Source organism: Ciconia boyciana, chromosome 16 (assembly GCF_034638445.1).
Source record: "Ciconia boyciana chromosome 16, ASM3463844v1, whole genome shotgun sequence".
Lineage (NCBI taxonomy): Eukaryota > Metazoa > Chordata > Aves > Ciconiiformes > Ciconiidae > Ciconia > Ciconia boyciana.
The window spans coordinates 6,560,759-6,849,116 of NC_132949.1; the positions used below are offsets into that span (position 1 = coordinate 6,560,759).

The 288,358-nt window shown below is 38.2% G+C and overlaps 1 protein-coding gene across 1 annotated transcript; it reads left to right on the top strand.

Moving 5' to 3' along the window:
- Nucleotides 1-29,852: 29,852 nt before the first annotated feature.
- On the top strand, nucleotides 29,853-239,654 carry CA10 (carbonic anhydrase 10). Its single transcript, XM_072881275.1, has 10 exons — nucleotides 29,853-29,988; nucleotides 30,247-30,334; nucleotides 69,078-69,152; nucleotides 113,961-114,103; nucleotides 193,432-193,617; nucleotides 226,074-226,169; nucleotides 228,490-228,562; nucleotides 235,916-236,070; nucleotides 238,418-238,592; nucleotides 239,460-239,654. The coding sequence occupies exons 2-10, from the start codon at nucleotides 30,274-30,276 to the stop codon at nucleotides 239,480-239,482; spliced, it is 987 nt and encodes a 328-aa protein (XP_072737376.1). The 5' UTR covers nucleotides 29,853-29,988; nucleotides 30,247-30,273; the 3' UTR covers nucleotides 239,483-239,654.
- The last annotated feature ends 48,704 nt before the right edge of the window (nucleotides 239,655-288,358 follow it).

A 288,358-nucleotide genomic window follows, 5' to 3' on the forward strand; every position in this document is an offset into this window, starting at 1 on the left:
TTAGCCTATCAAAAAAGTCTGCATGTAACTATAGTCTAACAAACTACAGCTAAGATATTAAACCCCTAAATGCACATTTGGATAATTTAAGTAATCCAGACCTTCATGTTAATTTACTTCCATATAAATTTAAATTAGTAAGATTGACTGGTAGATTTTTATCATCATCTGATGAGTTTTAAAGAAACATAAAGTTTTGCAGTTTTATTTTCTTTACTAAATCAGTTATTTAGTCTATTTTTCAATAGATAATAGTGAAATATGTAGAATTATAACCTTTCCGTACTAGGCAATTAACAGTTTTACAGATTAGCCTTCTTTGTACTAGAAGCATACAGGCATAGCCCAGTGTCTTTAGTGTAACACACACTTATCCAAACAAAAAACCCCCAAACACGTACACATTTCCAAATTAGTAGGTGCCAAGAAGTAGTGCTTATCAAAGCTCAGTTAGAAAACCAAGCTTTGCATCCAGCCTTAATAGAAATTGTTTATATCCTGTTCAAGCTTTTTACTTGCTCTCAGGACTCCAGTTGTTGCATAACATTTATATACCTGTTACCTTTAGTAAGTAACCAGGTAAGTCCTCAGAGACCTAAGCAGCAATGTTCAAACATGTGCCGCATCCATGCCCTCATAACTGGGAAGGAAATCCAAAAGTGACCAAAGTCAGGTAACTCCTACCACTTCTACTGTGGCTTATCATATGGTAATGAAATGTTCCCAAAACTTCACAGGAACTGTTCTTATTTAATCAAAATGCATTACAGTTCCCAAGACTTAAGTATTCAGCATACGTTTTCAAGAAATCTTTCTCATTTAAGGCAGATGTTTGTAAGAAGGTTTTTCATTTGGATAAAGGTCACTAGCTACAGTTGGACAGGTCATTCTGTGCCACACAGCAAATTGTTTCTTTGACTCCACACAAGATTTAATATCCTGTGAATCAAAGCGTAACATGCTTTTTGTTTGCTTACAAAGAACTTTATCACAAGCACACGCCAGCGATTACTAGTAGAACAGACCGTAACTACAGCGAGACAGACAAAGCTCTTAGGACAAAGAGCTCCAAGCAGTTGGCAGCATCTACTAAGTAGTCATGGCATATGAAAGAAAAGGGATGACTTTGACCATAACAGTAGGATGTCCTCTCTCTGTTGCTCATAACATCACTTCTGCTTTTGGCCCTCTAGGTCTTTTCCCACCTCCCTGTCTCAGTAGCCAGAGACCAAACCAGAAGTACCCAACTGCCAGGGTACATGTTTTAACCAACATTTCCCCTTCCTTCACCATTCAATGGCTCTAACCAAAGAGCACCACTCACAATTTCAGTGGGATTGGGATAGCTGGGTCTGTACATGGCACAGGTGAGATAACCACCCATGAGATTCTCCTTGTTTGCTTCATGACCTTCATGTATGAGTTTAGTTAGCCCTGTGAACCACAGAAACATAGTACATTAGGTCCATAAAACGTACACAGATTTCATGTCTGCCTAGATATTTTCCAGTCTGAACTGAGGGTAAAAGATGTATTTAATACTCCGCAAGAAACTCTCTACTCTGACTTTTACTGTTGGGATCGTGCTGGAAGAGTGGCTGTGAACAAAGGAGAGTTTGTGCTGCTCTTCTACAGTATCTCAATACTATAATCTGTTTCCATAAATCTCTCCATTTTTTTATCTTTATTGGATGGTTACATGGAGGGTAAGACATTTCTCTCCCATGTCCTCTATCTCACCGGTTTGAAATGTATTAATCTGAACAGCTTCAAACGAATGAGTAAAACCCATGCCAGTGACATTTGTGGAGTCAGAGGAAGCACACAGGACATCAGAACTTGATCTAACATCTCCTGACAGTTGTGGCTGATTAAATACTTAACCTCTCAATTTTTTTTTGCAGTTAATTCAAAATGAACATGAGAACCTTGCTAACAAAGGCAAAAGACAGAACTCATCCCCAGGTATTGCAGCTCACATGAAAATATTTAAGCTTCCATGATCACCATTTTTATCCTGCCTCAGTCTTCTACACCCACCAAGAACCCCTGTGCTGTTAGCACACCTTGGGTAAATTCCAGGGAAAACACACCAGGAGAGGAGCCTGAGTCTGTCCATACAGAAAAGCTACAACCTTAGATATAGTCTTTGAGGTATTATCAAGCCCTTTATCGAAATGCATTAACATTTGGGTTACATATTAGAAAGAACTGAAATATAACTGCAAGAGAAGGCTTTCTAAAAATTGCCTGATAAATGCAGCAGGACCTGTTTGTCAGCAGCTGCAAGTCCCACACACGTAGCTGCATCTCCCACTACACTTCATTTTAGAGCCCATAACTGTGAACAGCAAGTGCCTGCAGAGGTCTTCATGAGCAGAAAGCTGAAAGACACCTCTTTTGACTACTGCTAAGTGCAACAGAGCTGAAAACCATGGCAGTGCACAAACAAGGAAATGGTTTATAGCAGGATGGTACACAGAGTCTTAGGAGCTAATTGGCCATAAATCATTTCATCACAGAAAACACCAGGACAGCAGAATAGAGTCATAGTTTGGAACAATTTTGTAAAACAGAATAATAATCCTATTATTTAATTAGCAGAGTTCTTTAATGAACTTGTATTCAATTTCAAGGTCTTACATTCACAAAGTATTCTAGAAGCCTCAGCAACACTCAATCTTCAGACATTTTACAAGCAATCACTGATCTAAATTCCACTTGAGTTATTTGCAGCGTAACGTACTTAAAAGGTATCAAAGTATTAAATATAGTACAACAAACACTGGTATGTAATTCTGTTATATAAAATATTTTAATCTCCATTCAAAAGATAATGCAGATAGCAATTATGATAATAGTGCAGATTATACACTACAGCACCCATAATTTACCTGCTACAATTTCACCAAGGCAAGCATTCCATAAGTCTCCATACTACATGTCTATTTGCAAATTCACTGTTCGACCTGCTCTGTCTGATGTTAAATGTATTCATACATATTCAAATGAAAACTGAGAAAAGTAAGTATATGACCATGACTGCCTATTAGAATGCATGTCTCACAGCAAATATATTAACAGTGAGCTTTTGGTTATTAGTATTACCAGGGCACTATTGAAAAGAACGCTGTTAGCCTCACTGTTCTGGACAGGCTCCAAGGCTGGTAATTGCTTTCTGCATACTAGAATCATTGCTGCATTTAGAGTCAAGACCTCAAGTTCCCAAACACTGTAAGCTAAAGAAGACTTTCCACCAGCTTGCTGGAGGGACTACTGTGTGTTAAATGACTTACTATATTACAATAGAAAGCAGTGTCACAAGCCACTGTAGTGTATATTGCAGAGATCAGAAGCCTCTAAGCATGATTTAGAGGTGGCGGTCTGCAACAGATTTCTAAAAGAAAAAACTGAAAAAAAAGAAAAAAAAGAAAAAAGGCACCTTCGGTTCTTACAAACAGCCGTCCTTAAAATTTGTACTATTAAAACAGAAGTATATCCACAGAGAAAAGGACTTGGAAAAAACCATACTATCCTTAATGACTTGCTGGACACTCATCATACTGGTCTTGTTGATTCATGCTCTTGATTAGTTTAGCCTCAGCATGGAGGAGGAAAACTAAAGGACAAGAGCAAGAGAAAGATTTCATGCTTCTCTTTCAAGATCTCTTGTTAATCTCAGGGCTTCTTTTTTTTTTTGCCTCAGTTTAAAAAAAACCTAAGAACAAAGAAAACGTCCTTACTCCACATCATTGTGTGGGCACCAGATTCTGTCAAAGTTATGTGCCTCCAGGATTTGTTACAGAAGTTGACACTTCAACAGGTTTTAAAATAAATTTTAAATAAAATAAGCTGGAAAAGGAAGAAAGAGATTGCAGGGAATGGTCCTCAGATAGATGAATCAGGGCAGTAACACTGAAGATTCCAGAAAAACTAAGTTTTGCTTGAGCTAAAGATCCTACATATTATTTCTTTAAGGCAAGAAAAATTCACTACTCAAAGGAAAAACTTCATAAGACTATTTACAGCAGCCCATCTGAGCCGTCTACTTGTCAATGCAGGATGGTTCAATGCAGTGCATCTTGTCCAGGCTAATTCTAGAAGTCAGGACACCTCTTCTGGAGAGGAAAAGCAACACCACATCCTAATATACCTAATGCAATTATTAAGCCTCTCTTGGATTCCTGTGTATTTTTAAATAACCTTTTTCCTCCCTGGTATTTGCCAAGATACTTCTATTATTTTTACTGACTCTTTTTAAAGGTTTTAGAAAGCATAAGTTCACTCGCGTTGATGCACTGGGTTCACACATCAGCCATCTCCTGTAGGTACACAGCGTTAGTTCAGCAGAAAACCATGCTGACCTCTCTGTTTATCTTACTTAGTCAGCCTCAGAAGAAGAAAATCAAAATACTAAGGGAACTCAGTTCCCTTGTCTGTGGAAGGAAGGGAACGACAGAGAAGGTTAACATTTTCTGTCAATTTTTTCTTTCAGAAAGATCCTCTCCCACTCCTTCCCAAAGGATCTTGACTATATCCCAGACAAGGAAAGAACTGCAGATATAAAACCATGAATTTAAAAAAAAAAAAAAGGTACCAATGAATTTCTTTGGGAATCAGTGTAAGACATGACCCTCATCTTTTAATGCCTAACATTTCCAGAATAAATTTAGAGTTGTGCAGACCATGCCATTTTGAGTAGTACTACCTTCAGAAAAAATAAAGCCTCTTCTAGACCAAGTATCCAAACACCTGCAGCCAGTTAAAAAATTTAGTAGTACCTGTTTTGGGGAGCTCTAACATAATAAGGAAAATTAAACTCTGTTTTCTAGGTACACTTCATGGCTACCTGGAACTACACCTCTGAATAAGAATAGAAAGGATTTACCAAATATTTGGTTGTATATAAGATGATTCAGTATGCGTATCAACAAAAATTATGCTAGATACACATCCCTTCCATTACAGGGAGAATTATTAATTTTTCCTTGCTTTGTTTAATTTTTTTCCAACTGTATCAAAGTAAGCTATTATCCAACCAAGACAGCTGCTGCTCAGAGCAGGGACTGAAAAGAAAGCATCTAATTTGGTACTAAGTATTCAGCATGATAACAATCACTGTACTCCCAGCACATCTCACAAAGGAAAAAAAAAAGTGTGCATGTTGTGGGAGGGGAGAAAATGCACATACTCACTGACTGCCAAAACGTAACATCAGAGCAGGAACCCATAATCTTCAAAGCAAAACGAGATGTAAAGTAGCGGTGCAACTATTGTTAAGCTCTTCTTACCTTCATGAGATTGGAAGACATAACAGCCTTTTTATGTATGTGCATGTATATACGCACACAAATATTAAAGCTCGCTTACTCTTCTACACAAGTCTTTGCAGCCCTCATAATCTAACCTCTCCCTCCCTGTCCCCTCCCCAAGATTTTCTTCATTTTCCTATTTCAAGTAGGAAAAGCTCTGTGTAGAACAAGCAGAGAGCATCACAGTGAATTGCGCACTTAGCAAAGCCTCCATGAGAACCAGCAAGGACTTTCTCACAGGATCAACCATATGGCAGTATGCAGCTGTATGCAAAGAAAATACTCAGTTCTGTGACATGCTACACCAGAATTCAGAGTTCTCCATTTGAATCATGCACTCTCAGATTTTGCTTACCATTTTTAAAATGTAGAAATACACATTTACAGAGGAAACCACATTTAATGGAACACCGCAACCAGGAAGACCGATTTCTTGTTAAATAACATTGTCTCCTGAATAGGAGTTTTTGAAATATCTATAACAATGAAGCGTTAAGAAGACTGTGCATTAGATAGCACTGCTCCCCCCTCCCCCCTGGTGAAAACATCCTGCTTAACAGCTTGCATTCTTCAACCACTAATTCACTTATTATTTCTGGTTACCCATTGAGCAATTCAAAAGCAGACCAGTAGAAATCCATGCCAGTACACCAAGAGACAGAAACTTAAAAAGAAATATCATATATACAGTACAGAAAGTTTTCAATAGAGTTTAAAAAAAAATACAGACCCAAACATCTCTTGGTTTCCACTTTCTGCTTTACCCACTGATGTGGTGTAGCACTCAGGACCCACCTGAATCCAATCAAAGCTCTTAGGCAGCTACCCAATGTCTTTTCTCTGAGTACTCTCCAATGGGTTTGCAACTGGGGAAATACTAGCCCAGAAAATTAACTCTATACCTGCCACACTACTTAGAAATGACTGTGGCACCAGCTTTTGTCAAAACCTTCTGTTCTATGAAAAAGTGCCCCATTTCCCATGCAGGCCTGACGGTTCCACTCTCCTTGGTTTGTACTGGAAGGAGAGTTTTACATTTCACAGCTGTGACATTAGCCTGTATGTTTTCCTTGTGATGTTGCTGAGCAGAAGAAAATAGAACTCAGTGCAATTGATACACTCCCTTTTCCAAATACAAAAGTACTTGTCAAACTATTGCCTTAAAGTTTAAAATATCCGAAGAATCTAAATTTCCTTCCAGCACATCCAAAGGAGGCACCTACCTATTTCACGAAGAATAAATCAAAGATTTATATTTTCTTCTGAAATACAGAGATTGGGCTATTCTGATTCATTCTTGGAGTGGTTTTCACACTAGTGATGAGACAATGACAAGTTGAATGGCCATTATCTCTGCCATTATGCCTCATAAGATAGCAAAAAATTCCATTTTCCAAGAGAAAACATCAGCTGAGGGATGCGTAGTGAGAAGAATGGTTACAGAGCTTACAATAGGTCCACAACGTACACAGAAAACCAAATCTGAATTTATAGCTATTGATTTGGGCCTCTTCTGTAGGACTTGTATATGCACCGGTAAACAGTTGAGTAGGCACGAGTTCTTTTAAATACACATCTAAACTGAAAACTTCTAACAACGGCATATGCTAAGTCCCAGTGTAGCATCACCCAACTACTCCCTCTGCCATGCCAGGGCTTCCAGAGTTGTTACAGTCATACTCAGACAAGCTGCAATCGGGCAAATCCCCTCCACTAGGAATAACCATTTCTGTATCTTCCATGGAACCCGGGAGCTCTCCAACCTGCTCAGCATTCATAGCACTGAAAGGATCTACATCTGAGGAGCCAGTTAAGGTGTTCTCCTTTAATAGTAACTTAATTCAGAAATGAAATGGGACTAATATGCAGAAAGAAATAAGGGCAATATTTTAATATTGACTCACCCCAAAACTTCATATTGCAAAATATTTCAAAAATCTTACATGACAGGGAGAGCTGTATTATAAAATGGCTTCACAATATTTTTTGAAAGTTTGCTCTGTATCATTAAGCATTGCAAATAGTGAACTTGCAGCTTAGACTGCCAGAGAAAATTAGCCTCCTAAGGAGGTAGGTGGGCATTCCCTTGGGACTGATGAAGCCACCCAAGCATGTTAGGTGCCTGACTCCACTGGGAGCAGATTCCCAGACTATTTATGCAAATTGCATAAGATGTCTGTCTGCATCTTTTCATGTTTTATAAATGCCTCTGTGAATTTAGCCTTGGCTACAGTACAGAAAAAAAAACACAAAGCCAATTAAAATGAGGCTTCTAAGTGGTGTTTTAGGTTTCTTGCTTTTCACATAAAAGTGGAAGATATAAGGCTTTACCTTCCTCAAATGAATGTATTCTAGAAGGGCAAAGCATTGTATCCTACACTTTTATTGGATTTGATCTCAGAACACTCTCCAACAATAATTAATGAACATCGCCTCACTGCTCTTCTTTAATCTAGATAAGCATCAGCAGTATTTTACACAGCAGGGAATAGGGGAACGCAGGTGTTAAGTGGCTTGCCCAAGGTCACACTGCAAGGCTGTACCAGAGTTAGGAATGAAATCAGTTCTCCGCAAGACACCCATCCACAAACTTTTAAAAATACTAATGAAGTAATGCTGCTCCTCTTAAATGACAAAGTCCTGTAAGTGCTTATGTGCAGCCTGTGAACATCTTTAAAGTCATTGTGAAGAGAAGACCCTCCATTTTCCCTGAAGGAACATTTGTCATGTTCCTCTGAAGTGGGATGCAGAACTAAGGAGAAGGGGGAGGGCTCAATAGTTGTCCAACAGTGCTGTACCATCCCGTTCATGCACCTAACTGAGCATTTGCCCTGGCCCAGAAGCTATGCATGGAAAGAAGGGTAGGCCAGAGGAAAATGAGTGTGCTAAAATACGATATATCACACCACCCAGTAATCCTTCAAAAAATAAGAATTCTGGACTGTATTAATTTTCTATCACACCATCCTGCTAGTGAGACTCCTTTCTTAAATGTGATATTAATGGCCAAAGAGCAGTGAAGGGTCACTGGAAGTTAGGAGGAAATGGCCGATTTGGGGGCTTCATGTTTGTGTCTATTTCTTGGAAATGGGAGAACAATCTACACCAAAAGAAAAAAAAAAAAACAACACCCAAACCTGTCTGTTATATTTCCTCTCTCCTAGACAGTTTCACGATCTATATTGTTAATATAATGACATAGCTTGTTCCATTCTTCAGTTGCTTGTCACCTGTACTTGGCAGACTTCAAAAGGCCAAAAATGGAGAGAAGGCAGCCAGTAATTACCAGAACCAAACCCACTATCTTACTAGTAGGAGAGGTAGAAAACACAAATTATCAAATACCTATCTACCTATCTATCTATCTATCTCTATATATTTAGTTAAAGAAAAGGGCTACAGACTAATGACAATGTGCTTCAGTTATTATGTCACATCAAAAGTTACTGTAACCACCAGTTTTAATCAATATTTTTCAAACAACAATAAGGAATATGTGTACTCCTTATGATCTTCCAGTCACATTCTTTGTTAGCTGCACTGTCTCCTGTTACTTGAATAGTGCTACATTGATGTTGGCTGTGCAGTGCAAATGGGATGAAAGCATTTTGTCATACAAAGATAAAGCAGGGAAGTTTTGTTTTATCTGCTTCCCAGCTACCAGGTAGTTTCTGATATCCAGGTTTATCCTTCTTTAGCAGTTCCATGATATCTTTCCACAGTTCCTTAACAAATAATAAGACTAATTAAGCATCACTTTGAAAATTCATAATCTGCTGCGGAAAAATGTTTCCAAATATCATGGAATTATTTAGTTTTCCACATTAGAAAGTCTCTGACAGAGGGCTGAGTTTTCAGCTCATTTGAGCTGGTATAGCTGGAACCAGACTGTACTGTTGGCATTATTTACCATTGTTTACCACAAGCTAAAACTTTATTCACAAGAATAGTTCTTCATAAATACAAGTATAGATGCCAAAAAATTAGATTTAAGGCCCTATTGCCTGTAACTGAGGTCTTTATTGAATAAGGATTACTCACAAGAGCAGAAGGTGCCCAAGGAGACCACTAAATCAAAACATAGACTCAAAACCAAAAAGGAATATATTATAATGAGAAGAACAGGAGAAAAGTAAACAGCGCAGTCATTTGGAGCTGGAGAAGAGTGGTAACAGAGAGTAAAATGCACCTCTCACATTCTCAGCGATCTGCAAGGAATCAGCTTTACCTGTTGCCAGTAAGAAAGTCAAATTATTGCTCTATTAGGACTATCCCATGCTCTCATGCCTTGTCCCCTGCAGAAGTCCTCCAGACTAAGCTATCTCCTTACATGCATATTAGAAGTAGGTGAAAGGGCGGGTGCAAACAGCTACTTTCAGCAGCTTTCTGATGGCAGAGATTTTCTCTTAATCAGGAAAATTCCCCCCTACACTTCTTAGATCACTTTAAACGGACTTTGCACTGAGTGATTGCCGCTTGCATGACATAAATGTACCTAGTAAGTTTAAGAATTTGGTGTTGTATTATGAAAAGATGTGAATCATCAAAATGGAATGCTAAAAAGCCTTATAGGTATAGAAGACAATAAAAATTAAATTTTTCAAATCAAACAGGTCCACAGATGTTACATTAGTCTATGTGACATGGCAAAATTCACAGAAAATAAGTCCTGCAGATGTTGGAAATGTGATCTGTAAGAGAATATTCTTTGACAAATGGTAAGGGGATTAGAATAAGAAAAATGAGGTTAGGGTAGTGGCATTTCAATCCTTCATAGCTTTGTTGAAAGTACACATCTACAAACTGACCTTGTAGTTGGATTACTGGGACAGGTACTGAATCCGAGATATAATGATCACAAATTTTTTTTCACATATTTTTACTCATTACCAAGTTCCCTTGAATCTGAGCATCCACTAGTTAAGAAACTACAGGAAAGTGAAGTGTGAGAGACGACTATGTAGAGAAAGTGGCATGCTGCTGGTCTGTCATCCTGGCTGATAATATGTCATAGCCATTCTCTAGGCACCACATCTTAATGACAAAAGAGGCACACTTCACAATGACATGAATACTCTTCCCATAGCCAAACTGGAAAACTTCTGAAATAAGTCATGGCTCTTGCTCTATTTGTGTGTCTGGGTTTTCCCCTGATGAAAACAAGGTCATGGAGTGGAAAGCAAGTAAGAGAGTTTGGAAGCATACCTGGACCTTCAAGTTAGGAGACACTCCCAGGTCCTTCAGTTTAGTTGCAGCTAATGATAATGCATCGTAGGTCACAAGCATTAAAAGAATGCATGTATAACTTATATCTGATAAAATATTTAATATGACTGCACTGGAAACCCTAATTACATGTGGAGAGTTTAAAGTGAACCATCCAGATTGTATAGTGACAATTAACCAGCTGTGACTAGGAACAAAGGGAAAATAGCCTGTGCTAAGGAAGAAACAGCAATGGCATTTGCATAGTTTACATACATTCTGATTATTTGTAAATCAGGATTGGGAAATAGCAAAGCTATTAGCTCCAGATAGGATCACTGGGCATTTGTGTTTATATCCAACACTTAATTCTGAAGCAATATACATAGGCGTAGGTGGGAATGAAAGTCATCCAGAAATTAAGGAACTAGATAAATGTCATAAAAATAAAAGAAAGCAACATTACATTTACAAGATTAAAAGTTCCCCTTCAAATTGTAACCACACAGATACAATTATTTGTTTTGGTTATATCTGAAAGGATTGTATATTGATACTGAGCATTTCCTAAGAATATTTTTAAATTAATGGTGTCTCAGCCTCTTGATTACTTCTCATTGGAATAATTCAAAGAATCATGGTTAGTAAGGACATACCAAACTTTGTCTGAAAGGGTAATCAGAGTGGAACCATTTCCACATTCTGTATAAAGAATGTTTCTTACCTCTTATCGACTGTCCAGTGTCTGATTTAAAGCAGGAATTTTTCCTCACTTTGATTTGCAAAATACAATTGGCAAGATCAAAAAAGACATTTTATTCTTTCTTATTCCTATGGAAAATTTCAGCCTTTGTACCACCTTCAAATACAGTATCATATTCCTTTTATCAATTCATAATTCAAATAAGGCACCCTTTCTTCTCTATAGGCTTACACTGCAACAATACACATTAGTTAGAGATGTCAATGTACGTTTTATTACAAAAGTCAAACTAGGCTTTATCCATAATTTTATAAATCTCATTAAAGGTTCTTTCATATTGCAGATAGGATAAAGTAGCACTTTAAACTTTATAAATCTATTTCCGCTGGTACAGGGAATCTATTGCCATCTGTAGTTACAGTATATGACAAAGGAATGCCTTGGGGGTGAGTCTGTTCAAATGCAGATAAGGTGGCCTGCAATGAATCACTGTCCTCTGGAAGTGACTAGCTTGTTAATAAAAGGTCAGAGATCATAGCATCACTATTTCTCCTATTTCTCCAGCAGAAACAGAAGCAGTGACTGGATTTTCTTTATCACTTCCGTTTTTTTCTTTCTTCCTCACTGAAGTACTCTCAAGTATCTGTTCTTGTTCATACTGTCTCTGTTTTGCAGATGAGCACTGCCTTTTGAGACAGCACAATTGCATAATATATTTCTAACTAGGTAGGACTACTATAGAATTGGACTGTACATATTTCAGACTTCTTTGCAGGATGTGGTTTAATTTCACTTTTGTTGTTAGGAACATACATTTCTCAGTAGCACAAAACCTCCTTTTTAAAAATTAGGTTAATATCAAAATATGTGCCTTGGAGGACATTTCTAATCAGGGATTATCCTCCAGGCCTGTCAATGATGGAGGTTTATTTCTCTTGACCAATTCCACTGAATTTTCTGAATGAAAATATAATAATGAAAGTTTCTCTATATAACTTACCAATTTATATGTGGCAGTCAAGGTTATGTTTCCATTTAAAACTTGTTTAGCCTCAGGCTCCAATTCAGTAAGGAACTTAAGATCATGTCTAAGTGCTTTGCAGAACCAGCATTTTGGTGGGTGCATCTTGGCTCAGCAGTCATTTCACAAGCTAAAATTCCATAAACACTAATTGGAGCTAGTTAACTCTTCTCATATAAGTTTGTATTTGGCCAGAAGTCTGGGGATAGCCTAAATCCCCAGATATATTTTTATCATGATGATTTACCTAGTGAAGTTTGCAGTTAAAGACTCTAGGGCAGCCATTCATGTACTTAGACTGAGAAGACAGTAAGGCTGTAAGAGCTCTAGCTAGCCAGGAAATATTTCCCAACAACATAGTATATAATTGGTATAACCCTGCTTAAATTTATCAAATATACTCTAGGGAGCCTGCTCCCAGAATAAAACAATCCAAAACAAATAGACAATTGGGTCCCAGATATATTCCTTATTATTGCATTTTACAGCAATTCTTTTTCAAAGTGATCCAAAAGCAGCAGGGCTGAAGAAGTCAAACTGATAAATGGAAAACATTCCCTGAGAAACCTTGTTGACTGACAGATGGGAGAGAAGGAGAGATACAGCAGAGCTGGGATTCCAAATGAAGCAGCTGGTCACTGCTTAATGGATTTTATCAAGAGTGGAGGATTAGATTTCATTAACCTACACAGACACAGTAGGTACAATTCACCTAAGCAGAGGAGTACATTTTATACTGCAGCAGACTTATGAGATTGTCGAAGTGTTGTGGGGGTCTTGTCCTGATATGAATTTCAGTGAAGAAAGGGAAATAATAAAGGTGAATCTTGAAAGGCAGTTTCTCTCACCTGCTTTTCAATTTCCTTGTTAGAAACTTATATTACATCCCCAGCTCCTCTGACCTCATCCTACTCCTGGAGAAATCTTATGATTTTAAAAGCATCTTTCTAGGCTGGCCATCTATTTATTATGTAAGTAGAGAACACACTCCACACAGTATTTGATGCTTCTGATACCTAAGAATTGCTGCCACAGAAGGCCAGCCTTTCAGTCTAGAAAAGAACTGTAGAGAGAATCTCTCATTAAACCATCCTTTGGTCTCAGTACAACTGTTGGAGGAATCATTTGGAATGGTAGCCATAGACCCTTTGCAAGACAAAAAGGGTTAACATGATTTTTGGACTGTGTTTCTCCTTTCTTTGCTCAGTTTCCTCTAGCATCTTGGGACATTCCTCTGAATTGATCTATATCAGAAAAGATATCACAGTCTGAGTCTCTTTTGCAGTCATAGCTGAACAAAGTTGGTGCAAAATTTTAACAGTATGATTTTGCAGCATTTTCACCACCTTTGCATAGATGACCATACCTGTATGAGGGATAAAGATGTCCAGTGAAGCCCAATGAAATTTTCCTACACACAAAATGTTGACTGTGAAATACGCATATTTTCCACAGAGGGAGATATCCCTGCCACTTTTCTTACTTAAAATTTTAGAATGCATTTGGAATTCAGAGGAACATGCAATCTCCTCCACACTGAACTCAATTCTCATTTATACAATGCTCCATTTATACCAGTCTGTCAGATTAAAGGACCTTTGGAGCAGGAGTAATTACAGTTATGCACACTTCATGGCCCCATTATTCTGACAAAGTGGCGTAAGGAAGCTCCGATGCAGAAGAAAATCAGGTCTACTTATTTTTTTAATACAGTGACTTTAATATGGTTGGGTTTTATCTTCAATTCTGTCTATATATCTCAGTTCTCTCCTGTGCTTTTGTGTGTTATTTCTATTGCTTGATACTATACTCAGTCTTCTTGGAGTATTGCATCTTCAATAAAATATGAGAACGTTAGGGTTGAAGAGTAAGCTCTTAATTCAAGTCACATACTGAGTGACAGGGGAATGAAAGCCTATGTGTTTTGAACTTATGCCATTTTCACCCTTTCAGATGTGCTTGTGGTTCTGCTCTGACTGTAGGTCTGTTCTCAGTACTTTATTTATCAACAGCAACTCCATACCCACTGCATGGTGGAGATGTTCTTAACTCAGCTCCTGTGACATCTCATAGTTTTGAACTGATTTGATTCTTCTTTCTGGCAATATTCCTTGCTTTTGCCCTCCCCAATTTTAGTAACTAGCAAACTAAAGAAAAAGTTAATTTCTCCCTTTTAACAATCTTTCTCCCATAAACCAGTTACAGGGATCATCTTTGTACTTGATGGGAAATCTTTTGGACTTTTTTTAGCATTCATTCCACCATATTGCATTTTGGAAAGTTCCCTAAAACTGTAAGGCAAAATGTAGGTGTGTTGGGACAGGCTGTAGGTAAACATACCAAGGGATCTAAATATCAAGGGACAGGTTCTAGGTTGCCATCTCAGTAGAGGTCTATGTCTCCTTGGGGTTTTAGTAACATAGCAGGGGTTCTAGGTAAACATGACAGGGGTGCCAGATCCATGAGTTCTTGGAAAGCCATTGGAAAATATCTGAAAAGCTCTTCAAAAATTCCTAGAAAGATTCTAGATCAGTGAAATCCTAGAAAAGTTCTACAGCTAGGAATTATTAGAAAGCTCTGGAGAAATTCTAGAAAGGTTTTGGACTGGGAAAATCCTAGAAAACATGGGGGATTCCCAGAAAGGTTCTACATTAAGGAATTCCTGAAAAAACAGTGGGAAATTCAAAGAAAGCAGCAGGGAATTAATCTCTTTTGTATCTTCTGGAGCACCATACAAAGCTGTGTCTGGGTTACGCGTCTTTAAGGAAAAGGGAAAAGTCATGCAGCAATGAGACACAAAGGATAAAAGGGGACAGAAGGGTAAATGAAGACATGAGAATAGTCGCCTAATTAGCCTTCTTCACCGTCATAAGAGAAACCCATTAGTTGCAATCATTTTCACGGTGCCTTTCTAGGATCCTTATCTTTCCTCACCACAGAATCCCATTTTCTATGTTGCTGTGTCTAATATTGCTTTCTAGTCTCTGTGGTGGAAGCCCACTGTGATGAGATGCATTCCTAAATCTGACAAAAGTGTAGAGGGGGCTTGGAAGTGCTCTAACCGCCAAGTCTTTCATTTGCATCATCACTATGTCATGTCTAGTTCTTGATGAATATCAGTGTAAGTGCTGGGTAACTACTATACGTCATGATTTATAAAATATTGTAACACTCTTGGTAATGCTGTGGCCAGAAAGAGACCTTTTTTTCAAGAAGAGCTGTGCTGATGAAAGAAATCTGCCTATTGTGAATTCAAAGGTGAGGAAGTGTCCTACTTGACGAATCTAAGTTGGCAGCATAAACTATTTTAAAAATAAAAACATGTGAGAGAAAAGCATCTTGGAGAAAGGATCAAGACGGAGCCAAGTGAAACAGGTGTTTTGACTAGCCTTCAGTTGTGGAAGTCTGTGTCTCCATGCAGACTTTAAAGTGCCAGGAGGCTGACTGCTACTGAGTCAGCACCTCTGCATGACATGCCCCAAACATTTATGTAATGACAAGGAGTATAACTCCTGACACATGACAGAGGTCAGTTTGAGGGTAAGCATCTCCAGGAGGGAATAAATTTCCCCTAATTAGGGGCCAGCACATCTCCACCAGGTGGTAGACAGATTATTCATAAATTGGAGTGTGCCCTATTATCACCCCCCTGATTGGTGTACACCAGTCTACATCACACCCCCTCCTGGAGGTTCATACAAAGAAGCCCGTATGAACACAGCTTATCTCTATTTTCACAGGAAAAGTCCATGAGTAAGAGCTAATGCTGCCAGAAGACACAACACACACCAAGCATTTGCCAGGGAAATACAGGTCAAAGCAATGGAATTTCCAATTTCAGCAGTGGAAGCCATACTTCTTAAAGTAGTGCCAAATGATAGTGGGGCTCAACTGTGCTAGACTTTGTACGTCAGAGCCTATCACCCAGAGAGACTTCGATGCAGGCAGAAGAAATAAAGCATAGGTGAAAGGACTGCCTCAAACAAGCAAAGCAAAAATGTCATGCTAGCAAAAGTCAGGTTGGTTCTGCAAAGCTGGGTTAATGGATGAAAAAAAATCAGAGTTCTTTTCCTTCCTATTTGCCATTGCTTTCTAAAGAAGAAGAAGACCCTGTGCTAGAAGCCTATTAGTAGCAACTGTGATTTAAATATCTGTAGGAAGCAGGATTCAGATTCAAGAATGAAGGGCATGAATTCTACAAAGCATATTCATAGAAACATATTTTTGTGATGCAAATATAATGCATGTGAAAGCTTTGCTCCCTGCAGCATCTAAGGGCTCATATCTGACAATTCTGCTAAAGAACAAGGTAATTAATTATCATGCCAGAAAATATTGTAGTGGCGCTCCCCTTCTGCAGCTTCCGTATGCGGGCAGTTCCACACCAGTTGTTCCATTTGTCCCTATTTGACTTTTTGAAAGTGGTCCCCCAAATACAAATGGATATTTCAGATTAAAATTAAAACCTGAATGGAAATGTATTGTTGAAAGGCCACTGTTTAGAAGAGATTTCAAGGTAACATGGAGTATTAAGGTTAACCTCATACTGTATGAAGAGATAAAAATCTTTTTCCTTTGTCCCAGTTCACTATGGATTCCCTTTTCCAAAGCTTCCTAGCTGCATTCCAGGAACGAATTTCCTCCACACATGATAGTTGTTTTCTTGGATGCAGCTGTCCATGTAGCTAGAGTTAAGAGGGCACAATACTTCTGGAGGGAGATTTCTGATAACATATGTATATATATTTTTTTTTTTTTTCCGTCTTATGAGTAAACAGTCAGATCTGGGCTCATGGAATGTCACAGAAATCTCTGGTTTTCACATGTAAGTAGTTTCTTATTCTGATTGGCCTTAGGTCTCACAGTACATTAAAGTATGCAAATGATATATGACCTTATAGGTACATCTTTTAATACTACACCATCCATGAAAGCATGTCTACAAAGTAATCTGGTGAGGAACTGGCAATAAATAAATAAAAAAAATTTAAAAAATCTATTCATATTTATCTCTGTTAAAGTAAATATAGCTTGTGCACATAGTATATATATATTTTTACAACTATATCTTAGATAGGTAGTAAAAAATGCCCTCTTTTCCATGCCCATTTTGTGTGCACAAGGCTGCATTTGTATAGGCAAAAAAATAAAGGACCCATCTATGTATTTGTGCTGTAACATTATTAGACCATCTAGTATAAGGCAGGAAGATGGTACAATTGATTCAGATTTGTATTTCTGGAAATCTGGGTTTTGATGCTAAATGAAAAATGGGTGTGATCTTTAGTAGTCACAGCAAGCCAGCTCCATTACCCGGTAAGATTTAAGTGCCTAAATGTCTGTATGGATCTGGTTTGCGGTGTGTCATGAACATTGTTCTCACAACTAAACTGTTTCTCAGTGCAGAAAAATCAATAACAATGGCCTTGATTGTAGACATTTCAACAGGAGTTTGAACTCCTGGTCGTTCCTTCTTAGGCTAATAGGAATTTGTAAGGAATTAGCATGTTAATTCTAGAATTTCCTATTCCACTTTGGAGATCTGTCATCTTGAACGACTTTTGAGCGTCAAGGCTCTCGTGCTCTACTATGCTATACTATCATTGACATTTACCAGCTAGCAGAAGAGAGGACTTAGTTAAAAAGATTTGCTACATGTTTTAACTCTTTAAAACAAATTTAGTAATAAAAATGTTACCAATTCTCTTTCAGAAGGCCATCTCCAAGGATGACTTTGCAGTTTGTTGAACCATGCCATGCATGAAACATTTAATATGTGGAACAAAAGAAAGACAGGAGTGCTGAAGAGGAACGAAAGGATTTGGATGCATGAATCATACTGAAAAATGTTTCTATTATGGTTACTAAATCCTCTATTGCCTTTTTTTTTTCCAAACAGACTAAATATAGATATGTTTCACTTACTGTAGCACTATTAATACGCATGGCTAGAATAGCAACAAGTTACCTCCTTGCCTTGGTCTTCCAGTTGTCCCCTTCTTTACCAATTCTTGTCACTACAGCTCACTTCAATTGTTACAGAGCTTTCCCCATAATACTGTGATTTTAAAGTAATTCCTGACTACATCCATAAATTACCAACCGCTACACATGCTCCTGGATCTCTGGGGGAAACTAACCAGTGAGTTTACATAACAATGCTTTGCACATGGGAAAATGACTGAAACAAATAGATGCAACTTAAACTTGCTGGTCAATTCCTTTTTGTTTTATGTGTCTGAACTGTTCAGCTCAGACAGGGCAGCAGTTGCAGGCAGAATTTTCAAGGAGAACTCTCTGCTTGACATCTTAAAGTTATCCCTCCTAACCTCGACATTTACTTTTGCATTGACATTTATATTGATAAAGGGACTTGCCTAGTGATCAAGGTTCTAAAATGGATGATATGCAAGTAATACAGAATATGTTCTATATGGTATTTCATATAGCAATACTGCCATATAAATATGGCATATGAAGCCACCTTCTTCATGGTGGCAAGTGGTGTTTCAGGAAGACAGAAAGAAATACACACAATGGCGAGATCGTAATACCAAGGAATTCCTAATGAGCGTACAGTAAACAGAAGAAACAGATGAGAAAACCTGGGAAATAAATGCAAAGATAGATTTATTGCAGTGCTAACAGACTGAATGAAATGTGGTGGAAAGTGCAACAAATTGGGAAATAAATATTGAACTTCTCAGCTGCTCAGATAGATATGACTAATATTGACAAATTGGGAATGTATGTAATTCAAGTTAGCTAGCAGAACATAAAATCCTAGAAAAGACAAGGCTTTTAGTAACCTCTTTACCAGTCAGCAGGCCACTCTGATCCCTGAGGTCTTTTGACTTCATCTGCTAACTCATAGACTGTTTTGACTTAGGATTTTACTTCATTTTACATTTTCCTAGTGACATTTTACATTTTCGTAGTGAAGAGGCAAAGTATGCAAAGGTGATATCATAAGCATTCAAGAAACAGAGTTTAATGTGCTTTCACTACATGAATATAGAATTTTTAATAAACTCTTTTATAAATTATTGTCTGTAATGCTACTGTACAATGCATAAAGAAATCTAATTAACCATAGAGAGTCTAACAGCACTTCCACTGTCAGTCAACAGAGCTGCACTATATGATGAAATTATTATGTGTGCTATTTGCTCTATACACAAATTAATTGACATTTTGGATGGTTGCTACCATGATCCTTTTATAGACTGCACTTGAAATAAAGTAAAACACATAGCAAATGGAATTAAATCTAATTGAATAATGTAATACTAGCCTCAGTCCATTTCTCCCCAATCAAAGATGTAATAGGTTTTGTAATACTAATTATTAATGACTTGCAATTTGTAGAACAGATTTTTAACAGTTGAGTTAGGCTATCCACCAGCCTGTAATTTTCAAATTATCTTTTAATTTACTGGGATTACAGATTTTAATATGTGATGAAGTTTCTTTCCAAACATCTAATGCACTTAATAAATTTTGGCAATACATGGTTCCTGTATTCTGCACCTGCAGCTCTACTGAGAAATGATTATTTTGATTCTATTCAGTAGCAGGCCACTTAAATAGCATAAACATCTGTAAACCCAAATAAAAGGCCAATGGTTCTGCCAAAAATATGCAAATTTATCTGAGCAAACTATACAAGAAGAGCGGATTGGTGGCTCTTGGTTTTGGTTAAGATAAGTGTAGAAGAGATGACTGAGATGATGAAGTAATAGCAAAGTCCAGAAATAGTGTGGATAGATAACTTTTAAAAAGTTACTTCCTCTCCCCTCCCTAGCCCATGGGACTTACCTAATCATAGAGAAAAACAAGCAGCACGTTCTCCATGTCACACAGTGAGAGAGTGCATGTAGCAGGGATTGGTTGTACCAGAAAATGGCAATCCTCAAGCATTTAACCCTCTGAGACTTCCAGCTCCCCAAAAGGGCCTGACTGCAATCATGAATGCCACTGTTAGAAGCAGTTTCCCCTGGTGGCAGACACGAGCAAATATGAGTGATCACAAGGTCAGGGCCTAAGAGGTCAAAATCTATCCTGACATACCTGATGTTCTTAATAGTCATATGCTTTTTTTTTTCAGCAAAGTGCTCTATTGCACGCTGAGCTGAACCAAGATGCTTACAATCAAATGCTTAATTTTAATCGTATGCTTAAATACTTTGCTGAATGAAGACTTCTACTGGGGCACAAGTTTGTCCTTACATCTCCAACACTTAGTTTAGCTTACCACTTGTTACCACTTTTATTATTTTAATAAGGAGGAAAAATTTCATACTATTAGGAATAGAGTGGTTTGCAATATTATGCATGTTTTTTCCAATCACTTTCCAAGAATTTTTTTTCTCTCTATGCAGAGTAGAACTGAAATTTTCATATTGAATGAGGTTTTTTGTTTTAGTGATATCAAGCACAAGGACAGAAAGCAAATTGTGGGACACAGAATAACTTGTTCATGAAAGAGTTAAAGTATTCATCAACAGAAGCACTGAAGACACAGGAAATTCTGATCCATCACTTAGCTGTAGGCTTATGTGACATTTACAACAAGCATGTATATTTTGAGATAGTTGACAATGACATCTTTATGTTTTTGTTATCAAAGCTTCCATCTTACAATCCCCTTTGGTCCTGAGTATTGTTAAAAATGTGCCAGGGTTATGGCTGTTCATACCTTTCCTCTTCTAAGTGGTACAATGATCAGAGACGAGCAAAGTTTTATGATCCCTTCAAGGTATTTGAAAATGACACTAAATGACGTTTATAAAGATTTCTAAAAGTCAGAAGAGCCTTATTTTCTTTTTGAGGGCTTGTTCTCATCCTTTTGAATTGTGTTAGATGCCAATTCCTCCACTCTCTTTCTAGAAAAATACAAAGCATAAGTTTCACAGGTCCCATAAAGCTGCTGATGGCCCTTGCAGATGAGCCATCGTAGACTTTGAGTAACAGCTTTTCTTAGAACTTACGTGGTACTTATCTTCAGAGCTTACTGCAAGCATTAACTGTTATATTTTTGCATCCTCATGAGGAGTATCCCCATTTTACAGAGGAAAACTGAGGGAGATGAAACCAATTGAGAACCAGGCATCAGTACAAGTAATTCTTCCTGGAACTTGGAAGATTTAGAGGAAGGAGTTAGGAGAGGGTTATTTTCTTCTGAACTGTTGCAAATTAACACAAAAGTTCAGTTCACACCATAGCTGAGGAAGTGCCATTCAGACTGCGGCTATTGCAGGCTGTTGACTATAAACTGTAGTTGTGCTGTATGAGACATTGTGCCTCTGGAAGCCTCCTACAAAAAAACCCCAAGTGCATGGTCTGTTTTAAGCACATGAGTGATTCCATTTGCTGAATTACTTTTGTGATGAAAGTTATCCAGCTGGTGAAAGGCTGAAATGAGGCTTAATTCCAAAGGAAATGTGTTAAAAATCAAAGGGTGAAACTCCCATTTACTTTAATGGGAACAAGTTCAGGCTCATAATTGATGCTTTATGGACATTTGCAACATGTGAAAAGTTGCAAGGAACAACATCTAATGCTAAGATAAGCATATTAATCTCTGGTTTGAGAAATCTCATATTCACTGATTTTGCCTAAAAAAATACTGGAGAATTGAGGTATTTTCTTGCAGAATAAAGATCTGTTTAAAGAAAACCTTGATTACAAAATGTAGAAAAATCTAGAGAGAGGCAAGAACGATACTACTTACTAAGTGTGCTTCCTCTTCCTTCTTAATTGCTATTCATAATTGCAGAAAAATACAGCAATGTATTTCCCAGAAAAAGCAAAATGGTTCATGCATTGATACAGAAAAATAGTGAATAGAAACAGGAAACAATTTTAACAAGATTGTGTCTCATTGTCCACATGTGCACAAACCTAAACAATATCCACACACAAAGAAGCCAAGGAATATCACTTTTTTCCTAGACATACATCCTTTAGGTTCAAGCACAAAGCTCAGGAGAGAACAACTTCTGATGAGTTCCTGCACTTCTCACTGGGCAGTCACACAGGAAATGACGTATGCTCAGTTTACCTCTTTCCCACCAAACATCCTGGTGGCAAATCTTAGCACAATAGGAAAAGTGCTCTGCAAGCAGATACCTATTACATCCTAGAGGGAACATGAGTTCCCAACCCAATCCACTCTGAGAGCAGCATAGCCTGAAAATTTACAGCACAGCTGCCTTGACTCACACATACATAATATTAATCTGATATTGCAATCGCCATTACTCTATGTGGTATAAGAAATTATATTAAACAGGCACTAGGTGACAACTAGCTGTCAAAATCTGTAATGAGGAACCAGTAAGATCCATATCAGAGTAACTTTCAAGATGTGTGTTCTTTTCTTTTAGATTGAGATGACAAAGAATCCTCAATATCAAAAAATATATATTGCTTTTGATCTTTTAATTAATTCAAACTTGCAAGAGAGAAGGATGGAGGCAAAAAACCAGAAAGCAGAAAGTTCTCTTTCCTGCTTTGTAGCTACTGCAGGTGGCTTTAGAAATAGTCAGAAACATAGGGTGACATGCTGAGGTACATGACAGCAACTTTGTCTCCCTTTTACCAAGCAAAGTTGCCTTGAATGTGGCAGAAATGGTCTTGCATGGATTCTGGGGCAAGGTCTAATTGCAAGCAGTGTGCTAAACCAGCTCATCTGTGGTTGTTAGGCCAAGTGTGTAGAAAAACAAAAGGGGACACAGAAGAGGCATCAGTACAGACCAAATACCCCAGAATGACCCTGCTGGAACACTAGGAGTTTGGCACAACTTACATCAGTCTATAGAGTGTCTGAATTGAGCCAAAGCCGAAACCTAGATTAAAAGAATGTCCCTTCTCATCATTCACCATTCTTGGACTATACTGCATTCAGTTATTACAAAAACAAACCCCCCTCCAAATCCTGTTCTTTTATCTTTTTAATTATTTTTAACAGGCAAGTTCACTAATATACTCCTGGCTGTGGGAAATAAGAATATTACAAGGACTGTAATCACTGCACCACCTGAAGTCAATTTTATCTGGTGACTTTGATACTAGCAAAAAAATCAGTTTTCCCACTCTACATGCCTACTCAGAAAAAAGTAATTCTGTGGGCGCAAAGCTGCCAAGACTCTCAAAGACCCTAATGAGGTTTATTGAGGAACTGCAAGATAGCATGACGTTTTAAACACTTTTGTGACTAATTTCTCACTTCCAGAAAAGCTAAATCACTGCAGTTTACATATGTCTTTTCGAATTAGAAGAATGTTATTTCACAAATACTTGATGTCTTAACACTGTTTGCTGGAGCTCAGACATGAAAAAGGGATTTGGACTGAAAATAAGTCTTTATGATAATGAATAGACTGACTCACAGGAAAAACACATTGATTGACTTAATATTTAACTGCCAGTCATTTTTCTTGTTCCTTTGTTTTTAACTTCAAATAAATTGCATCATTATCTCTACCAGTAAAATGTAAATTCCATCTCAGTTTTGATAAAGACCATCAATACAAGAAAAGAATTACCTTAATGTCCATTGCACTGATGGATTCTTAGAGGCTGTATTTTTACAACGATACGTTAAATTTTTTATCAGTTTCCTTAGTGAGGTCAGCACTATTTATAAGCACTGAAGATATTCTCAGAAAATACAAGAAAGCATGGCAGTAACAATATATGGAACAGGAGTACTAGAAATTAAATGGCAACATTATCGCTCAGTATTTATAGCTATATTCTCAGGAACTCACCTGTTGCTAGTGGCTTTCTAATATTAACTTGCCTAACCTCTGAACCAAGAAGGTACTTAAGCATCTTTGTAATTTGAGTGGGGCTACCTAAAAGCTTAAAATGAGATACATGACCATGAGGACTGAGTTCAGGCATAGACAAATAGGAAACTGTTATGGGCAGCAGACTGCTGACAATGATGAAATCCCAACAACGCTAAAGCGGAGCCTTTGAGCCCCATGCTCCTTGGTCGACTTGGACCACCAATGGAGCATGCCCCACACATCGACAGAGCTGAGCAAGGGAGGACTGGAAGCTGGCTGAGTCCTGCATTGCCTCACCACTTGCTGGCCAGTGGTGTTATATAGCCCCAAAGAGGCTGGGCACTTGTGAGCCATTCTTACTCTTGAAGTGGCAAAAGTCAATACTGCCTTTCTTACTGCAAATTATTAACCTGGTCTTACTGAATTCCCTGCTGAATTGTAGCCCGTGTTATAAATGCAAGATAATGAGATACAGACAGCTTGTCAGAAGCCACATAGTCAGTGTTGGCACAATCAGGACTATAAATTCTTTCCTAATCCCATACTTATTCCCTGAGATTAGAGTTCCTTATACAGGAAATAAATAAGTACCAAAGGTTTGACCAGACAAATTTTTTTTCTTATTATTTTAAAAGAAGTATGTATCTAATTCTTTATCATAGCTTCAAATGTTTGCATGGAATGCACAGAATTTTTCTGGTATTTTTCTTTTGCAATCTATTATGATATTTTACTGCCTCATCTGAAGTTACTTGGAACTTGCATGGAAAGACATTCAAATGTACAGTCTAAACACAAAAGTCCTTTTTGTCTTCTACAAACAGTTCAGTTAACTGCAATAAAAAATGACTAGTGCAAATTCTACTTGGAATATAAGTGTAAATACAGAATAAACTTGAGACAAAGAGGAACAGTGTCATATTTATGTGATTTATGACAGCAAGGTTCAATGCTATCACTATGATAATTTATTCCAAGCAATCACTTCCATTTCAATAGTGGTTAGGGTCCAGTTCTAGTAAAAAGATTGGTAAAACTCCCTAATAGACTCTTGGTTTTGGATGATCTTCAAATCCCCATTCGGATTTGGAGACCCTTGAGCTTTCTTCCACCTGAGTGAACTGCAGCATTGGCCCTTTCTTTGATTTTGATTTAACATTGATTTTGGTTCATGCTTACATCCTAGGCTGTTCCCAGTGGCAATTCGGAAGCTGACTCACAAGTTCTTCCATCATCCCTACCATGGGGCCAGCAGCCCCTGGGACAGGGGAAAACAAGTAAGAGCAGGAACTGTTCCAGCTCTGCCAGCTTAATTGCTGGAAACATGCCAGAAGCTTCAGACAACTTCAGTAGCAAGCCTTTGCTGATCTGACTTATTTTGACAGAAATGAGCTAGGGAGCGCACAGGCAAGCTGCTGTACCAGATCAGTGGGAACCTTTAGCAGCGCAGAGTGATGAATGACAGCAACCTCTTCCATCGACACAGGGTAAGCCACAGTTCAACTCATTTTGCTCAGAAGTTGCCCAGTTCAGAACAATTTCTACAATTGATCTTTTGCAATCCATGCTAATTTTGAGTCAAATGAGTCAAAATGCTGGCTCCTTTGAGAAGATATGAACCTGAATTCTGCTTTACTGAATTGGAATGTTGGTATAAAAACTTTAAGCATGTGGATTTTGTAAGTACTTTTTGAACGCTGTTCGCATAGCTAAACCAAAGAGTCTTTCGCTCTAAATCTGGCCTGCAGAAACTAGGTGTCCAGCTTGTAATTAATACAGTAGGTACTCTTAAACTCTGACAGAAATCCCAGCTGCAGCTTCGAGAGAGTAAAATCCTCACAATTACAATATACAAACATGCTTCAGAGAGCTCTCTAAAACCACTTTGCAGTCATTTTTACCTCTAGGCACATGAGTAGTCCAATGACTTCAGTACAGCTTAAAGGTTGGCAAGATTAAGTTTAAGAAGTTTAGCCAACTGTACAAATATGAATGGAACTCAAATAAATGCAGCAAATACCAAACCCCTTCATTTTAGTGAGTTACAGAAGGAGTTTTGAATGGAAACTCATACAATAAAAAATTGATGCTGCAGCCAATTTTGTCTGTTTTGAACTTAAAACTATACCAATGTACACAGGAGAGTTATTTTCTGCTTCTACCCCAAATACACCCTACTATATTAAACCATTTCCCTTGGGATCAAATATACTGTGCCAAATTCTACAGTGAAAGCCTGATCCAAAACCCATCGAAGTCTGCAGAAATAGTCCAATTGATTTCAGTGGGCTTTGGAATAGGCCCATATTGACATCCATTCAACTTTATTGAACTAAGCTTTCCTGGGGAGCTGCAGCAGCCAATATGGCCATAATGACTTCAAAACCAAGCTTTAAGGCCACTGCCAGTCAAATAACATCACAGCAAGTAAATGACAGCAGAATGAACTCAGTACTATTTATCTAGATTTAAAAAAATGTATGTTTTCTGAGCTCACTACTGTATTTTCCAGGTGAAGAAAACTTTCATCTTGCCTTTGATCCCTCATAGATTTTTCAGTCTGAGTCACAAACTACTTATTTATCACAGGCCACTGAAATAAGTATAAGGCTTGCATGAGGATGATAAACATACCACACTAAAAAGATGCACAAAATTTAATACATTGGGGAGTTTTGGCTATCTGCTAGCAGCCAACATCAACTACCTAATTTTTTCCTGCCATTAAACTCATACTAATTCCTGTTGATGTCTGTCGAACTTTAAACATGAGCTTGCCGCTTAGGATTTGGCATTCTCTCTTGTCACTAAATCAATTCTTTGCTGGCTTAATGGACAACATACCTTTTTATGACAGGTCATCTCACTTGCTTGAGACATTCATTTTCCACACGTAATGCCATAATTTCAAGGAACTAGTTTAGGAACAAGGATGTCTCTGTAAATATGCGCATAAAAGGTAAGGGTCTCTGCAGGTTTATTATGTTCTGGATCGGGATGTTATTGTAAGAAATTCATTGGGAAAGCCCAAAAGAGAAATTACAGTCAAATCCATGGAAAACGTTCATCTATTTGAGTAAAGGAGTTTAGTAAACAACGATGGAAATGTTTACTGAGCATTTCCTAAAGTGTGCTTAAATACATCTGGACTACAGATAGAGAAAGCCACTCATGCCTTTTATAATACCAGAGTAGGAGATATTAACCTGGATTTTAAAAAGGAATAAAGAAAGCAATTGCATATGCTATTTTGCTTGACTCTGAAAACACAGAACACTCAACAAACAAGGTCTTGGGTTTAATAATAATTGTTTCTTCTGCTAATTTGAGCCTTCATTTGATAACATAATCTTAAAGGAATGATTTAGAAGGACTCCTTGCAGTCCTTATTTCTTTAACTTTTCAAGAACCAGATGCAAATCATTTCAACCTCTTTAAAAATCTATACTAGTTTGGCACTTCTGGACAACTCAGTCAGTGCCCAAAGGCTTATCTATATAATGGCATACCTGATAAATGCCTGCTCACCCACAGGCTGCCTTAGTTCCCTAAATCCTATGCATTTCATTTTGCCCAAGAGGGATAATTCTCAATTGCTTAAACTTCAGGATTCAAATGACACTCAGCATTCTGCAGTCCTGTCAAGGAAAGAAATCCCTCTTGCTGCACAGTCCCACTGTTTAATGAAAATCCATCAAAAAATATGGGAATTATTTAAGTTAAGTAATTTGTTCCTAAAGCCCTGAATAACTGTGCCTTGTGTCCAGCCTCGCTGTTCTCGCTGGGCAGATGATGGCAATTAGTTTGTTAAAATCCTGAGTCTCTTTATAACCCATGAGGAGAGATGGAGTAAACATCAGCAGAGACTGCTGCAGTGCAAAGAGCACTTATACTACCCTGAGAACTAGCAAAATGAATACAAGAATCACATTGGCTACTAAGTGCCTGCAGTCCAATTCTTCCTTTCAGGTAGTGATGATTTTGTCCCATCCAGTTGCTTTGAAGCACTCAAGAAATCTGATCTACCGCAATTAAATACCGTCAGGATGACTTGAAACCTATGACTCCTACACATTTCTCAGAGCCGATGAAAATAACAACCTAGCCTGTGGTTTCTTCTCTTAAAGATCCTCTCCTTCCCCATTCAGAGATCCAGGCGTCCTCATTTTGCTAGAATCCACACAAAGGTGCATTTTACAAGTATGCCCTAGGCTGGAGAACTGTTTATAAACCAACCTATGTTCAATCTATTATGCATGCACCCCCCGCTGGAGTATTTGTAATATGACCTCTGCATACCTGCCAAGAGCTGGGCTATCAGTTTGAAACCCAAAGCATCTCTCTCTCCCTCCCCCTTCCCTCTGCCTTACAGTGATCAATGAAGGCATCCGCAGTCGAAGCAGTTGCAGGATCACCTTTTCACACCTGCCCTGAGCCGGGATTTTCGTTTGCAGCTCAAAGCCCCTGCCCCCTCCCTTCTTTCATGACAGACCGAGCCACCCCCCAGGGCGCTACAGCCCGGGGCACCCCCTGCCCACCTCCCCGCGCCGCGCAGCTCCCCAGCCCGCAGCCCCTTGGCTCTGCCAGCACTGCCTTTCTGCGCCAACCCAACCTCTCCCCGCGCCAGGTGTACCTCTTTTTTGGGGGGGAAAAAAAAATAAAATTGGACCCACATTTTAAACAAAGTGAGCAGCAGCTTCTGGAATGTGCCTGAGAAGACAGACAGCCGCGGCCGCACGGGAGGAAGGTTTTTTCTTCTGCCCCCCCACCCCCCCGCCCCATGCCGGCCCGGTCCCAGCCGCAGACCCCCCTGCCGCGGTGCGGCCCCGCCGCCGCCCGCCCAGGCACCGCCTCCGCGGCGGAGCGCTCGCCCGCCGGCCCGCGCCCGTGCGCGCCGCCGCGCCGAGCCCCCGCCGTGCCCGGCGCTGCCGCCCGCCGGCCCGCGGCACCCCGCAGCACAGTCTCCTACTCGGGGAAATGGCGAAATAGTCGGAATTAGGGGAGGAGGGGGGGAATCCAACGAGCTATGGTACCTCCTTGCAGCTAAGGTGGTGGTAGGTGGCTGCAGCAAGCGGCTCGGAGCTTGACCTCGATTTGTTTTTGGGACTGCAGGCAGGAGTGGCAAATCCGATGAGCTGAAAAAAATAAAAAGCAGGAGGATTTGGGGGTAAGTAAGGGATTGCCCCAAAACTGACACTGCTTTTTTTTTTTGGGGGGGGGGGAATCTATGCAGAAGTATTGTGGTTTGGGGAACGCAATTAGAGAGGCATTGCAGCGCAAGTACTTCGCTAACTCTTGCCTGTATCCTCCTTCCTACCACCAAAACCGCGAGAAGTTTGGGTTTGTTTTTTTTTCCCTTCTTGTCTAAATAAGTTTGAAAATATTGGCATTCTCAGCGAAGCCGGCCGGCGATGCAGGCAAGCCCCCGCTGCTTGCAGACTCTGGACTTCTGCAATTCAGATTTGGGGGGGACGAGCGCCAATGCAACACAGCCCCCAGCCCCCCCCTCCCGGGGCGTCTTCGCGCTGCTGTGCCGCCGAGCTGCGGGCCCGGAGCGGCGCGGGTGTGGGCCGGCGGCCGGGGGTGGTCGCGGGGGACGCGGCCGGGGAGGGCAGCTCCGTGCGCGGGGCAAGAACGACCCCTGCAGTCGCCTGGCGGAAAGCCGCCTCGGCTCGCCGGGGATTGCGGGAACCCCGGCAGGGCTGGAGAGAGCTGGCTGCTACGTGCTCCGCGCCGTGGAGGTGCGGTAGCATGCGGGGGGGCGAATGCGTTGCAGCGGGTGTTAATCTCTTTCCGCTCATTTTGTAGCAGCAGGAGAGGAAACCCCCTCCCTCCGCCACCTCCCTCTCCCCGGCATGCCGGCACTGCCCCGCTGAGACGTGCAGAGTTTGGGGTTAACTCGCACCTGGCCGCCCTGGAATAGAGACTCTCCGGACCGGATCAGTTGGGGTTTGTTGTCTATGTCTTGTTGGGAAATCTGGTGGATTTTTTTCTCACTCGTGGAGGAAGAGCCTGGTGCTGGCAGTTGGCTTCCTGGTCTTTTTTGGAGGGCGAAGGAAGGGAAGGGATCTCGCTTGAGCCGCGCAGAGAGAGAGCTCGGACATGTGTTGTCAGCACATCTGGGGAATACAGTCTGCAAGTCCGAAAGGAAATTTGCTGGGATCGTTCAAACTGCGATATTGATCTTTGTTATTTTTTTTCGCCGAGGGATGCACTTGGCATGAGAATCGGAGGATGGAAATTGTTTGGGAGGTGCTTTTTCTTCTGCAAGCGAATTTCATCGTCTGCATTTCAGGTACGCAGCAAGCACAGAAAGGGCGGGGAGGGCAGGAGAAATACCATACAGGGTTCCCAGGCTTCCCCATAGCAAGGGGCAAGAGGTACAGTTAAACCCAAATCAAAATAGTAGTTGAAAAAGAAATGAACGATGTGTTGTGAGTGGATCGTGACAAAAATCAACAAACATTAATCCCCCTCCCCTTAATTCCAATACCTGTGTAGTAATTATGATACATTGGTCGCAATATATAACCACAGTGTACTGATTAAGTAGATGCTTATAATTCCTAATGTACCTGATTGTGATAATTAATCGCAACATTGCAGTAATCCCAGAATTTCCTAGCTCCTGAAGTTCTTAAACTCAGCTGATCTGTGGACCTTAAAAGGTTTGCGGTTCATTGGCGGAGTTGTCATATTCTGGTGCCACAGTTCAGCGTCTGCAAAGGAAGGAATGACACCGAAGAACGTGCCTCTGCTTTTAAAAGGAGCTTTACTGTGACCGTGCTCTGAAAATTAATTTTTTAAAAAAAAAAGCCCCATTCAAAGAACTCCTTGGTGGCTGGGATTCCAGCTTTAGGCTTCTTATTTTAAGCTTGCAAAGATCTCTCTCCCTTCCAGTATGTAGAAGTCGGGTAATTTCAGTTGTCACCAGAGCTTGTCCAATTAATGAATAGGCACGGCCGGGTGTCTAGCGTAAAGGATTGGAACAATTTATTCTTGGGGAAAACACTCCCTTCTACTGCAAAAGCCCTGGCTGCCTTGTTAATTTGTCATGTCAGTCATGCTGGAATAATTATGTTGCAGGAGGCAGGAGTGGGGAGGTGGCCAGTTTTCTAGTTTGGGACACTTCAGGGAGCCCCATGGGGATCCAGGCTGCCTGCGTCTCCTGCTGTTCCACTTCTCTGCAGGCTGCTTCTGCCCCCAAGTCATTGCATAAGTCCGGAAATGGGAATGCCAGCAACACAGGCAAGGCACTGCAGGGGGGAGGTAGGGGGTTCTGGTGGACATCTCAGTGTCCAGCCTGGAGGTGCTTAGAGAGAGGGAGCTCCACAGCTCCCTTGGGACCACGCAGAGGTTGGCCTGGGCCGGCTCCCAGCCAGCCAGCAGCCCCTGCAGCATCTCACCCTGGCAGTGCCTGCCCCCACTGCGCTTTCTGCAGCACTTCCTGACTGATCACCCTTACAGCCCTTAGGCTGGGGAGACTTACACGGACCTTTGGGGTGGCAGCATCTATGTTAATTTGTATTGCCTGCACCTGCCCCAAAACTTTTCTGTTCCTGAGCAAATAGTGTTGCTATCGGCCTGCGGGGTACGTCAGCCCTTCTTTTATCCCTACAGACTGGCACCATCTGCTACCAGGCACCCGGGTGACACTGGCAGCAACCCCAGGCTGACCTTCTACTTGTGCCCGTTGGTACCATCAGAATAATTCACCCTCTCACTCTTTAGAATAGCAAACCTGCTGCCTCTTGTCATTTAAATCTCACACTTATCTATTTAGCTCAGCGTGATATGCCACCTGTCCAGTTCTCTTCAAATTAGGCACTTTTTAAAGTACCACAGTGAGAATGGAAAAATGAAGCTCATCGCTTTCTTGGCCATTCTGACAGTAATATCCTGAGACAGACAGAAGCTGTCCCATTCTGTGCAGGTCCTTATGCCACACATTTAGCTGCCAGTGTTTCCTAATCTCCCCCCCTGCTTTCCTCATCTTCAGACATGGGAACCCAGGCTTCTGAAACTGAGAGTGCGATGAGTCCTGCAGGGGCTCTCATCGCTCTCCATCTCCCTCTAGCACTAAGAACATATCCATTTGATATCCATCTCTGTTTTCTTTTTCTCCTTTTTTGTTCTTTTTGGGGGAATAAAGTGAATAAATGAATGGTGGGATGCTTTTGCTGCATGGTTAAAGCTGTGGTTTCAAATAATTAATTTTAACCACACAGAGGATGCGTGCATGCATTTAGGCTTTCTTTTTTTTTTTCCTTCTTCCTAGGGATTTTTTTTTTTTTTCCAGGAATCCGTAGGATTTGTCATCTTGGTAAAAGGGATTAAGATCTGTAGATACCTGACTGGCACTAATGCTTTGTATCTTTCCTCTGTCATCCTTTTTACACTATGTTTTGTTGCATATTATCTAGCTGGGATGTCTGGATAACAGTGTAAGTAAAAGAAGGCGTAATGAAGCCTGTTAAGGTTTGCCTCAACACTGGATTCCAGAAACTGTGTATTTTTAGCACTTCAGCACTGGTCATTCATTCAACGTGTTACTTAAAAAAACCACTAGTTGAGCACACTGCTGCAAATTATAGGGATGTGAATTAAGGAATGTGGTAGTATTATTTTTTCTTCTTTTTTTTCTTTCTTATTAAGTCAGTTGTTTCAGCAATGAAGATACAAGACTGGTCTTCTGTTCAGGATCTTTCCTGAACATCAGCAAATGCTTGATTCAGTGTCTATTTAAACCTGTGATGGCCCTCCTACTAATTCCAGTGGTTATTTGGATTAGGGCCTATTAAGGGCTGCTGTTCAAAGGGATGATGTCAGTCACTGAATTGAACAGACTATTAAGTTAGTTTATCATTATTAGTAAACTTTTTTTTTTACTTATTATTAGTAAACTTATTACTTGAAACAGGTTCAATGTTATGTCACATTGTCTTTTGCTATGTATTTACATGACATTTAAATATAAATTATGCTGAATGTAGCACTTATGCTGTATTTCTTAATTAAAATAAATAATGAAGTTATACAATTGGCTTTTTGATGTCTCACATGCATGAATTTTTGTGAGACTTAGTATATGGACAGTAATTTCATCTATTAAAAAGAGGCATATATATTTCAAAATCTTTTATACCTAACATTTTTTATCAGTCAGTTACCTCTGTGTATGATAGATTCCTTGGTTTGGAAGAAATGCTACTGAGATTTAGGAATTTTTTTTTTTTTTTAAATTACTGGCCCTTGTGTTTGGGAGATAATTTATCTGTGAACTTCACAAACGGAATATTTTTGTTTTCTTGGCATACCGAATTAAGGCTTTTGGTACTTGAAATTGCTTGTTTGAAAGGAGAATCTAGTTTCTTTGTGCAGATGCAAATGAGAAATAAGAACAGATTGAAGGACCAAGAAAACAATTTCCATCCTTTAGAAAGAAATGAAAGCCCTCTTTTCTTCTAAGGCATGATGCATATATATTCCTTTGAGTTCTAGTCTCTGAGGAAAAATAGTTATGATTTGTATTATGATTTTTGAGGTTTTGTTCCTTTTAATGATACTACAGCATAGAAAGAACACAGGGTAGTAGAAGTGAAGATGTCCTGTAGATAGAATGCTGAAATAAGACCTCTCTGGTTGTCGTTCCTTTGAAGACGCAGATAATCATGGCGCGGGGATTATACTGTTTATATAGAAAGAGGATAATAGTTGTTGGTATGATGTCCAAAATTTCTTTCCTGAGTAATAATACCACCAAAGATCAATTAGCATCATTGTTCTCAGGTGGGATGTTGTTGATCCCGTAATGGCTGCCACCTTTGCTTGCAGAGTCATTTGTATAAACCATGAGCAATTTTTTTATGATTCTAGATATTAACAATCAATTTCAAGAAAAAAACCAGGACGCTGTTTTCAACCCTTTGCAGCATACTTCATTTAAATAAGAAAACGCTACTGTCATGGGCATTGATTAAGAAGGTTTCTATGTACATTTTCTATTAATCCATCAACAAAATCATTTATAAAACCTGCATGTTCGACATCTTTGTGGCTTCCTATGAATTGATATATTACCTCTTATTGTTTTGGCTTGCAGGAACTAATATGGATTAAATTCATGCAATCCCTACAGCTCTCTTATTATTTGGAAGTATTTTCATCCTTTGCCATTGTCCTCAAGTCACACAGGGGCAGATCCCTTCTATAATGTAACTTCTTTGGTCTGTTTGGCAGCACACAGGCATCATAAATCATGTATCATGAACAACTAAGATGGTATTAAAAAAAATCCTGTCTATCAAGGAATTCCACTGTGTATTGAGCATCTGATGTAGCATCTCCTGGCATTGAGGGCTAGGGGTGTATTTGGAGCACAGTTGCACTTCATTTTCTGTCTTGCTGCTTCTGCAGTCTCTGAGCTCTTATTACCTAGCATAACACAGAGTTGTCCTGTAGGAACTCTAAATTATGCCAGGGCTTGAATTATCTGCTGAATGGTGGTCTGTAAGGTCTGATAACTCTTCTTCTCTTAGCATTGTACAACCTGAGATAATTCAAGCTAAAGTAGTCTTGTAGAAGAGAAGAACATCAAGGCTTTAATGTCCATTAGTAACTAACAGTGAATGGTTCATTGTTATGTTTGGATGAAAATGTTGAAACCAAGTTAATTATTCTCAAATAGTGTCACAGAAAGAGCTTTTTCTGGCACTTCTAAGTAAGAAATGTAATATCCATGGGGAAGGAATTATTCATAGCACACACATATATATATATATATATGTATGAGAGAAAGTAATCACTAGGCATATAGAAAGGTATAACGTGCAGCCTGGTGCATCTGGTAACTAAGAGCTTTTGGCATTCAATCCATTACAGCATTCCTTCCTGCTTTGTCCCATCTCCACAGCTTCATGTGTGTGGGCAAACCTTCATGCCTGCACGGAGTTTGTTGATGTTACTGAAAATCCACGTGGATTCAATCCTCCTGCTCACATTCAAACACAGGATGGAGGCCATATGTTGGATCCAAAGACTCTCAGTTCCTTAGCACTTGAATGCTTTCTCACTTCAGAGATGTTGCCGCCTTTTCAAAAGGTGTGAAGATGTTTCTGCTTTAAAATTCTGTGGAAATAGCCTTGTAGTCTCCTATAAATGTCTGCTTTACTTTTTTTTTGTGTGTACTGTATTTTTCATAATTCTATTTTTATTGTTAGTTTTACAGCTAGAGCGTGACCAGATAGGCGCTGAAGTGCCAAAACAACACACATATTTTTAGCTTATGTAAAGGTAGTAGAAGGGAACGTTTATGAATAGTTTTGCACGTATTATGCTGAGCTATTTTCCATCCAATAAACTGATGGAAAGAAACTGGTAATCGCTGCTATTCTTTTCCAGATCTCAGTGATGAAGAGACCCAGTTTTCAAAGGGACCTCTTCGCCTTGTTGTGTTGCCTCATTGTTAATGCAACTGAACTAGATACCAAGCCTCCAAGACAGAATTATTATAAACAGGAATAAAACCCCAACTCAAATAAGCATTCTCAATTTCAGGGTATTCTTTAAGTCTTTAAGATGCAACTGATGTTGTAGAGAAGTTTTGCCCTTGATATTCTTGGAAAGGTTTCAGTTTTTAAATCTACAACAGCTAGATTTTAAATTCAGCAAGGGTTGAAATGGCTTTGCATTTGCATTATGAATACTCCTCGTATATCAATGAACAAGAAATTCCTGCTTACCCTAAAAGGTTGTTTTGTTTATTTGTTGCTATTGGTCAAAGTAGTGCTTGCTTTCTTGGTTGAAAGGTTGTAATTTAGCTGAGGAGGGAGCTGCTGTTTTCATCGTTACTGATTGTTTATGGCTAAACTTAACATGGCAAAGACTGAAGTGGATGATTGGCCCATCTGGGCTGTTAATAGAAGACTATATAAAACTGTTTTATGATTATCTCATTACCAGCTCAAGCAGCAGACAAAACTAGATGACAGTTATGGACAACACTGACATACTGTGATAAGTGTTATTTTGCTCCTGTCTTGTTTTTATCTTAACTATACATCATATTGGAAGGAATAGAAAATAGGAATTAAATTTTAAATGACTTGTTTAGAGGCAACACTGTATAGTGTGACTGCACTTCCATTGTAATGCCATCAGAAAGTGCAAAAGTGCCTGTCCATACAGCGGAGAATATTAGTTGGCAAAAAAAAAATCCACTGTGATAGATAAATTGAAACATTAATGGTAAATAAATAGGAAATAACTTTTTAAAAAGGATAATAATCTGGTATTTAGGAGAATTTGCAGCCCAACCTGTTTACAGTTGAATTCAAAGTAGTAGAATATTTTATTGCTGGTTTAACCATTGATGGATAAAAAAAAAAGGGTCTTTTAATGGAATTGCTGGAATATAAAATAGCAAGTTATTATTGTCATAAAAATAGAGGATGGAAACATTTTAGACCTATATTCTGTGTAGTATAATAGCCTTTCTGGTGGTGTAGACAAGTACTGGGTGCCTCATAGGCACATGGGTGCCCATAAATGTAAACTTCTTATTTGTCAATATGGGAAACATTTTCATGCAGTACTTAGCAGTTGACAGCTGAGGTAAGAAGGCACAAGGAAACCTATATTTACACCCACTTTAAAGGACCTTGGAACTCCGAGAATGTTATAAATGGCTGTAGTGTTAATGAGATTTGGGCCTTACAAATTGCAAAAACTTAAAGCTTGACAATGTGAAAAGCTTTAGATGGCAGGTCTCTGTGATCCTGTGGAGTGCCAGGTACAGCCTATCCAGGATTACAGCCCTAAAATATTTAATTTTCTTTGATTCACCTTGAAAAATTGAAGGTGATCAGTTCCCACATACATAGCATACTGAAAGCAATGGTCAAAACTAAAGAAAATAAATGCTTTCATTGTTTGATATATTTTTCCATATGAAAACATTTCTGGTTTAAATTAATGGATCTGTAACCTTTGTATTTCTGTAGCAAAATTGGTATCAAACTTAAATACTCCACAGTTTTATCTTTTGTAATATTATTCCCAGGAAAATATCACAGCAGCTGTAATTCACAAATAACTAATTAGAATGTACTTTTTAACAATATACTAAAATAAGTATAGAGATAAGATACTACCCATAGTGTTATCTGTTCATTTTGACATTCTTTCTTCCTCCCTTTATCATTGGTGCTTAACTTTATTAAGCTCAGAATACTGTATGTTTGTCATCTGGCTTTTAAGTATGGAACAGATAAGCTGTGCACTGACTGGTCCAAAGTGGCTTCTAAGCACATGCATGGAGGAGGAAGCTAAGCAACGTTATCCTTTTTTTCCCCTCTAAATGTGTTGACATCTCTAGCTTTTGGAAGTAGCGTTTGAGTAGATGGATTTAGAGGGAAACATGTTTTTGAAAAATCATCTTCTTGTCAGTTTTGTGGATTGTTTCCAATTTCTTTCCTACTATTAACTACTATAGTGCCCTGTTCTGCTTCAAGAATAGTCATCAGAATGGAGTTTTTCTCTTCTGCCATGGGTAGAAAGACTAGCACAGCAGGACTCCTACAGAATTTGCCTTATTAATGCTAAAAGGAAAAGATAATGAGTGATAGAGAAAGGTCTTTTGGTATGTGTGACTATACAAAACTGCACCATTTGAAGTGATTTTGGAATGACCATGTCCTCCAGCAAACCCTGCCTGATAGCTGTATTCCCAGTAGGATGGTGGTTGGGTAACTGAAGGAGCAAGTCAGGAAAGCTTGCTACTGCCATAGCTAAATTTTGTTTGGCAAGGTGACATACTTGGGCAGCTAGAAAGAGCCTTAATTTGTGTTTGCCATCATGGCAGAGAAAATAAACTTTCTCTCTTTAGGAAGAAGGTAGTGCTGAAGATTTGTGCTTGCTGGCAGAAAAGGATAACAATACTTTAGTAGTGCCCCTGAAAGTGAAATTTTATGGAGAATGAGCTATTTGTTCATACATAGGTGGAACGCCATACCATTTGCAGGTAAGGTGTGTTATTTCCCATGTGGGAAGCTGCAGTTACGGAAGAGAAGGGCTGCTGCTGCTGGAAAGAAAAGGTGTTTGATTGACCCTATGCTGGTCCTAATGCTGCTGCTTGGGAGTGTGTGAACAGCTACTGGCAGGAGATTTCTGTGAATGGGATTGTATGGTCTGGATTTTTCTAAGAATGAAAGGTGTGAATGAGAAGAGCTTTGCATTATATTTCAGTCAAAAAGAAAAAAAAAAGATGAATTTCAGTAGCAGACCTTGGAACAGTTTGCAGGGAGCATGTAGTATCGGCCATACTTTCACAGATGGAGAAACTGAGGTAAAACGTCATGTGAAAGGTCACCCAGCAGCAATTTAAGTAATTACAGTCCATTTTCACTCTCATTTTTGCCTTGCAGCACTAGGATTACTCTTACACCTTGTTTGTGGTCAGGGCATGACATTGAATCACCTCACTGAAATGAGGGAGCACGAGGCCTCCATGGCACAAGGCTGGTGCCAGGGTCAGGAGGGAAGGCAGTGACAGGCCCGGGGATGAGCCCACAGGCTCTGCAGCCTCATCCCCCACCCCTGGGGTCCAGCTGCTTCATCTGTGTCAGCTCTGATCCTGCACAGCTGAGTAGCCTTGGGTCAGGCTGTGGAGAGAACCGTGAGAAGCCATGTCTGGTGCCTCAGCGGCTCTGAGCTGCGTTTAACCTCAGTCCCCCACCTGCCCTCAGCCTTGTGCCCTGCTGCTCCTCACCTCGTCTCGCCTTGCTGACTGGACTAACCAGCTTGACCACGGACCTGCCTCCTCGCTGGGGATGTGTTTCCTCACTACAGACATGCCTGGTGATGGCAGGAGGGTGGCTGACCTGCACGGCTCTCCTGCACCTGCTCCTCATGTCAGGGGACTGAGAGGCTGTGCCCCACAGGAAGGTGACTGCCCGTGTGGCACTGCCTGCCCTTGCAAACTCCTAGAAACATCTTCCTGAAAACGGGTTTTATAAGCTACATGCTAACGCTGCCTTTCGATTTCTGATGGGAGGGGGGACAGCTGCAGCTGGGCACACTCGATGAGTTCAGTGGACGATGAAACCTGTCAGTCTGGCCCCAAGAAACATAAAACAACCATTTTGAAACCTCTAGAACTTGAAGCCCAGCTGAGCAGTGAGTTCATGGTCATTTCTGCTCCCTTGCCTCTTGACTTCGTGCAGTTTGCTTCAGCTAGATTTATCCTCAGTGTTTAAACTTGTGTGGCTTCCCCGGGAGTGAAGGGTCACAGAATGGGGCCTGGTGTGTCCTCTCAGAGGCTGGATCCCTCCTTTTCTCTCTGCCTGTGTATTACGAGGTATTTTTTCTCTTCATAGTAATAGCAGTTAAGTTACCGTGAGGTGTAATTATGGTATTGTCCTGGTTTCAGCTGGGATAGAGTTAATTTTCTTCCTAGTAGCTGGTATAGTGCTGTGTTTTGGATTTAGTATGAGAATAATGTTGATAACACACTGATGCTTTAGCTGTTGCTAAGTAGTGCTTACACTGGTCAAGGACTTTTCAGCTTCCCATGCTCTGCCAAGTCAGGACAGCTGACCCAAACTGGCCCAAGGGCTATTCCATACCATATGGTGTCATGCTCAGTATAGAAACTGGGGGGAGCTGGCTGGGGGGCAGCGATCGCTGCTTGGGGACTGGCTGGGCATCAGTCAGCAGGTGGTGAGCAATTGCATTGTGCATCACTTGTTTTGTATATTCTTTTATCATCATTATTATTATTTTCTCTTCCTCTGCTGCCCTATTAAACTGTCTATCTCAACCCACGGGTTTTACTTTTTTTTCCGATTCTCTCCCCCATCCCATGGGGGAGAGGGTGAGCGAGCAGCTTAGTTGCTGGCTGGGACTAAACCACGGCAGGTATACTTAGGAATTACATCAATTAGAGTTTAACTTAAATTGGTTTCCAGGAGTTAGTGTGATATTAAGGTAAAATTCAGATCCACACAAGGTTCCTCCATAAAGCTGTGTTATTTAAATTCTGCTTAAATTATTAACATTCATTCAGTTGGCCTCTTTACGTTTTTATTGTGACTATGAGTAACAAATAGGTTCCTCAAAGTGCAGCGCTTTGCCTGCCTCATATTTCACATCCACTTGGCGCAGATGTAGGTGACAACAGAAAGTTAAGGGCACCAGAGGTTTTGGCCCTAAATTTTCTCTTTGAAATTTGCTCTCTCAGCAGACCAACAGGTTCCTTTACATACTGATGCAGTTGTTGGATATGCTGTGTACACATATGTGAATTTATTTTGGGGGGTGAAATCCTCACCCCAAGGCATTTCACCCATGATGTCTGTAACTCCCACTTTTTATTTTCCAGTATATTCACCTGGTTTCACCGTTTGCCGTTTTTTTGTTCACATTCGTATTTATAAGTGGTATCTTATTGTTATAGTATGTTTTTGTGCCTGCTGGAAAACAAAGTAATCTACAAGGACTCCACAGTCTTCTCTCATTTGCCCAGATGATCCTGAGGGTGCTATGTGGCAGTTAGTAATTGCAAGTGGGATTTAAAGTTATCTGCAGATGCATAATTTTTATCTTCAGTAGCCCCCCTGGCACTCTCTCCAAGTTGTTAACAATTCATCTTTGCCAGTCTGTAATTGTGCGTTTGCTCTAGAGTCACAGGTATTTAGCTCACTGTGGAACAGGATGCAAAATAGTGTAATAAATAATATGATTTATTTTTATTAGGTAGCATAAGTATGTTTTCATACTTGCGAGCTAAAAACTTAGTCATCCTCTTTAAATTTTATTGTGATACGTTAATACACAGATTCAGCAAAATGCAAAACTTAAAAGACATGCTTAAGTGTTTTGCTGTGTCTTAAGTCTTAATATGTAATTGTATAAAACAACTTAGATTAAGGATGCGCTGAAGTGCTTTGCTGAAGCAAGGAGTAGCAGTGGTATAATACACAAGTAGTACAAAGCCTTTGGAAAAGCCCAGCTAAGATGAGCAGAAATTTTCATAATCTGTGATTAAATTATACAGTTGTGTAGAAAATAGTTGTTTATCCAGGTAAAATCATATCAGTTCTTTGTGTGGTAAAGTGAAGATACGGACTTTTCTAGTATGGCTAACATAGCAAGAGAAAAATGTACAATTAGAATTAAAATAATCTGGATAGTACTTTGTTAATTCTCACTTTATGGGTGCCCTGAACAGACACAATTTTTCACAATAGTAAAGAGATTTCCCCTGGACTATGGTAAACAAAACCAAAAAACTAAAAAGTGAAATAACAAGAGATGAGTGGTAATACACAATGCTTTTCATATGTGAATTTCTGTTCCACTTTTTTTGCAGCACAAATTTTAATTTTATTTTGATCAGACCTCAAGTCCTGATATAAAGAGGACATCCTGTGTACAGACTTGGGCTGTGGGGCTGTGTGGCATGACTGGTGGAAGGACAGTGGCACAGCCATGTTGTGCTATGAGGCACCCACTCTACCAGTGATGGCACCACTCTACCAGGTGGTGCCAACAGTGGTGCTTGGGAAACCTCATGCCAGTTTCGTGCAGGCAGCTGGCATAGCCTAGATTGCATAAGCAGAGTTTAGTCAGACCAATATAGGAAACTTCTTGTGGGGGATATATAAAAATACCTGAGGTTCTGTATATCCCTCTGTCTGGGACCAAAACAAGCCAAACATGTCCTCTCTACTGCTGAGAGCAGGTGGTAGCATATTCAGTATGTATCAGTAGAAAAATTCCTCACGTTTTAAATGAAGTAAGGCTTCATATATGGTATTATGAATAAATTTCTACCATGGGCAAGAAAGTTTACGTAAGTATTGCACTATTTATAAAAATGGCTGGACAAAGCTCTACAGTACATTGACATCATATTTATGTATTTGGGCTATATCTACTAAAGGGCACAGAGCCTGCAAACTTTCTCCTTTCTGTCCTCCAGCCATTGTCCTGCTTCCGCTCTACTTGATGCTTCACAAACAGCAGCAAGTAACTCTCATAACTCATGCTTGTAACTCTCCCATTTTCAGTTCCTTACTTTTTGTAACCGGGACCTTCTGTGTCTACTATTTTTATGTTTTTAAATACTTACTTACTTTGCAGTAATAAAAGAGCATATCTGACAGGGTAGTCAGCATCTTCCTTTTAATGCTCCTGAAAAAGAACCTATGACTCAGATTTCAGACCACAGCAAATAACAGTTGAATTTAAATCCTTTTTGAAAGGTCTCCCTTTCAATGGCTTCTTTACTGATAATCCTAATAACTGTTGTGGAGGACCAAATGAGGAAATGTGTCTTGATCACATAACATTACTGGACACCTAAGAATTGATTTTAGTCATTGAATACTCCAAAACTTAAAATCTTTGAAATAGAGCATTCTTCTGTATAAAAACAGAGTATATGACATAATACTATTGCATTATTTTTAAAACTCTTAAGTGTTTTGGATATAACTTTCACTGATATTATATAAACTGTACAGAAATAATCTGGCATTTGCTTGGAATGACAGTCAGCAATTCCTACACGTTTATTTAAAATCTTATGTAGAAACAAAAAAGTATTTGTTTTACAAAAGTTTGGTTTGGATATTTTGCCAGGGAAAAAAGCAAGCTTTGCTAATATAGGCTGAAATAAAGTGTAAAATAAAATCTTCAAATCAGCTCTTAGTTCACAGAGGTAGTGTGCAGTGGAATTACTCTGCCAAAAATGTTGGCATTGAGTTTAGTTAAGTATTAAGCAGAGGTCTCTTGGTAAATAGTCCCATTAGAAACATACTGTGACCTCTGCTGCTGGGATTCAGGTATGTGAGAGAACTGTACTTAAGAGCTTTACTAGTCATGTCGTCAGAATGATTTTCAATCACTTTGGTCATTGCTGGATTAAAATTGAGGCTGCAGAGATTAATGGTCTGTTGTTACTAATCCACTAAACCCCTGTTCCTAGATCTTTTAAATTGACCAAACCTATAGATTGTTAAGTTACTGAGAGATATGGATTTGTAATGGTTTTAACTATCTTTCTTGATGTTTGGTGTTAGCAGTATCCTATTATGTATTGCTCTTTGAGACAGTAATCTTGGCTGTTCTTGAATGGAAGTGAAATTTATAGTTTTTTATTTATCCTATTCTATAGCACAGTAAAAGTGTGTAGCATTTTAAATGAGTGTGGGTGAAGAAAGCTTTACTATGTTTAGATACGAGCTGGCATTAGTAGAAGCTCAAATAAGAACAATAGAAATTAAATCTTGTCTTTACTTCATTGTTACAAATGGTGGCCACTGTCCCTAACTGTCAAAATAGCCACTATCTCCCTTTAGTTTCTCTGCCATTAACAGTGGTGGTTGTCCCCTCAAGTGGGTTTTACTGACATTTGAAGATGTGGCCAAAAGCGAAATGGCTGTTCAAGATTTTGGAAAATTATGTTTTCTAAACTAGCACAGTATTTGGAGTATCAGGGCTCAGGGCTATTCCCATAGATCTAGCACAGTTAGATATAATTTCTGTACTTAATTTCAGTACTTAATTTCTGTGCAGGCATAAGAAGTTTTCCCCAGGTGAAAAACAATGTACCAAAAAAAAAAGAGGAAGGAAATGAGGAAACAGTTCATCCATCTACTGAGACACGAGGAAATTTTGGGCACAACAGTGTAGTGGTTTGGGTTTCAGCAGGGATCTGTAAACAAGGCGCACGAAGAGAGTTTTAACAGGTCTCCATCAGTACAGTATGGGAGAGACAGGAGTTAGGGGAGAGGGAATGGCACGTGGAAGAAATCAGACTGTGATTGTGGCTGGGAGAGTTCTGGGGGCATTTAATCTGAGTGGATAGCTTTACATTAGGCAAGGAGAGGGATGGAGCCCCTCACGTATGTGTTTTGGGCCCTATTTATCACATCTGTGCTTAGGGTTGCAAATTGGAATTGTTTTGGCTTTCAAGTGTTTCTGATTTTGTGACATACTCCATTCTAAAAATGTAATTAAAAAAAGAAGAGTTTGATTTTGAGTTCTAGAAGAATGTAAAACATATTCTTTTAAAAATTATTTCCTTTGATGAAAGGAGTTGAGTACCTGGTGCCTGCCAGATTGGTGTGGACATATGCAATGTCTACATGAAATACAGAAGAAGAAACTGATTTTGATTGAATAAATAATGGCAACAGTCTAGCTCTAAACAACTAGGTTTTGGTGCTTGTTTAAACTACAGTGTAACTACCTCTTTCATAGGAAGCATACTTAGGTTATAATCTAATTATATTTTGCTCTGAACGTGTTTTCGATTCCTATCATTATATGCTGAAAACAAGCAGAAATTTTTTGCTTTTGCGTTCACCGCAGAAGATGTGGAAAAGTCATAGGAAAGTATACTTCTGCATTTTAACTGCACTTGCATTAATCTGCTTGGGAGAGGGGAGTAAGCTGTATTTTTAATTTGTATAAATTAATAACCCTTTAAAATAACTGAAAAATAATGTATTTCTGATTTAAAGGGTCAGATTTAAATGTCATAGAGGGTCATTAAAATGTCATAAAGGGTCATTTAAATGTCATAAAATTTTATGATTATTAAATTACTACAAATGTATTCTACATGTTTATACTAACATACAGCAAGGTAACATGGCTTTAACTTTATAATTGACTTACAACTCTGTCAGAGAATTCTAGTGATTAAAATAAACCCTTTATTTCATGCAACCATCTCTGCTTCTGAACCCTGGTGATTTGGCTTATTCTTTTGCCTTCTGGTTATCTCAGTAATAGTATGTCTTGATTAAGGACTGCAAAGAGCTTTTACATCTGTTCTTGTCACAAAGCTATGGAGGATAAAGTAGGCCAAAGCTAACTCATCATGCAAACTATGGACCTCCAGTTATTTCTTTCCCTCCAGATTTAATGTCGTGTTCAAATAAAACTGGGACTGTGGAAGTAAACCCAAAGCATTTAAATGGATTTTTGGCAGTTTCTCAAAGCGCTGTTGAGGAAGAAGAAAATACTAATGTAAGACTGAAATGTATATGACTGGATGAAAAAGATGAAGTTACTGTCTTGCCAGCTATTAGGAAATACAGTCCTTATCCTATAGGAAATCAGAGTTTGCCATCTAAGTGAAAACAAGTCACACTTACTGAGGTGAATAGATCAATAAGAATAGTTATTGTGAAACTGAAAGGAAAAAGTTACTTCTTTCTTATTTACGATATAAATACTTGATACCAGCTAAACACGAGGCTTGTCCTCAAGTCATGTTCTATAGAAGACTAATTTGTGAGAACTAGACACCGATTAAACTCACAACATAAGGGAGTTAATGTTTGCAGCCTCATAGACAGGCTTTGAAGCTTCAACTGGATGTTGCAAGTGATTTAGAGCTGGATCTAAATTATAGGCCCACAGTAGGGTGGAAAACAGTACCCTGACCTTTAGCTAGCACTTAGGCCAGCCACTGAGCAGTTTTTCCTACCTAGTCAGGTTCACATTGCAAACAAATGAAGCATTTGTTGAGTGGAGAGACACCAGGTAGTTTCTCTGTATCCCTGTAATGCATTTGTGACTGGCTACTGAATGGCTTCACAGGGTTAAGTTGAATTGCCCTAACTAGTAGCTGAAAATGTATTGTGCTGTCAGACTTAGCTTTCTCTGTTTAGACACTTTAGGGACCAAGGGCTTGACTGTCCACTGTCTAGCATCCAAAGTAGTTATTTATAACCCCACTGAGTAAGTGAGAAATACTACTCTATTAGAATGATAGCAGTTTTTACCCGCTTGGCTTTAGTGTAAACTAACAAGCAGCCAGATGCTGTATTTACGTAAATCAACGTAACTCAAAAGATCTGTTCTAGTTAGAGAAAGGAGCTAGCTCAGAGCATGGGTGCTGCAGGATCAGGTCTTGGGATGCATCATTTTGGTGACTTTGGCTTTTGATCAGAAGTAAGATGCCCACTAGCTCTGTTAACCTGAATGTTTATTGCATGGTTCTAATCCAGGTTTAAGATTGACTTAAATATTTTAACAGTTGCAAAATAAACACGTAGTCCACTAATTTTTGGGGATTTGTTTTTACAGCAATCATACACAGAGAACCCTGTTACTGGTGGTCCATTTTTTTAAAGCTCCTGCCATCTCTTGCACTCTTGGTATTGCTGTTTTTTTCTCAGTTGCTCTTAAAGGCAATATTAACAGATGGTATGCATTGCTCATTAAATTTCCATCTACACCTCTCCAAGGACTGCAAAGATGTTGGGAAACAGACCATGTTACTGCAGTAAGCGCTTAGAAGCTTGGAACTTACTGTGCTATTCATGAGCAGTTTTCACTATCAGTGTGTTTTGAGTGCTACAGCAGTAGAGTTACAAATACATTGGTGAAATATTTCTAATTTAGCCAAGTCCAGGTATGTGCTACTTTCTCACATATTGAGTAAAATGTATGTGTTTCTTTCATACTTGCTGTATTTGCGCTTTGGTAGTGTCATAGTCAACAGCTCTTCCCTCTTATAGAAATGTCTTAACACTGGACATTAAACCTATATATCTGTAACATTAAACCTATATATCTGTAACAATTTACCACCGCCATTTACATGTGTCACCTGAGGTACCTTTACTTTTCCTTGAGATCACTTTCTCTATAATGCTTAGCTCTTCTTCTTGTCCTGTTTGCAGTGATGACACTCTTTAAATAGATTAGGTATATAGATGTTACTTTTAGGCTTTCTCAACTTGAATGTATCTTTGTCTGAAGAGGCAGCGCTTTGATGTGCGAGTTGGAAGGACACTGTGCCAGTGTGGAATTCACTTTCCTTATGTTTCAAATTGGTGGCAAGAGATGCAGAAATCCAACTAGCAGATAAGAATTCTCATTTCAGCTTCTTTATAACTCTGATTTTGGAACTGATAGGATCTGACTAGCAGTCCCAAACATATCAATATAGCCAGAAATAGGGTGCTCCCATCTTGTTTCTCTTAAGCTTTTCTTTTCTTTAGTGAAGTGTTGGATCAGAAAGGTTAAGTTGTTGTTGATTCCATGGTTCATGGAAGGTTAGGATTTAGTTCACATTTCTTTCATAATCGACCTGTGTTAGGGATAAGGAAGCTAAAAAGTGGATAGTACATTAAGTGGCAATGAGATCTACCCCTACTATTTTTACAGAAAGAAACACTTCAACCCTTCCATGTTTGAGGTGGTCTGAATGGGCACAGGGACGAGTGGAAATTCAGTAATCTCTTGTAGTATTTTGTATTTCTGTTTATGATTTTCTGTTGGCTAGGGATATTTCATGTTCTAAAAGCAAACTCTAAATAAAAAGTGATGTTAAATAAATCCATTTCAATAAAGGGCTACAAAAAGCTGTATAGGCACTCGTAAGACAAAACTAACCTGGTTTGTATTAATTTAGATTGTTTATTTGGAAGAGGCTAAAGTGAACCTAGTAAACCCAGTTTAAATTTATCCAATACAATTTCTGAGCATAGGCAAGAAGATTGCCTACCTTACATGCATATTTTTTCCTTGTGATTTACAAGAGGCAAATGTTATACTCTTGGAGACTTGCAAAATGAAGGAGCCATCTAAAGTAGCATCAAGAAAGTAGGAGATTTTTTTTAAGTTCCCAACTTAAGAAAATGAAAAGTAATACAATCAAGAGTGGGACAAAATGCTCTTTCATGTACAATTAATAGAAGTGGTGTCCTTAAGCATGAAAATATGTCATTGTGCTAATTATCAACATGCCAGTGATACTATATTTGTCAGTAGCACAGTAGGACTGATCCTGATCCATAAAGGTGCAAAACAGTAAATTTATCAGCGCTCCATAATTTAAAGTGGTACAAACAAGAACTGAAGTTGCTTCACTGAGTAACTGGAAGACCTAAGCTGTACTTAATTCTGCTTGGAGTCTTGCTTCTAATCCCATTAAAACTGCTGAAGGTTTTACCACTAACTTTCAGTCTACCAAAATTGGACTGCAGGGACAGCAAGTGACTTTCACCTAAGATATTTCGAAGCTTAGGCAGTTTGAGGGCATCCACTTTCTTTCCTGAGGATAATGTTCTTCTCCTCTTCAGCCTCTGTCATTGCTTGCACCCGTTCCTTAGTTCTGAGTTAGGAGAGGAAAAGGACAGGAGTACACCAGTATGGGGAATAAAGAGTGCATGGATCTGAGGGGTGGAATAAAAGAAGAGTGGAGGAAAAGATAAAAGAATGAGGATATAGACTAACACGGAGGATGCTGGCAATGGCAGATAGCACTGAGATTGGGTGTTTCATAGTGCACTTTGCCAGAACCAAATGAGAAAGAGTGACAGTCTGATGACAGTCCACTTTCCTACTTGCTTTTGGTTCTGGTCCTAAATAGATAGGAATCAGGTTTGTAGCTTCCATAGGAAAAAGACAATCTTTTTGTCTGAACAATCACAGAGGTAGAGATACAGAGAGCTTGACTGTTCAGTCATCAAATCTTGATTTTTTTGTTTTAAACCCTTAACTTAGAGCACTGAAACCATCAGAATCCTTGAAGACAAAATTGTTAATAACTTAAATGCTGAAGTTCTTCACTATGTAGCTGTTGACCTTTGAGGAGTCTGACTGCTTACTGAGATTATTTCATTAGTATTTGCACATTGACTTCCTGCCAAGAAGTCAATCTGCTTTTCCTTTGCATGGTTTTGTTATTTTGAAGGTCTTCAGCTGTGGAATAAAATCCACTATGTAACAAAGAGCTGGCAGAGTTGGAAGCTTTCCAGTAAAAGCCTTCCCAGGTTAAACTCTGGTGATGCTGAAATACTACAAGTGTTTTATGTGGCCTCCTTTCCCTTGTGCTTCACCTAACATAGCTGTTCCTAAGAAGGGCAACAGTTAGTTTTAGTTCCCACTGCCCCCAAGAGAATGTTCTACTTGTTATTTACAGGATGGAATTTATACATCATTTGAACCTGGGACTTGGACTGTATTTGTGTTCTTTTATCAGCCTCAAAACAGTTTTTTTAAAGATGTTTATGATGAGCTTAATGATCCCTCTCACAGAGTTGATTAGTTGTGATGTAAATGACAGTATGGATCTCGTATTGTATTTAGGTGCTCAGTATTTCTGCATTGTTGAAGACACTTATACAAGCTGTCTAAAATAACATGTAAATATCACAATGAAAAAAGCACAAGGAAAGGCTGTATCAGAAAGGGCTGACTCAAGAGCAGATTAACTACCAGTGGCCACCAGGAAAATGTCAGTTTCTTTCTGATGCAGGATAAAAAAGGAGGAAGGTGGATGTACACTATCTCTTCTTTTTTCTCTTCTTCCCCTAGTTTCTTCCCCAAAAGGAGAGGAAGGTCAAAGTGTCACCTGAAAAAGCTGGATGGAGCTAGCAACTTTCTATAGGCAGTTAAAGATGTCTGAACTATGAATGTCCTATTTATTGAGCCTACAGGGCTGAGATCAAATTTTTTATGATAGACAGAAATTGATGAGCCTGTCAAATACTTAGAGCCTGGAGGATGAAGGTATGTTTTACACTTTATCATTAGACTTTGAGTTCTATCCTTTGGTATATTGGCAAGGCCTGTGTTTCGCAAGGGTAGACTGAAGTAACTCTCATGTTCCAGTCCAGTGGAGTAAATAAACAGCTACATTCTGCAAATGTTGCAGATTGAGGATCAGTTTCAAGGAGAGCCCAATTAGAAGCATATGAAGGCAGCCTGGCCTGTCTCCCTGGGATAGGGCATGCATGACTGTAAGTATTCATCTAGTGCCTGACAGGATGGAGCTCTCTCCCTAATTGGAGCTTTTGGATGCTACTCCAACCTAAATGATATTGTAAGTCAGCACAGCTTCACTGATCTTGCTAAATATACATCTGACTTGCACTAGCTGTAGGCTGTCTCTTCCCAGAGATGAGAGCTGTGGGCCTTATTTTGCTCTGCAGGTACTAAGGGAGCTTGAAGCAAGTGTGAGAAGGCATTATTATTATTCTCAGTTATTCCCAGGTTAATACAGTGGAACCTCTGGCTCAGGAGATTCCTAAACCTCTAGCTGTAATGGCTGGAAGGTATTAGATGAAGGATCTCTCTTTGCTGCCTATTTTTGTTGCTGCCCTTTTGCTGCTGACTATTGCTGCAGATCAACAGTTCCCAAACTTGTTTGCCCCTGCATCCAGAGTATGGGATAACGAGGGATGGAGCAGCTCTGAGAATCCTTTGCCAGAGAAGGGAGGAGAGAGTGAAAGATCTGGAACAAGAAGCGTCCATGGGTGCTAGGAGCTTAGAGCTTAACCGCTGCTTCACATTCTTCCCTCATTGGGATTACTTTCTTTCAGGACCTTTGCCAAAAAGCAGGGGCTCAGCTCAATACCTGCGGCCTTGGTTCTGTGCTTGCTGAGTGCAGTGCCCCTTTCCTCAAGTTTCTTTTTACTGCTGCATCTGCTGGTCCAGGTACTCGCTTCCCCAGGCATATCCCCTCTCCTAATCCCAGAAACTCTTCAGTAACCCACTCTTAAAGGAAGCGCTCGTATCTCATCTGCTGGGTTCTGTTTGATCTGCTGTTGTTCTTTCATATGAATTACATTCACATTTGTTATGGTTGCAAATATTATGCACATTTGTACACAGATGTATACCACATCACACACATGCATATATTTGCATATATGTGTGATAAAAATGGAGTCAGCATCTGAGAGAAACAGATTTCCTTGATAAGCTTGAAATAAGTTACAAAGCCTACATCTTTATCAAATGAAGTGCTTTGGGCTGGATTTTGGTATCTGCTATAACTGGGACTGGCTGGCTGAGTGAAGACAGCTGTGCTTGATGCTGGGGTGGGAAGATGAGCAGACAGTTGGTGTGGAGGAGATTGCACCCGATGAGGTGCTGTGGAATGGTGGAGGCAGAGAGAGAAAGAGAGGAGATAATTAGGTCTGAGAGCCAGTTAGGTATGGGAAAAAGAGAGGAGAGACCTAACCTTGTAATCACTTCGGTAGGTACAAGAATTATGCCATTTGGTAGAATTTTAGTTTCATTAAAAAATAAGAGTGGGGGAGAGGCAAGTGAGGAATTCATACACACAATCTAAAGTTATCTTAACACTTTAGAAATACCAGAAGTATGATTGCTTGTGCAAGGGTTGTGTGGGAAAAGACACTAATTTAGCACATTCTCATTTTATTGCAGAGGTTGTGGGACACAGTGAATAAATGAGGGGATTGCAGGAAGAGGAAAAGATAGTCACAAAGGAATTTAAGGCTTCTCTAGAGAATAGAATTTTATCACTGTCTCTTCCAGAATTTGTGTTGCTTGGCAACACACTTTAATCAAGCTTTTCAGGGGTGGTCACTAATTGTATGTTTCTTGTTTCCCCTGAGGCCTGATTTGCAGAAGTGCTGAGCAGTTACAGCTAAAACAGGTCAATGGGAGAAATATTTTGTATATATCAAATGCTCTGCAAGTCTAAGGCTGTAAAACTTGTACACTGGGGCTACAAATTGGCTAATAAAAGGTAGAGAATATCTTTCTCTGACTCTGGCATTCATTTGCACATTTGTAGAAAAGGGACACCACCTGTTCAGGAACGCTCAGGAATCAAACATTTTGGGAGTTTGAATCATGTGCTAAAAATCTGTGATACTTTTACCTTGAAGTGCTAGGAAGACTGGCTGAAGTGGCCTTTCACGGCACTGCCCGGTTGGCTTCAATTAATGAGCCTTTGAGGGTTTTCTTCTGCACTGGGGGTCTAAGCAGCAGCCCTTTCTCTCTATCTCGGTCCCAAGTGTTAGGCTGAGGAAAAAAAATGCTCAAATACTCAAATACTAGTCATCTTAAGGAACGCATAAAGTAAAACCAGTCCCCTCCGTTTACTCAGCTTTCTACTTCCAAGTGTTGGCCCCACCTGAATTTCTACTAACTTACTTAACCTAAGAACCATTAGGTGCTTACATAATTGTTAGCTGCAGGTCTGGGTTCAGATCATGTTCTGTTGAAATCATTGTGCAATTTGACCAGACTGCAGTAGAGGAGAAAGAAGATCAGACCCTTAAAAAGACAGCTTTTGCTATCAGCACATAAGGAAGCAATGCCCAGAGATATCATAGCTTTGTAATGACAGCAGTCCTTTTGTCTACTGTGTCTTGGGCTGAAGTTTGGAAGCCTTTTCCTTCCTAAAGTCCAGACAGGTCTTTTTGATATCTTTTTGAGGGGAAAGAGCAAAAATTAAAATTAATCTTATTTTTGTCATGTTACTATAGGATAACACTAATGTGACTGTGGGCCATATGTAATGAGATGGCTGGCTTCATCCAGCCCCTAAAGTGCTTCTTAATCTGTGTATTGATGATCGTAGACCATCTAGCTCTTTTATGCATGGAAGACTATTAAAGAATTTCTATATTAGCCTTTTATAAAAGGATGTAAGCATGTGTAGGAGTTAAGTAAAACATGTCATGTTTTAATCCATTAGGAGTGACTGTGGTTCTTAATTCAAAGCCTAGAGAAATGTAATTTATTTAAACAGTACTTTCTATTTCTATAGTACCTTCTACTCAAATATCTCAAAATGTTTTCCACTAATTGTTATACAGAAATAAAGAGATGCTGCCGCTCAGTGTGTACAACCCTCTTTGGATAGGTCAAAGACGGTTGACTCATAGCTCACTGCCAAATCAGAATAGTAGGGCTTTGCACTGCATTTCACAGAGATAATTGTCCAGACAAACTATAAAGCAATGAAAAAGTTGCCTTGAGGGTATTGAGGCTTCCAGGTCCAAATCTTGTATCGTTCTTAATGCAGATTTATGTGAGGCAGGGCGGCTTACAGCTAGTTGATACTCCAAATTGAAATAGTGTAAATGATGCCAGTTTTTTATTGCTTTAGTTAAACCCAGTGCAAATGTCTGTGTTAGCATTTTAAATGGATTCTGACCTAATTTATGTTGATTTATGGTTGAAATTGTGTTTACAGTTGTGACGCTAACCTGACTAGTACTGTACTAGTTTCTGTTGACTGACTTCACATGAACTGGTGGAGCCTCTGGGTTTGCAGACAAGACTTTGACTTCTTTGGGAAACAGTGCCAGGGAGAAGGGTAGGGGGTGTTAGATGATGAAGCAGCAGCTTTAATACAAAATGCCTGTTCAGGGTGATAATCGTCCTAAGGAAACAGGCCAGTGTATGTCCCTCATGTCACTTAGTACTGTCAGCCCCATTCCACCACAGCACTTGTGCACATGATGCCACACTAAATTCAAGAACATGGGTGAATGCAGATGGAAGGAAAGTGGTGCTATTGTTTAAGCAGGCATTTGGAGCTTAGGGTTTAATATTTTCCTTAGTTAGTCTGTCTTTAGCATTTCTTTGTCATTTTTTTTTAAACCTGGGATGAATGAAAAGTTGTTCAGGGAAGAAGAGAAAGATTGGCACTTGAGATCAGAGGTGACAAGATTTCAGAACTGTTGTGCTTTCTGAGACAGTTAAAATTTGCTAAGCTTCTGGATCACCTTGACACTTACTCAAATTACAGCAGTGTTATCTGTGGATTACCACTGTGTTTAATAGCAAGAGAATCATTAATGCCTAACATTTTAATGTATACTTAGCCTCTGATCTGTGACAAGTCTATAATTGTGTATTGAAAATTCTTTAAAGATGTATGATGAAAAGTGATTAGTGATCACTTTTAGATTATTGACTTAATTTCCAAAATGGAATGCCTAGTCTTTTGGGGTTTTGTTTGTTTTAATACTCAGTAATGTAGCTTGATGGTCCACAAAACCTTATGTGGTTTTTTTTACTCTTTGATGTAGAATAGCTACCAAAAGAATTAAAGGAAAGAAAATGTTGATGTCCTTATGTGGTAAAGATATAGTTTGCTAAATGCCAGTCGTGCCAAAGTGTCATTTTACTCATGCTAATTTCACCAAAGTTTTGCAATTGAATTAATTACATACCACTCAAAGGAGAAAATTTGCTCTTTTACTATGAGCTGGTTTTGGGGTAGGGGAAAGGGAAGGGTGTAGATCTCCTTTCAACTCAAATCCAATCCACTGTTATCCCTACAAAGATTGTTAGAATAAATATTGTCCTATGACTGCTAGGATAAATATTGAGAATTATTGGATTGCCTTTGAAGAAAAGCATATTTTAAGAAAGCATGAACCCAAAACTGATTATTTTTGTTTGAGTAGTCTTCTGTTTTTTGGAAGTAAACAGACCTTACTTACTTCCTTAATATCAGAGGTTGTTGTTTTGTTTACTTTCAAAAAGAAAGACTGTGATACAGATGGGTCACAAAAAACTTGTGTTTGTTCTGGAACCATATTCAGTGTGTATTTGAAGTCATCAGAATAATTCCTATCAGTTTAAATGTTTTAGAATGCGCCTAGCATAAGCTGCTATGAGAGCACCTTTTAGAAAAATGTGTTCTGCAGAGCGCTGTGTCAGTCTTGTTAAATCTTACTAATCTTCACTCGTACAAAAACTCTTTGAGTTACATGGACTGCTTGCATTACTAAGAGTTACAGGCTCAAGCTCCTTATGTATGATGATGTACCAATAAGAAGATCATAAACATGCATGAATTTGGGAACCAGGAGGTGAAGGCAGGACACGGTCAAACATTGCAAAATGGAGACCCATACAGAAAGGATTTGGCCTAAAGGCTGAAGGTCAGTAGAATAGTTTGAAGCAGGTGCAGCCATGGCTAAACTGTTTGTTCCCCAGCTAAATAATGGGGTCTCTCAAGTTCTTGAATAGAGATGATCTTCTGTATTTTGTACTGTTTCTAGCATATGACCTCTACAACTTTTTGGTGCTGCAAAAAGTACAAAAAAAAAAAAAAAAAGACCAGTCTTATCAACATATTGCTGCACAAAGTTGTGTTGGGGAAAAAACAAACAGATGCCACATACACAGTACCATAAGGATTTAAGAAAACACATGATTCCTTTTAGGTATATGGCTGGATCAACTCCAAGCATGTGTGGAAGGGTGGGGATCAGTCTGACTAATGTAAGTTGACATCTTCTGGTACTGAGCTCATTTTCCTCTGTAGTTGAATGAAAACCTGGCATTGTAGCATGCCAGTTGCAGTGAACCTGGCCTGGTATGAAGTTGAAAGCTGGATAAAGGACCTTGGTGTAAGATCCTTTCCATGCATCCAGTTTCATCATCCAGTTTTGACCCTAAGCATCTGTCTAACAGGGCTCAAAATCAAGTTTACAGAGTCAGTAATATTGTTCATTGCATAATTGTATGGTCACCCAGCCAGATATAGTGGACTTTGATTTGCGTGCATTACTCATCAGCCCTCACTGGGTTTCCCTGGTGGTTAGCGTAGAGTTTCATGAACAGCTAGGAAGGCATTTATGTGAAGGGGAGAACTAAAATGTGCAGAATTCAGTCAGTTTCTCCTGGCTACTACTGTGACAATTTAAATGTCTATGAGACTAATGTCAAACTTTCTTAATTTTTTTTGGACACAAACAGAAGTTTGTTTGCTTTAGTTTAATTTCACTATTCCAAATATTTTTTAAAAAACGGCTAATCTCCTGACTAGTTTGCCTAGCATTCGGGAGGTTATTTAAAGTAGACTTAGAGTTTATAGAATAGCTGAGATGCTATGCATAAAATTCAGTGTGTTCCAGTGGGAAGATCAAAGGACTGGAAGTAATTTACTTCCTACAGAGTCTGACTTCTCCCATCAGTGTCATCACTGACTTCTGCATACCTTTCCACCCATTCCTTATCTACTTGTGCTCCTCACCATCCAGACACAAACCAGATCTGAACCTGCAGCCATAGAGTTAGCCTGGTACTGCGTACTGTAGCTAGTATGACCTGCTGAGAGACGGAGCAGTCTATATCTGCTTGGATATATATGCTATGTGTGACTTCAGGCAAATCATAGTAAAGGAAATGACAAGTCAGTTGTCACCAGAATGTGGTTGATACTTTTCTTTCAGGACTGCAGATGCTTTGAAGTGGGCAGTCTGGTTGGCCATGCCTTTTTCCTCTGTACCTGCAACCCTTTCTGCATAGATAAATCAAAGGCTTAAGTGGCAAAGGCTGAAATACAGGGAAGGAGGCAGGTACAGGACACAAGGACATGATTTTTGTTAGATGCTGTGTTTATGGAATAGATCTATAGGTCTGCATAGCCCACTGTTCTCTGTTCCCATCTACAGTGCTCAGCATGTGCAGAAGATTCAGCAGGCATTTATTTGTGGATAATCAAGTATGGGATGACTGTGTCCCCAGGCTATGTAGTGTGTTCTTCAGGCAGCTGCACAGCAATGAATTTGCCAGAGTTATCCTGAATCGTTCTTTGAAGCATTCACTGATCAAAATTGAATACAATAAGAATCTTAACTGAAAGAAACAAAGCTTCTCTGAATTGACCTGATTTCAAGGGCGTTTCCCCCTATTTCCGATATTTTGAAAGCTGGTGCACTGGGGCTCTTGGACTTACTGCTGTTGGAGTATATTACTTTGTACTATTGCATTGTGGTTGTGTTTTTAAAGTTTAATATCCATACATATCAATAGATGGACAACTGTTTAGCATTTTTATAAATTAAATTAGGTAAGGAATGAGTATTATTGATGGACAGGTTTTTCTGTACTGCTGTCACATTCAGTAGTTCACATGATAGTTGGTAGGCAGCTAGTCTTTATGGCTAAGCTACTGGAATGAGCCTATCCGCAGCTTGTCTCCAGAAGTTCTGCCCCTTGGAGTGTGCAGGAGGCAGGGCTGTCACAGTTCCTAGGATTTCTTTTATTTTTCTCAGTCAATGTCTTGGCCAAAGGTGGAACATTGAACAATAAAAAGGGTTAGAAGAGAAGCAGACCTTTAGAAGTCTTTATAATAGAGCTAAATATAAATAAAATACAGAAGAAACCTGGGTAGCAGGTGCAATGCTGTCTGGTTTTCAAAGGACACTGGAAGCTACCAGGCATCTCTGCTTTAGATATGCCAGGCTGATAACGAGGGAAACAGATACATTTAAAATCCCCAACTTCCATTTCCAGTCCTGAGTTGGTTTTGCCCTCACAAAAAAAAAAAGATTATTTCCTCTTGCTACAGGCAAGAATAAGACTGTCTGAGACTTCTGTGGATTTTGACTTGGAAGAAACAGGACCACACAGATGAAAAGAAGGAAAGCTAGGCAATCTCTGATGAAATCTTTGCAGTGGCATATTTCTCCATATAGTTGCCTTGAACTAAATACATTTTTAAAATTCTTACCTTTGGTGGTTTTTTTATTTTTCTTTTATCTGTGTCCAAAGTCTCATCTCTTGAAGACAGGCAGAGCAAGCTATGAACAACAGATACCAAAATTAAGGTGTTTTTTTTTTTAACCTGGGATTTCTGCATCAATAATTTAGAATGTGATTAAAATTCTAGATCAGCAAAATGAAGCAGGTACAGGCATCACAGCCAGTGTGACATATCTTCCATCTTAACTTCAAAACTAAACGAGAGAGAGGAAAGAAGCATATCCCTGCTTTTGACTAATAGCTAAAGAAGTGGCTGAGAGGGATGAACAGGGGACACCTTTGCAAGGACCAAAAAGCCAAGAAATTTAGTAGGGTTCAGAAGGATAAGCTGCTCTCTACAGTCACCCAAGGTAGACAGAGCTGCATCATTTCTAGCCAAGAATATTGTTAGTTGGGATAGGAATAACAGAATAGCAGCAGAGTGCCAGAATAACACTGCTGTCTCAGGAATCAGTCCAGAGAGGGGGAAGGGTATGACTTCTTCCAGGATCAGTGGATAAACACAACTACGGACAGATGGATGATAGGAGTAATCTCTGAGGGATATTCCACAGAACTGCAGGGAAGCAAAAATGGTGAGGGGAGGTATGGAGTGATTTGTCTCTTGTCAAGATGGGGAGCATGACAAAGTGAAAAAAAAAGGGGGGGCGGGGGGGGGGGGGGAGGCAAAAGGTCTTCCCCATCTTCACCTGACAAGTGGGATAAACAAACAATGCTTCCAAACTAGTAAAATTTTTAGGGATGTCTTTTGAAAATAGTCCAAAATAAACCAGTAAAACTCTATGTTCAGGTATTTATATGGCTGTGATCACTGTAGTATCTAAGCAGTAATTAATGAATTGGAATGTCGATATAATACAACATGGCTAACAACTGAGATGAGTAAGACATGTTCTTTTCTTATCTGCCTTGTCTTATCCTGGCAGCTGATCTGACTAGAATGATTTTTCCCTCTTGCTGCTCCTCAGTTCCTCCACTGCAGTGCAACTTTTCCACAATCATTTCCCATCTCTGATTTTAGAAGTCTGAAAAATAAGCTGCTTTTCTTTACTTTTTCCAGGTTTGGATAACCTTTCACCTTAACATTGATGCTTACTTAGGGTAAACAGGTAGTAGTGAAATATATGTACTCCATTTTATTCATAGGGGTTGACTCTTCATCATTTGGGTTACAGCGACTTAAGTGGATTGAGGTGTCGATAAGACTACTTTATTTTCTTCTCTACTTTCTAAGCTGCCTCTTGTGTTGTAAATTAAATTTATGCAAAGTAAGTTAATGCTGGTGATACACAATGTTAATATTTGTCTTGCAGCCAGTTTAATACTAATAGGATTCTGAGCTGTGCACTTTGTTTTATTAAATGATTTGGGGTTCATTAATGACGTAGTGGGTAAGTATAATGGCACTTTGCAAGCTTGGATAGCTTTTTATGGTGCAGGGCCAGAGTCTCTGCTTGCTTTTTGGGGACTCTAAGGCTAATTTCTTGTTGGGAGTTGCTCTAACTTGCCCCAGCTATCTCAGAAGCAAATATCCTTCTTTAGTCCTTTTTCTTGCCTCCAGTAATATACACTTATTTTCCACAGTTTTTTCAGGAATGTGAGTGAAGGAAACGTATATAAAACCCCTGTATTGTTAAAATGGACCTTGGAATTTTTGATAGCCCATGGCATCTCATTGTTTGGTAGCACACAGAAATAAACCCAATGACCCTAACCCTTTTTGGCAGTTTAAAGGGAATTTAATGAGTTCATTGCTATTTAAGATTCTTCTATACCTGCTGTGTATAGTAATGGGAATATGCATAAACTGGGCTCTTTTGAAAATCTGCATGATGTAGAAACATTATTTTGAGAAAGTCAAGACTTGCTTTAGTCTGAAATGATATGTTGAAAAATACATCACAATCTTCTTAACATTACTGAAAGTACTGCTACTTACTGGAAGAAAGGCTGTGCCTTATCAGTTCAGAAAAATTAGCTAGGAAGTTGGGGTTTTTTTCCCATTCTGTCTAGTAATGTCTAAGAAATGTCTAGTAACCAAGAACCAACTATTGCTAAGAAACTGATAAACTGCAGTGGTGATGGTGAAGAGCAATTGCAATAAAGCCACATTATGATGGGTTCAATTTTCTCTCATGATGCCACTGCCTGAAATGGATCCATATCTTGGCTTATCCTCTGACATTAGATTTCTTCTTGATGCTAGCAAAGCTGTTATTATATGGCCAGAAAAACATTTTTTGACTTTGTGATCTCAGAAAGCACCAGGATATAAGGTTTAAGAGCTGAGGATTTAGGTAGTCCAGTGAGCTGTGAGATGATCTGGATTAGTGCCTGACTGTCAACCCCAGGATGACTAGAAATTTAGGTCTCTGAATCCAATTCAGAATAATCAAAATAATTTTGCCTCCCCTTTGCCATTAGCTTTTGAATGACTTGGTGTTGTTTGTTGCAATTGTTTATAGGTAGCTGTGTTAGCCAGGAGAAAATTACTCTTCCTGTCTCAGGAAAGTGCATCATTTTGTGTTGACTGGAGTTAGAGTAATGTATGTACAAGACCTACAGATTGCCATTCATAGTTCTGCTAAGTTTTCAAGGGAGATTGAAGGCAGCCTTCTTCCCTCTTTTTCAGGTATGTCCCTTTGTTAAGACTGTGGAAAATGCTCATAATAGTATTGCTTAAGCATTATGAATTCTCTGCATACAATGTAGCTCTTTAGAATGTTTCCATATCACGTTCTGTACCGCAAGTTTTTGTATGCTGTAGAATTCAGTGGGATTTGAGGCTGCTGTGTATTTTGTAGGATCAAGCACCTAATATTGATGCCGTGCCATTAGTCTTGAGGTTAATTGCAAGACCTTTATTTTTTCCCCTTGAGTTTGCCTAAGCAGTGATGAATACTTAAATTCTAGGCACAGCTCCCTCATGGAAGACTGCTGAAGAAATAATTTCTTTTTCCTGGTGCCAAAGATTTGGGAAAAGAAAAAAAAAAGAGCTGCCTGTGGCAGCTAACAGGACAGTTTCTGGGTGTTTGTATTATTACTGATCGGTAAGTTTCTGTTTAGAGAATACAGAGAGCAACTAGGGTCAGAAACCCGATGAGATGTCAGTATCGTGTGTGCTTCTGAGGAAGGAACTTAGTGGTTTCCTTTTAAAGGAAGCCCTATTAATTTAGCATTAATAATGTATTGAACTTTAAAGGCTCAAGGATATTGAGGCCATTTCTTTGAAGTTGCTGAGTGTCCCCAAACCGCATTGAAATTAATGGGAGTGGAGGGCATGCAGTGCGATGTAAAGAGCTATTCTGAAGTTAGTATCACGAGATACCTTGCTGCTTCTAACTGCATTATTTTACAGAGCTCTTCAGACTTTATATCTATACATGATTAAACAACTCATTGGAGAGGAACTACCCCATCTAACACAACACAGAGTAGGGTACTGTGTATGCTGACACTCCTATCAGAGACTCTGGAAAACATTGAGACAGCCCAATTGTATTAATGTGGTTTAGGACTCATGAAACCCTAAGCGTGCCATCAGTAACTGAGATGAAAGGTGCCGAGTCTCTGGCGTTACCCTTTGAATTTCCCACACTGCTTGCAATCAGTATTATGTTCTAATTGCTGCAATACAGCTATGTGTTTTTCTCTTGCATTAATTTAATTGCTTTGATTTCTTGTAGTAGTTCAGCTTTCATGCAATTTTGACTCTTGTGCCAGAGAAGAAAAAGAACTGTACCTCATTCAAAAGTAATGTGAATCCCGTAGATATGTATGGGGTCTGAGGAAGCAGAGGCTCGCATCTCTAGTTGGTAGTAATTTGTAGATAGAACCTTCAGCATTCTTTCATATCAAACAAAGCTGCTCAGCTTTCCCAGACAGCATAGAGAGCTATATAGAAGTCCTCTGTCTCTCAGTCGCTTTGGAAATGAAATTTTGCTGAACAAGAAATTATGAAAAAAGTATTATTTTAAAAATTGAAGCAAATAACATGAAGTGTAACACTGCCTTAGTATTCCAGCCATGTTGGCCAAAAAATACTTGGAGAGGGTGAACATACTATCTTTTACATTATGTGATCTAACTCTTGTACATGTGCGTTAGTCACATTAAAAGGACAGCAGCTTTATAGGGACATTTGATGTTCTACAAATTGAGTTAGGAGCAGTATGCAGAGTTTCATGTTAAATTGGGTGCAGTGACATAAAGTAATTCACCCTGCAGTACAATCCATCATTTACCTTGGTGTACTTAGGTGCTCAGGGAAGAGTGAGTCAGAATGGTTTTAACTTTCTCTGACTAAAAGCTTTAGATACAGCCCGTACTTTTGTTCATTTATATTAGAACTTAAATAGCAGTTGCATGATTGGGCATATATGCTTTATGGAAAAGTACTTACTACAAGTTAGGACCCGCCACCCACAAACATCTGTTTATACAGCTTCCTTTAACAGCATGATATAGCATGCAGTTACCTAGCATGTTCATCTCATGTTCTTCATAAACATTATTAGGAATGATTCCTGCTTACACATAAGCTCACTTAAACTGTTTTGATAGTATTCAGAGGTCAGAAAGCAAGGAAGTTGTTAACTAATTGTATTTCTACAGCTGAGTGAAGCACAACTTATAAGTGTCTAATGAGCACAGTTTCATGGGATCCCTTCTATTAAATCTTGCTATTTGCTTTCTTAAACAATGGGATGATAACTGGTATTACAGGCCAGTTACAGGTAGATAAATGAAAGTGCACAGTCACCTGCAAGATTAATAGCAGAGGAAGTCCAGGATGTTCTGGAGTCCTGCGTGCCAGTTCTGTGCAGTGGCCTTTAGATTGGCTATCCCTTACCTTTGCCCCTTTCCTCGCCTTTTAAGATTTGAAATTCTTTAGTGAAGACATTCACAAATACATTTGACTGGAGGGGATGAGAATAATATCTGCACAAGATCCTTCTCTCTGCTGAACAGAGCTGAGCCTTATACACACTTCTTACTTCGTGCAAACTGAGTTATTGCTAGATACTACCAAAGTCTTGCAGCGTTCTGGCGAGAGAGTGCTGTAATCAGAATGTGCATTCTAATATGGGTTTAAGTACTTGTAAACATCTTAGTTTATGGATCTTCATTTAGTGACTCTGGACACGCGGTGGCTCTCATCAAAAGCCAACTACATAGGGACAGTAGATGCAGCTGTTAGCTATGTTGTAATGTTATGCCACATTGTTTGTCACTACTACCAGCATACATATGAGCCTGCTTGTATGAAATCTCACCCTTTGGCCCAGGTTTTTAATTGGAATCTTATCAGGAAACAAAATTACAATAAATAGAAAATACACAGAATAGTGAAGTCTCTGTGCCATAGCAGAGTTCCCATGATAGTGCCTTACTTTTGCCCTCTGACGTGATAAAAACAGGTCACGTCCATTTTGCTTGTGTTGAATACTGTTTGGAATTCACAGCAGCAGTGAGAGCTTTTACACATGGGGATGGTGGAAGAAGGATTTATGGAATTGGAAAGTATTAACTTAATGAAAGAGCATTTCCATGTTTTCTAAGCAAAACATTATCCAAAAAAAAAAAAAGAAAAAGAAATCTGGCATAGCTGATGAAAGCATTTTATTTATTGATCCCTTTATAATCCTTTGTTTTCTTTTTCCTCCCTCATCATATGGTGATGCATACAATGCAGGTTGTAATATTCATAAGTAGGCTAACCTTTCTTGTCCTGTAACTATTCACTTATAAATGATGCTTTATATAGTGCCTGAAGTGTGTGTTGTTAGGTTCTTTTAATATAAAAAGGCTGCATAAAAACATCTTAAATAATAGCTGCAATTATGTACAGACTTGTTTTAAACAAACTGAACATTAATTATAGAGGGCTGAATCGTCAGCTAATTGCATCTGCTTAGTTCCCCTGCTGTCAGGTCCACTTTATACATGTCTGTTCCATTTGCTTTAAGAGGCATTTGTTGGTGTGAGCCAAACGCTGGTACTTGTATGACTGAAGACGTTGCAACTGATTTTTTAGATTGAGTAAGTCTGTGTTCCCTCCAAAGTTTAGGCAAGCCATCCTTGGGTTTAACAGTATGCAACATATCCATATAAAATGTAGTAATTAAAACTATTTAAATTAATTACAAACTATGTACATTACCTAAGATTCTGGAAAGGGAGTTTAGCAAAAAAGATTAAACTTTTTCTTATAGCTTTTTTTTTTTTTAAACCATCCTGCACTGTTCTCTGTAGGGCTAATTTTCTGTTAGAACACATGATCTTCTGAAACACTACAGGAAAATTCCTCTAATTTTACTTTCTGCCATAAGGCACAGCCATCTTGGATTACTTGTCAATGACTGAAGAAGATACCTTGAGAGTGATGAAGCTACTCAGAGTGAACTATGGAACTCTGAATGGAAAGTCAAATAGTATTACATAGCTAAGCAATAGCTTCTGCTAGCTGGGAAAGAAACAGGATAAGGCCTATAAAGCCAATAGTCTGCGGGACACAAAGGGTGGTTATAAGTGAAGATCACACCAGCATCCAATACCTTATAAATATATCTTTCATTTTCAGTGTTCACTATTGTAATAGCAGATTTGAGGATTTATTTTTCTTGTAGTAAGCACTACGCCATTTTTCTATGAGTTTCATATCAAAGTATTAGCAATGAATTAATGCTTTGCACTAAGTTTACTATGAAACTATATGGCTCATAGTTGCAGCTGGTTTTCTTTTTAATCTCATAACTATGCAGAAGAGGTAACAGTGATAAAAACGTTATCATGTATTTAATGCCAGGGCAGTACTAGCCAGGTTATCACAAGCAAGACTCTTAGGATATAAGTTGAGTAGGGATAAGCATGCAGAGTGATTAATATAGCAATCAGAAGAGCTCAGATCAATAAAATTCCGATGAAAAAGGATTTTTTTTTCCTAACTGCTGTGAGCCTGATTCTCCACAGTCTAGCATTTTTCATCTGTGTGAAATGGCAGTAAAGTGAATGGAGAATTCTTATCTGGCAGGATTCTACTCTTGGCTTATGCTCAGATGTGAATGACTTAAATGATGGCATCAGATACAAGCCTTTGTATCTTTTATTTAAGTACAGAAAGTAAATAAGTAATTGTAGAATGACATGTTTATATCTTGCAAATAAGCATATTTACTGAGGGGTATTAATTTTGTATTAATTACAGCATTTTATATTACATCAGCATTAGCATTCCAACAAGATGAAGACCTCTTTGCGCTGCAAATTATATGCAGATATTTGAGTATCTGCATCATGGTACCTGGTATCTGATACAATGTTATCTGATGATTTTAAAATAGTTTTACTGACAGCAACAGCTTCTCTTTGAAACATAGGCCTACTCATTTTAACCTCTAAGCTAGATATAGTTCACTGATTACTTTATGGGGCATTGGTATCTTTTGCTGTTTGCATTCACTGTACATTTTTATGATCCTGTACAATGCTGTTTCCCTATACATGGAAGTCACTAGGAAACAAAAATGCATGACATCTTTCAGAATTTAGGCTGTAATTTTATGCTCCACAATGAGACATACCTACAATAATCTGACAAAATGAAAGCAACACATGTCATATCAGCTCCAAATAAATATCCTGTCTCCTCTGCAGCAGCTGCATTGAAAGAGATCTGACATAATGGTGTTATATCAGCAGAGCTACTAATCTCAGATACTAGTGATTTCAGTACCAAGGGAGAGAACACTGTAGCAAATGGAGGTCATTCAGTATCCTCTAGCACTTTGGACAAACGTGTCATTTTGGACTGTCCCTACTAATGGCAGAATACAGTGCTGATGCTAACACTGCTGTTGCAGAGCTACTTGTGCAGGTAATCTGCTCCTAACAGCAAAGTGTCTGTTCAGATGGGCCTGTTTATTTTGGTGCCTTGCAGAAGCAACAGTATTTCTTGGAAGCAAAAGGCATACTCCAGGTTTTAGTGGTAAAAGCAGAAGTCTCTTCATCAGAAATGAAATTTTTTTTTTTAGATATTTAACCCTTTTTAGGAATACGGAATTGCTTTCTAGACCTTTTGCCTCCTCAGTATCTTATGTGACAGGTCGTGCCAAAAAAAGGAGCTGCCATGGCAGAGCTGCAGTGTTCTGGTAGGAATACAGGAGTATCAGAATCCACAAAGCAAGCACACGTGTCTCTCTTTATGGCCCTCAAGTGGGAGAATTGCATTGAGAGGTACAATAGTTCTACTTTAACTAAAATAAGAAGGATGCTGAGAGAATTTTGCTATTTTCAGTGTCATGAGGTGGCACATACGAAGAATCCTCTTCCTTGGCAACAATTCCTGAGCCATAAGGTTCAATTTCTGAGCCTGTTTACCCAGGCACAGTGCCATTCTGTCAGATGGGCACTGATACACCAATTGTAGAGACCCTGTGTTGTATGTGCATCAGGTGTAAGTGTCCCAGATAGGATTCCCAGCAAGGACTGTCCATATGTCTGTTCATTCTAATTTTATATTCCCTTGTTCCATTACTAATCCAGGTATGGGTCTGATTATGTTTCAAAAATAGAGAACAGCTTTTTTCTCTCCTTTAGTAAGACCTCTTGTCCACCTGCGTAACATAGATTGGAGTAATGGTTTAGGATAAGTTTTTGGAAGACAAACTTTCCTCCCTGGCCTTACCAGACCCCCTCCTTCTGCATTCAGAGAAATGAGAGCTTTATAAATCTTTTTCTTTTCTAAGCAAAGTCCCTGTAGGATCCATCAAAGCAAATCTTTGGCACCAAGCTAGATTTCATATAGCAGAGTGGAAATCTGTGTTCAGTCACTCTCTGAACTATTTTGCAGGATGTTTTGCCTGAACTGGTATAAAACATTGAGGTTTCAGGGTTCAAGAAAGAGCATGGCACTGGGGATTGTCTCCCTAGCTGCTCTCTCACAACAACCACCTGCCTTTCCTCTTGATTTCCTCAGTGGCCTCAGTTTTCTGTAAATCAGCAGGACTCCCAGCATTGCCCTTGTCCTATCTTAGATATTTTACATGGCTATGGTACAACATCTTATTTTGCTTATTGTACTCCTTTTTATGTGTTTCATTTTCATGTGTATTGGAGAGATAAGGATCTGATATCTCTGGAATGTGCAGAGTGATGCCAGGTCATGTTGTTCTCTGATAGCTGAAGCAATTGCACAGGCATCCAATTATTTAGTACAAAGCTTTGATAATCTAATTTTCTTGCTCGTCTTGTGCAGTCTGTTTCATACTAATGCAGGAGATTTGAAAAAATATGATAAAAATCTTAGTTTTCCTGATATTCCTTTTGGAATTAGCTTTACTAAGTGTTGGGGCAACACACTGGAGCAGAGCTGCAGAGCCGGCCTCTTTTCATTTTAGTTTAATTTAAACTCTGAAAAATGGATTATATTTTTCTTCTGGACCTGGCATGTATCATTTAGATTGGCCACAGAGTGGGCAAAAGCAATACATTTTTGGATTGTATATGTTTCTATGAATGCTGAGAGTAAGCAGTTGCATTTGAAAATACCCATCCTCCCTGAAGTCTTCTTAACTTGCCACTATCTACATGCATACTTTTTCACCCACTTTTAAAATGCAGCTGCCTCTGGTTGGCTGAACCAGCTTTAGCTGTGTATATTACTACAAGATGCACTTTAATGCAATGTAATTTTCTGGGAAATTTTAAGTAGAAGAATGATTGCTGTGCTTTGTCAGGACTCGCTTATTAGTATCCTCTACTATTGCTGAAGCATCCTGAAATCTTTAAGGACTTCAGTTGCAGAGCGTAGAGGCATAAAAACAACTTGCATAAACCAGTGCTGAGATCCAAAAAACTGCAGTTCAAGACTGGATATGAATATTTTGCTGCTTAGATATTTTGATTTTAGGTTGGGATTTGCCATTTTCCAAATGTTTGTATATTGCGGTCCAGCACAACAAAGCCATACACGGTTTGAGTTCTCTAGGCAATGATATAAAAGCTAAAATAATGAAGATAATGTCATGTGCAAACTGTAAAGGGTGCACAGTGGAATAGTCCTTTCAGTTTAACATGTCACCATTCAGTTAATGGAATGAGCATCAGTACTGCAAGGAGAAATCGGCATCCACACATACCCCATTCCACTAGTGTGTCTGGATTTCTGGTAAAGCAGAGTGTTGGTCCTTCTGTCAGTATGTTTAATTAACTTCAGATTTACTTTTGTTTCTGCAATTTACAGTCAGTTAAATCATAAATATTGTTTTGTAACTGATAGAACAGTATGTAATGGTCCTCATCTTGTATCCTTTTTAGACTGAATGCCACATCCTCTTTGTAATTTTTAATGACAACAACAATTTTTATTATATTGCTGGAACTTTTCCCGGGATAATTGTGTCTTTTGTATATAATATGTGATCTAGAAATGAAACTGCAGCAGAAAGCTGCTAAATCCAGCATCTTCTGTAGCTGTGTATTTATGTTAAAAAATCCTTGGACCTAGTGCAAGAGATTGAAAGTATCTTATAAAACAAAACCAACCCAAAATTTAAGTTAATGATTTACAAGGTAGCTGAACTTTCTGTAGCTCAGTGAAAGAGAGTTGCTCTAAATATGCAAATATCGAGCAAAATACAAGTGAAGGCAGAACATATTTGCATATCAGCTCTGATGTGCTATCTTATGGAAATCAACTGCATGTTTGTCTTGCTGTGTGTCTGTATGCCCTTTGAAAGTATTTCCAATTAACAGAGATTTTACATTTTGACCACAAAACTTGCTCAGTTCTGATTTCCTTCAAGACAAAGAGAAGTAATGACCTTACGAGTAGCAAACTGACTGATCAAGACCTTTCTGCTCTTGGCTTTTCAGGAATTTAGAGACGTCATTGAAGCAACAGTCTCATCAGGGGCAAAGCTTATCCAAAGCTTAGACTTTTATTGTTACAGCCTTCAGAATATTGGTCAAAGAAACCTTTCATTGAGTAACTGCACTGTGCTATCAAATGCAACTGTAATAGAGTTGCATGTCACATACTTGTAACAGAAGCAAGTATTTTGCCTAGCTACCAGGATGACTGTGGTGGGAGATAAGTAGTGGGTGCTACATTGCAGACAGAGAAGATAGCTGAAAAAACTTTTATTCCTGCCTCAGCATTATAGCATAAGCCAATATTTGTGAAGCTATGGGCTATGCATTTCTGTTCCAGTTTTGGAACTCAGAGCACATGGGATGAGAGGAGAAGCAGTTATAGACACACCTGTTACCTGTGGTTCACTCTGTCACTTCTTCCCATTCAAAGTGAGAGATTATTGGAGAACTTGGGAAAGGAAGGGGGGAAACTGCTTTTCAGTCCCCCAACTTGGACTCAGATATTGAGTACTGTATATGAGTGCACTCTTTTTCTCTGCATTTTTATCCCATGCTGAATTTATGGGTGACACAGAAACCATCAATAGTGCTATTCATCCTCATTTTCTACCTGAATTTTTAAGTTTAGTGATCAGTTCTTCAGAAGCTGAGTATGTTTTACTGTATGAGAAACAGGAACAAGGTCCTCTAAAATACAGATGCTTAGCATAATTTAATAAATTGAATAAACATCACTTCGGGAACTTGAGGAATGGCTCTTCTGTAGAAGATGATACCCTGTCTAGAGTTTCCAAAGTTTATGTAAGTAAATATTTGCTATGTCTTGCCTTAATTTTATGGTTTCTTTGATTATTTCTTTCTAGCTCAACAAAATTCACCAAAAATCCATGAAGGCTGGTGGGCTTATAAGGAGGTGGTCCAGGGAAGCTTTGTTCCAGGTAAGTGTAATTTAAAAATCTTAGTTTTGATTAAATATTTTTTCACTGGAATTAATATAGTTGGGTTTGGGGGAGATTTTTTGGTTTTGTGTTGTTTTGGGGTTTTTTTGTCCATTGCAAAGATTTGAAGTACTCAACATCACATTATAGTGAAGCGTTAGAAAGGTTTTTGTCAATACATTGTCCAAAGACCATGGCTGTTTTCCGGGAAAGAAATCGCTTTGATGACATTCCTGGTTTCTCTCAGTAAAACTAACATGATACTACTTTGTGAATGTGTGTGTTCTGTGTATAGAAAAGAGAAAGGGAGGACTGAAAAGCAGTATTGTTACCTGGATGAATTTACTTATTTGATGCAGAACTTCTAGATAATCCCATTTCTACAAATTTAAGAGTATATTAGGAAAGGAACCTAACTAAAACATGAACCTGACATGCAAGTTTCACTGATTTTTGTCTTCGAAACAAGAAACAATGAGTGCAAAAAGATGAAATCCTAACTTGGCCTCAGTAAAATTTAGTAAATGGTAAATAATCAGTAGGCAGCTAAAAGGATCTAAATAAGCAACACCAGCTGAATTTGATAGGCAAAAGTGAAATTCAGGCTAGCAGTAGCCTGGCATTGGTCAGTATTAGTAGAACTCCTCCAAATATGTATTGGTTGTCCTAATGCTACATGCTCCTTAAGTATCACGTGGTCTGAGTAGGCCTTAGCTTGTTCTTTTTAGCTCTGGATCTCTCTAACACATTGCAGGATTCAAGCTGCCTGAGACATTGCCTTAGACTGATAACTTTTAATTTTGTTTTTTACCTATATTTGACACCTGATCTTTTTGTGCTCCCTTTCTGTAAATTATTTTATTCTTTCTTTCAAACAGAATTGCTTTGTTGGGTCTTCACTGTTCCATTTGACTAGATGTTTCCACTTAGAAGAGAAGTCAAGAAACTTTAGCAACCTCCATTTTCTGTTCAGTTATGGAGCTGATTTGACAGCTCCATTCCTCATTCAGTATACACAGAAACTTTCCGTGATTATTTTGTTGAGTATGTTTTCAGTGCAATTGAGATGAAGATGCATTAATTTATGTATATTAGCTATATATTATAAGCTAAAATAGTTCTTCAAGTTCTATCATGAATGCACCATGAAAATTGCTACATGATCTTTATTTCCTCAAAGTACTAGAAAATATTATTTGGCCATTGTGTGATCTATTCCTAAGAATCTGTAGATTTGATGTATCATCAGATATATTCACTGTTGTGACAACAGTTACAATCTGACAGTCATTTGAAATATCCAAAATGCTGATTATCTTGATGGGAATACTAGTCCAAACAAGAAGAAATATTTCAACCCACAAGTTTCTGGCACTGAAATTCTTGCGAAAAGCACATATGAAGACCAACATCTACAAGCCTGGAGCTTAATTACATATTGATGTAGCATAAAGTAGCTTTTCAGATTTACTTGAGATTGGTTTGGGGTGTCAAAGACACTGTAGTGTATTGTTATGCATGTTTACTTCCTAATGTTGATAGCAGGGGAAGAAACCTGGAGAACATAATCACTTGCTTTCAAGAAATTTCAGCCTTCCTGATTTGCACGACCCAGGTAGATGCCCAGGAGAAGGTGAATGAAAAAAATATTTGCTTAACATACCTTCTAATTATTTCAGCTTAAAGTTATTGGGAAAAATAATTTAATTGTCAGCATGTAAAGAAACGTATGTGATCAGGTAATGCTTGTGGTATTTGTGAGAAATATGGGCTTGGGAACATCCTTAGAAGGTTAATGAGGAAACAGTCATGACTCAAACTTTCAAGAAGGAAGACCTTTTAGATGAGTGTGGAGAGACACCTCCTTTCTGAGAGAACCCTGAATTACCCACACATGTGGAATATTGGACTAACCTAGCACACATCCTCAAGAATTGGTGCAGAAGGACAATTATGAACATCTCACTGAAGCAGCCATGCAGAAAGCAAGGGTAATTTGGGGGCACCTTTCTTGCAGACTGTCGTGTTTCTTTCAGATTCAACTCTGCAACCTGTAAGCCTCAGCAGAAAAGAGAAATCCCATGAATTTTTACAGAACAAACAACTAATTTTTTTCAGCAGCACCTAGATTTTGAAGTCTTTGAAAACCATATTTAAAGCATTTCAAGGATGCATTTAATGGTTATGATCTCGGACTAACACATCACAAAGGATATGTTACTGCATATTAAGTTTATCCATAACCATAGCAGTCACATATCAGATCACGCGTGAGATGCTAATTAGCACCTGAGAGGTGATAGCTGCGAGGCAGTCTGAGGAGCTATAGCTGAAGTTGCTGACTGATGTGCACCAAAGCAAACAGCTATAGCCATCTGCTAAGATGTTTCCTTTCCACAGCTGTTTGTCCTATCCCAGGACTGGAAGTTACCACCCCCAAAGATATTAGAAAGGAATATTTGTGCAAGACTCTGTCACTGCAGTTCAAAACTGGCATCTCAGCTAATATGATTGACATGAATACAGCTCTTTAGTTGCTTGGGGGAGCAATCACAGGCATACAGATGACTAATTGGGGGTAACAGCATTGTAAAACACTCCAGGATGAGTTGCTAGAGTTTGTCTGTCACAGCTTTGGCTGTGTGAATACTTTTTGCCTACTTCAAAGCAAAGTCACTGTCTTTCTTTGAACTATCACTTCTTCTTTCATGTATAGTTGTGTAAGAATGTATTTAGGAGTGTATCACAACATCCCTAGGTTAGACTATGCCATTCGTAAGTTTTTGCGCTTAATACCCTGGTTTGGACGCATTTAAGTCAAGTCCTAACAAATGCTCTGGATCCTGCGCAAATCTGACTTTGAGCAGTTCATAAAATCAAACCATACTTCACTACATTCCCCAAATCCCAGACTCCCTATACTCTGGGATAGATTTTAGAAAAACTATTTTAAATCTCTTTCTAATGTAGTATGTTCATCTGGACACAGTTTTTTTCCCAGATTCTGGGATTCACAACTTCCATGTTGTGAACCAGTGGCTTACAATCACTCATGTGTATCTCACAGGTAGGAGAGGATATAGGCAGAGATGAGGTGCAAGACCCATCACACTGTCTTTCCCAACTTCCCTTCTTGCACTGCTCAACAGAGAAGAGAGCAATGGCGTCTGACAGGTTCTCTCACTACAGTAACTGTGGCTCAGGTCTTTCTTAGTGTCAAGCCTTGCAAGTGAGGGTGCGGAGTTGTCAAGTGCAGGAAGAAACATGCATCAGTGGCTGGATCTGTGTATATACTAGTGATGCATGAAACACTCTCCCATCTCCCACCTTTTCTAAAAGCAAAGAATTGCTCTTATGATTTAAATCATGTAGGCAAACAAAACAGAAAGTAAGTAGTGCTTTAAAATGTTAATTGAATGCAAATTAGGTTCCAAATTAAACTTCAGGGAATGTTTAAGGATGAAGAATGAATGCTTTTCTTTATGCATGGTGGTTTGCATAATAATCAAATAATCTATATTATTACATACTTTCACTACATAGACTTTTTCTGGTATGGAATATCAAAGTGGTTCATGATGGGTTAAAATACATATAAATAACCTTTTTTAATGTCTTTTGTTTGGCTGAGTTTTGCTGTGACTATGAATATGTTGTGTCACTGAAGTAGCGCAGGCATTTTCAGGGTGGCAAAGGCAATAATATTTCAAACTATTCTGTACCATTTCTTTTACTTCAAATAGATGCGCATAACCTTTGATACTCTTGTGTGTCTGATAGTACTGATTCTCTTCCTAATGCTCCTGATTTTTTCATAGCATCATACAAGTGGGCTTTGGTAAGCATAAAATATAAAGGAGGTTAAATCTAATTTGTGATCACTGAATTCACTTGCCAAAACTCCATCCTGTTACTGAAACTTTGGACTACATGTCAATACGAGGGCATAAGTGTTTCTTGCCCTGGGAAGACACTGTCTTCATTACCCTTACTGAACTATACCATGTCTAAAGTTACTTTACAAGGTGATAGTGCTACTCTTAGCTAAGAGGAGGAAGTCCATCTCTACCAAATAATGAGTGAACTTTGCTGAAGGAGCAGATAATGTTCTTCTCCTTCCTTATAATAAAGGTTGTAAAACAACTTTAATTCCAGATAAAGATCTATATCCACTATGATTCATTATTGACTACAAACCACCAAATCAAAGGCTACATGTTTCCCTGAGATTCTGAGATGAGAAATCCCCTGTTCACAGTTCCTTTCACAACTCATTTTACTATAACAGGGGAGAGAGTGATAGAGATTCATAATACTGCTCCTGCCTTTTGCAAGGATCATGTCGATGGGATTATGCACTAACATAGACCAGCTGGCAAAGCTACACTGACTCAAAAGGAACACAGGGGCAGTGTTTGTGAAGCACTGAGAAGCTCCCTCCAAGGAGGAAATGCATGAATTTGGTGATGATTTACAAGGAAAAACAAGCCTGAAACAATTGACGGTCTTGGTCATGAGTGCCAAAACGTGATTTTAAACTTCCTGCTATCACCACGTGCTTTTATTACGGTCCACACAGGCAGTTCAAGTGTCCCTAGTTTCTCCTGTGTGGGCCTTAAGATTTCTCTTTATTACAGCTTTAAGATTTCTTTTAAACTACAAACTTCTTTATGTACATGTCCAAAAATAACCTTTGACGGGCAGGTCACTGTAAGAACCATGAACTGTTTGTCCATGGCCTGAAACTGAGAGAGATGAAACTTCAAACCCAAACACATCTTAAACTTTCTGAAAAGCTCATGTATTATGCCATCCTCCAATCACATAGGGGTCTATTTCATACACTGAGACTGGTGATCACCTAGTTTGGTTGCCTAACTAATACAAAACATAAACCTGCTGATTGCTACTCCTGCATTGCTCCCTTTTGTACTAACTACAAAATTTCTTCTAGTCTTATTTTGGGACTTCAGGAGGCTGCAGCATCACTCACTGTCTGGTGCGTTTTGCTTGTCAGTGAAAACAGTGGTGCTGTCTGAGCTACAGTAGTGTTTTAAACAGTCTGCACACACTCTTCAAAATCATTCAGTCTGGTGCCGACTCTGAAAAATTAACCAGCCATATATAATTATTTATTGGAACAATAAGCAGTTTTTCTTTTAGAAAGCAATAGAGTGGAACACTTCATTTCTTCAGGGTGACAGAGCATAGATTCTGGTAATCATTCACTTATTGCTTGGAACTTAGGTTAGTATGTATAATATTTCAGCTTTGGTTGTCAGTTAAAGATAGCTTGAAGGAAATATACTTTGTACCAAATATTTTCTTGATTTCTTCCTTCCTTCGGTTATTCTGCAAAAACTGACTGTTTACAAATCATGTAACTAGAAAGGAAACTAGATTTTTTTGTATTTTTGCGTGGTAGTTAAATATAACTAAAATGTAAAACTATTGTCTCACTTTTCAATGAATTGTTGATACAATTTATTATTTTAAAATAGGAAGGAACAGATGAATTGACTGTTTTAAGTTGGAAGAAGAGGGGAACACTGTTGAGGGGAGACATTTGATGGCCTCAGTTCTAATACAAATATGGCAACATTTGCTCATCTTCATATGAACTGTAACCAAATTATAACATTGAGTTTGAGACACTCTCATATTAGTAGTAGTGCTGTACTTAATGAGACTATCGGAATGAGTCTGTAATTCTGAATCTTCCTTAAAAATGTAAAGAGGCTAGTTAGAGAGTGACTCACACCTCAAAGGTTTGATTTATCCCTGAACTTCAATATGAAAAAAGTGGAATTTAGCATATTAGGATCTGGTTATGGTTCTACATAATACTGTACCTTCACAAGGAAGTACAATTCCAGGTGATACAACTTGGTCTCCAGGTTTAGTCAACATTTAGTCTTATTAAAAGAGTTTTATGTGTACTATGTCTGAATTAAAGCCAAGTTTTCCAGATTAATGATTTAATGAGTTGGATTTTCCTGACAAAGCCTCCAATGCTCCTGTTATGTGGATACTCACATTTTACTGGGAGATGAAATGTCCCTTGGCAAGTCAGTGATATAACTGAGAGAACTATGCCATACTTCTTTATAGCAAGAAGTGTATTTACCAGTCTCAATCTGTATCTCTGAAGTTCTGATCATGCAAAGCTTTAAGCAAATATAAATACTGTGAGTTGTTTTATGAATTTACCTGATTTTAATACAAATGTGAATCTGCTTGCTTTCATGAATAGATGGAGAAATAATGCAAGATACTGTGAGTGGTGATCTGTAATGTTCTCCTTCAATAGCAATCATAGCAGTGGTAGAAAAATCAAAGTTGACATTGATTGTGAAGATGTATGTGTGAGAAATGGGATTTTTTTATTTATTTAAGAAAATGCTACAAGTGGCTGCTGAACAAAAGTGTCAATTTAATGATGTTCCAGGATATGCACTAGGAACACCTTGCTTGTGTCATGGGCACATTCTTAGCAAGTTCAGGTGAGAATACACAAGATGTCCAGGTGAGAATACACAAGGTGTCCATTCATCTGGCTGTGGTCCAGCAGTCTTTCTCTGTCCAGCAACTCTTAGTAATTAAGCAAGATTAAGGGCTTTGTCTTAAACACTTTGGTAGTGATCTTTCTCTGGGGTTGCCAACCAAGCTGAATCCTGAATTCTCATCTACCTTGTAAGAAGTGCAAAATGAACTTCAAAGGAATAAACCACTTTGGCTGATAGGACAGCCCTGTTTGCTGTAATTTCAGTTGGGCCATTTCTGTTGCCAGTGACTAGCCCTTAGAAGAAGGTGCCAACAAGGATGGCTGCATTAACTAGCAATACGCTACATTTTTTTTAGCTATGTCCAACTTCTGCAATGGCTTCCCAATATGCACAGGAAATTTTCTTCTAATTGGTTCCTAGCTTCTAGCTAGCTTTGCATTACCTAGAAATCTCCCTAGAAACCTTCTGTGAGACTGCTTCCTGCATTAATAACTATGGTCAGTCTCAAGCCAGGAAGAAAAACTGCTGCTACAGCTTTCTGAATGGTGTCTTATCCAGAGATGCAAAGGTGATGGGCGCTGAAAGGTTTTTCAAAACTCTCCTTTCTAAAGGGAATAAAAGGGAGGAACAAAAAGGAGGAAAGGGAGTAAAAACAGGAGATTGATGGGGTAAGTACATTAGTCACATTATCTTGTCCAAACTGCATTATAAAAGCTGTGATAGACTATGTTAGGCATAGTCATATCAGTTTCCTTCCCCTATTTATGGCCTGTGTACCTTTAATGTTCCAGTGGTGCGTAGTCTAAGCTCACACTTAATAGGCAGAGTCAAAGAGCACCTACTGTCTGTAGATGCTCTATACTTGATAGTAATAGGTAGAATATTTCTTAATCAGAAGGAAATAGCTCCAGCTTTTTATCACTTTCTCCATTAGTTCTGTTTAGGAGTGAAAGAAGACTATAACAAAACTTTGAGTCAATGCAGAGAAAGACGTACAGGACCACAGGACACTACGTGGTGTGGTTCTCCAGAGCAATCTGACTGTGGAGGAGGTGTCCTGGCAGAAGGCCTCCAGGGAATACACTCAGAAGAGGGCAGCTCTGCCTGCAGTGTGGACCTTCTCCCCTTCACAACACCTGGTGGCACTGTTATTTGCTTCCCACAGCCCCCTTCTCACTTGACTAAGGAGCCCAGGATTGGGGATCATCCTTTACAGGTGCTTTTGTTACCAGCATGGAAATCAAAAAGTTACTGTCTTCAGGTCCTTCCCACTCCTCTGAATACCCATTTATGTAGTCCTTTTTACAGGGCCTTTTGAGTAGAGTAAGTTACTGTCTTACGTATGGCCTGTAGCTGCAACCATTTTGCAAACAGATCTCTGAATACTTTTTTTCCCCCTAAGCTTCCTTCACTCCTTCAACAAAACAATTTTAGAAGGCAAGCAATGTGAACTAACCACGGTAAAGAACTCTGAAAATCTGAAATTCTGAACCTTGCCAGACTTGTGGTTGGTCCACAGTTCTTTGCTAAAGTGGTCTCAGATCCCTTTTCCCTTAACAGCCTAATTATCCTTCTTGGGTGTGTTTTTCCCTCCTAAGTTATGATTAATATCCACAGAAGAAAAATTGCATGTAACAGATGTATCTCGGACTTTGCTTCATTATACTGACAGGACCAAATGATTCAAGTTGTCTTCCTATCTATTTCTAGCCACAGTCAGGCACTGCAAAGGTCAAGCCTTCTCTTTATAACAAATACTGCATTGGATAGCACATTTTATCTTGCTGTGTTACCAGCTGTCTAGTACCTCTCCTGCTGAACCTGCAGGTTCCTCCTGCTAGGACACAAGCAGTATCCCCCTTCTACTTAGGAATGTGCTAATGGAAGACCTTCAAGGCAGTAATCTGCAGATCCTTGTCAATTATTGTACCCCACACTTTGCTGTTCAGTTAGACGCCAATTTTAGGGATAGCAGTGCTCCAGTTAGTTTTTGAAGAAGTTAAAAATCCTCTTTTTCCCCTATCCTGAAGTGGCTGCTGTTTACCTTGCAGTGACACTAGCATGGGTTATAAGAAGAAAGAACAATTAAGTAACATTAATTCTTTGAGACAGCTGTACTTGGTAGGGCTACCACAACCTGCATGGATGATGGCTTCTAGCTGGGAGGAACTGTAAGAGATGGTGGTTACCATTTGGGCATCTATATCCTCAAACAGGAAAACAGGGAGCAGTATCCAAAACATCTGCTGTCCTACACACTGTGGCATCTACAATCATTACAGAATCTTGAAGACCTACGGTTACTGTTGGTTAAGTAACTGCTCTTTCTGCAAATTTAATGCAACTTATTTTTTTTAAATACTATCCCAGCCCACTTTGAACTTGTTAAAAGTGAAAAGCCAGCAAGCCGACCTCTGTGATCTTTCAAGGGTTCATCATTCCATGATGAGCACATCCTCTTAAGCTTTTGCTTAAAAAAACAAGGATCATTCCCGTGCAGGACCTTAGATGTATCACCAAAAGTTTGGGGTTTGTAATAAAAAGGTAAGGCTAGTATTAGGAATCTTTCTTTTCTTAGGTTCTTTGCTGTGACCTAAAAGCAAAGGAAGGAATTCCAAGTATAGAAACTGGCATATATAGGAAAGGGTTTATCTTATTCTTGACAAGCTAAGTATAAAAACAGTTGAAACAGTGGTCCATGACTAAGTCATTAATAACTGAAAGCTTGTAAATCCTTACTTTGAAGGATTATTCAGGATGTGCCAGACACATCCTGGATAATCATAAGTGCCAGACAGCAAGGCTCCTGTGTGTTGGTGCTGCTGAGTATATGTATTGGTATATTCAAGAAGTTTATCTTATCTTAGGCCTTGACAGGCTACTCTTCACACAATATCTTAGTAGTTCTTGTCACCCTTTGGCAGTAGACATTTTGATGGTATCCATGTCTCAGAGGAGTAGAACTGAAGCACAAAGAAATCTGATAGAAGAATTAGTGGCTGCTCAGAGACCCAAGGAACTTTTCTAAGCTAATAATCCAAACTGAAGGTGAGTAATGACATCTGCCATGGTTGATTATGTAAGGAGAGGACTTGGAGCTTTGGCTATTAATTACCTCGTAGTAGTAGTCTTTTTTTGTGTGTGTGCATGTGTTTTTGTACAAGATGGATAGTAGCAGTCATCACTCCCTACATTAAAAAACCCTTTCTTTATAGATGTCCGTTGTATAGTGTAAAGTAAGTTAGTGTCTTGTGGAGAAAGAAGTCACTGAGAATAACAAGGAATAGTATTTTTCTGTGCTAATAATGTTCTTCTGTAGTGGCATATAATTGGACTTAATCAGAGAAGGGTTACAATGCTTCAGCTTATGTTTGCTTAGGTACTTCTCCCATAAATCCGTATGGGATGAAATAGAACTGGAAGGGATTGCAGTATAGCATGGAAATAGAGATAATGAGTGACACTAAGAGGTTGCCTCACCACTCCTATCATTATCCCACTTACAAAAAAATACTATTGTAAAATGCTTTGATGAAGAGAATTATATTTTAAGAGTACTACAATTACAGTTTGCAATTAACAATTAGGAATCCACCTCTTATTTCACTGAGACTGTTTACATCAGGATATTTTAGTGACTTTGGGGAGATTATTCCTAACTGCTACATTGGTGATGAACCGAGCACCGAGGACTTTATATTAATACAGCATGCAGTTTTCAATTCATACATCTCTTTAGTACAATTCAGTGTCATTAGGGTAGAATTTGCCACTTCATACAGAGGAAAATATGGTCACTGCAGCTACACCCTTATCTGTGGTTAAAATAAACTCCTGTGAAATAAGATCACACCACTACTCTGTGTATGGTTTCACAGGGTAACTCTGCTTGTTGTTTGTTGTCAATGAAAGCCTTACTGTTACTCACAAAGAACTTCCTTGTCAAATCCTGTCCCCTGCCTAATGGAGAAAGAGGTCAAAAAGAAAAGGAAATTAGGCTGTTACCTAAAGGTAGATACATCATATAGAATGGAAGTACTTTCCTCATAAACTGCTATGATTTAAATTGTGAATATGGAATCAGAGGATTGTTATATCATAGTATTTATTCAGTAGCCTGCAAGAACTTTATTTCTGAAGTACCGTGTGTGTATGTGTAGAATTACTTAGGCTCTTCAATTAGGGGACTGCTATTGACTTGATAGTCTGAAACCACTCATTTGTACCCAGTGAAAGTTTCCTCCCCTTGTAACACCTCTCTAAAAAGGTCAGTTGTGAATTCACTGAACCATGAATCCATTGAACACACTCAGGAGCAAAATCCATGCTCATCATTTACCATGTCTGCCTGCCTATGAGTACATGGAGTTACTATTTGGAGAAGTTTTACTGCTGTTACTTACATACATTAAAATACAGCTATCGTATAACATCACCCCACCATAGTATTTCTGGGCACATGCTATTTGTGGTCATCAAGAGATTTACTATCTCTTACAAAGAAACTCACCATAAAATACAGTCACCTACTTAATGCATTTCCGGCTACCTGCTGACCCTGCTTAGAGCTGTAAATTGCATTATAGTTAATGACTCTGGCCAAAGAAGGAAGCTTCCTGAATGTTATTGATTGGGGTTTTTTTCTACTACAGAAAATATTACTTAAAATTGTCACTTTTTCCTTTCTGAATAGAGTATGGTTTTATACTAGGGCACTTTTTCATTTTGTATTTATAAAATGTACAAAAATGCATTAGTGTTTCCAGACCAAGCAGTCACCAACTTTATAGTCGGGACATAAACCCTGAAAATAACAGCATAACATCATAATGGGAGACCTGACAGGTCGTTAACTACAGCTGTGCAAATGGCACTGCTATAATTCACAAGTGCATGTAGACAACATCACAGCCTACAGCCTTTCAGTATCTGCTCGAAAGAGAAAAATATTGAAGTATGTAGCACAAAATAACCAGGTCACACTGGAAGTTGTTCGCTTGACACCAGAGCACATTGCTGATAAGGTGTTCCACCCCAACACAGAGGTGGTTCTTTAGGACCTTTTTATGACCTCCCCCTAATTTATTTTTTCTGTGTCTTTAAAATCTAGGAGCTTCAGGTATGGGGGCTCAGGTGAAGAATGAAGGGCTTTACACAGAGAGGTCATTTTACAAATACTAAATGAGATGTAGGTAAAGAAAGATGGATAAGGTGAGTTCAAGGCAACAGTAAGGAGGCTGGGAGAGAATTAAACAACCAGTTTAGATACCTGTGTCATCAGGCTAATCTGCTTAGTGTCCCTATGCTGTTGATTAAAAAAAGAAAAAAAGATGTTCCTGCAGATCCTTTGGAGAAAACCATGTCTTTTGGCTGACTAAAATGAAGTGGTACAGCTGCCCCAACAGAGAAGCAACAGCAAGGCAACAGGATGGGCACTGTGAACTTAGCATACCTCCTTCATGTGCATTACCAGATTTTCCATTTCAAAGGCTCGTTTTAATAGAGCTGAAGAATGTTACATGATTATTTGCAGTGAAATTTTGGCATTATCTCATACTATATTATAACTTCAGAAGCGAGGAAGGAAGAAGGGTGGATGTATGCAGGCCAAGTAATAGCCAATTGCACAGCCACTGTGTTTCAAGTTTAAAAACAAACCCAAAGGTTGAAAAGCACTAGCATTTAAACAATGACATTTCAATCAGACGGTGAGTAGATGAAATTTTTCTTCCTCGCTTACAAGAAATACTTTGGTCATGTTGGGTTTAGTAATGTTTCTGAAATCCAGGCATTACTTTGTTTCTACACTACAATAATTAGAAAGCAAGTCTGGCTGAAGTAGTCCCTACAAAAGCCAGCCACTGCCAGTTTTGAAAACCCTAGGTTATTACTTTTGTCTGAAAATAGGTCCCACTGAAAACGGTGGGATTTGCTTGCTGAGTCAAGTGCTACATCCCTTGAATAAGGGCATCAGAAGCTGATTCTTAAAAAAAAAAAAATCAATATTTACAAGATTGTATTCCTTTTACAATAGTTTTATTTAAAACCATCTCTTTCCAACTTCTTTAAATGGAGTGAAATTACTTATTTACACAGCTGTGCAGTGTAGCCTCCATCTCTTTTCTTCTAGAGTGTTTACACTGCAATTGCATTAATAATGTGCTTTTTGAGGATATCACGTTTTAATACTGTATCCTTTGTTTCTCATGGAGGGGAGGGGCTGAATGGAAGGAATAAACCTTTGTACCTGGGATTGTGCTAGCATTACCACAGCACTAACAGGTATAGGATGAACAGGATGCTCAGTTCTGAGGGGAGCTGCTCCTTCAAATCTCAATCAGATGCAGTTAAAGCCATAGCATGGGCCAGCTGCCCTTCTACAACATACAGATAGGAATGATGGCTAATTCCCAGCTTTAGACCCAATTTAGAACTGCAGGATTTAGCGGTTCTGTGTGACTCAGAGGATATAGCATATGACATAGGAGAAAGCATCTCAGATAATGTAGGCAACCTTTCTGTATTTTCAAACTAGGCTGCATGAGCCATGGCTACAGAATACCCATCCACTATTGCATGTCAGGCCAATTCACAGGAGTGAGTTCTGATTCTATTTTGCTTTTCCTATCCAGCAGTTGGGCATCTTCAAATGGCTTTTCTTCCTAGTCTTAAATTAGGCTTTCTTGAAATAAAGAAGAAATAAATGACTGAAGTCTAATAGGATATGGCTGAAACATTTACATTGGATGGCCTTGGCAGGCTCTATTATCCACATACTGACATCTTTAGAATTACCCAGTATTTTAATGTGCATTTAAAATTGGTTAACAGGAATATAAATTAAAGTAATAGAGAAACTAGTCTCTCAAGATTTTATTGCTCATTGTAATTTCACATTTATGGGCTTATTGCTTTGTGGCAGGACTTGTGGCTTTTTAGTTCTAGAGAGTATAGTAGTAGGAAGATGGTGCCTCACTCGGAGCCTGGTGAAATCAATGGAAGTCCTTCCACTTGACTTGAACAGGCTCTGTCTCAGGGCCATAGTCACATTATTCTCACTGTGCACTGCTTGGATTTAGTTTCCCAGTTAAGAACGCTGTCCAGTTCAAATTTATTTTTAGATAGACTTTAAAATAATGTATCCCAACTTATTTTACATTATTTTTCATGCAACTGCTATGCCCAGTTTAAGTAAAAAAAATAATTAAGAGGGAAAAAAAGATGAAAATGAAAATTATGTATTTGTTGAGATGTGAAATGAGATAAGAGTTGTGCGCAGAGATATGACTCTCTTCCTACACCTCTAATTCAGTGTAACCATAATGGAATTCTGGAGAGGACCAAAGGAAAAGTACTAATTAAAGTGGCTAAATAACATTGAATTGAAAGACATGAAGCTCTTCTCCTGTATTAATGATGCTCAGGTTTCTGTCTGTCTTACCATCGTTTCTCCTTTGTTGCTGATTCTGTAACTACTCTTTTCACAGCCTTCTCTGAATTAATAGTACATTTGGGACAGGCACAGATACATGCTTAAGGAAGGAATCAGAGCTACAAGCAATATTTGTAGAAGATAACATAGAAATTCTCCCAGCTTGTTACATCAAGTCATGAGTATTTATGTTTATTTGTATCCATTATTACAAGCACTTTACATTTGCATAGTTTTTGCACCAAACTCTACCTATAACACCACTAGATTGTAAAGATAAAGACATGAAGGAGCTCCAGAACATGATTATTATAAAACACTGAAGAAAAAAAAAAAGTTACTCAGTTTCATAAACAGCATTTCTTCATTTAGAAAGTCTGGTTTGAAATACAGAATATTTTTTTCTAACAGTTTTCACTTTTAGAACTGGTTTAGCAGTCTAAGTCCCAGTGGCTTTTAAAGATAGATGGCCAGATTTACAAACTCTGTTTAAGTGCTTTAAAATGCAAACGACTGGCCAAGGAAAAGGAGCTAAGTACATAAGATTCACAGTTTCTCCCAAAAGTCTCTGGGAATTGGGCATCCAACTTGCTTAGGCAAGAAGATGGTAAGATCCCAGGAGGCACCTACTGTATCATTGGATGGCCTGAAGACCATCATAATTCTGACTGTAAAGTTCCAAGTATCTAAATCATCTTTAAATGAGAACTTTAGTCCCTGGAAGAGTGTTCCCTGTTCTCTTAGGGGTTGAAAGTGGGGTAAATAACTGAAGTATTAGTTAACCCCCCACCTCCCAAACCCTGCCACATATTAAATGGAAATCCAGAGAAAGTTAAATGACATTAAAGCAGTGTAGGCAGAAGAAATGGGTTCAAGTTAAAGATATTCTTGTTTCTTGCCTCCTTCTGGGAAGATTTCTGGTAAACTGTTTCTAATGTGCCCTTCAGGAAGCTGTTACTGAGATACTGGCATTTAATTTTCAATTTCCTGCTTGATCTTGTTCTGCAACATGAGTTTGCATTGGTTTTCATGCATAATGTACATATAAACACCGTCAACTACTTAGTGCATAATACTGTTGCTGGGCCATATATTTACAGCGAGAATTTTGTGGAGTGTGCTGTTTATAATTGGAGAAGAGGGGATTCTTAGTTGCAGGCTCTTAAATACAAAGCTGTTAGAATAATGTCAGCTGGCTTTAATAAGAAAATATTTTCACAAGTGTTTTAAAGACGTCTTTTTGCTTACCAATCACACTCCTACAGTCACATGTCCCAAACTGTATTAGACTACAGAATATCATCCTCTGTGTTACATCTGCCTCTGTAGAGAAACAGTGCACTAAATCTTGTGATATGACCTGTCTGCAAAAATTATGTTTGTGGGATAGGGGTGTGGAAGGGGGATACTGGGTTCTTCTTTGCATTCTATATGAGTCTGGTGCTTTTATAGACAGAATACTTGTCAAAAGCTCTGCTGTTTGCTATCCCTGGATAGAGACAGTAAATGAACATTTTTGTCATGCTTTTCTGTACTAAAAGCAAAAGGAGTGGGACAAGAACTTCTGTCTTGTTTTGTGTCAGTAAAGGAAAGCTCCACTTTCCCTCCAAATGGCCTGTTCTGTGGCTTGATATATTTGCTTTTATAGCCAGAATCTGCTGTCAGAAATGGTGCATTGGGCAGTCCAGGCCTGTACATATTCTTCTATGATTATGAGATAAAGTTTTTACTCGTGTGACTTTTAAAACTGTCTTAAACTGCACAGAGGTCCTCTACATTGTAGTGTTAAACATGCAGGCAAATTCATATTTTAGTGAAGTACCTTCCTTTTAGAGCAGAAGTTTAACAAATAGAACCAGATTCAAGTGTCCGTATGCAGAGAATCTCTAAATTTGGTATGTGTTTTCACTCCCTAACTTGCCTCTTCACTTCGTGACAGATACTTTCAGTAACCCCAAGATGATACTGTGCCTCACCTCCAAATGGCTATGGGTAATCTTCTCAGACTACAACTTTATTTTACATTCTCTCCCTGCCATACTTTGCATGAAAGTAACTGTTAAATATATAATTTCATACTATGAGTGGACATAATCCCAAATATATTTACATCTCCTCATTGGCTGTCTGAGCTAATGCCCAAATTTGTTCTTTGTCGGAGTCTGAATTCCCTATAAGCTTAACAGAAATTATCAAACTTTAGTCTAGCCTTTTCATGAGCTGAGTTGGATTTTTCATCCTGAGAGCCCCATTGCTTCAGCAGAGACATTCAGCCACCTGGTGGAGCTCGCAAACCTACCTGGTCCAAAGAATAAGCAGAAATAGCTGTATCTTTAGGCATTGCACTAATAAGTGATCAAATTCTGCTTCTTGTATTTCCTTCCTCTAAAACAACCAAAATCTCCAAACTGACTCAGCTACTGTGTAGTGCAAACCAAAATACCAAAGACCAGAGAAGAAGATCACAGTATTAAATTTCACTAGCCTCCAACATCTTAAATTAATTGTTCTATTCATGCTGATACTAGGTTTCTGGGTTTTTTCAAGTAGGTTTTTCAGAACCACCTTCTTTACTACATGGCTCTCCAGTTGAGGTGCATACAGACATGTGCATGTGCATATCTATAGAGAGTTTTAACATTTTTAACATTTAACACTCAAATGTTTGATATATAAAATGTTTATCTATAGCATCCCTTACATAAGACCTACAGCTGTGTAACAATAGCAGGAAATAATACATCTATGATAGAAATTAATCCAGTAGTTGAAGAACAGCAGATGTAAATTATACTACAAGACAAATCTTAATTCAGTGGATTTTTATGATGTGTGGAGATGGATAAATTGTTCCTTGAATGCTAACTGAGATCTTTGAATGAAGATGCACAAATAATTTCAGGTTGGGTATTTTTTTTCTTTCTTTTAAGAATTGAAACAACTATTGGGATGCACAACATTTTTTTCCAACACTGTCTTGTCAAGAGACAGTCACCTTATTTATGCATTCTTTTATGGTTTTTAATGTTTTACATTTTTATGTGAATATTCTTCTGAAAGGATTTGGGCTTTTAAAAATTGGTTTTCTAGAAATAAGCCACAGGAAATCAGGATGATAGTATATAATTCTACATTAATATCAGCCAACCAATATTGGAAAAAGCCTATTGTCATTTTTTTTAAATGCAAAAAGATGGGTCATCTTAGATTCATAGAATCATTAAGGTTGGAAAAGACCTCTAAGATCATCTAGTCCAACCGTCAGCCCAACACCTCCATGCCTACTAAAGCATGTCCCGAAAATCCTGGAAACTTCTGATGTCTCTCTGGCATTTTTACCCTGTTTCATCATTATTTCTAAATAATTCTTACGCTGTTCTTTTTTGTAGTTCCATCACACTTGGGCACCAGGCTGTATGTGATGCACAGCTCTAGTTATCTACATGTACCTTCAGAATACTCTTATTATTTTAAAATAGCTTGTACATTGCCATTTGCAAATAATCTAGAGTACTGTATCCAAAACAAGTTTTCAGTGATAGTTGAATTGGGGATTTGAGCAGATTTTAAATTTCAAACACAACATGAATTGCTGAACCCTCAAACAACAAACCAGCCCAATTCTACTTTCACCTACAAAAATACATGCCAACTTTAGAGCTGTGCACTATGAAATTTTGTACATATTTCTAGTATTGAATCTACTGCCAGTAATTCATTTGAGAAAAGATCATAGGAGTTTGGGTACTTGATTCTCTCATTTATAACCTAATGAGCATTGCAGCGTTCCTGTGCAGACACAATAGAGAGCTACTAGGGTAATCAGCAAAGGGAGAGTAGGATGTTTTGGATAGAGGAACAGCATATCCATATTGTGCAAAGGATAGCAACAGAAAGGAGGAGAGTTACCATTTTCACTCCAATTTAGCAATGCAAGTTAGCGTGCACTTAATCCAACATCCTTTCCAGCTGCTGTATCTAAAGTTAGGAATGTACTTGTAGGAGGACCAGCAACCCACAATGAAGCATAGGAATATCAACAGCAGATTTAGCTCTGATTGCTAGGTCCATGAGCAATAGTTTTATGCAAAATTGGTTTTTGCTTTGACTGAAATAAATGGAAAATTTTATTTAGTAAAAACAGTAAGCCCAGAATTTTTTAACTTTCACAAAACTGGCAGCTAAATCCAAGAACATATGTCCAATTTAGTGTGTGGGCAAGACATTTCTACAGAAGTCTAAAAATAAGTTGTTGTGTATGTTTTCTGAAGGTGGGAGTGACCTTCTGGAGATACTTGAGCTTTTAGGAATCATCTTCAACAGGAAATGAATCACCTACTGAGTTCACCGTGTTCCGTAGGTATTTCTTGTTCTAAATTTAGAGTCTGTGGGACTAAGTGTCTTCTCACCATTTTTACTTCAGATTTGCCTAGTATAAAGGGTGTGGGGAATAATCAGGGTGTGGGGAATTGCTTTTGGATTCTACCACAACCAAAATAATAGTAATATGAGGTATAAAAATAAAAATTGATCAGTAGAAATGACTACCCTTTTTTTTTGTAGGTGCACATTATGTATAATTATGTAAGACTAGTGTGTAGCTCCCGTCCTAATCTCCACTTTCAAGCTGATTATAAATATGTAAATAAAATGAAATAAGAACTCCTTGTTGTAAAAGCATCCCAAAGCATCTCTGTCCAAAAGCACTAACTAGCTTCCTGCACGTTTGAGGTTTTCAGATACCTTTTTGTTTCTCAGCTCTGCATGGTATTGTCATTCAGTGGACACAGTAATGAGATACAGCATTGGAAGTACTTAAGGAGTGTTCAGGTATTTAAGGCACCAGTGATGGAAGCCTGTACATATTTCATGTCACTAATCATATTCTCAGTAGTCTTTTCACACTGTCATGGCCTCATCACAAGATACTACAGTTTTTAATGTCTGGTTTCTTGCCACTCAGTTTTGTTGAAACTAATTTGTAGATACTGCAGCTAATCAACTGATTAAAGCCTAGCTGCCTACACCAGGGCTCTCTGCTGGTTTACACTAACGAGACTTTTCCAGTAACTTTCTTCAAACTAGAGAAAGGAGAAAAAACACATTCAGCTTAGTTATGAGCAAGTTCCTATCTGGTTAGTTCAGTGAGAACTCAGTGTTAAATGCGACTATAAGAGCAAACAATAAGTAGCAAGCCTCAAGATTCAGTTCTCTCTTCAAGAAAGAAAAGGGTTCAATTTCTCTCCACTGGAGAAACAGTCCTATTTGATTGAGAGAACAAAAAGGTAACAGTCAACATGAGAAACCATCACGTGTCCTCACAATACTGTTTTCCAGGATCTGGAAAACAATGTAAATCAGTAGATGTTCTTCAGCCGTAGTCTTTGGAATGGGTCATGTGGAAGCGTTCATGTAGGCAAGCCAAAAAGATTGGAGAAGAGGCACCAAGTCCTAAGTAAACACTTAAGAGTACTACTGTCAGCAACTCTGCTGAGACTCACCCTGCCATGCCCCCAACACAGCCCATCAAGAGAAGCCCTAGAAGTCTGAGCTTCTTTGGAAAGAAAATCTGCTTCTCATCAGCTTTCAGAGTGAAGAAATAGCAAGTGGTACTTGTTTTAGGATATAAGCTATGATTTCATGGGCAAGCTTCCCAGAGATTGTTTGATGGAACATGGAGAAGCCTCATGGCAGCAGGCCAGCTGGCATCCTCAACAGCACTTCATGATCTTTGGAACCCATGAGAAACAAGCAAAGCTTCCTCCACAGATGGCTATCAGCCTCCTACTCATCCGTTCCTCAGTCTGTGACTCTGAAATCAATATTTTCATAGGCAGTTCAAAATTCCAGCTGGACCTTCTATGGACATGCACTCTTCCAGCCTCTGTTGGTAACCATTTCTTCCATTTTTACATGGGCTTAGCCAATGGTGCTTGGTGTTGAAAGTCTTCACACCCAAGCAACAGGGATTGCCCTTTCCAAGGTGAAGTTATTGCATCATCCAGTCTCTTTTGTCTTCAGGGAACCCTGCTCTCCTCAAAATATCTACCAAAGCAAAAGAAATAAACTTGGCAAAGCAATTCAGATTCTAACTTGAAGAACAAATAGTTTTCTAGCTCTAGTTTCTGTATGTTTGCCTTTGGTCCTTGTTCTGGGTTCCTTTAATCCATCCTTCAAAATACAGAAAGAATCAATGATTTCAGAGAGGGACCTCCTATCGTTGATTAAGATACTTTGTCTTTCACAGCGCTGTGAAAGCTGAATTTTCATTTTAGTCTGGCTATGGCACCATCATATTTGAGTAGAAGAAAAATCAAGATTAATCCTATCTTGTAACTGGCTAATGTTATGGACACCCCTCTGGTTTTTGAAAGACATGCATAATAGGTCATTGAGATTGTTATCTGGGTTTCACTGTGAGTTAAGAGAAATGTACCCCTAGCTCAGATCAGATTCAACTGTTTTTACCTCTCTCCCCTAAATCTTTCCAACAGTCTAACACAAGGCTAAGTCTTATCCCCACATGAGAAAGGACTTGCTTCAAACTACCATATCAGTTCTGTGCATCTGCGATACAAATTATACAAGACTTCATAGGTAAATAGGAAGGAATTCAGATTTTCTGGTTCTGGGAGTTCAGTGCTCCATCCACAGACCATTTCCATTATTCATAACTGTATGTGTAGATCACTTATCATTATAGTTCTTTTGGAAGAAACATCTCAGTATCAAAATGTAAACTTGTATCATGAAACAAGGTTTCAAATACAGTATTTGCATTCTTGAAATTTTGTTTTAGAACATGGTAATTAAAAGAATACCAAGGGAAAAGTCATGTCAAAGCAATGAATAACCTTAATTAGAGGCCTTGCTGTACCCTCTGATCCTAACTGATGGTATTCTTGCAGTTTGAATTAAGAAATATCTGCTTCACTCTCATTAATGTTTTATAAGCATTTCCTTCACTGTTTCTGGTTATAACATCAACTTAATTATAAAAAATTATTTTCCTGGGGACACACAAGTGTAAGCAATAGAAATAAAAAAATTGTAATACATCTGTACAAAGGTACTTGCTCTGGGCTTTCTATTCTCCAAAGACACTTCAAAAAGACTGTTCCTCAGTTGTCTTTATGAAATAAATGGATTACAAAGTAATATGGAATAGTGAAAATGTTGCATTTCTGTGTTTTGGTATGTATTAAAACTTAATCATCCTTGATTTCTGCTACTACTCAAATATATTTTCTGTATTCTGTAACTGTCACTTTGCACTACAGTGTTTCAGTTCATTTCACTGAAAACCTTTTACATATGGCCAGGAATAGGACCATCACCAGAAAGCTTATTCTTACAATATTTCAAGGCTGATCATTAAAGGGCTATGCATCCTCTGCACTGAAAATAAAATAGTAGTTCTTTCTCAGACCTCCAACATTGCATATTTTAAAAAAGCTTATTGTTATTTGTAACTATAGAAGCTTGTCACTTTATACACTTTGCATACTGTATTCCATATTCTTTAATATATATGTTAGTACCAAATTTCAGTGAACGTAGTTTCAATATGTTTTGCCAACTCATAGCACGTCTTAGCAAAGGATGAAATAACACTGAGATCTGGCCTTCTGACAACATGGTCCAGGAGTAACCCTTGTGTCTTGACAATGTTGAGGCTTTTGTTGTTGTTGTTTTTAAACCATTGCCACTTTCCTAATTAGCTTTTGTCATGTTGTCTTTGAACAGCTAAATAACTGAGATCTCTTTCAGGTGTCTTGTCTTTGAGATTAATTGTAAACATCTGCCAGCTGGTGAGGACAGTAATTCTTGTAGTTGTTCAGTAGAGTTCCTGAAAGGATAGTAGTTTATTTTCTAAAGTCCTGCTTTACAATTTCTTTGTAACCTCAGATTCTGTATCTGGATTTTTCCTTTCTCTCCCTCATTAACAGTGGGTCCCTGGTTTCATGTGCAATACTTTAGAACAGTAGAAAACAGTAGAAAGTAGAAATCAGCAACAAAGTAAAATGAAAACAGTCAGTTAATGTTGTATTTCATTCCTAAGATGGCATCAGTCAAAAGTATGTGTTTATGTAATCTGTAGAATCTTCTTCTATTGTCAATGAGAACAATTAATTGAAAAGTTTCATTGAAGCCTTTCCTATAAGGGAATAAAAGTTTTCCAGTATCACACCAACATTTGGGAAAACCAAAAATATTTATTTCAAAGGCCAGTACAAGTAGGAATAGATGGGTACATACATAAGCAACCTGAACAGATGGGTAAAAAAAAAAAGTGGATGGCTGAGAAAAGGTCCCTCTGACATTCACTATTAGAGACAACAGTGGCTGTTAATAAAGCAGAGTTAATTCTATAGCAAGGAGTGAAATATTATTTAATCAGCAGTACTTCATACATAATTCAATTAACTGCCTTCACTCATCAGTATTAACGAGAGCTGGAGGTTGGATTAATGTGCTTGAGCTTCATAACAGCACTCCCAGTCCACTTAAATGCTGCCAAAACTTAATAAGGCACTGCCAATCAAATTACAGTATCTGAGCCCAGTGCATCAATGTGCTGATATTACAAATCATCCTGTGCTCACATCATTGTTTGCTAATTCCTTATTTATGCTGATCTCTGCACTAAACAGTTTAATTAGTGTACAGTGGTAGAACAAGTTAAATTTCTTATCACTTTCTTGATGATGTCTTTAGGATCATTCAAGTCATTGAGCAATAACTATAAATGGTGTATCCATGTGCTTTCAAACACATAATTTTTTTTTAAGTATTAACTTTAATCAGAAGCATAGATTGCCATAGAGGGATTTCTAATAGTCAGAAAAAATAAGGATGCTAAATTAATTTCTGCTTCAGTTCTGAAGAACATTTCTATTGTGGTCTGTGCTTTTCTAGGCATAACAAGGATCGCGCCGAGTTGCAATGAACAGCCCTGATTGTGCCATTTGCTGCTGCTAGTACTCCTTGTGCTTTCTCTCACTCCAGGAACAGAGAAGGGACAATGAAAGTTTCAAAAATATTTTTCCTCTCTGCTATTGAGGGATTTGATTCTCAGAAGCTGATGAGGCTGCCTCAGCAGAAGCTGAGAAAATGATGCTTTGGTATTCTGTCACATTCAGTGCAACCTGTGGCCAGCCTCACCTAGGAAACTTCAGAAGAGCTAAGCCCAACCTTACAGAACTGCTGAAGGGGGAGGCAGCCTGATGCTGCTTATTCCACCTTTAACTCTTCTGAAATAAATCTCTGCCACTCCTCAAAACGCTTGGCCATGTTTCAGCTGGGTGAATTGAGGCTAGACAGTGGCACCCAAAAGGAGATTGAACTGCTGAAAAGTTCTTTGAAATGTAAGCTCTGGAAGCATTACAAGCTGTCAGAAGAATCAGAATAAGATAAAGGACATTACAGAGAAAACATAGAAGAGCATGGGGTTTTTTTAAATATTTCTTTTTATTCTTAACAGAAGAAAATAAATTATGATGTCAGAGGAATACAGTTTTTGTATACAGCAAGGGCCTGATAGTTTCAGGAGCCCACAACACAAGTTTGAGAGAAATTTTGTTTAAGAGTGTTGTGGTTTAACCCCAGCCAGCAACTAAGCCCCACACAGCCGCTCGCTCACTCCCCCACAATGGGATGGGGGAGAGAACCAGAAGAGGAAGAGTGAGAAAACTCATGGGTTGAGGTAAAGACAGTTTAATAGGTAAAGCAAAAGCCACGCATGCAAGCAAAGCAAAACAAGGAATTCCATTCACGACTTCCTATCAGCAGGCAGGTGTTCAGCCATCTCCAGGAAAGCTGCATCATGCGTAATGTTTACTTGGGAAGACAAACACCATCACTCCAAACGTCCCCCCCTTCCTTCTTCTTCCCCAGCTTTACATACTGAGCATGAAGCCATATGGTATGGAATACCTCTTTGGCCAGTTTGGATCAGCTATCCTGGCTGTGTCCCCTCCCAAATTCTTCTGCACCTGGCAGAGCATGGGAAGCTGAAAAGTCCTTGGCCAGTGCAGCAACAACTAAAACATCCCTGTGTTATCAACACTGTTTTCAGCACAAATCCAAAACATAGCCCCACACCAGCTACCACAAAGAAAATTAACTCTATCCCAGCCAAAACCAGGACAAAAAGGAATTTGGAACTGTTCCTGAATGATCTACATGTTTTGGGGGGCAGAAAGGCATGTGCAAGTCACTTGACTGGATTCTACCTGAATAGATTCTACCCTTTACTTTGCCTTTTGAAAATTATTCCTGTCATCTGGAATATGTGAAATCCAAGGAAATAAAAGGTGTCATAACCATTCAGTTCCTTAATTCACGAGGTGAAATACCAGCCAACGCTGAATTTGAAGTGGTGTAATTCCGTTGGGAGCTCTAGCACTGAATTTGGCATCAAGTCTCTTGAGGACAAGTGAGGATTATGAAGTGCAGCACAATACATAAAAGCATGAGACGGCAACCAGAATTTCTCAGAACAGAGAAACTGGATCTATTAAGTACTTCGTAAGGAGGAACGATATTTATGCTATATGTTCGCTAAGTAGTGCCATCTGAGGGTTTAGCAATTAATCCGAAAGATATTAGATGGTTAAGGCTAAATTGGATATATTTTAAAAACAGAGAATAGTGGAGAACCAAACCCTCACTTCTTAATAAAGTCAGCACAACCCTATTGACTTAAACAAAACCTCACCAGTTTGGAACCTTTTCAGTTCAGTTAGTATTTCTCCTTTACTATGTTTTTGATAGGAGTTTTAACAGTGGAAAATGGAATGTTAAGTTGACAGCAAGTATTTCCTGATCCATTATAATTATCAGAACCTGTATAAGGGTGGCAGATTTTCAGGGGTTCAGCACTGTGCAAATGCCTCACAGGTGGTAAAAGTTAATCTCTTAAAGGAGCATAAAATGAGCTACATCCACATTGAAAAAATAGTTTGAATCTTCTGATAAAGTTTAAATCATACTTTATCCTTGTACCTTGTATTTAAAATAAAGAAATAAAGATCATCTGAAGGAATAAGTACTATGTCTACACAAAATCTGGTTTAGACTAACAAAGAGGCACTCAGGCCTTCAGCCATTTTAAGCACTGAAGTCAGAGTAAGGAGAACCACTTTCTTATTCGATTTCTAAGTTTCAGACACATCTGGTGACATTCAAAATAAACTGAATGAATAAATCTGATCTGATTGATCAGAAAAATCAGCAGACAACATGATGTGAAAAGTGCTCATATAAGTAGTATTTCAAAATGGAAATAGATGACTTGGTTATGAATGGACTGCACTAGGATGTTTTTCAGCAATGGCTATGTTTGTCAATGATGTACAAAGCTGGCAGCAAATACAGCACTATTGACTTATGAATGATCTAGACATACTCAGTTTAAAAACAGAAGAATAAGTAGCTCATGCAATTCACCATAGAAAAAGAGAATACGGCATTTGCAGCGAGGGGACGTGTAGAAAACTGTCCCATTTCCCCATCTGTACTCATAATAGTAACATGGTCAAAAAACCCACAGTGTGTCAGCAGTTTTAATAGTTATCAAAAAATGAGGAATACATCCTCCTGCCAACCTTTTCTACTTGTGAGTTTTATGCCCTCCACAGGGGGAGTGACACAGTCTCCATGCTGAATGTCACTGTCGGCCATAGCTCCAAAGTCAGCTGTAAATTCACAGATCTCAAGGCTAGAAGATGCTGCCAGATAATGGGTATGGATTTTCTGTATATCATGACTGTGTGTCATCCACCTACCACCTGTACTGAACCTAATAATTTGTCTGAATAAAGCAGTACTCCATAAACTTTACTGCCGAGTAAACAGCACGCTGTTGGCCACATCATACTTTGCTCTCCCTTTCAGCTCAAAAGATGACTCAATTACCATTTAAAAGTTTATATTGCCTATGAAGTCAAGGACTGTAGAATTAATAGTCAGCCTGAATGTGTTTTGAAAAGAGTAAATGTATCTTAATGTGAAGAACTGACAGGTTTGCATGTAAGTGTTAAAGGACAAGCTGCAAGCTAGCGTTGGTGTTAATTTTAACTAGCATTATGTATACAGTGAATAATGGGCAGATGAAAATGACAGATTCTGTCAACATTTAAGAGGGGATGATCATTCCAGTAATAAAGAAAACGTTTGAACAATCCTGCCTGGTTTATGCAGTTGCCCAAATTCAGAGACACCCAGATTCAAAATGGAGGAATTTTTTCTCCCACTTGAAATCACAATTTCTTTTCCTTCTGGAAAAGTCAAGGCAAAAGGTAAAATTGGTAGTTAAAACAAAATACTCAAACCTTCACAAGTGTGTTTCTAAGAGCCCTGGCAGGTATTTGCCTCTAAGGTGCTTCTACCTTATGGCAAAGTTTCAGGGAAGCTGCCTTAATTTTGTCTTGTTTAATGTTGATCCTAAGCCTGAAATGTTGACAACATCTTGTTTTTAAGGAGTGAAAAGAAGCTTACTTAGTTTTAAAACTATTTATTGTTCCCAGTACCACCTGCTTCTGTACAGTCAGTGGCCAGAACAGTCATTGCCAAATTCAGGATCTGTGGAAGTTTCCTAATGCAAAATTTAATAGGATTTATTTACAATTTAGAAATGCTAATGTACAAGGGATAAGAAGAACAACTAGGAAAAAGAAGAATTTAAAAACTCTTTTGACAAACTCAGGAATTTCAATTTATTTAATTAAACCTCACTCATGACAAAATATGGAGGTGGGCGTGCAGACTGAGAAGCTAAATGTATTTATTAGTTTCCACGCTTCCATGTTGAGAATTTTTTTTCCTTGTGAGAGTTATTAAATGTTAGCCACGGAGTATCCTGTCAGATGCTGCTTAAGCTTAAAGGAAAACATCCAAAGATCTTTTTAAGGGAGTTTAGATAGGACAGGTGAGTTAAAGTATTTAAATAAAGAAAGTATTTACAAGAGCAGGCAGATGTAGACAAGCTATCTGCATTCATCTGTCATCAAGGTAATGCACCAAAACTTGCCTAAGAGATTGTTTGTTATAATCAAATTTTCATGCACCCTTAGACTACAAAAATAAGTTAAATATAGAATATTCAGCTTAAAAAGAAACCAAATAAGAATATCCTGTGTATCTCAAATTAAGGGGGTTTTTTTGTATACAGGCTAGCAAGTTGCAGGAATCATCCTAAACCTTATATGTTGCTTAAAAGCACATTGTGACAGGGATCTAGTGGGAGTTCACTGAAGATCTCTGAAATGGAAATTATCTTCTCCTAGGCTTGGGTGTCCTCATTGGGTGATTTTCTCATTGGTTGGGTGTCCATTTGCTTTGCAATACCCAAGTGAGTTTTCAGGGATCTCGAGGTCTAGGATTTAGTGTCCAGCTGGTTTTATGTGTGAATGAAATTTCCAGCAGAAGATTTGAGGAGAAGCACCTTCTGCTCTGTTACAGAGGTACCAACCATGATTTTACCAGGAAGTGCAACTCATGAGTAAGAAGTAGATAGGTAACATATGAGTTAAAGAGCCACCTCTAACATACACATAATGAATAGTTCACAGGAGGAAACTTGAGCCCATCAACTTTAGTACTGTTAACACCTGTTTTAAATGTGAGCTTAATGCATCTTCAGCTTGTGGAGAGTAGCAGTTGCCTTGGAAGTAATATGTTTGTTTTGACTGCAGAAAGTGAGGTTTGTCTGCTTAATGAGTTAGAGTGTTTTTGGACCTAAGGAGTTAAGAAGCATTACCTCAGGGAAAGATCTTAAAGAAACCTCACTAGGCTGCAAAACTGTGCTTCCTACTTTTTAAAAAAATTTCTAGAACTGGAGACTTCATAATCCCTGGCATCTTTGGAGACACCCAGGCAGGTCCGTGATGACTGCTGTCGTCTTGTACATTAGGCAGTCCATCTGAACTTCTTTATCCAGACGACATTTCATAAGAACTTTTGATTTAAAATGCATCACAAAATCCTTCCACCAACGATGGCAGCAAGAAGCTTTAGATGGTATCAGAAGAAATTTCCCAGAGGTTACAGGTTATGGAGTTTTTTGTTCTGCAAACTGGAGTGTTTTTTGAAGGAAGAGAAACTGAAAACAGGCAAACTCAGTTGTGTGAACAAAACCAGACATTCTTCCTCAGCCACCTGCAAATATCCCCTCTGTTTAAGAGGTTGTGTCCACATTGATTTTATATGCTACATAGCAAAAATAGAACATGCATGAAACATGCCAAGAAATAGAAGGTAAAGGGGGAATTTCAGGGATTGTAAAAGACATTAAGCATAAATTTGGAATTAGATGTGGATAATTTATTTAGTATCTTTTGGCAAGTGATGTGTATTCAGAATGTATCTGTAATTCAGGGAAGCACTTAGCTGCAAGCACTAATTGTATTTGAATAAAAATATTTCAGCCAGAAAAGAAAGAGATAATTTGATAACTATGGCTTTTCTGAGGAAACAAAACGTTGAAGAATGTTTTGCTGAATAAATGATCAAAATTTTTTGAAGCACATACAAAAGAAACGAGAGGAACTTTAGATAATCTAAAATGGGATGATTTTCTGCCAAAAAACTTGCAAGACATCCACCTGGAATCACCAAGAGTAAAACTGTTTTCTGCAAAGCCAGATAATTTACTATTGTTACCTACTTGTTCCTTGTTAGGAAATATTCAGTGCTCAAATTGTTTCTTTTTGAAGCTGTTAAGATTTTCAAACTTAGGACGTGGTGCCACTGAAATCACCACACTGAGGTTTCAAAAGAGTGATTATTACTAAAAATCACAATCATAGCAAATCAGTGGAGTAACAAGAACACCAGGCATTGTTATGTTTGGAAATATCTCACACAAATATAGCAAAAAGTATTACTTCACATCCTAAGACTAAGGAGCAAATCACGGGGCCAAGTCCCACGATATGATGTATAGGGACCATTTTCTTATTAAATTGGCCACAGTTAATGCTACAGAAAATAAATTAATACTCTTCTTGTACGTTAGGTAGTAGGCTGCTTATAAGTGGTCCAGGAATTGTCATTATATTGCTCTGCTGGTTTCCTTTGGCAGCATAATAGATATATCCGTTACCCTAGCTGACAACAGCTAATAGTGGAGAACAAAGAAAAAGCATCACTATTGATGTAGGTGAAGCTTCCAATGACAACTGCCTAACTGTGAGACTCAGACTTTGCCCTGTTTCTCTTGCACCACCATTAAATAGCAAGGTAATTCTGGGTAGTACAGTTCAGACTTTAGGAAGTCAGTGTTGCTAACGCTAGCCATGAGAAATTTTGTTTGTTTGTTTTGCTAAGGTCTTGTGATTCATGTTCAACTTTTTACTTAGCCAGAATGTATTTCTGAAATGAGCACTTTCCATTTTCCTCGTAACATATCCAGTCTTTTCTGTTAAAGAAGAAAGGCACACAGACTGGAGTAAGTTTAGTCACTGCACATATAGTTGTTAAACCACTGTTGCTGAATGCAAACCAAGAGGGATTTTTATTTCAATGTGTACCACTACAGTTCAGCAAAATTTCTACAGCTGTTTGAAAAGCAGGGTAGGAACTGAATTGTTTTGATTCTTGAAATACCTTTCTTAAAGCTCAGACAGAAAAGTCATTGTATGTATTGTTGAGAGAGATCAAGATAGAAAGCTTTCAAGAAAAGAAAAAATTGTTTGTCCTGTCAAGTCTCAAAAAATCATTCCATTTCCTGTCTGCCTGGGACAGTGCAGAAACTTGGTTAAGTAAACTGGAAAGAAATAAAATTTTGATTGTAAGCCTGGTGTTTACTTTTCTTTATTTGGTCAGATCATACTGGAAAAACTTGTTGAGAGTAAACTTAATCTATAGTGAATGGGTATTTGTACATGTCAATTTTAATAGGATTTACAATTACGGACTTAGCTGTGGTAGCTTTGTGTCAGAGGAAGTTTAAACAGAAGCAAGAACACTAAAGATAGCTAATCTGTACTTACTAAGCCTTCTGGATATTACTTCTACTAGAATTGCATAAGTAATACTAAAGCACATTGCCATATACCTAAAATACATAAGGCTGTTACAGAAAAATAAGCATTATGTTCATCAGTAACAGTTTGTGTTCACTTTTTTACTGAGAGCACAAATCAAAATCATGTCAACTAACACTAAATATATTCAGATCAGCTAATATAATTTGTGTTTAAAAAGGAGTACTTTATTTTTTGCTAGTGCTAAAGCCAGACTGGTGCCTGATGGAAGACACTGGCCAACAGACAGAACCACTTTGTTATAGTTCTAAATGACCTTTTGACAGGTGCAGTTTCTCTGTTGGGTCAGAGATAATGTTTACATCAGTATGTTTATTCAGCTAATTCAAATGAAAACTGAAAAAAAAATCAAGTGGGAACTTAAGTCAGAAGAATTTTTTTCTTCAAAAAAAAATTAGGTAGGAAAGCTTAACAGCTAGTAGTTCCAAAGCCTGAGGAATTACAGTTAACTAATTCAATTAGTCCTATTTCCAGGATTACTCTATTCATATTTTGATTTCTAAAAATATTAGCAAGCCTGTGACACAGAGGATAACTTAAACTTACATTTTCAGTGATTATAAGGATACAGATTTGGCCTCTAGGTGATTTTTTTTTTATTACCTGGTGTATTTGATAATCATATTCATAATACATTTTAGAGTTGATTTAAGAGCTTGGATCCGTAAGAAAGTACTTTTAACATTAGTAATCTCTGCAGCCTTTTCCATGTGCATGGCCGTAAAGTTCCTACTCCATCTGGATATAACCATTTAACACTTTTCTTCCTAAACCGCTTTCTCAAGGAAGGTGTGATTTTATTCTTCTACTGCTAGAAAGACCATCAAATGCTGTATCCACCAGCTGAAATTATTCAGAAAATAAGATGTATTCAGTTCTGTGTGAAGGTCACAAGTAATAAAGCCTCCAAGGCACTATCTTCCAGTGAATCTTTGCTGCCAAAAAGGCAACATACGTTATCTTTTCCACATCTCCCTTGGAAGCAATTGATGCTCATTCCTTCTGAGCTGCTGCTACAGTCTCTGGCAGAGAGAAATAGGCTGTTGGGAGCGTTCTAGAGCTATGGGCCCTCTGTTCTCTCCGTGACATGCTGGGAAGTAGATTATAGTCTTTGTGCCTTACAGATTTTACAATTCTGCATTCTAAGCGTTGCATCTCTGACTAGTCTCTCTACTGCTTTGCTAAAACATATTGGGTGCTGCTGTGATGCTCTTCAAGGTGGAGCAGTTACCTTGCAGATTGGATGATGCTCATGCACTGTTGTATTTCTCACATAAATAGTGTGCTTGCTACTGTCATTTTTCACAAGCTGAAATAAGTCATTACAAGCCACAGAAAGAAAATGTCACATGGTTATTGCCTTAGAAACTTATGCTACCTTCCAGCACTGGACAGATGAGCAGCATTTTTTGTAGTGCTCTGATTGACACTAGTAAGAGATGTGCATACACACCCACAGCTTAAGAAAACAGTTAGCTAAGGAAGGGTTCTGGAAAGATTACTGCTGTGCTAAACAGCTTTTTCAGTCAGTTTGTGGAGTTGCTAGTTGGAAATAATAGAGGATTCTCCTTGCAGTGGCTATTTGATCTAACCTTGAGTACACACCTGACATTCACAACTCAGTTACTCCTCTTGGCTTTCTGCATCAACAAAGTGCACTTCCATTTTCATGCACTGATGACAGCATAGCAGCTCATTTCCAAACCCTATCTTAGATCAAGAGGGAGCATCCACCCCTTACCTGTTACCTGCATCAATTCTTGCTGATGCATTCAGAGCAAATTTGATCTTATGATTCAATTGCTAGATTGAGTTGTGTTTGACTGCAGTCAGAAGCTTCAAAGCAATTTGGGGGAGTCGCTCTTTGTGTCTTTGCACGTGTGTTAACAGTGAGATCAGGCACAATCAGATTAGAAGCAGCAATAGCAGTGTATCAGTCACACAGAAGTATGGTAGTGTCACCCTACAACACTGAAAGGAGATAGTTCCTTTAGCCTCCATCTTTAGGGTATCCACACTGTTCTGGCACTTTGGCTTACACTAACAGTCTCCTTGAGCTGTTTTCAAGTAATCGTCTCTGAACAGCCTGTCCTGTGGGTCTACTCTCTGACCTGATGCTCAGTCCTGTAGCTACTGGCCTCCTGCCAGCAGCTGGGAGACTGCCGCAATGCATAGCCCTGCTTTATTGCACATCCTCCATGCTTGTCCTTCTCTGGCTCCTTCTTTATGTAATCCCTTGCCTGTTCTCCCCCATCCATCGACGAGCCATTTACAAGGAGACTGAAGACACTGAACTCAGGGGAAGCACCAGTCCAGTCCTGTCCATCTCAGATCCCTGGCACAACATGCAAACCCTTTAAGAACACATGATCTGCCCTCTGGTGGCTAATTTTAGATGGAATAATTATGACAATACTTTGGCATAGTTTAACTCCTCACTTCTGATATAATAATATATTGTAGCACTTGAGAAGGCCTTTTCTTAAAAAATTCAAGCATTAAAAATCATGCATGTCCTGGTCTTACATATTTTGATTTCTTAGCACCAAAGATCTAGTACCTGTAATGTAACTAAATAAGATATATATATATTTACCTATTTTTTTGTAGAGAGGTGATTTAAAATTTAGACAGCAAAAGGATGTGAGAGTAGAGATCAAAATTTGTATTCCGTGCTAAGTTCAACATAATTTACAGCCCCTACAGGCTGAATCTGTAACTGCTGAAACTTGCAGGCTATCTTCATTTTTGACAAAGTACGTAGAGTGGCAGCGGATCAGTGTGCGCCCTGCCTCACCTATGCACTGCCCCTCCCTGCACTGCTTTGTAGATTTCTGCCCAAATCTGTTCCCTTGCATCCAGCACTCTGTCCTCCCTTTCTCCACTCCAAGCAATGCCTAGAGTATTTATTTGCTTGCTTTTTTTTCCTCTGGTTTTTTTGGGAGGTTGGAGGGGGGTTTGGGGTTTTGTTTGTTTGCAGACAAAACCAGCTTGAGAACCTTCCCAGTTAGCCTGTCTGATGGGAGTGCTGCAGAACATTCCTCTGTATTTGACTGCAAATACAGAAGCTTCAAAGTAAATGAAAAAACACTTACTGGTATCATTAAATACACATTTAGGTGAGTATTTAAGAACCTTCACAGCCTTGTGAAAGCCTATATATTTGCAAAATGTTTCCTCACTGACAGCAGAACTCAGCAGTTTCATTTGCTGTATCTCTGTCCAAAAGCAGCCTCAGCAAGATCAGCAAGGTTGTTTGGAAACTCAGATTCACAGCAGAATTCAAAACTGAATGCATTAACAGACCAAAAGGTTTGAAATATGACCTTGTCATTAAAAAAACTGCAGTATATTTGAGCAGCACATATGACAATTAATCCAATGGTAGAGAGTTCCTAATAATGGCAAGTTCATAGAGGATATTAAAAACAGAAAACTTGTTTGAATAATAGGTATGCAAAAACTTGAGTAAGCATGTAGTATTGCCTTGCATTTGCTGCAAAAGCCAATATGACCATGGACAAACCCACTTGAATAGCTCTAACAAGCAGAGGCAGGTTTGGAGTTTGAAGAGGGAAGATGTGTATAACATGAGATGTTCCTCCAGCTATTTTTTACATTTTAGCCATTTGGTGAAGATGAATAATTTCATTTCTTCTCTAGTTTGTAGGAGATTTACAGATAGCCTTGTACCAGTGCAGTTTCTTTCCTCTAAGAAGTTATTCAGTATTTATGTTGTTTGTACAGGATTTTTCTGGACTAGACACCACACTGATAGAATTTTCAGATTATATAAGTGGCCCAGTTTTTAAAGAAAAAGTGAATCCTTTCCCACCTTCCCTTATTCTCACACAATTTCAGGGAATTCAGAGAATGCATTTCATCATTTCTGAAAATTAGGCCAATAATGACCAGCCTTACACTCATTATACTAGTTACCACCTGACATTCAGCTGATTGATGATGCAGGGATTTGTTGGGTAGGCAACCATTACATTTCCTATGCAGTGTATTTGTCCCATGGTGTGCACACAATACAGAAATAATGTGGCATCAACCAAAAGAATACCCTTGCACTCAGCTATCCCCTTACATCTCAGACAGTAATTCCTGTGTAAAGAGTTTTTCAAGTGTTTGAGATACAAACACTTATTCAGGAGGAAGGGAGAAGACAGCAAGTGAGACTCCTCTACAGGATCCTTAGTTATTGGGATGCCCATGCAGCCAGGTTCATCCTGAATCAGAGGGACCACTAAGCCTTTTCTGCTTCTGCCTGTTGCACGCACAGGACAGTAGAAACATCCCAGGAGTATTTCAGGTGAATCACTTGATACAAGAGAGCTAGATTCTCCCTAAACATGCAGGTTTTCCTAGGTAACAATTAAGCTGGCTTCTATGCACAGCAGCAGCCTATCTGCAGAGGCTGTGTGCCACATGGTGTATGTACAACATGTTATCAAGGAAGCAGTAACTAGATTCTTCCCTATCAGAAGTATTAGATCTTCAGAGTGTAACTGCAGTTAGGAAAAGTAGATCATTCAGTGAAAGATCAATCACTGGACAGCAATTAGCTGAATAGTTTGATGTAACAGCTGAGGAGAGGCCAAGGTTTCTTTCCATTCCAAAATATTTTGTGGTAATGCCTCTGTTTAGAGTTGTGGCTTGGCAGCACCATGTTGGACTTCTAAGATATCTGTATTACCCAGACAACTTTTTTTCAGCCTGTAAGTGCATCTAGTCAGCTGTCTTAAGGACTTCTGGCCTTTCCAAGAACAATCAAAGTTAGAGTTTTGAAAATCTCACTGTGGAAACAGCATCCCCAGGCAGGGCCAGAGCCCTGTGGAATGGGGTCAGAGAAATCTGATTACTCTAGAAAATACCAGAGCACAGAACATCAGTGTTTCTGTCTTGAACTGTCATTACAGATATGAACTGCAGCACTCAGTGGTGAACTCTGTGCTTGCTCCTCACTTGTCTTTGCAAGTCAGCAGAGCCAGGACATTTCTGCATTACTTGCTGTCATTAGCTGTAAGAGTCTTAAGGGAAACCAAAGTAGTACATAGCTACAATTAATTCTCAAGAGGCCACTGTCACATACACAAATGTTTTGGAGAATGGGACTGGTTAACCCTTACTGGATGCTCCTCACACATAACCCTTACTCCTCAGTGCCCACCTTCTCCAAACTGAATCCCTTAATACCCTGTAGTTTCAGAATGTGATGCTCATTATATTCATCCAAACAAAGAAAGTGGTAACAGATGCAACATATACTGAATTTGGCAAGAAATAGTTAAATTCCAACTTACTACCTGAGAGTTGTTTTAGTAACAGTATGCCGTGAAGGACTGGGATATCCAGAAAGAGCACTTTTGATAGAATAAATATGCTGGCTTTTGTAATTTTTTATGTTCCTTCTTTCATTTATATTTTTCAGCAAAAGGATCAATAGTATCCCAAAGACATTAAAATAAAGCTGAATCTATAGAAAAGAGCTCAAGTTATCTGCTGGATAAGCAGTCTTTCCCCTTTCCTTAAAACAATAAGTTCCAAATTACTTTTCTCTGAACAACTTTCTCCTGTGTTCCAATTTCATCTATGTAAAGCTTTCTTCACTTTTCTCCTGGATCTTCTTTAAAACCTTAGATCTCACTCACCCTGCCTCAGAACAGTAATTCATTTTAATAGTAACAGCCAAAGTCTCCAGTTTTACAGCATGAACCACAGCACAAACAGAAAAACTAAAGATGAAGAAACATGAAGAAGAAAGGTTAATTTTAGAGATCATACAATAGCTCAAAACCTGGGTTTCCTGCATTTCAGCCCTATTTAAAGGGCAGAATGACCATTGCAGCTTTTTTGCATTTCATCTTTTTCCCTTTCAGTCTACATTTAAATCCAGGGCAAAATCTCCTTCTTTTCCACCCCTCAAATTACAGTGAGTGTCAGGCAAACTTACTTGGTTGTGATTGCCAGCTTGTTCTTTGCCTGCTTCAAGGGGAATCTGTTGAACCCTGGCAGTGATTGATGACTGAGGGACTGACCAGACTTGATTAGAAACTGCCAGCTGAGTGGCAAGTAATTGTTGCAGCTAGTTACTCATACAAGCATCCCAGGCACTGGCAGACATAATAAGAGAGCCCAATGACTGAACGGCAGGCACAGACACTGATCCAGTCCATGTGTATGCTCAGTGTCTTGTGTTGAGAAAAGAGGGAGAGGGTGTTGCCTTCCTCCCCTCCCCTCTTTCATTTTTAGCTCTTTTACCAAGAAGCATTTCCTTTACCCAGGACTGACATTCTAATGAGCAATCTGTGCCAACTCCACTAAACATCCCAGGTTTTTTTTAACCTTTAAACCAAACTGTCCTTTAATCTGTTTTCATTTCCATTTCTTGACATAGTTATGCTAAACCTTTCAGCAGTGGGAACTTCACTAACATTACACAGAAAGACAGTTTTCCCTAAGACTGTATAATCCTTTTGACTGGAATGAGAGAGAGAAGTACATTATATTTTCAGAATAGTAGTAATGATGGCCCTAGAAGATTGTTACTGAAGTTGCTTAGTTTTGGACCTGGATATACCTCTGCCTATAGATACACCCCTTCCTACTCCTGCCATATTAATAATACAAGAAGAAGAGTGAATCTGAAAAGCATCTATAAGTACCTTTTAAGCAGCTAACCTATATTTTTGGGAAACATTAAAGTAGTATTTGATTGTATAGTTTTAGTATATGTGTTAACTCACCACAGTGTGGCAGAGAAAAATCTAATTACATACTGTTGTGTAACTGCTCTTTACCCTAAGAGTAACATAACTTATAAAAGTGAATTAGTCTGGTTTAATCGGTGTAATGAAAGAAGTGGTAGTGTTTTCCACACTGGTATCCCAAATGTGTAGATGAAAATAAGCAAAAGCTTTGCAAGGTTAGAGATCACTAATTGTGATTGCTAAATACTTTTTTCCAGATAATACTCTTAATTGAAGAAAATGCTTAATTAGGCAGAAATAAGCAGTTATAATTTAAAAGGTAAATTGAAGAGGGTATTACAGGATGTCTCTGTTAAAGGCATAGCAGAAAATTAACACCTTTTAAAGGAAAGTTTCTTTCCAGAATCTTAACTCCTCATTTCCCCCTTCCAGTTTTCTGTTCTTTCTCATTTAGCCAGTGCAGTTGTTGAACTTTTCCTGTCATTGAGAATCCTTCATACAGAGGGAAGATGACATTTGAACAGACCAATATGAAATTAGCAGTATGTAATAGGATGCTGTTAGAGTTCCTCACAATTTTCTTTTTTTTTTTTAAATGTTTCAGGATTTATTGATAGAAAATGTTAATATTTTTTACCATCTTTTGAATAATGGTAATGCTGTCTTACTCTCAAGGATATATTTCAGCTATCAACTTTTTGCTTCTTAAAAAGAAATCAGAATACTTTCAGTTCTCAAATTTGAAGCCATTGTGATACTGTCTAATATTACTGTAGTCTGGAGGTTTCTGTGACCAATTACTTACATGAATGCCATTCTATACTCTGTCATTTCTTTGGTGTCCCTGATTTATCTCTCAAAGTCTTTATGACTTTACGTTTGGCTTTTATGTAGAAGCCGAGCAGGTCATGTGGTTATCCAGAGGCATTAGTATGGTAATTTTCTTCAAGTTGAGTAGGTGGAAATAATTAATGGACTGCTTTATTGATGTACATAGATAGCCGATTCTCTCTGTGGTTTCAATTCCCAGCTTCAGTAAAGTAGCTTGAGATTTTATCTGAGGGACCAGTAATTACACAGGGCAAGAATAATTGCTGCACAAATAGAATCGAATGGTGTTTTATGCTATTGCCAGGGCTGATGTTAAAGCTTAAATATAAAAACAAGGATCTGCTGCATTAGTAAGTTGACTCCTTTTATTTAAACTCATGAACTCTAGAGTAACTTAAGTTCAGAAAATCTGTGCTCTTGAAAGTTGAGCAAACTCCAAAGAGGAAGTTACAGTCTTAATGCAGTGCAACACAGCAATGACTTTACTGTCTTGACTAGAATCCATCTCCTATTATTGACAGTGACCAGTAGCAGATAACTTGCAAAAAATAAGGACCTATAAAAATAAGCACCATAAAAATTAGATCACTTTTGCTACTTTTTATCTCAGAGTGATGCAGATTTTATGTGAGGATTTTGACAATTCAGGTCACTGTGTGTGGGCTCATCCTAGAGTTCTGACTGACCCTAATGAATTTGTTCATTTTATCAATTTTTACTACTAAATTGATAAAATGAATTTTATCATTTTATACTATACATTTTCCTGATGCTTCATTTTGAGACAGTTTCTCAGATTCATTCCCCATAAAGAAGCTCCTGTGTGGGAACCTCCCTAAGCACCTTTGTAAGCAATAAGGAAAAGAACTGATACAGCTTTGCTGCTACATTATCTTTCATGTGCTCCTTTTACAGCTTGATCATCAGCTGGCCCTACAGACTCAGACAGGATCCTTGCCTCTCATATGCTTGAAAGAAGTTATTAGTGGCTTTTATGCCTTTAGCAAATGGTTCTTCAGTGTCTTTTCGCTTGTCTTATTTTAGTTTTATATTTAACTTGTCAGAGTTTATAATCTTTTCCATTTTTCTTATTTGGACACCATTTTTTGAAGGATACTCTCTTATTTCTAGCCACCTCTTTTTTTTCTCCTGTTGAAGCTTGCTGGCTTCTTGGCCCTATTTCAACAAAGGCTCAGAATAAACACATACCACCTTAAAACTTTGCTTATATTCTGGCAATCCCAGTGTCCATTATACCATCTAGGTGTTCTTTTTAAAGAAGCTTCCTCATTTTTATGTAGTTCTTCATTGGGTTACACAAAAGTCAACTACATAAGGGTTTTCATTCATATAAAGATTCCAAACTCAATGTAGTATGATATCTATTATATAAAGTGTTGCTTATCTAGTTACTTCCTAAACCAGAGTCCCTGCATTGCTCAAACCTAAATCAGAAGTTGTTTCCTCAGTGAAAGGTTTGCACAGCTAACACTATTTTAATAACCTACTTATTCCAAGTGCCCACTGCAGGAAACATGATAATCAGATCAGTGAGACACATAAGGTAGGCAAGAGGTTGGTGGCAGGACAGTCTCCACTTGTACCTAGTTCTGAGGATGGCAGCTTTTTTTAAATGTGATCTTCTCCCAGATATCTTATTCTCTATTTGATTTGCTGCTATACTATCTCATTTACTTATATGAGGCAACACAAGGAACATAGTAGAAAGTCTACTATGTTTTTCCCTGAACTCAGAAGCTGTGCTGAGAAATACAGGGATATTTCCTGGATATTACGAAACTTTGCAATGATAGAAATCATATGCCTACTGTGCATGAAACCTGCCTGCCCTTTGCTTTTGTTCCCAGAGCAGTAATAAGTCATGTGTGTTGCTGAGGTTAAGCACTTTTAATAAAAGTTAGCTTAACAAACATAGGCTGTGAGTTGAGGATAAGAGAACCTAGGAAGGTAATGCAAATGTATGAACAGGAAGGTGGAGCAGAGAGCAGAAAACAGGATTCTTTCAAAACTTTGAACAGCTAACAATGGCTCCTCCTGCCAGTGATTCATTATGGCACACAACAGACATCAGAGCCTTAAATCAGGAGAAGAGCAGAGAGACAGGATTTTATCTTAAATAAATTCTCGTATGTTTTATGGCTTAGCAACAAAGATTATGATTTTGGTGTAGAAACCTTGCAGAGCCACTCTCTGCAGTTACAGGCACATTTCCAAGTAAATGCAAGTATCTTTAAGGACTCCCTAGACTGTGAAGTTGAGAGCTGATGGGTAAGTTTCACCAGGTAAGGCATGGACTTCTAGTCTTTCATAGTCATTTCAGAATGGAGAACACAGCCAGGACTTGAATGTAGCAGACAGACACAGCCCAGGGCAGCTTTGCTACTGGATGAACCCCCAGGAGTGCTCTATCCCCAGAGCCAGGTGTGCTGGGAAGCACAGAGTCATCTCACCCTACCCCAAGTGATGCATCTGTTCTCTTCTGAGCTAGACCAAACTATTTCAGTCAGTGCATCACAAGGACTCTTCAGAAAGTGCCTCAGAGCAATTCTAGCTACAGATTCTTTAGGGCTTTGCTAAGAGCAAGACGCAGAAACAGAGCATGAGGTAAAACTCTGAGAAACTTAGTTATAAATAAGCCCTTGACAGCCAGGCAAGTGATTAGGAGACACTGCTTAACTGTCCACAACCCTTTCATGATGTAGACTTTCAAGACCAGCATACTTTTTTTCCAAGATCAAGTAATATTTGAGACATCATACACAGCATGCACCTCTGATCCTGTACTGGGAAAACTACTGCCTCCTTTCACAACGTGGATGCAGAGTGTTACCTGTCCAACACACACTGTACACAGTACCATTACACTTATCTGCAAGTTTGCTGTACCTACAGAAGGGCATCCTTATCGGACACTCTTCACCCACTGCTTTTCTCTGGAGAGGGGAGGCTTGTATTTATTTAGGCAAATCCTTGGCACTCATCACAGGAGAACAGCATTCAATCCTTCCTTTATTGTTCTAGCTGCTATTATTTCACTGTTGTTATGCATAGGTTTAGTAAAAGCCATCAGAATCCCTCATTCTGTTGTGTCATGCTGATACTAGAGCATCTTCATATATCTCAATATAAATTGTTCCCAGTAAATTGAAAAAAGAGCAGCTGCAATAAGATACAGACTGAATAAGGATGTCAGAGATTTTTGCATAGGTATAAAATATAAGTAATCCCCCTCACCCTCTCCCCATATAACACACACACACACGAAGTCTGTTGTCCATAGTGTGCCAACATACAGAGGAATAAACTTTGAATTTATCCCGTTTTCTTGCTGTTATGAGAAGGTTGAAGGCATGACATTGATCAGGCAAAAACATACCACCTTATGTCTATGTAAGATGTTTGCAACAAATCAGCTCTCAAGCGGTATAAATTTAGGGGGATTTATAGACAAAGGCAGAGATGACATGATCAGTATAGAGAAACTTTTGGTAGAATAACCCAGTAGCTAGAGAACTTTGTTAAATGAGATTGTGAGCTAGTATGTGGGCTGCATGCAAACTAGCTTGTAAGAAAGAGTAGCTCCTGTACGGCACAGGAACGAGGCTGCTGTCTAAAATGCTTCAGAGGTCCACACACAAAGATACAGCATATTCCCACTCATGCATGACTAGCTTTTTATGGAAATACAACATAATTGTGGGGAAGGAGATACTGTTTGTTTCATTAATGACTTAACCCCTAGTAGAACCTTGTCTGTTAGCTAAGCCGGAATAATAAAATAATGAATATTTTGATATGTTTTCCTAGATTCATACACTAATTTCTTTAGGCTAAACAGTTAGTTCAGTACTTGTGTTTAATTTAAGCCCTGGTTTCCTACATGAAACCTCCTTGGATTTTTCCATTACAGTTCTGAATACTTTTCTATTACTTTGAGCATCTAAGCAGCAGCACTAATTACTTTAATTAAATGTAATCAGACATTAATATTGCATAATATCCCCATCCACTAGTTAACTTAGGTGTGCAGTCTTAGGTCAGTCATCCTTAATTAACCTTCAGCTGAAGCGTAAGCAAAGTCGTTCTGATCACTGGAGTAAGTTTACCATTGCTGAACTTTCTTTTTGTCTAACCATACATAACAGAGCTAGCAACAAGCACGTATTGGAGAGATTCTGAAGGATGAGCTTCCTGGGCGCTTAGAAAGAAATCAGAGATTGCAACACAGACTCACATGTCTGGGCGACAAGTCTAACATCTGCAGTGCAACATCCCAATATTGGAGCTCCACCTTCCTGACTTTCAGGTGATAGGCTGGTGTGACAGGCATTGCACAGAATGCAAGGTTTCCCTGTCAAAAACAGAAATACCTTTATAAAACATCCCCTCATAGCAACTATTTTCCAGTGCAGCTTTTCTGGGACAATCCCAGTTACATCATAAATTCTTTAAGTAACGTGGACTTGAAGATAATGGACTGCTCTGTTTGGCTTGCCATTTTATTCTACTTACCATGTCTAGTTTGTTTATTTATTTTTAAAAAGCTTGCTAAAGAATTGTTTTTACCAATACTAAGATTATTTCTGCCCAGAAGATTCTTTTTTTTAATAATACTAAAAACCATTCAAGTAAGATTTCCCTTTTATTATTTTCTCTCTTGAACCTACAGCTCTACAGTTTCATCATTAATTTATTTTTTTAATTAACAACACAGGGGAATTTATCAAGGGAAACCAGGCTCTCTCAATTAACCTAAACTTTTATTTTAGGCCTCTGCATAAAGAGGGATTTTCTCTCTGACAAAAATTGAAGTGAGATCCTGTGGTACTTCTCTTAAGAAAAAGCACCAGTAATTAAGTGTACTCCATTTTATTTTTAATTGCACTACATTTATTTTATTCATTTGCAAAGCATTAGCACTATCATTTAGCCTACTCTGGGAGCTTCTATAGTCTTGTAAGTCTCCAGTGGAAGTGGGAATTGACTGGTAGGGTAAACAGAGGAGCCGAAAAATTTAAGGCCATACTGCCTGTTAATTTTTCTGATCATACAAAGCTTCTCTTATTTTAAAGGCCTTCCATCTGACCTTCTAGGGGGTGGTTGCACACAGGGCTTATTATCTGAATAAAAGATTACTGACATAATTCAATGTGGGCAACTGCAATTCTAGCCATTTTGGGTGCTATTCCTTGATCTGTACTTTCACCAGAGCCATAGAGCATTACACTATCATCCCTCCTTATAGATTTCATGCGGTACATTACTAAGAGTAGTTACCCATTTTGGGCTTTGCATGTGAGCTGATTTGATTGTCTGTGTCAGGTGTTAAGAAAAGATATTTCACCAGTGAATTTAAGGTATTAGTAGCATATGTTCACTTCAAAACTGTATGCAAGGAAACTAAGCTTTGCTAGCTGTAACATCAGTTATGGCTAGATCCCTTCAGGGTTGTTTGAGCTCACCTGCATGAGGAGCACCTGTAGGTGCATGGACAGGCTAGCACAAAGAAAGAAAAAGCTTCAGTTGAGAACTGAATTTTCAGATATTTTGTAATTAAAGTAAAATCTGTGGCCAATAGCTTATGAACTACTGGAACAGGCAGAGACTCAACAACTGCAAAACACTTTCCAGCACTTCTGTGTAGATACTCCTGTTGAAGTTTTGCCATGCAAGCAGTAGCCTAAGAAGAACCCTAAAGTTTATCTACTTTTGTAGAAAATTTACATGAAACTATATATTAACCCAACCAAAGCTTTACACCTAAGTACACTCAAACTTTGAGGGCAAAAAGAACTGAGTTGTTCTATAAAATGGGATAGGAAAATACTCACCAAGATCAGCCATTTTCCTGAGGCTACACTACTCCGAAGATATTTTCCACCTTTCTCCCCTCCAAGGAGTATCTTCCCAATGGGTTAAGTCTACTACAAATGTGAGATTCAAATCAAGCAACACTCTATGTAACACCCACTAGAGTAGCCAAAAACTGCAAGCAAAAGCAAGCCTTCACACTGCAAAATCCTACATACAACTAGCTACAGCAACTGAAAAGCTTTTTATAAGCAGCTGATGGGTTGTTTTCAGCTCCACCCTCTGGGCAAAACAGCTGTGCTCCTGCCCCAAGGACTCAGCCACATGCTCCTTCCCCCAGTCTGAGTTTGTAGACTTTGTTACACAGAGTTCGTAGATTAGAAAATGCTTTGAGGCTCAAAGGTTATGAAAACTTTTAACAGAATGTAAAAAGAAAAAATAAACATCAACATTCGCATCTGTGAAATTTTCACCTGCTACACAAAAATATAGAATAATTCTGATGAAGTCAAAGTTGCCTTATATACTTCAGACAGAGACAAAGTGTGCAGACACAAATTTAAATGTGTCCTTTGTGTATCTTGTTAGTTGCTCTTTACTCGTTTAGTCAGAAATGTTTTCAGCATCCAAAGAGAAGTTCAGGTTGATCTTGGCTATAAATTGCAGATTAGGTGCAATATGAACCTTCAGCCTGCAGTTACGTGATGAGAAGCAGTATATAGTTACAGCACATTTTTCTTCTTTTTCCAATTAGGGGCACAGAATCTTTGAAAGTAACTCGCCTTGTCAAAAATCAGGCTTTCCTCCATGTTCCAAGCCATTGCACGTAGGGGGAAGGAACTATCCTTCTTCACCATCAGAGTATGGCTTTTCCAACAAAATTTTTTTTAGACGAAAACTTTGACTAAAGAAAGATTTGGGTGAACGGAACAGAAATTAGTAGAGCCTGTCTAGAGAGCAAGCCCGTTCTCTGAGATCACAATGTGTGAGCATCTCATAATAATGCTGGTTTTTTTAAAAGTATTCTGCTAAATATGAACACTTTTTAAAAGTTGAGTAGAATGGAACAGTTTCAGTCCAAGGACACATTATGCAAAGTTAGCATAAGCGCTAATGAGTCGTATTCCTATTGCTCAATAAATATTCTACAATACTAACAGCAAAGGAGCTATTTATAATTGAATCTGGGATTATATCTAGGTACCTTCAAAAGAGAAAAAAAAAAAAACTTCTTTCCTGATACAAAATATATGAAACCGTATGTTTTGGTCTTTGTGTATGAAGTTTTAAATTTCAAGTGCTAGATGAATTTGCCTGTTTTCAGTTTCAGTGTATGTATGTAGACAGTATGACAAGTTTAATTATTTAGCTTTCTGCCTTGCATGTATTTTCTCTGGTCTTTCCAGACTTTTCTTAAACTTGTACTTTCTTATATTTTGCAGTTCCCTCCTTTTGGGGTTTGGTGAACTCAGCTTGGAATCTTTGCTCTGTTGGGAAAAGACAGTCACCTGTCAATATTGAAACCAGCCATATGATTTTTGATCCCTTCTTAACTCCACTTCGCATAAACACAGGGGGAAGAAAGGTATGTGTTCCAGCATGTTCTGGTATAAAACAAGAAGTTGGTAGACTTACAAACATTTGCTATGTTTTCTATTTCTAAAGCATTTAGCTCAGTCAGCTCTGAGGCAGAATTACGACAACATAGTGCTTTGCAAATCACACAATTTCATCACTGCTGGTGAGAGAGAGCAACCATACATCTTTAGTTGTCTTCTAGCACATATTTATATTTTCATATTAACTGTTACTTGAAACTGCTGTCTGGAAGAATAGCATCTCACTTAGAAACTCCATGTTTATAATTAAATTTGGTGTTCATCCTGAGTGGCATTTTAAAGGTGCTATTCTAAAAGTGTTGTTTGAGATGGCCAGGACCTTCTTTTATTCATCTCAATGAGGATAACATTGCAGTGCCATCATGTTAAGGGGTAGGAATGGATGAATGAGCTTCTTTATGTTATGAAATAAAAGGAACTATGAGATATATATCTCAGCATGGGACAGGCATACAGATGTGTTCAAAAAGTGATCTAGTTTCTGTGTTATCTACAGCATATTGACACTCAGAAGATTTTTTTAATTGGACATCTCCTCACATATATTAATTAGAAAACAAAATGGCAACATTTATTTTCATACATCATAATAAGTCTCCAAGGATATTGGATCAGATGGAAATGATAGGTTAGCAAAGACTATCTTACCCATATGAAATCAGCATGATGATTTCTTGTTGAAAAGTGGCTGCCACAGCTGACTAGTTTATTAACCTCTATTTCTGACCAAACCTTATTCTGTTTACCCAGATTTGGAAAGTATATCTTAATAAACTGAGGTACGAAACCAGACTCATTCTGGGTTAGATAATATAGTATACCTGTAGCTCAGGCACCTAAACTTCTAGGCTACTCCATGTAGATTAAAGGTGGAGGCAGGAAACAATCTTGACAAAATGATGCTCTGCAAATGGGTGGAGATTGTTGTCTGAGATACGTGTACATATAGAAATACTGCTGATAGATGCTAATCAGTGATCATATCCTCCCTTTTTTATACCATATCTAAGTTATGTTAGGAGCTAAAATCTGCATGAGATTTTTATTGTAGTAAAAACCTTAAGTTCAGTAAATGTTTCTACAAGTTTTCACAACTCAGATATTGAAGCATTGTGCTAATGCACGTATATAAGTCAAAATAATTCACAATAAATTATTTATGACTATGAATTTGAAAAACATTCAAGCATGTGGGCTCAGTATTGGGGCCAGTTCTGTTTAATATCTTTATCAATGATCTGGACGAAGGGATCGAGTGCACCCTCAGTAAGTTTGCAGACAACACCAAGTTGTGCGGGAGTCTTGATCTGCTTGAGGGGAGGAAGGCTCTGCAGAGGGACCTGGACAGGCTGGATCGATGGGCTGGGGCCAATTGTATGAGGTTCAACAAGGCTCAGTGCCAGGTCCTGCACTTGGGCCACAACAACCCCATGCAACGCTACAGGCTTGGGGAAGAGGGGCTGGAAAGCTGCCTGGCAGAGAAGGACCTGGGGGTGTTGGTCGACAGCCGGCTGAATATGAGCCAGCAGTGTGCCCAGGTGGCCAAGAAGGCCAATGGCATCCTGGCTTGTATCAGAAACAGTGTGGCCAGCAGGAGTAAGGCAGTGATTGTGCTCCTGTACTCGGCACTGCTGAGGCCCCACCTCGAATGCTGTGTTCAGTTTTGGGCCCCTCACTCCAAGAGAGACATTGAGGGGCTGGAGCGTGTCCAGAGAAGGCCAAAGAAGCAGTGAAGGGTCTGGAGCACAAGGCTGATGAGGAGCGGCTGAGGGAACTGGGGTTGTTCAGCCTGGAGAAAAGGAGGCTCAGGGGAGACCTTATCGCTCTCTACAACTACGTGAAAGGAGGTTGTAGCGAGGTGGGGGTCGGTCTCTTCTCCCAGGTAACAAGTGATAGGACGAAAGGAAATGGCCTCAAGTTGCACCAGGGGAGGTTTAGATTGGATATGAGCAAAAATTTCTTTACTGAAAGGGTCGTCAAACATTGGAACAGGCTGCCCAGGGAAGTCACCATCCCTGGAGGTATTTAAAAGACTGTGTAGACGTGGTGCTTAGGGACATGGTGTAGTGGTGGACTTGGCAGTGCTAGGTTAATGGTTGGACTTGATGATCTTAAGGTCTTTTCCAGCCTAAACGATTCTATGATTCTATGTGCATTTGTGCTTGCTGACCCAGTACTCAGAAGCAGAATTGAAACTGTTATATTTCAGTGAAAAAATGCAGAAAGTTAACAAATCTAAACAATGAAAGCAGATTTGGATCCCAAGCATGTTTCACTTGTAATAATCTCATGCTCATATCAATAGCATAGGTAGGGACATTTTACATACATAGTTCTTAAAATTATTTTCTGCTAATTCATTCTTTCTGTTTACTAAAATAATTATACTTACTAAAAATTAGGAGTACAGACAAATTTTAGAGTATAACACCAAAAAATATTTTTGAGACCTACTTGGTTCCTAAATTGTCATTCAAAGCATTTCAAAAAACAAACTAATCCTAATGATTATGCTTAATGATTTTTCTTTCACTAAAGAATGTATTCACAGTATGGAAGTTTGAGAGCAATCCTCAAATAACTAAGTTATCAATTCTGTTTATCCAACTGGAGAGTTAATATTTTTCAATTCTAAAATTATTTTATAAATAAAACATCTTGAACCTGCTAGCACTCTTGGAAATAGTCATTAGTTCATAATGTTTTTGTGCTGCTTCCCTTAAGTGGGGGTGCTTAAAAGGATATTTTAAAGATTTTGTTCCTTATTCCATGCAGGCAGTTCTCTTTTATTCAATCTATAGTACAGAACAATGCAGATAAAAAGGCATTGGGACTTACTATATCAGGACAAGCAGAGACTCCAACAAAAGGTTATTCCAAAATGATTTATCTTCTCCTGTTGTCTTGACAAATGAGATTTCTGCTGGAAACAGCATGAGACGTTAGGAATTTGCTCTGTGCTTCCCATTGAGGTTCTGGTGGTACATGTGCACATACATCAGAATCGATGTAAGCTTCATCACAGAAATTATAAAATGGGGTATCGTTACTTACTGAAGGACAGTAATGCTTCCAACTATGGCCCAAATTTCAGGGTAATATGTACATTTTGCTTTTTAAACAGATATGCATTGAGGTTTTTCATTTTTATATGAAAAAGAGTTTGATTGATTCTGCTATTTATGTAAAGGCTGACATATTTCAGATTATTTATAAATTACAGTATGACATAGTATGAAAGTCAAGAACAAAATTACATGTAAGTTGTCAGTGCGTCAAAGCCAGGTGTTTCAGAATATTTGATATCTTTAGCAATTCTAAGAATTCAGCTGGGGTTTTGTACCAGCTCAGGATGAAGCAAATGTCTGATTATTAATAAAATGTTGGAGGCACCGATGGCCTGGGAGACACTATATCAGTAATGAGGTGTTCTTACCACACTCACAAATATTATCCTGCTGCTGTTGAACAGTGGTGGCCTTCTGTCATGTTACAAGAACAGGATTTGTTCTAGTTGTGGTTAGTCTTTTTTAGAGAGGTTTCTAAAATGGTTGAATCAAAATTCTCCTTTGAGGAAAAGATTGCAATTTTAATGCCTTAAAAAAATTCTTTGCTCACAGTTAAGGCTTCAGTGAGGATTTGATTTGGCAGGTAGTATATTTGTGTTCACTTTTTTGGTAATGTTTTTTATATGTTAAAAATGGAGGTGTGTTTCATATGGGCTGAAGCACTTCAGTTTTCAGGGCAATGAACCAATTGATATAGCAGCCAGGGAATTTCTTAGACAAGACTTAACTGTGATTATGCTGTACATGAAAGGATTTTATGGAACTGATCCTAAGAAAAATGATGAATAAATAAAAAAAGGATTTGATATGGTTTCAAATCAAAGTTATAATAAGCTAGCTTACATGCATAGTGAACAAGAGAGACAGCTAGTTGCACGCAGAGTCAAAATTATACTCCCCTCTTGAAAAGGGAGCTGGGAGGAAAGTCAAGCCTTAACAGAGCTAGATGGAAGGAAACGTTCAGTACAGTTAGTCTTGGAACAGTAACTTCAAATTTTTAACAAAATGTTTTGCTGTTAAAGTAGAAATCAGTTTTATGTGAGTCCTGATTTTGAAAACAACATTTCTACTTTGTGTGCTTCACTTTTGAAATTAACTGAACAAGGAACAGAAGAGGTTCACCCAAAGGAACAGAATCCACAAGCAGTCTAGAGAAATTAAAATAACACATACCTGGGTGATATGATCGCTGATGTAATACTTCCTCTTAACTCTTTCATTCCTTACCACTCGTTTCTCTTGGGCCTTTGTCTTTGGGGGTGGGGATCATTGCTTAATTTCTGTAAACCAGTTACCTGTTTAGTTGTCAAGTTCCACATCAGCAGACCAAAACTGTTCCAAACCATTCCATTACAGAATTTATGACTAAGGATTCCACCTTAAGTACATGCTTTTCTAGCTGATTCCATTAGAGAGGTTTTTATTTCAGTATTAGTAATGGAAGGCATTTTAGTAAACTAGACTATGACTTTCCTACAATTATTTAGACCACTTGGGAATAAAAATATAATTTTCCTGTTCCTAAAGAAAAGGAATGGTCTGAAAGGAGAGTATGAAGGACAACATCACTGTCTTTCTGCCCTGCAGCCTACAAGGGGAGAAAAGTACAGTCTGTGGCCTGTTACATGGCAGGTAACTTAATAGTTACTTCTGACCTGAGGCTGAGAAGAAACTTCTTCTCATTCCATTCAGGAGCAAAAGGGATGCCAATGCAATTTGCCAGATATTTATACCTCTTTGATCCAATTTTTCACAATAAAGTTCCAGTGAGCAATAATATATTGCTTTATGTGCTGTCCAACGATTGCAGTGTGGTATCGGGTCATGCGATCTACAATTCAAGCATCATCAGATGTTATTCTGAGTTGCACTGACTTATTTTGTATGTTTGTGCTTCTCCATTTCCTGAGAAAGTGGCTTTTCAGGTCCTGAAGGCTGAATATCATTGATACAGATAATTGGATTTCAAGATCCAGAATCTCAGCACAAGATATTTAATGAGTTTACATGCAGATAAATTCCCCAGAAGAAACGCTGCTTTTGAGGAAACTCCCCAAGTATCAGTTCTCTCTCAGGCCCAGCTTTGTCTCTTGATTATCCGTTTTAGTGAATTTAACATGCAGCCCATTGCAGATAAACAGCCCTTTTTAATAAACAATACAAACCCTTATTAATATGCAAATCACAATCCTCCACTCTGGCACAAAGGAAAACACCGTTTTACTTTCTCTGCTTTTTTTTCTTTGGATTCACATAAGCACCAAGGCAATCAGCAACAGGACATCAGAATAACTTTACTGATGAGCCAGTGTAGTCTAGTGACATTCAGGCAGCAAACACTGTGGGTTTCAGTCTCCAAAACAGGGATTTCTGGACTGTCATGGATGATAGTAGTGGATGAACAAACCACCTCACTTCCTACTGAGCTAGTCCTCTGCTGGGATTTCTTCCTCCATTCACCAGTGCTGACAGTGTCTGTTCTCCAAGAGCTGTTCTCCAAGTCCCCCAAAATTTGTCCCCAAAAAAGCCCTTCTGCCTTTAAACCCCTCATTCTCTGTGGACTTAATTTCAAGAGCCCTATTTTCAAGATTCTTTAAGACTGAACTACAGTTCTTGGCCATACCTTTTTTTTTCTCTTAAAAACGTGTTAAGTAACAGCATTTGCTTTAGACACTCAGTGCATCCCTGCCAGTTAATTAAACCTTGTCACATAAGTGATGCCATGTGTTACTAATCATTTTAGGTCATGCTCAAGGACTTAAATTGTGGTTTAAAGCAGGCAGAGTTCTGTTTAAAATCACTTTATTTTTAAGACAAGGAAGGCCATTGTACCTGATGTTGACCTCTGGGGAAATAAACAAATCGATGTCTGCTGGCCAAGGACTGTTATATACATTCGCTAGCTCAGTGTGCATAAATGAAAGTTACTCAGTAAGATCCATAAGTCCGCCTTCTCATATGGGACATTAATGAATGCAATCACTTATTATTTACATTAATATCTTTATAAATAATTGGTTAATTCTATGCATCACAAGATAATGGCGATATTTAGCAGTTTCTAAACTAAAATAGGATAAAAGAGATTTATGAATTGAAATCAGTGAAAAGGTTTCTCTGCCAGCTAGTTCTGATTCCATGCTGTTCAATCAATTCAGAGTATTACTAGCATTTTTCTCAAGAGTGCAATATATGACAACTGCCAAGCTTTGCTTTGGTGATTACTAAAAGGACAGATACTGGTGTGAACCATATTTCAGCACTGCAGGAATATAAAAAATGAATTGTTAGAAATGGTCCAGGAGGAATGGATAGCAATAAGACATCAATGTCATCTGTAAACTGATTTGTGATGAATTTTTAGAGGGCTTAATAATATGATGTTTTGATTTAGAGTGGCTTTAGAAAGTCAAAAGTGATGCAAACATCAAAAACTTTAATGAATAAAAAATGAAATATAGTAGTGCTGCTTAAATAATTGTTTAATATTTCTAATACTTCTACAGTATTGTGTGTTCTCAGATGTGTTAGTAAGTGAACAGGAAAAAATGTTAAGTATTATTTCAGAGGTACTTGCAAACTTTGCTGTTAGTAGACCGTATATAGGGAAAAACATATATTCAGGGCCTAGATCGGTCTCTATACTGGGACTTCTGTTTCCTTATCACTTCAGTGATCCTCTCTTGAGATTGAATGACTTTGGAGTATGTGGGACTCAGATGTGCATCTTGGTGTGTGCTAAATTTCTGGTTGTCTGATAGTGGAGCACCACTGAAATCATAAAGGAGTCCTGAATGGGCACAAGAATGCACTTCTACGGCTTCTTCATAGTATCAAGGTTTTTTGCTCTAGTATAACTACTCTGCTTGACATTTAGTCTTGTCTAGTGTCATAAAACAAGCTCACTTGTCTGCCATGGGAAACTTCCTAGCAGATCCTAGATTTGGCAAGAAGCAATTCAGTGGGCTTACTCCACAAGCTATATTGTACCCTCATTTAGAGCTCAGGATATGCTCTCATTTTGGCAGCAGTACCTTTCAAATTATATGTTAAACTGTATCTCAGCTGCAGTTGTGTAGTAATTAAAAGCAACCCATGGTATCCTTGCAAAGGTGGATGTACTAACCCTGGAAAATCATTCAGTGGGATGTTATTTGAAACATCAAGGGAATCTGCGGTTATGGACATTAGGCAGTAGATCCATTAGATTGTTAAAGAGTCTGTGATACTATTGAAGCTGGGCTAACGGATACTAGCCAAAGGTCTTGTCCATTGCTTTCTTTTTTCCCTCCTCAATTGTTTATTTCAATAAGTTGCTTTTCTGTTTTCAGTTCCTAATGATGTAGCTTCAAAAAAAGACTGGAGCAGCAGCTGGCCTCCAACTACTAAATAGTTTGATATATTCAAAGTAATTTTCAAAAGTGCCAACTTTGTTCTTAATGCCCTTTTTCTATCTTCTAATATACCTTGTGCGTTGTTTTGATAGTATCTTATTTGGATTTATTTCATCCTGCACTTAGGTCTACTTATAAACCAAGATATTTATTTCAAGCCTTGCAGAAGTAAAAGTAACATATATCTTGTCTTTGTAGTTGATTCTGTACTTGGGGCTATAACCACTGATATGAAAAGGCTGAAGATTTTTTTTCTCTCACACTGATCCTGCTGTCATAGTAAAGGTGTGCAAGTCTCCTAAAACCGTATGCTTTAAATAGAATATCATTTTGTATTTTAGCATTGTTAAAACACATTTCCTGGTCTCAGAAGGATGATTCATTCTTTGCTTTTTTTGTTACAAACATAAAATATTAAATGTATGACATATTGAAACTTAGTAAAATATGATAATATTTTCTTGAAAGCGAGTATTTTTGGCACAATATCAAATAAATGTTTTTTACTGAGAGCCCGCTGTAATGGATGGGGATGTTCCATGTAATTTTGTACACAGAAGTTGAATCATATTATCAAAGTCAAGATATCTGAGGAAGATGCTAGCGTATATAAGGTTATTGTTCAGCTGCCACCAGTTCATCTGAGGCAAAACACTTGCCATGCCAACCAGAACTATTGAGAATCCACATACTTCTCCTGGTAAATCCTGGCCTCAACATTTTACAATTTTGTGCTCTCAGTTCAGTGGCAAAAGGCTGCAATTTGTAAAGCAGTTTTTATGATCACTGGTTGTATATATTGGAGGCTTCTTTTCTTTTTCTTCTCAGAAAGCAAATGTTAGGTACCTGTTATGTTCCGTTATCAGTCCTTTAGGAAGGCAACATATTCAGAACTTTAAATAGCTACATAGCTATAGTAGCTAACATTACCTGTGTTTAAAAACAGAATTGCAACAGTTTCTTAAACATTTAAGAATAATTTACACAGCATCCAAGACAGATTTTCTTTTTTCTCTTTGTAATCAATATAAGCCCAGCTTGAAATTATTTTTAACTGATAAGTAAATAATTATTTATCAACAGTTCAAAATAATTATTCTTCAGTTCTTTGTATTTCAGTATTAGCTTATTCTCCTGTGGGAGTTCAAATATTTGAGCTTTGCAGCTTCCTAGCTGGCAGGTGAGTATATTGCATAATAAACAGTGCTCCTAACGGTATGTTGACTGTGCTTTTGGTTCTTCACCAACTGAAGTTGGTGGCAAGACTGACTGTTAGCCAATCAGCCTTTATATCCTGCATCCAGCAAGTATGTATTTCTATCCAAGCTATTTTTTCTGAAGATTATTTACAAATTGCTCTGGAATTCTGTAACAGAGTGTAGATTAGGAAACCAGTTTATACCTGGAGAGAGGACTTTACAATGTATTTTAGGTGTCTGCTGCCCATCTAGGCAGGAGATACATTTTGACTGAAGATCTGTCTGTGGGAGTAAGGTACTAAGCCAGCTTTCTGAATAGTTGTGCAGACAGCAGGCATAGTGATTGCTTGCGGCCTGCCGGTGGCAGCTGTGAAGTGTGAGCTGGAAGAGACCCAGTTCCTGACAAACTAGAATCGGATGCAGCCATTGAGGAATCGCGGGAAAAGGTTTTCTTCCTTTTTTTTACATAACTCTCACTTTCATCTGAAATGGTTAAAGCTATGGACGGGAAACCGGTTTGTTGTTGGGTTGCAGCAACTCCAAATAAGTTAAAACAATCAGGAAATAAACTTAAGATCCATGTTGACTTATCATCAGTTCATTCACGTAAAAGCTAAGAAAGTTAAGTAAACCTGCTTTGTGGCTGGAGTGTTAAGCACAAATAATTGCAAGTCTGGTGCTTGTGAAACTTTTTTTTTTGTTTTGCATCTCCAGCAGAACAGATAACAGTTCTCTTAGTCACATGTCCCTGTATTGTTTTACACTGAATGTAATCAAGAAATCACCATATATTTGGCAGGGATTTCTGCCTGTCTTGCAGCTGGAGTAGGTACTTTATAATAGACACGTCAATTCTGCTGTAAGCTAGAAAAGACGAGGATAAATAACACTGCTGCCAAGGTGAAATACAAATTGCTGTGGCAGTCAAATGTGCCATTCAGAATTTTGAGTAGCAGTTTGGTGTTAGAGAGAAGTGCAAGTTCATTGTTTTTCCTCCGGGTACTGTTAATCGCTGATTGTTGAAGATTGAAGCAGGCACGGTTTGCTTATAGATAGGAGAATTAAACTATGTATTTTAGGATTAGATGCTAGAAAGGAGCTTAAGGGAAAAACTGAAGCAGTAGTCAATGAACTGTATCTAATAATCAAAACCAAATCTGTGGATCAGCAGCTCCTCATCAAACTGGGATCTGGATGGTAAAGCAGTGGGGGTATTTAAGCCGTGTGTTACTCAACAGGCTGAGGAAAACCATCAGTAGATGATTCTGGAGCAGAGGAGGAAAATGTACATAAATTGGGGGTAAGAAACTGTTCTTAATGTAAGGGACAGTGTATATTACAGGGGGTTGCAGGCCTTGCAAGAAAATTGGAAAGAGGAAATAATCCTTTTGCATGTACCCTTTTTTAATTTGGGATATGTTGTTCCTGTACAGAAAGTGACAGAAAATCATAGCTCATAGTAGTATTGCTTAGATGTGTGGTAGCCCTGTGCGTCACTTAGGTGTTTGAAGCTGTAACTATTGTTCGTTTTATGTAACTTCCAGCTGAAAGCAATTATAACTGAACAGTTTTACCTCCAGCTTCTTTATCAAGTTATTGCTTGTGTCCGTGAACAAGAAACAGTCCCAAACTATCAGTGTAGGTCTGACAATGAAAGTATTAGCTTTTAAACTAAGTTAAACTTGACTACAAAAAATCATTGGAGAGTCTGTTTTAACTGGCAAATGTAAAGATGATTAAAATAAAGAAACATTTCCTTTTGTAAACTTGCGTAGAAGAATAGAAAAAAAATGTAGAATCTTGATACATCAGTAGAAAATGCCAAATACATAACAGTCCCATTTTCATGAGTCTTCTCTAAGATTCAGTTCATCTTTCCTGTCTCAATTTAGAACATTTGTCTTATAGGAAAAATAAGTGTGTTTGTATGTATGTGTTTCTGTGTATGTGTATGAGACTCTTAGCTTACCTCCTTTTTCTAAAGCTGTATCCTATAATTCATCATTTCAGCAGTCAAATAAAGGCAAATGAACATATAAGGTTTCTTCTGCAGTCTATTTTCCAGAATTTTTCAGAATCCGAAAACTCGCTGTAAGACATTTGATTAAAGCATCAGCCTGAAGAAATAGCATCATTTGTAAGGAAAGTCAATAAACTCCTCATTTTTGAATTTATGTTTTGTCTCCATTGCATCAGCTCCAGCTCTGAATAATGCTGTGAATAGGTAAAGGGATGGCTTCAGTCAAGTTATCTTGAACTTAAATCTGTATAACTTGCATCACAGCTTAAAACCATCTGAAGGACGTTCATATGGGTGCTGATATACCCCGAGGGGATTGTTTCACAAAGGCAGTTGGAGCTTCTGAAATGACTATTAAAAGATAATTCTGTTTTTTCAAGGAAGATGACTCTTTATTTCAGTGTTATGAAGTCACAAGCTCTGACTGTCTCAAAGCTGCTTTTGGGATCAAGGTGAAAACATAACATCATATAAATATAAGTAGTGCTAATCTCTAACCTGTGACATACTGCTCAGAAAAAAAAAAGTACTGCATACTGCACTTTTATTTTAACAAATCAGTGCCACCTGTCTCAGGGAAGCTATTCAGCAGAAGAGGATGTTGCATAGAATACACTAACTTATATGGCATGTTGCCACATCGATACATTTGAGGTATATATCAGGGATGAGGAGGAAGAGGAAGGAGAAGAGCAGGCAAGGGTTAATAAGGACAAACTGTGTTTCTTTACTTTCTTTGGATGTGTCGTAAAAAGGAATGGGTATACCCTTTACTCCCATAGCCTTGCTTCTGTGCCCCAGCCAGCAGCTGGAGGCAGCATATCAACATCATAATTTGCTACTGATAGTATTAAATCCCTATACTCGCATTCTGCAGTTCTCCATTCCCTGCCACACAAACAGTGCAAAGAAATATATCACAGGTATGACTTTAAATAACAGCATCTTTTCAGGGCTATGCCAAGGGCAGCACAGCTGTGCTGAGGTGGCACTTAAAAGCTCCTTTGAAGATACTTGGCCTTAACTAAGTATTTAGCTTTAACTAAGTATTTCATCTAGTCCTATTTCATCTAGGACTATTTAAGACCTCTACCCAAAATAGTGTTCAAATGTACTGTGCAAAGAAGTCTTTGGAAAAAAAAAAATATTGGAATGTGAATAATTTTTAATTACACAAATATACTTTTGATATCATCACAGCCCTTCCAAATAAATGTATTTTTATGTTTAGTTTTGTAAAGCATATTATTTATATGATGGACATTAATAGCTACTTTTGAGTAACTTAAGCTTTTGATGCAAATATACATTCATGATCTTTTTGTTTCAGTGTGTTACTAAAAACGACAGGCTGCCATGGTTTCGATAGCCTGAAGACGGATTGGGATGTAAATCCCTGTTTGACACATACGGGGCTATTTGCTAGGTATTGCTCAATTAGAAGCACCGAAACGCCGTTAAACAGGTCTCCTCATTTGATGTTAACCAGGGACAGATTTGAACACTGGAGAGAGAAACTCTGCACCCAGAACCTTACTACCAAGATGGATTTGGCTTGGACAGAAAGCACTGATATTGGAGAGATTCTCGGATTCGTTAGCCACCCAACAGTAAATCCATGCCTCTAAATCTCAACTTCAGGCTTAAAACTTTGGCACTTTATCTTGTCTATTTGAAATCTTCTCAACGCAAGTAAACCACTGTCTACCCATGACCAGATGGATGTTGTATCCAGGCTTTTTGTAGTGCTTACCCCACACTCCTTTTTATATATATATTTACAGAAGGATATTGTTTAGAAGCACAGGGATGTATGCCAGCATCTATGATCAAATTTCAGATGGAATGATCCTCTTATTATTGTGCAAAGTTTTGTGCCATCTACTTACCCATTTGTCATCACCCAAATGTCCTCAGTCCTTGAGGTAGCTACGTATTGGTCATAAATGATTTTTCTATCTTGTTTAACCTTTTGGGAGGCCTCTTTGTGACAAATCTTGGAAAGCGTTCCATAAACAGAAGAAATAATGCAGCCTGGTTTCCTACAGAATCTCATTTTAGCTTCTTTATAGCCTCTGTCCCCCATTATCACTTCTCCACTACTCCACAGATCCCCTCCATTAGAAGGCAAAGGCAGAAAATGCTGTGGCTATTTCCAAGTTCCTTTGTGCCAGCTAGCCTGCAAATGCACCTGCTGATTGCCCAGTTGACTGCTGCTAACAGCAGACTATAATACCTGAGTTCTACCTGCCTGTTCCTCAGTACAAAATTGGTTTGGTCCTTTCTTCTACCCAATTTTCACAAAACACTGAGATATCTTCTTCTTTGTCAAAGTTGAATGAAACTGGCCAGCAGATACTGGACTTAGTGCAGGGAAAGTAGGAAACAGGTCAACAACCAGTTACTATGAGAATGAATTATTTGCAGTATCTTTTGTCATAGGCATCTTACTGCAAGCAGTGTGTGTCTGTGAAGGCAAGAGCTATCAAAGCTAAGGACTTATGTAGCAAACAGGGAATTTCATGGGTGGATGTATGTTAAAGAAAGAAATTACATATCCTGTAGATTGCCGCTGTTAACATCACCGTTTTGCATGTCAGTGTTTGGCTGCTATTTTCTCCAGCAGAAATGCATCATTTTCAATATCTTTCAGGGAGTACAACACTGAGAACTCGACATCATAAGCAAAATAAAGTTAATAAATTAGTAAGAATGTAACATCGCTTGGATAAAAATCTCAACAATATACCCAAGGAGTGTCTCACGCAAGTTTTCATTCTTTTAGAAAAACTTCGTTTAGACGATCCAGCAGCATTTGAACATAAATGGTATGCTATTTTCTTACTATTGTGATAAATTCAAGTTAGGGAGCTAAGCATCATAAAGCCTTTTGAGAACCATTGCAAACTGCAATGCAAGGACACGTGTAAGGACTACTATACTTATATTGAGCAAGGTCACAGCTAAAATCCTCTTACAGCTATGTGGTAAGTCTCACAGGCCAAAGGTGCACTACAAGAGAATCTGCTCAAAAGTACCAAAGCTAGCTCAAAGAAGAACAAGCAGAGGTATCAGCTTAAATTATGAAAACAGGGTATCTGAGTTGGCACTGCACAGCTGGTCTGGAGCTCGAACAGCCATGGTGGGCATCTCTACATTCATCTCTGTGGTTTGGGGGAAACTTCTGCCTAAACAGCTCAAGATATTTGAATGGACTGATATTTTTCCAAATGTCATGTTCTTTAAATACTGTTTGAAGTTGAAGGTTTACTCAGTTCCCCTTAGAATATCACTGCAAATATCACCAAGATGTTTGTATGTGTCCAGCTGCTTTATCACCTCCTGTTCCTACTCTCCCAAAACAGTACAAGGGAAGAGGAGAAATTATTTAGCAGGAAGATGTCTTAGACCAGTTTCATGATGAATGCTCACCTCTGCAAGTGAAGGCATAATATCCTCATGAAAGGACCAATCCTTCATTCTCGATGACTGTCATGTTGAATGTATTGCTGCCTGCACTGCTAACGATTACCCCCTCATCCCCAACAAACTAAGCAAAAAATATAAAAACAGAAACACAGTTGTGAATATATTCTTCACCACGAACTCCAGAATATGTTTGCTCATTGAAGGCTATGCTAATGAAAACCTCTACAAAGCACTAGATAAGAACCCAGAAATCATCACAAGTCAGCAAATATTTCACTTGCATCTCCATCATTCTTTGCGTAAAAACCTGTTTCATTTCCAGATCTCTGATAATGCTGTTAATAATGAGGTATTCTCAATCCAGTCTCTTTCCTCAGCTAGTTCTGGGCTCTGTGATTATCTCACTGAAAGGATTAAGTATTATTTTGGCCAATGGATTTTGCTCATATCCGCTCTTCCACTTAGACTTGTCTTTTCCTGAAAGCCCTTTAGCTGTAAAACCACATATCCATTTCAACATCTAAAATCCTTTGTCTAGTAATGTTTGTCCTTTTTTAGTGCACCATTGTGCCCTGCATAACTAATGATATGAGTAAAAGGATGTGCAGTGAACTGTATACTAAAGAGAGTCCTAAAAAGAGGAACTACTGGGAGGAGCAAAATGTATGCCAGCACTTCAACTTTTCTTCCTGCCTCTGCCAGATACCATCTGTTATCTTTAGAAGGTTTGGGACTACCGATTTCCTGTGAGCAGCATAGAGGTGATTACTGGAGAGAGAGAGCTGTGCTGTTGAGCTGTAAGCCGGTGCTGCATGGCGTGGAAGTATGCAGCAGCCTTTAACTGAACACTCCACGCATAAATTAGGAACAATATTACAGCATCTGGTGTATGTAATGGGAGAATAAAACAGCTGTGCTAGATGAAATATTGAGTATGTCAAATTATTACAACAAACTTTATAAATATTACTGTTAGTCTGACTGCAATCATTTTTTAATAGCATGAGAAGACAGAAAGAGAGAGGAGTTCTGCACATCAAATGTTATGAAAAAGAATGATACTACTTTAGAGAGCACAAGGACCAGCACCCAGTTAGAACAGGCAGAAACTGTCTGCAAAAAAGAAGGAAACTGGAACAGCAATTCCAGAATGAGAAGCATAGTTCTCATCTCAAGATCTGCCATGGTAGCAAGAGTCCACAAAGCATTAGAGAGATATATTCTGCAATTTTTTGCAAAATGAAAGTTACATTTCATTAGCTTTTTATGGTATTTTGAGCCCAATCAATAAGCTTTACTACCTACATCCTCTGTTGGCTCATTGGAGCTAACTGGGCTATCAGCTTTCTGTCGTGAAGCACTATAGATGGGCAATCGCACTTTGTTTAATGACTAAAATGGACACCTTTGGTGATACCGAATTCTTCAGTGAGATATGTAATTGTTCCCAGCTTATGCAGCTTTTATTAAATTATTCTTGAAAACATAATTTCATGCTTGGTTAAGTGGTAAATCTAATTCATTTGCTAGCAAGATATGGTAACAAATACGACATTACCAGTATTACTTCCAAGAAAGGAGAGGAAGCTCTGTATAGCTAGCCAACAAGTATAAATTAGCTAAGCACTTGTTGGTTAGCTTTTCAACATTTACTGCTGATGGATTTAAAAGTGCAGGAAAAAACTTTTCCATCTAAAGTAGGTCAGTTGTGACTGAAAGTTGTCAGTTGTAATATGTAAGTTGAATCTTGTGAGTACATTACAGTCCCAGTTAGTTTTGGTAAAATGGAATTGCGGCTGGTCCTGCTTTTTGGTGGCTTCAGGACACAGATGAGTCGTTGACTGGGCAAAGGACTTGTGGCGGCTTATGGGATTTCATTAACCACAACTAAAAATTTAGCATCTTCCTTCACGTAGATGTGTATTCATCTGTGCAATACTTTCACAAATGCATGCAAAAGGCACAGAAAAAAGGTAAGAACTATCGTTTGTTAAACTGAAGTCAGTGAGACATGTCTGAACGTGGACTATGTGCAAGGTACACCCTCTTTTTCCTTTTCAACACAAAATCTCTGAGGAAGACTGAGCTGGATGAAGCCACAGAATGCTTTATGCAGGACTGACAACAGTGCCGCTTGGAGCAGGAGATTGGACTAGAAACCTCCAGAAAGCTCTGTCAACCAACATTGCTTTGAGTCTGTCTGTTGAACAGATTCTGGCTGCTTTAATCCTACCTTCTCTCCAGAAACATTAACTAGTATTCCTCTGCTTTAACACAGGCATCTAAGAATAGCCTGAGGAAATGCCTGCTTTTCTTGGTAAGGAAAACCTAGCTTCTAGATGCCTGCAGTTTAATGAAATTAATTTTCCTGCTTATTTCTTGAATATAAAGCAGTTCAGACTGTCTTTGACACCTCAGAGTAAATGCATTGTAAATTAAAGGTAGCTAGACAAATTTTTAGTAAATTGGATGTGATGAAAGGGTAAAGCATTCACTGGAAATATATTTTTTTATAATAGATTGGAATTTATGAAAACCCTTACTGACTTTGCAATTATACCAGATATTTAGCATCTGCAACACTACATGCTTCAAATGTCATCATTTTTAGCTTACTAATTCAACTGGTCATCTTATAAGCACAGTGAAATTGCATTGAGTATAATTAAAATATTTTTTTGTAAAAAACAAGATTATTGAATTATTTTCGCAACTTTGCACAACATCAACATGTATTACAAGGTTTATGGCTTTGACTGTTATTGGCTGAGCTAGCAGTATTTAATTTTAAAGTCCAAGTCACTTCATGTAGGTGAAGAACCAGAATTAGACACTGATATTTATGCTGCATCCCTAAGAGTCAATAACACATTGAAATGATTATGTCTTTTATGCCATGATTGTCCAAATTATGTTTTCTCAGGGAGCCCTACCTACCTACAAAATGTTTCATCATTTTTCTACAAAGAATCTGTGGTGATATCTTTACTTGAAATAGCAAAATCTAGTCCTTTTGCTTTCTCTCTGCCTGAATTCCTGAAGCACCACTGACTCTACAGAAGCCAGTAGGATTTTTATTCTGGCCTGTTGGTGTTTGCAAGCAAGTTTTAATTCAGAACTTTTGGAGTCTCTTTTGTATGGGTTTCAGTTTCTTCACAATCTTTTGAAGCTGAGGATCCAACACACCTCATTGGCCTAAATGTTAATCTTTTTTCATTAACCACATTTTGCTTAATTTACTTTATGTTGCATTCAATGGAGTTGCTTTTGGCAATCAAAGGAAACTATTTGGAAGGGGATAGTGAGCAATATTTGGTTCTAATTGAGGAATTGGTGGATATGTTACGTAGTATAAATGCTGCTAGGGAGAAAAAAAACCTGATTTTGCCAAACACATTTGAAATAGAAAATAGCTTAACTCACAAAAAAGAGCGCAACATAGTGAAACTATAGCTTTTAACTATTGAATCTATGTTTCTACAGTAGAACACATTGAGCATGGGCTTGAGAAATCAATGGAAGTTAAAAAAATGATTACTGAGTTGAATACAATAATGTAATGAATTAGGGGGGAAAAAAATTGAGAAATACATAAAATGTAACAAAAGCCTGGTTAGAAAATAAGATAGAAGTTAGGATTTTCCTGGCATGGAAAAGTCACTTAACAGCCAAAATTCTAAATAAAAAGAAAATAAAATTTTTAAAAACCACACAGGGGAGTAGTAAATTCATAATTTCTACTGAGTAAGAGTTGGCAAACTTGTTGTCAATAGCTGTAAAATGCCTTCTGTGTGGAAATGTTTCAGGACATTAAAGACAAGGAAAGGTATTTGGCCCAATGCTTTTGCCTCCAATATACAATTTATGTCGGCTTTATCTTTCCATTTTTTAATACACTGGTTTTTTTCCATCTTCTCTGTAAAAAAGTAGCCACACAGAAATCAGGAATTCTAGTGAGACTAGACTTTTTTTGAAATGGAGAGGTGTATCACTGTCATTGCTTTGTTTGATATGCTGGCCACCATTTTCTGTCTTTGTTACCAAAGTCAGTAGCAACACAGTTGCTGCGTGCCTTGATATTATTACGTTCTTAATCAAAGTAAAAGTACCTGCAAAAAAACTTTAAAGACATCTGAATTGAATTTAACCATCTTTCTATCTCTGCCTGTCACAGGAGGAAAAACTACTCTTTTATATTAAAAAGCCTTTGATTAATTGTTCCTGGTCTTGATATCCTTTTAGAAAGGTCCTTTACAAGTGTATGTAGTCCTTCTCTGTTGATAAAGGAAGTGCTCTATGTAATATCACATTTTCTCATTTAAATACTTTCTCAGTGTTCTGCTTTTTTTATTATGTTTGCAGCTGTTTTAAAGCACCTCAGCTGAAGCCTTCAGAAGTAAAGTACACACAAATGCCCTTTATTAGCCTTTCTGGCTTTGTCGGTCATGATCCCTCATAATTTTCTTTGAATGCATACATCTTTCTTTGATAGTTGCATATGAGATTGCCAGTTTGGCTCTCAGTAAACAAGGGTGCATTTTAAAGGATAAGCAGAGTGCCTGTGAAATCATTGTGCTGCATTACTATAGCTTATCTTTCTACTTTCATGGTCTGTAGTCCTCATATGGATTTATTTCATCTGTGCTTGCACACAGCTTTGATAGTGCCTTGTACCCTTGCATCATTTGGCCTGCTTAGACTCACCATAAAGCCTTATACTTAAAGGATAATGTTCATGATGGGGGAAGTATACAAGGTAATAAACAGCTTTCGCAGGTGATTAAACACACTGAAGCAAAGCTGAGGCATTTGAAAACCCCAAAAGCTGTTTATTGTAAGCACAGCAACATGTCACAAAGAGAAGCTGTGCTCAACAAGCCACAACGTTAAATAAAAGCTTTTCTTTGCCTTGTCTTGCAAGGACTGGGAAGTTTTGTAGTGCTGCCTTCATTTCACCGAATAGATCTTTCCTTCTCATTTTTAATAGTGTGGGTGGCTTTCATTGTGTCACATACAGTATAACAGGAGATAGTTCCAGTGTAATTGCTTGGGATAAAAGCAGAAAAATGTCTTTCTTCAAATTGCTATGGAGGTTCTTGATGATAGTCCTTTCCTCCTCTCCCCACCCCACAAGAGGCCCCCTTTATTCCCAACTCCTTTTTTTGCTCTTGCTACTAGTCCCTTTGTCTATGTTTCATGATTTGGGTTTTTGGTTGGTTTTTTTTTCTTTTCAATGGTATCTTCACCTCTACTTTTGCCAGCACTTCAAAGTTTTCCTAACAAGAATGCTTGAGGCTGAAACATTGAGCCACTTTAAGGGGGAGGTTAGAAGCAGGAGTATTGTGAGTCACAACATTTTTAATGCTAGGGAATCTCTGTTACACAAATAGTACTGCTTTTGTAATGATGAGTTATCTAAAACTGGACAGCTTTTTTAGCAATTATAATTTACTAAACCATATGATCATCAAAAGTATTTTCTTCAAAATGTGATGAGTCTCTTTTTTTTTATTCCAACAGAGGGCCATTTGATAAACTCTTGCAGACTTCTGCGGGGCTTCCTATCAAATGCAGTGAATAAAACTGCACTTGCAATTTTTGAGCCTCAACTTACTGGCACACATAATAGTAGTTAGATATCACCATGGCTATTTGTGCAAGTTAGACACTTAAGTGATACTATAGTTAACTGCTGGCACAAGCTGTATGACAGAAAAATAAGTCATAGGCCAATAACCCTCATGGAAGACTGTGATTTTCTATGAATATGAATGGAAGAAAACTTACAGTCTAAGGAAAGAATATTTAATATTTTGCAGTGGTTCACAAAGACAACATTTTTGCTGTTTATTGCTGAGAATTACAGCATAGTCTTTCTCATTTATAAATGAGACCTTGAGGCAGTATCTTCTATGAAAGGAAAATATAAAAGGAATAATAGAAGTTTGGTAACTAGCTTAGATTGAAGCCATATGCTGTAAAACAGAATTCATCAGATAAAGCGACAGTCAGGAAGAAGTCTGGTTAGCAATTCCAAGTAGTAGTTGACTGAGGGTTTTTTTTCTTTCATCTTGTCCTTTAATCATTTCTACAAGAGCAATGTGTTTTAGGGAAACTAATATTTACTCATTTATGCATACAACAACATTCCAATACTGTTGTAAAAAAACCCCTGTGTACATTACATCCTTGTCTCAGATAAATATTAATCCAGTATAATTCTGGATTTGCACCAGTATTACTGAAACACAAATCTATCCTTGAATATCTTTATCCATTGTGCCCTGTTAAGTTTATCTAGGCCAAATCCCAAATCACTAAAATTATGGCTGAATAGGGAGAGATGGCATTCCTTAGCCTCACCGAGAGCCAGCAAGAGCATTCACATCACGGCAGCCCCTTGGGGAATTTGTAAGAACTGCATGCAGATGAATACACTGCTTTGTGATGACTCCTTGAGAAGGCAAACTCAGAGCAGACACTGGTATCATAAGGAAAGACACACATAGGAAAAATGTGTTTCATCTACAGTCGCTGGAATACATTCAAAGGTAACTGCTCATCCACAGATTGTGCTGTACCATTTCGGGAAAACATGCACATGTTGTGTCTGTGCAGGGCAGAAAAGATGAAGTGCAGAAAGAGATGTCAGTCCCTGAATGTGAAAAAATATAACTGACAGTATTTGTGTGGATTTTCTGGGAAGACAGGTGTCTTTTGAAGATGTGCTGAGGATTTCAACTGTCGCATTTGGAACAGGAGTTAAGGCTAATGATAGTAAACATATTGACTTTCTTTTAGAAATCTCATTTCCCTCTAAAAGGAACATGAGTTGTTTGTTCCCATTTCAGGTTAGGAAAGAAGCTCTCACAGACTCATTTGCACTGCTTCTCACAAAGGTTATTCCTGTTCTCCATTTACTGTTTTGTCAGTCTCTATAATGAATATGAAGTACACATACTCAGGTAGCTTTTTATACTTATTGTATTCTTTCGAATATACTCAGAATAATAGGGAGAACTGGTTTGAAGGAAATAGAATAGGATGCTTGTATTTTGTAATTTTTAAATCATTTTGAGTTAACCGAGACTGGTATTGTAAATGGATTTTCTCTTTTTTGCCAAAGATGTAACATTTTTCATGCATGAATTTGACCAGTGGATTATATATCACTAAAAGAATGCTTTTCTGATGAGCAGTCAGAAAAGCCAGATGCTTTTAGTGGGAGTTTTTTGGTTGAAATAGATTTGGTAGGGCTTCTTCCCCCCTGTTGTACTTTTCATCAAAATGTTTGTTGCTCTTTTTAATTAAACATATGAATTCTATTATTTTCTGCACTGTAGGGATGAACATCACAGTAGAGAATGTTTCAAGACAAATAAAGCTATTCCATTAAACCTTTTTTTCTGAAACATAAAGCCATTTCCATTACAGAATTTTCAGAGGAAATTTTGTAAGAGTTCTAGGACCATATTTTTAACATAGTTACATACCTAACCAAGATTTACAAATGTTCTGAACCCCATTTTCATCAACAGAACTTAGTGCCAGAATGAGTCTGTGTCGTTCAAAATCACTTCAAGTGTCTATTTGCATCTTAAGGACTGAATTAGTTTTAAAACTCTGACTCCTAGACTTCTGTGAAGTAAATGATCACTTAAGGCAGTGTTGTCCTCCACTAGATTAAATAGACTTCTAATATTGTATCTTCATCTGAATACATTTTCACTTCAGCCACAGTTAATATGAAATATACTGCATTTTGTATTTGCTGCATGAAAGGAAGATTGATTTATTTCAGGTAGTTTATAGACTATTTTATTATTCACATCAAGATCTCATCTATTCCCTCTGCATTCATATTTTATAGCACTTTAACTGATTGATTTGATTTGACCCAACACTTTGATGGCACCTTTGCCGTGGAGGCTGCACACATATAACACAAATCATTTACTTGATTCATTTCAAAACTATTTACCTTCCCCTTGGGTTATTTTGTGAACTTCTGGCCTTTTGGTTCTGACCAGATTAACCAGGCAAATGCAGGTAAAACACAAGTCCCTAGTCCCCAGGGGTAAATGCCTTATTCACTAACTTACGTCATCATATTTACAGTGCTGTACAGTACGATTGTATTCATACCAAAGCAGCAAAGACTTCGGAGTTTAGGCCTGAATTTGTCTAATTTCCAAAATGCCTCTTGGTGCTTGTTTTTCTCTGTCTGGACTGCTAGCAACAAATCGGGTCTGGCATAAACAGTTCATCCCCACCGAAGTCAAATGAGCAATATTGGCTCTCACCCATGTCTGAATTTGTCCATTTGGTGACACAAAAAGGCAAGATAAGTTTTTATTCCCAAAAGCTCAGTGGTTTACCCGCAGTATCTGAGGTAACTGTGATGGTGAGGCAGAAGCAGAGCCTGGATCTCTGCCCCCACAAGCAGACATGCTGCATTAGCCTTCCTCAATATGAAACAATTCAGAGCTCTACTGTACTTCAAACATGCACTGATCACTTAGAAACCCTTACTCACAAATGGAGCCTAGATATAAATTCTTCCCAAAAAAGTCTTTAAATTATTTTTAGAAAAAATAGCAAAGTAACTCTGAGTACATTTTATGATTTCTTTCCCTTTATCTGTTTTGTTTTCTTTTCTCTATGCTCCTGCATCTCACAAATGAAGAGAGGTTTGGCTTACCAGCATGTTATCAGAAGATTTGATCCTTCTGGCAACAAACTTCCTACTGCTTTTCACAGTTGTGAATGATTCTCTTACTGGAGTTATGGCTCGTTCAGAACTTTCTCAAACTAAATTTACACAAGAATAATCTGGCGTTTGTGGTTGCTCTCTTATGTACACTTTGTGTGTGCTAGTTCCAATACAAATGCAAACCTCTGTCTTAGCTATGTTAACTATTACTACAGTAGGCCGTGTACTGCAACCCTTGAAGAGAAACTTGCTTAATGGGGAAGTTGTGCTGCAATACGCATCAGAAAGGCAAATTCATAAGCTTTCATTGTAAAGACTAACACCTGTCCTGCATACATGCATAAAATCCTGTTCACTTCAGTGAACCTGATTAATTGCACTGTAATGCTAGTATATTATAAAAATAAGTACTAGAGAAATTATTTAATAGAAATTACTGCTATTCTCAAAGCTATCATAAGCTTATAAAGAAATCACATGGTTAACTTTAATTTCAAGATAAAATTCATCTCTCTATATTGTTATGACTTTCAACTGTTAATTCACATATTTAGTTCTAGGTTGATTTAGTTAGCATTGATTAGGATTGTTACCCCAAGATGTTACTTTATAGTTCTCTTTCTAGATCAGGCCTCTATTTAAAAAAAAAAAATCTAAGCGATGAAGTACATTCTTCAGCCAAAATCTTTACATCACAAGGGTGAAAAACTGATGGTGACTGTGTGTCTTCTAGGTGTTGTCTTTCTCTATAAATCTTATTTTATGTTTAATCTCTGGCTTCACTTTAGTTTACAAACATGCTAAAACTATTTTAAATCTCAGAGAAAGGTAAGATAAAGTTTCCAAATAACAGGTTATAAGTTCTCAACCTTTTTGTAGTAGATGTGCAGAGGGTGGATGACTTATTTCTCTTTGACTGAAATGCTTTCAGCATCTGGCTTTTGCAAACAACAAAGGCCGTTCCAAAATGACTGTATTTGGGCTATGACCGAAGCTATGCGGCTGTTATATTTACAGTACAGTAGATGTCAAATAACAGTCAAAGTAATTTGGGCATCACGGGAAATAATAGGAGTGATTCTAGTGCTTTCTGTGAAAACCTTCAAATTCCCATTTCATTAAAAATTCCACTCTGCAGCTGGTAGCAGAGATTACTAGGTTTCACCATCTGTGCAGATTAATGTTTCCTAAAGGAGAATGAATGCAACAGATGAGATGGCTGGCTTTTCAGATAAAACAAAAACCCAAAGTAGAATCTCTTCCCTGACTCTTGCATCTTACACCTGTTTCCTTTTAATCACATGACTGAATTGTTTAGGACAAACAATTCCAGCTTTCCTTAAAGCTGATTAACGTTAAGATTGCAGATCACCAAGATGTTTGTGGGCTTGTAACTATGTAGAATTAGTGATGGGAAGAGTTAGATTTTATTACAATTCAGTTGAACACCTTCTTTAGATGTTATTCTGCTCATATCCAAGTAAAACGTCTGCGCCCAAACATGCACAGTGATTTAAAGGCATCACAGTACGTGCTACAGGCTGGATTAGCAGTGACAAGCCAACATGGGGAAGCTCAGTTGCTTCAAACCCACGCCCCTCTTGTTTTCAGCCTCATCTCTTTCTTTTCTACTGGCCATAACTAATCTTTCCAGGGGAGCAAGCATGTGATTCATTTAAATTGAGTTTTTAATCAATCCTATGTCACTACATATCTTACAATGTTACAATTTTCAAATTACATTAGCTTCACCGCACACCAAACACTGAAATAAATTCTTGGCAGTGATCACTGTATTAGGATGAATCAGTAAAATTAATAGGGTTTCTGGGTTTGCCAGGAAATGGGATCATTAATTTGACTATTTCTTGAGGGCAAAAAAGGAAAGCACAATAGGCAATTATGGTGACCTTGAGACATCCACCGTGCTTACCAAGCCAGGTAGCAGTCCCTGCCTGGGTTTCCTGGTATACAGGCGCGTCTTCCCTGAAATAAAAGATGTTTTGCTTGGTTCTTAAGCGTGCTGGCTGATAGCCAGACGCTGGTATCTGAGACAAGGCAAATCGTAGCGCAGTGGGGTCGGCAGCCTCCCATAGAGGTGGCATGCAGGAGACCGGGGAGGGGGATGGCTGCCTTGTACAGAGGCAGGTTTTGCCAAAGCCTCTCTTGGTGGCTGCAGAGTTCCATGTTTGTTCTTAAAAAAAGACACTCACCCATGCGTAAGGAACAGCAGTAGCACAGGGTATTACCATCCATATGGATTAAACATTAAAAAAACCCAACACCCCAGAAACCAATTACTAATACAAACATGAAAGTGGATAATTAAACTCACTGGCAACATTGGTCCTTGCACTCCCTTGCATTTTCCTTTTATCGAAACCCAGCTGTTCTTTGGCTGTTGCCAGGGGTAACCAGCAGTGACATTCAAGGTCATCGATGAAAAGCAAGCCTTTTTCCCATGAATGTTTTCCACTTTCTCAGAAACTTGCATCTTAGAATAAATTCCTTTAAAACAACATTTTTTGGTCAGTATAGCACTTGGGGGGGGGGGGGGGGGGCGTGTTTTGTTTCCGTTCACTGCAGTTCTTTAGTCAGACTGTTAATGCTCTTCCATGTTAATTGTAACGAGCGATATCCCCAACAGCCCATTTGTTCAAGTAATGTCTCTCAGAAGTGTATTACAGTGTCACCAAAGCTGCTCTGTCCTCCTTTAAGACAGATTGGTGACACCATACGAGTGTACTTGTAAAGCTTCCCAGAGCCGCCAGCCGTCAGGGGGTGTGGTACCAGCAACCCTTGTCCCTTCTGTGTATGTTCTACTTAAGCAGCAGCAAGTCTATTCATTTTGGTATCTTGCATATGTTACGATCTTCTTTTCCCCTTTCTATATCGTTGGTGATTCATTTTTATATGGTTTTCTGCCAAGCAAATAGTTTATAGAGTTCATTAAAGCACTTTCAGAGGAATAAAGCCAGAGTTTCATGGGAAGATAGGGAAAAAAATCCATTCTTTTAAATGGGAATTTTGTGGTGATTCATCATGCAGTTCTACTTTATATGATTTTGAAGTGGTTAGGAATATGCTGTATGGTTTAAATTGTTTTTTATTCTGTTTTTATTTAACCTGTATTTGTCCATTGCTCATTTTACACTTTTTATGTAAATAAGCTGCCTGATTGTGAAATAGAGAGAAATGAATATTTTCAAATATGTTTGATATTGACTGTGAGTTCCCCATGCATTTTTATTATTTTGTCAGCTTTCCAAACCAGTATTTTTCTCTAAAAAGATACTGCTTAAGAGATGAATATCTGGGAATGGAGGAACCGAATTATGGCTTTGCTTAGGTGAGCATAACTCCTTTTGATGCAAGTGGGAGTTTCACTTGTTTATGTGGTGTGTAATTTGGAAAAGTGCATTTTACATCTAGTTTGACCCAGATTTTCCTATACCATATTTGGAAAATAGAGGGCACAAGCACAGCAGACATCAGAGTCTGTATTCGGTACCTACACTGACCTGAGAGCATAAATTTCAAAGTGTTTTGCAGCCAGCAACTTAAAGGTGAACATACCTGTCTGCTTAACTAGGAGGGAATTCTCTCTCCCAAACTCAGCACAGCTTTTTCAGAGCTGCTTAGCTGGCATCTAAAAGTATGGGAGGTGGTTTAGGCTGGATTATGGGAAGTGCAAATGACAGTACTTACCTATTTTACAAGCAGATTATGATGATTAAGTATTAATTGCTTGCAGTGTAGGTGGATAGATTTTAAAACTCACCAGAGGGCTTTACAGCTTTCCCGTGAAGCCTCCTCGACAGATAAATGTCAGACCCCATCTTAGCAGAACAATTGTCATCATCAAAATGTTGCCAAATGCTGGTGTGACAGCTGACATCGCAGGCAGCATGCCTGGATCGGAGCTGGGGACTTGAACTAAGAGACGTAGCTGTGGGGTGATCTGCACTGAAATGTCTCTGCACTGGGGTGTGTCAGCAGAGGGATGAAACCCGCCCCACAGATGGAGCAGTAGCCAAGAAGGGGTTTATACACACAACCCAGCATGCCACAGCAAGAGCTTAAGATGGACAGGATTGTCAGACTTTATAGAAAATACTGTCATTATTTTATTTTTTGTACATGCATATTCATAGCATTCTCTAAGTGCTAGGGACTGCAAGGTGCCTATGAAGCATACAGCCTGGGTTTTGAGAGAATGCAGATAAAGTTTTCTGAAGCCCAGACCGGCTTTATGGATTGTTACAGAAATTCAGAGCATATAGTTTAATTGGAGGAGTGTTTGTGCTTCACTGCGGGAGTCAAGGCTGCTCTTCTCTTTTGTTTTATCTTCCCTCCTTTCTTCACTTCACAGTCTAAATAGCCACAGTGGATTTCGAGTTAATTTGCATCCCGCAGAAGGTAAATGGCAGAAACTATTTCTTACATTACTGCATTAGAACTGACTGTTGGAAGTTTTGGAAGGAAATCTTGTCACTACTTAATCTATCAGGATAGAGACATATTACTTTCAAATATGGTTATTATATATTACCTGTAAAGTAGCTTTTCTCTGAAGCCTGATCTTCCACTCCCACCTGGGTGAGGTGGACGTTTACACCTGTGAAAATGCACCTGTTTCACGCTATGAAAAATAATTAGTTGGACAATGGAGAAGAGGCTTGTTGCTTCGAATTTGCATGTGTGATAAATCATCCCTCAAGCCTTTCTTCCTGCATGAGTGTTTCTGGGATTGGGCCCTGTATTTGGAAAATGACTGATAAATACTCTTTTTTAAACACCTATGATTTCAGAACAATGAAGGTTGCTGAAATGTAAGCACTTCTGAAAATGGTAATTTGTTTACGTGTCTAGGAAATAAAAGGAACTAGCGGCTTTTGATAGTCAGGGCAACAATTCCTGTGTGCTCTTGAAATTTCTGGAAAATATATGCATATTCTATTTTGGTTTGCTTATGGTTCCCACACACATTTGGCATCATTGGTAATACATGTTAGGAGAACTACTCCCCTGGGTAGATTTTGAAAGGGTGGGTCCACCATTAATATAAACTCAGTTAACTCTAGCATATTTTGATTTGCAGAAGATTAATGGACATATATAAGGCCCAAACCACCTTTTTCTTCCTTATACAGGTTATTGCATTTATTTCAATGAATTTTTCAAACGAGTAATGAAATATCAGGACATGACCCAGAAACATCTTATAGTTAGCTATGAATACAATTCAATTAAATGCTTTGCTCAGTATTACAGACTTTCAGCAGAACTGAAATTTTCCTGCAATATATCCACAGATAATTTGACACAAACTAAGCATCTTTGCTGACTTGTAAAACACAATGTTTCCACATACCATGCCTTTTGTCCCACTACCGTCTTTTTAACAGAATTAAGAAATCAATAGTTGTGCTGCCAAGAGAGTGCAAATATTTCAGAAGATACTGTGGGATGTTTCTGGACAATACTTCATTCAGAAATGAAAAGTATGCTGACCGTACTTCAGGTTCATAATGAGCTGGAACTGTTTTACATCTCTCAAATTCAGGGAAGAACTGTTTAAAATACAGGCTATACATGACTAATTAGAAAAAAAATAAAAACCCATAACATGAGCTAAGCCTATTTGAAAGCCCTAAAGTATAGACATTTACTGATGTAAATCCAGGGATATATAGCTACAGTTTTACTCTGACACTGTAAGTTTACATTGTTCATTGAATGAATACAATGCTAAAAAATTCCCAGTGCAGATTTGTTTAGAAGTGCTTGGGCTAAACATGTCATATTACTGAGCTGACAGACTTCAGCTTGTTGAACATTCACAAACCAAACCTATTTTCTCACAGCTGTCTTGAATGCCAGAAATCTGTGTTTTTAGAGTATTCCCACAAGAACCTGTTCCACTTCTCTGTTCATCCTGCCACTGACTAGATTGTTTTATGCTCAGCTTCTTTTTGGTAGACAATTGACTGATTAGCTAATCAGAGAGATAGTTACAGATGTGCTGCCTTGGAACTACAGGCATTTCTAGAACAGCATATTCTGTCCTTTTTATACTTTTCCCTAATATTCCAGTTTAAAATTGGTGAACCTGATGCGCACTCCCACGTATCCACTTTATCCCATTTAAAAATAGCCATGCTGTTACTGATCTCATAACAAGACAGATTTGGAGTTTTCTGTATTAAATACAGTGAAAGCTATGTCAGTAATAAATATGTTGTTCAAGAAGAGACATGTTCCAGACTAGAGAAAGTAGAACCATAAAAGAAAGAGGAGAATGTCAAGGGAGTGTTTATATTTCATATGAGAAGGTTATAAAGAAATATAGAGAACAGATATAGTGCAAGGAAATGCAGACAAACAGGAAAGACAGAATGGGTTTTCAGATAACTACAGAGAAAGCTATTTTGAGTGGCCACGCACACTGACAAAAGAACGCGTGCCTGATGGAAGTGGTCTGCTGGTTGTGTGGAGAACTGTACTCCGCGCATTTGCAACTGTCTCTCAAGGCAGAAGCTTGACTAGCAGAATAGTCTTTTATATAACTTTTATACATGTATCCTGGCCCACCTGCGCTTGTGTGCAGCCTTTGCAGAAAGTTGTCATTGTGTAATCCAAAATCACTTCAGCGCTTGAAAGTGTAGACCCTATGCCAGGTGCAGTGACATGCACTTTGAACATTCACTGCGGGGGCTGTCTTCATCTTGGATCAAGGTTAAAGACACAATACAAATCTACAAAAGGCAAACTATTCCCTAATCAGCAATTCAGTTTTTAGAATTCTGGCCTTGAAAACAGGAAAATATAAAGGAGGTCTTATGAAAAATAGAGGGGAAATTATGGAAAAGCAGCAGTAGACAGATAGATTTGGGAAAAGGGGACTGTTATCCACGCTTTACCCATCATTCAGGCTTCATTGGGGCTGCATCTTTATCTGCTCTGTGAAGAAACATCAGGAGAAGCTCAAGGGAAAACCCATCTGCAGAACGATTGTCCTTTTTTTCCTTCATTTCATCCATTTTCAGTGAAGCTTACAGAGCCAGCACCAACAGTTTACAAGTAAGAGGCTTACCCTTATCTCCATTCCTTTTGAGAACAGGAAGAAAACTGCTGATCTATAATCATGTTCAGCCACCTAAGGGAAATATAACTTCCTACTGCCAGAACAGACCACCACAGGTACTGGTAAATAAGTTAGTGAGTGTAACCCACTTATAAAACTTACATCCAGTTCTCAGTCCCTGTGTCCAGATAGGAAATTACCAGATCTCACATCTGAGAATGTAACGCAATATAGAAGAGTCTAGCGCTAATAGCACATTTCCCACCTGAATAGACAGACATTCAAGATACATTACTTACTACCACCGTTTTCTCAAGTACTTCTTCAGACATCTTGACATAGCAGCTGAATCCATTGTAATCAGCTGTAAGAACTGTCCTGATGAAAATATCCCTTTTTACCTGCATGATCAGCTCCTTATAATCCAACCAAGCCAATACGGTTTCTCATATTTATATGGGCAAAGGGAGACACCACTGTAATAGCTCAAATGCCAAGGGCATGCCACTGAGACACCAGTGGCAAATGACTGCCTTCTTGAGCAGATTTGTCCTGACAGCGCTATACAAAAATCAAGAGAAGTAAAATCATGACTTTACACACTACACAGCTGCCACATTACAAGTGATGATGGCAGGGAAAAAAAAACAATCCACAAATAGAAAGGAAGGGAAGAAATCAAGATTGCTGGGAACTTTTCAGAGCTGAGTTGGAAAAACAAAAAACACCAGTGTATAAGTTTGGCACCATAAAACTTCCCAGCTAGTTCTGGAAAGTCACAGAATGATGAAACAGCAGCTGCCTTGGTCTGGAGGGGTACTGGTGAACTGAAGCCATGCGTGTATCACCCTTGGTTTTGCCATGCTCATGGCAGATAGGCATCAGCTGAATATTCTTATTTTTGTCCACTTTAAAAACAAGTATTTCCTCCATGAAGAGTGGAATTAATTGGTATTCTGCACATGAAAATGTCAGCAGTCTGATTCATCCAGTGGCCTGCTATGCAAATAATTTTTTCTCAGTGGACCTGGATGTATGTTGCCGTGTGAACTCTCATTCCCTTGTAGCCCTTCCAGTTTCATCTAAACCTGTATCAGACTCTTTGTGATAAGTTCTTCAAACATCCAAACAGGTATTTACAAAGGAAGCCTGCATTTCTAATAACTGGTTTGAAAAGCTACATATATTTAGCCATGTGTTTTGCCCATAGCATCATTTATATGTATTTTCTTTATCACTGCTTCCTCAGAAAGCTAGTCTGTTCTTATCAAGGTTATTTTTCAGTGTATATTTATATTGGGATGCTCTCCTATGCATGTGTATAGGTATAGTTTCTGTATATATTCACAGAGTATCCAAAATAAAAACCCTTTAAAAAAAAGTTGAACTTAACACATGATCTCAGTTTTTGCAGTGTTGTAAAGTCACAATAGTCTCATTAGCAGTATTGCTGATATCAGAGTCTGGGCTGATGTGTTGGAGAAGAGCTGAGAGTCAAATCATATATACATCAGTGCATCCAGTACAGCCATTAAGATTAGTCCAGTTTTATACTACTAGAAGTAAAAGTAAAATTTTCAATTCTGTGGCCTTTGTCCACTGTTCTTTGTGCTCATCTTTAAGGTACGCTGCTAGCGTTCCTTAAAGCAGTCTCAAGCATCAGTTTGAGAAATGCATTTCCAGAGTGAGCTGAGATAGCAGACAGCTACAGGAAGGATTTTAACAGTTGTATAAAAAAAAGGATAATGGAAGCAGTCTCTTTGGGAAATAGCTTTACATATTTCATAGCACCTGGCTCAATAGCGGCGATGCCCAATCTATGTTAGCAGTCCCTAGACACCACAGAAACACAAATAGTGAGCAGCTGCTTTGTGGAGACCACAAACACGTCATTAAAAATTAAAAAAAGGTTCAAGAATTGTATAATGGAGATTAACAGTACAGCAATATTGGGGCAGTTTTTGCAAATACTCGTGCAGTCAAGCTCCTTAGATGTGCTGCTTCTTGTCCTAATTCGATTCCCATAACTGAGAAGTTAAGACAAAGCAAAAGAACACCTAGAAGTTTCAGCTTGATATTCTGGGAGGATTCTCACCTGAAAACAATCCAAACATATCCAGGGAAGGCTGAATAAAATCTAAGGGTCACCATGTCTCTTTTGGAGTCATGGCTAAAAGAGGCAAAATACATGAGAAAAAGCCATCTAAAACTGTTTTCACATAATTTTTCCCAATTCCTTCTCACAAGTAATGAACACAGGGCCTACCCTTCAATCTCTTTTGAACCTGAAACTTTATGAATGATTGGTTTTTTTGATAGGAGGACATTTTGAGATACTCATCTTGGATCTGTCTCAGAAATTCCTAAACTGGAGTAATCTAACCTCTCATGAGGGTTAAAATAGAGTCAAATATTTCTCAGCTCTGCCTGCTCCTTCTGTTTCATCCTGCATCTTTGAAGAAAATTAGTTGAGATAACAAAACTGAAAAACAGTAAGCACTATAACTTCCCAAGATAAAGCAGCATTGTTTCCAGGTTGCACCTGCTCCACTGAGTTGTAAAATATAAGCATCAAAGCAGTAATACTGTTTAGTGCCCTGAAGAGCATTGATGCCTGACGCCAGTGCTTTTCTCTGGGCGGAATGGGAGAGGGAAGAAGATGCATCAGTAGGAGTGTGCGCAGGCTGGGAGGGGAGCCCTGCTTGGGGCTTCAGCTTCATTGGCTGACATCCTCAAACCTGGCAATAAAGTTTTACAGTGGAGAATAACTGCAGTGTTGAGAAGATTCAGTAGGAAATAAACTGCTGATGAAGCACACAGGTTAGGAGTTTGGAAAGCAGAGTAACAATATTTTGTCTGGATGAATCTGTAGATTCTTCTCTTTCAGCCTTCTACCATGAGTTAGAAATTGGCCCCAAACTAAATCATCAGAATCAAACAGGCCAAAGTCTAAATGGGTTAAAATCAAACTCTGTCTAGCTTTAATAAGCAAAAAGTGTAGCTCATCTTCACTGACATTTTCCTTTGCTTTTAGTTTAACAAGAACTGGATTTTTATGGGACTTCTTTAAACTTAGTTGTCTTATTTGCTTTTTAGTATGGCTGTGTAAAGAATGCTTGAAACATGCACTGGAACCATATTAAACTTTAATGAATAAAGTGCTAGAGTACCATAGGTTTAGTGTTAGGCTAAAAATGTTAGGTCTGAAAAGAAGAGGCCAGATTTCCATTTTTATTTACTAATATAAACAGTAGCATTAATAATTAATTTAGGATTCTATTAAGGAATACTTTGTTATTCAAGGAAAGGATAAAAATGGGAGGAGTGTGCAAAGGGTCAGTGAGACAAATGCAACATGGCGTAGGCTTGCTTAGTCACCAGAGAAACCAGCTAGTGTAAATTTATTCCTGATAATGCAGAACTTCAGAAAAACTTATTAGTTTTGCAAAAGAATCTTTACAGCTCTTTGTTCATTTTTAATGCCTGACATATACCTTGCCAGCAGAATGAATAATTACTACCATTCTGCTTTTGTTTGTATTTCCTTATAGTCCAACATATTCTGCACCGTCAAGATGAGATTCAAATACCAGTAATAAATTAAACTAGCTGCCATGGCACCTTTATTGTTTCTGTGGATTGCATCTGTTGACACTAGATGGATGGTACAAGATAAAGAAAAATACCCACGTTAAAAGCCATGAGGGGGGATTTAAAACTTTCTGAGCACCTGAGTTTGATTCAAATGCTGATTCAGGTTTAAGTCAAATTAAATGTTACTTGTCTGCTGTGAACCATCCCAATAGCTCCAAGTACTGCTGCTCAGTGGCTTTGTATCTACGATATTCACCCACAGCTCTGAAAAGGGGAACCAGAGTCCAATTTAGCCCTAGATGTGTATTATAACAAAAAATTCATGCTACCCATGGGCAGAGTTATAGAGGCAGGATAGCAGATCCTGTGCCTATCACTGTATCCTTACTCAGAGGAGTAATATATAACAGGTTATCTTGCCTCAGGTAACAATCCCAAGGCATTGAAATGTCTTGTCTTTTCTGATAGGCAACTTGGGTATCTCCTTAGAGAATTTTGCAGGTTGTTAATTATAAAAAGGCAGTAAAATTGTAAAAGGAAAGACCAAGACAGTGATCCTGGATTACACTGCTGAGCCGTAAGTACCATATAACTAGAGTTATGGGAAGAAATTAATAGAAAATTGAAGCTGAATATCAGGAAAAACTTTCCAACAGTGAGAGCTACTAGACTATGAAGGAGTCTCCCATGTGAAACAGTAGATGCTCTTCTTACATGAGAGTCTCAAAACTGAGCTGGACAAAGTGTTCTATGAGGAACCCGAAGAAGCTTTGCAAACTGATCTTTTTTCCTAATGTACCCAAAGCACTCGGAGAGAATATGAAAGTCACTATGGCCTTGAGAGGAAGCTCCCAGTTCCTTTGCTTTCCTTGTCAGTGATGGCCCATCACTCTGCTATTACATGAGGTTAAAAATATTCGGTTAAAATATATAGTTGCTCTCTCACTATACCAATCAATGGTTGCTGCAAGAGGAGAAGTCTTCATAAACATGCTGGTACATGTCAGTGTCCGTTATACACAACAGAATGCATTTATTTTTCAATCAGAAATTTCTCACAACCCTACTTTATTCGTTTTTCCTAGTAACATAGGTCTTGTAACATTCATCTTGAATGTTTTAACCTAAAATATTTAAGTGGGCTCTATAGCATTTTTCAGAGCAATTTTTGTTTTATTAATGACATTCCCAAAACAGTTTATTACCATCTATATGCATTTCTTTCAAGTGTGTTTTTTGCAGGTCTAGCCTACATAGCACAGGATGTGACAGTTTCTCTCCGGTTTTATTTTTATTGCTGAATACAAATGTAGAGTTTGTCTGTGAATATTACTGCTGCCTTGCAGCTCTGGTTGTTTTTTATGCTCTGTCTTTTTAATGATTATGTGTAGTTTTTCTTCTAAATGCCTTTTCTACTGTTTAGTGGAGTTGTGAAGTATTCACTGACTTCATGAGATGTGACCAATGCATAAGGAGGAAAGGGGATTTGATTATTTAAATTGCATGGAAAAATATGCATACTGTCAAAACAAAGAAGAGCGTAGGATTGTATTCTCATTTACACTCATACAAATCAGGAGTAACTGCATTGAAACTAGTGGGCTGATATCACTGCAAACACAATTTAAATATCAGTAAAATCAGGTCTACCAATTCAATATACAAGAATACTGTAGTTTTAAAGATCACATTTTATTGTGAAAACTGTTTGCCTTTTACTTACTCTGCTGTCAGCAAAGCTTAAAGTAATTAACACTGGCATAAAGTATTTTCCAAATCCTGGTTACTTTTTTTCATTTAACAACACTTCTTACAATCAGTTTCTCTCATTTTATGTGGATTTTTTTTTGCAGCAGTGATAACATTTTACTATTATTGCTTTTATTATTCATTATTGTGAATATGAAACTGCACCAATTGGCAAGGATCTCAGGAAATGTTTTCATATCAAAATTGGTTTTAAACTTTTCTTATTAAGCTGTATATTTCAAGTTGATTGAAGCGTACTAAGGTTTGGATTGGCTTGGGTCACACAGCAAAAATTGAGCAACGCAGTTCAAAGTACTCCGGATTTATACTAGTGCAACTGAGTTAATGATCTGATTCCTAAAGTGGGATTCATCTCCTGTAACTGTAACCATCGAGTTTCACTTAGGCTACATCAATGCAGAGAGACAGGCATTTCCAGAAGTAATTAATCCTACTCTAACATAGCCATCAAAGATAGGTGAATGAATTACACTCTGTAGGCACCCCTCGCTCTCCCCTAAGTACAGTGGTAGACAAGACTATTAGTTTAAAACAAGATAATTAGGTATTAAATAGCAAAAATAGGGCCAGATGACTCTGGGCCCTAACATCTGAATAAACTGACAAAAACAAACGAGACAAACTGTTTTCTCAGAAAAAAAATCTTTTAGCCTTCATTTGGCTGATATTTATGTAACTGCAGAAGCATTCAGACTGCATATGAGGTAACTGTTGCAACTGGTTATCTTTGCTCTACCGCCTTCCAGCCTTTGGGCCTGAGCGGTTCCGTGCACGGCAGTATTGTACAGTGCAGCAGCAATACAGCCCGGGATGTGGTTATTTTAGCTGAAATGACTCCCTGGGCTGCACACGTGTGCTGGTAGGTGCTGGTGTTACTATACAGCCTGGTTTTAAATCCTGACATAGAAACAACTCTGAAATATTATGTAACTGGGAGAAAGGACTTATGTTGATTTAGTTTGTTTTTTAAAATGATCCAGGTTTTGTTTATTAATAATTTTATATCATTGCTGATGTACAGTGCAGGCTAGAAGAAGAGAAACTATTTATGTTTTCTTACCGTTATCTCAAGTAAAGAAAAGATAGCATTGAGGCTCATCTGATTATATTATACTTCTGTAGTTTAAAAGATTTTCCAATTTTATCTATTTATAAAATTACTTGAAGCTGAGGATTAAAGAGGAAGGTTTAAAGCAGAAAAGCTGATTTAAGACTGGAGATCTTTCTTAGCAGCATCCATTTAAAGTTAATCTTTGATCATCTGTGAAGCTGATTACCTAACATATAAAACCTATAAAAATTATCCTCTCTTATTATGCAATACAAATATTGTATTCTTTCAAATTCAGTTGATCATGAATAATATTCAGAAAATCTGTTAACAAAACAATAGTCGTAAATGTTACAGAGAGATACAAACAGACCATGATGGAAGGAGGCAGAAGGATAGCGGAAAGCTTTGTCATTGTCAGTCGCAGCAGTGAAATAGAATCGTAGGATCACAGAGAGGGCTTGTAAGGCAGAGATATAGTTCTCCCAAGATAGTGAAGGGTTTAATATTTAAACATACTTGACAGAGAACATACAAGAGGTCCATGATATACTCTTACAATCTATTGATTTCACATGCTCTTCTGCCTGGATATTAAATACTCCAGATACCCCTCCATGCATCATTGCCAAAGTAAAAATAAAAAAGTATGTTCAGCTTGCCAGATTCTCTCGTTGGGCATCCTGAATATTTGCTTCTTGTATTCACCTCAGTAACCATGCGATGCCAGCTAACTCAGTTTCTCTAGTCCAACTATCAACAATAGTACCAACAATACCAACATCCACCAAAGGCAAAGACCATCCATATAATCTCTTAATAGCAGAGCTCCTACAACTGCTATACTTCAGTGCCTCTGCTGACCACTTCTGCCTCTTGGAAATTCACTTAGTCTGAGGAGGCTTACACAGCAAGTAGGAAAAGTTTTCCAAAGTCTTCACATCCTCAGACTTACTGTAAATGGAGGGGGTTTCATGTAATCTTTTACTTTATTCCCACAAGCCAAGAGGGGAGGCAGGGAGAAGGTGGGAATCAAGGACAACACTACTGGTTATCAGAATCCAGGCAAAAATTAAGCAACTTAAGAGTCATTTCTTGGTTTATAAATCACTTTGTGTCCATCTCTGCACTTTTATTTTACTCACGTTTGTTTTTAAATGATGTCAGAACTTCAAAGTCTTGTCTGCTCCCATCCTATTTGTATTCCAAAGGTTCAGTTAACAATGCACAATGCCAAATATATGTAAGTCCCGAACAGTCTTGAACAGTTAGGAAAGATTCGGGGGCATACTTTTTCTATACCTTCAGAGTGCTTACCTGTTGTTTTCATATACAAAATGAAACAGAGTGCATGAAACCTAGGTTTATCGTTACTTTAGCTAGAAAACAAAATCTTGCTTGCCACAGATCAAGATTTGGCATTGTCTAGATATGAAACCTTTCCATTTGATTTCTCTATTAAACTGTGGTAAGGTGTTTGTTATGCCTTCTGTCACAGAAACCCATCACACATGGGATTTGTGTTTTGTGTCTATTATGTACCGCCTAGCTTGAAATTAAGGGCAGGCTTAGTTTTGTATTTAGGCAAGTTCTGGATATCCATTTTGAGGGAAAAAAAAAATCTATTTTCAATACCTAATTTGGACAAAAAAGACTAAGCATAGAGTATTTCTGGGTAAAATGTGCCACTGGCAGATCAGTAATGCCATTTGCAAAGTGTTTTCTCGTTGTCTGAAATTGCAGCTGTTGAGATGATTCTAGATAAAACCACTTTGCTCATTACATGTGGCTTCACTGGCACAAAAATCTGTCCCGTGGAGTGCATTTTCTGAACTCAGATAAAATTAAAGAGGTTGCACTGGTGCAAAGATCCAGCCAAGGGAATCGAACTGCAGGACTTGGTAGTGTGCTGCTTACACTACTTAATCCACTGAAAACACAGCAGAGGGATGGTTCCCAGGCAGTATTTACTCTTTTTAAGAACTGAATTTTTGATATGAGTAAGTCACTTTTGCTATTTGTTCATGCTTGATCTTTGTTTCTTTACGAATTTAGGAGGCTTGGTATTGATGAGCATTAAATTCAATTTTATGGGGTTTGTAAGACCTGTTTCTCAGAAAAAATGCTACTCAATGCATAAAGTTCCTGGCACATCAAGAACAATGATGTACTTTTGTTGAAAATATGTATCTGTCTTCTAAAGTACTTGGACTGTTTAAAGAGTTCATGTTTTAAATAGCCCAAATAATACTAGTCGCTTGCTTAGAGAAATAAAATCTAATTTATAGTAATTAAAGCACATTAACCTGATTTAAAATTATTTCCATCATCCTATATTTAATACCTAGGAGCTTTGTTGCCGAGACAGTATTGGTTCACGCTGACAAGGGATTGCTCTGTCTAATAGGCATGTTCAGCAGCAAATAAAATAGGGGGAATTGGAGAAGTTGAAAGTGAAAAAGGAGTTGGTAATTTTAGAAGTGGTTATTTAATTTCCTGTGTGTTTATCTGGCCAGCAATAACAGGTTCCTGGGAGGAAAGGAAGAATATCCTTTAGAAATTACTTGAAGTACTGGAGGGTTTTTCTTCTGAGTTGACAACTCAAGGAAGATTCTTGAGCATGACACGTAATTGGAACAAACTACTGGAGGCTCAGAAAGCTCCATCCTGTCCTGGTACAGCTGTTTTACAGGCACGTATGGGAGCAATGCATTTGGCTCCAACTTCCAGATCTACACTGACACCCAATACAAAAAAAAAAAGTAAACGGGAGTAGTGACAAGATTTTCAAAGTGGGTTAACCTCTGAACTCCAAAAGAAATTTAAACGTTAAAATCAGTTATTGCTGGTTTAGCACATCTTATTTTTGTAAGTGGAACAAACAAGTGGAATGGCCCTAGAATACCACTTCTTTAGATACAAATAGCACTACGGGATCTTTCTGGAAGAAAGCATATATAAACCTGTGAGTTACTACCATGTGTTGAGTATGGGGCATATGATATGACCTATTATCACAAAAAGTTTTATGATCATTTTAGAAAGAGAAGAGGTATTAATCTTTGTTATTTCAATAAGGGGAAAAAACCTTTAAACCTTTTAGATTCACATTCTAACCTTCTGTATTCCTTTTGGAATTTAGAAGTTAGGCATTTTTCTCCTGAACACTAATAGGAGTTGTTGGAGCAGAATCACTACTACACTCCACCGCAGTGTTGCATGCAACCCCATATTATTCTTTCCAGAGGACCAAATTCTATGGATTTCAGTCTTGCAGTAATCTTACAAAATCAGAGGCATTACAAATATCTGAGTTGAATTCAATCTACTAAGTCGTTAAAAAAATCTTCTTGAGGGAGAGACAGCAAATAGGTTGAAGATATTTGTACCATCTACAGTTATCTACTAACTGTAACTCATGGTTCGTGTTTCAAAGGAATGTAAATTATTCATTTCGAGTGAATTGGGAGTTCATTAGTTAAGAAACAATATGCCATTTCCCAGAGTCATAGATACTATGTAATAGAGAATGTATAAGGAAATATATAACCTTATAGGTACCTATTTTTTCTATATTTCAGTTTGCAGTGAGTAAAAAAGAAAGTGTAGTGTACTCTTATACCTTATAAACTTGAAGTATATTAAATATAAATCATTCTCATGCATCATATGCTACTTTTTAAAGGAAAAATATGCATTAAAAAGATTTGTTCAATCTTAGGTCTGCCTTCTAGCATCAAAGATCAATGTGCAGTCTGATTAAGTTGTGCTCTATAGATTTCTGCAGTCAAGTTCATCAAAGAACCCATTTCTCTTCCTCTAATGATGCTTGAACCTAAAGTTCTTCTCTGAAGTACTTTAATTTTCACTTGGTCATTACAAGAAGACAGTGACTTAATGAACTGCAAATAGGAGAAGAAAGTAACATAAATCATTTTTGCATCCTTTTTTGTGGTATTAGCATAACTCTTCTTTCATCATTTTAATGCCTCCAGTGATTTCCCCATATATGATGGTAAAAATTAAATTATACTGCATTTTTTGCAATCCAGTGCACCAATAAAAATATAAAATCATTAGAATAATCAAGATAAATTAATGTCAGCAAACTGTAATATTATTTTACGTTGTGCCACAGTAACTGTTAGAGTGAGTTTCCTGCTGAAATAAAAGTCACTAAACATTTATCATAAATAATCAGTAAAAAATTTGTAAACTGTTCTTCTGTGAAGACCTTCTCCAAGACACTTATTTAAAAAATAGAAGCCAATAGCTTCTTGCCTTAGTGCTTCTGACTGAAGGTAATATTCAAGACTCAACAGTGGGATAGTCATTTAAGATGTTTTCTTTCTGGCCTCATGTTTCTGGCTTCTCACCATGCGTACTTTTGTATAACCTTAAAAATCATGTTGCTGTTATATTTTTCTAAAATAGAAGACTAAATCAGTCATGAAAAAGAATATACCTGAAGATGTAAAAACAAAATAAAAGCATGAATCACATCAAAAGGTAGTAAAAAGCAGACTGAAAGGACAGAAATAATTGCTGGTGTAATTTTTGTCAGTTTAGTGCACTTAAGCTGATCTGAAATATGTTCCACTATATATTCAGTTTGGGGCCACCAGGAAGTGAGGATACTGGAGGATTTACCTGACATCAGTCTGATGTGCCTATCAAACCAATACATAAGCAGTAAAAACCACAAGCAGGTACTTGGCTATTTTTGGTGAGCCCATCAGCCCTAGCTGCGTGTACCTCCCAGGTATTTTTGAGAAAGAAACCTTGTTTTGAAGTCCTTAAAACATTAAAAATTTTACACTTCAATTTTGTGTGAAAATCTGTAGAATGTCAATGGGGAAAGGAAATGCCCATATTGTAGGAGAGCGCTGCAAAAGTGTTAATACTATTTCAAAATAATTATAAGGAGTGTGAAGCAACGACTATTCATGCAAAGGGAGATCTTCACTGGTCTACTTTGTTAATTGCTGCTTCCAGAGGGAGAAGGAAGGTATCAGAGAGTAACATAATTTTTGGATTTGCATCAGATCTGGGCTTGTCCAGAATTACAAAGTTTGTTCAGTGAACCGCTGAACTAGGCAGCACTTTTGGTCCTCGGCTGCATAGGTATTAGTCACGTAGGAGATGGATGGACCTTCTCAGCTCAGACAGAGAAGCTTCAGCTAACTCATACTGGTGGAAGCAGGACAAAGTTTAAGCATACCAGCCACAGCACAGGCCATTTGAAGTTCTAGTGCTGACTGGAGGTTTCCCAGTTGTTTGGCACAGATATCAACGGTAAAGCAAGGAATTGCTCCCCAGGTGCTCAACAATGGCTCGATCAAGCAGAGAGGAGTGCAGAGCAGTCCTATCACACAGGCCAGGATTTTGTATTTAGTACAAAAAGTACTGCACATACTGAAGGAAGCTAAAAAAAATCTAAACATCTGAAAAGCAGAAAGAAGACCCAAGTAGGCAAAACGCATACAGCAGCTATTTACAGCAAGTAATGGTATAGGGATGGCCACAGGCAGTGCAGAGCAGTCCTCGCGTGCCTGTAACTGCAACTCAGTTCACCCTGCTGCCACTCTTCCCTCTCTCACTCTCTTCATTCCTTCTGTGCACTTAAACCAAAAGTGACATTTTCTCTGCCCTTTTTACAATCTTTTTTAATGTTACACTAATTTTGCATCTGTACTTTTGTTTCTAAAATCTGCCTTTCTATTAATGAAAAAATATTTTTAAAAGATTAAATTATTAGTACATTCTCAATACCAGTGGAGTGCTTGTTTTTATTCTTGAGTGTTGATTATAGGTGATGAGGTCCTTGCACTTGCCATGTTTTGGAAAGGCTCTGGCATATATGTCTAAATAAAATGAACATTTATGGTCACTGGAGCCTATTAACCTTTTAAAAAACCAAAATTAAAAGCTTGAATTAATTGCAGATGAATGATTCAAAATTGTCATTTACACTTTTGCAATGTAATGGTTTGAAAACGGTAAATATTTTCAGCGTAAGTGCTCAGTGAAAACTGGAATCACTGGTTAAAAAGGGATTATATGTAGCTTTTGGAAAATACGAGTTTTCTGAACTTGGCACTGCTATACTTCAGTCTATCTGAACAGCATGTGCTTCCAACACTGAAGTTCCTTATAAAACCAGGATGGGGTAAAAATCACTGCAGTAGCTGTGCAAATAGGTCCCACAGTGGCTTTAGGCATTCGTTATTAAACACAAAGTAACACTTAAGGTACTGAGCAACTTCAAAATGAAGGCATAAATCGTTAACTGCTTGGCCAATCACCTATACAGGTAATACTCCAACAATAGGAACTGTTTAGCTTCATATGCTTTAATGTTTTTTGTGCGTTTTTTCTTCATTTATTTTAGAAAACGATCTTACTTCAATAGCAGCTCCAATGGGAGCTATTGTACAGTATTAGGCAACAGGAGCAGCTTAGTCCTAATAACACACCTTTAAATATCATGTGGTATTTTTGAATAAACATAAAGCTACTAGAGATTTCAGTTCAGCTTTATGAAACTGTAGTAAATACAGGATAAAGCAGTTCTTTATTAGACTTCTCAGTTACAAAGAGCCAAATACTTTTACTCTTGCTGCCACCTGGGATTTGCTCTAATAACCATCAGTGAAGGCAAAGATGATCTTTTTCCTTTTAATTACACACAGTCCCAAATCACTGGCATTATCTAACTGTATTTAAGACGGGAATTTAATCCTAAAATATAATTTCCATCATTAAAAAATTATCATTATTCTTTTGTGTATTTTGTGAGAGGGAAGATTTTCCTTCAGGTTTAAAATTTCGTTTTCAGAAATATATGCACACGTCTAACTTTGTAATGCAATTGCTATTATTTTATTCAGTGGTCATTGTTACCCTTAAAAACAAACATTTAAGAAATCATAGTCCTCTATGTCACTCTATACTCATTATACAGTGCCTCATCTCTGAAATGCAATTTTAAGTGGTAAGGGTTTAGTCCAAATTTAAGTGTATCTTACTGATTCTGTATCAGCTTTAATTACAACATCAGTGATTTAGTTTTCCTGAACAGCCCTTCTGGAGAGCTGGCCAGGCCTGGGGCTGTCAAACCAGTGCCCCAACTTCTTCTCTGTTATGATGGTGCACAACCACTGCTGTGGGCTGTGTGTACTTGATTCCTCTGCCACCTTATACTGAGGAGGACTAATATTTTCTGGCTGTAATTCAAAATATAATCAAAGGAAAATATGCTTGCTTATATGTAATTGAAGACATCGCTTGTCTGGCCATATCTGTAGCATTTGTAGTCACATGAAAGAGGAAAAATTCAGTTAGGGTCCTGGTTCCCATTCAATATTCTTGGCTCATTCTTATTAAAATATTGTTTTGCTGACAAACTGAGATGACAGCAGTGAAATGTGAGATGGTAGAATCCCAAAATGTCTAATGCACTTACTGTGCTATGCTATCTGTGTTATAAAAAACTAAAATAAATTAAATAATGCCACTTTTATTGTTGTACTTCAATACTACAGTATATAGCCTTACTTTCAAACCCTCTCAGGTCCTGAGTAGTACCGAAAGACCTGTTTAGAAAATTCCTAGCTAGGATCTACAAGGAAGGGAATAGATTTCTCCTCATTCTCTTATGTCTCTCTTGCACCCTCATCAGGCAAGCTAACAGAATTTGTGAGCAAATGCAAGCCTCTGTCTTTTTTTTTCCGTTCATCCTCCCTGAGAAAAAATCCCAACCTCTTCTTTCTGGGGAATAGAGTTTGCGTTAATTGCTGCCTCAAACAACATATACTTAAACATGGAAATTCAGTCTGAGATGAGACAGTAATGGAAATCTTGCCCCCAAAAAAGGCAACAACTTTTCTCATAAGGATTCCAGTGCAAAAGAAAAGAGACAGAGAAAATATGCTACGGGGCACATAAAGAATCGATTCCAAACAAAATGCATTTCAGAGATTTCCCACAAGGCATCAGCAGCTTCTTAATGCAGTTCATTCACAGATTCCTTCAGGGAGCTCAGTAAATAAAGGCAGCTGATTCCAGGTCCATGTTAAAGAGTACATTAAAATGTACTTGAGGATTCAGAGAGGTGCTTAGAGCTTCCAGAGCAGCTGATACGCAGTTGACCACTCATTGGCTTTGGTCCTAACAATTTAGGCTGAGTTAGGTCAAAAGTCCCTAGTGGAGCTGGGTACCATTTTCTAATTGAAATTCAATGGCAGCTGAGTAGCTTGCTCCCTTGAATGTCCAAATCTTGAGTCAATGTTGGCTAAATGAACAGAAACAATTCTCATGGCACAGTACTCTATTTGTTGCTCTGCAGCCACCTATCACTCTAGTGTCTAAACTCATCTAAACCATCTAAACTCAGTAACAGTTGCAGAAATCCTAACGGATTTCAAGGACTCTCCAGCAGCACCTCATGTGCAGCCAAAGCTAGGCTGTAAGCAGTAAGATCAGATTTGGATATGGTGCTTTTCTGTTTTCTTTTTTTTCTATGCTTATTAATTCAGGTCTAAACAGGTCTAAAGAGAAATTGTAGGCAAAAGAGTGAATGAGAAGAGGAAGGACCAGAGAAGGACTGAATCCGACTACATTAAACATTAAATTCTTTCTGCAATAAATGGCTATTTCTGTTGCAAACTATGGAGCAGAAAATACATGATTGGGCAGGATCATCTACAATAACTTATAAACCAAAATGGAATATAAAGAAAAATTACTTTTGATAAACTTCCTAACATGAAAACTCAAGGGATCTCCAAATCCTGTTTTTCTGAGAGTTCTCCAAAAAATACAAAACCTGTCCTAATTTAATTAAAAGAGAACACTTTACAATGTGAAGCAGCTTCTGAACTTGAGAGACGGCAACAAAAAATCCATATAAATTCAAAACACACAGTCATTCCAGACTCTTGCATTAGTAGCTTGATCACCCACCCACATATCCTTAAATCTCTTTTAAGGTTTTGAGCTACAGACTATTGAAACTATTTTTATTGCTCATAGTATTCTATATAGGGAAATCACAAGGTGAACATTCTGGCAAATAGTATCTGTGTACACATGAATATCCTGAATGTACTTTTTGTTGCAGAACAATAGGACAGTGTTTTTAGTGCCAAGCAAAGATGACAAGGGGCAGAAAACTAATTAACATCTGTAAGTAATTGGAAAGGTCTAGTGTTATTCACTGCACAAAGGTCAGGGTGGGGTTTTTTTCTATGCAAAGAAGGATAATATATCAGTACGAGAAAAAAGGTTTGTGAATTAGATGTAAAGAAGTCCAAAAGGAGAAAATACTGCAAGAGGAACAATGATGGAAATATTCTTTATAGATTGTAGAACATCCACTGAAGTTACCAGGTCTGTCCTAGATAATTTGATGCTTCTAGGATATCGTAAAATTCTATTTTTAGGATAAAAGAGATGCCTCTATTTCTCAAGACTTCTGAGTCACAAGAATTCATATGTTTTAGCTAGTTTTTTTAAAATTGGGTGCCAAATCCTTCCTGAAGTTCAATGATGTCTAACTTCTCAGGCTCCTCTGAAAAACTCAGTTTTAATATCTGTAAAACTGGTTAATGGTTCTAATACCACAAAGAGCTAAAAGCAACAGAAGACTTGCTGACTTTATTGGATTAACAGTAACCGCTTCTCTTCCTGAAAAAAATAATGAAAAATCACTTACTGATTATAGAAATATTCAACATAAAGCCTGCTATAATCTCCTACTATGTTCACAGAGGACATTCTTTCTTTTATGCCTAGGGTCAGTAAATAATAAGAGTTGTGAGCAGTTGTGTTTACTATTATTTAAGTAAGGGAAACGGGTGGTTCCTTAGTGAAGCTGTGCATCACACAGATGCTATGTTCATCAGCAGGATGAGCTGCCACTGTACTGGGACTCCAGACACAAACAGTCATGACTACAGATTGGTAACGCACATAAACCTGAAAAAGTCCTCTTCTGAACAGGAAATTTCTCTGCATTGGCAGACTGCAGCCTGATTCTGCATGATACCAGCTCTGACTTGATGAAATTCACGGGCCAAAGCAGCAGGCAGACGCTGGGTATTCTAGTAGCATCGGTCTGCCAAAAGCCATTCTGTGGTGCTTCTAGACCTGGGCAACCAGCTGTGAGACATGGATTCAAATGACCTGGAAAGAAAATTTGGCTTCACTGAAATAGATGGCAGAAGTCTCTTTTTCTTCAGTAAAGCCAGGATTTCATTCCTGGCAGTTGCAAAGCTTCTGTTTGTACTGAGTTGTTTTCCTACTGTCAAGTGTTGTTAGATTTAGGGGGGAGGGAGCTGTTTCTCCTGGAATTATTTCTGTAGCTGAGCCAAGATCTAGAGAATTTATCTCAAGCAAACCACTTCTACTTTTAATTTTCAAAGGAAACTTGGAAACTGTTCTTGCCTAGTGCCAAGGAAATGAGACTTCTTTGTTAGAAGAAAAACTAAACTTGGATACAATTTTATAAGACGTTAGTAATGATGGCTTCAGAAGCAGGAGAATTTATAAAGGTGTACACTGAGCCATAGGCAGGCCCTATGGAAAGGGTTTGCATCCAAGGCTCGGAGAAGTCAGTGGTCGGTTACCTCATATCCTTATTAACCCAAATACTACTTACTGATGGAGTTATTGATGCAACATTAGAATTTGAGAGCTCACAGTGTGCAGCTTTACTTGCTGGTCATTAAACAGCTTCACTATTGCTGGAGGCTACCGTGCGTGTGGTATTATACCTCCTGCTTTGTGCTCCGCTCAGCTGCTGCCATGTATTTGCATGCACTGAGATGAGTGTCTTGGTTGCACACGTGAAATTCTGATTGTCTCTATCCCTTCTCGAGCCAATCTACGAGGCAAAGATAAGCAGACCTCAAACATGAAGAGGCAGGTTGGTATATTTTGCAGCTACATAGAAAACAGATAAATATTAAGAATAAATCCTGTTTTCTGTGCTAGTGAGGAGAGAAGGCAAAGGAGCCTGTTGTCGCCCCACAGTAGCAGATGGCAGTCTTGCACCTGGCTCCCTAGGCACTGGGAGCAGCTGCAGCTCCAGCCAGATTACAGCAGAGATCTTCCAAAGGCATAAGGAGGAATCACATTCCTAAGGACCCTTTGAAACACCTTTTTTCCCTGCTGGAAAAGGCCCTTTTACATATCAAAGTAGAATTGGCATGCAGACTTGGTGACCAAGACTTGCTTTTGTACCACCAATGTAAACTACCACAGTTGGTAGTTTAGCCATAATCATCTTTCATGTCCCTTGTTCATTGGTATTAAGGGGTTTTCTGTCATGACAGAATAGTTGTCATGCAAGTTTAAACTCTGAGTGATTTTCTGTAATTCCATTTTTTAGTTGTTTCAATTGGGCACAGAGTAATCCCTATGCTATTGGAAGAGGTTAAAAGAGTATAAATGTTTTCATATCTGTTTTTGAATTCTTCACAGTGATGTGGTATAAATTAACTCCATCAAAGTAGCACCTGAGGTACAGTAACATCACAGACAAAGGAATGTTGGTGTAAATCCTATAGCAGAGGGCACATGTTTGTACCAGCATGTTTTAGAAACATGTTATGTATTTTGAAAAACCCATTACAGTTGTTTTGGTACTATCAGCACAGCTAGGTGTAATCTATGAAATTAAGTACTGAAACTAGAAGTAGGATTCTTTACCTGGAGGATATACACAAGCTCTAACCACTCCTACAGTTAAAAGAAAGATTAAAGCTCAACATATATAAAGCAGAATTGCGTGGATTTCCCATCCCAGAATGCCCAAAGCAGCCTCACTTTGCATGTCCATATTAAACATATTATTCAGCAGTAAATGACACCTTTTCGCCAAAGTTTGGCATACATTTTATGTCTAAAATACATGCTGAATGATGCACATGAGATCTGAGTAGTAACCCAAACACAGGATACTTGGAGGCATCAGAAGAACTGATCTTCCCAGATCAGTTTTCCTGTATTGATTTAGTCCTTGTATCCCAGTATTTAGTGACGGAAACAACTATTCACTATTAGAAAGCATTTTATCTGCTTAACTCATAACTAATTTTTAATACCCCATGGGAACTAAGCCTGCACCCCTGTGCACTGGAAACTTTTGGATACGCTGAGGGGGTGGAGGGTGCGTGACAGGGAACCAAAGTTAATACATAACTTTATGCTGCCTTAGTGAATATTAGATTTTCTCCAGTACTAAAAGACTGAAACTCATAATTGTAGAATGCAGCAGGCTGAAATGAAGAGTTTCCTGAACAATGAACAGATATTGCTTTAAAAAAGATCTCTTTTAATTTTGTAGATTGTCATTTTATTGTAAATAGGCTACTTTTCCATATTTGGGGTCTAATGCTGCAAATATGAAGGCTATTTAAATAAACAGCAATTTTCCTTCTTTAGGTTCCTACTTTGTCATTCATATGCAGTTTCATGTCTGTACATAACAATTCACAAGAAGGACACTGATATGAATACTCATTATTCCAACAAATGGGATATTTATTTCTGGATAGAGTTACACAGACCTAGTAGACAATGTATCAGACCAAATCACTGGGGTTGACTGTACTTTTATTATTGTATTAACCTCTGAGCTTTCCATATACCGTGTCATTCTTGCAGACAATAAAAAGGGAGAGTTTCAGCCTTTACCCTTATTTAGTTGCACCTACAGTGTATTTTACAAGAATGTATTTGCTACTGAATGCAGTAACAAATCTTCAAATTTATGGAACAACTTAGGGCAGCAACCACTCTGTGAGGAAAATAACCCTCTATGGAAAAATAAAGCACAACTTTAGAACACATGAGGAAACCAGTTGATTGCAATGCTCTAATACTTTAGTTATCATTGGAATAGTAATTATAATTCTAACAGAACTGAGAACTGACACTTTAGGGGTATTTGAAAATTATTTTAAAAGCCTTTAAAAATTATTAAACTGGTGGAGCATACCCTACCAGTGACTTAGATGGTCATATTGCTTTGACATACTATATTTGAGCAGCGTATAGCAACGTTCACTTTGGTTGGCCATTATTTCCCTTACTCATGTGGATATTTGCATAAGGGTTGGAGGCTATCTGCAGTGCTGCTCATTTGGAACTGAAATTTATTGTTCACTTAGCTCCTAAAAAATAATCTAATTTTTTTAAGCCAATAGAAAATTGTGTGAATTATTCACCTTGGTTCATTATTGTAAGATATTTTATGGTGACACCACAGAAGTCATTATTTATAACATATGGGATCATCTTTTACCAAATGTTTTCTCCTTTATCTTCTTGTAAACGTCTTGAAACTATGAAGTAAATCTTGAATCGTCCAGTCAAAAGTGCCCAACGATGATAAATAGTCACATTATGTGCACAGGATTGCAACTGTAATGTTTCCCCCCAAACTACGTATTAGCTTTTACTTCTGAGAAACAAGACTTTTGATATTATTTTTTCCTTAAGTGCTTCACTTTGTCATAACACTGAATATCTGCCCTGCAGTTTAGATGCAGATGGAACAAAAATTAGGGTTAGGGAGACTGTAGGCTTCTGGTTTTTAAAGAGAGTGAACTAAGATTAAAACACAGATTTAAGTGTGAAGGAAAACCTATTACTTGCCAGAAATAAGCCAGCTGGAGTAGTGTGTGTGTGTGAGAGAGAGAGAGACTCTGCGTGTGTTTGTGTGTGATAAATTATGAGAGTGAGTTTAACTGCAGCAGTCAGACTTTGGCAGATTAATGTAATGGAGAGAAGGTGACTTTTAAAATACCAAACCAGAATTTTTCTTCTGGAATTATGGCTACAGCACAACCAAGGATACTGTGACACCGAGTTGGAAAGCTCATTTTGTTTAAAGAGAAAATGCTCACCTGATATGTTACTAGATGTGGTCAAACCAAAAGAAAGACGGTTAAAACTTGGTGAAATCTTGTTTAATTGTGTTTGTCATCCCAATTCAGATAAGATCACAAGTAACTTTCCTAGTTTCTGCAAAATATATTTTCAATGAAATATCTGCTTAGAAGCATCATTACCTGGTGTTTCAGAAACGCCACATTCCTCACAACATTAGAGGCTTTGTCTGAAAGCTGACCTACCAGTCCAGTCAAGCCATCTCTATCTTTTAAGTAGTTCAGCACCTGGTCCCATTCTTTCATCATCTTCACAAAGAAGCCTGAACTACAACAGGTTCTGGTTCAAGTCTTGAAAAAGATGCACTGGCCAAAATTAAGCCCTTTTTGGTGTTACACTTTATCATCCCATCTTCTTTCTAGCTTTAAAATCCCAGAATGAAATTAATAGGGATTTTGTATTTATTTTGAGACTAGGATTCCGTTCTTTGAACTTTCTGCCTTTACACATGTCCTTAGACATGGAGAAAGCCAGAACACCACTGTTTAAATCAATGTTGCTGCTCTAGTACTGAGACCAGAAGGGGGTACAGCGACAACGTTCCTGTTGCACGTGTGTGAACTATTCCAAAACCAGAACCAACAGGGCATAAACAAGAGCAGAATTTAGTTAATATTAGACAAAATATTATTGTTGCAATAAATTATGAGGTGATGTCTTGGTGAGTTAAGTCTCTGAGGAGCGCCAAAGTTGTAACGTTATGTACTATATTGACAGGTTCATGTAAAATTCAGTACAGCCTGCTACCCCTTGGCAGCCATTCTCTGCAAGAATGGATGTGTCAACCCTCATCAGCAGCGGTGGTGGCCAGTGCAAGACGAGCCTCAGTGCTCCTGGAATTTCCTCTCTAACAGGCTGCTGTGTGGGTGTGTAACATCCTTGTCAAACAGACAGGCGGCTGGTCAGGGTGGAAAGGCCTTCCCACCGGTACGAACGCTGGCAGATGTTTTCAGTGTTCCTTGCAAAATAGTGACAGTTTAACTGAAAAGAAAAGACGGCGCAATGAGCAGTGAAACGCACTCCTGAACACCTCTGTAGGTGACCTGGTAGGCCTGCAGAGCTACCTTCCATCAACATAATATTGGGAAGGTGGGGGGGATATAAAGTCAATATTCCTGATGGATCAGAAAGAAAACTCCAAAGCACAGACCAGCCCATTTTTACACCTATTAACTATCTATTCCTACTTACTGATGAAACTTCAAAGTGTGAATAGAGCATGCAAAAAACCAAGACATTTAAATGTTGTTTAGATTTTCTCCCTGAGCACCGAAAAAGCTTTACTTATAAACTATTTTTTTAAGATGGTAAAAATACCATCCCTCTTCCAGTTACCTTCCAGAAATCAATAGGCAGGAAACCAAATTACTGTTCCTTCTCTTAAGTCTCTGCTATTATGGTCTCAGTGGAGTGAAATTACTTTACGGTTAATTAGATTTTTAAAAAATATAGGATGGTTTCTGTATAATTCCCTTGGGTGTTTCTGTACCTCCCCAGCTTTTTAAATCCATTTCTGGGAGATGAGGCATTGATTTGGAGGAGATTTAATAACCCATTGGTAACTGTATAATCACCTGTAGCTGCCATGCTAGCATTGGCTAGACTTTCTAATAGCTGTAAGCAGCAGGTCAATACTTTCAGCAAAAATATGTATCTGTTTTAACAGCCCAGTCCTATAAAAATCATCTGGAGTTTTTAAAATGTGCATCTAGAGTTTTAGTTCAGCTCAGGAGTGTGCTTTCGAAGCAAATCTTCTCCTCATCTCTGCTTACTGAGATTTAGTTCACATCTGGGGAGCCACCTAACGTGAGAGCAGAAATAAAAAAACCTTACATCACTGAGTGTGTGGGCAACAGCGTGGATGAGGATTTATGGGGGTATGCAGGGGATTTCAAAGACATCTGAAAACACACTTCTCACAGTAAGCTCCTCCATCCAGCAATACAAAACTTCTGAAATTTGGGACAGTGCATCTTCTCACCCAAGGTCTTGCAGTTAGGAAAAGGTACTCTATAGCGAGAGAGAAATTTCAGAGGCATACTGAGAAAGAGAGCAGAATAATTTTTAAAGTATTTTGATTTCTCGTTTTTAGTCATCGTAAATCTACTGCTGACATTTTATCTGGATTCTTAGGTTGCTGCCTCGCCTTGGATTTTAACTTTATTCCATGGATAAAATATAAACCGAAACAAAATTAAAAAATAACCTTCACGTGGAGATCCTTGCTCCTGTGGCTGGACAGTTTTCACTAGTCATCTTCAGTGATGTCTGAGCACGATGTGGAGCACAGATGTGCCCTCAGTTTCAATCTCCTGTTATTTCAACCCCTTTCCTTTTGAGCTTGAGGTAAGCTTTTCCAGTAGGCAGCATGCAGCAGCACAAAGAAGTGGTGTGCAGTTAGCACGTCTACTGGAAACATTCCTCCAAATACTACTATTATGCTTAGGCATTGTGCGATCTGAAACAAATAGGTGGAAAACTGTGACTTTCCAGGGTGAGAAACCACCCTGGGAAGTGCCTTCAAAATACCTGCGATCTTGTGCAATTTAGTGAATTTCGTAGCAAAATATTTGTTCTTCAGAAATCCCTTTATAGGTAGCAGAGGAAAGTCTTTAGCTGCTTAGCAGAGTAGCATCTGGAGCATCAGGAACTCCATCAGCGTTGCGGAAATCATCCTAATCTTTCCTTTTGTTTGCACTGACGTTTTTATAGGGGCTTTCCTTTTAGCACATCATTGATTGGGCTTGAAATAGCATAATCAAGTCAGTGGGAATTACCAGTAACAGATTACAGCCAAATTCTACTTTCAGTTATGGCTGTCTGAGTCCACATAATTTTGCGGCAGTTACTATTTACCTTAGGGTAACAGGAATCAGAATCCATGAATCTGCATTTCCAAGACAGCATGATATTTATAAACCTTGGATGGTAACTACTAATTGAACTTCATTGTTTAACTGTAGGTTGTTTTCCTCCTAAAGAGAGCTGCCCATTATCATTAATTAACACTATTTAATCAAGATTTTACTTTCCTTCCAATTTTTTTAAAAGACATTCACATTTACACTGAATACTTTCAAACCAAAATTTTGTTTCCTCGTGTTTCACTTTAAATATATGTTATAGTTCATGACTACTTTTTCCTTCAATCTTTGTATTACTTTCATTTCTCATGTGTGGATAATTTGGTTTTGCTGAGCTTGGTTCTTTACAGGAAAAAAGAGAGTTATGCTTGGGTTTAAACGCTTTTGCCTCACTTTATTGATTATAATGATTGAAGTTGTGCTTTGAATACTAGGGGTTGTTATTCGCATCCTTTATCAGATTTTTATTTTAAAGTTATGTCCTATTTTCTGGATACACTTTCCTAGTAATATCTAGAGTGCAAACTGGAATTTTGGTCTTTTTGATCCCTGCCTCAGTGTACGAGCCTGATTTTCAGTGAGTGCTGATAACAGGGCTTCCCAGTTCCATGTAATTGCTAAAAGTTCTGCAGTTTGGTCTAGGAAGTGGATATATACAAAATGAAGCCTTCATTATTTTAAAAGAAGTGCTTATTCCCAATGGATATATGAGAAAAAATGAAAATGTGACATGAAAACAGTAGAAGTCATATATTAAAAAAAGAATCACTCCGTGTATTTCTTGAGCCACTCTCATTATTTCAGTGTGTTTCTTGGGAGTTTTGAATACTTTAGGAGTGGCCAAAAAATGAATATAATCAGTGACAGCTGCTTAAATGTGTCTTATTTTTCCTTAAGTTAATATGTAGGTGAGCCCTTTGAATTGTTGAGTGTTTATTCTTTAGCAGTCATAACTTAACAGATAATAACAGATATTTTGGACGCAGTAGTTTTTTGATCAGATTTTCAAAGTAGCTCAGTTCCCAGTTAACAAATGTGGGAACCATCACTCTTTCTGAACCCCCAGTAGCTTCTGTTGTTCTCAGTTTGAGTTCCTGGGTTCAAAACACTTCTGAAAATACGGCCCTTGTTGGATATCTCTCAAAACTGATCAGAGTAGAGGTAATGTAGTGGAAAAGACATGATCATTAACTGGAACCTGCTATGCTGTCAGCTGAACAGAGAAGCGGACGATAAGGCAAAGTTACAGTTCCAGCATTTGAACTCTATTGTGTGAAAGAGTTTGAGTGGTACATCTCAAATCTGCTTACTTTTCCCGGCTTATTAAAGACTTACAGGCTGCCACTGGTTGCAATAAATAACAAAGCGCACGCAAAAACTGACCACGTCTGTCAGGTTTGTGACTAGAAGGATGTCTAGGGCTGAGCATATTCAGAAGCAGATGGGAGCGCAGCAGGCAGATAAATGCAAACCTCACCTTCAGTGAGCACTTGACGAAGAAACGTCAGAAATGAGACTGAGAAGAGAAGTCACAAATAACACAGAGCATGTGCCTGATGACACTAGGGAGGAAGAAACTGTCTCTTCTCCACAGATACGCTGTTTCCAGATAATAATTTAGTTACCAACATCTATTCAGTTTTTAAGCTACTTTAATACTGACTGACATTTTCTTTAAATTGTAACTCATGCAATTTAATGATAACTTTTAATTTCCTTCTACCCTTATAATGTAATGGGAAGCAACAAAAATAGTAAGAACTAAATTGCAGACATTAGAAATACTTTTTATCAGAAGAATGTAAAAAAGTGCATTCATGCACTATAATGCATGAGAATTTTAATGTGTGATGGCTTTCAACATCTTGTTTTCCTACAATAACGGCTCTTTGGCACTAGTTTGTGTGTGATTAATATTTTTATTCCTGTATGGAGTAAGATCTCTTCTACTCTAGATTGATGACCTAGTTTTCAGAAACATTAAGAATTTTCATGTCCCACTGACTAGTAGGTACTAAAGTTTCTGAGCTTTCTTTTAGAAGAGCAAACTGTTTATGAGTAGCCTATTTACCCATTTTGTCTGTCCACACACACAAAAGAAGGTTCTCTGTGGAGTAATTTCCTATGGCACAGCAAAGAATCTGGGTCATTTCAATCAATATGTTTGGTGACCTGAGGCTTTGGGGTCCCTTTGTTTAATAGTGTAGTACACATAATATTCCCCAGAATTTATTCAATATCTACTTGAAGTACTAGTATAAATAAATGCTTTAGAGCCCATTTCTTTTAAATTGTTTGCATGTTTGAAAAACAAATCATTCTTTAATGTGGACCCAGTACTTGCCGTATCTTTCTTTTTTTCCCCTTGGTGCAATTTTTATGTGCTGTTTGCGTGTGACAGCTGTGATATCTGAGAGTCTCAGAAACCTGTGACTTTGGAACTAATTTCAAGCACTAACTTACAAGAACTAAATATCGCTGCTTTCCAATTTACGCTGCTAGTCCTGTCTCCCATTCTAAGTTATGTCTCATGAAAAGCCTACAGATAGGAAGGAGCTGGCAGTCAAGGTGCAATTATAAAAAGTTACCCAGGAGTTTTAGTTTGCACTTCTGCAGTACCTTCCACAAGCAGGGAGGGTCACTGCGATTAAGGTTTTGGTTTTTAGGTCTAATGCTGTGGTTTGGCTGAATGAACTCTCTCTCTCTCTCTCTGAATTATCTCCTGTCAAAGGAGATAATTTTTACCATGTGCACATCGCCAAGGCTAATACCAGTCAATTTATGTATTTAAGCTTGTTTTATTTTGTGCAGTCAAATCGTACCCTTAACTTTTTCAGGTATAACTTACTGGAGAAATGTTGTTCAGGAAGCATCAGAAGGCATTTTTGTAACTGGCAATGGAAAGACTATGATCCCTTACAGTGAGTGAAATCCCACTGAGCACGATTGGGTAAAAGGACATAGGAAGGCACAAAAGTGATTTACTCCCCCCCCGCAAGAAAGTTATAAAATTTCCTTAGTTTTATTAAAATCACATAGACTACAAGTTAGCCCAGGCTGAAGTTTTAACAATTAAAATGCAAAATTCTTAAGACCTTTTTCACAGATGATGTTAGCTACAGAGCTGTCCTGTTCTCATTGCTGTGAGTACAGTGATGCTGACATGCAGATTTAGGTCAACTGATGTCTACCTGATTACGCTGATGATGTGTTCCCTGCTCTCACAGCATACCAAGCTCACATGTACGGTTCCATCCTTTTAGCTAAACTGCTGAATTAAGAAGTTTGTATACATAAATAGCAGTATGATTCAACTTGGTTCACAGAATCAATCAGTTAATGTAAGTTCGTCTTTCATTTCCTAGACTGTTTATGGACATGTATGTATTTGGACACCAGTGCATTCGGGGCTGACTTAGAGGTTACAAAATCAGCCAGGGATACAAAGATGCTTCATATGAGTTGATCTATATTTCTTCAGACCCAAATATTTTTCCTTTATCAAGCATTGTAATGCCATCTGAACACCTGCATGGCCTTTTACTACAGTCTGTAGGATGCAACATATTTAAGAGTCCAACATATTTAGCAGATTCTACCCTCTCACAACCCACCCCTCCTCCCAGCTTACAGGGCCATCAGCTCCTGTGGAACCAAGATCTTTGACTCTGGCTATAACAGTATGCATGAGGACTGCACTTCATAAAGATCATGAATCTTCTCTGTGTGTCCTCACTGGCAGGCCTAATTGAAAAATGGGTAAATCAGAGGCCCAGAGTGAACTGACAGCAGAATTGGAGCCTCTGTTCATTCATCTATATTAAACAATAAAACAAGTTCGACCTGAAACAAAGCAGACAAGGTGCCTGCTTCCCAGTCTCCATGCATGCACACCCACATGCACTCCCTCTTCCCTCACCCACATCTCGCATGTATAACAGTATTGTGCAAACACATATATTTATAGCCTGCTGTAATGTTATTGCTTGTTTTATTTTCTTGTGCACACAAGCCTAATTAACAGCTATCACTCAATTTATTCCTGATTTAAACATAATTAACAATATGCTTAAGTAATGATTTTGCTTATGTCTACTAACTGAAGCCAAACTTGTCAAACTACTGCTCCATTAATTTAATTCTTCCTCTTGATTTAGGGAAATTCAATTACTCTAATGCAGTTAGTTGTATAGCAAATGTTTTCAGTTCTCTTCTGTTGCTTAGACACTTCCAGAGTATTTTCTAGATTATTATAATTTGTTGCCTAGGGAGCGCATAAGCAAAAAATGGTATCTTTATAAATTGCCAGATGTACCTGACTATCCTATACAAGTTCTGTATCATAAAAGGCATTAGTTTCATTTTGATTTTAAATAATCTGCCAAATGTCTTTTCTTCTACAGTATCATTTTACAATTGGGGAAGAAAGTGATCCAAATAATTGTTAGGATTGACAGTCTTATCTGTCACTGTCAGGCCAGCACGTTAGCAGGATGTTCTACAGAGACTGGAGATGGGCAGGAAGGGAAGTATTCCTCCAGAAACACCTCTTTTCCGGGCAAGGAAGGGGCTGGGTGCTGGACTTCGACACCTGAGGCTGCAGTGGACATGTGCCCCAAAAGCTACACGTTGGTGCACAGGGTGAGCTTACAGGCTTCACCTCCACACTGTGTGAAAAAGCAGTGTGTTTTCTTAAAAGCCTTTAATTCTGCCCCATACCATTGCTATTACATGCATTCGTATTTGGCTGTTTTAAGCATATGTTTATTTAAGGTTTTAGCCGTATAAACCTTGTTAAAATCATGGAATTGCAACTGCTCAGATCATTAGTGAATTCTTCCCCCACATTAGCGGGAGGGGAGTCTTGCAAATATAGAGCGTGTCACCTTAACATTAATGTGCTTGAAGATCCAATAGCTTGTTACATATTCTGGTTACTGACATCATACGAGTGCTTAGGAACAGAGGTAGTATCCTTAAGGTCTCTGAGAATGCATACTCTGCTACACTGGATGACTAATGCCATTCACTTGCCAGTAAGATTCTGGTTCTTTGGGTTTTTTCAGTGGTATTCCTCTATCCAGCTGCCTGGAACAAGGCAAGACAGAGAGGCAGTTATGATGCCTCCCAGGACTTGAAAAGATAGCTCAGTAGCACTATCTCTATTGATGTAGAGATAGCTGTCTTGTGAATATTGCTGGTATTTAAGTCCCTAGCAGTTCAAAATATACCCTGAATAAGGGAAGGGGTAGGAAAGGACCATGTGGGAACCAAAACACAAATGTTCTGCCTTAGAGAGCAGTGTGTTGTCAGCTGCCAGCTTTTGAAAGGTTTGTGGTCATTTGAGGGGAATCTTCAGCCATCTATACTACGACACTCCAGGAGCTCAGTGAAGGCTCATTTTATTCAGTACAGCTGAGGACAAGGGCCTGCATTTTCTGAATTATCAGGCCTCTTAAAATCTCCCTTGATAAATAAAATAAATGATATGTGCCTCTGCTGTCAACATTTGAGTGAATAAGACCTGGCTTGAAACTTCCCCAGCTCTCACTGATGCTAGCAGAACTCCAAATCCAAGTGTCCTGTCTATACTGCAGTTTGTACCAGTTTAACAGTACATCAGTTTCATTGCATAGATACAGGCCCTCTTAAACCACAATCTATCTGTCTTGTATTTAGTATCAATTAAAAATAAATCCATATAAACTACTACATAGTTTCCAGATAAAGACTTGAAGCAATTTAATTAAATTGATCTAAAAGTAACCACATCTTTCATATATATATGCACACACATACCCACACACATATATTTGTATGTTATATATTAGGAATACAAAAATGGTGGGAGCCCACAAGAAACAAAATGGAAAGATGGAAGTGTTTTTAAGAGCGCTAAATTTGGCAGGGCACAGAAGGCAGAGGAGTATTAGGCAAAGGGAAATCAAACTGTGAATAAGATTGCTGTGCCAAGAGTTTTGATTAAATGATGCCTGACTGAGCTGTTTCCCGTGAATACCTTACCCCACCTGGTGCACCCTACCCACTCGTTACAGATTTCTCCCAACATGAAGCTAACTTAACTGTATAGTGCTGTTCATATATCTGGTTATGTAAAATTACACATCTTAGGCTATGAACAGTAGCTGTGTTACATCTTAATTTGCATATAAATTTATTCATCTATGTAGCACTTTCTGAAACTCTAGACATAAAACTCAAGCATTCAAACACAATTCACATCAAGACCCCATCAACCAGGCAACAGATCAAGGCCTATCATCCTCCTCGACACTCACAAAGGGGTACATTCAGGGCACTAAGTTGTGCATTTTGTCATGTCCTGCAAAGAGCACTTTATCCAGACCTTTGCCGATACTCACGTTACCCACAAACAGGATGGCACCAGAAGAGTCACTGCTAGTTGCTGTATATGGCCTTTTGTTACTGAGATGACATGTCATTTCAATCTAACTGAAGAGGTCTTTCTGTCAAAACCAAATAAGATCTTAAGCTTTGCTTAGAGCCAAAAATTTCACAAGAAGTCAGGGTAGGGTGGTGCCTCTTTCCCCAGTAGAAATAGGCTAATTCCAGCTGATCTTGCGATGGTTTTGAGTCCAAAACCTGGATTTTTTTCACAGGATAACCTGCATGTTAACTAGCTTGTTGTGAATTCTTAAACACTGCACAGATCTGCAAAACTCTCTATTTGCCAATAACCCTCAGATCTCCTATACTGCCAGGAGACAGTTTGTAATTTCATCTACAAAAAAAAAAAGAAAAAAGAAAAAATCACCAAGGAATTTTGAATCTTAAAGAAAAACAAAATATTTAGACACAGTGAAGTATTTTATTTCAAATAAAACTGTAGGTATGGGGACCAAATTGGCAGGTAACCTCCATAGTTTTTAGGCAAATGCATTTGATTAAATTCATATGTGTGCACATATGCTAACGTGGAGTGAGTAGCCACTTGACTTGTACAAGTAAATATACCCACCATTTTTCAGCCATGTAGTTAGGGCAAGTTGAAAATTTACCCTAAACCTGATTTAATATCTCATAAGCCTGATTTATACGTGCTCTGCTATAAATGATCATTGACTGAGTATTCAAAGCAGAAAACCAAGTTAACTATACATAAAGAATGACTACTTATCTTCCCAAGGCATCCTTCCCTGTGCATATTGAATACTTTATCTTTTCAATGGTCACTTACAGATTCTCTGCTATAAACTCTAGATCTGATTCTCCTCTCACAACAGTGTAAATCAGAAGTAGCTATATTGAAGCCAGTGGATTTATACTACAGTAAATCCAACATGAGAGAAGAATCACTCAGTTTCTCATTGACATCGATAAAAAGAACACCAGGCTCCATATAAATAAATGGCAAGAAGCTTCCTTGAGTCCGTTCCAGTTGGCAAAAGTTATTTGATAAATACATTTTAATGAAGCCCTTTTAAGCTGTGTTATACTTCACCTGATGTTTATATGGTAATTCTTAGAAACTGGTTTACTGCATGAAATATAAGATACTTCGATACAGTCATCTATATGTATATGTGAGAACAGGAGGTTGGGTGTGCCACATATGGAGAAAAGACACAATTTTGGGTTCCCAAATGGCATCTTTACATAATTGTTAGAAGACTTAGACGAGCTGAATAGCTGTGGTGGTAAAAAAAGAAAGAGAATAGTAAAGCTAATGATAAATAAATATTTGCACACGCATGCCACACAATAGTTACTAATTTAATGTCAGAAGACAAAGAGGAACAGCTGCGAGCTGCATTTTCCATAATAAAAAAGTTCATAGGAATTTCAATGTGATACTGATACCAGATTTGAATCCCTTCCTGTATTTTGCAGGTATTGTTAAATATTCCCTGAAGTTATCCTTTCCCATATATTTTTAGTAGTAAGCAAAATTTTTTCTTTTTAAAAGTATGCATATTCTGTGAAATGACAGGTTTTGCTGTAAATAGGATTTTGCTTTAAAACGATAAAGAGGAAATTCGCTAGTTATCAATCCAGTGTATTGCACAGATTGCAAATACCTTATATATTGAGGATCTCAGCAAAAATAACATAATTTGACAGTAGTTTGAAAACAGACCTCTTGCATGTCAGAGACAGTATGAATCCATGGCTGCACAGGTTTCAATAAAGACAGTTTTTAAACAACTTTCTAGTATTAGCTCGCTAGGGCCAATTAGGTGCCAGTGGGATCGTACTGTTTCTGGCTCTGGGGCTACCTCTGTCAGCAGCAGCTCCAAGTTCTCTGGTTGAGAACATCAGGCAGCGTGGACATGCTCACATTGATCTAATTTTGTTTCACTGAAATGCTGCTGTTCAAATGGAAGCAGAATAAGTCTGGTAGCGATACCTCATGAAAACCCAGCCTGAAGGCTTCAGAGTTGAGGTTCAGAGCTGGAGACGGTGGTCTGCACGTACTAGTGACAGTGAGTTAAGCAGAGGGAAGAGAGAATGAAGGCCTGTGGGATCTGATGGATGTATCAGCGTGGATGCAAAGAAGTGGAGTCCTGCTTTATCCCCTGAACGCTGCGACAGAGAAGTTAGAACAGAAGAAATTTTCAGCTCTGCTAAACCAGCCCATAGCAATATGGAAATGTGGTAACCTGCAGCTGAAAATGGAAATTTAAGCAACTCCTGAGATGTATGCAAGAGAGGGTAGGCTCCTCCTGTGAATTTGTCCTGGAAAAGAGAATGTACTAAATACCACAGAGCTGAGCATGACAACTGTATGGAATTACTCATATATTAAAATTTTGTAAGAAGAAATGAATGCTTTGATTTTGTCTCAATTCCTGTTGAATCATGTTGCATCCCGTAATAATAATCAATAGTAATATTCAGACACCGTTAACATTTTTAGGAGCAACTATTTAACATTCAGGGCTTCTTTTTTGTCTAATTTATCAATGTCATGAGTTTAGGGGGGCTTCGGGGCATGTTCTTTGTTTGTGCTAGAACACACACAATCAGTAAAAATCTTTCTGCTTGACAAGTCAGATTTTCCTTGCTCATTTCTAGAGTTTTCATTTGAAACCAAACTGTCTAATCTTTCTCAAAAAATTGTTTACTGCTCTTTTATCACCACTTGCTTTCATAAATGCTGTCAGTGCATATGATACCCTCTCTACTTCAGAACCTGCTCATAGCTGTGTATTCACAAAGGTGATAAAATACATTTGATTTTCACTGAAACAAGCTTGAGGGCCCTGTTTATAGGATATCTCATACAGTCATGCAGTATTAATTCCATTTGTGTGCAAGTTAAGCTGTGAATTCCAAACAAAATAATAATCGTTCTGCCTCACTGGGGTGAAGGTTGAATTTTAGAGTATAATCAAGTTCCAGAAAATGGAAACGCCCCATGTCATAAATGAGAGACTGTCTGCATAGTAAATACCATAATTAATTAAAAAATTATTAGTATTAACTAGAATTAATTAATAGCAATCAGAATTAATTCTTCTCTGCTGCATACTCTTAACCTGTAAGTGGAGCACACATGGTTTAAAACTTTCAGTGAGCACACTGCAAAGCTTGAATGGAACTTCCTAAGATGTCATGTTTTTCATGTTAGTGTCTAGCTTCTTGTTGTATGGTGTATCTATACTGTAGGCTGCTAAACCATCCCATAGCTGTCACGTTTGCAAAACTGAGCCCAGGATTAATTTTGCTTAACTTTGGAAAATGGAAGAGATTGATCAGAGAGGAGCTCGTATCTCCCCACTGTTTCATTAGTCAGTTCATGTTCTGACTGCTTCCCTTTCCCTTAGCTAGGGCTATTTCAGAGCTCTGCTGCTACCTCGGAAAGGTGCTTCATCGACTCCCTGTTGTAGCCCTGCAGTGGTGCAACATCCCACGTCTGCCCACCACCAAAGGACTGCTTGCTCATAGTAGCGTGAGCCCTGAAAGTTGAGCTTCTAGTCTGCAGCTCTCCCACTGATCCCTGCAATAGATCTGAAAGTGTGGAACTGGAAAATAAACCCAAAGCCACCAAGCTAAAGCTCTTCCTAAAGCATAATGATAATCCTTTGTAGTGCTTGTGGTTTGAACTATCACTAACAACTGCATCAGTAGCAGAGACCCTGAAGATAGGCTGGTCACAGATCAGAAGGATATCAGGAAACATGAAGAAGCTCCTTAATTAATTTCTAATCCTTTTTCAGCCTTAATCTTCTTTTTCATAGTAAGATCTGGCATTACACATTTTCTGCACACATGCTTTCTAGATGATGTAGATTAAGTCTTAGGTCTCTGATTTGCTAGAAACAGCATGTCAGTAGGTTAGCTATTACTGCAGCCTCGTACTGGAATACCACAGGATTATTCTGTCTGGGCTGATATATTCAGCTAAAATATTCATTAAAAGTATGTGAAGTTGGTCTAGTCACCCAGGATTTTAATCCATGCTTTGTTCTGTGCTGCTTCACAAGGGTTTGTTCAATCTCTTTGCCATAGCTGGTGCTGTTTTATTTATGCATTTATTCCAGAATTAGACTTTGCATATAGCAGTGCTGGGGCAGGGGGCAGGAGGACTTCTGAATACCTTGTGGCTAGGGTAGGGAGCACATTTCAGGAATAAGAACAAAAATACTGGAGGTAGATATTTTGAGTACATATCGGTTATCCAATTACAATCAAAAGGTGGGGTTTTTTCCTTACTAGTTAATGGTACAGTGTCTTCTAATTTATGATGTGAATACGGAAAATAAATGGATAGGCCTCTTCTGCTAACATATCAAACATAGATGCAAGAAAGACAGTCAGCAGTGCATGCTGAATGGTGAAGCCCTATACTCTTAACAAGACAAATATTAATCTTTTCTACTGAACTTTTTAACACCCTCCTCCACAGATATCCTGCAGCAGAATCTGAAGTCTCCCAGAATCTCAAGTCTCCCAGTTCGGGACATTTGAAACATGTATGTTAGAGAATTCTGTCCCTATAAAATTCTGTAGCAAAATAGTTTCAGGATCCTATAGAAGGATCATAATGGGCTTTTTTCAGTGCTTTCTAGAGAAGCTTCTAGATTTCCCTACAGTTAAAGAGGAATTTTCCATAAAGATAGCGAGTTTTTTTAATAAGGAGTTAGTCAAATTTACAGCTATCTGGACAACTATCACCTGATCTTGTTTCTGCTGATTCCAATAGGAGAATATCAGGCTGTAACTACAGTAGAGATACAGAATGGTATGTTCATCCTTTCAAACTCAGAAATGAAGGTAGGTCAGCGCTGACAATGTGTTTTGAATTGTTCTTGTGTCATATGCTCTTACAGCACTACCAGATCCACATTCAGATAAGAATTTATAATCTGTCCCACATCCTTGATCAGGAGAAAAATGTGTTCACTAGCTTGGATGAAGCACTGCACTATGGAAATGAAAGGCTAAACATTTACTGAGCATTTTTAGTTGGGTAGAACACACACATTCCTGTGCTACATGCTTTTGTCAGGATTTAGGCATCTTTCACATAGCAAATTACAGAAAGCATTCAGAAGTTCTTCTGCAAACCTCACAAAGGATAGAGACACAGAACAGATGATGGTTTTACCCAGAAAAGCAGAAGACCCTAGGGACCTTCTCACGTGTATTTAACTTGCTGCAGAGGTACATAGGAACAGGTACTAGCAGACTTATAACTGTGCTGACTACCCATATATATAGGACAGTAAAAAAGAGACCAAACTAACCAAATCACTGAAAGATGAAGGGAAAAAAAATCACTTTACACAACTACAGATGAAAACATTAGGATTAACATTTTCCTAATAGCCTAAGGGCCATATTTAGGAGTTTCCTAGGATTATTAAAAACAGCCCTCTCCATTGAAATGTTATGGCTTATAGAATTCTGTTTACTCAGCACTTCTGAGAATGAGGTCATGTCTGCTAAGGTGCCTAGATGTGGAAAAAGTTGACCTAGATCAGTATTTCTCAGACTTTCAGCATGTGTGGACCACTTCTGGTTCATCAGTCTTCATGTGTTGGCAGGTCCTACAACAAACTCCTCTGTCTTGAAGGGATTCAGCTGCTGCCAGCTAGTGAAGGTAGTTGGCAGTCCCACATCCAGGGGGAATTCAGTTACTGACATTTGTCACTTTGTGCCTCCTCATTTCAGTGTGATGGCATCAGGGCCCAGAGTTTGAGGAACACTGGCCTAGAGTGTAGAATTTTTATTTTAGAAGCTGTTGGTTTGGTTTTGTTTTGCCTTTGTGTGACAGGACATACAAGGAATGAAAGGCGGGGATTTAGGAGTATTAAATCTCTTTTTTTAATATATAAATGAAAAAGACAACAAGCAACAGTATTTAAACCAGAAACCTGAAATCCCCTAAAGGTGATTTGGCCATAACATTTTTATTCAGGTTTTTACTCAATACCTATTACTATGGTGTCAATTGTCAGCTTGTATATATCACATTTTGTTCAGTAATTCCTTGGTGATTCTGTTATGCTTTATCCTCTATAAATTTATGTTGCAAGTCTTTTTTTTGTGCTGGGAAAGCATAAGCTGGTAGAAAAAAAGAACAAAAAAGAATGCTTTTGTAAAAGAGCTGGCATGATACCCTGAATACATATCCCTGACAAGACATGCAAATAGGCACCTATGTATTTGGATAATTGTGTATATGCTTTAAGTCCCAGAATGGATTTGTATATATACAAAACCACAGTTTTAATACACCAGCTACACTCACTCTTGAGGTGGAAGTTAGAATATCAAAAATATTTTTCTATTTCGAACTGAAACATTTTAGGATGTTTGCCCCTACGTGCATTTTGTCACAGTTTAATATGTGCAAGAATTTTGTATTGTTTACACTTTATTTGCTTGCTTTAGTAACAGATAGGTTATCATCATCTAAACCTTCTGCCCTTTTAACCAAAGAATAGTCTAAATAGTCATTCAGCTATGTAAGCCTTTTTCAGTAGGTAGTCTGAGCAGATGGTATTTGAATACACCATGATGCTCCTCAACATGTGCAAAGCTTTCATATGTTCAGACAAAAGTAAAATAAATTCCAACAGTGATGAAAAATATTTTCGCAATTACAGGCAACTTTTAAAACGTTACATGTTGACCTAGACACTGGGTTTCCATCACCTTTCCTCTCTGAGTAATGTGATTAGCCATAATGTTATCTTGAAGCATTGCGTGTACCATCTCTCTCTAGCAAAATGATCCAGACCAGAGTTAAGAATGTGTCTGCCTGTTAAATGGTGAAGGTGCTTAATTTATTCTTCTATACGTGAAGAAATCAGCTGTTGGAAACCCTTTGCAATTATGAAAAACAGCATTCTTCTTCCCTCACCTTGGTGGGTCATCTCCGACTTAGGAAAGAAAGCATTGTCTTTCTCCACCCTTGCTATCTTATGTTACCTTTAGAAACTCCTGCACCTTCACTGCTCGTGCTAACCAAAGCTCCCATTAAACAGCTTCAGCCCTTCACTCAGTGACATGCCCATGCTTAGGGATGGAAGTTGTTGTTAAGGCTGTATGCATAATTCAATTTGGTGACTGAAATCACCTCTGAAAAGAAGAAATCTAACACAGAAACTTTTAGGTAGCCATGCCTGTCTGTTTTTTATATGCAGCAGATCTGGCCCAGTGTCCTTATTGCAAATGAATGTCAACAATAGAAGGATAATGGATTAGAGTTCTAGCAAAAACTTCCCTTATAAATTCAGCCATTTGCCAAGGTAGTTGATGCCCTACTTTCAAGACTGTCATAGCAAGCAATACTGAACAGTCTGTGCTTATTAAAAATGGAGTACTAAAATCAATATAGCAATATCTTGTTGGAGAAAATTCAATTTATCAACAGGTTTGTCATTTTAAAGATGATTAAAGGACTTGTTTATTAGGCATCATCTAGACTTTAGAAAAAGTTGATATAAAATAATAAGACATAAGCCACAACAGACTTACAAATCTTTCAATTACATCAGGGAGTGGATATTTTTCTGTAAATGAAGGCCTGGAAGCATTTCCTATCTTTACTTTAGACTGTATCAGTCACCAATTACATAATAAAAACTGGTACTGCTCACAGATTTCAGTAGCTCAGGGGCAGACCCATTGTTCAGAATCTGCATTTAAAATTGTTAAAAATACCAAGTGTGCTGAAATTTACATTAACATCTTGTAAGAAATACTTATTCTGATCTGCAAGAGTTAATTTTTGAAAGCTCCAGTTCAGCTTCCAGTTCAACTTCCAGTTCAACACCTAAGTCCTATCTAGTTAGTAAGAACATAGGCACATTTAAAGTATTTTCCTCTACTGCAGGTGAGAACAGCAAATCTGAGTATGAGAATGAACTCTAAAACTTGTCTTCATGGAGGATAAAGAGAGCAAGGCTGTCCTTACATTGTAAATAAGATGTTCTGTACCTTTCAACTTCTCAGCTATAATTCATCACAAATAGGAATGTGAACACACAAGTGCGTGTGCGAACACCCAGAGTTGGGGAAGATACCACTTCAGAGGCATCTGGGAGCATTCAGCCTCTGTTCTGCATGCTACAGAGAAGGAAGAAGGTATAAAAAAGAGGATGAAAAGCAATTGCTAGTAAATGGAATGCTCATCCATAACTGAGTATGAACTACTATTTTAAAAGATTCTTCCTGAGAAGATAATAAGGATGAACTTATAAATGTTATTGTTTCAACAGCTTAAACATCCTTGAAACTCTTTAGAACATATATGATAAAACACTCCTTAAAAAGGAACTTGCCTTTTGTGTCTGGAAAGCTAAGATCCTATCTAGTCTAAATTGTATCCCTATTGGAAAATCATTTAGTCATATGCCGATTCCTAGCTGACTTTATCCCAGAACCCTTTTCTCTTTTCTTTACGGACTCTTCTGCAAAGCCACATGAGTCTGTATTTTGGTAAGCACAGTGCCCAAGAAAAACAGAGGGAAATTGATGGTAAATTGGCATGATAGAAAAATTGTTTTTCTAATAGCCTTTTTCAGAATAGTTTCTCACCATTTCTTTATGACTTGAGCTAGCAGAAAAGTGGCTTTCACTCTGTATGGAATAAAACATGCTTGGAAATAATGCAAGAGAAAAAATTGCTTCTTGGTATTCTGAGCTTTGTGTCATTTTGATTACTTGTAAAAATACTAATTTATACAACTCCAGTGTACGTGGAGCTGTACAGAAGATTAGAATACCGAACAAAGAAACAGCTCTTCCCCCATAGCCGTGCAATCTAGAAGCACAGCAGGTAATGTGGAATGGGAAAAAAAACAAAACAACAACAGAATAAACACAAAATCTGTTGATGAAGTTTTAGAAGAAGAGTGGTCATGGGTGAAGTCTTAGGAAGCTTTCTGATTGAAAGAGTTTTGTATATACATCCACTGGAGTGACGACGTACACACATGACACCACGTCTAGAAACACCAGAGGAGGCGAGGTCTGCCTCTGTGCTGTCATTTAGCCTGGAGCTCAAGTTCATGCCGTAGTCCACATTTCCCAGTCTTCCATCCAACTAGCACTTGGACTCTCAGACACATTTGAATTAGAGGCATATTGGAACACAGAGAAGATTCTTCTAGTTAAGCTAGAATTGATAATTATTGGCTTTAGGGAGCTCTATTTAAAAAAAATGTGGGTTTGTGGGTTTTTTAAAGTGCATTGGCAGGAAAAAATAAATGAAGAGTTTTGGAATAGAGTGAAATGTCAGGAAAAGCAAAGATAAGTTCAGGATAGGATTTGTTTGTTTGTTTTTCTTTTATTTCTACCTCTACTGCAGTTCCACTGTTTTCTCAACATAAAAAGGTACACAAGTGCTTTTGAGGCAGATAAAATGAGAAAAGTAAAACAGTCTTCTGTAAAACAGGAACAGTAATATTTGTAACTGGAAAGGCTAATTTATTCACCTTCTTTAAAGAACTAGAAAAAGCAAGCCAGGACAAAACAGCTCTCCTCTGCTGCTCAAAAAAAAACAGTGAAATATGCTACTAGGCAGAATAGCTCATAATTTTTGCATGCCGCAAAGGATTTGCTTTGACACATAATGAATTTTATTGAGGTCAAATTTCAAGTTATCTAAATACTAGTTTACCTCCAGAGATACAGGGCTCAGGAAATTATTTTGCAATACCTATGCATTTTTTCCTTGGCAGTGATTTGGGAAGCAGCTTGATATTGTGAAATATACTGCTTTCAAAAACTTGTTACAGTTCTGCTAAAAAAGCTGATAAAACTTTTGTCCCTTTCATGGCTAAAAAGCTGAGCTTTATAGATTCTTCTTTTCATTTCCACTAACTTATAATTTCAGTAAAGCATTAGCATGCTTCTCTAGCTACACCACAACTCAGACACTGCAATTTCCCTTAAACAGGGTTCAGTACATTGTGTCTTCTTGGAACTTCATGGCTAGCGTGGTCAGAGGATTTAAAAAAGCAGCAGCGGTCACTTTGTTATTTTAGAGGGCTTATGAAAACTTAACAGGCATAGAAATTTAGAACTTCCTGACAGCAAAAGAATTAGAGAAATAAAGAACTACAACAAATGGGGTTTTCTGGCTCTTGTAAAATTGTATCATTAACCTTAATAATGGTATGTTTTGATTGCGGTGTAAAACAGATGAACTTTCAATGCACAGCCTTTACCCTGCTCAGTCTTTCAGACAGCGATCTAGCGCTTTGGATGCACAACAGGAAGAAGGTCTTGCCAACTTATTAATCTAGGCCTGTGTGTGAGGACAGACCTTTTTCTTCCTCTATTTACAGAAGTTAGTAAAAAGAAAATATTTTATCTCTGTATATATGTATATAGAGATATATACATATAGAGATGTGTGTGTATGCATATAAAGAGACATAGATGCAGGTAAATAAAGTGGTAAGTGTATTAATAATCTATACAATGCTACAGTGTTATTTGACCACTTAGCTTGAAAGGTACTTCCCAGATTAATTTAGCACAGCCTTTTTGTTAATGCTATATACAAATAGTAAAGCAGAAGATACACCAACAGTTTAAAAAAGAATTTAAATCAATCAACTAGCTATATCTCATCCGTTCAGCAGGGAAATTTCTTTTAAAAGTGGCATTAGGAATGAAAGTACTGAAGAAAATGTACAAGCAAAATAAAGACATTAGAAAGTCTGAATACATTTATTAATATGCAGTTGATCAAATGAGATATTAAACATCTAATGCCTAAAGTCTGTCTTGCTATATGGAAAACATAAGGAAAGTGAAACACTCTAATTTCAATATACGTCCTATAAATTTCCATCTGATCTGGATTCCATTGGAAAACCTCTGGCATTTCAAGCAAAGAGCTCTCTGAAAGAAGAGCTCTGAAATCCAGGCAGCTACCAAAGGTCAGTGCATCTCAGTATCACTCACTAAAAAAGGACTCACTTAGAACCTCAGGATTTAAACATATTCGAATTTCCATTTTAAACCCACATAAAAAATGGAAAGAGTAATTTTTTTATTTATCTGCATTTCTCACATGTTTGTAGGCTTCTGTACCATTTACAACCTTTTGAAAATTTATGTAAGCCTTCAGATTTTAAAAAGGCAGCTTATCCTTAACACAGTTTTTCATGCAGGTTCTTGAAACTAAAATCTCGTTACAGGTTGCTAGACTAAATTAGGGCAATGAGTTCTCCAAGCCCCAGTTATTCTCTCAATTACTTATTGACTTACCCTAATTCTAAACTAAGGTTAACGAACTACAAGGAGCACAGAAATGTAATTTTTCCCTCTTTCATATTATGCTTGTAACTGTGTCACAGCACAGGATGAGACTTGTCATCAGTGGTAAAAAGGTGGCTATAGAAACACAGGGTTGTGAAGTGAGTTGAGAAGGGTTGTGAAGGGTTGAGAACTAGAACTGAGTCTAGTTCTGCAATCATACAGTATTAAGACTAGCTTAGAACGCGCCAAAACATCCTTTTTAAACACTACGGCATGACACAGGCACGCAGCACTTCAAAACGAACTTGAGTTGTCTGTTAATAAACCCAAGTCACTCCAGAATCTACCACAGTAAAGACACATCCGTGTCTGCTGTTGAAGCACTAATAGTATTTATTTAAAAAACCTGAGTGGTCTCAGCATGGAGACTGTGCCCCATTCTACATACGATCACAACGAACTTGGAACTTGACATAATCCCTACACCATTTTACCTGGCTGAAGTTACCTGTGATTATTGTTGCCTTATCTGCTAGGTAACTGCATGCTGCACAGTTCTTGCTGCATGCAAAGTCATCTCTTAAGGTCACATCGCAACATAACTTCTTTTCACACATTCCTCTTCCCTGGCTTCAGTTTGCCTGCAAATATTCAGGCTGTAGGTTTCAAGGTACTACACAGCAGGTGGTGAACATTGAGATCCAGTCTGCTTTCCTACAGCAAAACATTCTTCATTATTTCTTTTTTCACCTCAAACAGCATATAATGGATCCTTCCAAACAGGAAGCTCTCAGCATCAAGGTATGTCCTCCACTTAAAATCCTTACCGGTCCCTCAGGCCTTCAGCCAGCATTGGTGGAAGCAGATCCCTTGTCCAGTAACAGAAGCCAGTTTTTCTGCTTGCCCATTTCAATAATTTGATTTTCATTTTAAAAATCCAGTGAAAGCTCTGGGATGAAATTCACCTACTGCATATGGTTTAAATGTCTTTGGAATATTTTAGATTAAGGAGAGCACAATTTCACTGTACAGCTAGTGTCAACATGCACAGCAATTGTTAATGCTAGACACCATAAATTTGGCTGCATCTGCTTTAGGCTTCATAGTTACTAACAAGCAAAAATCATTGCATTAATGGAGTAGTGGAAATACAATAAAGCACTTTATTATCCCTAAAAGGCAGCATGTGGCATATAGACTCTGTGGGGTATTACCAATGTCCTAGGAGCAGTTTCATTCATTCACATCCTGTGGCATATAATTATCTCAGACTAACCATGACCCTGCGGGTCCTCTATTAAAATTATAATTTTGTTACAGAATGGTGTATACATTATTGAAGCACATTGTTTTGATCACTGAAAATTGACATATTGTGCTCATTAGCCAGTAAGCCTGAATATTTAATTTATGAGGTTTGGTCCAAGTTTTTTACAGATCAGTCACTTAAGGGAAGTAAACAGGCAAAACTGCAGAGCAGTGAATGGGAAAGTTCTTACTGAAAATGGCGCTTTAAAAGGCAAAAAAAAGTGTGTCATGCCATATGCTGATACATGACGCGTTACATTAGACAAGTAAATGGGTTAATTGGACTCATTAACATCATTTCCTTTTTAAAACCTTTCAACTAAGAAGATGAAAAGATTATTTTAATCTTTACACTTCTCTCTTACATTTTACATTTTTCACATGGGCCTTTTTTAATCAAATATTGATGATGATGCCTGTTGTTCTTCAAAGCTCAGCAATTATATTGCAGCTCCCTCCCAGTAAGTGTCACTGTATCAAAACTCCGGTATTTCCTTATCTTTAATTCCCCCACACACACACTTTTTTTTTTTTTAATAAACACAACATAAGATCTATTGGATTCTTGCCAGAAAAGGCACTCTGGATATTTTCCTTATCTGATGGCCTTCAAGCAATCTGCTGAGCCTGCATCCTCCGAACACTCGGTTGTAGACTAGAAACCTGCTTGACTGATGCAACAGACCCCGCAATTCTGTCCCCCAGCTGAAACCACCACTTCAGAAACTAAAGCCATGGATTACAGTCGTGTCACACAAAAAAGATTAGTTTTAATTTTCTTCCCGGCTGTGGAAGACCCCGTGGTATATAGGTGAAAGCTATATGGGATGGGTCAATAGTGCTCTCTGCTGGCAGCAAGGAAAGCTTGCAGGAAACATAGCTGGAATTTGCCTTAAAATTACCTTCAAAAATAAAGCACGAAATACTTTGAATATGTATCTATGTCTAAGGCCCCGAGACATTTATAGGCGAATCTATAGAAGATTATGATTTACAAGGTCAAGAATCATGCTGTTTATTGCAAACATGATTTTGAAAATGATGTTACACTAGCAGCATTTCCACAATTTCTTTACATACTGTTGCATACAATGATAAAGCATAAAGATGAAGGCAGGGAAAAAGTATTATTAAAAATAACTATTCAAATGTACAAATATTCATCAAATACACTTAAATAAAACTGAATGCTCTGTAGAAAACAATTGTTTAAGAACAATTTAAAAATTCTTATGTGTGTGCATGCGTCTAAGTATGTACACACACAGAGAACACTGCAGGACAAGGATAGAGCTCTCAGAAGTTTGGAAAAGCTATAGAACAATTGTCTCCTATTTGATTATATCAATATCCTATCCTCTTTAAGAGAAGACTTTAAAAAACAAGAACTGTTAAATAACTTAGAAGAATAACTCTGTAAAATCATTTTATTTTCCAGCTTGGGTCCCCTCTAACAACAGCTAGAAAATCAAGACAGCAGCTACTACTTCTAAAACTAACTGGATGCCATAAGCACAATATTAAGAAAATAAATGTTCTTGTATAGCCATTGCTTTGAAATAAGGGTATGTAATTCTGCTGCAGAGAACTGATCAGTGTGCCTTAGTAGGTTACATTTGAAATTCTAGTTTGGTACAATGCTTCGTCACTGTCCCTAAAGTCAGATTTCAAATCACAGACCTGCCCTGAAGTCTGTGTATAGTGTGTTTTCAAACCCTGAAGCAGTCTCTGCTTTGCACAAGAGAGATATAAGGTACTTACTACAGTACAATCAAACTAAATCAATGAGGACAGTACTTTATATCACAGAATATGGTCTGGTCAAGATACTATGAACAACAATCAAAAAACATTAAAAGAAAGGAACTTGCTTGAGGGACTCAGAAAAACATGATTCAGTTTATCACTGCACTTAGAAACTCAAGTTCAGGTGACCTGAGCTACAGAGTGAAATTTTGCATAGGATGATCCTGTCTAAGTGTCAGGGAGAAAATAAAACAACCTGGCGTTAATGTTGACTTACCTGTGAGACAAAAGACAATTGCAGATTTCTTTTTTTATTTTTTAAGCACTTGGAGACCCCTAGATGGAAGATGCTAGGAAAAGTTTAATATTAGCGTTCATGTTTTAATGTTTCCATGGAGCACTTGTGCCTCCATGAACCTGCTAGGGAGAGAAGTCGAGCAGAAAACCAATGGCACATTACAGGTTCCTTAGGATCTGTGCTGCACTCACTAGGCCACCCACTGCTGTCGCCACCTGGATACCAAATGGCAGAAACCAAAGGTAATGACAAAATATGGGGCATTAGTAGTTCAGGTGCTGCTAATGGGGGTGGAAAGCTCACCACTCCCTGAGCTTGCAGAGCCGCTTTCCTGTTCCGCTGGAATATAGGACTCAAGGGGAAAGTATGGAAGCCAGGTGGCAGATGATAGAAACTTGATTATTGCAGGATATAAAACTGGGGCACTACAACACCTTCAAAACACTCTTCAATCCTTGGTGATTTGCTTCCCTACACAGTACTAGGCCTTCTTTGGACTATATCTATTTTCATCCTAAAGAAAGGAACATCTAATATTGCAGATAAGATCCAAGGACACCACAGCAGGCAGCCATACAGAATTGATTTTCCTGCTTCCTTACACTCAGTGCTGCTCCACTGGCAGGTAGTGATACAAGTTTTAAAACGTTCTTGGAACTAATCTTCAGGCCACTGTTACTTGAATAAATCCAAAATGCACTCTCGCTGTTTTGTAAAGGCCCCTAGGAAGCAGAGAGCCTGTGCTACCCCTTGAAGAAAGGCAAGAGTGAGCCGCTAACATAGCATGGGATTGAAAGGCAAAGAATCCATCTCAGCTCCTTCTCCTTTCCTCTTACATTTCTAGCCTGGCTTTGCCCTGAAACAGGCTTCTTTTTCTGTCACTTCTGCTCAGGGTTTTGAAGGCTATTTTAACACAGACTGTAATGTAAAGATGTAGGCCACAAAGGAAATTCTGAAAAATATTTAGTTCAGGACTAATTGTGGAAGAAAAGACAAAGTGAACAAGATATACAGTTAACTAGGACACAACAAAAATGCTTCCACAAATGCAGTGTTAAAGAACATCATTAGAAAAAAATGTTTTGGGGTTGTTTGGAGTTTTTTTTCCTAGCAGTCATAAAGGTCTGTAGAGCTTCAAGATAAACATGCATCAAAGAGTTTGTGTTTATTAGGTATGCATTTTTATTGACTTTGCTTGTGTTCCACCTTTCAAAGAGCAGAATTGGGACTTTTTTGTGATCACAGGACCAGCAAGTTATACACAGATACCACAGGAGTATTCAGATCTTACTTACAAACATAGTATAGAATATATTAGCAGCATGTGCCTGTGTGGCTGTCTTGCATCAAGAGAAAGAGAGAGAATAATGCTGCTGGGGAATTAGGCGCACAAAGCTCTGTGAAGCAAGAATTAAAATGAATGAGATTAAATAGAAAATAACTACATCAGGAGTATGTTAATAATTTAATTAAAGTCTACCAAAGTTGAACTATTCCACAATTAAGGTTGAAGCCCATCATCGTGCTCTTTCTACTTGGGGATTTTGCCACCGGTAAAATTATTTGTTTGGAAATGTTTCTTAATGTATGAGGAAATTGGGGGCAACTAAGGACGTGGTATGATCATTCATTTTGACAATGTTGGACTTTGCTGTTTTCTCAGACAGGCTTTTACTGACATTTTAATATATGCTTTCTTTAATATAGTCTCATTTCTAGTGCATAAGATAAATATGAAGATTGATCCTTTTGAAAAACAGGAGGGCAAGATTTCATGCTCTTTTTTCCCCAAGCTTGTTTGCTGTTTCCATCTTTATGTAACTTTCAAGTCAAACAGAAACACAGAACAAAAGGGTTACTTAAAAGCAGAGCAAGAAACAACACGAAGGCCATCACTATGAAGGACTTAGCACCAAAGATTAGTCTAACACATTAAGGAAATAGTTATATAGATCTTAACAGATCTTTTATATTATCCTTTTAAACTACCCTATAACATTTTATCCAATCCACAGAATGGTGCAAAAAAATAAATACTATGCTTTCTGGAGTAGCAGATATTGTTGACTGTACTAGGCAGAGTCAACATCTTTCCCATAAGGCGCCCCTGCCTTCATACTGTTTATCTTGTAGGACAACGCACGAAATATAGACAATACCTCCTTGTTAACTTCTGTGCCTGCAGCCTTTTACAAGACCACATGCAACTTTGCTTTCCACAAAACCAACTCAGTTTGGTCTTCTAAAGCGAGAGTGCACCATCACTTTAAAGGCTCAGTACCATAAAATATGGAAAAACCTTCTTTTATCAGTAGGTTCACATAGCGAATAAGATCAGAGCCTTGTTTTTCTCCAGTAGCAGTTAAAACTGCGCATAGTGAAAAGACAATGCATTGTTTTCTGCTGAAAACAACGGAAGACAACTTTTTTTCTTGCATGGTTTTTTTCATGACACTTTCCTACTGAGTATAATGCATTTGTGGACTTCGAGGTTGCAAACAGAAAGTGATTGCACTTACGTGATACTATGCCCTACAACTGTAAATGGTTATACTTGAAATGTACACTTTTAAAGGTGATAAGATATTGGATTTGTATATAAAACAGACAATATCCTGAACCGCAACGAAGAACTTCACATAGCATTACAGTGGTACTTCCCATAATCGAGCACAGCCTACTATACAATCTTGGCAAGTCAGAAAGTCTCCAGAAATTTAAAAAAAAGGTTCCTAAATATTTCAATCTTTCATTCAGATGTAATCTGAGTAGATGACAAATATAAGACACTTCTATTCTTCCTATAGTAAGCAAATGCCCATAAAAGAAGTGCCCATTAAAAGCTGCTTGTAATGGTGGTATATGCTGACACTCTCAAGAAAAGAAATGGGCATGGGCACGTGAGGTGCAATTTGGTCCTGAATCTAGACTGCTATATGTGGCTACTCTTCCCTTGGACACACACTTACAAGAAAACTAGTGCTTCACTTAAACCTAAGAAGGCAGATAAAAGGGCAAGACCTTGTATTTTTTATATTGAATATCTTGGATTTTGTCCTTCCTGGTGACAAGTCTGTGTGCCCATGCAGGAGATTTTATTAGTCTCACTGCAAGTGTTCGTCCCTCCCTGCAGGTCAGAAATGAGGCATGTCAGATTCTTCGTTGCATTACTGGTATTCTTTATCTGCAGTTACGTAGGGAAATCCTGTGTTAAAACAGTCAATGCAATCTCATTACAAGCACTGCATTTTTATGAGGGGGGAAATGAGAAAGACAAATGTTACTCCTGTTCATGAATTTGCCTCTTATCATTTCCCCTCTCTGCTCTACAGAGGGTTATTTGATTCATATTAGGGGTTATTTGGGTCGCTTTTACCTTGAGAGAGAAAATAATGATAACCTAATTTGAGATTTGTACCAATTTAAGTAAGAAAATTGATTCTGAATATTTTGCATAGTTGCTAAATTTAACTGAGTGTTCAGTGAAGCATGAGTTTCCAAATGTGAATAAGAGGCTTTAAACCATTTTCCCCTATTTGTTTTTAAACTACATTTGTTACTTATGATTAGCAATTTTATGTCATTCATATGCAGTGTACTGAAACGGAATTCAATAAACTGACCTTCTTCCACTTATTAAACTAAACTTGGTATTTAATTATTATGCATGCAAAGTCAAGCAGGAAAACTGAGGAGCATTTATAAATAAGATCGTTGTGTTTTATTTGCAATGAATAGGAATATTTGTGTTTATTACTTTTCATAAGAAATTTATTACTGCTTATTTTGAATTGGAATAAACACAAAAAATAGAACATCTGTATCAAAGTTTTAAAAACCACAAAAATCAAAAGCTGTTTAATCTCATCCATTTAGCTCTATTGCACAGTCTGTTCAGTGTAACTTTTTACAACATACTGTGCACGAAAACAGGTCATTTAAACTCAGTAATTAGTATTACAGATAAAATGACACTGCAGCAATGTTAATTGCTATAGTACTGATGTAGTATAGGATATAATACATAATAGTCATGTCTTTAATTTTAAATGAAGTGCAACAAAGCATATTACTGCTACACTTCCTCTTCTTAAAGTAAATGAATGTTACTCAAATGTACCGTTTGTATCAATGCAGAATGTTTTGAAACAAATCACAATTCTACCTTAACTCAAACTGGCATATGTCACTTTCTAATAGCAGAAATTAAGGAACCTCTTGCTATAGGAACTTTTCCTATGACAGTGGAAATTATGACAGAATTATATTCCATATGAAAAATTTCCACAATCATTTTCTTTTTCATTACAGCAGCTGTAAATCAGTTTGCAAATGAAGCACAACATTCAGTCTTAAAAAGAATAAAAGATAGATGAATTTTTAAAATAAAGATGAATCTTGAAGAGCATTACAGCTATTTGAGGTGTACTAGGAACTAGAGATATATGATCAAATTGTAATTAATTCTGTATTGCTATGGCTAAAAGATCTGGCAATTGTAAACACAAAATATTCGTAACAAAACAAAGAGACGTGCAGAGGAGGACAATGAAAGTTTTTACCTGCAGCTCCAGTAGGAGTAGGGCTCCCTATTTATGAATAATTATATCTCTGCTTTTTGCAGCACCTTTACTTTTGGATAACTTTGTTATAAATATTAAAAGAAGGAAAAAATGAATTAAATTTCAGATTTGTTCAAGTGTACTTAAATAATTTATGTCAGCTGAAATGTTCCCATTTTCAGTGCAGAAATTTTGTAATGAAGCCATTATTCAGACCTTGCATGAAAATATTCTAAAAGCCTACTTATTTAGAAGTATAATAATCCTATTCACTGTGTTAACCATGTGCCCCTGGCTAAAATATGTACATATGGATTTAGCAAAATATTTGAATATACAGTATAAGATTCAAAGCAGAAGTTGAAGTATAACCTCAGGTTGTGTGTTTCATCTCACAACAATAAGATGTATTGCTACATTTAAATGAAGGTGTCTAAAGAGCAAAATCTTGAAGTACATGTAACTAGTTTCTAGGATTTACAAATTATTTTGAAAAAATGTTTTTCCCCCCCCGCATTTTGTTTAGGTCAGTGGGACGATGTATAATACAGGGAGACATGTATCTCTACGATTAGACAAAGAGCATTTGGTCAACATCTCTGGAGGACCGATGACATATAGTCACCGCTTAGAGGAAATCCGGTTACACTTTGGAAGTGAAGACAGCCAGGGATCAGAGCACCTACTCAATGGACAGGCTTTCTCTGGGGAGGTACGTCAACGTATTTGGAGTTACAAATGAACCAGTATGAATTACTGACTTTCCATTTCTGCCTGAAGGTATTTGCAAACTAATTTGTACTCATAAAAATTGTTTCCCTTTATCCATTCTGAAAATCATTTTTGCCCATGCACTGCAAATTGCGTGACTCATATCTAAAAATGAAACTGTTGTATTTATTGTATGCATAGACACCCTATATTCTCATATGCACTACTTACAAAGTAATCAAGTATCTTTTCATGGGTCCTTTATATCCCTAGTAAACGCACATGCAAGATTAACCACAAAGTAATACTGAAAGCACTTCAAGTTCTTATAAAAGTGCTAATTTGCTACTCACCGGTGTGTAACACTTTACAATGAGTATCATTCTGCCTTTGATTCATGTAAAAATAAGGTGATACTTAATTTTAGAGATGGTTCCACAGAAGTCTGTTGGTCTGCTAAAGAAATAAAGTTAACTCCACAAGTAAATCCCGGCAGAATTGGTACTTGGTTTGTATTTTAAATACATGTCTTTAAAGGTCCCAGAAAAGACCATAATTTAGCGATCCTAACAGATGCTGCAGGATAGCCCATTACTCTTGCTGGATAAATATTTTAGTCTTGAATATGGAGTACGTTTGCAAGATGTATAGTAACGTTTGCAGCCTTTCTGGTAGAGAAAGCAGAATCTTTTCATTCTTCTTATGTAGGAGCATTTTTACATAGAGCAGATGCACGGGTTTTGTAGTACCCCATCCTTCGTCAGCCTGTGCCATGTCTGTGAACTATCTAGCCTGCAACTCTACTCCACAAATCTTAACAAATAAAATAATGCTTAAGAATAACTGTATATTACTGTAGGGATTATTTTTAAAGGTACTCAAGGTGTCTTTTTACCATTCTTTCAGAAGACCAAAATGAGTAGTTTTTCATAATAAAGCACTTATTTTCTTGGAGATGAATAATCAAATTACCATCTGTACTATCTATCACAGACCCTGGTGATGAGTCAGTTAATGCATGGCATTTTCTTTGGCACTCTGCAACAGCAGTTATTTAAGAGTAGGAAATTAATTGCAGAGTTGTCAAATGATGGTATTATAATTGATGGTAATCATTTGCTTTGTTTTATAAGCTACATAGATGTATAATATAGCCAGTGGCAGCTTTTGCATGAAATTATTCATGTCTTACACAACTGACTTCTGGTTGCCTTTGTTAAATTCTTTGATAAGTGAACATATGATGTATTGCTCCTTTAAGAGCTGAAAGTTAAGTATGCTGTAGTAAATAAGGTCTTTGCTTTGCTAATCAGATTTACAGAAGAGCAATATGCAAACGAAAGCAGGTTGACTGAACAAGAAAGCAAAAATCTGGTTGAAACATACCATTGCACTTGATATGATGTATCAGCATAATTTCAGATATTTTTACAAGAGATTTTAAGTTATAAATGCATCAGCCATAGACTATAACAAAAGGTAAAAAAGTAGAGCATTGTTTTGCAATACTTAATGTTAATACTTAACTAGGCTCTTCTGGTTTTGAAAGTAGGAGTTTTGAAGTACTATTAACATTTGGCACTATTTGCTGACAGAGACCTCAAGATTTTCTTAATAAAAGCAGAAAACCTAGCTAAGTGGAAACCGCTGTTAGTCAGTCACGCACAGCTGGATCCACAGTATATGCAGGATTCATCTAGTTATCTGAATTCCTCCTGCAGTGAATAGAAAGAGATTAGCATCCACAGAGGATGATCATTCCTGATAGCCAGAGATGCATCTCTTAGGACAGGACAAATCACTCTGTGAAGATGCATCTCCCTGACAACAGAGCAGAGACAAACAACAGGCCAAGTAGCTTAGACTAGACACCTCCATTTCAGATGGAGAGATAAATTCTGTGCTTCCAGGATGTGTTTTTCAAAGTTTCAGATAGCCATTTTGGGCAGCTAGACAGCAAAGTTCCAATAAGGTCAGGTATTAATTACTAATTTGAACCTGCATCTCCACAGTTAGGTCTTATTTATAGAACACATACTGTTTCCAAAATACAAGCACAGATTCAAATCAATCATGCTGAATAGCATGGGTGCAAATTTTCAGTGACGGACGGCAGCTGACAGTGTTCTTAGAATATACATCCACCCATACAAGTGCTGTCTCTGTATAAATAAGTGATTTTTGATAAGCTCTCAGCACTGGAAGATGTAATGTCTACAGGTCCCAGCAACTACAGTAAGAAAACTGTAGACAAGCTAGCTGACTTTATGATAGAGTAGATGTCTTTATAATGTAACGTATGCTTTCAAGACTGTTGCTGCTAATTACTATCACTTCTGCATTGGATAATGCTGTCAGAGGAGATGGGATAAAGAAAAATAATTGCATAAGTGCATTAGTTTAATTTAGCTAGTGCAGGTAAGAATAGCAATGAATATTTGCTGACTTAGGCTTTAGCAGGTGTAGGCAACCAGAGAAAAAACATTGCAGGATTACACTTTTTGACTGCTAATTGCACGCTAACTCCCATGCCACTGCCTTGTTACTGCTGTTCTTATTTGTGTTGGACAAATCCATCTATGGGTTTTACTGAAACCTCTATTTTGCTGTGGAAACATTCCCAAGGATGAAGTTACCCAAGAAGTGTGATCCATTCCAGTAGAACACAATTCCTACTCCTCCTTCCCTCCACTCCCATCCATATCTGTCCCCTCATTTTCACTGAGGTCTCCAATGAACGTTAAAGTCAGTACAGAGAGAGAAGGGGAACCTGGGGAGAGGTCAGGGGAGAGACCAGTACCTCTCCCTCACATCACTGGCAAACTATTAGATTGGCTCAAACAGACCTAAATTAAATCCAAGCGCAGACAAGGCAGAAGCTTTTAAACAGCCCCACTATACCTTGAATCAGCTGCAATGTTCTTTACACATCTGGAAATCCCACCTAACATCCATACTAAGCACGAAGTTTGTTCTTAGGGACTTTTTTTTTCCTAGTGAGAATGTTCTGCAAGTGGGCAGGCACTCAGAGCAAGCTAGAGAGCACTGGAGTGGTACCACGGCATGAAAAACAATCTACAAATAGCAAATTGCTTCAAAATATACTGTGGTCTGAATGATACTGAAAGGCTTGTAATTTCTAGGCTTTAACATTTAACTAGGTGTTAAAGGCTGTCAAGAGAGATCTCTACAATAATCTGGTTACCTTTTAGCCCCTAATTATCACTTTAGTAAACAGAAAAACTGAACTAATGCTTAGTTTGAGTGTAAGGGCTTTAAAACTGTGTATCAGATTATCATCAATATGTTTGGCACTGCTAACGGGGAAAGAAAGGCAGGCTTTGGAATACTTAAATACTTGTCCCTCTGATACATACTTGAGTATGTTTCATTCCCTACTCTTTGCATAAGCATCCTACTGTGTTATAATGATTAAAAGAAAATCTTGGCTCAAGCGAAGTCCCCAACTAAGACACCAATCATTTGTGTTTGCTGCCTAGTATCTCTATGCAAAACGGTTTTCAATGCTTCAGAGTCCATATCATTTAATGAGAAAGACCATCTTCCTTTCAGACAGCAGCAGTACAAAATACAGCAGAATTTACCAGAGTGCTGTTGTTTAGGCACTGTCTACCTTGTTAAAATAAAAAGTTAACAATCTCCAAAAGGTTCATGGTGAAAATGGGACCCTTTTACTTTACCATGTGGCAAAGTCATAAAAACCCATACCAATTTTTTTTTTCCTAAGCAGAAAAATGAAAAATGTTCTGCAGGAGACCTCCAACCACTTTATGGCTGTGCATTGTAGTAGCCTTATCAACGTAAAGGCAGAAAGTCAAGGAGCTTAATCATTTGGTGTTACGCACTTTTCACAAACTCGGTACCTGGAGACTTTCAAACAAGAGGCCATAGTCCACAACACATGAAAAAAAACAGATTTATTCTTTTCTGCCCATCAAGTCACCCTTTGAAAACCCATTGACAGAGACTATAAACACACACTGATTTCATCCGCTGCATAAGAAGTAAAATGAAAGCTGGAATACTATCTAGATAAATGAATACATATTGTAAGTTACATACAGTTTGGAACTGAGATTTACTTTTGCTGCTGCTAAAAGCCACTAAGAAAACTGAATAAAATACAAGAAAATGGGAATCAAAGGGGGAGGCTGGAAATTCTGAAATACAAGCCTTCTCCTACTACTCCAATTTCTTTAACTGCAGGCATATTCTATGTGAGTGGAGGACTTCTAGTGATAGTAAAGGATTATTTATCAGAGAGATCAGTGTTGCAAATCCAACTTCTGGTATTTTTAGAAGCAGGACTGTTAGATAGACAGCCTATGAGAAGCATCCAGCCAGCTGGAATAATTTAATCCAGCCTGCTGCAGAATTAGAGTAGTCTGAATTGTTAAATCAGAAACAGTGGCTCTGTTACTGAGACCTTCTGTACACCTTTGACTTGCCTGTGTGGTTCCAAATAGCCTCCCCAAAAATCCTAATGTTGGTATTGTTTATACAAAAAACAAACAAACAAACAAAAAAAAAACCCACACAAAACCAACCCCAAACAAACAAACAAACAAACAAACCAACGAAAAAACCTTTACTGGAATAAAGTCCTGTATATGTGCTATGACTTTAGTTATGTTGGCAAAATGGAACAAGTCATGGCCAATTAGCATGTCAGAAGAAACAGCGAGTACAGGCCAACTCTATATTGTATTGCTTGTTACAAGCCATTTTCATCTCCTTTTATTTGATAAGGCCCCTATCTTCTTCCTAAAAATTTAATCACCTAGAAGGTGAACGTTCAGTTGCACTTCCCACGTGACATTTGGCTCAGGACTCTGCCTCCTTTTCTAACCTAGGGGTCAGTTCTGCACAAAAGCCCCTGTTTTCTCCACACAGTTCCCTACACTTACCCAATATTTAGATTCCTCTCCCAGATCTGTTTTTCTATTTTGTTCTCTATAGGAAGCCTCACTGATGTGAGGATTTGTGAGTCTAGCATGGCTCTTCATCAAATTGTGCTAGCACGTAGTCCTTCCTCTTCCTCAGGAAAGGAGCATTAAATCAGCCAGCGAAGTCCCTGAGCAGAGAGGACAGGAATGTCCTGCTTCTTCATAACCGCCTTCCTACAGGTGGTTACAACACCGAAGCAGAGCTAGCTGTAAGCCAGCCCCTACTATGCCTCGTAATGCTGGCACTCCTGCAGCTTGCAGAAGGAAGTTTGAAATTCAGATCTGTCAGTTGCCACAGGCCATCTGTATTACATTTTGGAGACTTCATTGGAAATGATGCAGGTCATTTTTAAGTATTTCAGCCAGAAGATGAGTTTACTGTACTGCGGTGCTTATTAATGTTGAAAAATAAGCCTCTGAGGAAAGTACCAGATGAGGGAACACATGTCTAATGGAAGGGTGGTTTAGTAAAATCTCTATAACCTTCAGATTAATGTTCAGCTTCAGAGGAGAAAGGCAATAGGATAATGAATTAAATTGCTATAGGAACAGAATATAAATCAGGAAGAGGTGGTGGTATTGTCATCACTACAGTATAAGGAGACCATTCACATGAGTAATTCCAAATCAGTGGGAGATGAACATGTGCATTAGTTGCAAGAATGCACCTCTGTCCACCCTAAAGATTACAGGTGGTTTCACCTGAAATTTTATAAAATATTCATGTCCATAAAAAGCAGAGTTAAATTCCAAAAGACACTTATTCATCAACGCATGCTTATTGTGTTTTTCTAAACCAAAATCAATTTTATATTTCAAGTTAAATGGGTTTTTATTGCTGGTTAATATAAAAGAAAATAGGATTGAACAATATATTAGCACAAATTGAGGGATATTCACACCTGATTGCAGTCTGCTAATTTAAGAGCTCTGAATCCTCCAACGGAAATTCCTTTCCACCCTCTATTGACTTTATAAGGAAATTGGGCTCTTTAACAGAGATGTGTTTAGTAGCAGGCTGCCTGGTCTGTCTCCCCTCTAAAACTGCGTGGAGGTGAAATGGCTTCCTCTCCCTCTGGACAGCAGAGCCCTTCAGATTTAAAAGCGCGGTCCATAGCAAAAAAATAAAAAATATGGTCCAAGGAAGAACACTGCCAAGATAATCTAGACAGCAAAGCTTGCAGGGAGGCATACTGGAAAGCTATGTTATTTTATAAAGTGAAACATATAAAAAACATTTTTTAATGTTCCCAAAATACTTCCCCCAAATAAAAATGAGATGATAAATCAAGACACTAAGCAAAAGTTTTTTTGACTAAAGAGTCATTAAGGTGCTAAGGCTAATGCACTTACTGTACCTGAAACCAGCAATAAAACAGCAGGTGACCACAGAACAGTATAAATGCAACAGGAAGGTAAAAGTTAATGCTTTAATTTACTGTGTATTTTTCTGTCAGATATGGATCATATTGTTCCAGAACCACTGCATGAAGTAATACACAATAATTAACGGTAGTCTGTTTGTACAAACATGTAATTTAGATTACATAGCCTGTTAAAGTGTCGGACTGCAGCCTCACTTCCAGGACGGTAGCTGAGAGTGAGCAGAAGCTAGAGGGGCAGATCAAAATGCTCTGAGACTCCTGGGCAAAGCATCTGAAAAGCAAAGCAAAACTCCTGGGCACCTGAACACCCCTTATGCTCCCTGTAAAACTGCAACATTTAAACAAGCCTTCTACACATCTACAAATACATCATATGTAGCTGCTATCTGCTGTCGTGGGAAGAGGGGCCACAATGCCTCTCAGCTCTGTGGAGTCCAGATAGCTTGCAATGCAGCCACGCTCCTGCAGTCCTGCAAGTCAGCTCAGCACCAGCCTTCTGCCTGAACCAGAGTAGTTTCAATGAAAGTGAAGGACAGAAAAGTTTGGGGCACGTAGCAATTGAACAAGTAATCTTATCCCGCAGTGGCTACATAGGAATATATAAAGGGGCAAGCTACAAGATATAAAATATCTGCATGGTTTCATGAGATACTGCAAATAATTTCCCAAAATCTAATACTGAAAATCTGAATGCTAGGTTTTATTTCCCAGATTTCCCATATTATTTTGTTCTGACCCTTGTGTACTTATATTTCTTAAACGATTCAAAGCATCTGAGTTACACACGTTTAACTGTTACTTTGTCGATGGATAAGAAACAGGTCTGCAGATAAAAATGCAAACTAATTGCTGTACCCAATTCAATTTACTTGATTTCATGTTCCATTAGATTTTTGTAGGTTTTTTTTTTTTTTTGTGGGAGATTTTCAGCGTTATATACACTTACATGAATTATGGACAGAATTGTAGGGAGAGGAGATGACAGAGGGCGATTCCTTGAAACCAAAAGCTGAAAATGGGTGGAAAGCCAGGCAGTAACTGAACCATCTAAACATCCATGGCTACATGGCAGTAATAGCAATTTTAAAGTACCAGTCAGAATAACGTGTTGACATCCAGAAATTTTGTAAGCAGCAAATGAGCAATATTTAAAATGCAGTTGGCGTTTCTTATTGAGGAAGCTTCTCCATTTGAACTACTCTGTTGGAAACCACAAGAAAGATGACTTTCCAGGAATATGGAACAGAAATTTTTGTGGTCTATTTTACATCAAAATGCAGTAAACTTCCTACACTGGCTATGTGCTAAAAATGCATCTTAATCCTTAGTGACCTTCAAAAGCAGTTTCATCTTTAACACTTTTGAAGTGGAAAAGTTGACTTTTAACTTATGTTCCTTCCTGTATTTTTTTGGCTAGACAGTCATCTTCAAGTCATGGGTAATATACGCTTGTTAAATAAAAAATCCCAAAACTCAATAGCCAGGAGAAGTTACAGAATCAAGCGAAGGTGTAGCAACTATAAATCATTGATCATAAATATATAAATAGAAAAAATACACAGCAAGTAAAACTCATGTTTGTATGAATGGCTGCATTACTAGGCAGTGCCAGTATACTCTTGCAGACACAGTCTTACATTTAGTGCTGTTGTAGTCATACTGCCATTTTTAAAGGAAAATTAGATTCTAGAAATAGCCTGTTTTATCCTTCCCTTAGGAAAAAACCTTAATTACACAAATCAAGTAATGTCCAAACTTTATATCAGCAATAAAGAATTTTACTTCATGTATAATCAGCTTCTCATATCATAAATACCATTCATGTTATTTTTTCACCTTTCTAAAACTTGATTAGCAGTGGAAATACAAATGAGGTTTTTGACTTATTTTTTTGCAAGGGGAAGAATTTACAGTTCATACTATGTGTCTAAGTCTGCATTTTATGATAGCACAGATAAAACTGGAAAAGTTTAATGGTTTTATTTGAAGCAAATTGTAATAAGATGTTTCTCTTGGTGTATAAACTGCAGAAGTTTAGTTATTGCACCAACAGGGAATCAGGATTGGACCTAGATACAACTATGGCTCTTTGTAGAATACAAACTAAGAAAAAGATAGGGGGGAGAATTACGTATTTACTTCTTTTGGCAGAAAGACTAACAATAACAAATAATTGAAAGGAACAGTCATTTAATTTTATAATCCCAAACAATCATTAGATACCATCTGGAGTTTGAATGATGCTTTAGAGCAAGTGTTTAACCACTTATAAAATTTGAGACTAAATTTCAGGTACCCGAGCAGGATTTTGATCTTTGTTTTAGGCTTGCACTTTTTCATTTTATCAGATTACTGAGGTATTTGTGTAGTCATTGCACGTGAAAAATTACAGTTCACAGTCACATCAAATAAAGGAAGGACCTTTTCAGAAGTATTTTAGTATGTCGCCATTTTGATTATTTAGACCTAGCAAAATTGCCTGAAACAAATTGCATCAAGTCTTTCTGGAATAATTGAATACATTAACATTTCAGACAACAAACGATACAGAGATCACCTGACTTCTGTAGATTATTAATTGATTTCTAGAAGGCATTGTTAAATATTTAAGTATTTGAAAATTTTGTATATCAAGTTTAAGGGAGTTATTCTCAAAACAATGAATGAAAGGCTGTTGAAGTTAGGGTAACAGCTGCTACATGGCATTGAAGTTCTCTTCATTATTTCCACTGACATGCAATAGGACTTCTACTTTCAAGTCAGTTATAGCAAGAATCAGAAACGGTTCTGCAAATGTTTGCTTATCTATCACCTAAGTCTGAAAGCATCCAAATTCCCTAGATTTCTCAACGTTTTACAAAAGCACGTTATTCTTCCTGGATTCTGCATAGGAAACTCTAGGGGCTTGATACAAGGAGCTCCATATCTGGGGCCCAGTATTTTTTGCTTCTGTATATTGCCTTCTGGAGATTTTGTGATACAAGCTCCATAGATACTGTCTGCTGTATACTGAAATTTAAGAAACTGTACAGGCAGATTTTTAGAGTTGGGGTTTTTTTCTTCTTTTTCATTCTCTACACATATGTGGGTGTTCCTTGCCAGAAAACTTTCCGTCTTTGGAAACTACTTTTCTGAATCGTATGGACTGTCCATCCATTATCAGAATTGTAGGAGCTGTCCAAACAAATTGCAAGCACTCTGACAATGTCAGCTTATATTAATGTAGCATGTGACACAGCAAAATATCTGCTGCATGGAATAATGAATATTGAATTTCTTAGATACTGAGTGAAACAGATCCCATTAGTAATAAATATATTTTTTGCACATGTTTACTTTTCAGTTACCAACTGTTCTCTTTTTGGGGGGGAGGAAGAAGTGGAAGAGAGTGTCAATGTACTGAGAGCACAGTCTGTCAGACTGTAATCTAAATCCCTTTGGTGCCTCAATTTTAAAATCCAGCATCATAAAGCAATAAGGTGGAGTTTTTCTGCTTAGAGTAGCAGCTGTAGGATTTGCTCTTTTAAACCACTGGGACATTAAAACATTCAGCACTCTAACCCTCCAGTGTCACTTATGAAGTATTCATTTTGCCTTGTTCCAAATTATTATCATTTGCTTGGGGTGACTTTACTTGCTATGGGATGATTCTTCTTTAATTAAAGAGTAATTTACCTCTGCAGCCAAAAAACTACACCAATTTTGAAATGGGTTTTATATTACTTGGTAACATAAAAAGATTTTTCCACTACACTTCTTGTAAATTTTAACTTTTTCCCTAAATATATTTAATGTAACATTCCAGAGAAAGGGAATTCTCAGACTAACTTCTTTTACAAAAGCTCTTGCAGCTATTGTGGACAACCACAAAAGAAAATAAAAAGCAAGCATATGTGAATTTTTATTATCTTTGCAATTCACCAAAACAATAAAAAAACCAGTGAGCAATTACTGTAAACATCACCCTGGACAAAACTCTGATGAAGGCAATAGGCTTTTGTCTGAGGTAAAACTGTATGTTTTGTTATTTATATACTAACCATGGGCATCAGACTGTAAAAAAACGTAATACCCTTTTAGCCCAGTCTCTCTTAACTGATACTGCCTATGCACTGGAGGATGAATGCTGGCAATCAGATCATAAACAGGAGAATCCAGAGTTAATAACAGATGAGACACAACACTTTCAAGATACTGATCCATCACCATCAACCACAGTGAAGTTCCTCAGGCACTTGTTTGGTGCTGAGCGCTCACATAGCCACATATGTCTTGATTGCAACAACTTGTTTAATGCCTAAGTGGAGTCAAAACCCACTAGTTCTGAGAGCCAGCATGGCCCTTATAGCCCAGAGAGTAGGGGATCACTTTGGAAGCTGTCTTCTTCAGTAATTTTTATGTTACTCTGTACAAATGGAAGAGCTTCAGACAGCAAATGTGACCCTGATTTTGAACAGTCTAAACTTGTTGGTAGGGCACTCTTGTGGGAGGCAGGAGTTCCTGGCTCATACCCATGTCCAAATTGGGCAAAGGAGACAGCCAAGATGGCATCAAAGGTCTTCCACATCCTACATGGATGCTCTGGTCGCTGTGACTTGGGACCCGAATGGTGGGGGGACCACATCCTCCTAGGACTGAATTAGCCCAGGAGGAGCTCCAGCCCAGAAGTCTCCCTCCTCCCTGATGATAATTACTGTTTTCTAATACATAGTGGCAGCTGTGAACCCTTACCATTAGCTCTCTAACCTTCAGTTTATTTCTGTAGCTTCAGCTACTCCTTGTTAGGTCTTTGTCCCTTACCTTATGTTGAAGAGCTTCTTATGAGGCATTTTAGTGTCTTAGTAAAGAGCCAACTAAATCATGTCAATTCTAGCTGCCTTTTTATTACATTTTCAGGGAACACTGTGAGGTTGCAGAGTTAGTTTTCCTTTAGCATACTGACTTGACCTTCCACCATCACTGTAGACCTTTCCTTAATTAAAAGCACACAGGCATACACTGCCTCCCAGAAAGTCAAAATACTTTACATTTGAGGTATTTTATTTTAACCATCTAGATAATTGATACTTTCAATAAAGACTGAGAAGGAAATACTTCTAAATCTTGTTTTCTTCAGACAAAATTGTGACAGATAATGGATTAGGATATTTTACAAACAATAAAGGGAAGCAAACGTAAGTTTTCATTATCATTTCATAAACATGTCTTTCAAAAATTATTACAATTAGATCAGTTCCTCAGGCATACCTGCCTTTAAAATAGCATGTGAGTGATAGTAGGCACAATAGCATCATTGTTAACACTGTGGAGAATTAGAATTGACAAGGTTAAACCACATTTCTTCTAAGTCCATTTTCTTTCCATTTATCTTTTAATATCTCACCTTTATCTGTCTGCACTCTTATCTCTGTATAAACTAACTGGACATTACTGCACACGCCTGCCAAGATTTGCTGGCTTAAAACTCAGTAAAAATTAATTTGTTCTATTCAGTTGCTTTTCAGTAGTTCGGTTGGGTTTTTTAATCTAACTGCCATGAAAACATTTTCTAACTGACGATTTGCCATAGGCACATTAGAAAAGCATCATATACAAGTTATTACTCTGAAAGTTCTATCAAAGGCAAAGAGAGTTCTGGATTTCAGCTAGAAAGGGCAAGTCCATTACTGTCCATCTCTTCCTATCACCTCGAATTCTATTTACTCTTTCTTATCAAAATATGAACATGCTACTGCCTTCTAGTCCCTGGAAATTCTGCTAATAACAGAATCAGCTGGTTACACAGTCTTAATCTGCTTAACCTTCAGTATAGGACTGGTCAGAAATAGCTGTCACGTTCTCTCAAATGCATAATTCCTATGAATAAAAATCGATAGTTTTTATTTTTCAAGGCATATTCAATATGCACAGTATACATCTAGCATATTTTGTTATGTGAATTTTTGCTCTTTTCACCTTTAGCAATTTCTTTCCCATTTCCTCTGACAATCTAAGTACAAAGTGATCAAGGACTGAGCTATCAATCCTATACAGTTATCTCCAACCCAGCCTGATACTTTGAAGTCTATGTCCAAAGCAAAGCATGTAGGTATGGTCCTGAGAGGCCCATCATTTTTCAAGCTTGTACAGGACCTAATCTTACAGCGTCCATGGCTACAGGAGCTCAGCCACCCAATTCTCATTACCTGCTGCTTTTTTGCTTCATACCATATAAGTCTGAAATACCCTGGTGAGGTTATGTAGACAGAAGTTTCTTCCCCCTGCTCCAATCCACCAAACTACCAATGCAGTGCCTTTCACTGCACTAAAATTCACTACATAAAGCAGTAGAGGAGCATGGCTTTCAAACTGTGGTTCTGCTAAGATTCTCCAGAAGAAGCAAGGAACAAACCTTTATACTTTTTCTTCTTTTTTGACAGAACAAAAAAGCTTATGGTAATATGCATAAATGATGAATTAGCATGCTTGTCTGAAATAAGGAATTCTGATTCAGAAAAAGATAAAAGACTTCTTAGTACTAAGTGTACCACTGTCAAGTGCTTTGAGAGAAGACAGGTTAGTGTTCATTACTTGCTCTCTTCACATAAAAAAACAGAGAAGGGTCAATAAAATATCATAAAAATATTCTACCAATAAAAGCATAATTAAAAATACATAAAGTATTTGCAGAACAATCCAGCATGGGTGAAACCTAAAGCCCTCTTTAGCACACATTCCTTTAGCAGGACATGCCTATACTTCAAAGACAGAAACTAATAATCAAAGAGACAGTCAGAGCTCTGGTCCCAATTCTGCGTATTGTGAAATTACTTTGTGGCTTTGGGGTTTGTGGATTGTTTCTAAAGAGTATTGTGTCATTGACCTGTGGAGCCCGTTTTACCCAAAATACATATTACTACACCAAGATTGCTCCAGTTAAGCTAGATTTTGGCACATTTTGTTCTACTTTTACCTTCAGAGCAGTGGTCACAGTGAGATGTTTCCAGTGAGGTGGCTAATAGACAAGCTCGGGAGAATAGTGCTGCTGTGGTTTTAAACAGTACAATCCATCCCTGACCATTCCTGCTTTAGGCAGGATTAGTGCCATAAAAGAGGTATCAGACAGGAATATTTCCATGCACATCCAAGGCTGCGAATTACAGCCTAACCCTAGGAGTTGTGGTTTAAGACAGAGTTCTCTGTAGGACTCTTAAAGCTCCCATGCTCTAGGTACCTAGAAAGTCCCTTTGACAATCTGCCTGTACCCACAATCAGAATTTTATACACACATGATAGGGGAGGGACATCACAGGAAAACCAACAAATTACTGTAAGGTAAGCTAGAGTGATGAGGACGTCGGGTCTCCAGGCTCTTGGCTAAATCACAAGACAAACTGGCAGGAAATCAGGGAGATTTCCAATAGCCTCTGCTTGTCTTTCAGCAAAATTTCTTTGAAATCAAGTTCCCTCCACAAGGTACTTTGGTTTTGACACGTAAGCATTTTCCAGCAAAACCCTGTTTCAGCAGAAAAAATCCCAACCAGTTCTGCTTATGATTACTGTAAGGCCTTATTCTGTGTGAAGCCCAAGGGTGTGTTCAGTTAAGAGGATTTTCACTGTTTGATTTGTAGCTTAGAGCCTCCCTATCTACTGTTCCTAAGTCACAAAAGGCACAATAGAGGAACTGTTCTTCCTCCTGACTGGTAGAGCTATTCCCTGGGGCAGTTAATTAGGGGGAAAAAAAAAATCATCCTTATTCTTCCAGATTCTAATGAATGTCTGTCTGTTTCATTCTCATAGGATTTTCTTTTAGAAATCCAGGAAAATGATGAAAGGAAAAATAGCAGGGTAAAAAAAACCCTCAGTATCTGAAGTTCCAAAAAACCTTTTTCCTGTGGCCTATTTGAAAATACATACCTACTTTTTAGATATATGCAGTACTGGAGATGAATATTTCAAAGAAAGTTGGAAATCTTTTGTTAGAATTTTGAGCTTTCAGGCAGCACTTTTGGGGGCTATCCCCACAAATCTTCATGTACATTAACAGCCCCACTGAAATAGGTGAAACCACGGGCACGCCAACAAATGTAAAGTAAGGTAGGATATGTGTTTACAATGCGGTCGTTACTGTCGGGAGCACAATACAGTGGGTCACAACAGAAGGGAAGCAGGATGCAATCCCTAGGATTTAAACTATTTAAATCCACCTAAATTTAAAATGTTTTGGCTCCACTGTGATGTTATATATGAACTTCACATTCATTTTTTCTTATTTGATGTACATAAGGTATTACCAAATAATATAGAAATTGCTAATACTCTAGACATTACCAAATTATTAGAGTGAAAACAGACTTTTTAAAAAAGGCACAGACTTCTTCACTAGCACAGAAGAACACATCAGTTTTGTGATGCCATACATCTTTCAAATGATCTTGTAAACTCATCAATATTTTGGTTGTGATCATCAAACAACCTTTGGGCAGCTTGAAGTAGATCGATTTCACCTGTGTACTGCTAAATGGTATTCCTTATTTTGTGCTCAGAAAGTTGCAGCTTATAACTCAAAGTGAATGACCATTATTAAATCTAAAGACGTACATCGTTTAAAACAAAAAAATTTTAAAAAGGGGAATTCTAGAAAACCAACAGAATTACTGAGCTGTATCATCTTATATCAGCTGAAAATCTGTCCTTTAATGTTTGTGAAGAGGAAAATAAAAGTGCAATGAAGAGCTGGAAGAGACCATCTGTCTCCTTTTAGTTCGTTGTTTTGTTTAGTGTTGGGCCTGAACCAAAAATCTAATTCAGACACATCCAGTGTCTGGAAGCGGTCACATCGTGGTCCCCTTGGATATTCAGAACTGCTGATAGCTGCTCACAACAGACACTAATGATAGCCCTTGTAATGCTTTTTGTCAAATGCTTTACGGTCATTAACACGTTCCCCATTAACTATCAATTACCTTGCGGTGTAATTATTTTGACGATTTTACAAATGGGTAGACTGAGACAGAGAGGCTGAGTCAACTGCAGTCATGACAACAGACCATGGCGCAGTGAAGACCAGAACACGAGATTTCATGATGTTTTCAAAGTCCCGGAAATTCTGGCCACCTGATTTCTCAAAATTCATTCATAGTGGTAGATGGATATCTTAAATAGGCAGGTCTTGTCATTGTTATTTCTATAGAGAAAGTTAATCGCCCCAAAACACACTGCACTGTGCAGACTACAACGTCCTGCTATATTAAAGGACAATCATGATTTTCCCATCATATATGCACCATATTCTGCCACCTAGAAAATCTTTTATCATCTATACCTGAACCTCTCTCTTACCAGCTACTTTTTAAAGTTCCAAACTTGTAATGTAAATATAGCAAAAGAGGCAGATAAAAACAATGCCAAATAGAGAAGACTGTAGTATAATAAATATGCCAAGCTAAGTAAATCTCAAAATACTTTCTTCTGAATTGCAGTAGGGCTGTAAGCATTGACAATATTAAAAGTCAATGAAGCAGTGAAAATAATTTACAAGATGTATCCTCAAAGTTCATGGAATGCTGATATGGTAAATATCTTAAAAAAAATGTCTTTAAATATATAATAATTTTTCTTTGGATGTATAGTCTCAGATTTATTGAACCATTTAATTATTTTGACAGTCTTCAAACTTTGAGATGTTGATTGATTCTAATCAGTAGATCTGTAACCGAATAACTGTTTATCAAATTGCTATTAATGAAGCAAATAAAACAATTCATCCTTAACATGCACACATTTCATTTGTATACATTACTTACACTATTCATCTGTGTGGAAAGTGGAGCCTTACCAGTTTCTGCAACACAAACTGCACTATGGTAACAACAGCAAAATGACGCTAGGCTTCCTTTATAATTTTAATTCATATTGGAAATCTAATTTACAGCAGTAGCACTATGTGTAAAAATAAAAAAGCCATGTATGGCTGTGTGAACACCTCCAGCTGCAGACAGTAAAACTATTGCCAATAACTTGAGAAAGAACAGCATAGCCTTTGTAATCTGAAGTCTGTGACCTGCTGCTATGCATCAGCTCTCAAGTTTTTGGGCCAACTTTTCTAGGGTGGTCAGCCCAGCGAGAGCTACAAACTATATATATATATAAAAGATAAAAACAGCAGCAATTGAATGCTGAGCTGTTTTGGATGAATGATCCGCTATTAATAGTTGGCTAGGTGAAAACGTTTTCCTTTGCTGCTTAAGAAGCTGTCTTCAGTGTTTTGATTCATGGAAAATTTTCCTCCTCCTCCTATTCTGAAGCAATGTGAGCAGCTCCTGCTTTAGGTAGATTGTACTGTGGAATTGCTAGTCTTTTTTGCTTTTATTGCTGCTAGTGGTTTTACCTTTCTCCCCATTTGTTATTAACAGTGGAGGAACCAGACGGAGACGAGTGTCTGAGGAGCTGTCAGAACCCCAGCTGCTGGTTGCCCCTGTCTTTGATCTGTTTGGCTCATTGACTGCAGATGAGCTTGTCATGGCAGCAGCATCCTCATTCGTACTTTTGTTTGCTCTAAAGTTTTGTCTGTACTGAGATTAGAGCTTTTTTTCCTAATATAGATGGACCTGTATGGTCAAAGGTACTTTGTTGAAACAGAGTTCCTGGAAAATACAAGCAGATACTGCAGACCTCATTGGCAACTGAGCCATTCAGTAGCATCACTCACGTAACATTGTCCCACCTACTCTGCAACAGTGACCTGTAATTGAACCTCAGCCAAAGGGACCATAGTGTTTTATCTGGGTCTTTTTAAGTTGTAGGAATTACATTGTCAAAATAGATCTATTCTTATCCATTATTAAATTGTTTATTCACCAGACTTACAGTTGTCTGAGAACAGCGTAAGTATGATGAGTGAATAAAACTGCACAGAGCTGTGAGCAAGCTACTGCTGATCTTCTAGGCCTGCAGAACTTGTCCCTGTTCCACCCATGAAACTCCCCTTGATATCAGGAGGATTTGTGATGGTTGCCAGATGCCAGGCCCCAACTCCGAGATGTTCCTCTGCTACTGGGTATTGAATACTTCACTTGTAAAGTGCAGCAGGAGCATGAAAGATACTAAAAAATAAATTCTGTTCTATTGGTCCCTGCTAAAAACTTAGAAGTTCTAGCAAAGATAATAAGGACATGAAATCATTAATCAGAAGTACAAATACAGTACGTTCACATCACTACACAGAGTATGAGCAGATTTAGCCTGTGTCCGTTCTTCCAGTTAAAGGCAGTTCCTGTGTGATTTTTTTTATACAAACAGCATACGTACTTCGTAGTGCTTCAGATAACACAGAATAAACTTTGTTAAAAAATTACAGAATCTAAAAGTTTAGTGCTCTGAAGTTGGGAAATGGGAACAGAAAAGCTGGTTGTGCATGCATTAGTTTGCTTGCCCGTACAGTCTTTTTTTGCCTCCCTTTCCACTTCATCATCTGATATGCCACAGAGAGAGATCAAACAGGGTGAATCAAACAAGTCAAAATAATGCAGAAGGTTGCTTTTTTTTTCAGCCACATCATCAGTTCTGCTGAATTGCAGCATCACTCTATACATTTAGGTTGTACATTAACGTTGCCCTCCTTGTATGATAAAAAGCTATAGAATAATATTTTAAAAACACAGTTAAGTTAATGCAACATTTGGGATCTTTTGCATCTATGAAATTTAGTGAGTCTGTGCAACATCAAAGCTAAAAAACAGAACGCAGAGACACAGTTTGGCAGTACGAAGAAAAGGTGCAATACTGTAACCTGCCAGAGCATCTGAACTTATTTTTCTGTGCTTTCAGAAACACTTGCAAGAGCAACCTGTGACATCCTCAGAATGATGTACACAGCAGAGCAGCAGTGCTGCCCTTTCCCACTGTGATGGCCCCTTAAAAAAGCAGCAGTCTGGTTGTAGACATATATTCACTAACCTCTGAACACCACTGCGAAAGGAAACTCGGGTATATTTAAGGACCATTTTGGTTCTCTAGGAAATGCACAGTGAGGAATGGCACAGCTGGATAGCAGTGCTAACATTAGAAGAATGACAGATTTTAAGTGACAGGAAGAAACAGGAAGAAAATGGCAGGGGAGAGGTTTGGTGTTCATAAAAGCAGGGGAATATGTGGGTTTGAATATGGGCAAGGAATATGTCATGGACGTAGGTGGCACAGGCGTCATTATAGGAAAGTCTGAAAAAGAGCATGGCTCAAAAGGAATCCAGTCGGTGCTGGGCACATTCATCCACTAGCATGTTTTTTATTTCACCTTTTCATTTGCTAGCACTAACTAAAGTTGACAGGGGCTATTGGAGCAAAATTTAAACCTATTAAATGAAGGTGGGCATCCTCAGTTCTGCACAGAAATATAGACTGACTTGATAAAACAGCTGAATTTAGCTGAAATTACAGGGGAAAAAGTAGACAAATTGAAATTTGAACTGGAGCACGAGAGCCAACAGCAACTTTATGTAATGTGTTTGAAACATGTAATGCCCTGAAGTACTAACAAATGCATTTTTACATCTCATCCTGAGAGTCTTACAGATTTTTTCTGGAAATGTCCTAAAAATCTCAACCTTGATGTTCAAACTCACAATTATTTTGAGCAAACCTATTTCCCTGGTGAGTTGCCCTCTTTTCTTCTGCAGCGAATTCCTTCTACTTGACTCCCAGTTCTGCACAAAGTGATTTATTAGAGAGATTGCATTTTTTTTTCCTTGTGGAAAGTGTCAGTTTCTAAATAAGATCAAATAATCTCCTTCGCTTCAGTATTGACTAATTTTAATTATTAAAACCTTTCTCCCAGGAAAAACTCTTCATGCTGTTTGCTGAGAAACCAGCAATTTTTAATAGAATTCAGGAACTTCTTTTCTTGAGGAGATCAGGGAACACTGGAGACAGAATTCTGACTTTAAGCTGGGCTCACAGTTCAATGACTTTTTTTTTAAAAGTAGCAAGAACTAGCTTTTTTCTTTACCTTTTTTCTATGTGTCTCCCTTTAAACTTGCAATGATGGGCTCTGCACAGGCTAGAGTAATAGTAGCACATAATTTGTTATGCAGTAAAACTTAATTATATATCTTTAAATGAATTACAAAGCTAAACACATACTTTGCATATATACTACACGTATTAAAATCAGAAATCAATCTTTTGTTAGATATCATTTTAGTGATATGCAGTCCCCATTGCCATAATTTTATATGGGATGCTTTCCTCACAACAGCCTAGCAAATTGATATTGTTAAAGTGTCAATGAAAAAAAATAATAGCTACATTCGTATTACAATTTCTCACATTTAAGTTCTCATGTTTTCGCATCATTGACAAATAATTAGATGTTTTAGCAAGGTAATAGAATAACTACACTGTTGCTCCATAACTCAAAATCTAAAGACAGCACTATCTGCATTTAAAGTGTAATGCAACTTTGCCTACAGACATTACAAACCAGCACATCTTACCACAACAAATTGTTTACTGCAGTATAATGAAATCAAATACGTGCTTAATGATGTAAGCTTGGCAAAGTAATAAAGTAATATATGGAGTCAGCATTATCTTCAATTAGGTGTCTACTTTGGTTGAAGAGTTCTTAACATTACAGTTCAAAGAGCTGGATTTTTATCTGCTGTAATTTTCAGCTCCATTTAATCTGTGCACTAAGAGAAAGGTTCTCTTTTGCTGTGCAAGAGCCATACCACAGGATAACGTACATAACAAAGAAATTAAATAAAAGAAGGGGTGGCTGGCACAACGTTAGGACTAACTGAAGAAACTACAGCTGGTTGAATTTGTGAATAGTAAGTTCATGGGGGAAAAATAAAACAAAACCCACACGAGACATCGCTTGTATTAAATGTTCTTTTCTTGCACATTTAACAAAGAGCAATACCATTCCAGTCACTGTGCACCAGCATTCATAAATATTTGCATGATTTTATGAGACTGGCATGAATTCAAAGCTAACCACAGTATTTGCCACAGCCCAGCATTACAGTCACACTGCTGTGCACAGCTCCCTGACTACACGGGGAAAGCAGGACCACGATGCGCTCTTTAAACCAACCACCCTCCCAAGGGTGTTTAGGCAGGTGGAGGTGGCTGCTGTCAGGGACGGGAGGGCAGGCACCATCCACTGCTCTTTGCCTCCCCTCCTCACTTATGAACAGTAATGCCGGTAAAGGAAATAGTGCTGTGATAAGGCAAGTTGAAAGCCGGTTGTTGTAGAGCTGCAGCTGTACCTTTCACAATCCCTCACTTCATTCAGATGTTAATCCCCCATGGAAGTGATACTGCAGATCCCCATTCAGTTAGTATTTCAGGGGTCTATAGCTCTTCCAGCGGGAACTGGAAACAGCAAGAAATAGTGTGTGGTATTTGCATGGCAGTCACAGGAACATTTTGAAGGCCAGGCCCTTTGCCAGCAAGAATAAGGAGCTGCTTTCACAGCCTGACTGAAGCCAGGCTTTCTGCCAGCAGAAAATAGTTTACTACATGGGCAAAATGAATTTCAAAGACTTTTAATTGGATCATCACCCAAATTCACCTTTTCTAATTGCAGAAAGTCCAACAGACCAAAGATTTCTTCAGGAGTTCATCATTGTGGAGCATGGCACATTCCCTGGTTTTCTTTCATTAAGGGAAAATATGTTTGGCATTTCAGGTATTTCCATGCCAGTATTTTCCGCATTTCAGCTACGTAAATTAACCTGCAAATTAACAGACTGTGTTTTCTAATGGGAAAAAAAGCTTTGACTTCTGTGGTCCAATGTAGAAAACCTGCTGATACAAATTGCAAGTGTGACTTTACTGCTGCCCCTTTCACCACTATCATATCCAAGAGGTATATTTTGAGTACAAAAGGGACTCTGGACTCATCTATGTTTTAAAGACAGACATGTAAAACACTTGTGTTGCAGATCTCAACGGCTGTTGCTATACTCACCACCCCTTCCAGTGAAGAGCTGAATTACCAGTTAAAAGATTCCACATTCATAACGAGCCAGATTATATCAGGAACACTCACAGACGGGATGCCCAAAGCACTCTGTGCTCAAGAACCTCCATTCCACAAACCTCAAATCCCATTAGGCAGATCTGCTTCTAAGGTTAGAGATGATGCACTACGGCTTCACCTTCTGTTCATCCGTCCCTCGGTCCAATTCCTAACTGAAGCACTATTCACTTTTTTACAATGAGGCTAAATCTGCATAACTGATTGTCTTCACCCTTTTGTCCGTTTAATATTCATATCTCACTGTTCAAACAGCCCACAGAGACATGGCAGGTACCATATTTCTGTTGGAGTTGCTATTGGTTTTCATTATTTTTCACTGACCTTCACTTATTAACTTTAAAAACTTGTGAATAAGTGTAATTTGGGGCATATTCACAAAGGCTAACTCTCAGCTTTACTTCCTAATGTTTGGATGTGATTTTCAGATGGCTTCTTGTTTCTAAGCATTCGTGTTATACAGACAAGACAAACTGTGAAGCAGAGGTCACTGGTGTTTAGCTAGTCTGGGCGACAATTACCAATGAGTTAGGAAAAAGGTTGCTACTGGGCTGAAATATATAATTAGAAAGTTTCTGAAACAAATGGAACAGGAGGGGTTCTTTTCTTGTCTATGTGAAGCTGAGACATTTATTTGTTGTAGATGTAGGCAAGCAGCTTTGAGGGATGACATAAAACAGGAAATTGCAGAAAATACCTTTAACAAAGAAAACCACTGTTAGATCCTTGAACTTCAACCACAGTATAATTAACGCTACTGGAAAGGATTTTGTGATCATCATCTTCCTCTGTTTGTTTGTAACTGGCACTAATCTGCAGTTGTGTGGCTGTACTGAACTGCTCTTACCATGTGGCAATTTTCAGTGCCCTTTACAAGGTACCCAGAAGAATGTGTTCTTATGATAAACAAACGCTGCTGTGTGTAATTTCATGCCCTTTTAATTTATGCTGTACTGCATTTGTTGAGTAGTGTTTGCCAATATCCTACTTTCTTTCACCAAATCTGCAGATAGAGCTAAAAGGCTTACTTTATAAAAGATAACTGGCTTAGTTATGACTTCTAAGTGCCAGTTATCTTTCCTACTGAGTATAATGCCACTCAATTCATTTAGAAACAAGATAATTTTATAGTTGTCTGCCTTAAGCTGTACTATCTCTTATTCTTAGATAATTCATGTCCTCTTGTTTGGACTGTGTTCATTATTTCTCAATTTCAAACTTACCTTTTAAACTACAAATGTGAAACTGTCTCTTATGCAATTCACATAAACAACAAAAGACAATTGTACTTCCCTTAGCTTTAAAAGAAGCTTCCAGGATATTCTTAAACAAAAAACAAAAAAAACCACCTTATTTTCTGCCTGCAGGGTAGATCTATGCCTTCTTTTCTCTCCGTCTCTGACTCTGCACCTTGAACAGGAAATCCTGGTGTGAAATTTCTTCAAATGATTTCTAAAACTTTGACTCTGTAATATATTATCTCATCTACCACAGCATTAATATCCTAAAGGACCTTCAATAATTCAATAAAACATTCATTCCAGAAATGCTTTTGGCTATTTTGATTCAAGCTGGGCTTCCTCAAACTTTCCTGTGTTTGAGCCCTCAACTTACATTCAAAGATTTAACGCTACGATCACTAACAATTATATCCATTTCACATTATTTTCTTCTTTTATCAGGCTTTAAATGTTTCCCTCTTATCACTCTTTAAGGTGCTGAAAATCCAAGTGCCCCACAGTCTCCTGCCAAAACTACTTGTATTCAGAGCTTCTTTTTGCACCTTTTATGGGTGATGTGTCATAAATTGTTGTGGATCAATAACACAAATTGAACTTCCTAACATGACATTCATTATCTAGATGCTTTCCCCAACACCGTTAATGTTACATCTGAGCATCTCACAATATTGTTACTGGAGAAGTGCAGCTATTCCCATTTCAGAGATGGCAAGCTGGGCAGAAATGGTAGGAAGATTTTCTTAAGGGCAGAGAAGGAGCTGAACATAATTTTCTTAAGTCATAGGTGAGCAACCCAATCACTAAAGGGGAAGGAGACTCGTGAGAGAAAAGCATGTGTCAATAAATCATTCAGAAAGATCCCATGAGACCCTGTGTGTGTTTTCACATTTAACTTCCAATGGATATACTACTAATACTTTGCAATTCCATTGGTTTAAAACAGAAAGTCTCATCTCACCAAGTGCATATGTCTTCTCCACGTTTATGCGCCACTTTCCCTTCCCAAAGGGCAAGCAGACCGTCTCCCTTTCTTCCCCTCCTCCCTCCTTCCCTTCCAAGAGCAGCCAATTTCCACACATCCTGTGCTAAGTTCTTCTCCCATCCTACACCTTCCAGCAGGGAACGAGGAAGGAGAGGTCACCAAGCCATGCACCGTGGCAGGAGCAGTAATGACAGACTGGATGCCTGTGCTAGGCTGAGATCAGGCAACAAAAGAGAGCATTCGGGTAGGCAGGCAGGAGCTGCTGCCCAAATAGGCTGGACAAGGACTTCCACGAAACTCAGGCAGACCACACCAATAGCTTCTTAAAATACATCTTCAATGTTATTCTGTGGTTTCCTTGTATACACACCTTATTATCATTTTAAGAATATAAAATCCCATGCTTCATTTTTACCATGGAATAATGATATTCTTGATTTAACGATATACTTCTATACTCCAGAGAGTAGGTAAAACTGCTAACTGCCTTGTTTCTGCTTCTGCTTTGTAATCCTAACACTAACCTTTTCTTTGCTTGTCAGTTAACGTCAGGTATATTAAGCTTGACCATTTTTTTCCTACTAGATTATAAAATGAGGACAAAAGGGATAAGGCCTAGATCAACAATTAGATTTTCACTAGCCCAAATTCTATTAACTTTTTTTGCTCATTCTTTTATTCATCAGTCTGTGATATTTCTCTGTTTGCTCTTGCCCATCATGCCCACCCTTTGAACAGAAATGTAGCTACAGATGGTACTTTGGCAAGGTAGACTGAGAGCTGTAGTAGCATCACATGTTGTTAGAGAAGGCTTGAACTGTTAATGCATCTCTGTCGCACCGTTCAGTGACCTTGCACGTGTGTCCTTTTGACTCAACGTCTCAGGGTAACACAGTGAACAAAAAAAATAGCATCGATCACTACTTCACCGCATTTTTGACTTGCAGGAACCATTTTCTCCTGCTTTCTGGACTGATTGCTAAAGAAATACAGAATTGTCCCAGAAATTCAGAGCACCATTATGTAACTGAATCTCCCAAATGGAGCGTTTATACTGAATTCATCATCATGGTGTCTGAGCATCTGTTGTATTTAAAATGAGAAAACAATTTAAATATAGTGTTTAGTCAGAAAATACTGCACGAATCCAGAAATGATGATAGGCTCATCTAATAGCCTTTTTTTCTACATTATCCCTATTCTCTCTTAAGATGTCACTTTTGTAGATGATGGATTGGGTCAGTGCCAAATTACAGCTTGCAATGAAATTTTGCATCCACCAAGACATAATCAACATTAAACATTTGAGTCTAAGACTTCATTTTGATCCTCACACAAAGTGAATTGCAGAACAGTGTCATTTATTTATGTTTACCCAGCTCTTGCTCATCTGCTAACAATGAATGACAAGAGTGGTTGACTGGCAGTTCAGCCAAAAATACCCCATGTTTAGAGTAATCGGCAGTGGAAGGCTTCAGCAATGACTGCCCTGTCAAAAATTCTCCTGAAGTCACACAGCAACCAGCATCACAGTCACATCTGTGTACCTCCAGGGCTCAGTGTGGATTTTTCCTTCATTGTGTTTCCTAATATCTGGAAGAGAGTAGAAATGATTGTGACACTTGCAACAGTTCTGGCAGCATTTGGGTGGCAGGAATCCATCACCTTTCGCATTTATTTCTTCAGCCTATCATTTACTTAATTTTTTGGCGTCAGCACAAAGGTGAAAAGTCCTAATAGCAAATTCTGAGACGTGCACAGCCAATCTGACCTCTTAAGCTAGTAATTTGTACTTTTTACTGTAGTCCCGTGGATGCTTAAAAGAAACATCAGGTTTTAAATATTGTCTAAAATAGCCTTTTTTCCTGCTTGCAAATGAATTAAAGTAAGACTTACAAAAGAAATAAGAACATATAAAAATATTAAAGAGAAATACTTTAAAATCTTCTACACTTCATTGAGGTCATATTTTTCATATTTTCTAGCTGCAATGGTTGCATATAAACAAGGAATAAGTACGTTTTGTTCTGTTAGTAGCCTCATCAGTGTAAGATACCAGGTCAGCAACCAAAATGGCTGTCCTGCTTCCGACCTGATTCTCACCAATCTCTTTTCAAAGCACTATTAAGCACCCAGTTAGAGTATCTTAGAACAGATGCCCCAGGAAGCTTAAGATTCTCACTCACCTTTCATTTGTATGTCTGCATCTAGAGATAACTACTTTAAACCTAAAGCAGGCGATGCTACTTTTTTTTTTTTTTTTTTTTAAGGGTCATAATACATGCTGAAAATAAGACACAGTGTTAACTACTTACCAGGGAACCCTGGATAAAGCTCACTGTTGAACACCATTTGTTGAACAGAGGTATTGCAAGTTAGTGCTTGTTACCAACTGGTCTAATGAAGTGTTAGACACCATTTGCAGTTTAAGTGCTAACTCCTAGCGTACCATTATTTCTAGTAAAGAAGATTTTGCAGCCAAGTATAGTTAACCCTTGACTGTATTTCCACTTTAGTGCATGATGCATTATTGCATTTCTCTGCACATGCTTTTATACAGCTGTCTGCTCAGAAGCAGGGGAAAACTGAGTTCCTTCCTTGCATTCTTAGTCTTATTCTTTTAAGTAAAAAAGAATGATAATCTCTTTCATTTATCTAGGATACAATTCCTGGCATATTGCCATAAATGTGGATAACAAGCCTTTCTATTAAACCAGTATTTTATAGGCATTTCTTTTAAATCACAAAATAACTGTTAAAAGCAGTAAAAAAACCAAAACCAAGCAAACAAAAAAAAAAAACAAAGACAAAAAAATCCCAACAAATCAAAAAAGCCACGAACCCCATTTGTCAGTAGCAGCCTAAGAACCCTGGTTTTGATAGAGAGAACATCAAAGAGTCAGAGATAGAAAATTATTTCAAACAAATGTTTTTCACATTTCTCCTTTGTTATATTAAACTAAGTTAATCTTTTTCACTTATTTTAATCTTAAAACCACAGTAGTTTGCTAAAATGCTAAGTAAACTCCTGGAAGTATAGGTGGTCCTGTAAAATTTATTTTACTGATTTACCAACACCGCAAGAGTACCTCACTGCTGTGGGCTTATCCATAAAAAGTAACAGAGAGGAAGATCTATGGATTAATTAATGAGCATGTGGGTAATATCACCTTGGCAGATCCTAACATTTCATGGTAGAGTACCCTGTGCATGAGAAAAAGATGGTATTGTTTTTCAAAGACAATTATTGTGAATCATAATTTCTATCTTCTTAAACAGCATTCTTCTGAGCCCACTAACAGTACAGTTCTCCAGCTATTACTTTCAATAGGCTCACTGAAAGCAAAAAAGGGACTGAGAACTGGACCAGGGAGTTAAAGTTCTTACCCCGCTTGAATTGTAATGACTTGTGCCTTGAGCAGGCCAGGAGTATCCACCAAGATGCGATAGTTAAATAGGTACAATCTTAGTGCATTCTCCTTGCATATGGGTGAGCGTGTGTGTGGACAAACAAGGTTTGATCATTATAAGAATTCAGGAAAAGACAACATTAACATCCAGCTCCAAATCCTAACCAATTCTGAAAAAACTGCCATTAACTTTTTTCCTTTGTTGAATAGCCCATGTGATATTTAGGCCTATTATTAAGCAACACACCATAAAAATCCTTCATCGCTTGCCAAAGATAGGAAAATCTCCACTGCATCCCTGCCAGGTATTGGTCCAACGAAACAAGACAAATCAGGACCACAGGTTCTGAGGAGCCTGGTGCATGTTCTCACAGATGGTGCCATACCTTTCCATGAAGCAGGAGGTACATTTAATCGAATTTAAGGCAAATCTAAAAATATTTTTGTCAACCACACAAATTACACATCCTAGAACCAGGAGACATTTAAAAAAACCTCATTTATTTCACAAAGCGAGGACCTCAGATCTCATACCTGTTCAGATCCACAAAATTAATGCCATAAATAACTCTTAGGTAATATGACATTACTGCTCTTTCCAAAGGGTTTTACAAGACCTGTAAGAGCAACTATATTTTAACACTGGAATATCAACTGTTGTTATTAATAGGTTTTAACTCATTAAAATTATTTTCCTCACTGGATACCTGCCATGCAGAAATTACATTTCTTTTGCTGTTTTTATTAAACTTTGGATAAACAAAAATGTATAATTTTTTTCGTTAATAAGATCTTAGCCACTTTTTACAAGGACTCTGAATCAAAACAAACATTTAACTTGTCTTCTTGAGCAATTTCATTTGCTTTTGTTCCCTGCAGTGCTGGAAACATGCTTTGTGCTTACTCTCAATCAAGTATCCCAACAGTTTATCAGGTAGTACAGCATAATACAAATATTATAGTTACAGATTAGCTGTTCCCTGCTGCCATTCACTTTATGGTTTAGATCCTTTGTCGTTTACAAATCAAAATGTTTATGCACTCAATTATAACACTTCCAAGTGAGAATAAAGGGTATTCCATTACTCCCAAGAGGACTATGGGAACATTTGTGTCTAAAGTACTGGTACACTAAATTCCCTCAGTTTCATATTTCTCCATGTCTCGCTGCAGCAGAACGTCTCACAGTGATCTCACATTTATAAAAGGGTTATGCATGCACACTAGATCAGAGCTCTGTAATTCACAGAGGGTCTTTGACCAAGTTAAAGAATTGCTAAAAGATTGCTAAGAGAGTCCCTGGAATTTTTGGCACCCACAACTACCAACACAGCAAACTGCCTCCTTTTGCCTAGCCAAAGAGCCTTGGTCAAATACCACACGGAAAATATCCTGCTACTAGCTCTGCCCAAAGATGCACGTTTCAGCTGGGTGAAGGATCAAGAAAAACAGCAAAACGCATTGCGGAGTAAAACCAGTACAAACAATATGAGTACTATGAGTACAGGGCTGAACTTTATCAAAGTACAGGCAAAGAACAGGTTATTACCATTATAAACACACATGCACGTGTGTTGGGAAAGGGAGTTAGATGTTTTGCCCACAGTAGCTAGAACATGAGCCATAATATCAGCCTATCGGTATTATTTTGCCCCAAAGACACAGCCTACCAGGCTGAGGAGAGCGTGCTCAGTAGATTACCCCTAACATACTGTTGTCAGCTCCTGCTGACATTCCCAACGCTGTCAACCTCAGGTGTCTAAAAAGTGCTGTGTCTGCTCCTGGACCGATGCCCATTCTTGGGTGATGGAACAAGGGCACATTCTGGATTTTCATCGCCTAAAAGAGAGTAATTAATCTTAATTCTCCTCTTCTCCCTGAAAAACAGAACTTCTATAGCTTGAGGAAAACAAAGAGCTATCAGTTGTTCTGTGGCAAATTAATCTTAAAGGGGGAATCTTCCAAAGAAAATCAATAGCTTATAACAAGATTCTGTATTGCGTTTGAGCCCTGAAACTCAAACTAGAATCAAAGGGTACTTTCAGCATTGCAAGTTTGCTCTTGTCGTGCTTTGGTTTTAATACAATGTCATTTGAAAAAGTGAGATTTTCACATGTAAGCAATTTTAGTTATGTGTGGCGTCACCTTCATGGAAGACTCTAGTAATATTTAATACAGACTGTAAGATTACAGGTATTTCAGGCAACTTTAAAGAAATTATTCTCAAAAGAAGGAATTTAATAGGGAATTGGATTTTTTTACCCTGCATGTCATATTCTATATCTAAGACATCTTTATTCATTTGTACCTTTCTAAATTAGTCTGTTCCATAAGAGAAACTTCGAAAATGATGTCTCCTTACATGGTCAATCTTTTTTTAAAAAAAGAAAACCTAATGAATTTAACCATGGTGCCATGGAAACAGCTTTACAATTAATTTGGGTGCAGGGAGGAAGAATACAACTCCAACAGAGAAAGTGACAGGTTTCAGAAGAAAAAAAGTCTGTCCTCATTCAGCACTGGGATCTTTGAGAAACAATAATGCATAGCAAGGCAAGGGGATCTTTTCGAACTATAGTGAAGCAAGATTTCTCAAGCACACTCTCCAAAACTGTTCATTACCAAACTGAGATGTGATAAGGAGAGGCAGAACAGGGCAGAGGCATACAAACCTGCAGGAATGGGAAACTTGAAATGAAAATGGCTTGAAAGCACTGGTAAAGAATGCCAAAGTTCTCAGACAAGTACTTTTATTGTCAAGCCAGTGCAATACAGGGTGGAGAGATCATTTATAGACCAGCAAAGGAAATAACTATTCTAATCAGTTCAAGTCTGTTAACTCATTCCCACAAATACTTACTGACTGCCTGCAGTCTGGGTGTGAGCTTTGCACAGAATTGTGTCTCTTTCTGAGATCGAGAGAGGTCTCCAACAGAGCCGGGATACTATAATGTGCTGAGGCCCATATCACTCATTGCAATATAATGTTTTATGCAAGACTAGAACTGCACTGGACAGTAGGCTCCTTGCAGTGAGTCTGGGACAAATATCCCATATGTGGTCATATATATTTCAGGAGTTTTATTTCCATAAGTCCCATCAGTAAAAATGAGAGTTTGACATTGACTCAGGGCTTCCATGGGTGGAAGGAGAATTTGGTCCTTACTTTTAACCATTCCTGCGCTAGACATTTTGGGTTGTTAGATAAACTAAGTTAATCTAATTCATTGTTATTGTGGGACTTTGTACCGAAGGAATTCTAGTCTAAAGCAGATTTCATCACTTATTTCCTTGATAATTCACAAATTAGTTTAGCTGCCACAGTGAATAGTTGTACATGAAAAGAAAAATATGTTACTAAGCCTAAAAATTTCAGTGAGTGCACAGTCCGCAGAACCATGATGTTATCAAAGTTCAGTAGTACCACAAAGTGATGACTAATGAGCCTATAACCTCTATGTGCTGTAGAGTAAATGCTCTCATTAATTCTTTACAAGGCCTTTAGAAAACATACTGCATTCATCCTGCTTCCTAGCTGTCAGAATTTAGTAGATGACTTCATTGGCTACTTTGACATTTTTACTTTTTCGTTCCAGTTTGGTTCGTTTGCTTGCCTTAAAAAATGCCTACTGTGTGAATTGTAAAAAGGTCAACCAATAGTTCCCAATCCAGACAGGACAAAAGTAACTGCAATTGACACATTATAACAGTAATTTTGACCCTTACCTTATTTTTTTGGCCTGTGAACCATTAGCTGTAAATAGTAAAGCTATGTGCCAAAGATCTTCTAATCTTACTAATACAAATATTCTCTTTCCTTTCAGAATTTCCACTACCCCTTTTTACATCAATGTCCAAGCACTAAAACAGCATCACTGACGGATTTGGGGGGTGGTGGGAGGACGCTGTGTGGTGGATTTTTGTATTAGGAAAGCTCATAAGATCTAATTCTCAGTAATTTACTTGTAAGAAGAACACATTTTGCAGTCAGGGCAGAGTATAGGAAATAGAACTCTGAACACTCCCAGAGTTTGGACGCATCGTTTATTTCTCAGCTTATCATAGACCGAGATAATAATGGTGTAGGTTACACATAAATTGGGATGCTGTTATAATTAAGATCACTACTAGAACACATGTTGGTGGATGTACATATTTGGATGGCAAAGCAAGGCTTTGTCTTTGTAACTTGATTGTACACTGCAGATCGTATAGGGAGGTCATTCTTGCAGAGAAATCCTTGCAATTGTATTTCACTACTGAAGCACCAGACATTGCATTAACCCAAAAGACAAAGTCACCAATGCAGGCACTAAACCCCATTTCAGTATTTTCTGGGGTGGGGTGTTTTTTTCCTGATTATAAACATGGAAAGCTCACTATGATGAAATTTCTTTACTGGCAGTATTAGTCTTTGGCCATTTGTACAGTTAAAAAGACTACCAGACATAGATCAAGTTAATACTGCTCTTGTTCACAGTATGTAAGTCCAGAAATTTCTGTGGACAGCCCTTAGATGTGAGCCAGCACATGGAAGACACACCTGGTTTTTAAATACAAACATCAGGCTGCTGCAGTTCTAAAAATGCCAGAGCAATGACCTTACTTTTCTAATTGACATCTGAAAACTAAGAAAGGTGTCTTTACTCTAAATAAAGCTAACTAGCCTTTCAAATTCTTAGAAGTACTTAACTGCCTCATGAGTTCATTAAAGTTGTTAATCTTTTAAAAAAAAGTGAGGCTACAAATTGCAATATAAATGGTAACAGTGTCCAGTGATCCCAGACAAACCAAATACCATTGTTCTGGGCAAGACATATACATATGCAGGGAGAGAGATGAACTGTACCTTTGTAATTTAAAAGTTCCAGCAAATCGTAAAACTAAAAAGCAGAAGGAAAGCTGTAGGAGCTAAAGAGAACCCGGTTAACAATAATACACTAAATGCCTAACTGTAGGAGCTTTTGTAACCAAGTTTGTAAAATCTGGGGCCAATGATTATTAGTATTTTGAATTCTGCGAGTGCTGGTTTAAACAGCTCCAAACCCGTATCCCATATGTTTCTTCAAATATTTCAACCCCTGACTCCTCTGTGTTTGGCTTGAGGCTGAAAAGTACAGATTACTTGATGCCCATGGCAAGTGCTGTTGCAACAGGGAAATGATGTCAACCCCTGCAGTGCAATTCATAACTTGATGTGGGTAAATTCACTTACTGGCAATTTAGAAGAAAACATGCTGGTGCTGTGCCAGTTGGAGCCAGATGGTGACTGAAATTATTAAAATCACGCGTGCTGCAAATCTCTGAAAAATTGCACTGTTACTAAATATCCTAAGCATAGATGGGATCCTAATACAAACCAATTGGTGTATAGAGAGCATTTGCAAACAGCGTATGGTATGATTTGCTACTGTTTAATTGTAATCTTTCCCTTCCCTGTTTTCTAGGTTCAACTAATCCACTATAACCATGAGCTGTACACAAATGTCACAGAAGCTGCAAAGAGTCCTAATGGGTTGGTGGTAGTTTCCATATTTATGAAAGTAAGTATTCAATATTATCAATACCTAATATATAGACAATGGACGACTTTTCCCATAAGCTGTAAATCTAATTAGACTCCTCATTATACTATAGCAATGCCTAGAGGCTCTGATCTGGAATCCAGAGACAGCATCATCCTAGGAACTGGATACACAGTCTCTTCTCCAAAGCATTTACAATGTAATGTAAGGAAAATGAAAAGGGATAAGGGAGGGGAAAAAAAAAATCCTTATATCATAAACATCACTCATAACACTTCAATGGCTATGACAAAAGTTACTAATTTTGCAGATTTGGTATTTCTTCATGAAATGTTATTCATTCAGTTAAAAGTAAATCTCTCCTAGTAGGTTGAGGTCCTGGGAAAGAGGGCGTGTTTGCTCTTTGGAGACATGCTGATATTTCAAAGTCAGCAAAATAGGTTTTTCCCACGATGTTATTTAAAACATCCTAAACTATCAAAACTGAAAGAACATTAAAAGTATAACTCAATATCTTCCATTTCACAGAGCTAGAAAGACACGTGAATATTTTGTCGTATTTTAGTCTCCATCCTGTTGCGTTCAAGATGCATAGTTAGGTCTATAAATTACAGTGATCTAGCACTGAACTCGAGACTTAATAGTTTACTCAAACCTCCCTAATTACATTGGAGAAACTTCTTCTCTCATTTTATATGAAGAATGCATTTCCCCCAAAATGTTGTTGATATTCTGCCATTATGTATCTCTGTTTCATCAGTCTAAAAAAGCATGTATTCCTGAATAAATGCTTCATGCTGAAATAAATAGCTTTCATCATCAGACCTTACGTATTGGATATCTATTAATTCCCTTTAGTACTCTCTAATCCCATTTCATAAGGTAAAGTTCCTGACAAAGCATTAACCTCAGAATTAAAATATGCATTTCACAGAGCACATTGAATAATTAGATACAAAAATTGCCCTTTTATACAGGTCTAATATTTAAAAAAAAAAAATTAGGTTACCTTTTTTATAAAAAATGTGTTGTATTATGACCCAACAACCTGACTCGAATTCGCGCAAAAGGATAAAATTGAAGCAAGCCTTCAAAATGCCCAGCATGCCAATTTTGTCTAAATAATGCAGCACTCATGTACTTGCTGAGTTGCACGCCTCTTGTAATGAGCAACAAAATTGAGTATCTGCCTCACCATATCTTTCTCTAGGCCTCTCTCACTGGCACGAGAAGATGTCTTCTATTTTAGATGTCCAAAGTAGTTAGAAAAACTTCTAAGTGGAGAAGTAACTATCTGAATTTCCACAAAATGGAACCTGAACTGAATTTTCCTGAAGGCTACCTGTCAAACAGAGCTGGATTACAGTTTGTCCAATAGCCCATTTATTTTCCTAAATTTTAATTACATTTTTTTGTGAAGTTTTCCATTTTCAAAATAAATTTATTTCATTCTGGATAAATGCTAGATGTATAACAGCAGCATCCAGTGTCTGATAAAAAAACCACATCACAGAATAATTGAAAGATAAGTAGGGTATTAGAGGGCTAGCTACAGAGTTACTAAAACATCTCCATAAGACAATGTGATACTGATTTTGTTGCTAACCAATAATAATTTTGCCATTTGCAGTGCAATAAAACGTCCCATTAAATTATCATTGATAATCAACAATTATATTGTTGATACAGCACATACACCCCATACACCACACCACCACCCCCACCAAAAAAAAAAACCCAACACAACAACAATGCCTCTAAGCCTTCTATCATTTTTCCTCTAAATCCTCTTCAGGTATGCTTATGTTAATGTAGACTGAAGATTTTATGTGTATGTATACATATTTGTGAGTATACGTGGGTGAAATCTAGGCATTTCATACCTGTATGTAAAACAAAAAGGAAGACAGATTTTATTTGCAATCTAAATAGTCTGCTGCAAGGAAAGTATATTTCTCAATAAACAGAAAAATAATAGAATACTATATGAAAATCCCGCCTAATTATATTAACCACCTGCAAATCCCATCCAAGCTGTTGGAGAAGAAACCTGTACTCACACTTGTATTCAGGCATTAATTTCTTTTCATCCTATTCTCCCATCCCTGGTTTTTTGAATTTATTTTTAGATACCAACTGTCTAACAAGTTTTGTTAGAAAAATATCTAAGTAATTATTTCCTCTTCCCACAACAGTGGGAAAAAAGGCAGAAACAATCTGGAGGAGTGGCAGGAGAGAGAGAATGAGTGTGTGTGTGTGTGTGTGTACACACAGAACAGCTTCCAGAAAGGAAATGTTTGTGAGAAGATTTTGACGTTGTACATTTTCTCTTCTGTAGGTATCTGAATCATCAAATCCATTTCTAAATCGTATGCTTAACAGAGACACCATAACGAGAATAACGTATAAAAGTAAGTTTCTTTTAATTTCCTATGGCTAACAGCTGTATGCTTTTACTATCAAATAACGTATTTAGCCATCCGCTGAAACAAGAGGCAGTTCATTATGGGCAAAAATTACAAAGTTTGCATTGCCAGCAACTCTGCATGATAAATTTAGGAACCTGAAAAATCTAGTAAGGTCATCAGTTCATCAAATGAATTTTGAACTTCAAAGTCTATTTTATGTTTGAACAAGCAATAAATTAAATTATACTTAACAAATACATATACTGTATTCACACAGAATACTCAGGAGAAACTGCCTACTGTTTGCAATAAAAGTAACAGGTGGAGCAGCCTGGATTATATCAAATCAAGTTATGTCAAGATGGTGCATCATTAACTGTGGATTTAGTATTCATTAATGCTTTCTTTTTGTACAGAAAAGTTATGACATTTCTATTCAACTATTGCTGCATTTAATGGATATATAAAGAGGTCATTAACATAGCATGTATATTTGTTGTATTCACATTTGGAAAGCCTTTAACTGATAATACTCAATAATTCCATGTTAATATATTGAACTTGTGAAAAACTGGAGCTTAAATGTCAGTGAAAATTAGGCTAGTTCAGAGAAAGTTATGAAAAATACATATCTCTCAATGGAACAAATTAAACCTCTTCTTCTGAAAACCTTATTCCCTTCATCAAATTTTCACTTGAATTCCAAGCAGTCAGGCAAACTGAAAAAATAAGGAAAGTATTGTAAAACTCAGCCTTTGTTTGTTATTCTGTAAACAATGACTTCACATTTTTCATAAACTTCATTAATTTTGCTTTTGTTTATGAAAGCTGGGAAAGAGTTGTTCGTGATAACTGGAATGAGACTGGTTGTCAGGACTCCAGGATTTGGTTCACAATTCTACTAGGGTTTGCCTCAGTTTACCTCTCCATAAATTAAATATGTTGTACTATATACTGTACAACAACATAGTGTTACTTGGAAAACTTTGCCTCTGAAACTCCAGAGATCTCAAATGTCCATTTAACTCAACAAAAGTCACTGAACTTCAGGTTTATGATGGAAAGGCTTGGATAGATTTCTATACACGTCCCTGAAGTACACAGTCTGATTTCTTTCAATGGACTCCATCTTTTCCCCGTCCCTGCAAAGCCAGGATTGTAAAAAGAAAAAGTGTAGATTTGAGACCAATGTAAAGTGAAAGAACAGACTTTTACCCACTAATTCCTGAACAAGAGAGCACTAGAAAGATTTTGAGTCTTGCCATACAATACAGAATTTGAACAACAAAGCCAAACCAACCCCATTCTGACGTAGATAGTTCCTTGCCCTCTTCTGTAACACACACTTTTCTTCCCACTGATGGTTCTCTAATTTTACCTTACAGTTAACAAATCTTGTTACATCTTCGGCCCAAATAAGAGGCCTCTGTTATGATAAAACTCTATTCTCCATGATACCTATAGAAAGGAAGGCGACAGAGGGTTCCCCCTCCGAACATTTTTTCCAGATTGTTCTGTCAGTATGGAGTATCTTCTATCTAGCCCAGTTTCTAAACTGCCTGTCTTGATTTCTTGCAAAAACACAGCAATACTGTTCTGCAAGAGCTTCCTGCCTGCCAGTGCTGCTGCAGCATCCTGGAGACAGGAAATTATCGTTAAGGCTGTATGTGTTTTTTCAGGCTCTTTCACTCCCAAATTACATATTCCTGGCTTCTGTCTAGGGACCGGCCAGAAGATCTCTGACTACACCACTGAGGAAGCTGCTTTTCCCCACGTACACCCATAGAGACCTGTCAGGTCTCACACACTGAATAAGAGAAGACTCCTGCCTCATTTTTCCCATCACAGCAGCTGTATCTCATGCATTTACATGAGCATCACAGCCTTTTTTGTATCCTTGGCCCCACATGCTACGATGGCTGACCAGCAGAGCAAAGACTGGACAACTTGTGGTGGCTCAGAGCAGAGGAGAGGCCATGATTAGGGATATACAGCTCCACAGGGCGGGAAGGCACCGGCAGCATCTTCCCCTTATTGCATGAGTGAGCATGCAACTGCCACCCACACCAGCAGGCAAGCATACCTTCCCAATACAAAATATTTCATTTGTACGCTGCACTTAAAAGCGGGCACTCCTCCTCTCTGGAGTTGACAGCATCCTACAACCTTTCATTGCTTGTTTTGCCTCTTTAGAAGGAAAGTGCAATTCCAATCACACCTAATTTGGGTTTACTAAATGAAATTTCGCATGAAGATGAACACATAGCATAGGCTGCAAAATCAATGATTAATGGAACTGTTTTAATTTTTAACCACTGTTATCACTAACAAGTTTATCTGTTAAAATTAAATCCTTGGTAGATACAACGCACATAATATTCTGCAGGGCATTTGGTTACTTACTGTAGTAACAAGTATTGACTGGGAATTTTTTAGTGTAAATTGGGAACAAGAAAGTGTTATTGAAAGTAATTTTGCAGTTGTCTTATGTGATGGATTATAGCATCATTGCTGAAAACTAATTTTACCACTTACATCGCGAGGATTTCTATTCTGCCTTTAGCAGCTGGACTTTTTTAGCTTGTGCTTTAGGGGTCCACTCCTGAAGTCAATACTCAGCAGGCTGCTGACAAAATGGCCAGTCCCAGCGTGCTCAATAGGAGCGTGGAGTGAATGATAAGTGGAGCATAGGTTCAGTCAGCACAGTTAGTAACATAACTAAAGTACTTTTTTTAAAGAACAGCAACAAAATTAAGAGCTATCTATGCTGCTGCATGAAATGTCTATGGGCAAAATGCATTAAAAGGGGAATTTCTACTCTTAGATATTAATGGCTACAGTGAAGTAAAGCAGACCCCAAGGAATTTTTAAGCAGATTTTAAATGCTTATTTTATTCTGTTATCACAGCCCAAAGAATCTACTGTGAACTAGTTGAAACAAGTGTTCTTTCACACAGGCTTTAGTCAGAAGCTATGTGAATATCTCTAAAGCAAAACTGCTTTAATATTCCTCTTTAAGTATGACATTGGAGGGGATAAGTTAGCTTTCTTTCGGAACAGTTATGCTACATTAGCTTTCACCCAGTGTTTGCTTAACAGTGGAAAGAAGTAACATTTTAGATTCCCAAAATTCCATATGAAAATTTGGGCTTGTCATTCTCCACCAAAATACCACCACATGTTCAGCTACACAGAAGAGCTGTAAAATTCTGAATTTCCTCAAATTCAATCTTTAGCTATTTTATAGATAATGTACAAGTGAATAAAGTATTCCAATTTTAAGAGATTATCCTGAAAAAGCTTAAGATTCAGATTTCTGGAAATAAGAGACTATTAATTTTGCAAGGTTCATGTTTCAGTGCATTCTCTGAAGCACTGAGCTCTTGCAGCTCCTGTCACAAGCAGTAAAAGCTCAGCAGTCTCAAACCAAGCCCCAGGGGACTAACCTCAGCTATTCAAAATGAGTCTCTGTCAGCCTGGGTCTAAGTCACTTGTGGAGGCTGGTAAATGGAAACTGTTTCAGGATTAAAAAGCTGAGGATCTCTACATTCCTTACCCTGTAAATCTAATCTAATTAGGGCTGTACTTTTCCTTTTTGGATTATCATGATATGAATTTGATATGATATGAAATGATATGATATTTGATATGATATGAAATATGAATTTATCATGATAAAAATCAAATGGACCTTCCTTCATTCAGTAAATAACATATTCCCTATAAATACTATTGCTTTAAAGAGAACATACATAGAATTTGCTGTGAAAGCAGACCCCACACATCTATTACAAATCTAGGGATAAAAGAAGAGGATTTCTGTCATTCGCCAAGACAATTGTCAGAGTCAAGGCCTTTATGTAAATGAATATTAAATGTAATGAAAACTAATTTGTATAGAGAAGCGTTCATGAGTTCAGAAATCACCCTAAGGCACAAGCGGATCAAGATAAACAGAATGTGGGCTGTAGGTAGGAATGATGCTGAGAATCTAGTAGAGGCTGAATAGGTTTATTACAGGAAGTTTCTTACTGCCAAGAGATCACACATGGTGATTTCTACCATTTTGAACTACATACTTGCAATAAATACAAGACATTAAAGTGTTGCAGTCTAGTATTACTGCAAACCCGCTGGTTCTGTTTCAGTTCCAGAATGGGAAACCTTTATCAAGATGTGGGGAAAGGGAAACAGCAAAGCTGTTCATGGGAAAAATGTTGTGATAACCAAATGCTTATTCTGTAGTCTTTTCTCAGGCCATTCTGATGGAGTCATCTGATTTCCTATGGGAATATTACCCATATACAGGCATGAATAAATACTGCTTTTACTTGGCCAAATTCTTTTATTTCGTTATTTAATTCAGCCCTATCTTCCCCTTTTCCTGAAGTGATATTTTCCTCCAGTTTCCCATTAATCACACCTGATGGATTTTGACACAGCATAATTTGCTGTCTCTCCTTAAACATATTCCAAGTGAAGACAGAGGCAATGAACCAGGTTTGCAGCCACTTCACTGCTGGGTGCTGGCGGGGGAGATGGCCACACGTTTTGTAGGTCCTCAGGATGCACACAAGGTCACCTAAGCAGTTGATCTGAAGCCCAGTAAGGCTAAGGAGAGCATCTCTCCTGATCTTGAGAGCACTGGCATACATCGGGCTTGCCTGAATGAGTAGGAAGACTGTGCCCCACACCACTCCCACGCTGTTATATGCCATATTCCACCCCCAGAGCGTTATTATGTTCTGGGAATGACTCAACACTCTAAATCCACAGACAAAAGTTAGAAGCCCGTATCAAAATAATGGATTACATTCTCTATTAAAGCAATGAGAGGCAACTCCAAAAGCCCCATGATTACCTGCACTAATACCAGCAGTAAATCTGCTTCTGTATCTTCCATTTGATAAGTAGTCCTATTGTTAATAATCTGTGCACCATTCTGAATACAAATTAGTCAACTAGAATGCGGCACACACAAAACATATATATCATCAATATCCCTCATCTGTATTAATCTTTAGTTAGCTTTCCATCTCCCAGTAAACATTTCAGCACAAATTCTACCTTGTTTAAATCATTTTAGCCCAAGCAAAGTCAATATGGATGTGACAAAGCAGATTTGGTCCTTAGAGTTTGAAACTATCTATTCTGACTGACTCCGTGCCATTTGGAGCTAACACACCACTCTCCTTGGTTCATAAATAATGAACAGGATGTTCATGTGGGAAAGGGAAAAATGTGTGATGACTCATTGAAAACAGGCACTGGCTTGAAAAAAATGCATTCATTCTCTTCTCATGTAATTCTAACAAAATTACCACTGCACTGCAAATAATGTTCTTAATGAATAGCACACAGGTGTATTCAGTCATTTCTAGCTGCTGAGATTTAACAGCATTTTGACTCTAATACTATAGCAATGGTTTCACACTTCTGTCTGGAAAATTTTGGGTTTAGAAAGAGTCTGTATCCCAGGCCATGGGCCAGTGAAGGCTGAGCATGTTAAAAAAGGTGACAGTCAGCCACTTACAAGACACTAACAGTACTTTCCCCTCTACTTGAGGATCCAGCTATATGGCATGGCAGTTACCCTGGCTTGAAGTGCAAGAGCATGGCAGAAGGCTGTATTTCTGTCAAACTTGAAAGGACATGCCAAGATTATATTTCATAAAATAATAAACACATTTAAAAATATGAAATAACTGTAAGGCACCGGTCAATGTGGTATAAATGTTGCACTCTCACCATGACACTTTAACTGATGCTGTAGCCACTAATACTGCTACCCCAGAAGCCTGTAGCATGTTGACTGCACTATGTCAAAATAAAAAAAGGTCACATTTGCTTTGCCTGTGTTCTTTGATTTTCTGTTGCCCAAGAGAGTAGTCTGCAGTCCTTTTTTTTTTTCCATTATATAGTATGAGACAAGCATTTTGCTCATCTAAGCTTTGTCCTTTAGCTATATGTTAAATTCAAGTTAAATTACTCTTTATAGTTCTTATACACTTCCTTGATTGTTCATATTTCTTTCCTTGGTTCCATTTACAATTTTTTCCCGATGGCCAAGGAACCGTTTATCAGCTTTAAAAAAAAAAAAAAAACAAACAAACCACAAAACCAAAACCTTACAGTGAATGGTACATGAAAAACATCAGAGAATCCAACAGAAATGCCTAAATTATTGACATTGACTTAAAAGATGCATTTTCAACATTTTTCTTTAGTCTGAACAGTATATTCTATTTTATTTGTACTATCTTCCTTGCCTTCAATTAAAATCCATGCCAGTTCGTCCTGTGTATTGAAAGGGGAAACACGCCTAAATATGCAGCTTTCCTTGCCTGCATTTTAGCACTCACTCTGCAAATGAACCATATTGAACACACTACATGCAAGTGAAAGCATGCAAAGAGATTTCACAATATTATGGCTTGTAACCAGCCCAGCTTTCTCTGAGATACACGATAGCAGTAGTGTATAAGCAGTAAAGTGTGCATATCCCTGAGTATTTCCTATTAAGGAACTCCTACAGCCTGAGACTTGGCAGGAAAATCTGAGCTCCAGTTTTGACAGCACTGCCAAAAGTACTGTAGGGCCAGCATTACACAAGGGAAATAATGCTCACAGTATAGAAAAGTCTGAGGAACTTTGATGAATTTTGAAAGATATAACCATATCTCATTATATTTTGGTACATGTCCACAGAATTCTGTTGCAGAGGGACACCTCTAATTCCCAGGGAGACTTATGATTAAAGCAGGGACCCTAGTAAGCTGCTTTCTGGCGTACTTTTTCACCCCAATTTTAGCATTCTGAGTGAGCTTGCACTGCATCCACCCCCACTGTGCACATGGAAGGCCAGCAGGCTTCATTGAACAGCTTCATTATCATGCATTAACCTTAACTTCCTCCTGTGGTAGAAGGGCAATTAAGTTTTAACACTCCTGGCCTTCCCAAGGCTTTGTTGAGTAAAAATTGTTAATCACTCCAAAATATGGTAAGTCAACATTATCCAAAGACGGCTACGTCTAATCAATACCTGCAACTTCAAGAAGCTTTTAAGTTCAGTTCTTAAACGTGATTCAGAGTTTCACTGTGGATGCTTGTGCTAGACTCACAGAAGGTGTGCATGGGCATCTAAGAGTAGAACTCAACCCAAGCAGGATTAGTGAATTCATGTTACTTGTTCTTGTCCAAACTGCTGGAGCATTCAGAAATGTACGTTCATTACAATTCATATTTTGGTAAAACTGATGATGATGTTCTGGAATAAGGATTGTACATTAAAAGGGTGGGGTATTTTTTTGTGAAGCTATTGTTTTATCTCAATTGTTTTCCTTCTTTATTCTCCAGATGATGCATACTTACTACAGGGGCTTAATATTGAGGAACTTTATCCAGAGACATCTAGTTTCATTACATATGATGGGTCAATGACAATTCCACCCTGCTATGAAACAGCAAGCTGGATAATAATGAACAAACCTGTCTACATAACAAGGATGCAGGTAAAATTAATTAAAAAATTACTCGATCTAGTATAGGTACAAAAGAATATTTTAAACATATGTATTTGTAGCTTTACATACAAAATCAGATTCAACCTTTTGCTGTAGGGATCTCTGCCTGCAATTTATACAGTTTACAAAAGCATTGAAGAGTTTTTTGCCAAAATAAAAATATTAACTATTTAGAGCTCCTTAAGTATCTATACACATATATGTACTTTGAGGTGGGCCCTACTTTCAGTGAGGGTTTGAACCAAAAGGTTTCCAGCGGTCTCTTCCAAACTAAATTATTCTATGATTCTGTGAATAGATATATGGGGATTCTAAGACAAATACAGCAGTGTTGTACAAAAATAACTGAGGTTATTAAGTATAACAGAGGTCATTCTTAGGTCAGAAAGAAACAGACAAATTGTGAGTGACAGTTATGGCCATTTAAATACACATCGATAGCACATTAATGTGACAAAGATCCCATATAGGGGGCCTTCTTATCAGCTAGTGCTTTCTGGTATAGAATAAGATGACAGGACAGACATTACAAATATCTTCAGGAAAATCAGACTGAAAAATTAAAGCCCCTATTAGAAAGAAGCAGGATAAATTATGCAAAAGAAAACACAATTAATTTCATAGTCAAAATTATGCTGTTGAGGAAGCAGACCAGTGGAAAAGCCATAAACGCTACATTTCTGTGCTTGACTCACAATCCAAGGCCTAACATCAGAAAACAACAAATTTAACACCAATTGCAGTCTTCTCCAGAGCTTCCATCAGTTCGTTGCCTATGGAGCCATGAGCTGAACTAAAACCTATTCTCTTGTGTACTAGAATCCCAAAGGAATATTTGAACCACTATCTGCCTGTCCCAAGCATGCAGCAGAGCAATCTGGCTTCAGAAATGAAGTGAGGAATGATAAAACAACCCTAAATATTATTTTGGGATTTAAAAATCATATTAACATTGTAAATAAGATGACTTTAAAAAGCCTGAGGAGATGTTTTATCTTTGTGATATTCCTTCTGTCCAATTTTGTCTAGATGCAGAGAAAGCACTTTGTTTCTTTTCTAAATGGGTAATGTGAGAGAATGACACAGCTGAGCACAGGCAGACATACTGTACATTCTGAACTTTTCAAGCAGGAGACCTGAGCATTTTCATACAAGCAACATTTTTAGTTACAACATTAACGTACAAACAAGGTTTAGAATATTCCTGGAGTCTACGCTAGTACCTATGGGTTATAATCTCATGATACTTGCTCCTTGTCACGCTTTACTGGTTAGTTACATCCTCCGCTATTAGTACTGCAAATTGATTTCATGGAATACTTACTAATTACATTGTGTACTCAGACTGAAAAAGTAATGCACAAGTTTTCCCTGGAAGCTGTTAAAGATTTTCAGTATGTAAAACCCAGCTACTAGATTTCCCCATTTAAGTATTAAATGCCACAACCAAACCTCTTAAATTGTACCCTGGCATGGAAAATATTTTCTTTTTATATTTTTTTCAACCAAAATATTTTGAGGGTTTCTGATATACAAAATGTAGCTTTTTTTTTTCCCCTCTCTCTGCAGTTTCCTATACAAAGTTTGAAAGGTTTTGGTTGACTTTAACCAATTAACATGCTTGTAGCACAGTTGCATAAGAACATCATAAGAACCATTGTGTCTGCTTGTATTTTGCATCCAACCACTGCTGGGCGCACTGAAAATCCTGGATGATTCAGTAATTCCCTCTCTGCTGATCCGTAAAACCATCTCAAAAGAAGGCCAGAGTCTACCAGAAGAACACTACAGACACAGTACAGACAGTATCAAGACAGACCTGTCAATGGAGAGAGGGTTTCACTTTTTAACATCATTAATTTCTTGACTTCAGCAGCATGAGTCTGTCAGTTATCCTTTCCATCCTGACTGGCCATACCTGGTTCTTGCATACCGTCATCCAAAACGGTGTCTTCTCAACTGGAAGCTACACTAATAGCTACAAAACCTAGGAAATTAGCTCTTGTCATTCATCAGGTTCATTTTCTCTGCACCAGCTGCTGCCATCCAGTACTCTGGATTCCATTTGTTTCCTGATCAGCTAAGGACACCTCATACCATTTTCGTTTACTCCACACAAAACTAGTTACTTTCGTTTAAAATGGGGCTCAGAAACAGAGGACCACAGAAGGAACAGTTTTACCTCAAGTTAACTCTTTTAACCCACCTCTGACTACAAATCACTGAAATTCTGTTTAACGTTCACGTTTATTAAGTAGTCTATTTAATAGTGTTGTATGTTGTTTACTTACAGGAAAGACCAGTACTAAAAATCCTTGTTTTGTATTTTGTATAGATGCATTCTTTACGACTGCTAAGCCAGAATCAGCCATCACAGATATTTCTGAGCATGAGCGACAATTTCAGACCAGTCCAGCCTCTCAACAATCGATGTATCCGAACTAATATCAACTTTAGTTTACAGGGAAAAGATTGTCCAAACAATAGAGCACAGAAACTACAGTATAGAGGTACGTTCTACCTCCAGAATAATCCTTTCTATGCTTACACTGAGCTCTTTTCTTTGAGAAACCCAAGTGCATAATAAAGCATACAAATAAAAACAGATGAAACTCCAGATGTGGGGGACTAATGGTATGAGTCAAACATTACATATTTGAAATGGATGAGGAAACTTGCCCAGAAACATGCAGGAAAAGCATGACTAAAAACGGTCTGGGACATCTAATATTTTTTTAAAAGCAGATAGGACAGGCCTTCAGTTTTCTAGCCTCATTTTAAAGTCTTCTCACCTTACAAAGTGCATTTTGCTCTGTTCTACCCACCTTGGAAAGAAAAAGGGGGATGAGCTAGTCTTGATGACAGCTGATCTCAAACAAAAGAATAAATTTCACTTTGGAGGTGCACCACCATAACAAACACCCAAATTGGAAAGTTTTGTATTACACAATGGATATTAAACAAATGAACCAAGCTGGTCTCCTGCTGGTAGAGTCCTACACTGCCACAGCTGGGGGCTCACAACTGAGCTGTAATGTCTCTGACGCATCTTTTAGCCTATGCACACACAGTTATATTACCTGCAATAATGGTGTAAAAGTACCTTCTTACCAATAATATTATGATTATGAAGGAGTACTACTGAAGGGTGGAAAAGAAAGCACATTTTCAGCAGCAAGGCTGATGACCGAGTTGCAATACTTCAAAGAAACAGTCATTCAGACTTAATTCTTTCCCAGAAAGAGGAGGAAACTGAACCTCCTGACTTTTTCAAGACATTTTGTTTAAGTGCCTAATACAGTGTTAAATCCAGCCAGTTTCATATTTGGAGTTTATTAAAGCATAATTGTTTTTGTTTTGTTTCTCTTTCCTTTCAGTAAATGAATGGCTCCTCAAGTAAGAAAGACAGAGCAGGCAGAACCCATAACCTCAGTGGAATACTACTACTGTGAATTGACATAATTTAGAATGCACCCAACCTCACTCTCTTTGGGTTCGCGACAGCATGTGCAAACGTGCTGTAGGAAAAGAGCTGCCATGTTGGAAACTCAACTAAAAATTCATTCATATGATTGGTGGTAATTTAAAAAAAGTAAAAAGACAGCATTACAGTAAATGTGATTACAATTTTGATACAGTTTTCCTGAACTAATTTAGCTTCACAAAGAAAGACTTTTCAGCCTTTGTACATATGAAATTCTTCCTCTTTTCCCCCCTCCCTCAAATTAAAAACAAACAAACAAACAACAACAAAAAAAAAAAAAAAGAAAGAAAAAAGGTGGCTCGGTACAGCATCAAAGTGGAGTTGTGTTCTGTGTGCCAAGTAATCCTTGGAAAGCTCTCATTATTTCACTATCATTAATGGATACTGACAAGACAGAACAAGACGACTGTAGAGGAGACTTATTTCTAGGTTATGATCTTTCTGTTCATTTAATTAAAAAAGGGACAGACTTTGAGAGATAAGTATTGTAAATATATCACTGCAGAATATAAAGGAAATTGAAGTATTTCCCTCTTTGTCACATATCTGTAGTAGGATTTGCCAAAATCAGAATTGATCCATTTTCTGTTTCTTGTTTTACAACAGGTCATAATGTTGTGTTGGTTACTATTAACAACTCAATAAATGTGTTTAACAAATTAATTTAGTAAACTTGCTTTGATTTATTTTTTCCTTTCTGAAATAATATGCCTCTACTACTTGTGGCTGCATTATTTGTGGGGTTTTTTTCTTTTTTCTTTTTTCTTTTCCATTTTTTTTACTTCATGTATTTGTTTGCAGCCAATTTAAGTGAGTTAATGGCAATTGGGAATGCACTTAAAGCTAGTATAACTTTAACTCCACTTTATGGTCCATCATTAATAGGAGCTGGACTCAGAAGCAGAAAGCAGTTGAAACATATCTCAGTTTAAAATTGCCATTTTCCCTGCTGAATCCATTATTGGGACAAACATTCAATCCTGTAAATTGGTGGTGGAAAGGGATATCTTTTCTTTACAGATAAAGCAGGAGCTGACCAAGTAAAAGCGAATGCCTTTTTTCTTGTTTATAATGGTCATTCACTGTGTTTGGTTACTGTCAAGAATTCAATAAATGTGTTTAACAAGTTCACATAGCGCATGTTTGACCTTCTTGCACATTAAGGGATTTTTTTTTCCTTCTTTTTTTTTTTATCTGGAGAGAGGGCAGACCTTATGCTATTCCATTCCTAATGCTCACTTTATAACCCACAACATGTTGAAGTTCACAGAAAATAAGATGCACCTAGAAAGTACCATGCCTGACCAATGAATTGTTTATACCAAATGGAAAAATAGGCACTATAAGAAGTGTGAAGGAACTGAACCACTGTAAAGAAGTTATAGATGTTGCAGGCCAACTAGCTTTAACATGACAAACACATTATTTCATCTTTGGCTGCAGAGAACAGTGCAGGTAGCATCAGACAGGAAACTCTTGAGTCTATGTTGCAGACAGCAGTTTGGAAAGATTGCGACTTGTGTGGTTTCATCTGTGACATGAAAGGGAAAGTTATCAGGAAAGTGAAAACATGCACAGCCTGGCATTCAGGGGACTCTCAAAGTAGGTACATGGGTGTAGATGGAAACCTGTAAGGAGCCTAAAGTTGTCAACAATTCAGTTGCTCAGTGAAAGGTGCAGAGAAATCACTAGTGAAAGAGGGGAGGCTGGCCTAAATGGGCCGTGACACAGTGAGGCTGTATTTGTAGCAGGGTTCTGGGCTGATGACCCTGGCCGAGGATCCTGTTAGCACATATATAGTACCTGATCCTTAAGTTATTTCATTGTGAGCGTTTCAAATGACTTCCATATACCAGCTTAACACTGTGCAGTAATCTGAAAAATCCACAACATAACCACAGAAATGTCACACAGTGACTATTACACTGTAGATTAATATTATCAAATTCTGCAGCTGAAAGAAAGCAAAATTATCACCTTAGATTTACCTAGCTAAGAAAAAATTAAAAACAACACAAGTCACACACATTTAGTATTTTTGAGTTGCCATAGTGATCTATAACTTTTAAACTTGTGGTGTTGGGATTGTTTCCACTCCTTGTGGGTGGTTTGAGTTTTTTGAAGCTTCTCCTAGGATTGTTAAGGTTGTAGAGTAAAGTTACTGAAAGCACAGAGTCCACAATGCTTCAATCTGTAGTTTTGGACAAATATCTGGCAGTTGTTGATCCAAGTTTGTCAGTGACAGAAGGTAGGGAAGATAAGCCAGGCCTCCATTATAAAACTTTTAATAAGTAATAAAACCTATTTTCTATTTTACTGAAAGCTGATTGAAGGGATTTAAGAGGAGGAGGAGATATGATAGAAGGGACTAGTCCTAGGAAGAAGTCCTGCTGTGCTTTGGATTAGGTGAGGCTGCAATATAGAAGCCCTGCAAATAGAGAAATGAAGCAATCATACTGGGACACCACAAATACATTTGTCAACATTTCCAACTCGATTTTGTAAACTAATGAACTCCATCTTGCCATAATTTGTTTAGGTTTTTGTTTTAATAATAGATTGCAGTAGAAATAGACCAAACCAAAGCTTAGAATTAAATGTCTTGCACATTCCTCACATTTCAGTAGTGCTCAAATCTAGACATCTAGCTCCGGTTTTTCAGATCAGGCACATATCTCTGTGTCAAGAGACACTGAGCATCCAAAGAAAGCCACACCTTATCACAAAGCCTTTAAGCAAAAACATAAAGTTTCCGTATCAAACAGCTGGCACAGAGACAATCTTCTGATGTTCAGAGTCTATGCAGCACGGCAACATGTGCACATAGTAATCCCTCCAACTTGAGTGCTTTCTGTCCACAATGCTCACCAGGAGTCTGGCTGTACACGGAGCTCAGTACTTTGTAGTAAGAGCTGAATTTGTGGCCTCGATACCATCCCTGCCCAAGCCATTCAGATTATGAGTGAGATTCTTTGCTTGTGATAAGGCTTAGTACAGGCATGAGCTACCTGGCAGGGAATATAAACCTGGCAGCAGTCCCCAATGAACAATCAACACCACAGGCAGGACCAGGTTGCCATGCCATGATGATAACAGACATTAAGAACCTAATACTGAGAGGAAAGGCTTAGATTTGATCTTCTGCTATCATGGTTAAGAATATGATATCAAACCAGGTACCAAACTTATCAAGCTCATTTGATGATAAAAAGCATAAGAAAATTCAAATTTACAGTACTGTAAAAGCCTCTGTTTCACATAGTATTCAAAAAAAGTGTAATAGCCAAATTTTTTAAGCTCAGTTTCTCCTTTAATCAAAGGGAAAAATAATTTCTATACAGAAAATAAGAACTAAATAGCATCTGTGGGATGAAGGCAGAAAGCAAAGACCTTCAGCATAATTGTACCTATAGATACCATGCATTCCTATCCTTTCCACCATTGTGTTCCTGCCTTGAAAGCTGAACCAGCAAGCAAACATCTCAAGGATCTGCCTAGAAGCTTGGATATTTTATTATGAAACAAACTCCTATGAATCAAAACCCATCCTTTCTCACTATTTAAAACCTCTCACTTTTCTATAAAGTATATACTCTGAAAGAAGAGGGGGCAAGGGAAATGGTGCTGAAAAACTGGGACCTGAGATCAAGACACTGGCAGCCTCCAGCAAGGCTGGGAACAATTACACTTGAAAGCGTGCAAGGCTGTACTCCCCTTTACTGATCCAGAAACTCAAACGCAGACAAGCAACTCAATCAAAAAGGTAAGTTGGCCAGCAAAGACCAGAAGAACTTAAAAATCACCCAAATTCATGGTTTTATGAATAGCACTGCTTGCTCTGAGTGTCCATACACTGTTCCATGCCTTGGCCTTAAGAAATGTCAACAATACCTGCTGCTCATATGACATTAGTTTGTTAGGCACCTGAGAGGTGGGGGCCTGGTGGAAATGGGCTGCCAGCAGCCAACATCATTTTAAGTACTTTGCATCCAATGGTGTTTCAATCTGTAGGACTTTTCAAAACATTTGTTATAAAACAAAGAAACCCCCCCCAGGATAATACTTCAGAATCTTTCCTGCTTCTGACAGACCCTGCCTTTACTCTCCCCATTTTGTTTTTCTGGGGGTTTCATGCCTTGCTACTTCCAACACTAGCCTTCCCTTTCAAAATTATAAGCAGTTTTGAGCAACGCAATAAAGGCTTACCCCACAGAAACACAATACTGCCATAAAAATACAAGAGTTGGTGAGTCTCTTGATATTAACTGTTGCTGGAATCAATATATTTCAGCTGCCATTAAAAAGTTTAAAATAATAATACAAAAAGAGCTGCTACATCTATTAATTGGTGAAGACAAGCTGGAAAGCAGGATATGATTGCACCCAAAAGGCCAAGACCAGAAAGCAAACAAAACCCCTCCAACATTTAAGGTATTCCTCGTGATCTTTAATATTAAGGAGGAGGGGTGTTTAATTTTTTTCTTTTATTTTTTTAAAGTACTCAGGGTTAATAATACTGAAATTCCATCACGGTCTGAAAATAAAGCTGAAACTTTCCTTAGCTGCTGCTTTCAGGAGCTGAATCTTCCCCAAACGTCAAGAACTGAAGGGAAAACTGTAACTGATCAGTATATTTTATTGCAAATACCAGAAATGCAGCAAAAAGGCAGGTGTCTTGCATGTTCTGCTGTACATCTCAAAGCTTTAGAACTGGACACTACCCAAAAAAATCCCAGATGTTTGGTTCCTATACTCAAAACAGTATAAATTTTTCAGAGAGATCAGCCATAACTGCTCTGTGTTTTGACTTTTTTTTTTTTATTAAATTTTATTCCCTAGATGTAATGGCTGACAAAGCATAGAGAGTTTGCTGTAAGAAACACTGATTTAGTAGCAAATGGCTTACCGCAGTTCTCAACAGCATACCGTAAAATTATTCAAGGAGTCTGTTTGCACGGTAAAGAACAAGAACCATTTATAACGTGAAACGTAATGCAGGCAAACACTTTCTGTTTCCTACAGTGTCAGGCTTCTATTCTAATAACTAAATATGTGTCAAACATATACTCAGAGCAGAAAATGAAAAACAGGATAATAAATCTTCTAAGGACGGGAAAATAACCCTTAGTATTTAAATAGAGAAAAAAATCCTTAGAAGAAGTATTAGAAAAATAGAAAGAAGAGAAAAAAAAAATCAACACAGTTTATGAATTCAGGCAGATGCTCCCACCCTGTAAGGGAAGAAAGAGCTAGAGTCAAAAGTAAATCTAAAGTGGAACGAAGTTACAGCTGCAAAATACTACAGTCACCCCAGAACAAAGGTTAAGGCTATGAACTTCAGTCTGGGGTGGCTATTCCCAGCATAAGGAGACAGTCAACACCTAGCAAAGAGATCTCATTCTCTGAGACGTTCAGGTATTTGCATCCAGGGCATATGTTCAAATGCACAACTGTAGTGTTTTTGCTTGATCAAGGGAAAGCAATGCTGAGTCACCCTCAGAATGTCCTTCCTGATTCCTTGACCCCATTCTGGATGTGCCTTGCAACACTGTATCAGGTGATTTTGTTAACCTATCTCTAGGGCTCTGCAAAGAAATCACAGTCTGCCAGAAATACCTCATGCTTTGCTTCGCTTACTGTCCTGCTGCACACCTATGCTTTAGTTGAGACTACCTGGAATTCAGTCTATGCAAAGCTGATGGCTGAAGTGCAAAGCAGACCTCACTCTTTATGTTACAATGGTGGTAGGATTAGCTGAGGAAAAGAGAGGGCAAAACACAAATCATGAAGAAGGATTTAATTATGAGCCACCATAAATATGGTTGTTGCACCCTGACTCACCTGCATATAGAAGGGGCTGCTGACAGTGCCTCATCTCCAAACTCCTTCCAAGTGCCAGGATTCAGAACACTCCACATTTTTAGATGGTTCAAGGTTTATTCCTGCTATTTTTGTTCCACCTTAGTGGTGTTAGCACTTCAGACTTATGGCCTAAAAGACTCTTGGATAACTGCCAGATTTAACTTGCAAGATGAGGAAGCGATTGTAAACATGGTGAAGAGGTGAGAATATGTCAACAGGATGAGGAAACACTACATTAATATTCAAATATGTGATAAAAATCTTATGAAGGTATGTTAAGACAACAGAGAAAGTCATAAGCATAATGGCAGAAAACAGAATTCGGGAGAATCACAAGGGGAAGAGATCCATCCTTTCCCTCTGTCCTGAATTTTTCCCTTAATGATACAATAATATAGCAGCAAGCGGATGTCAGCTTTCTGCCTTCTTTCCAGCATAATTTAAAATTTGACAGCAATACGAATAACAGTAACATTTTCAGACATTCAGGCTGAGGCCATACTGGAGGCCTCATTCATTAAACTTTTATTTATATCTGTGTTCTATGAGCTGCAGAAAAATTTACAGAAATGGAACTCCATTGACAAACATTTCATCCAAATGCTGTCCGCATTCCTCCAACACAGATGGCCAGCTGAAATGCTTGCATTAAAAACTAAATCACTGAAACTCTGCCACAGGGTAAGCAGTGGCAAGAGGGATTGTTCTACATGGTCTCTCCTTAAAGCATGTGAACTAACTAAAGCAAACATCCCCTTTTGAGATCTTAAATCATCTAGCCCAAATTACAGACCAACAGGACTTCGGCTCTTAACAGTCTTGAGGAATCCCAGCACAATTCAGAATACAAATGATGAACCGGGTACAGAATAATTCCAGCCTTCAAATTATGGGAATTGACTCTTCCCCGCCTCCTTCCACGTCACTTGTCTTACATACAAATAGAGACAACTTCTTCATAGGGGACATACTTTCCTGCAAGCACGGGAAACGCCAGAGGACATAGTTGTTACCCTAGGTAAGATTTCTGTAGGGAGTCTAAATGATCTGAACTGAAACGTTAATGTGGCTCTGCCTTTTGGTGGGCTGATACAGCCAAGAGGGGGGGGAGAAAAAAAAAATAAAATAAAGCAGGTGAAATTCACCCAGTCTTCTAATATACAGGTTATTTCTACCGAAGACCTACCATTCAACTCTGTCTCTGTTTTTTCACCACACTGTGCCGGGGAGGCAATGCATGAAGGTTTCAATGGCATTTGGGGTACAGCTTCACTGTGGATGTACAGCCCTGGTGCTGGCTTTCAGCCCAGAGCCCACCTGCCTCCTTCCTCCCCCTGTGTCATTCTTCTTGCTCTGGCAGCTCAGCCAGCTCTTCAGATTATTAGCGTGTCTTTCAGATTCTTCTATTCCCATGTACTTGCCATGCACAGCAAGATAATTATTCCCAGGGCAGGGATATAATTTTCCCACCAATCATTCGGAGCCCTGTTTTCTCATACTCTGTTTAAAAAATAATTAGCCCTATCTTTTAAAAATAAAAACTCTAAACTAGATAAAACAGCTTGGCTCATAAAGCAGTTACAGCACTGTCTGGATTTCCACTGCACATGCGAATAGCGGGCTACCTTCAAGCTAAGGGCAAAATGCAAGCTCAATTCTCTGAGCAAGGATTCATATCGTTACATGGCAAGCTAGCAGCCGACCCTTGTGCCTGGCATTCAGGATTGTTATGCTTTTGTATGAGTTACATGTCACAGGAGGCTCATCTGCACAGACCAGTGCCTGAGGCTGCAAGCCTGAAAGGAAGCAAGTCTCCAGCAGCCTGACTGCATGGCCCACAGAAACACATCAAAAAGCTGATATATGGATATGCTGTTGTGATTCACCATGTTGCTACACTACAAATCAAGCAAAACAACAGAGATCACACCGACTGCTATTATCAGGGCACAACACTAGGAATACATGGCAGGCCTTTTGCTTCCCTGCCTCTGTGCCTCGATACGTCCATGCTAGTTTTCATCACACGAATTTCAATTTCAGCTAGTCAGAGAGCAAAATACATAAGCTAGTTACTACTATCCTGTCCTACTGCCTGCACCTAAAAGAGGTATTAGGGACAAGCAAGTACCAGGAACAAGCAAATTTGCTTGGCCTTCCTTCCCTCTGTCATAGTGTTTATATACATGTATCAATTTTGGTTTCCAACACAGAAGTATTTCCGCAAACGTAGAGACTACATATTCTATTTTGATATATGATTTTCATTCACAAGCAGTGTGCACAGCCGTGTAAACAAAAGACATGGGAAATCTGGGACCTAGTTCAAGGTTAGAGAAATTGTACTCTGTACTAACAAAAGTGTTTGCGCTCTATTTACATCTACTTGATGCTGCACTGTGATTTGCAAAGGATTGTGATCTTGCTACCCACGTAAAATGGATGAGAAAGGAAACAACTATCTTAAAGGCAGGAATGAGGCTAGGTTGTTTAGACTATAACAGCTTGCTTTTTTATGATATTTGTTTGCATGGCTACTGTGAATTTTTTTTTATGTTTTATTACCTCTTCAATTTTAATATCTCAGAATAATAGTATCAAGTTCTTTTTCCTCATATTTGTTATTTATTTGCAGTGTTATAATAAATTTTCACAAGTTAATTAGGAAGTTGCTTGTTTGGGGCATTTAGGGGAAGAATGTGTCCTATAAAAATGATATTAAGGTTCCTTACATAAAGGCTTCTTCAAAGTTAGGCTGTACAGAAGAAGGTAATATATTTGATATCACCTTCATGCTTCCCAACGCTAAAAACGCTGAAAGAGACAAACACAAAACAAAGAAACTTCTCCAAACTTTACAGCCTTAAAATATATTTTCTTTTAATAGAATTTACCCTTATTTGATTTACAAAACAGAGCACAGGAATAATGTTCTCTGCAAGCAGCTCCATAAATATTGTGAAATGACTAACAAGAGACACGCAGCAATGGAATCTAGTTGCTTTTATAGTCTAGGATTTGTCACTGTGAATCAGAAGGTATTGTGAAAGGGTAGTAAAGTTTGGTGAGTGATTGTGACAGGCTGGAGCTTAGCAAGGTAAGCAACCCCTTTGCATTTCAGGAGTGGGCATCTTATCATGATGGGGGAAGAAAGAAAAAAAAAAAGATTGATTTCAAGATGTTTCTCTTAATGAAAGTTTTCATGTCAACAGTCATTTCAATGCTAATGTCAACATCTTTTTGGAAGAAGTAGTAGCCTGTAACATTCATTAGGGATGTCATAAGAATCCCACAACATATGGTGTCTCAAATCCAATTACTTTTCTATTCAAACCATGACCTTGAATAGGTTTTTAAAAGAAGAAACAACACAAAAACAAAGTCCCTTTTGCTTATTTTATGGCTAGTGGTAATACGACTGAAATTCAGAATTATGTCAGACTGGCTTTTTGTTTGTTTTGCTTTCTGATTTTTTACAAATTGAAAAAAGTTATGGAAGCTTATTTAAAAAAAAGTAGTGGTGGCAACATCTACTTCCTAAGTCTATTTGCACATAAAATGCACTGTGTACATAGAAAAGGGTATTTTGAAATACTTTAACCAGCCATTGGCTAGATTTGGTCTAAAGTGTCTCCATTCAGAAGGCTAACATTGAACTTCTCTGTATCCTACACAGCCTGAAGCTCAGATTCCTCTCTGCATTGTGATAACCTCATAACCCAGATGTACGAGAAGCTCACACTGACCGGGTTTTCCTCACTGCAGCTCCCCGCTTTGTATCATTTCTGAACATCAGTCTTTCCAGTTCAATCCATACAAAAAAGGACACAAAAATTTAGAAGAGTCTGTTTCTAGGGCTATTATTTAGGCCCTCTACCTGGCTAATCCAGGAAACAAAAGAAACCCTTTCCTCTATATTTTACCTTTTGAAAGCACTAACTTCACACAAGGATTATTTGGCAATACTTGTTTGCTGGATAGAGCTTTTCCTCTGTGAACAGCTTCCCCTATATGATTTTAACAAAGCTCCAAGGGTATTTTGGTTATGTGAAGACCTAAAAATCTGACCCATTCTATGTCAAACGTGTTATACCTCCAGAAAATAAGTTCTTTATAAATATCATAAAGATATCATTTGATATCTTATTGGAACTTCTCCACTTCCCACAAGAATAGGGATATCACTGTGCTGCTACAAAAATACATATAGTAATAATACTGGTTATAGAAAGCTTACAATTACTTGCCATCTTTTTGCAAGTTCTTCCTAAAACAGATTATATTGTTACAATATAAACACCCATGCCTTTAATGGTACAATTAAATCTGAAGCAATTAGTGTAGATAGTTACCATAGTTCGTCACTGAGATTTGTTTAAATATCCGCAATCATACTTGCATTTTAATGCATTAAAATATATCATTATGTTTAGCATATGTCCATTTATTATGCACTGTCACTGGAAATCAAGTTCACTTTGAATATATTTTCTAATTGATATTTAGAAACACTGGCAGACAAAATAAGTGCTGGAGCTATATTACCACACAGATAAATATATTAATATAAACCACTGTTACCCTTTTTAATGGTGAGGAGAACATTAATTCAGGACATTAATTCATGAAAACATTAATAATTTTCCTCTTAACTTTAAAGTAACCTACAAGCTATGGAAAGATCAAATATGATTAATATTTTAGAAAAAGATCAAATATGATTAATATTTTAGAAAAAGAAATACTGATGAAAGAAAAATCGGGGGGGGGGGGGGGAGAAACCAGGTTATTTACCCCGCAAAAAAATGAATTGAAAGGGCTGACTTGTCTCAATAGCCATCAGTATCATTCATGGGAATAGAGCTCAACAAGAAAAGCCATCTTTTAAAATATTCCACATTTGTAGCGTTATTTATAATGTGAACTGAGCAGAAAGAGAAGCACACAGCACTACAATAGGAAATATGGTCATTCGAGAGAAGAAGTAATCAGCTTTCTGGGACTTCCCCACAGCCTGGGGCTTGTGAGATGTTTGTTCCACCAGAGGCTGTACTTGCAATCTGTGACAAATCACTGCCCCCTCTTATGTCTCTGTTCACACCTTAAAAAAAATGTGATAAAACCTTAGCACAATAGGGAAGGGTTGATATAAGAACAACCACATAAACAATTCAGATACTGCAGTAACAGAAGCCCTTATAAAGTTTTGGATAGAATCACAGCACAGACATAGCCACAACACTGCAATATTTCCCACTTTTTTTTTTTTTTTTTTTTTTTTTAACAATACCTCCAGGGATACGGAGCGTGAAACCTAATCCCCATCCAATGCCATGAGGAATTGTCAGATCTGCCTGACCAGCAAGAATTGAACTATCAAACTACAGCCAGCAATGTTTACATAACAATATTTAGCATTTAGATAATGATGTTAATTTTCCAGATGTCTTGAAAATGACATACCCCCCCTTCTAGATGAGGTAACTGAGGTAGACTTCAGTGGCTAGTACAGGGCTACTCAAAAAAACTAATTCCAAGGCTGCACACCTTCAAATACTTGTTTTCCATTTCCAGCCTGTTTCCCTGCTTGTACATTTTCCCTGCATCTTCTCACTCCCCATAGCGAGCATAAAGATAAGCACACTGAAAAGCTTGCTGAGCAAGATCAGATAGTGTAAAATAAATAAATAAACAAATCAACGTACACCAAAGGCTGTTTCATCAAAGCTTAGAACGGGCTTTCATAAAACCCACAAACAACAAGATAAACAAAATATTATGAGAAAAAGAAAATGTTACTTTAAAAGCAAAAATGTAAGGTTAAGGATAAAGAAAGAGGATAGTAAAATGAAGCAAATATAAAACAAAAACGGTAGTAACTATTCCTGTGTCACGTTGTCCAGAGTAACTTGAGTAAGATGGTAACAAATGCTTCTATTAACGCTGAATACTGTCCTTTCAGGATGCTGTTTAATACTAGCAAAATATGGGGAGGACAGAAGAACTAACAATGTCTGACAGTGAATAGAAAAAGTACGCAAATTCAGTGCTTAACGAGAACACCAGTATAAGTGATATGATGCAGCTTAGTTAGCAATACTTTTACGAAATATTCACGTCTACACAATTTTTAGAGGTGGGGGACACTTTCTTGAGGGGAACTGGAATACAAAAAACGTGTACACAGGAACATCCTATGTTTTGTGAAACAAAGAAATCTCTTCTTCAGACCTCTGTATCATCTTTCACTGTGCTGAAGAGCCATTGCCATAAGACAAATGTTGCCAATTTTTTTTCATATATTTGAAGGCCCAAGTTCAGCAATGATCGATTTTTGATGGTGACTTTACAGACACTACATAATATGCAAGTACAATAACATACAAATTACAGAACAATACTTACTGAAGAATGAAAAGTATGAAGTACCATATTCATTAAAATGCCTCACTGTGAACAATTGTTTAATTAATGCTCTACAGCACGTGCATGACATAATTCTAAAACTGAGCTATTCTACTGTATGCAGTAATACCCCCCCAAATCCCCGAGCATTATTTTTATTTTCTTTATTATTTATTACATTCTTTACCTAGACGAGACTGAGAAGGCCTTCTCTCATGAAGTGTCATAATTGCTTTTGTTTTTATTTTCTGTCAGCAGCTGCACAATTACTATTGCAGTTCAAGGCTGAAATTCACATCCTTGCATTTTGCTTTCTCTTCTTATAGCAAGAGATTAAGTAGTGCTTTCTCCCAGATGCATTTCAGCACCCCAGAAATATCTGCATTTGATTCCACTGGGAAAAATCCTCTCTAATTGGTAAAACATTTTGTGCTCCTTAAGAGTAGAAGGTGATACAGAAATGCAATATGTAGGGGCGATGAGAGAACAGTCGCAGCCCACCTGGATACGGTAATGGGAAAAACTGGCACTAAGACTCCAGGCACTGCACACAAACATACTCTGTATCTACAAATGCATGAGAAACAACCAGCTAAAATTAATGCACCTCATCACATACACTGCTGTCACTCTTGTTAACAAATGAAAAAGAACCCAGGACCTTATCACTGGCACTGACACACTGACATATCCTGTATCACTGAAACCTTACCAGCTGATACCCAGGGCATTGCACTGCCCCATCCCTTCCCTCACATAGCTGATACATTCATAGACCTGGAAAAGGACACAGAAGCACTGCAATCATCTCCTCTACTAATATCAAACGCAAGGGAGACAACTCAGGCAAGACCTTCATATTCAAGTTCATTCATTTGACACTTGAAACCAGAGCCAAAGCCAGCACATTGCTTATATTCATTTATAAAGTATCATGGAAGGACGGATTCACAAAGGAGCTTGCTGAGTCTAGGAGGAAAATGTAAAAAGCATGTCAAGGTAGGACTACCCAGTGTTCACAGGGATTGGGTTACAGACAAGGATGCCTCAAACCTGATGTCGCTTTCTTCCCTCAGATTTTCATGGGACATCTGTGGTCTCATCCCTGTAAGACAGTCAAATCCTGGGCCTGGCCTTTCTTTTAGAAGAGGCCAAAGAGCAAAAGACATCATAACCTAATCATTACCCTCCATAGAGCACTCTCCAATTCCCACCAAAAGGGTACAGCAGCAATCCTGATTTGACCACAGAGTCTCATGAATCCCAATTCCAAAACTGCTGAAAGAAGCAACATTACCTGCACGGAGTTGAAACCTGGTGAATCATTGTTGTATCCTCAAGTCCATATTGCCTGGACACAAAGCAGGATCTCTTCAGTTTTCTGAAACTTTGTCATGTGAAGCAGATGAGCAGAAGTTCAAGTCCTAAAGGCAGACAACAAAAATGAATAGAGATCAGATAGAAACACAATCTGAATTGAAGTTGCATCACCCACACTTGAGAAGAATCTTTTTTTCTCCACCTTCATTGAGTCAGCCAAAAATTATTTCAAGAAACTCTCTCGGGTGGCAAACCCCAGGCACCTACAAACTTTGCAGAATCTGTGTGAAGACTTAGAGACTTCGTGAAACTGAACGTTCCATATAAACCGACACAGTGTGCCTATACTATAGTACATAAACCTAACACACAGAATCACAGAATTGTATAGGTTGGAAAAGACCTTTAAGATCATCGAGTCCAACTGTAAACCTAACACTACCAAGACCACCACTACACCATGTCCCTAAGCACCTCATCCAATTGTCCTTTAAATACTTCCAGGGATGGTGACTCAACCACTTCCCTGGGCAGCCTGTTCCAATGCTGGACAACCCTTTTGGTGAAGAAATTTTTCCTAATATCCAGTCTAAACCTCCCCTGGCGCAACTTGAGGCCATTTCCTTTCGTCCTATCACTTGTTACCTGGGAGAAGAGACCGACCCCCACCTCGCTACAACCTCCTTTCAGGTAGTTGTAGAGAGCGATGAGGTCTCCCCTCAGCCTCCTTTTCTCCAGGCTGAACAACCCCAGTTCCCTCAGCTGCTCCTCATCAGACTTCTGCTCTAGACCCTTCACCAGCTTTGTTGCCCTTCTCTGGACACGCTCCAGCACCTCAATGTCTCTCTTGTAGTGAGGGGCCCAAAACTGAACACAGTATTCGAGGTGGGGCCTCACCAGTGATGAGTACAGGGGGACGATCGCTTCCCTGGTCCTGCTGGCCACACTGTTTCTGGCACAAGTCAGGATGCCATTGGCCTGCTTGGCCACCTGGGCACACTGCTGGCTCATATTCAGCCGGCTGTCGACCAACACCCCCAGGTCCTTCTCTGCCAGGCAGCTTTCCAGCCCCTCTTCCCCAAGCCTGTAGCGTTGCATGGGGTTGTTGCAGCCCAAGTGCAGGACCTTGCACTGAGCCTTGTTGAATCTCATACAATTGACCTCGGCCCATCGATCCAGCCTGTCCAGGTCCTTCTGCAGAGCCTTCCCACCCTCAAGCAGATCAACACTCCTGCACAACTTGGTGTTGTCTGCAAACTGACTGAGGGTGCACTCAATCCCTTCGTCCAGATCATTGATAAAGATATTAAACAGAACTGGCCCCAACACAGAGCCCTGGAGAACACCAGTGGTGACTGGTCGCCAACTGGATTTAACTCCATTCACCACCAATCTTTGGGCCCGGCCATCAGCCAGTTTTTTACCCAGTGAAGAGTACACCATCCAGGCTATGAGCAGCCAGCTTCTCCAGGAGAATGCTGTGGGAAACCGTGTCAAAGGCTTTACTGAAGTCTAGGTAGACAACATCCACAGCCTTTCCCTCTTCCATTAGGCCAGTCACCTTGTCATAGAAGGAGATCAGGCTGGTTAAGCAGGACTTGCCTTTCTTATCACGGTTTAACTCCAGCCGGCAACTATGCCCCACACAGCCACTCACTCGCCCCCCCCCCCCGGTGGGATGGGGGAGAGAATTGAAGGGTAAAAGTGAGAAAACACATGGGTTGAGATAAAGACAGTTTAATAGATAAAGATGATCAGCTTCCCCGGTACCAAGGTCAGGCTGACAGGCCTGTAGTTCTCCGGATCCTCCTTCTGGCCCTTCTTGTAGATGGGTGTCACATTCGCTAGTCTCCAGTCAACTGGGACCTCCCCAGTTAGCCAGGACTGCTGGTAAATGATGGAAAGCGGCTTAGAGAGCACTTCTGCCAGTTCCTTTAGTACTCTCGGGTGGATCTCATCAGGCTCCATAGACTTGTGAGCGTCTAAGTGGTGCAGCAGGGCACTAACCATTTCCCCCTGGATTACGGGGCTCCATTCTCGTCCCCATCCCTATCTTCCGACTCGGGGGGCTGGGTACCCAGAGAACAATTGGCCCTCCTATTAAAGACTGAGACAAAGAAGGCGTTAAGTGCCTCAGCCTTTTCCTCATCCTTTGTCACTGTGTTTCCTCCCCTGTCTAATAGAGGCTGGAGATTCTCCTTAGCTCTCCTCTTGCTGCTAATGTATTTGAAGAAGTATTTTTTGTTGTCTTTTACGGCAGTAGCCAGATTGAGCTCTAGCTCAGCTTTGGCCCTTCTAATTTTCTCCCTGCACAACCTTGCTACACCTTTGTAGTCCTCTTGACTTGCCTGCCCCTTCTTCCAAAGGTCGTAGACTCTCCTCTTTTTCCTGAGTTCCAGCCAAAGCTCTCTATTCAGCCAGGCCAGTCTTCTTCCCCACCACTCATCTTTTGGCACCTGGGGACAACCTGCTCTTGTGCCTTTAGGACTTCCTCCTTGAAGAATGCCCAGCCTTCCTAGACTCCTTTGTCCTTTAGGGCTGCCTCCCAGGGGACTCTGGACAACAGTCCCGTTTTTAAAACAAATGGCAGAGTCAGATCAGTGTTGTGTCCTCACTTAAAATCCTGCGAGCCAGCATATTTGAAGTTCAGCTGGGCACTGTAAGCAGAGTTACATTTATTCAATAGCAAATTTGCTTCTCCTTGTATAGTCCAATTTGTTTCTTAATTCCATCAAACTAAGAAGTTCCTTTCCACTATTTGCATACCATTCCAAAGTACAAGATGAACATGTTTGTAAAAAGTTCATCAAGTTATTACCTTGTGCTTTACAGCATTACGCAACTTAAAATTGACTACAGATTTCTCTTAAATTTGTGAGATTTTTTTTTATCCAGCCGTGTGCTCATTTGCTAAGGAACTAGTGTTATGAAAGGGATACCAATTCTTCTCTCCCCTACTGCTCAAAACATTGTAACTTGTTTATATATATTTTTATATACACACAAAAAGTGAAATACATGTGGCAGTCACTGATTATTCTATAATGGTTAGGGGGATTCATATATCACAACTCTAGCATACAGATACTATCATCTTCATGTAATGTTTTCAGAGCCCTGAGGATTTTCATTTTTTAGGCTGATACCATAATTTCTCATGTTGTCAGTTCCAAACGTGTATTGACAAGACTGTCAAGAAGTTGCCTTTTGTGCGTTTATTTTCTCTCCCTCGGTTAATTCAAAGCTTTTCAAATTATGAGAAAGATTATTTCTCCTTTAAGGTGTAAATAAATTCAATGGAGACAACACGTTTAAATTTATTTCTGTTATAGTACTGTGCTGGTTTTGGCTGGGGTAGAGATAATTTTCTTTATAGTAGCTGGTATGGGGCTATGTTTTGGATTTGTGCTGAAAACAGTGTTGAAAACACAGACATGTTTTCATTATTGCTGAGCAGTGCTTACACAGAGTCCTTACGCAGAGCCTTTGCTGCCTCTCACCCCACCCCACCAGCAAGGAGGCTGGGGGTGCACAAGAAGTTGGGAGGGGACACAGCCGGGACAGCTGACCCCAACTGACCACAGGGCTATTCCACACCATATGGCTTCATGCTCAGTATGTAAAGCTGGGGAACAAGAAGGAAGGGGGGGACGTTTGGAGTGATGGTGTTTGTCCATTACGCGTGATGGAGCCCTGCTTTCCTGGAGATGGCTGAACACCTGCCTGATGATAGGAAGGAGTGAATGAATTCCTCGTTTTGCTTTGCTTGTGTGTGCAGCTTTTGCTTTACCTATTAAACTGTCTTTATCTCAACCCACGAGTTTTCTCACTTCTACCCTTCAATTCTCTCCCCCATCCCATGGTGGGGGAGCGAGCGAGTGGCTGTGTGGGGCATAGTTGCCAGCTGGAGTTAAACCACGATAAGTAGAATTAGCTGTTCCTTTCCAATGAAGTTTTATTTTGAAATGGCCCATTGGTATTCAACTAATATGCAGCTTTTTGGTCCAGGACTTAGGAAGATGAGAACTCAATGAATGATTTTATTAGATAACTTTCTATGCAGTTTCATGCTGTAGCAAAATTATAATTATGTATTATAAATACCATATCTTAGCACTCTTAGTTTACTGCTCCCCATCACAGATATCACCATAACGAGAAATACTATGCGTGACTTTCTAGAGAAAACACATGCATTCCTCCTTCCTTTCAACAGCCAACAAACAGAAATGTATGTGATATTTTCCCAAAACAACTCTAAGAATCACTGCAACATATCACCAGAATCCAAATATCAGATTTACCAGAGCTGAAAAACATATGGCAGTAGTATGCTCATGTAGCAGAAGGAGGGGCTAATGTAAGATGATCAGTTGAGAAAGAGGCAGACTAGTCCTCAAGAATAACACTAATAAGTCAATAACAAAGTAGCTTTTTAGCTGAAACCGAACCGGTCACGACAACCACAGAACACTCATAATTTGTTAATAATCTTAATGTCTAATCAAGTTGATTATTTAGCAGTATTAAAAATCTCACTTGGGATGAGCCTTCACATATAATCAAATCCTTTCATTTATTTACAAAGGGGTGGGGTAGAGTTTGTTCAGACATGAAGCAATTTCCATGGAATAGCTTTTCTCAGTGTAAGAATAAACCTACTAAGAGAAAAGTTTCTTGAAATTTGATTTTTATTCTCAGTGCCCATATGCAAAAATGCCAGCTCTAGAGAACATTTACCACTTCCTGGTTGTTTCAATAGTCACCATTGTTCTCTGTTAAAAGGAAAATCTGTATACTTACTGTGGATCTTTTCTGACCATTTAACAACCAGCCACTGTAGGCTTGTACACATATGCAAGGCAGATTCTACCACAGACGGCTCTATTTGTAATAAACAGCTGCTGATATTTATGGAGAAACTTCCAATCCATCATACCCTCATGGTGACAATGGTTTGTTGTTTTTTCTTTTTGGAAGAAATGACAGTGGACACCTTGCGAGTTCATTTAGACTAAATGCATTAAATTCAATGGGAATGATTCTGTTCATGCACCATCCCAGCCCAAAATTGAAATGTCATCTCTGGAACACCCCTAAAGGGCTTGTTTTTCAGCTTGAAAAATGTATTTCATACTAGCATTACCTGAAAAAGAACTTCAGTTTGACTGTATTACCACTATTAATAACCTGGACAACTTAAGCTGAACAGGATGTAGCAAGAGCTAAAATGGCTAGAGCTTTCCAAAATATAGCCAGCATGCGTTTTGATCAAAAGATGTTGAACACATTGCTTAAAACCAAAAATTGTTTTCTCAAGCAACACCAACAAAAAAAACATCCTGAAGGCCTCCATCTCGTGCCAGCTGTGACATACATGGGAACATGTTTTGGACTGCATTAAGGTAAAGTAGCAGCAGTTGATCCCATTATAGAAGGGAAAGGAGTCCAGGCTGGGCGGTTTGCTAGGGTCAACATCTGCCTGAATCTCTTCTTTTTGACTAAAAATCCCTGTAGTCTAAGCTAACCCCAATGTGTCTTTAAAAAGTAAGCTAAAACGTTACAGCTATTGCTGTCTAATTCTCTCCTTTCTTGATGACATCATGCATATCTATGAGAAGGATTTCCATGCTCTCAGTGTAGAGAGAACTGATGTTTCAATTAAGGCTTTTAAATCTTATGTCTCCAGAAATGTTCAAATCTCTGCCACTAATATCTTTTTTCTTTACTTACTCTGAAAGCATGATCAGTCTGACCTTCAATCTTCTTTGCTTTCTGCACTTACCTGCTTTTTGTCCTTGTGATTCTGTATATATTCCCTTTCCAAATAGTTCACATCCTCAATTTCCCCCACAGATTTGATGCTCATAACCTTTTTAGCGTTAAGGTTTGAGTCCCATACGATGCAACCTTGATTCCCCAGCAAAAAATCTGGAGGATCAAAAATAGCATTCCTCAATTTGTTTCAAGGTAAACATTCACTCAGTTTTGTTTGTTTGTTTTTAAAGAGCAGGTCATATAATTTCTCTGAGAAGCAGAGTCTACCAAGTAGTTTCGTATTACTGAACTACAATCACTCTTTCATTATAGGAACAAATACATTATAGGACCAACAACAACAACAAAAAGCTTAAAAAGCACCTAGAGAGTAAGAGGTGGGGGGGCAAGTCACTATAGAAGATTATTTATATTACCTCCTTTAAACACACAAACATGTTGTGGGACACATGTTTTTTCACTTGTTTTTCTAAAGGAGGGTTTAAGTTCTCAGCCATTAAGCAGCAGTTAGTTGTGTTGCCTTAATTCAGCAGCTACATAATTCCTGTTACAGCTTTATTTTAATGAATGCTAAAAATGAGTGATTTAATCCAGCTAGTTTTGATATTTCCATAAGGAAGAAAAACAAACATTTCAGATTCTACATTCCTGCTCACCAAGTAGATCAGCTGAGTGGCACATTTAGCCATTTAACCTGTAATGTATTTCACAGATTGTAGGAACATTTTTATTATAAGAAAGGTAATGGGAATGTCGTGTCCTACCAAATCAATTCTAATAGTGTATACATTAGAAAAAAAAATCAATGATTAAGTATTAATACCTGAACAACATACGTTATAAATAAGGTATGAGGACTGGATATTAATTTTCACACTCCGAATGCAATGTCTCTTGTGACTAAAGGATCTGAAGCACACCATAACTTCAACGGATTTTTTAATTAGTACAGTAAGTCTATCCTACTGCATGATATACTGAAGTTATGCTTGAGATACCAGTAAGTATAGAGTGTAATACTCAATAACACAATTAATACTGAAGCCAACATTTCTTGGTCACTGAAGGATTCAGTAAATACAGCTGCAAAGTGAATCAAAAGGTGTTGTAGCAAAACTGACACCTTAAAAGCATATTTTGAAAGTACTAAGTAGTGCTACAAATGATTACTGGGGAAAAAAACAAAACCCACAAACCCACAGCTTGCAAGGATCTAGTTCTTCTCTTCAAAGGGAAGATGATGAAAGAGAAGAGTTTAGGGTGTCTATGCGCCCTTTTAGAATCACTCTTTAAGAAGTAAAATAATGATGTGTCCTAAGAGGTAAGCCAGCAGATGAACCATAAATATCACGGCCAAGGTACTGCTAGCTAAAACACCTTATTTATCCCACCCATCCTCTCTTTCAAAACAGAAAAACATGACAAGCACTTTTCAGAAAAAAATGCCCATACTAGAGAAACACAAACCTTCCTGTTCTATGTCAAAGCACTGAGAAATTTAAGCATAGGATGTCATGATATGTTCACCTTTCAGTCTCCAGTTTAAATCCTCCACTTACAAGGTGGTTAAATTACCACTTAACATATAGAATCTATACATATGCATCTCCTTAGTTTTAGGGTAATTAACCATAATCTAAAATACAATCAATCATTGTTCATGCAGAACTCAAGGTGCCATGCCAGTAGAAAGCATAAATCGCCATTCTAATATCAAGGGTATGTGCACTGGATGTAGCATCTTTGTTTCATTTTGGATTTAACAATAATTGAAAGATTTTTTTTCCAGCTTTCCCTAAAGTAGTATCTGCTTCAGCAATTAAGAACAGTAAAAATAATACTTCCTTCTAAGTCTTCATAAGCATTGACCGGATCCCAATTTTACTGAAGTCCCCATTCAGCTAAACAGAAAAGAAGTGTAAAACATACATTTTGGTCAAACATATTTACAGTGTATAATCACAGATCTTTATTTCAAGGACAATAGCAAAGTCAGATTCACAGAAGATTCAGCCAGTTATTTGTAATACCAGAGGTGTGGTGGCTATGGCTAGTTTACCAAGATCCCAACTCTGATTAGTCAAAAGGCTACTCCCAAACCCTGGTGTTTATGCTTCTCCACTGTCACCCCAAAAAGACTTTAAAAAAGTCTGATGGATTCTGGGTATGGATGGGCTTAGGTTACACAAAGACTGAATCTGCCTTTTCGTTTGCCAGAATTCCAGATGAGTATCATTCATTCCAATGTATCTGGAAACTCAAAACAAGAACAGAAAAATTCTGCAAATAGGAGAATTGGGTGGCTGCTGAACTGCAAGCATAGATGATGGACAGTGAAGAGACAGACAGAAAGACGTTCCCAAAAGCCTAAATCTTGTCTTCACTTAGAGTATCGACTGTGGCCTGAACCACTAAACCACCAAAAAAATTTTTTATTCATAGCGTAGCAAAGGCCTTGGAATAAGATCACTCAAGTATTTGTGAGCTGAAGGCCTGAACTTCCAGGTACACATTACTTTCAAGTCACAGTTCAGCTTGTCATCTAATTCAGTATTCAAAAGGGCAGTATCACTTCTTATTTGCATTCAGCAAGGATAGCTTTTCAAGTTTAGTATCCAAATTCACTGCTCAGGTTAAAGCCATGGCAAATAATCCCAAAGCAAATAACAGACATTAAGTTACATCTTCCCCACAGCTAACAGCTTATTTTCAGGTTGGTGGTGTTTTCATTTGTTGTTTACTGTTTTATGAAAAAATCATATAGGTTTGAATGAATCTACTTTGTATTTGTGGTAGAGAAAACCTTTTATTATCCCCTTTCAATTAAAAAGAAAAACAGCAGGATTGTGAGGTAAGAGAAAAGCTGGGGGATTCCTACAGAGCAAGAAGTAAGTTCACAAATGTAGCCTTGTTCATTGTTCCCTCCCCGTAGAGGTAGGTGATGTTGGTAGTGTTTGTAATTATACATCTATCGGCAGCAGCACAAAACATTTAATTATATTTCTGACACATTTATTTCCATACCCTCTGCTTCCCTCAAGTGCTAGATATAATCACCCTGCTGGACTCCAACCTGCTATAAATCACTTGCTCAATATGGTTTATCACTTCATTTATATTAGCTGGAAAACCCACAGTAAAGCTGGAAGTACCAAGCCACCCCCCCAGCAGCTACTTTATGTCCCTCTGCGTACACTCAGGCACGCACCTGGATGACATTAAAATATCAAACATCCTCCTGCAAACACAGTGCTACCTTAGTGCTCACGATCTCTCTCTCAGATTAGAGCTGAGCACCTTTACGCTCCCCAGCATAAAACATCAGCTTTCTTTCATGAGCATAGAAAACATGGGGGTTTTGAGGGGGTTGGGGGGGGGGGGGTTTGTTTTTTTGTTTTGTTTTAAGGGCTTGGAGCCTATGCGATACCAAGAACTTGCAGTCCTCATTTCTTCGAATGAAAATAGGGTAGGTCACCCCCTCAAAGTTTCCACTGAAGATAAAATCTTCACTTAGTTGTAATTAAAACCTAAATGTTTATCAGTCACTTAAAGGAGAATGTAAGGGGAAAAATACACACTAGCTCTTTCAAATACTTAAAACTCTAGGAAAAAAACCACCACTTTCACATAATGTTTAGATGAGTAGTGACCTAAAGAGACAGAAGGTGGCTGTTGTTTTGGGATCAGTATAAACAACATCTACTGTGTAAACAATAAGTGTAAATATTTTTCCTACTGCAGTCAAAACTTAATATTATTTGGTGACAACTTTAACAATTCTGAATTTTGAATTCTGAATAAGAGCCAATAGTAACCATAATTATGTTCAGTGTGGCAGGGCCTTAAAAACCCCTCTTTTATTAAAAACATCAAGCTATGCCCTTAAATTAACATACCCAATCCACATGTCATTGCTCTATTCCTAGCATCATGGTATTTCACCATATTTATATATAAAGAACAAATAAGTCACAGAGCAAGTGTTCTCAGAAATTTAAATTTCACACGGGGCATCACTTTACACCATGTTGATTTTATAGAACTCATACTGGCCAGCAAGATCAAACCCAAGACATCCTAAGTGGAAAATACATGTATCTAGTATTCAAAAGAAGTAGTTGTAAGAGATACACTGTGATTCATACTGTGCAATATTACTTAATTAGCTACTTCAGAAGGGAATTCTTCACAGTAAGAAACAGCTACTTAACAAGAATGGAAAACTCCTGGTCCCTAAAGAAAAAGGCAAACGTCTCTTAAATTTCATGGACACATCTAGACACTACCACAATAAATTTTACTTTTGAACCCCACTTCATTTCAGCATTGTAATCCTGTTTCACTTGACGCTCACAGAATGTGTCATACAGGGTTCTCAAACAACAAAATATTGGTGAATTAAGTCTCAACACTCTTCAACTTCCTTAAGAGACATTCTTTACTAAGAGGAGGTTTGATATTTCTTTAGTATTTACAAAATGTACATGAATATATGAAAACGTTATGTTAACTAAACAGAAAGCCCCATGCAGTAACTACAGCAATTAGCTATATCAAGTTTTCTCTGTTTTGCTGCAAGGCAATAATGGCTTAGTACATATTAATCTGACATTCAGCTGTTGCAAAAGCTAATAAAGTACCTTTTGTACTAACTTTTGTACCATCTTTGTTATACATAGTTATTTATACAAATGTGATTGTACCTAAAATCCCAGAATAGAAGAATGAAAACTCGGGTGTCCTAAGATCTACATAAAGCTTCTTTCGGCAGTACAAAACCAGCCTTCATGCAGAGTGTGATACTAGAGCCCCCGGTGCACCTTAAACGAACAGAGAATACCAAGCAGTGCAACACACCAGTCTATAAATATACCATCCACCTGGGTATGGTAACTGTACCTACATCTGTCTCAACAGTGCCACATTAGACTCTCCATACCGAAACACGACATGTCTCAAACTAAATAAACGTAGATATTTGCTACAACATTTTTCTGTTTTTAAATATGCAGCATGATCATTTTCTAGAAGATAAATCTTGCAAACTGATAAGTGTTATGGTTTGCTACGATTTTCGATAGCCATCTGGCTTCAAAACAATTGCCTTGGTACAGAAAATTGATTGCCAAACTATTGTCTGTAATCATCATTTAAGGAACATATGCTTATACATTTCCAGCCTCGTTTTCAGTTCATCCTAAACAGCCAGAGGTTATATTCAGCACATTCCGGGGGGAGGGGGGAGGGAGGGCGGGGAAGAGACACACATGAGCTGCAAGAAAAACCCACAAACGCTCCAAGAATTTAATAGCAGTGTAGCAATGTATTCAAATGAATTACTGCACTGCTATGATGCAAACAGGTCCCACAAACACACATAGCTGCATTCATACTTGATCAGTTATCTACAGCATTTCTAAATCAGTGTGCTTAGTGTTGTTTATGAGCAAAACAAGGTACAAGACAATAACAAGGTACAAGACAATAATAAACTGTCGTGGTTTAACCCCAGCCAGCAACTAAGCCCCACACAGCCACTCGCTCGCTCCCCCACAATGGGATGGGGGAGAGAATCAGAAGAGTAAAAGTGAAAAAACTCGTGGGTTGAGATAAAGACAATTTAATAGGTAAAGCAAAAGCTGTGCACACAAGCAAAGCAAAACAAGGAATGCATTCACTCCTTCCCATGGGCAGGCAGGTGTTCAGCCATCTCCAGGAAAGCAGGGCTCCATCACGCGTAACGGTTACTTGGGAAGACAAACGCCATCACTCCAAACGTCCCCCCCCTTCCTTCTTCTTCCCCAGCTTTATACGCTGAGCATGAAGCCATATGGTATGGAATAGCCCTGTGGTCAGTTGGGGTCAGCTGTCCCGGCTGTGTCCCCTCCCAGCTTCTTGTGCACCCCCAGCCTCCTCGCTGGTGGGGTGGGGTGAGAGGCAGCAAAGGCTCTGCATAAGGACTCTGTGTAAGCACTGCTCAGCAATAATGAAAACATCCCTGTGTTATCGACACTGTTTTCAGCACAAATCCAAAACATAGCCCCATACCAGCTACTATAAAGAAAATTATCTCTACCCCAGCCAAAACCAGCACATAAACTTATATAAATCTGCATACTTTAATAAGGCAATTCATTTATAAAGTAGTTTATACAACAAGGGAAATAAAAAGATATTGCTGCAAAGGGGAATTTAAATGTTTAGGTATAATTCAAAGTCTAGTTTTCTATTGTATGCAATAATTTTTAGATGTGTTGTTTTACAAAGAACATGCAGATTAGATTTCAAGTCAACATATGTAAGCATTGATTTGGTAGTTCAAGAAACTTAAGTTTTCTTCCCACAGCAAATAAGCTTTGAGAAATGAAGAACTGATCATGCTCCAGTGTCAGTCATCAAGGTATCCTTTCAGAGCTCTTTACAGATCTATGCATAGAGCACCTTTGGCTTCTTTTATTCTTCTCCCTTTTTATCACTTAAATCTTTTTCACTCTGCTCCTGTATGCAAATATCACTGTAGCTACAGGACAGACCTGGCCCATTTCAGCTCCTCTGGTTTCAAGGCAATGATTTTGGCAACACCTTAAACTGTATAAGCCAACACTGAAGTTAGAAGCAGCTTTTAACTTTGATCACAGCCTTTTTCCAGCTACCCCCTGCCCAAACTGTTCCGTCTTGCCTCAGACCCTTGTATCTGAAAAGGCATTTGTGAGACACGTGAGTTAGATCAGGAAACCAAATTAAAATATGTCCATTGAAAATACGTATTTAGTTTTAACCTGGCTCCCTACGTAAATGCCTCTGCTGGCACAAAGGATGGGGCAAAGCGAACACAGAAGCAAATAGCAGAAGTGCCACCTTCAGTACCTTACAGCATTAGTGAAACTACAGCTTCAGTAATTTGACAGAAACAGTACATACGCTCATTTGTTCAATTATGATGGCTGTGTGATGGGATTAAATGGAGCAGAGTACTCATTTTGGACTGCTGCTAAGCATTTAGTTCTTCCTCAGGTATTCAGACTGAAATAACAGCAGAGGCTGCATTGACATAAACAGACAAAATAAGGAAGGCTGAGCAACGTGACCTAAATAAAATATAAGATGCTTAAGACCTGTAAGGAATCCCCAATGATAGAATCTCTTAGATCAACAAATGCTAGGAAAAGGCAAAAAAATTCTATTAAATCCTAATCTAGTATATCCTTCCGAGTGTCATTACATTTCCTTCCCCGACGCCTTTCTCTGCTAACCAAAGACCACTGGCAAACTAGACTACATCTAGAACGTACTGGGGGAGTGTGGAAGGGGTGTAAGATAAAAATAGATAAAAAGAAAAATCAAGAGACTTTTGGAAAATGTCAAAACTTCTGAAGAATTTCCCATTTTGCAAGTTTCTCAATACTGCTGTGCTCAGAAGCCCCCTGCATCAAGTATTTGGGTTTGTTACACTGGGGAACATCCATCTTTTAGATGGGGAGAATGCCATACAGCTGTATCACAGCAGGGTCATGAGATTTTATTAATAATCTGTCAGGTGCTCTGAGCTTCTCAAATCAAAGACTTCATGTAAGTGCTAAGTCACTTACAGACAGAAAGTCACCTGTTTTTTCTTGACTTTACTACAAGAAGTCATGACCTTTTGTAGCATTTCAAAGCAGTGCCTAAGACAAAGCTACATCTTTTCCAGCAAAAGTTTAGTCTCCGCTATGCAGTTCAAGGTCTTTCCCTGCAGTTACAAATTTCTTTTTGCAATTTAAATAGCTTTGTATTTAAGCTCTCTTTCCATTGCTTCATTCACCTACAGCATACGCCTAGTAATAGAATGACAACAGAGAAGTATGTGCTAAACATGTTTAGGCTACAGACTAGCAAGCTTACTTTGCCACTATATGCAGCCCGTTTTAAGAGCTAGACAGCTATGCATGTAACTTGATGCACAGCTGAAGAATAGAAAGGCATGAGGAGTTACAGCAGGGCAGGAAAAGTGTTACAGTTATAGGCGCAGAAAGATCTACAACATTGTTAGACTCCAGTTGCCTTCCTACCCCACCACTCCTTCAGAAGAACTTCTAAACACTTGAAAGCATGATCTTGTCTAAAATATTAAATGCTAGAATGGCTCTTTCTTCCACCATGTGTTAGAATCACAGCGGTAAGATTAGTGCCCTCTTTGAATGCCCTCGTAGTATTTAAGATCTAGATGGGGAGTTTCAGGAAATGATTGCAGTTTTCAACGTGGACTCTGAATTTGTGTTATGAATTGAATAGTGTTATTTTCTCCATTTTTTGCTCTGTGGTTTCATTTATTTTATGTAATTATATTTAAAACACACATAATCAAAACTCCCTGCACACAAGATATATCAGGTATAAGTAGTTTGCTGTGACGATGCATATCACCTCTAGAGTTCATAGAAAAATAGATTAATTTTATCACTTCATTCCCTATCATTTTCTCCCACCCCCGACAAGGACACACACATCTATTTTCATGGCAGAGATTTTGTCAGATGCTTCTGCATTATCAGCAGCAGCACCGAAGGTGCCTTGATCCTACAGTATAGAACCAGTAGATAAATCTTGTACAATCTACAAGTGGCATAATTGAAGAGAGACAGGAGAAGAGGAAAGTTAGAGCTGGTAGCTGAAAATGTGTATGCATTCATAAGGAAAATGAGCACTGCTAGACAGAGAAGCAGTATTGGTGTGGTCACTAGAGGCTCTAAATACCAGTCTGGAAGCACACTGGCTTATGATTGTACTCATGATCTATGAGAGAGAGTAGCACTCCAAGCAAGACTTGAACACAGGGCTCTGAATGGTCCTAAAAATAGTTAATTCAAAAAAAAAAGGAAAAAAATCAACCCATCTCAAGCTCTCCAAAACACCCAGCTTCAATTCTGCAAGACCACTTCCACAACCTTCCCCCCCAAACACTTCATCTCTTCAACACAGGCCTCACGTTCACCCTGTCTTACTCCTCCTTATCGCCTCTTTCTCTCCCCAAACACAGATCCCCCACCCTTGGATGATCCACAAGGCCAGGTCATGTCACCATTTCCTCAGCCTCCCAATGTCCTGTCCTTATTTCATAATCTTCCTTGGAAAATCAGATCCCAGGACTGTTTCTGGGTGTTGCAGAGCATGCCGTCAGCTAATCCACTCGCTCACAACCTTCCTGTGCACAGTGCAGATCATCTGAAATACAGTGATCAAGGCTCGATAAATTAAAATTTATAAAGATCATTAGTGCTATGTTTATTACATTATGTTGTTGCAGAAAATAATTTGTTTAGAATTTGCTTTAAAATAATCCATATGGTTATTGCTAGCGTTCAAGCATAATTTTATAAGCTTCCTAGTTTTTCTAGATTTTACATTAGATTAGAATCAGATTTAAGCACCCTATAAAAGAACCTGTCCTCCACAGGGAATTACCAAATCACAGACAAGAATTGTAATGCAGAGGATAAAGAAATTACCCTCTTACCATATAAATTGGATTAGATAATCACAAATTTACCATGCAGAGATGTATCTTAGAATTTTAAAAGAGTGAGATTCTTCAAAGTCCACAGAAGAACAAGAGAGAATGGAAATACACATCATTAGTTGCTTTGTGTAATTCTCACTTGACATCTCCATGTTGGTTTTCCCTTCAGCATTGAAACAGTGTCCTAGTTTACCAATAAAGCCTCTGGTTTCAAGTCTAGTCTCATCTAAAGCCACCTGTCATATGTATTACTTTTGCCCCAAGGACTATACTCAGTTTGCAATTATCTTATAGATGGCTCCATACTCAATGATAAATCAGCAATGGAGACAATGATCTTTGATAAAATTCCATGTAAACGCAAAAATGTATACAATGTACAAAAAGTTGTTTTTTAAGTTCGATTTCTCCCTTGACTATACAATAGCACTGTTTTCCTCAGAAGTTTTCTACTCTCTTCACTAATTAAAAAACAAACACCTCCCCCCCCCGAAAAAAACCAAACCAATCAAAAAAACCCCACCCACCAAAACCCCCACAAAGATACTTAGCAATTAAAATGATCTTGCTGAAGAATTCTGCTGAGTATTGTCTTAAGCAAAGCTGCAAGTGAAAGCGCTCAGGTAGAACCCAGTCCTGCTGTCAATTTATCCATCACACCTTGCAATGCTGTTATGCAACATGCCACCTCTGCCAGTGTTCTGTTTGCTTCTCAACCTGAACCGTTCCTCTTCTCATTCAAAATCCGCATCAAAGTATCACCTAGCAGAGGATCTCTAGCTGCATCATTTGTATCCCTGAGCACCATTTTGACTGGGTATGAAGAAATGAATAGCTGAAATTATGCCCTAGAAATATACTGAAAAATAATAGGGATAATATGCAATGATTTACAGAAGAACTAGAGTAAAGTGTTTATTTAGTTTTACATTAAGATCTTTGTTATTTTAATCCTGTTCATGAAGTGTGAAATATACATTAAAGTAATTAAGAAACTTCAATAAATAATTTTATTTTTAAAAATTTACATCTCAGCTCATGACAGGACTTCTAGGGCACAGGTGCTTTACCCTTCTCTTGCTGTCCATCACATTCAACCTGTGAAGTGCACCTCAGAGACTCAATGTGTGTCATCACAGAAATGGTATACACACTAAAGAACATGAATAAATGCATTTTTCATTAAAGATAATGGATTTTTAATTCGGTGGAAGTTAGATCAGACTATAACTGAAAAGCATGGGAATCAAAGTCCATGAAATACAGATTGAACTAACCAACACACAGCTACAAAGTTAACCACTAGAGAACTCTAACTCTCATAAAATCTTCCTTTGCTGAAAAGTTGGTATTATTTATGCATTCAAGTCATCCAGAAGACTGAAAAGCATAAATTATTCCACCACACATTGGCAGTAAATTTACACTTACTCAACTGGCTTCAGATCTGATTGTTTCAGGTGGCAGAATAGGAAAAACTGTGACGTTTGACTAAATCTTAAAATTTTGCCATCTGTTCACAAGCAATTTGCCAACAGAAAGATGCCAAAATTCGTTTAATAATTGTCAGGAGTTGCTTGCTCTATTATTGATTGTGCATGACCATAAGACAAAAGCAGCTCATGACCTGCCTGGATTACAGCTGACAAATAACCAGACTCACATGTATAATTTACAGAGGAACTCAAGTGGATAAAATAAATACACAGCAGAAACAATGCCAGCCCTCCCACATATTCAAATAAGCAAGCAAAGGTTTTATTCTTGCAGTGGAATGAACTGAGAATTTACCTCTTCACAAAATAAGAAAATACTCACATTAGTAATGTTACTGACTTTAGAGGAATTGCTTCTATGAATAAGGAGCCAGGGCCATGAATAAAACCTGAACAATCTGAACCACTGAGCAAAATCTACTTGCCAAGTGCCTCCACTGAGCTGAATATGACTACCCAGCTTGGTTTCATTTTTGTTATATAAGATTTCCTTTCATTCACAAATTCAAGTGAGTCTCATTCATGCTGGCTCTGCCAGATCTATCCAACAGAAAAAAAATGATTAGATAACAGCACACCAAGCAACTCAGTGTAGTATACACAAAGGTATCTTCAGAAAAAAAAAGAATACAAGGGGAATGCAGTCCACCTGTTGAAAGTTTTCCTCATCTCAAATATTCAAAATGTCAAGACAGAAAATAAAAACAGTTCCCAATGTAAAAATGTTTCAATTAAAATGGCTTGTGCACTTTATTGTGAAGGAATTAGAATCCTAAGAAACCACCCAAATACAAGAAAGGGACTTGGCTGTTTCCAAGACCATCACAACAGATATTCCATTTTTAGTTTTTGCCAGCTGGCTTATACACTACGTAATCTTCTAAGCTGTTAGAGCATTTCTAATGGTTCAACATTCTTGAAATAAAATGACACTAATTATAATAGGGACTTAAATTATAATTTAGCTGTAGAACAACATGTTACCAAAACCTGGATACAGAAAGACACTTTAGATTTCTAGGCTCAAGAATAAATTCTCACTCATTTTAACTGAAGTTCTGGTCAACAAGCAACATGAAAAACAGCCAGAGAGTTTAAAATATTAACCTTTCTCTATTCATAAGGCTTCCAAAATTTATAATATGTTTTCTCATTAAAGAAATCTGAGCACCGCTGCCCCCTTCCTCCCCCCCCCCAAAAAAAAAGGGGGGACAGATTTAATTATTTCTTCAGAAATTGAGAAAGGAAGCTTGAAAAATAATGAATACTGGTGGTAATTGCCTCCAAAGTTCTAGCCAGATGAATAAATTTAAAGTTGTTTGGAGCATCCTTAATTGCAACTAATAGTTTCCAAAAAAAAGGGGTGAATTAAAATGGGCATTTCTTCATTCAGATGAGGACTCCTCCTCTCTTTAACATTCTAGTCAGTTTTACAACTGTGAATAAAAATATAGGCAGGGCAGAGGGGACAAGTACGGCAATACACAAATGAAACTATTTTCTAAGATATTTGTCATTTTACTTGTGAGGGGTAGCAATACTAGCATTCTTCTGCACTGCTGAAGAGTCAGAAAGCATCTGCTTTGAGCTCCTTAACAAAAAAAGCTTCTTAAGAAGTATAAGTTTTACTTAACACTGACAGTCTTCCCAATAACAGGAGATAAAGACAGCATTGTACCCATCTTTGAAAGAAGTGCTCTTTAGCAGTACCTCTCAAGCCCTTCTGGCTCTGCACTGATTAGTTGAAAACAGGTACAAGTTAAAAATATTTGTCTGATCACCCTTTGGCTGCTTGCAGGTTCTGCTAACTGTTCTGAACATGGTAATTCACCCAGACTTCTGCTTAGATAATTATTTTTACACTTGCTGTACATACAATATTAATGTACGGTACAGGTAGATTTTAAGGCAAAATAGACTGCCAGCCTAATAAAGACTACATTAACAACAACAACAACAATCTATCTCAAAAAGCACATTTTGAATATATAAATTTCAGAAAAAGAAAAACCTTTGCAAAGAAACAGTGCTCCTTTTGGCATTATTTTAAAGCCTTCCTCATAGTCGTGCCTACACATGGTGACCACCGCATGATTTCAAATGTTTTAGACATCAAAAGCATTACAGAGTCGTTCAAAGTAGTTTATTAATTTTATATATATATATAATTATTTAAATTTTTATTTTAATATTGCAGTGGCTGCAGAGAAAGCAAGAACTATTCCCATTCCAGCTCCAGTTGATTTACAGACAGAACCAACTCTTTTCATACAGCAGTAGTAACAATTACAGAGAAAAAAAAAATATATCACACAAAAACAAAAGAGCAGCTATATCACATGCTTTTGGTTAGGCTGACAATTTATTTTACCCTGAAATCCAAATTTTGGGATGCAGAGATGAGGGCAGATGTGGACTGAAAAAAAATTGTAAATGACAAAGCTTAATAATGTTACCTCTTTACCAAGCACAACTGCTTGTTCCTATCAATTGCTTAAGGCCCCAGAACACATATTTAAGATCTGTTCCTAGTTTTAAGTGCCCTTTAAATCACTAAAGACACTTTTTAGGACTAGGATCTCATAGGCAGTTCTTCCTTCATCAATCAGATCCTATTGTATTTGACAGCTATTGAACAGCACATACTGTAGTGCACCAAGTCTGAAGAAAATAAATAAAATGTGCTGAGGTCGACACCATGATAACAAGACAGAATACAGCACATAGAAACAAGCAAACAGTTCAGCACAATGTAATCTATTATTTTGTGGTAAGTTCAAGATAAAAATAAAAATGGAAAAAAAAAAAGTAACCCTGAGAAATTCTGGAAAGCCTAAAATTTTACCCCTTTGATATTCTTCATTAAATGCTGTCACTACCACATTGACAGATGATGTATTGGATGGTAATCACGTTGGAAATGGACTATAGAAACAACTTGTTTGTGCAGTTATGGAAACTGTGTATTTTGGAAGCGTGTCATTTTACTTCAAGGCATATAGCCAAAATACAATTAGTAAATTTAAAGTTATATTGTAGCTGTTTATAAAGAAAAACAGCTCAACATTCAGAGTAGGAACAGTTTGCAGAAAGTATATGGTGAGCACGCTTCCTCTTCCTTACCTCTACGGAAACAATTCTGATTTGGGAACTGAAAAAAAAAAAAAAGAAATATATACATATATATATATTTGGGGGGGAATATATAAGCACACAACTGCTTTTTTTATTGGAAGGTGTTATTAGGTGGTGGCACATTAGGGGGGCTTTGTGGTTTTTTTGAGGGAGGTGTGTTGTTTGTTTGTTTGGTTTGTATTTGACAGTTACATTCAAGATTGAGAAATCAACTTTCAGGAAAGCTGGGTCTTGCTCTAAATTCAGCACTGAAGCTGGAAAACACTGCATGCATGTGTGTATATATGCATAAATATGAGAAGGTATGTGGAATATATATACATATGAAATTTTACTACAGAACCATTTAACATACTATTTGCAAGCACCGGGACGACAGAAAAAAAACACTGCTCTTCCTATATGCATCTATGGCATTGGTCCACCTTCCCAAAAGTATTCATTGCCCCCCCCGCCTCACCTTTTTTTTTCCTTTTTAAATCTTTTTCCTCCACAGGCAGCTATTTACACACAGCTTTCAGTTTGCTGGAAAATCTTAAAACAAACATATGCACAGCCTGAAAATTGAGAACATCCTCAGTGAAATGGAACAAGAATATGGTCTGGATGTACAGCCTGTTTTTAAAGTAAATGACAAGGTCAGAATCATTTACCAAAACGGTCTGTTTAATCATCCTCTCAAAGCACTTAACATTTTGTTTAACTTACAGAAGAAAAAATATAACCCAGGCAGAAAAAAATATGTTTTGTATTGGCTTAGAAGAGACTGACTGTGAACAGGATTGCTTGATGCTCTCTGAAGAGGAAATCTGACTTCAATTCATTGACCTAGACACAGAAACCAAAGAATTAAAAATTCTATCCATAAGAGTGGATGGGAGAAAATGTGAAAAACATATTTAAGTCTTTATTTCGGTAGCATATGAAAATATCTGTGTCCCCTTAGCCCATTTGGTGCCTCAGTAAGATACATGTTTCTGGTGAGTTAGGCACTGTGAGTTAGATGATGCCACTTCCTGAGAATCACCTGAGCCTCATAAAACATCGTTTTGTTATTTTAGGTGTAAATAATCCGGAATTACATAGTAACAACCTGATTCAAAGGATTATTAATCAGTTGCACAGTGGCATAAAGCTTAGCAGAATGATCGATTACAGGCAATAAATTCTTCCAACGCTTCCAGATTCTCAGAGTTTCACAGTTCCCAGATGGTTCATCAAGAACACAGACATCACAGATCTACTCAGGCTTGTAGACAGGCTAAAAGAACAGCAAGCAAAGCAGGGCAGTGCAAGCAGAATTTGATAAAGCAAACCTAGATCTTTCAACAGTCACTGATATTATTACTCCAATGTTTTAGAATTTCAAGCAAACCCCGGAAACCTCCAATCACATCTTAGAACACAAAGTTAACGAAGTCAGTTTTGCACGCTGCTGTCATTTGTGTCAATAGCTGTTCACCAAGCAAAGATGATAACTTCTTAGGATGGCACTTACTATTTATTTCCATCAACTATACATTTGCCCATGTAAGAACAGAAGAACCTGTGAGGACACGGATGGCTACCATGTGAAAATACAACTATTCCCGTAACTGGTAGGTGGCTTTGATTCACTTCACGTACTTTCCCCCCACAGCCCGGAAATAAACAGGCATGTACCTAAGGGAAGGGCATTATGTCTAAAGTTAGAGTCGATTCTAGTTTTTTTTTCTAAAAACCACAGAAGCCACTCATCAAACACACACAGGGGCAAATCCTTTAAAGGTAATGCAAACTCACTGGTACGCAGGCGGTCAAAGGCTCTAACCATTTGCATGACTGGGCTGAGAACAGACAGATTGAAGACATCAATGGCCAGGTGTCTGCCTCCGGCACTTTCCTTTTCACAGAAGAGTTACCAGCCTGTGAGAAACGGGCTCTGTAATGAAAATGCCAGTGCAGCCTAGACTATAGCAGCCCTCAGATGTGCTACTTTAATGCAGGAAATTACAATGTGCAACAGAACGATACACTGGGGAACCAGTAAAGATGATTAGTGAAGCTTGGCATGAAGAGTAAGGCAGACACCCTTTTGGAGGAACCTACTCGTTAGCAGATTTATTGTGACATTGTATCACTATTCAGGTGGCATTAATTATAACCTTATCAGCCACAGTATATTGTAATCATACCATGTTTCACCATGGTGACATCCTGACCATGATGCATCAATGCTGCTGCGATGTCTGTCACATACTACCTGTAATACCAGCACAATTCAGACCTTTTCACAGAATATATAAATTGCCTAATTTTGTCATTAGTAAGTCAAAGTCTTCACCCAGCATTTTCTTGATTTGTACGAGATAAACTTATATTGTAAGAGTGAGTTTGACACAAAGTCATCAGCAAAAGATTTCAGTTAATTGCCACTGGCTGGACGTGAAAAGCTGTCAGTCTTCATTGATTTTATTTTACAGGTGAATGACAAAGCAGTGAATCTGGCTGCCGGTTACGTTGAGAAAGACAAATAAGATGCAGATTACACTTTAAAAAGCACAAGATGTTGGCAAAATAATAATTCACTCTTAATTAAACTGTATTGTTCATTTTAGTTACACAACATGACACAGAATATACTTAGCATTTTAGTGATCTGCATTTTGACAGATATTTATTGTGCACACAAAGTCGTGGGGCCAGGGCACCTTTTCTTTGTCTTCTTTGGAAACTGTGACCAGTGATACCGAACAAAAGCCTTCTCAAAACAAAACATTTAACTTTAGAAACTGTAGCAAGACAAAGAGGAAAAAAAGGATTTTTAAACAACAGATATCCCACCTTATATCTCACTTTCTCTCAAGCTAACTTAAATATAACTTAAATATGGCCTCCTTTTAATTGCAGGACTGAAACAGACTGAATTACCTAATCATGCATGAGGAGCTCAGTTCATTGTTGGGGTAATTTTTCACTGCAGAGCTAATTTAGGTAATTGTCATCTGGATTTGCCTATTCCAAGATCGAGCAGCCTTATACCAAAGAATGAATAAATGTATGTTCATTGCTAGCAGTATGGGACCCTCAGCATCATTGCACTGAACCACTCAGGATGGGTGTCTGGGGAACGGAGTGGAACATGTTGGGAACAGGATATTCACAGCATAGCATTACCTATTGAAAAATGCCTTCCTTTCTATACGTAGCTCTGGCATACACCTAGGTACCTCTACAATGCAGCTCAGTACTGCGAATTGTCTGGCATGAAGAGACAGGGAACAAACACTACCTGCTCCAAACCCTACTTCCACTTTTACCTAAAGACACACTAGAGTATCTGGTGTGTGTGTAACATAACCACCCCAACCGTGAGCGGCCAGTGAGCAATTCAGATAAAGATACAATAATTAGCATAATTCTTCTCTCATAAATACTTAAGTATATACAGTCATTCTCTATAAATGTATGCACAGGTACCCTATATTTACATGTTAATGTATGACCAAATGATGTTACCAAGGAACCCTAAGAACACAAGGAGTTCTTGAAGTTGTCTTCAGGGATGAATTTCTGATTATTTCTCACTACACTCCAGACTGGTAGGAGAACAGTTCCTCAGGATTACAACTCACAGGTGAAATTCTTATCCCACAGACAACCAGGAAACCTTTGTTACTAGCTTCAGGAAAGGGCATGACTTCACAGTTGGTAAAGTAGGATGTTCTTCACTAAAACTTCTTTAACCCATGTTCCGATTGTTTAGCTAGTTGCCTATACCTTCCCTCAGTGATTTTCTGACTTCACTCCCCACCGTTTGGATTATTCAGGCCCTAGCTGTGTCAAGGAAACCACACATTTCTGTATCACATATTTTGAGGTACATTATGCTTAAAACCAAAAAGATAGAGGGAAAATTCAAAACAATTAAATCAGAAGTGGAAAGGCTACCATATTGTAAGCAGCAGTGGAAAGCATCCATGCTATCCAGAACAAAATGTTGAATACCTGAATAATGAGGAAGCAAGGATATTGTCATAGATTTTCCTGCTAATAAGAAAAGACTGTCTTCCAGAATATTGCCCAAAAAATGACTCCGTTCTTATAAAAGGGGAAAGCCAGCAAAACAACAACAAGATAGCAGCTATTCAGGCTACCTCTTTTTAGGAAAATGCATTTCATTTATTTGGACAAAGCATTTTACAATTCATGTTCTTGATGAAAAAAAATCATCTTTCCTTAATCAAGTTGTACATCTAATCAAATGATTAATCACTTTGAGACGGTTACATGAAAATTAGTCCTTGTTACATACATTTAAATTTGGAAGATTATAAACTACAGAATTTAAAAAAAAAAAAAAACACCAACCAACCAAAAAACCCACACCACTTTATTTCACGCAGCCAGACTGAAACAAACATTACATGAAGACGAAGGAGGAAATTGCTCTAAGGAACTCCACTAAGTTCACGAGAGACCTAAGCAGTGGACAGGATTTGTCTGTGAGGCCTTTATTCAAGTTATTTATAACAAGACTGATTAACATTGCCTTTTTGGATATAAATACAGGTAAAGCTCTGAACAGAAGGATACAGTGCCAATTCAAGAAATCCTTGCCAGTTGGATTTTGCCAGATTAAGTAGTGAAGGACTCATTTCCTGGGAAACTGGTTTATGAAAAGCATAAAACCTTTCATATTCTAAACAAATATTAAAATGAAACAGTAACTTAATGACTTGTTAATTAGTGTCTTGAAGGTTTATTTCTGTTTTGAAGCTTAGAAATCATAAACAAAGAACTGAAAAGAATTAATCTGAGAGCTATTGGTACAAACATATCACAGATTGTATTAAACAATAGAGAAACCATAAACAACACAGCTTAGCGTCTGCTAGTCTATATATATATATATATATATATATGTACTTTTGAAAGATAGATACAACATACTGAATGGTTTCAGCAGCAATAGAATAGCCTCCTTTAGGGTTCGATCTTACATTCACTGCAGTAAATAGCTAAGTCCCCATTGACTGTGCAGCATCAGGGATTTAGAAACTAAACTATTGTAACTCATTCATTTTTGATTGCTAGATGCACTATTCACCATGGACATTAAAGACAGTTTAAAAGCAAGGGAAAAAAAAAAAAAAGAAAAAAATCAAACTAGTAATCTGTTCAGTGGGAACATATTTCAGTGAAGAACTTAGAGAGCCCTATCTGTTTCCACAGCTGTAAGCTGCTGGGGAAGCCCCAGTATGTTTTGTCCTTAGCATCTCAACTCAGCTGCAAAAGGATTTATTTTGGAACATGCCGCTGCAGAAGCGGCTAATTAAAACAGAGTTCTGGTTAGGCATTTTGCATACAGATTAGAAAAATGCAGTCAGAACATGATGCAGAATAGATGTCTCCATAAAACACACTGATGTACCCATGATGCACAGAGGTACATACGTGTCTGTAATTCTGTAATGTCCACGACCTCCAACCTTTTCCCAAAAAGGCAACTTTCTTGTCTTTACATTAAAGATTTTCCCCCTTCCCCCCCGTCCTTCTTAACTTTCATCATATAACTGCTGCCCTTCATGCATATTTTCTCCCTTTTACATCTTCATTTTTGGGTCAGTTATGTAAGATTGTGTACTGTCCTGTTTGCAGTATTTTATTAAAATCCACGTGCAATAACAGCAATAAAGCTAGTCAAAGTGTTAACCTACTGCGGCTGGGCATTTAGACCAGTGTGTAGGGTTTAAAGTCAGTGCTTTCACTAACATCCTATTGAACAGCAAGTAGTTGTCAAATATTTCTGAAAAACAAATCACAGCTTCCATCACATGTTAAGCTTAGAAAGGATGCAGGAGAGAAATAAAGAAAGTTTATGTTGTGACTTTTGATTTATGTGATGATTGCAGTGATTGACAAGAGTCTGAAAAACAGGAAGGAAGCTATGGAAGTTTATAATGCACTGACATTTACAGGCAAGGATGACTGTCACAATTGTCAGAACTTTAATAAATATGTTAACTGTCTGACTCTTGCGATAATGAGATCTCTTCTACATTCTGATATTTTGTTACCAAAACTCCATTATCTGTCCTTCCCAGCCCAACATACAATAAAGCATTCACAATGAGTCACCTTTTTAAATGTGATCAAAAAAATCTGACATTTAAGGCCTGACTTTAAGGTGGGCTGAGCACCAGAAATGCTTATTGAAGTAAAGGGAAACCTCGAAAGCTTCAGAGCTTCGATTCTGCCCCACTCTTCACATGGGCATACATCCTGTGCCAGATCAGCAGGACTTATACACGTAACAAAGCAGAATTTTCTTCTGCAAATCTATGTTTGAATTTCCCCAAAGTTTGACCTATTTTTTGTTTTGGTCATCCTTCACTTACAATGAAAATCCAGGAATTAAATCAGAAGCTTATAGAATCCCTAAAGTAGTTACACTTTTTCCAAGAACAAAGCAGGCAGAGCAGCACTCCAGAGGGCACTTTTCAGTTATAAACTGCTTTATGTACAGCAAAGATCAGCTTGACTCTTCTCTCTAGCTTCACACAAAACTGAGCCCTCCAAAGTTTGGTAAATGTAACTGAACAGTTGTCAAAGATTGCAAGGTTATAAATGCAGAAAAAAAATAAACAAGTTTCTGCTCACGGCCACGCACAGGAGAGACTGTAAAGTAGATGCAGTGACAGAACACAAAGAGTCACAAGGAAGCTTTCAATTTAACAGTGAGCATATCTGATGGAGAAAGAATTGAAGTGGGTAAATGTGCCTCTTTAGAGCAAGATATGATTACATCAGGGTCTCAGTTCTTCACATCTGAAGGAAGAGGTAAACAGTCTAGAGGGCACGATCACACATCATAGCTTTGCACCTCAGTCAATTTAGTGCAGAACTGTAAAACGATACTACCCAAAGTAAGCTCCCACAACATACCACAGAGGAAAGAATTAATTTGCAAGCAATTAGATAATCTCTAAAACAATAGGAATGTTTTAGCTTTAGAGGTCATGCTACAAAAGAGGAAATGTTTGACATTAGCCAAGATTAAGGAGACCACAACTCACAAATCAAATGTGAAAAATTGCTTTCATGCAAGATATGACTGCTAATCACACAGCGTAACTAAAACAGCACAGCTGAAGTAGTAAGAAAAGAAAATACTTTCATGCATCCCCTTTTATACAAAGGGTCAACAAAAGACCCTTCCCAGCAGCTATTTCTTCCCATGTGTCAAAAACTACTGGGGTCTGGGACCTCGGGAGAATGACCAGTATGGTATCTTAGCACGAGTGGCACCTAAAAGGCCTTGAGCCACGCCACTGAGCTCGCTGTCTGAATTTTCCCTTTGGTATGAAAAGGAGATCATTTGGAAGTCATTCTTACTAAAATATCCAGGGAAACAACTTCACAGAAAGATTTTTTTTTTTTTTTCCTAAAAAGGAGGAAAAAACAGTTTTTAAAATGTACATAAGCAAACAGAAGGGGAAAGATGCAAAGTCGGAGAGGCCATATAGCCTTTCTCCATCCAAAACATCATCGTTCCTCTACTTAATATAATAAAGAGATAAAATTTAAAACCAGAACTTGACCAGAGCAGAGAGGTAAGATTTCAAGCTTGAAAATTCAGGCAGGGGCTCAGGCTGCTGCTGCTTTGAGAATTACTGTATTCATACTTTTTTTTTTTTAAATTAAAAATTCAGCATCAGTTTGAAATTATTGTTGATTCTCACTTTGGTTTAAAACAACAAAATGAAAAACAGAAGCGGCACAGAGGTTGGGTTAAGAAAAAAAAAAAAAAAGAGTTTTGACAAACAGTGCCCAGTCTTTCCGGTGGGAAATGGGATTTGCATAAATTCTATTATAATTTTAATATGTGGGGGGGTTATTTTGCTTAACAACCTTTGCAGGTATATAAATTAAATTATGGATTTGCTGCTTGTGTTATTAAACAGAAGTCTGGAGTTGTGCTTGGAACTGAGCTACAGCTTTACCTGACCAGATTAAGGAAAAATACAGCATAATTCCTAGAACAGTAGGGTAATGAGGCAACTACATGAGAAGAAATGACATTCCTATCTCCTTTCAAGGGGCAATTCCTTCCCACAAGTCCAAAAATACTGGAGCTTTGGGAAAATGAACATTAAGTGCAATGTTGTGCCAAGATGTTACAAGAGGCATTGGTTATACTAGTGAGCTCACTGTGGGTTTTGTCTTCAGCATGGAGTTTTGGGCCCCTCAGTACAAGAAGGACATTGAGGGGCTGGAGCGTGTCCAGAGAAGGGCAACAAAGCTGGTGAAGGGTCTAGAGCAGAAGTCTGATGAGGAGCAGCTGAGGGAACTGGGGTTGTTCAGCCTGGAGAAGCAGAGGCTGAGGGGAGACCTTATTGCTCTCTACAACTACCTGAAAGGAGGTTGTAGTGAGGTGGGGGTCGGTCTCTTCTCCCAGGAAACTAGTGACAGGACAAGAGGAAATGGCCTCAAGTTGCATCAGGAGAGGTTTAGACTGGATATTAGGAAATTTTACCTCACTGAAAGGGTTGTCCAGCATTGGAACAGGCTGCCCAGGGAAGTGGTTGAGTCACCATCCCTGGAGGAGTTAAAAAAATGGGTAGATGTGGCACTTCAGGACATGGTTTAGTAGGCATGGAGGTGTTGGGTTGACAGTTGGACTAGATGATCCTAGAGGTCTTTTCCAACCTTAGTGACTCTATGGAGAGGAAGGAAAACCAATGTTTTTTGTAAGGTAGTCAGAATTGCTTCTATGGGTCATATGAGCAGCCAGGTATGCAAAGTTTAATGCAAAACATTCACCCAACCTTATGTCCTGTCTTCTTTTTATCATTCCTAAAATACCACAGTTTACAACTTCTCTCCCCCAATAATAATTTAAATCTAAATAAAAACTATAATTTAAATTATGTTGAGGTCTTATCTATTTAAAAGCAAGTGTCATTAAGCCAATAAGAATATTAATTAACTGTGACCGTATAGCATCACAACTTCATTATTCAAGCATGTCATACCAACATAATCTATCAATATAACCATACAGTTTATCCATATTCCTTGTCTCTGAAACTCTCAATTACAGAAAATGTTTGATGTTAAATATGAGAATTGTTTATTTTGCTCACAAAACCAGTGCTGAAACATAGTCAGAACACATCACTAACCCTACAAACAGTACAATAATTTATTTATTACTGGTTTGTTTGGTTTGTTCCCAGTTGTCCTAGGCCACATTCACTCATTTACAAAATGCAGTTCCATAGAAAAATAGAAGTTCTAGCTAAATCAGATTTATTAGATTCTCCTTTCATGAGACATTTGTACAAAACCAGTACACGTCCTCAGTATTTCTGTACATTTGTAAAGCACTAAGTTGCCCTAATGTGCAGTATCAGTGACAACTTTTAGATTCTATATACCTGTGAATTCATTTTTTTAAAACCAACATAAACTTTCAGAATGTTCCACTAACAAACAGCAGATCTTTCCTTGAAATAGCATCTATGGAGGTACAATTTCTGCAAAGCTTTCCTTTCAACAGTTAAAGGGACAGACAAAATCAGCAGGTTCCTGCAATATTCTCTCATAAACATCACCCAACGTCAAAGCTCCTTTATGCTTGCCTGCAAAATGTTTGATATCAAGACTGTTATCTTCATTATGGCATAGTGAAAGGTCTTCCAGAACTAGGGATAATATGTCTTAACTTGCAAAAATTAATAGACACAGGTAATCATACTTTCTCAATCTAACCTGGAATTTTAAAATATGTATTCTTTTGTGCCTAAAATTTTGATCTTTCTGCCTCTAGCTCCAAGTATCTCTGAAGTGTAATAAGTCCCACTGGTCTAATTTCAGGTTACCAGCTCATTGGTTCCCGTTAACAAGACAATTTTCCCAAGTATTTTTCAAGTGTACTCATTTAATAGCATTATCATTGTCTTCCAACTGTGCTAATGGACTCCACAAAAATAGGCCTTTGTAATGAATATGCCTGCTCTCACCTCAGTTTTTAAACTCTTTGAAGAATTAGTTCCTTAAAGCTGAAAAAGCAATTCATGTGTCAAGTTCTGCTCCCATTGAAATCAAGTGTCCTGTTGGCCACAATACCCGTCCAATGTAATCAAGAGTAAGAACCAAGTTATAGCCAAAATTTGTGCTTTGTACTGCAATACATTTCTCTCATAATGAACATACAGCCTTTCTTCTGCTCGATGCACAGTCCTCTGTGTGTTTGCATTCCAGCAGTACAATATACCCTGAGAGACCTCCCCGACTTATTTCATTTGCCGCCAATTCTCCTAAAATGTCAAGAGGGAAATATATGCTCTCTTTTGTCTGCTTGCTACTTCTAAATCAATCCCTCAGATAGCAGTTTATTTATTTGGGTATTTCATCAAAGCACAAAAGAAAATAAGTTACTGGCTACTCATGACTTATGATGCATCTTCAGGTAAAGCAATCATACTGAATATTTTATCCAATTATAATTCACATACTTCAGTGATTTGTATCAAACAGCAGATGAGGATAGACATTGTCTTCTGATGAAATGTCTGAATATTTGGTACAACGATATACTACAACATCAAAACACATAATCAAATAGATATTGTGCTGAACAGGCAGACTTACAGTTTCATGACATCAATGCAATAGACCAAGAGAGGATTTAATGCGAAAGACCCAATCACATGTTGTTTGTAGTCTGATACTGAAGACATTTCCTTGGAATTAAGGAGTTTGAGCTGTATCCACAGCTTGTTCTATGCAGTATTAAGACTGGAATGCGGATCTCCCACATACGAAAAGCAGGAGAATTGGCACCCTTAGAAATAATCACAAGTATTGTGGAATGCAAAACCCCTTTCCCTCCAAATTACAGGCAGTAAGTGTTGGTAGGTGGTGATACATCATATTGGAAGAGGTTGTGAGTACTCAGATCTTGGGCATGGAGCTACTGCTTCATCTCACATTTACTAAATAAAATAATTGATTAGACTTTGAACATCCCTGAATCCCACAATCAACAGCTGAGGAAAAGCTGTCAAACAGCAAAAAGAAAAATTTGGGGAAAAGCTTAGATTCGATCTACTCATCTTCCAGGCAGCTCTTGTTTAAGAAAAACAAAGAGGTCCCTAAAGTTATCACTATACCACTCAGCCAGCAGAAGGGCATTCTCCACAGTGAGCTCCTACTTCTGTCGTTGCCTCCTCTAATGATCTGTCACAGCTGGTCCTGCCTGAATAAGGACATTTCAGTCAAGGCTTCCCCCAATGCCCCCTAAAACTTTGCCCAGAGCAAAGATTGTATTTCTGCACAAGTTTCTTATGAAGTAGAAAAATCCTACATTTAAGCTGCTGAAAGTGAGAGCACACCCAGGAGGGGTGGTTCCCAACAAGAATGACGTTACTACTAATTACACACTGTAGGGATGGACCCGGGAGTGGAGCTAACACCAGTACAGCGGAGCAGGGTAAGGAGACCTGTGAAAGTAACTGCTTGGGAGATGGCAAAGAAATCTCAAGTGTGGAAAGGTCTAACTGTACAACTCTTAATGAGACAGCAATGATCCTTGTCATGGCAATTTTCTCTATTTTCTTGGATTTTTTTTTCTTCCGCTTCAGTAAATACACCATCCCACCTAGTCTGAAGAGACTGACACACAGTTGGACAGGACTCATTAGCTGATAGCACCCAGATGCTTGACAGCATTACACAAAGCACTCAGTGGTGCATATTATTGAAAGCAAGAGATGAAATTTAACAGCAATTCAGACCTTAAAAATAAATAAAATCCTTCTATACCATTAGATGTTTTTCCTCGCTGAATTATCTCCAAAGATATTTTTAGCAAGCCCAGCTGCAGAGGCTGGTGCAAAATATCAACACAATCTGTAAAACCAAACCTCTGCATGTCAATGGGCACCCGACAGAAGGAGCTGCCCTCCATCGAGGCATGTTTTTACATAAAAGGAAGGGAGCTTGCAAAGCAGTATTTTGTTCCCTTTAGAGGAAAGGAATAATGAGCACTTTCTACAGGACAGTAGGGGCCAGAATATATATAAAGGTCTTTAATTTAGAGCTTTAAAAGCCCCATCCACAGGCTCTCCAGAGAGGCGTCCTCCCAGAGGCCCCAATGGCCGTAGCAGGCCCGGTGTGAGGGGGCTGCCATTGCTAGGCAATATCCCCACACACACACAACCCCTCCCCAGGCTCCTCACAGCCTCCACCCGAACTTCACCAGTTGCCAGGCAACAGCCACATGGGTATTTTACCCATATTAAAAAAAAAAAAGTGTAGTTATGTGTATATATAAATAGATACAGATATACACACACAACTTCCAGCCACAGACAAGCAGGGAGCTGGGCCAGAGGAGGTGAGAGGAACCTGCAGTCTCCACCTCTCCCTGCACCCCTGGGGAAAGCCCAGGAAACTTCTCTCCTCAAAACCACTATTTTTGGTGAAAAATGGCCACACTATCCTGACAGACCTCCCCTCCTTCTAAATGATGTTTTGAGGGGGAGGCTGAGGGTGGGTTTTGCTCTGCCCTGAGGGGACAAACCCTTCCCCAGGCAGCACTGGGGCTGACAGGATGTGGTGTGGACGCTGCCACGGGCGCTTTATGGTGGCAAAGAGGTTCAGCCCAATACCCCTATGAGAGACTTACTCAAATGGAGGTTAACTATGTGGGAAGCATCAGAAAGCATTAAACAAAAATCCAAAACCAAACCCCAACTTCCTACCCTAAACCACTTGAGGTTTAAGCTGCTACTTTTCAAAGCTAAATGGACAGAGACAGGCCAATCATGTCCCCTTTCCCTCCTTGCCCAGCCGGCCCGAGTTGGTGTGGGATGACTTCACCCACATGCCACATGGAGTGGGTTTTATAAATACATCATGAAAATTGGACTGTAGAGCAATATTAGTCTGGAGTTATCTCAATTTAGTTGTTGGGTAAACACAAGTGAGTAAACACAGTTCTTTTGGTGACATGGAGAGGTTACATACCTGCATCCAAGTCACATAACTTCTCTCACATAGTTTCCTCATAACAAGGAAGAAGATGGCACTGCAATGAACATCTGAAAATCAATTTGTGTAATACCTGCAAATTTGTTCTACGGACAAGTCCAGCAGAATGCAAGTCCCCACACCATTTCAGTATTTTGTTTGAAACAACACGCAATGTGCTGTGTGACCTGAAGAGAACGGAGGGGGGGGGAAGCCAGAAAAATCTCCCACCTTTCTTCTTGGTGTTTCCTGCTGCAACAGGCCACAACACATCAGACAGGCCTGAACGGGAGGAACCCATTTTAGAGACGACGTCAGGGAGGGAAGCGCAAGCGCGCACCAGCTGCTAGGGCTGCGTGGAGGCGCGCTGCCGGCTGCAGCCAGCACCCCACACCCCAGCTGGGTGGGATACAGCTTCCTCGCGGCGCCCGGCAAACTCGCCAGGCAAACACCGCAGCCTGGAGCGGAGAGGGGGTTTGCTCAGAAAACAAGATGAGGTTTTGTAATCAAGTATTCCAAACATCCGTGTAAATCAGCCTAAGAGTCATTGCTATTGTATTCGTTGTATGGGACAGAAAATGAACTTGTACTTTGCTGACGGTTTTCTCGTAAATACGATTTTATTTTTGTCTTAAAATCACATCATCAGGAAGCTTCAAAATATTTTGTACCTGCTACACCTCCGTTATTTTTAAATTATTATTCTGTTCTATCTACAAGACACTTTCAAATGTGACGTTTAATGACATGTTTTTCTTGCCTCATTTTGCTTTGCTGTCAAATATTTTTCTCATTTACTTACAAGAAATAAGAGCATGCAGGGAACCAGAGGGAGAAAATCTCTGAAACCGAAGTTACCACGGTCTCCAGACATTGGTATTGATAAAGAACTGATATAGGATTTGAAAATACTTTGTATTTTAGGGAAAAAAAAAAAATATGCTCATACTGTTATTCAGGGACCATGAGGGAACATCGAGAGTCTAATGAGAGTTAAGATATACCTGTACCACAATTTGACAATCCCTGTGTGATGCTTTTTTATTACTGGTCATCATCTTGTTGAAAGCTAAGAAAATCTTTTTTTGTTGGTTTGTTTTTGTTTTTAATCAAAGGCCTTAGGTTATTGTACCAATGTAATCAGTTATTTTCTTGCAATAGGAGACCATAAACCACAAAAACCAGCCTGGACAGAAAACATAAATCTGTAAATTGATACTGCTACTGTTAAAGAAATTCACATCTCTTTCACCTTGTTTAGACACATCTATATCACTTTAGCCTCAAGCAAACCAGAAGCAGGAATACTAAAATATTTTCATAGTGTTTACAACTCACCCAATAGGAAGGATTACTAGAAATTTCAGAAAGGTGGGCTGCAAATCTTTCAGCTTATTTATCATAGCTGGTTCAGAAGCAAAATTCTGACTGAAACCCCCTTCCTGTCACTCCACCCCCTCATAAGATTTAGAAAAGGACAGATTTTGATAAACCAGCCACAGAAAATGGAAACTTTAAATAAGAGGGTTTCTAAACTTGCCCAACCTTCTTTAAAACAAAGCATTATTCCGACTTCAGCTGTCATTTCCAGCATTTACGTAATAAACTAATTAGAATATGATCAACTACCTTTCCAGAGCAACAACAGTTTAGTCCGTATAGAAGCATGCTGCTAATTTCAGTTACTTCATTCATACCCACCCTAGAATTTTAAGCAAATAACTTCATTTTAAGTGGAGCTTTATGGCCTTGAGTCATTCCAAAAGAAAGCAAAGATGCAAAGCAATCACAAGATATTTTTTTACCTTCAGTCATATGTAAAGTTTGAACGAGAAATGGTCTAAAACCACACAACATCTCTACTACTATAACTTTATCTTTTTTTATATGAATGTTTTGACAAGCACAGTCCTTCACTATTACCATTTTTAATGATAACAGAGGTGAGGGAGAAGAGACAGGCTGCAGATGCTGATCTGTGAAAACAATTAATTGCATGCAGATGCTAAATATTTTTCCCTTCTGGAGGTTTATCGTATTACTACGTGAAAGCTTCCCACAAAGGAACAGGTACAGTGCAGGTCTAAACATCTGTGGGAAGTTCCAATGTACCTGCCTCTATATTGCTTTTAATGAGAAAGACAGCAGAACAGCTCAGGCTCAGAATATTACATCCTCCGTTGGTCATAAATTCTGTATATTTATTGGAGTCAGGAAATACAAAGATAATAGGGTTAGAAACGTGCATTTTACCATTATGTTCTGAGGAAAGGACAGTCA

Coding starts and splice junctions, on each gene's coding strand:
- CA10 (XM_072881275.1), top strand. CDS start 30,274: ATGGAAATTGTTTGGGAGGTGCTTTTTCTTCTGCAAGCGAATTTCATC. Junction 69,153..113,960: donor CCAGGGAAGCTTTGTTCCAG/GTAAGTGTAATT, acceptor TATATTTTGCAG/TTCCCTCCTTTTGGGGTTTG. Junction 193,618..226,073: donor GACAGGCTTTCTCTGGGGAG/GTACGTCAACGT, acceptor CCTGTTTTCTAG/GTTCAACTAATCCACTATAA.